Raw genomic sequence first — 255,686 nt, forward strand, 5'->3', positions numbered from 1 at the left:
CACACACAATCACACACGCACACGCACACACACACACACACACACACACACACACACACACACACACACACACACACACCGAAAAATCTGTGGACATAATAATTCATCTCGACTGTGGGGCGGGTGTCGGGTTTCTCGGCAACGTTCACTCGTGCCCGAAATTTCGGTACCGATTGTTTTTTTTTCTCTCTCTCCTTTTCTCGTTTGAAAATTAAAAGCCGCACATAATATATTATACGTGCGTTATTATATTGTGTTGTTGTATATAACGACCCGTGAAAGACCGAATGAATCGTATATCATTATATACACGAATATTATATTTATTGATCTATCGCGTTTTCGCGGTAACTTTACTCAGACGTTATAATAATATACACAATACGACGGACGGATTAAAAGATAAACGTAAATAACAATATAATATTATATCATAGCATAAATTATTACTGGGGGATGCGCATTTGAACCTACACACATTCCGCGGCGGAGAATGAGTCGTTTGCCATAGTTTTTAATCCATTTAGATTTCGAGGACTTACAACACACAATAATATTTCGAAGTATCGTATACAGAAGTCGAATCTGTGTTTATCGAATCTAGGACTTTCTCCCCCCCCCTCCTGCTTTTTCGCCTCGAATACAGCGGACGTTTTCCGTCCGAATGGGACAAAATCCCCCCGGAAAAAAAACAAAAAGTTGCCAAATGCCAATTCAAAATTCACTAATATAATTATTAAAAATATATTAATAATATGTACAAGTACCAATTATAAATACTTATATAAATATGATATTATTAAATATTTACAAGTAAAACAAAACGTAATTTATACTTTTTATTCTGGTAATATAGCACACGGAAATTAAAAAAATTAAAATATCATCATTTGAAAAACTTTCACATCATTTTTTTTACCTGTCTTCTGTATCTGAATTACTACGAAACCTCCTACTCTACGATTTAAAATGTCTATTGATGCACTTGATTTACTCACCTTCAATAAAAACGTGGATGATGATAGTCAACACCTTGATATATGATTATATGGGTACTTCGGGTAAAACCAAAGAACCTATTTTCCAACCTATTATATTAATTATCCGTTTCATGTGCAAAAAAATATATGTATTGATTCAGGTGGGAAATGTCTTTGTCCAGGGGGGGGGGACGTCCAGTGCCGCTGAAATTGATGGGGGAGGGGGCGTTCAAATACCGTGAATATCTACTGCTGCTACAGTATTATGTTAAAAATGTATTGCATTAAATAGACGTCGACACTGCAGCACGTCCTGCCATCGAACACGTGGTGTACAATTTTTTTTTGTCTCAATAATATTTGACGTATTGATATTCTCGTCCTCTCGCCTTTGTCGATACTCGGCCGTATAATGTCGGTGTACTATTTAAGTATTCATACGAGCCGATTTCAGTATACATATTCGGTATCGGCATATAATAATTCTCGAGCATAATATTGAATATTGAATATTAATGTACAACGGAGACGTGATAACGATTACAGCTCGCCTTTTATTCCGATGTCACGCGCTGTTATGATATTACATTGGACAATGGCTTGTAATATGCATTACTAATTTATTTTTTATTTTTATTTCGCATCTCGCCTTGTAAATTTTAATTGGGACGTTCGTCGCGACGGGACGGAAACACAAACCAAGTCGTAACTTAACGTTTGCATATTATAATAACATACCATAGCGTATAATAAATTGATATAGGAAATTGTCCGAGGTGCAAAAACGATTTATATCGCTGGCGAGTGGCGCGACACTTGATAAATCACGGTAAAAATAACTAATGATAGCGTATATTGTATATAGGTACCCACGTAATTTTTCAAGCGGAAAACTAGGTACCCATTGTATATTGTGATAAAATAATCACTGACATCATTTGAAAATTCGAGAAGAAAATAAATAAATACGAATATTCATTGTCGTCCATCGGTTAAAACTTTATACAGGTATGGAGGTACTTATGCAAGTCTTAGATAGATAAAGTCGAAAAAAATTGATTTTTGTATGTTTAACTTATCCACGAGAATAATAATTGTTCGTTTTAAAATATGCTATCGGCGTTCCTTGCTGTTTTCGTCATAATAGTCTAAGACCAAAATATGTATTACTCATACACACTTCCTAAATATGTGCGAACGGGTTATTCGTTATGAATAATTAATCGTTTTATTAAAATTGAATTGATTGTCTCATCAATATAATATTAAATACCTGTCCAAAATATTGCTGACAATATTCGTTAATGGCTATCGAGTTATAAATTTCAACTCGATAAAACTATGACTTCAAACGATCACATTGGAAATCTCAGTCAGTGTAACACGTTTGATTTATATTTTGGTTGGTCCATATGAAAATAAATTCGAATGACAGTATAATGTTACCAATGTTATTTCAAGGAACCACTCAGATCATTAAACTAAAGCGTGTTAAGTAAATATTACTATTTTCAAGTTGTGTACAGTTCCAGTTCACCTTTGGCTCGCAGCCCAATTAATTAATTCGTTCGGTGTTTTTGTAAGGATTTAGATTGATATTTATGTCAGAAAGCAATGGGTCAGAGGGATCTTAAACTTAAACACAATTTCAGTAAATTAATTATTTTAATGGGATTTTATCCAAGAACTTAAAATAAAACGGTACAGCTACGGATGACGTTACAGTCTTGCAACACTTAACGTGTTGTTAAGTCATTTTGATACAGTTTTGTCCGTTGATTAAAATTAATTAAATTTTAATGAATTGATCCATTAGTATCTTAGGATGTATTGTTTATTATACATTTATACTTATAATATATATGTAAGCGATTAGACTCTAGAAGCATAATAATACTTAGTAAAATTATAATTTTATAATATATTTAAATATTTTAACAGTATTGATTTATTCGGATTGTACCTATATAAATTGCAAAATATTTTGGTGATCGTCGGGGACCAGTGGTATAACTTAGCTAAATTTGGAACGCTGCGGCCGATTGAGGTTAAAATAAAATGTATAAATATAAAAACAACAACAACAATATAGAAACTGCAGCTGCTGTCCCCGGCATCCTAAGATACTGTAGCGAGGTTTTTAAAATTGTGTTTTGGCGACCGTCCACGGAGTGGCGTATGGTTTACTATGTAATAATAATAATAACGATATAGTTCGGACATGTTGATTACAATGAATTATTATTGCCGACAACGGGATCCTCGTCATGACAGGAAGGTTCTGACAGAAAAATACACTCACGTACAATACACATTATATACCGTATACTACACATATATAGTACTATATACATGTACAGTGTACACACAGAGGACGTTTTATTACCGATTTCGTTGGATTTATGTGCCGTTCGATGAATATGTCTTATTCTGGAAGTAATTTATCGTTTTCTTGTGTTTGCAGGAGACAATCTGAAAGTGTGTCAGTCGAGGAAGAGCTGTTGCAATGCCGCCACCGAGGCTCGGCTGATAGACATGGTGGACAGCGAATACAAGAGACACCTGGCCACGCAGGCGGGCTACGTTTATGACCTGCTCAATTCCACCGCCCATCACTTGCAAGGTAAACAGAAAACAAAATAAAATAAGAAAAATAAGAGAGAGAAAATACACACAAAATTCGTGCTCCGGGGACGACACGCGCCCCCGCTGGTGTGTTATTTATACATATATATATATATATAATATATATGTAATATGTATACATAATTTTATGTTATTGCTTATGTATGTATGCGGAGGCGACCGGTCGTAAAAAAAAAAAGAAAAGAAATCCTTAGGGATATATTTTACTATTATTATTATAATTTTACGACTACATTATGTTATCGGCGAAAAAAGTCACCGAAATCGCTATATAAGACTGGTCATGAATGAATTTATTAAACGGTTATTTCGATCCGTAGCGAGTCGAATTTTGAATTCTCTTCCTATGCGTTTATGGCGTTTATGCGGTTTCAAAGTGTACCTTATACATGTAAATAGACAACACTCTGGGGAAGAGACCGAGTACCGTATTTTTGATTTATCCGTCAATTTGATACACCTTGATTATTAAATACTAATAAATTATTCATGTTCATTGTTCATTATTTTTTCGTAATAAATCAATAGTTTCCACCCAGTGGAATCGAATAGTTAGGTACGCTATAAAGGTGTGACCGCGGTCACACCTTTTTTTTAAGGGTTGGGTTGGTGGTTGGTTACCGCGTGTAGTTGTGGTCAAGTTTCGTTAGGGTTTTGCTTATTATATTAGAGCTTCGCAATTTGTGGTTAATTTAAATTCAACACTTTATTGATATTCAGTTATACTTAAATTATTTGAAAATTGTAGGTGGGAGGAATTAATAAATGTTGTGTCACACCTTTTTTTATTGTTGCACTCTTGCACTTATAAAACGTATGTGCATGATAGTAAATATGATATCTTATAAACTAGACAGACGCTTCACATGGTTCTTTCTTCTTGAAGATAAGATCAAGAAGTTGAACTGCACACTCGACTTATTATGTCACTACCACTTTCAGACTTAACGTAATCCCTAGAATTTTATTTAATATAAAACTCTCCTATGCAGTATGTGCGCACGTGCGGATGACCTTAAACTGTCTAATTTTCCGGGATTAATCCTAAATTGCGTCATATGTGTAATAGTAGCCTAGGTATAATGTGTTATAAGACATTGTGATACACACCGATATAGTGGACTGTTTGAAAATGTATTTAAAATGTTTATTTCATTATACCGATCCAAACTTTTATGGACGTTGTCCTCTGGGTTTCAGTTAAGAACTCTAATAACATAAAATCATTCAAGCCTTCCAAAATATCCTCCTTCGCCTAATTACAGAAACTCCCGCTAGGTACTTCTCAAATAAATCTCTAAAATCTGTTCAATCAATGAATTTGTTATGTATTTTTCTTAACATTTTCATACAAAACTTTCGTCCAATTCCGACTAGCTCATCAGCAATTTTACCTCAAACACCCTTCTCGAGATTCCACCCATCAGCCTTTAACGGAACCGACGCCGTGACCAGAACATTTAAATAACTTAAAATCCTTAGATTTTCTCAACTGTATGTCTATTAGTTTCATGTATTTTACTTATAATTAATTTTAAATACTTTTAAAACTACTGAAATATTATACGTTCAGAAATGAAGTTTTTAAATTAAAAAAATATGTATATTATGGAACGCAAATATGAATAATAATGTTAAATTTAAAAGTTTACTAATTATTTGTATTTTATAATTTCTAAAATATTTTTTTCTTAATTTTGTTGTATTATATTAATTTGAAAAGTATTTCTTTGATACAGAATGTAAAACAAATAGGATGATATTATACTAAAAGTCTTTCATTTAATGTACTAAAATATATAATGAAGTAAAATAAAGTGTATATTTTACGCTACATTCTACAGTTTCAATTACAATTCATTCATTTAAAAAGACCAATTTCATTATTGATTTTTAATCAACCTTTATACATTTATATTAAATAACAATACCTAACTTAATAACAATAGGCGAGCAGTTCCTTTAGACTTTCTAATGTAGACTAAAAGCTGTAGTTTTTCCGCTCTGAAACATTTTTTCTACCCGTATTATATGCATTATGAGATACTACGTTTTACTCTGTACAAATTGGGTTTCCGTCACAAATCTTTAAATTATTAGACGTGACTATATTATAAGTGGTGTATAAAAGAGTATATTATTTTGACTACCACGTTATAAATAAATATTTTAAAATACTGAAAATGATTTGGCCTATCGATTTATACATATATATATATTATATATATATCATATAGGTATAAACATTTTACAATAAAAGTACAAATACCGGAAAAACTTAAGTTTAACCGGTAAATCCAAGGGCTTTCGAATTTATATTGGCCAATTTTTTAATTTTTTAATTAATTCAGTCAAACTGCAAATAATTATTGTAGTTCTGGTTTTTACAAACTAGAGTTAAAGGCAAACATTAGAATAAATATTTTTTTTTTAGTAAAAATCCAATGTATAAAAAATAATATTCAAACTCCAAATTAAGTGAGATGAAATTGAAATTAGTATATGAAACGTGTTCTACCTAAATATTTAATTATAACTAATTTTATTAATTTATTAATATAAATGTAGTAAAAAAAATATTTTACACAATATTTTAACAAATCATGTATTTTTAAATTCTGTTTTATACAACTCAATGCCACGGTAGTCAAGAACGCCCTAATAAAGAATATCGTATATTGCAATCACATAATTTATAATCATTTTCATAGTGCAAATAAATAAACCATAATTTGAAAAAAATACTTTACTAAAAAACGTAATAAATGTATTTTTATTTTCTTATATTGTAGTATATAGGTGCAAATGTACATTGATTCAACATTTAAACAAATATATAACTGTATGTCATCATTGTATATTCAATCGATTAATTAACGACACAATACATTTTTTAAATCATTTATATTTATAAATAAACTAAAATTAGAACTATTTTCAAATACTTACTTTACTTCAATGCATTTAATTTAGACATTTTATTTTTTAACATATTTATTTATTTCGTACTAGATTGATGTTTGTCGTAAGCTATACTAACTACTAAGATTTACCATTTCTCATTTGTAAAAGCCTGAATTACAATAATCATTCTTAGTTTGATCCAATTAATTTGCATATTTTAGAATTGAAAAAAGTCGATGTAATTCCGAAATGTACAGTCATTAGTTGGTAAATTTTAAGTTTTCCAAGTAAGGTCCAGGGGGTCCCGTTGTTCATAAATTTAAGCGTAACATTGTATATAGTACTATGTACCCATTGGCGATATAAATAGTGTAATACCAAAAACTATATAGATCATCTAAATCCGAATCTAATAATTCGTAATAACGATTGCGCCTTCTATATAATAATATTTAATATATATAATATTATAGAGTTATCGAAGAGTAATAAAACGGTATTTAATCGCACCTAAACGGCGAACATGCAGTAATATTGTTTTTGGCGTGTGAACCGCCCTCGGCCGAAACGTCTCGCACCGTGTATCGTACCTATACATACGTGTATTGAACACACAATATATCTTATATCCATACACACGTACCATGGCGTTATGAAATGACAGAGTATATAAAATAGTTTATCCAATATCGAAACGCATATAAAAAAATAATTTAATAATCACCTATACCACGCGGCGATAACCATCTCGACCTGCAGCAGGAGCAGCAAGGGGTTGTGCAGCGTATCCATTGCGTTATGGCGATTGTCGACCGTCCTTTTCTTTTCACGTCGTTTTGAAAAAAAAGTGTATATATAATAATAGTAACAGCGTGTATATATATTATTATTATTATTATGTTGTACATATTATATTGTAGACGGAACGAAGCCGAAATTATTAGCCGGCTACAAATAATTATGGCACACGATGGGGGTGTCCTTATATCTTTCACGTTACACATTATATATTATGTTTTCAATATATACACATAATTTATAAACCACGATAGACCTGTTAAGCGTGTGAGTTTTTCCAGTCAAATGGCAAGGGACTAAAATATAATATTAAATATATGAATAATACTATAACTATATACTGTAAGAATCTAAAGAATCCGGTCAAATATAAAACTACTAGCAGCATTTACAGGATTAGTCTGTATAATCCATTTTTGTGTTTTTGAATAAAAAATTGTTTTTATATGATTTGAACTTTGAAGTAGCTGGTATTCATTTAATATATATATATTATATGTTTACAAACTTTTGTATGAGTATTGTTGAAAACATGTATATGTAATTTTAGTAGATGCGCAGACTAGGTACTTTTCTTTAAATATGTAAATAGATTTTTAGTTATAACTTATAAGCGTTTGAAATTTTGCGGTTCAGACGAATGGAGTAAAACGACAAAAGGCACCTGCACTGACCAGCAAAAGTTGTGATATGCTGTACGAACCTACTCCTCTCGATTAATATTCAAAATTAAATCTTAAATTATAAAATCGGTTGAATATGTAATATTTTCGTAAAATGTTTTTACAGAATATTATTTCAAAAACTTTAAAAACGAGTTCAAACTATACATATACTTAAAAAATTTTATTTTTATTTTTAAATCACTAATAATATGTACTCAGAAGACTAGTATAGCCACCTGTTGCAGTCAAATGAATCAGACCGCGGTACACGTGAGTTTCACTCCGCTTTCGGGGTTGCCGCCGCGACTGCGCCATTTTTGCCGGTCGTCGGTGTGCGTTCTGGATCGCAATTCGCGGCCTCACAGCTGCAGCATCAGCAGCAGTCCGGTTTGTCCGCAAACTCGTCGTAAATAACATAATAGGTACCTTACAACGTACGGTCTATTATTATTATCAATAATGTGTTTAGCCGGTATATGCACGTGACACACACACACACACACACTGCACGAGTCGGTCGGTCGGCCTCACATTTGATGCTCCTTTTAGACAATAATAATAATAATAATAATAATAAATAATAATATAATAACATACAATAATAATATCCTATAAATCCCGACGGCGTATATAAAAATATGTTTTCACCCCGGTTGACGAATGACGGTGAATAAACGTTCATTTCGGTGTACTGCACACTCGCACGACACGCGGGCAGCCGCCGCCGCCGCCGCCGCATTCCAGCGATAGACCCCCCCGGCCGCCGCGGGCGACGTTCTCCGGGCACTATAGCAAACTGCATTCCAGTCCAGATCGGCGGGTCCCATTCAATTGTTTCTTGTATTTTCTCCCTCTCCTCCGACCGCTCTTTTAATTTCGTTTCATACAAACTGATTTTTTTTTATGATTATTATTTCATTTCGTTTTCATATATTTCTCCTCGCGTATCTATAAATAAACGTATTACCCAATATTATACCTCCTTATTAAACCCGTTGCGCGTTACCCGCGGCACTACTGTACTTAATATTTTAACAGCCTACGACGAGCATAATAATGATACATATATAAATACACTAAGTACACCACACGTACTGAATCAAACGATCCGATTCCAAAAATAATGCATCTTACAGGCTGATCCAATTAACGTGAGACCTTCGTTATTTCAAAAACTATTAACGTTTTTGAAAAAACCTCTTTTACATAACTTTAAGTCATTTTTCTAAAAGAAGATACTTTTAAGTGAATCGTTTTTTAATTTTTTCCTTTTTTGATGACACTCATTAGAAAAACACAAGCATTTATATTTTTTTTGAGTACTTATACTTTGATAACAAAAATCAAATTTTGGACATGTAGCTTATGAATATTTAAAGTTTTGATGAGCGAAGTGGAGTAATGCAGGGGTACTTGGAAAAATATTAGTTTTACTACTCCGCTCGTCTTAACTTAAAATACTTATAAGTTATTATAAATTCACTAATTGTCTGAAATTTTATTTTAGATCTAAGTACTCCGATTAATAGTTTACTGCTGCAGAATAGGAAATTTAAAATGTACAAAGTTATTAAAAATAGTAAAAACTATAATTTTTTTCTAAAAATGTCAAATTGTAATTATTTAAGATTATGTAAAATAAATACGTAAAAAAATGTCAGTGTTTTCTGAAATAATATGAGTAATGAGGGTCTTATTAAGTTAAATAGATCTCCCCCTATACCATGCTACTATAATATATAGTAATATACTTACAACGACAGTGCATATATTCGTTGTCGATTAGTCGGCAAATGCACATATTATCATAAGTACCTATTGATGTGCAACCGCTGCGGCTACTTCTTGACACACCGGGGTGCACGCAACATGTGTCGCCGAAACTTGACCTAAATAATTATTATAATACGACAATATAATATTATGATATCAGTCGTTTCGATTGTCGTCAGATTCGTCAACTCGGATTCATAGCGAAATGATTACACGATCCATTAAGTTCGACGCGTTAATGTATGCGTACTCGTCAATGTGATATACCTAATTAGTAATTATAGACACGAATTATATTCGCTAAAGATCGTTTATGTGTGTGCTATATCATAATATTGTTGCTTGTACATAATTGGAGCATACGATTACTAATTTAATATTATTTTTTAATGTAGGTAGGTACGTATGTTATAAAATATGAACAGTCGAAGGAGATAAATATATTTTTATATAAGTTATTCCATTACAATATTTTATTATTTTTTTTACAAGGTACGTCGGTGGTTATAAATAAATTGTGCATTTTCTTTGGGAAGCACATAAAAAATAATAAGCTAAAACGGGTACGAATTTAGCTAATGATCCTCTATGTATACGCGTACATATTATATCCGTATATTTTAATATAGGTAGGTACCCATAATAATAAATTATATTCACTATTACACAAACCCATGTCGAGTTGTTCGAAATCAAATCGCAGTAATAAAAATATATGAACGTAATTATTTCTGCGTTTTTTTCATACTCGATTCAAATTCTACTCGTCGTCTGTGCAAACTGCAATGTATGCAAATGTAGTATGCAAATTATATTTTTATTGTATTTTCGTTTATTATATAGTCGAGGGCAATGCTGTTAAGTATTTGAGTACTGTTAATTGCTATCATAACAGCCACTTTAAAGCCTTAAATACAAATAGGTGTACCTTTTTTCTTTTATTATTATAGGTTAGATTTATAGCGATATACGATTAAAATGTTCGACGAGATCGACTTGAACCAATCTATTCTTATATGCTCTGATATTGAGTACAACGTTTTTTTGCGGAAGTCTAGGCGGAAATATTAATAGATATTAGAATGTGTTTTCACAATCCTCGTCGTCGCCGCGCCGTGTAGATATCAATTGGTGCGATGGAAATAATGAATACAACTAAATCAGTGTAACAGCATAATATCATATTATACTAATATGTAGTCACGTGCGTGCGTGCGGATAATATACAGACCGCAAAGACGCATCAAATCGCGAGAAAACCAGAATCTGGTTCTGTCCCCCTCCCCCCTCCCCGGTAATAATAATAAAAGAAGGTATCACTTTACCGTCGCGACCTCATATCATTATAATATATTAGACGGGGTCGTTTGAATTTCGAAATCAGTGGCGATCGCATGCGTATTAAACGCGTAATCAATGTAAGCCCGCCACTGTTTTTTGACGTTTCTATACAAATGATAATATTGTGTATAAGACCAATTTTGAATAATTGAATCAAGTGAATTCGTTATTACCATTTCAAATTAGGAAAAACACACGAGATGCCCATCAAACTTACCAATCATTGAAAGCAAAATAATATATATTTCTGAACCAGCTTTGCTATCATTTTAGGAACAACGATATATTTTCGCTACAAACTGAGACGGTTCGAGCTAGAGAAAAGGAACATAACACTAAATTCAAATATTCCAATTATTGAATTTCTAATTTTCAATATGAAGTTTAAATTATAATAAAATAAAATATTTGTGACTCATTATCTACTGTAAAATAACATACAATATAATGTTGTTTTAATTATTGGTAATATTAAAACTATTATTTTATCTACAAGAAAACGCGATTTCTTAAAATGTAGGTACAGTTCGTGTCCACGATCTGTCGACCCTCAATTCTTTAAGTAACTATAACGTTTTATACTATTTCTTTAAGTGATTGTAGAAACATTTGTATATCATGTATTTTACTGTATTATTTCATGATATATGACAATATTTGTAATTCAACTTTTTTCTCGGAGATTTTAAGTTGTTTGTCTTTCTTGAACAACGTTAAAATCTAAATACATGATGTGTCCTTTCTGTCTTACGTAGTGTATAATACCTAGTACTTACCGCAGAACGTGCGTGACACTATAATATACAATAGTATAAGATCTTATTTATACTCATATTGTATACTTACACGCACATATATTATGTATTATATCTTGAAAACTATCTTTTCAGATCACATGACGCACATGATCCGGAAGTCCAAGAGCAAAACGGTTCGGGTGCTGGCGGATGTGTACGCGAGCATCGAAGAACCTGCCACGGGTCCGTTGGACGCTTTTTACGGGCGGCTGTCGCGGTACGTGCACGAGGACCCGGAAACGACCCCGGCGACGAGCCTGGAGGACGCGGCTTCCCGGCTGTTCTCTGACCTGTTTCCGGTCGTCTACCGGACGGTGGCCGCGGCTGCGGATAGACCGGACGGCGGCGCGACCGAGTTCGACGAGGATTACGTCCAGTGTCTAGCTGGCAAAGCGTTTGACGTTAAACCGTTCGGTGACGTGCCGTACACGCTGGCCAAGGACATTTCCAGGACGTTTGCCGCCACCAACGTACTCGTACACGCACTCAGGTAATAAAGTATTTAAATAGACGATAACGATAGGTTTGTCTTAGATTTGTCTCGAAACCTGATTTCTTCAGTCTTTATGTTTCCATTTTGATGACTAACCGAATTTTCATAATATTATTATATAATCCATACTAAGTGGAATTATAAATTATAATAATATTATACACCCATTGTCCCAAAATAATGCTCTATAATCGTGACAACCCTATTACTTAAGTTCAGAGATGAGTTAGTTACTAGACTAATTGTAACTGGTTATAGAATTATTTACAGTCACATTGAAAGTTAAAAGTCACTTAATTGTGTATATGTTTATTTCTTTGAGAAAACAAAATGTTAAAAGTATACAACTAACGATTGTCATTGACATTTATTAAAACGTCCGTAAAAAAATAATTTATTATTATAAAATGTACTAAAACAGTATACGTAAGTAATAACTAACGTGTACGGTTAGAGTGTAATAATATTTCATAAATGTTATCTATTATATAGTCAGCAGTGAGTATATGAAATAACACGTTTTATGGAATAGAATAGGAAATAGTCTTATTGTTGTTTTTTTTTTTTTAATTAAAAATATATCAAATTTCATATGGTAATTATCATTACATAAAATATTTTAATTTTTAAAATACAAAAATAGTTTTGATATCGTCCGATTATTAATTATTTAAATGTAACTATAAGATATACTACACGTATATTTTAATTAAAACTGCAAATTACGTAATTTATTATAAGCTACTATACAGTATACACTATACAGTCACGAATTCTAATACAATATATCTTGGTTGGGTAACTTGCGACGCTCAACTGATTACTGCCAAACACTGTGTAGATTTGTCCCCGTCCCCGCCCCCTACACCAACCCTAACCAATTGATAACGATGCGTTCAGCAAACCGTTCGTATAGGTAATGTTGAGATTGCGCGGATGTCAATAAAGTGTAAAATGTCATTACTCGAGCACAATGACGAATAATATCATTGTATGACTCAGATATGGCGGGCAACTGGTGGACGAAGAGCACTCCCGATCGTGGCTGGGCTACGGAAATACGGAACAGTGTTCGGCGGCGCTGACCCGGATGAGACAGTGCTCGTGGTGCGACGGCAAGGACGCGAAACCGTGTCACGGGCTGTGCGTGAACGTGATCCGCGGGTGTCTGGCCAGGGAGACGGCGCACCTGGACGCGCCGTGGACCGGATACTACGAGGCCGTCGACCGGCTGGTGTCGGCCATCAACAACGGTCAGTCGTCGGTGTGTCTGGAGGACCTGCTCAGATCCCTGCACTCGAGGATATCCGAAGCCATCATGTACGCGATGAACCACGCTTCCGACATACAAAACAACGTGAGTTGGATTTTACATTTACATAATAATATGCCCGAACACCACTTGAGATGGTTTTAAATGTTACGTACACATTTGTTGTATAATATACCTACCTACTTTTAACTCTATATAATAGTCAGTACTACCCTGAGTATTATTATTCTCTCACGGACATGTTGACTCAATGGTTTTGGGACAATATGTCATTTGGTAAATTTGTCGGTCTCCGCGTTTCCGCTTTTTTGTTTTTTTTATCTTCTTTTACGTTTGAATACCATGCGTATACTATATATAGTAATTACACCTATACGGGATACAAGCCACGAAGGAATCAAAATTATAATTTTGTATATATGATCACCCCAGTGCGTCATTTGAACGGCCCAAGGTGTCAATATTAAGGTACTTCTTATATTGACTGGTCTGAAAAAGGATAAGTTCTAGACAGGGTTTGTATGGCTTACATACAAATATGAGCATTAAAAGAAAATTTATATGACACCACTGATATCATCCGTTGTAGATTTATTTAAACATCACGCTTATGTTAATTTAATCGTATTGCATACAGGCAGGTACTGGATACCTACACGTATTTTCTTCTGGCCGAACAGAGATTAAATTTCTTTATTATATTCGTTTCCTGGTTGTACTTGTGTTTCATTTCGTTAGTTTATTCAGTTTGTACTAATAATCATCGTAATAGTATCAACGTACGAAAAAATCGTAACGCTTTCGTTTGATTATGTTTTGTTTATCATATTTTAATAGTGTTTTAATAATTATTATTACCTAGGTATATTATAATAAGTAATAACACATTACACCAATGCATTTAATAATAGTTAACAAGCTTCCTTAGCGTGTTATGTTAAATTGAGGTCACGCTTGCCATCATATTTATATCGTTTTTTTACTCCGATAACGAAATCGGCGAACGCTTACAATTGTTTTTATACCTATGTGCAGTGTGTATGTGTTGGATGCATATTTTTGTGCAATACCTTAATCGGGCGTAATGAGTAAATGATGCTGTCGGAATATATATATATAGGTAACCTCATGAGTCGTGGTATACGTCCCGTGCGTCGTGGTATACGCCGAAACCGAACGTCGTTTCTTTGTCTCTCTCCGGAGAGATGAAACGAATGACCAGGTGGTCCGAACTCGTGGAATTCAAATGATATGGCGATTCCCCCGCAGATATCAATGACTTTGGGCGATCGGATATCTCCGACACGGTTTTACTGAATGGTTCGGGCGGCATAATAACAATATAATACGCACCCATTATAATAATATAACGCGTATACTCGCGAGACCCGAAATACCGACCAGACGGATCGGTGCGCCTAGTAGCGCCACCTGAGATTACGAGACGACGGCGGCGTGCACATCGTCGTCGTCGTCGTCGTCGTCGTCGTCGGGGCGAGGACCGGTGCAACGCGTATGACTCATCCAAATGAAATGCTGGACTTCCATTGGTCCGGCGAGAGGAATTCCGATCTGCCGGCACCTTTCACGCACACACACGCAAACTCACTTGTATACTTTATATGTATTTTATGTGTATGTCTAATATAAATACATATATATACACACACAGACGTAGGCGTGTACACAAACGCACAACCCTTCCGATACTAAACTCGATTTACCATATTTGGACCGGTTCCAACTCGCACACACACACACACACACACACACACACACACACACACACACACACACACACACACACACACACTCGCGCGCGCGCGCTGCACCTCCTGACAATCCGCAGCATTTGCCTATATATTATATATACCTGCATTATACATTATATATTATTATATTTACAAGCAGAACCCTACACTACATACCTATATAATACCTGTATATATTATTATGTGCACAACAATGTGGAAACACATGATGCGTGAACAATAAGACGAATTTGGTCGATTTGTATAGCGCTAACGAGGTGCCGGCGGTGCAGTGCTGCAGTGCAGGAAAAACGCGCAGGACGTTCGATTGCGGTACACCTACACCCCATCCCCCCCCCCACCGACTCCCCAAACGGGGTTGGAAACCCGTCGACCGCGTTTCGTTCGAAACCCCGCATTAGGCATGGCACCAAAAAGCACTGGACAATAGCCGGTATTACCGTCGTTGTTGAAACGACAAGTTTCGTCGGAATTCGTTTTGCGGTATCGATATAATATAATAATAATTTTCGAGTGTTTTTCGGCGACGTTACGAAATAAATCGATTACCGCGTCTGGGAACCGTTTTAAAGACGTCTACTGATCACGTAACCGAACGATAAATCATCATCCGAGTGGCGTTGTTCTTTTCGTTCTAACGGCGCAACCGTCTTGCATGTGTATCGAAAAGAATGAAAAAAACCAAATGCAATTTGGAAAAATCTCTGACAATACTACCTACCATATAAAACAAGAATTTGAAAAACGGCGGAATTACAATAATGTACATTATTATCATGTGGCATACTTATGCATTTTTCTCATCAGTGCTTTGTTTCAACAAAACTGGGTCAAATTAGTGAAAACTAGGTTTTTTCTATTTTTTAATTTTGTAAAGGTACACACTTTACATACCTATATAATACAATATGTGTATACACGACGGCGCGTGTGGAACGGAACGATGAAAAGGGAAAATATTACGAATTTTGTATTGAAGCAGCAAATGTATATATAATAATTAATAACGAAAGTAATTTTGCTAATATACTGAGAACACAATATTTTGAACAAAAAAACTGAGTAAAATTAGGCTAATTTAAATTTATACACGTAAAGCAAATTGATAAAAAAAAAAGTGAAACGAAAATGTTTGAAACTGTAATTTATTTTGTACGAAGGAAATAGTTTGTACTCTATAGTCTATTGTAGAAGTCTTGAACTTTTATATAATCGAAGAAGATGGTGAGTCCGCAAGATCCGTATATTTATTTCGAGAATACAGGGTGCGGTTAATTCAAATAAATTACCGATACATCGTTATGAATAATTTATTACAGTGCAGTCGTCTTGTGCGCGTTATACATTTAAACGTCGCGCCGTTTTTACAAAACATATTATAATTATAGAAGTGTCGTTACAGATACGAACTTATTTAAGTACGTATAATTATTATTAATAATCTGCGATTAGCTGTGTACACAATAATATACACGTATGACCAGGGGAAGTACACATATACGAGTCGGTGGAATGGACGGACCGTCTGCGGTATGGAAATCACTCTGTATATTTTAAGACAGGAATGGTTAATACACCGAGTTAAGGCCAACGATTTATATATGTGTGACAAGATTATATGCAAGGCGACGACGTCGGCGGACGATGCATTTTTAGCGTGTACCTCGGAATGGAATGTCGCCGTGCAGTTGGTTTATTTTTACCGGGCGTAAAAAAAAAAAAGATAGAAACTCACGCACATTACGCACACACACGTGCACACACGCACACATTCACACACAGAGGGAGAGTGAAATAGAGCGAGGGAGAGACTGGCGGTGATGGTATACGGGGAGGGGGCGAGAGAGAGAAGCCGGTGTGTATCATTGGCAACAGGAAATTTCTTATTAGAACCCGAGTGAAGAACGGGTGTCTGGCTCCCCAATAAATCTGTCGCAAGTAAAAATTCCAACGATCGTGCCAAAAATAAGACCATTTCGTACTAGATTTGTCCCCCGAGTACTATAAACCCTTTAAAAAGTTCAACAGGACGGGGCCCGCGTTTAATATTTTTTTTTTTTTGTTTTTTCATTTACAAAATGCTTTTAAATTTAATAAGCCCGTGAAGTAATATAAGTTTTATACTCAAAACTTTAACGCCAACAGTCCGGTGTTATACCTTGACATTTTGTTGACTGTTTGAAGTTGTCAAACTTATGTAATTACAAACTATATGCTACCTATATTGTATTGACAGTTTATTTTTTGTGTTTGTTGAATTACTGACAGAGTGGTTGTTTAAATAAACGCATTAAAATTGTTTTGATGTATTTTACCATAGAAACTTGAAATGTTTCAAAATATTTTTTATTGTGTTCATTTCCGAATGTCAGAAGAAAAGTAATTTTGTACGTTTCATCAAACAACCATGTTTTGTACGAATTAAACAATTTTAGATTGAAGTAATTAATAATAATAATATTATGCTTATTTTGGATAAAATACAAAATCGAATGTCCGCGAGGGAAATCTTCGGTAGTTAAACTATTAAAGGTGTTAATGACTAATAATAACCTTATTGCGAATTATAATTTTGATTTATAAATACGCAGCTAGTTTGTGTGAAATGAATTCCGTTCACGTAAGTAGGTACACAATTTCTGAATCCCCTAGAGCAATGTTTTTTTTTTATTGGATAACTAAAGTTACTAAAATAGGTACATCGTACATGTTTGAAATAATAATAATAAAAAATTATGCAGATCGCTTCGAGATATAAAATGGTCAAGGGCTCGACCTTTTAGAGTAGGTAATATATTTTAAATTTAAGTATAGATACGTATACAACACCAAGACGAGATAAATACAAATATAGTTTGTTAGGTAGCGTTGTTATTAAACTTAACGATAAATTAAAAATTAATTATGCACCTCTTACATATAGAATATATTAAATAACATTCAAGCCGGTACCGGAACTCAAATGGTGGTTATTGGTATGAGGTATCAATATTTTTTCAATTTCAATTTTGTATCATAGAGCATTAGTTTCGTATTAATAAAAAAAAAAAACACTGTGATAGTCAAAATCGGTTGTACGAGCAAGGACAATAATAATAGTGCAATATATTTATTATACATAATATATATGGCTGCTGAATCGATATATTTATATATGGTTTCGACATGCAGCCAGATGATGTTCGGTATCTCACTATTATAAATCACGAAAAGTAAAACGAAACTGTTATGGCCTCTTGCGTGTGCGGGTAGAGGGAGAAAATATGAAAACCAAAAAAAAATCTAAAGTGGAAAAAAAAACCAGACAGTAATCGATGTGTTATGACGCGTTTCGAATCCGTCGATTGTGTTTAGTTAAATATATATAATTACGCGGGGCATTCACCGGGCGTGTGTACATCTATACATGCATATAATATAATATATATATTATACTGTTCGTTTGAATTGTGTCGCGATCAACGCGAATCGGCTTATATTATATTGTACAGACGAGGTGTGTATAATAGTCGTCGAGTGTGTTAGTTCGTTCCCGACATAATAACAGTGCGCTGCACGACCACAACTTGTAATTATTATTATTCGATGGTTAAGCGCACACCATGACGTGTTAAGTACCTTGTATCTTTATAGGTACACACATTTATATATTCTCCAGAAACCACACATTCTGAAATATATTTATAATATGTGGTCGTATTTTTAAGTATCAAACCAATTTAATTTCAAAATATATTTTAAAAAATAGTCCAGCTTCTCGTGAACAAAATACAATACAACTAGAAACTAAAAAAAAGTACAAAATTGTGTATTTTTAGTTTTTCAATATTTTAGTTACATAATTCGGTTTATTTTTGCCTTTTTATGCATATTTATATTTGTTAGGCTGTTTTCACATATTATTTTTTTAGAATTAACGTTCATCAAAAATGATTATCTGTTCTTATATCTATACCATATTATTATTTATTATGATTATTCGAAAGCCTCCACGCACTGTACAACAGTGGCTGCGGGTTGATTGAGTATTTCACTGTACACACCTTACCGACTTGGATGTTGTCCGTGTCTTGCTTAACATCGTCCTTATTTTAGATGTTATTTATTTAATTTATTTTTAATATATAAAATAAGCCGGCAGAAAAAATGTCCATCGTATATTTTAGGGCTTTGATGGGTTTAGCTTAGCGCTTGCTGTGCTTTTTCAGTGCTATAACCAGTTCTCTACCTCCCGAATCATCATTGTTCGAATTTCATCCACGTGAAACGATATAAACGTTTTTCGGGTGCATCATCGACGATAATTAGACGGGACGTATATAAAGATACGCAAGCGAGTGTTTTAAGGACAAAGAGTATATAAGTTCGTTAGTATATAAACGCGGAGAGATGGAACGAGAAGAAGGAGAAGAATAATAAGAAGAAGAAAACGGAGAAGGAGAAGGAGGAGGAGGAAGATGGAAAAAATTGTAGTTCGATATACCTACATATAGATATATACAAACGCGTAACACATATGAACAGTTACACGGCAAAACCACTGCGACATTCTATCGGAGAATTCCGTCACTTATTTTTATCGTTCGACATATTACCGGAATGCTATTATGCCGCAATATTTCTCGGTAGGCTCGGACACACACACACACACACACACACACACGCACACACACACACGCACACACACACACACACACACGCACACACACACTGGTGCGTGCATATTATAATTTAAGTCGGGCGTCAGGTGCGGTGCAGTTGTGCGTGGCGGCCAAGGATGCTGCGCAGCGCCGAGATTTCGAAGTGGGCCCCTTCTCGGAGCATCGTCGAGTCGTCTCGGCACTCGTCTTTTTACTGTTTTCGCTTTGATTAATTATTGCTAACACAGTTGCTACCGTCTATCGGTCGTCTCGTCACGATACGATAGTAATATGATGGTAAAATATTGTTTGGATGTCGTTGCATGTTATTTTGCAGCAATTTTCTTTTATACCCATCGAATTATTGTTGTGCCAATACCTATATCTAATAACAACAATAATAATGCATATTACTTGATGGTAAACGTACAAATTTCTAATCGGTTTCTAATGTGTTTGTTGAAATCAACAAATTCACAATCTTGATTCAATATTGCATTTTTAAAACACAATTTGACTTTTACGTCTTCAAAACTGCGTTCGAGATAAACATCAACGTGCCATTACGTCATGCCGTCGTCTAAATGTAGCTGATAGCATTAATCGGTAAACATATTAAAATACAACATTTCTTAAGGATGATATAGTGCTCTGTGTGGAATCTTTTTAATATTTACATTATTTACTCATAACCGTCAAAAACGATCGAAATCAAGATTATTAACATTAATACTATAATGTACCTAATGGCTAATGCCTAATAGTTTCTTTAATAATTTAAATATTGCAAGAAGCCAATAGTAAAGGTCACCTGATATACACACCTCGCTTTGGTAATTTTTATGTTCTTTAGTTTGGCTACGAAATGAAAATTATTGCGAGAGAAATGTGGTTTTGCTATAGGTATCTAAAGAATGTAAATTAGATGATATTATACCTAGTGACAAAACAAAAATGTTTCACAATTTTCATTTCCAATAATTCAATCACTGTGAGTGCATATATACTACAACGACTTAGGAGCAGCGTGTTTGCTGTGAACGACTCGTTCTATAGTTTCATGACATTCGACACTAAATAATATTAGAATTTAGGTCAACTGCTACCCGATCATTTGCCTCTAGTCGGTTTTTAGGACGATTTCCACCTGTTTGGGGACAATTCCCAACCATAATTTATTTATGTAGCTTTATGTTTTTAAATTCCAGTAAGATCAACTTCTAAAGAATTTTGTATAAATTATCAAGCATCAGGTATTAAAAAAAAAACATTCTATGAATTTCGATTTTGAAAACATATTTCAAAGTCCTAATATTCTGACTAATATATTCCTATATTCCTAACTTAAATCTATGAACTACTTTTTCCGTTAATTTAAATGAAAAAAGATTATTGTTGTAGGATGTATAACATTAATGTTTTCATTTTTAAAGTCAAATGTTAACAACTCAACTTTCAAATTTGTTAAAAGTTATCAATTTATTATAATAGGATCTAAATAATACACTTCAATAAGGAATCCATACTTTTTTCCAAAATTTATATTACGTAATTTAAGTGATGAGTATTCAGTAAAGGTGGTTTGAATGAAAATAGATATTTTTAGCACGAATAACAGTCATCTGTTTCGAATCCCTTCAAATGTAATTTAAAATGTCGGGAAAAAATCGATCGTACACTTTACAATTTTATAGTTTGTAATATTTATTTCTCTATCTGAAGAATAAAAAAAATCAGAATTTGAATTAATTAATTAATTAAGGCAAAAATGGGGGTAAGCATGTGAATCACACTGTATCATAAATTATTACGTACTTGAATACTAAATTATGAGTGTTATTCCGATGTATACATAATGTAATATACCTATAAGTGCCCGACGATCGGGAAAAAATAAAGTCGAGTTTAAACTAGTTTATTAGAATATATTATTTATATTATATTATATAATATTAATATAATAAATAATTTATATGTACTTAATGCATGTACCTATTTCTATTATAATATATTACCGCTAAATCATTAATTATTGTGATAAATAATATGTAATTTATGTTGCGCTCGTATGCGTATTAGATAACAATATTTAATCATTTAATGACGTTTGGTGCGTGCAACAATATAATTCGGACGATTTGATCGGTTTATTTTTATCATACATCGTTTCGTTGGACTACATAATACGTATGCCACACTGGGTGATCAAAGAGACACTTTCGATTTCAAAAATAATCAACGATATCTGAAATAGAAGTCAACACAATTTCAACATTTCTGAAAAAATTATAATTATTACAATTGTTTTTTTTAAGTTTTTACTTTTTTGAATAAAACATTTGCAACGACTTAATAGTTAAAGCTATGTAAAAAAAGTATTTTCAAAAACGCTAATAGTTTTTAATAAACGTTTTATACGTTAAATCATTGATAAAATATATATTTTACGCATTTAGTCGGAACGGTATTACGTTATACAATTATTATACCGCAATCAAAGAACTCGAAATTCAAGTGTTGGAAAAACGATATCGATGGCCGCGCGAGCACATAATTTAATGTATTACAATCTCCTTGTCAACTCGCATTCGTTCGGTGCGGTGCGCGTCCGTCCGCGCGACAAAGGCGTCTACCCGGTGTATATGCGACTAGTTTTTTACCGAACCACAATAAACCGATTTTTTTTTTTTTTATATACGCTCTCGTCGCAGTTTTACGTTTCGCTCAGTCTCTACCCCCCAGTCCGAGTACAATATATATATATTATATATGATCGTATATATATAGAGGTACGCGAAGTAGTAGAAGTTATAGTATTATTGTGCTCCTGTCCCGACGAACGTGCGAGTGTGTTTGTATACAATACGTGCGCATAGGTCGGAAACCGGGCTGCGCCGGGGAGACTAAACAAACACCGCGTGGGTTTCGGCCGGGGAGAAAAAAAAATGAGAGTCAGTGTTATTATTATTGCAGTGTGTGTTGTCGTAGGTTTTGGTCGGTCGACCAGACGATTCGAAGCGTGTATACCTGTATGTTATAATATTATGTGCGTATAATATTATGTTACCCGATACCGCGATAACCGCGATATTCTCCAATTCCATGCGATATATTTAAGGCGGGTTTCTATGCTATTATAGGCTGCAAATGTATAATATGCGATCACGTATTCGAATATTATTGACGTCCACTCGAAATTTTAACGCGCGTTTCATATTGGTTGACATTGGGCTTTAAACATCATGGTTGAAAAACCGATGATATTATAACACGTATACCATTTTGGTTTATACCACAGTGTACACGAAACCGTTGAACTATAGTTCCAACAACATAATATGGTAAAGTGGTTCGCGGTGTGGTATGAACGTATAATAAACACTAAACGGTAACATAATGGTATATGCAAAGGTCACCACGAAATACGTATATCAACTAATCACGGTAAAGGATTATTAATCAATACACACGTGAATGCGTATATACTATGCAGTTGAAACTCACCTTAAAGGTTGCTCGAAACGATGTAATAATATTATTACACACCATCGTGATGGATCAGGTCATTTGTACTCTTCCGCAACACACATTTTGACGAATCGAGATGAATAATATTTGCCATTATTTGGCACGCGAGTGGAAACTCGATCACTCGATGTTTGGCGGAGACAAATATTCCTATATACGTATACGATTTCTTTATATTATAGTTATTCAGAGGATGGTATTTCACACCGTACGATATTGTAATAATACGGTTGTACGAATGAATGAGATTTTTTTCACAAAATAATAATATTCGTGTCTGTAACACGAAACCTAGATAATGAAATAGGTAAACACAATTACACAAACGATCGCTATGCACCGATAACATCGTGAATGCTGCACGTCTGCATACATAATATTATTACCTATAATATGAGTCTATCGCTTTTTGGTAAGCGAATAAAAGTTGAATTATGCGCGATGTAAACACATAGATTTGGAAACTGTATGCGGTCGTTTTTATGCGTTTAAATTATAATTTGTAACATGATTATTTCAGATTAGAGACTGCTATAAAAAATAATAATAAATAAAACATTTTTAATACTTTATTATTTTATTAAAAATGTAAAAATATGTGCAATGTATCGAGTTGCAGTATGCACACTTATGAAACAGCCCAGTATAAATAGGTGAACTATACAGTCTCCTCGATAAAGTGCAGATTGGACTCTTAATTGGACATCCTACGTTTATGTCGGTAAAGTATCGACAGAGACGCACATATAATTTACAGTGCAAATTATGATTATCTTTCCCGGGAATATTTTTTTCAAATTGAGTATAATTGCTCGGAATTCTCATTATGGTTGTGCAATAACAGAAAAATGATTTATTCGTTAATGTCATGTCTAAGTACGGCGAGTACACGTAAACGAACGTACAAAATTGAGGAAGGGAATTTCAAATACATCCGATTGTGTTAGTGCGTCCTAACGGTTTCTAGCAAACGGTACCTGTTTATTATATTTATTTACTACATATATAATATCGAGTAGTATTAGCTGTTATTCCACCATACACATTGGCCGAGGTTTTTCCGGTTTATTTTTTTTTATTAATTTGAAAATTTCAAAGTATTTTGTTGTGTTCTCTAAAAAACGTGTATGTATATAGGTACAATATAATGACAGTTTTATGATGTTGTGACTTGTAGTGTGAACATCATTATTATTATAATATTATACGCTGACTATTTATTATTATAATCGGCAAACTCAAAAGAAAAAAAAAAGGTATACATATTATACATTAATACAACGATAAAAAAATATTACAAAATAAAAACCACAAAACTTCAGAAATAATGATTACGATAAAGATTTTGAGATTTTGCGTGGCTTACAACATTATTGTTATTGCTACAAATTTTTTATACGAAATTCACTACTGCAATGTCTTTGAACCGAAACGCTGGTTTCATTTCCTATACGATATCTATAACGCACGAGTTTGCGCCTTGTATGTATAATAATTATTATTTGCGTACATATTATATTATTATTATACTGTTTCCGACCAGCGAAGGGTCCGAGCGTGGTATTTTTTTTTTTTTTGCTAATTCGTTACTTGTTTTTTACACACGATGACACTAATCTGTTTAACACACACTCAGTATAATAACCCCGCGCTAAACAAACATCCGTTGCACGACGACTGAATTTAGGGACAGCGTAACATATATTATTATTATATTATATTATTAAACGTTCGCAGTTTTAAATTTTTTTTTCATTCGTATTAGCCACACAAAACGACAGTAATAATCATACATACTGATAGGCAGTGCATTGATTTCGATAACGTTTTAATTTAGTTGAGTGTTGATCGAATGTATAATTGACATTACACGACAAATGGTTGTACCTATAGGGCTATACCACTGCAGCTTTTAAAAATAAATTATTACCTTGGCACGAGGGACAATTAATACTGCGAAATAATAGACAAACTGTTAATTAAACTATATGACCATTATTTTAGCCAGTTATAAATCGTATGACCGGACGTGGGAGTAATTAATTACAGTAGAATAATAATTAACATTGAAGAGTTATTAATTAAAACCGATAAATTGTTAACAATATATACACATAATATATAAATTTCGTAAAATGTGCATATTATTATTGATTTATAGGAGTCTAGAAGGTATATTAGAAATCTAGTTGGTACATATATTTTATAGGTACTGCTAGTATTCTAGTATAATAGAAACCTGGGAACTGTATAATGTGAGGCAGTTGTTCTATTGAAAAATGAATTAAAATACTTTTAGAAATAGTTTCGCCTAGTATAATGTAGTAAGTACATATAGGTACTATGTAATTAGGAATAGTTATATTTCGTTTCAACGTATTATTATACCTACTTACTGTTTCTAACCTATATAAGTTTATTTAAATTATTGATAAGACGACTATTTAGAATCGAGTCAATGATTAATTGCAAATTTGTGATAATTACATCCTCAACAATGGTGATGATAATAATATTATATACTTGTGGATGGTAGATTTAATGCTGACTTTAGTTGAAAATATACATCTACTAACAAATTACGATAATTGATTGCAAATTCTATTTATTGTGTATGACCAAAAGATTTAGGATAAGTCTTATCTATAGTTGTAAACTATTGAATCGACTGCAATAATATATAAGTATGTCCATAAAATATATCGGAACGGTTCTTTTGACAATCATTTTAGGATTTATAAAAATGTATTTTATTCACTTTTATTTGAAATGGCGGTCGTAAAAAGGAACAATCGCAATCGTTGTGATGTGTCGATCATTTATTTATTTTCAAGACCCAATTCTTTTAGTTTGATTATCGTCGCCGAGCGAACTGTGAGTTATACAGCACCGCCGGCGGGGAGGTGCAGGGAGGCGTCCGTTTTCTTTTTATTCCATGTTGGCGTTTCCCGAACAATAAGTGACAATTAGAGTAACGCTTGTCGCCGGGCGTTTTCCTTTGATTAAGTTTTTGGCAACAGAGATACACGCTTGAACGGACGAGTGTAGGCGACAGCACGGTCGTCACGGAACAAATAATAACATAATACATATCGATCTGCGCCTTTATAGGTTACTGGGAGGTATTATACTCAGCTCGTGTACGGTGTTAAAGTTTAACGAAATACGATGATAATACGTAATATTATTTACCCAAACGTTAGCGCATAAAATAATATATATACATATATAGGTATAATGAATACGTGTCAAGTCGACCACGGCCAATATAATAATAGTGAGCATGCATAAAATACCTACACAGCATAATATTTATTTAAGTATACAATATGCGTGTATATGTGTGTATGATGTGTGTAGAGAGACTAAAGAGTGAGCGAGAGAGAGAGAGAGTGAGGGAGAGAGAGAGAGAAAGAGTGCGATACGCCGGCACAGCCTGAAGTGACGTACGCGACACACCCCAAAAGTTCGATACGACCCACTCGTTTCGTCAAAAACCGCGTTTTGATTTACGATCATCCCGCGGAGTGGTTTATTCGAGAAATGGAAAACAACGACCTCGTAAATCCTGCAACGCCTACGTGTTCGGTCGAGTGTGTATACCTATCATAATATTCGTACGATATTGTAGAAATCGTATCATATGAGTCAAAATATGTTATCGATAACCCTGAATGTCGCGCGAAAATCGAATGAAAATATCGACGCACACTCAATATAATATTACTATACAACATCACATTTTCTACTTGCGTGCGAAATGTGCGTATTGCAGTATATATTATAATATTGTGCCACGCGATATATTGTTGGTAATAGTGCCTTCACGTTTTTTTTTCGAGATGGATAATAAAAACACAATTCTTTCAATCGTACCACTGTTCAGAATTAGGTAGTAACTATAAAATATTATATTCGATGTTTATACATTTGTAATTCACTGATTCCGAGATTTGAAGCAAAATTATGGTGTATCATGTAAATCATTTGATAAAAAGTAAATTATATATATTATATGTAATATGCGCCCTGCAGTCATGCAGAACTGAAAGCGAATATTATATTTCATTGACTTTATAAACGAAAATCAAATCAAATCAGATTTGATTTGTTTGGTGTATTCTGTGATAACATTTTTACGGCTCACCATAATACACATCATACTATACAGGGTGATCCACATTACTTAAGACACTTATTATATTTTCAAAAACTATTAACGTTCTTAAAAATATTCTTTTACATAATTTTAAGTTCTTAGAAAACAACATTTTTCTAAAAAAATATTTCTATTTTTATTGTTATTATTCTTTAAATTATTAAGTGGTGCATTATTACCCTCAAAATGTCGGGGGTCAAAAAACTACTCAGGATGTCTAAGCTTTATATACTTACAAAGTTATACCTTTTAACTAATCAACTTATCAACTACTTGTCCAAAATTAGATTTTATAGTAGATCTAACTACTTCGTATAATATTCTGCGTAGGAATATGAAAGTAATAGTAATAGTAATAATACTAATAGTTTCAAAAATGTATATTGTCACTAAAAAGATTAAAAAACTTAATAAAAATGAAAAATATAATTTTTTTCAATGACGTTGTTTTGTAATAATACATTAAAATTATGTAAACGATATATTTTCAAACCCGTTACATATTTTCTGAAATAAAAAGTGTCTTATACGTTAAATGGATCACTCCGTATATATACGTGCACGTACGGATAACATCGTCATCGGTAATTTGTGTGCAACAAAATATCATTGTCGTTCAATAATAAATTGCTTATATATAGGTACCTGCGTCTTGCAATACGTAATAACTAATAATAATAATAATAACAATAATAACAATAATGGATAATGATAATAATATTATGCATGCGTGAGTTATTATAATATTATATACGCTGCAAGGATTTCGTATAATAACAAATAATAAGCGCACATACATAACATAATATGTATACACATAAATAGGTATATTGTGTGTGTCGATGATGGTCAGAACGTGTTTTGAAATTCAACATTTTCAGTGGTCCGAGCGGTGATAACTCGATTTGGAAATTAAACGCCTTTTTCCCGTTTAAATTCGGTACCTACATACGTATACGTATGTAGTTTTAATTTGCATCCGTCGTTATTCAGGTATTTTATTCGGCTTGAGGACGAGATCCCTCCACGTCGTATAGCTGCAAGGTAGCGTTAAAAAAATAACAAGACAAGATGTCGTTTATTTATGCAACGCGGTTATTATACGGTCAAATTGCGGTTAAGAAATACCAATTTTTTATGGTTTTTTTGTTTTTGTTGTCGTGTATAGCACTGAAATCTCTTACCAAGGTTAATTTAACAACAAAAAAAGCACGCTGAATGATTAATTCGAGAATTAAATGTAAATTGTGTTTGGGTAAAATGTCAATTGCATCGGTTCCACGAGTGGTTTGTATTGACCGAAGGGAGCCACAACTACAATGAGCGAGATGGTTACGTTCGAAGGAAAACAAAATAAAAAATCTCGTGTATATTATCATACGCTCGCAATAAGTCTTAAAGTGCATATACTTAATTCACATATATTTAAATTCCCATTTTAATGACACCCGTGCGTGAATGTTTTATGGACACATCGCGTGCATATTATTATTTTCATAATCGCATTCGTCGTGCAATTCGTTAGTAATAATTAATGTTTATTTATAAGACGAAAACATTATAATAATATAATATATAATACAAATATCTACAATTATACAACGCGTGTAATATGGATTAATTGAACCATCAACACTCATGAGTGTATTTTATATAATACATAGCTGTAGGCTTTGGAATATCTTTAACGTCGATATCGAGTTCAGTAGATGTGTAGAAACATTTTAACGGCGAACATGACACAATACAGGGTGATTCACCTATGCGTGACACCGCCATTTTTCCAATGAGCTTAGTCAAATTCTGATTTTTGAATTCGTTAAATATACTCAAGGAATGTATTATTTTCAAATAGGTAGGTACTAGGTATTGAGTTTTTTTATATGATTTAATGAGGATTTTATCCGGCGACAGTACAAATTTATTTATTTTTTAATGACAACTGACCATTGTAAATTGTTAAACGGATAATTTTTAAATACAAATTTGAAAGAGTATCTGAGCTGTTAAAATGTCTATACTAAGGATATACCATAGTGCTTAAAAATGGTTTTACTAAGCTATGAAATAGCTGTTTTACTTAATCTAGTGCTTATGTGTTAGGTATACTCAGACAATGGTTGAACATTTTGAAATGTTATCTACTAAAACTACTATAACTGACAACTATAATTTTCGAATCATTTCAGCTCCGTAATATTATTTATACCACAGGACAATCTTAATGAAAATCTATAAGTATTTATTTTCTATATAATTACGACTTACATACTTGAAAATTTGGAAAAAATCTTAGTTTATATACATCCATCGTTAAAGCGGAAAAATGGGACGAGCATGCTTCGCAATCATCCTGTATATAATATTATGTATACATGATCAACATTATCGACCGTGTGTCCTTATAATATTATACATTTATATGAAATGTACTAACCTAACCTTAATAATATGTTATATAATAGTGAATCAGACACAATTTATCTTTGTACGTACCCTACTCGACTCCGTGCTCTGGCATTGCCTTTAAATCACGGAAAGTGTCATCGTGTTCTGGAATCGAATTTTATCGAATCGATTGTCGGAAACGTACAGTAGTAACAGTACTTCTAAATACGCCCCTGGTAGTAAGTGCCCAATACTTGCGTGATGCAGAAGTCGCATAATGTAGTCCTGCTTAAATGTGTCCAATTATTATATTATACGGCGAAAACACTCGATAAATGTGTGGGATACGGACTTAATGTTGTGAACGAGAACCTAAATCAATGTCAAGTACGGTTTTTATCTTTCAATATAAATACTCCGAGAAAACTTTTTTCGTCTTATTCGAGTCTTATTTTTTTTTCTTAGGAAATTGGTTCTGCGTAAGTAAGAAAGTAATTTGTCCGCTCGCAACATAATAATATTGTTTTATTTTATTGTTGCAACGCATTCGAAGAATTCCGTTTACATTGTTCGCATCATTTTATACATGCACGTGTGTGTGTGTGTGTGTGTGTGTGTCTAACAATGATATAATAAGTCATACTTACATAAACATCCGCCGCGGTGTTATTTATCACTCATTTATTGTAGGTATTTGATCGCTCGGCACACTCGCATTACTGCACCTCTGGGGCGCGGCGCGGGTGGGGTGTTATTTGAATGTATTAATTTTTTCGTGGAAAATGTGGGGAAAAACTTTATTCAAACTTTGCGAAACACTCTCATCTCGACTGCTTTAATGCGCAAGAAATAAGCAAAACGTTTCGTTTGCACCGCAATAGGACGTGAGTGCAATCAGCTGATCAGCTAATCTTACCCAGATGTGCGCGTGACACGACTGTAGTGACAGCAACTAAAAATTTCATAATTCAAGAGACTATTTGTCTCTCAGCTTTTGTCGTTTTGGAAGGCGTCGATGCACATCGAAATATTATGCTAATTATCGTTGTCGACCGCCGGTAGATCGGTGACTACGCAACTATAGAGTATAGGTAAATCAAAAAATCGTTCACATTTTAATATAAAGGACGCCGAAGCCGAGTTACTAACAATGATTTGGAGGAAAAAACAAATCGAATAATTACAGGTATATACATAGGTGTTGGTTATTGCCGTGAGAAACGCGGGCCTGTCGCGGTCGTCTGCGCATCGCCGCGCGTACGCGGTTCATTGAGAATAATAATAATATAATATATATATTTTTTCATTATCAAACGGCGGCGGCGCCCTAAATTGTCCACCTCTCTCCCTCACTCGGCCTCTCACCGTCTCTCTCTACACCTCGCCGTCTCGACGTCGTCACAGTCGCAGCCCGAAGGCGACAACAACGTCTTCAGTCGGCCCGCGTGTGTATGCCGCTGCCGCCGCTGAAGACCAGTTCAGACATGTCGGAGACCCCGTCCGTTTCATTGTTATCCGTTTTTTATTTTTTTATACTTTTTTATTATTATTTTTTTTTTTTAATAATCTCCTCCCCCCTCGTCTCTCGCGTTTCATTGTTTCTTTTACAGTCACGAGGTATTTTTCCCCTCTTCCTTCTACTTCACCTCCCCTCGTTTACACATGCGCAACCACCGCCACCGCCGTTGCCGCCGCTTCGCATACTCACGCTTATTATTATTATTATACCTATATATACTTCAGCGCCGCCGCGGCACTGGTCTGTGGAAAAGTTAAAAAGGAGAAGTAGGAGTCGGAGGAGAAGGAAAAGGAGAATAATAATAATAAGAAGAAGAAGAAGAGGAACGGACGGAATAGTAGTGTATATAATATAATAAATATATATATATACATGCATCGAAGGAGACCGAGAAGAATGAGAAGAGTCATCGGTACGGAATCCGCGCGCCTGCTCGCGACCGTCAAAGAACTACGGCACACAATGATCGTCAACGTACCTACATATTACGTATTTTTATAATATATATTATATTGTAAATATAGAGGTACCTACACAGGTATATACGATAATATTCTCTCGGTATATGGTGTATACGCCGCCGCCGCCGTTCTTCTCCGGCCTCCCACGCTACGCAATCTTCCCTCCGTGATCTATAGGCCACGCATACATTATATACAATGTAGGTACCAATATATATATATATATATATATGTGTGTGTACGATATTATTATAATTTATATTATGTTTTATCGCATTCCTCGTCTTGTACACACACACACAAACACACGTGCTCGAGCTCATTTTATATTTTATTTATATATAATATATTATATTCTGTGTGTGTGTGTGTGTGTGTGTGTTATTTAGTGAAAAGTGTCTGCACCGCGGGTATTTACAGTTTAATTATAAGAAAATTAATATATCTCACGCATACCCATACACTATATACTTACTAAACCTATACGATGTATACGTCATTATGCGCTCGTCGGTAAAGTCATTGTAGGAATGTGTAGTTGTTCTTGGGCTTATGAATTGTCTTTACGAAATAAAGTACAATCCAGTTTCTCTCACGACACCCTGTCACCTTCTAAAATAATCCCTACAAAATGTAGAACTTTCTGCAGTAGTTATACGGCGTCTATCTAAATATTTACAACATTAATGTATGCATATTGCATAAACAAGTATTTTTTCCGCTGTTCGAGAAAAATTATAACTTTTTAGGGATACAATTACTACATTATATAACACCTGTTGTAATATAGGTACGATTTGAATAAAAAAAATAATTACAATAAAATATATGGTTCTGCATTATTGCATTTAAGTTTTAACTTCTATACCTATAGGTCTAACATGAATAAAATTAAAACTGCATTTTTAGTTTTTGTTTACCAATAGGTTATTACTTTTACGTCTTCTGCATGAATCCCAACATAATCATTTTTTTTTTATTACGATATGGAATACCTTTATGACTTACAAAATGATAATACTTACCGGAAAAAAAGGCTTTATGTGCGGAGAGGATTATCCCCATCGGGTGACTCACCCCGATGAGTAAGCCAAAAGTTTAATTTGCACTTCTTTTTGTTAAATTGCACTCGGAAAAAGAAAGGCAATAGTTGAAATGCACTCGTTCCGACCATTTACATAAAATTTATTTATCAACGAACATCAGTCGATGGTCAAAAATATCTAAAGCTTATTGTTTTTATAAAAATAATTAGTGGAATTACACATAAGTACATATAGCTTATTATTAAAATATGTTAATTTTTTATAATTGTATAGACATTAATATAAAAATTAGTTCTTTTTTAAAACTAATGAATAGATACTTTATAAAATTGTATAGGTAACTACAAATTAAAATTAATTATATAAAAATGTATTATTACGTTTATATTTTTGTTTAAGTTAGTTACGTGGTTGAAACTAGTAACACTATAAATCAATATAAATACATATTATGCGACTATATCGAATGAATGGTAAATCGAAAATATGAGCGAGTGCAATATGAAAATGTTGGGTCTAGGCAAGGAGTGCACCCATCACACCGTTAAATTATGACACTGCGAATAATATAATATTATACTTGTCGCCACAACCATAAAAATATATTCAAAATCGTACAGCGAAAGTATACAGCCGAATCAGCCGATAGTATAGTTTATATTATTAGTCTGTTGGTCAAAACATTTAATTGTTTCTTTTTTTACTGTTTTTTTAAATTTTTTTTGCATACTGTCGTCGTGTTTTTAATATTATTAATAATTTATGCACTCGAAACATTACAACCGTTGAGCTGCAAACACAATCCGAGAAAACGTGCGACTGCAACTGGTCGTGTCCGTAGCGTGCACTCTTCGCTCTCATTTATCGCTGCCCCTGCGTGTACAACAACGACCGAAATGATTTCGCGGCCGACGAGCGGCGATAAATTCTTAGATTTATCGCCTCGACCACGGTAGTTGTAGGTATATTACAGGTATCGTATTATGCTGCTGCAACAGTCACGTACGCGTAAATAAAACAATTTCGACGCCGTTTCATTTTGCTCGTGACGCTTGTTAAAAACCTAATCACAACCCATTATATTATTATTATTTACCGACCGGTGGCGAAGGTTATAACGCGTGGTTGAGAGAGTGTGGGGAGGAAACGTAAAAAACCAAATAATAATAATAGTGAAATAGTGTCATACTATTGAATAAATTACTCTGACAATCGATTAATATAATAATATTATGCGTTATTACGTACGATAAAATGTGTTATGCAATATTATAGTACACAACTATATAATACGACAAAACCGATTTTACACGTATACAACGTATAGTACGTCTCAACTATCGATATACATATATGCGACCTATAAACGTAAAAAAGCTGTAAAAATGCCAACACGTTTTGCGATAGTGACTGAAAGTCACCTCAACTTCCGTCGAAATACCTACAACTATTATATATAAGAGAGAGCTTATAAGCCGTGCAGGTGGCAATAGGTACAGACAGTTTCAGGACCTCGCCCAGAAGAACATGTTTTTGCCACCGATGTGTTTATAATTGCTGCGCTCCCGCGGGTCAAAAATATGATGGGTTTGACGAGAAAACGTTTGGGAGAGACAACGGATGTAGCCCTGTTCCGGTCGGGTGGTCACGGAGAATCGCATCGCAAACACCGACAACCGACGGGAAGAGAATACAATCGCATACATAATACGTTTAATATACATTACGACTGTGCGAGTGTGTTTGTACAGCGAAAGAATTTCGCGACGGCAACGATGATGATAATAATATAACAACAACACGACGACCGCGATTGTGCCATTATTGTACCTATATACACACACAACATCGTCATCATTCATCAGTGTATGCCGTCGTTTCCTCGCCGTACGGCACAAATGCGCCGAAACTGTGTGAACGGACGGAATAATATTTTAATTGCGAGAAATTTAATATCAGAATATTATACATAAATTGAGGGAGGGCTAGAGAAAGACAGAGATAACATTGTATAGCAATGGGAGCAGATGACGTTATGCGGATAAATATTGTTTTATCGCCACGTCTGTCTGTGTCAATATAATACGCGCGTACGATATTATAATTACATAATATAGCTCACAGGACAACGTGCATGACTCGATGAATAATGCAAAATTGCGGTAAACTGCGTACGAAAAGCGCGGCGGTGTTTTCCCGCACGGCCGTCCCGGAAAAACGGAAAAAGCCCGCCCTTTGTGTTAAAACAATATTGTTGAAATAAATCGTTTTCGTGTATAATTATTAATACGTCAGACGAAAAACACCGCTGCAGTACGCTTTCCCCGTTTTGTAACCGACCAAACGACAAAAACAATAATAGTGTTTTATTATTATATATATCGCACAATAAATATAATATAAATTACAGTATTCTACGCTGCAGCGCGTGGTCAGTGGCGAATTTTTAGGCGTTGTTCACGATGTCTGACAAACGAAATATGATATTTTTTAATATCGCCACGGTCCATCCCAATTCGTACATTTTTTTCCCCAAAAATTAAAAGTCAACTTTGAATACACAAACTGGAAATTTAGTTAAGATTTTCTCATCATCTAGATTTCGTTTATAAATAATTATTTTTCCGCGACATTTTCCAAAAGTTTTACAATTTAACTTCAGATTAACGATTTACAAGAAAAACGGGTGTTCCTCATTCGTAAAAAGGAGTTTGTATCGCAACAGGATATTATACTCTATAACTCATAAGAGTATAAGACCTTAATTGGTTTATAAAATTGATGTACTTGGACATTTGATCCTTAAGTATATTATGTCGCTAGTCGGTGTATTTTATTCAGCGCGGTATGACGTCATAGTCATGAAAAAATATATGTCTAAATACCCTAAATTGTTTTAACCTAAAACTTTATTATTTATTTGGCCAACTGTAGAAGATATTTTTAGAATTAAAAGTGAAAACGTTTTCATTATTTTACCAAAACCGACTGAAAATGTGAGGGGAAGATTAATTTTAAAAGAGGTTTCTCAAACAACTTTCGTTAATTTTAAGACTGAAATAGTGTTATTATTGTATTTATTTATTTTTGTTTCACTTTCATCTCGCCTAGTCAAGTGTGAAATACTGGCTAATTATTTTTAAAATTGTATTATAATGACTAAAATTGGAAAGGAGTAAGTTCCCAATTTATTATTACTTATCGATATTCATGGCTTATAATAAATGCAAATTTGTGATATTGACGTTAATGTTATTGGACTCAAATACGTCTTAATGTTTGTTGTTTGTTACATATATTTTGTCAATTATAAAAATAATAAAAATCTTAAATGTTAAAATGTACCTAATATATATTTAAATTAATGTTTACTTAATTATTACATCTATGATATGAAAATAAAATATGACTTTACATGTTACCATATTTCAATTTAATTTTGCATATTGTCCAATGGCCGTTTTCACTGAGCTAAATGTATAGTTATAAATCTGTAACGCAGTAAAGAAACTAAATTATGCAAATAAAACTGTGTTCAGTGGGTACACGTTGGCTATGATATCGGCTATTCAATTAGTCATACGAACTCGCGCAGTGATTTAATACGGTCGATGAAACGTAATAAAGGCGCCCAGTTTGCCCCATATATTGCCCTGTATAATATATACATAGCTGGCATCTACTTACAAATTCTGGACATTTATTAACAAAGTAAAAAACGGGGGGTGAGCGTGCTGCAGGTGAATCACCCTGTATGCACACATATAATACATCACGTATATCTTTAACGCCGCGAGCCCAATAATCGTCATGTGGGTACACACACGATTCAATTGTGCATGCTCTGATCGCGAGCGCATTGTTATACCGGCCGGCCGAAAAGCCAAGTATAATAATACATATATATGTGTGTGTGTGTGTGTGTGTGTGTGTGCGTGTGTGTGCGTGTGAGTATGAGGAATAAGCGCGCGTGTGTGTGTACACGCGATGACTAAACAATAGGTATATATGTTCTAAAACAAAAAGTTCTCGCGGTGTGTCCAAAACTTTGCCCCGGGCTCTCTGTCTCGCTCTCTCTCTCTCTCTCTCTCTCTCTCTCTCTCTCTCTCTCTCTCTTCTGTCTTTCTCCTCCTCCCCCGACCATGACAGATACATGTATTATAAGACCCAAGATTCCGGTATAATCATCGTGGAGACTTAATGTTTATATTATACTAATAACAATCTATAATCGAAACTTATATCGGACGCCGTTCGATAGGGTATAATATATAATACGATATACTACGTAGGTATATCGTACCATTAAACAAACCGATTTAATATAATATAGCGTTTAGTGCCGTATATTGTAAACGAAGAACTCCAACCGATTTCATCACGAAATCAATACAACATTTTTACGACAAGATTTTGTTTCAGGCGCATTTGAGGTAGATGCTTTTTTTTTTTAAATACCTGCTTTAAGTCACTTGAACATTATAATTTTATCACTAGCAATATTATACATTACAACGGTGCACATATACTTATGTGCAATATTATTAGGGCATTTGACAAGGCGTTTTTTAAGGACCTTTGAAATATGCTTCACGAGTGGCAGGTCCTCTGCCGCTTCATCCACCTTCCTGATTACGCCTGATAATAAGGTTGGATAGCGAACGTGTAATATGACTTTTAAAAGGTGTTCCCTTCAATTTTATTGTATACATAGATGTATTATAGACATTTACTCTTCGTGGTGTGTGCAAATCAAAATTAGTAGGTTTTGTAATCGATTGTTTGTTACTCCTTTCACACAAAAATCAATTTTCAATTAATATTATATTTTTTGTTAACTAACTTATTGCAATAGTTAATACCTATTTAAACGCGTTTACGACGTTTACGTGTTAAATATTTTTAATGCCAACCATAACAGTGAATTTTATTCAAACGTTAATATCGTAATTTGTTTAGTATTGTTTGCTGCTATATTCTAGTTGGTTAATATAATATATTACCTATATGTTAAAAAAAACCATCGTTTTGCATTATTTGAATAGATTTTCATTAATTTATATAATAATAATGAAATTAATTCGTATAGAAACAAAATAATCAAAAACTATGAACGACCTCATAAATATATTGCGTGTTTTGTATTTTATTATAAAAATAAATGTTTAGTCGGAGTATCATCATCAATGAAAATGTAATTGTTATTTCTGCAACGTAGAACGAACTTTGTTTTAACGAGTTAACTCATCTCATCGTAAAATATTATGTTATTCTTTAAAAGGTATATAATATAATATTATGTTCAATGGTCCACTAGTATCTAGGGAGGTCCAATAAAAAACAATTATTCAACAGTCATATTTGATTACAGGTGAAATACTTCTGCGGTCCTGCGAGGTGGAACACTCAAGCCCCGGCTACAGTTTCGTCGTCGGGCGTGGCCAAGACGCCGGAGAGCCAGGAAGTGTGGAACGTCGAGGAAGAGGACCTTAGCACCGCGCTGCTTACATCCAAGTTGACCAAGTTCTCCGACCCGGAAACCGCGGTTAGGGTCCGGGGACTGTTCTCGGACATGGCACGGTCCATGTGCACAAACTACACGACGACGGACTGCTGGAACGGACGAGCGGTTGGAGAGTGAGTGTATTTACAACAGTGGCGTAGTCAGCGCAGGAACTAAGGGTGCTGTAGCAAATCTAGAAATTGCAGAAAAATTCAAAACTTATCTTAGTGTTCCGTGAACTTAGTATGGTAATACGACTAATACGTTTACAGAACACTAAAAGCATTTTTAAATTTTCCTGATATTTTCAGGTGGACTGCAGCCCCCACGGCCCCCCTCTTTTGGACTAATATACATATTTTTTATACTCCATGGGTCAGTGTACTGCCCGACTCTGATTATTATCATTATATTTGTTGCCAATTTGCCATATATTATTGCCACGTGATATCTTTTTTTCTGTTGTACGACAGTCTTATGGACCTAACTATATTCAATAATATATTATAAACAATACAATAAGATCATGAATTGTCAAGATAACGTCTCCACCCACATGTGTCACCTCCGTCTTATAAGGCCGTAACGTTGAATATTTTTTTACCTTCCTTTAAGTGAAATAATAACCGACACAGACTAATATTAAAACTAACAGAGCTAAACGAAGCTAAATCGCAAAACATAAATTGTCTACATTATAGTGTTAGCCACTTGAAGATGGAGACAAACATTCGGGTGAGACGTGCCATCTTCGGCGATTATATTGACCACTGTAGTTGGTACATCATACGATGATATTACGAAATAATAATATATTATCACCGTATGCCCAAACAAGACGCGCGTGCGGCAATTGTCAGTAATAGTTATTATCGCCGAATTCGGTTCCACCGACTCGCCTGACCTTCGTGACACGGGCTCGTTATCGATCTGCCTATTGATTTATTATTTATTCATTAAAACAATAGTTATCATCACCGTACACGATGATATATACTTATTATATACAATTCATAACGATGTTTTATTTTTATGTTGCTCAGGTATACGGATAACGTCGTCGGTCCGTTGTTGAGCGCTCAAATGTACAACCCGGAATTCGATTGGACGGCTTCCATCAACACACAAGACAACAAAGAGGCGGAAGTCATCGACAAGCTCAGGCACATCAGACAAGTGAGTAGCGTGATATGCTGGTGTGCTCACTTTGGTGTGCAGAATATAATATAATAGTGATGTATAGGAGATGCAGTGTTCTCGCGTTATTCTTTAGACGATCGGATAAATCGTATACCTATATCGCAGAGGGGTGGGAAGAAAATGGTATTATATACGTATTAGTCGGACGAGAGATCGTTTAAAATCATTAACCGAGCAATAAACGTGATTTATGGACGGCTGATATTGTATAGGAAGCGTGTCGAGGGACAACATGATATAGCAGTAATATTATTAACATATAATATGGGTAGAATATAATAATATATTGAATTTACTTGCCAGAAATTAATGAAGATTAATATACACGGGCTTGAAACGTAGACAAACAATTAATTGTTTGTTTTAACTCTTTCGGTAGTTCGGTTCTAGAAACTAACAATATATAATCCTGTAGAAAGGTAAAAAAAAACAGAAAATTCGAAAAATTCGAAAAATTACCGATTGTTTACGCGTGACAGTCTAGTAATTACTAATGCATTTCGTCTGATCTTCAATATTTAATTAATAACATTTGGATATTATATATCATATTATGTTTCGATTCGTATTATATGCGTTGATCGGATATGAGATGGGACTTGGTAAACATTTTTACAGAAGTTAATAGATAGGTATAAAGGTTTCGACTCTGTTATAATTGTTAAGATATTTTCGATACAACAATATAAAACTCGAGTTGGGAAGTAAATCGACACCTCCCACCTTTTCGTAAATGTTCTCCACTATACATTCTCTTTACTACAATTCAAGCAATTCAAGAACCATATTTTTCATCTTTTACTTAACGATTTCCAGACTGTATTGAACCAATTGAGTTCGAGTCCACAATCAGACTCGTTCATGGCCGACGAGGCCGAAGGGTCCGGCGAAGGCAGCGGCACTGGCAGGGGAGGTAACTCCGGCTGGGACGACGACGACGATAACGCAGACTACTCATCGGGCGAAGGTTCCGGCGAAAATCCGATCACCACTCAGTTACCCAACGGCGACGATTCACAATGTAAGTATCGTTTTTTCACAATATAATACGCATGCGCATATAAATACATAATGTTTTATCACAGCTGTTATTGTTGAAAAACAAATAACTAAATCTAGTTGACATTTCGAAACAACCCAACTATGTAATAAGATAATACCATCTTACGTAATAAATCTTCCGATAATTGATTTAAAAACACATTTCGCAATGGCAATAATTACGATCTCCAGAAGTATTGACATTATAGTAATCACACATCAAGAATATTGTAACTGTAAACTATGTTTGATAATTTTTCATTATTATTGTCAATCTATTTCTATAATTCTATTTTTACAATGCAAAATGATTATAATATTTTATCATGTACCTATTAAATATTGATGTTGGAATTTGGAACTCTTGGGTTCTCACACGAGTTTTCTCAGTAGGGCTCAGTAGTAATCATATGTTACGAAATTGTATTAAACAAATAACTAAATAATAAAGTTCATGCACTTCAATTATTATTATGTAATCGTCAGCGATAGTTAAATATTTAAACGGCAACTCGCACGTGCGTTACAACAATAATAATAACACATAATTATATTGTATGGGTGCATCGTGACAATAATCGCTTAATTCAATGTTTTAATCTTTTGAATTTTTTTTTCAGTCAAACCGACTGATAATTCGGGACCGAATTCGAGACCGGACGTTGTGATGAACGGCAACGAACCGTCGGGCGCCGCCCCGTCTACACGACTGCACGCACCCCTATTGATAACGGTGTGCATGATGGTCATCCCCGCGTTGCAGCAGCTGCAGACGAGGATATATTTTTGAACATACTTTTTATTTTTTGTTTTCGTCGCGTTAAGTTATTATTATATATTGTTGTTAAGTAAAACTTTGTTCTTGGATTTACTCGGCTTTTCTTTAGGGTACCTTTTCGAAAATATATATATATATGTACAAGTTATAACACTTCTGGACACAAATTAATCGTTTAATTGTTTTAAACTTTTCTTTTTTCCAAAATGAGACTACTTTTTAATTTGTCGTCATTATATATTTGTTTTTTTTTTTACGTCCTTTAGACTGATAAAATTTGTATTCATATGATATTATTTATGTGTAAAATGTTCTCTGTAACCTATATATGTTTGTATATGTTTGTTGTCGAAAACCAAGCGCAATAATTTGTAATAACAATCGTTAATATAATATTATATATATATATATTATATACCATTAGGCTTATATTATTATACTAATACGAAATAACCCAATTTTTAACTTTGTCTTTTAACGGTTTATTTGTTGTTCTCGAGCAATACATAATAATAATTTATATTTTAAAATAATGTAAACTTACTATAAAACAAAAAAAAACAATGTACATATTCGTTTAGTTTAGTTTTGAACACTTATCCGTAATAATCTGTCTATATATATATATTATATTGTTAAGCTCGTTTATTCGAAGCAAGATTTTGTATTTTCACTAGTTCCACATTTTTTATTTGTAATTCTTATTTTTACTTTTCTCACTCATGGCGATATGGTTTTATTTTTTTTTATGAGTCAAGCCGGAGAATGACAAAAAAGGCTGACTCCAGAGCACGATTTTCACGCCATAATACATCGTACGTAGACTATTGTCTAAAATAATATTTCAATACACGAACAAACAGTAAACAATTTATTAATTTAATAATAATAATACTATAATATAAAGTAGCTTATGTGTAGTACATAGGTAATATTATATTATATATAGGTCATTATTAATTACCGTCGTAATTTTGTCGTCGTCGTTTCAAGATGGAATCGGATTTTAGATTTTAAAAAATGAGAGAGAGTGAGAGAGGGAAATAAAAAAAATAACGACCCTCGAAGAACGTATATGGAAGAACGAGCCGACATAATATTTATTATTATATATATGATATTGTTCATTTATTTTTTAAATTATTATTATTATCAGAGACACGTTTTTTTGTGTAACGCGTTTTTTTTTACCGTGAGACGTAATATATATGATATCGTGTGAATGCACTTATGCTATGTGCAACATAATATATATGCAGCAGACGCTACGACACCGATAACGGGATTGTGGGCACTGCACGCGAGTGTGGTCGTCATCGGATATTCATATTGGGCTTCCAGCGGGTGAGAGAATTGCTTGCTAAATAAAAAATAAAATTTCCTATATTTTTCGACGTTGAACGTAATAATAAATTTCAATAATAATATAATATAGAAGAATTGGATAAATTTGTTAGGAAATTGTATTGTTTTGTATGAGAGTTGTTGGAGAAAAAGATTATTATATAATGATTAGCGGAAACTTTTTATTATTATTATTTACAATGTTTTCACTTATGTATTGCCTTAGTTGTATTTTATTTTTATTATTATTTTATTTTTTCATTTTGACGACTGTGATTTGTATAGTTAAGTAGGCAAATTTAAAAATTATTATTATATAAATTGTCTTTAATGTTTATTCATGCTAATATAATAAAATATATACTGTATAGTTATAATATGTATAATATTATTATAATATAATATGATACAATAAAGAATACAATTTTTAGACCATACACACAACCTACATAATATTGATATGATATTATACGAGTCGAGTTTGTATTTTGGTTTTCCTGCGGCCAGTGGAAAATAATAATATAATATCATCGAGTACCTAGCACGACGGACGCGAAGTGAGTGAGCTGCAGTCAGGTGCGAATATCACGTAGCGGCAGCAATCAAGAGTGACAATATCGATAACCCAAAGACACTGCACAATTCATATATTATGTTATTATCATTGTTCACTCACTGAATACATTATTATTATAGCAAATATTATTACACATCGTTGCCAAACTCTCGGCCCGTGCAGTGACATACCTCGAATTGTGGTGTGCCCGACGACACTATTATTACAGCAATGGATTGATTTTGGATTGAATTTTTTTACTCCACGATTGTTCCGATTTGACCACCTTTAACCCCGTCGGCCGATGGTCAATATCTATTTCAGGTTTTTATTTTCATTTCTAGAGTCTCGGTGACGCATATATTAACAACTGCATAATATTGTCATTGGTACACTTATAAATATTGCAGCCACAAGTATATAATAGGTAATATGCATAATATTATGATCTCTAACAGAGTTGAAGTGTGTATAGTGAGTGTAAATGATTTCATATTTCGTTTAATTGCTAATCAGAGCACACTCGTTTTCCACAAACAGTGACCATATTGGGGTAGGTACACCCACACCCCGCCTATGAAATATACCGGATAAAAAATGTCTTAATCGCTTTTGTTACATTAATAAGACATAAAATATAGTTCAACACACAATATGAAATATAATCCACCAGCAACTTTAACAGTTGAAAAGCCAACCACCACCAATTTTGATGGATCAAAACCCCTGTACCCCCTGTGGAGGCCACTGATAAGCGCTGTTAACAAATAGTTATTTTATCTTACGCGTTTATAATAAAATGTTCACTCAAAATAAAATAAAAAAATATTATATTATAAAAGAACAATTTGATGAAAAAAACTTCGCTACAGTTGGGTGGGCATAATTGATACGGGTGTGTTATACTAATACACATGAGTTGTGATAATATTATCATAATACTGAAAATGACAATAATTCGTACTGCGTTCGAAAAACGATTCCGGGTTACTCGAGGCTTTCGGAACGCTGTCTCTGCCCGACATAATAATCGTTCACAGAAAAAGATAAAAAGGATTTCGGAAAAAAACCATCATCAACAACTAAATTTAATCGACTACATTTTATCCGAACAACGCGGTACATTAATACACTTCTTTCTTCTTTATTTTTTACACAATATTCTCTTACAGTTTAGGTTCATAATAGCCGGTAGAATTATTCGTTAGCGATAATACATTTCGAAAGACGAAATCATCTAATTTGTTTGAACGACAGATTGATAATATTATTTATTCGAAGGCATTTGATCGAATTTCTAGTATAGGTATGAACATGACACAATATTACATGGCCATAATAAAACACGCATCTGCATGTACAACGGGATTTCCGGGTTTCCTGCTGACCATTATTTTGACCGTGAGATGGATGAAGTGCAATTTTCATGGTCCAGGGAAGGGCCAGAGCGGTACCGAAATCATACCGTAAGTCTGCCGCTGTGGCCTTTCTCCGCGCACTGTGAAATTCCTTGCAAAGTCGGTTATAGTTCCACCGATTCCCTTAGCGAAACGACAGACCACTAAACCCATACACAGGCGAATTCCGTTTACAGGGGTGGGTACACAGTCGTGGGTTGGCTGCGACCCTGGACCCGTCCTCGCGACCCGTATTACCGATCTTAATATTGTAGCCGGTACAGGACATAATTCGCAGAACCAACTTTCGGACTTAGAGAGGCTGTTTCAGCTGCGACACCCGGCGTTCACAGCAATATCGAGGAGAAACGAAGGCTACACGAGCGTATGTTATTGAGCTAAAAATTAATTTTGGTAATTTGCGCCACTTTAAAATAATAATTAATAATTTATAAACTTATTTATAATATACATTTTAAATCATTTGTCAATGAAGTTCATTTCAATAGGTAAAGAAAACCAAATGTACATAAAAGAAAAAATTAAATATCTAAGCTAATTATAATTGTAGGTACCTACGAACTTTATGCATAGATGAGTAATATTTCAGTTAATAATAAAATATGTAAAAATTAGAAACATTATAATTCATTGTCCAATTGTTTGTGTTAAAATGAATATTCCACGCTATTTATTTACGTTTAATGAGCTATAACTGATGTGAGCTCGGGTAAATTTATAAGGTGAATTCCAACAATTTAAATTTGAAGTATGACGCAGATTACAATATAATATGTAATTCCGTCTTGTGTCGTAGTGTAAATTACCTTCATTAATATTTAAATGCGTACCTATAATTAGTGGAACAAATTACAAGTACTAAAATTGGTGCAAATTACCATCTTCCCTTAACGACGTCGACTACTGCAATCTCCTATATTGATCTATAATGGAATAATATGTGAAATATCAATTCTATAGTTTGACACAATATTGTTATGTTTGTACCACATGACTGAAACGTTTGAAAACATAAACAATTACTTACATATTTGTACTGGGTATGTAATATTTATATAATTTATTACACTGTTATTGTTTATGTTTTACTTCGCATTAAATAAATGCGAATAGCGATAAAACGTTTAAGTATCGAAAATGCACCTGTAGGTACCAGTTTTTCCTCGGACGACTAATAATATTGATAAATATATTGGCCAGGGAAAAGAACAATACAATACTAGTAGATTCAAGCAATTATTATTATAATTATTATTGGTATGTTTTTTGTGTTCACTGGTTTGACATTGCTGACCGCAATTGGCGAGACTGCAACTCTATGGTGTTTACATTTATTTTTCGCACGTATTAAATTATTATTGTTGCACTAAAAGAGTGGTATTCCACCATGTAACGACGTGAATCATTTATCGAATACCATTACTGCTTATAACGCGTCGACAAGTCTGTAAGTCACGAACAATGTTTGTTTGATTAGATTGGCATAGGAATAATAAAAAGTCAAAATGTTTTATACCGGCCAGTGGTGGATTATTATTGCATGGAATTGCGAACAATCGTGATATTATAATGTCGAAAACGCTTAGAAATAAATAATTTTGTTATTGTTTTGTAACACCCTACCTCCGATATCCTTGGGCCTTCAGGGCTATAAAATGGCTCGATAATATTGTCATTTGTCATAGAAACGTAATTTGTTCATAACATAAAATAGGGCAAACGACAAGGGGCACAGGTGTTTAAAAGGTTTAAACTAAATATGATTTTAATTTGCAGTTAGTTTTCTTAACTTGTAGCTTATTATTTATGGGTTTAATGTTTTACATTGAGTAATCTTGCATTTGATACATTGAAAACTAAAAGTTTAATTTTTATATTGTTTATTATTTGATATACCTGGTACAACTAGTCCCAATACAAGTGCGCCCGCAGAATCAAAATGGCCGAATGAGTGTATTGTTATATTTCGGTATACTTCTACTATAAGTATTTCTATTGTGGTATAGCATACAACATCATTGTTAGCTTTTTTTATTCCAGAAATATTTTATAAACTATATTGTGATGTGCTAAATTATCCATGCTATTAAATTACGCACAGTTAACAGAATCCCAGAAGGGCATACCCCTATTAGAACCCCCTGCGGGCGCTCTTGTCTCAGGATGATGTGACAACCAACTGTGTATTGGGTTATCAACAGTTCTATATTTTATTTAAAAAAAAAAATTATTCAACGTAAGCAATAATAGTAATTGCTTATTTTTCAAGATGGTATTACGAATAATATGACAAATAACAAAAAAACAATAGTGTTAAAAAAATGAAATGTAGTAAAAACTCTGACAACCATAATTAGAAGGTAGTTATAGTTAGGCCTTCCTTCCTCGTCAGCTTGTGACACCTCAATGTGGGTGAGATTTTTCTTCAAAATGTTTACATCGAAATCTTGAGGAAAAATTTAATTCATTAGGATGTCGAGCAATACGCCAATACATACTAATATTAGTGAATAATATTGGATTAATTCAACCGAAAAAATATGTTTTGAGTCTGTAAATAGTCATATTGCAGCGGTAGGTTAATATATAAGTATTACAATTTGTTGTCTACAATTTTTACTGTGGAGCGAGGCCGTCCGTAGATGATTTATTTAGAAGTTTATGACGTGACCGCGATTTCGAATAAATTTCGTGATTACGACCACACGCAAAACGTGATAATGTGCATTATGTTGAGATCTACGCTGTTTTCACGTTCATAGAAAACTTAAGTACTAAACGTAAGTACCTACTAAACTCATTTATTGATTTTTTACGTTTTTAATTTATGCTTCAATATTCTAAGTATTACTGAAAGAATAATATTTTTTCGGGACTCATTGTATAAAATTTTCGTTTAAAATCGGGACAGAAATAGTACCTATAACCTATAAAGTAATATTATATATTATATAAGATTTTTTAGCTCTGAAATGTCCATCGTTCATAAAACAATAATAACCAAAACCATTTTTGCAGAAACTCGGCTCAGCAATATAATTTAAGTTTTTACGATTTTAGTTTTATACGTCTGAATTATATTAAATAGGTAAGTATAGCTAAACATTGAACTTTATAAGTATAATAGTATTATAATATAATCTTATAAGTTTTCAATATTTTTTACAAGTGCACCATTATTCTAAACGAGTCAGTATAACTACTCAGTAGACTACGGTCTTAGAGTGAAAAAACTTTTCTGAACTATTAATATCTCAACGAACACGAGAAAAATGAATTATTAAATGATTGTATTTGCATATACGCTGCTTAAAAAGGACACCGGACAAATTCTTAGCGCGAGTCTAAAACAAACGAAACCAATTTGAATTGTTAAACAAAAGTACTCGGGACGTGCAGAGAAAATACTCAAACGAGAAAAGTTTAATTCGAGTTTGAAGTTTACATTAATTATTTGAACACCCGATCGACGGACAATTAATTATTTCCCCATTTAAACATTTTTTTCGTTGCACTATAAAGTTATGATAGCATAAAATGGATAATACAAAATTGTACTTCACTTAGTTTCCATTCTACAATAATAATATTATAAAGTTTTTTTTCAACCCGTCGCCACCGCCGAGCATAATATTTTCAAGGCGTATGCACATTTTCATACGTACACGCACGCACCTATGGTAGAAAATCGTTGTTTATCACGCAGACGAGGCGAAATTATACTTTATGGCATGCAATCTATACATGCTTACCCGTAATACACCTTCACATAAAACCATAATATCGATTGTTCGACGGTGTATTATACCAGCGGTGTAGAGGCGGGTAGGATCTTAATTTTTGTTTTTATTTTTTGAGATCGCGACGAAACATAAATAAATACCTACTCGTCCAATAATACCTACGCACCTGCATCATTAAAGTTTAATCACCGGAGAATGGTCGCTACAGTGGCGTCAACTTGGGATTAATTTCGGTTCTTGTTTTTTTTTTTTTTGTGTGTGGAGGGGTAAATATGTATATAAATAATGTTTACCTATTTTGCCGGTGGAGAAGGTGACGCCTTTCTATTATTCCCCTCAAACAATTCAGCATTAATTAATCTATACGCACGTGTAAACGCTAAAAAGCGGTCCTTGAAGCTTTGTAGGATTTTGATTGAAATTATAATTTTATACACCAAGTAAGAGCTATCCGTATTATAATCGCAATGGTGGCCGGTAATAACTAGTTAAAATTAATTTTTTCAACCTTATAAACTTAATTAGTTATAGTAAAATATGCTCTAATCAATTTAATTACTGAATTATATTAACATTATCCATGATTGTAATTACCTACTTAGCTTTTTTCAGTTAATTTAAAAAATTAAAGGTACACGTTAAATTAAAAATATGCCGTTTATACAAATCATTAACTGCGATAAAATTCTAAGTTAATTAAATATTTGTTTATTCATTTAGTCACGCTGTAACCAGAGATTTTAAACAAAAGTAAAGTAAGAAATAGTTTTTGATTCAATAATAGTTAGTAACTGCAAACTTATAATAAATTGTCTACACTATAATAGGTGCAAATAACATTTGAAATTTGGGAGGGGTGCTGAAACCTCTCTATATAATAATGTTGAATAAGATTAAAAAACATTTAGGACGCTTTTGGGGGCTAAAGCCCCCTCCTATTAGAGCCTATGTACATCATTATAAACTGTACACTAAGAAGGAATAGTAGGATGAATTAATATACAATTATGAGTTATTCTTAAAATATTGAAAGTGTCACTATCGCTAATGAGTGATTATAATATATTATAATGCATGACCGGAGCAATAATAAAAAAAACTTGTTTTGACCAAATTAAGTTAAATTTGTTTTCCTATTATAACTATTATATTTAAACTATTAGAGTTGAATATTATGTATGTTAAATATTTCAACGTAGCTATGAACGTTACTTCACTAAACTAACCCAAGTTAATTGCCCACCTTTGATAAGTAATTTAATGACCACCTAGCAATTACATAAAATGTACACAGAAAAATAATATTAAAGTATTATATGCATTAAAACAAAAATAAAAATATGTCTTATAATAATTATACTATAAATTCCTAATTAGAGGAACGATAAGATCACGGTTATGGGATGCGGTAAGTATGAATACAGCATTTAAGGTAAAACTTAGATAATAATATTTATGTTTTACGTTCTATTTTTTTTTTTTTTAGTTTATCTTTCTACGTTTTTAAATACTTAACGTTTGTCTGATTTAAAAGTTATTAATAATAATAATTCTTGTCTTCTAAATTGTTGATATTATATATAAACTTCTCCATAAAGTTATTACAGTTATTACAATAAATGTATACATCATATATTTGATACTCACATACGGGTCAGGAGAGTTAGGGATGATACAACTCTAAAATTTTAAGCACTGGTGTCAATATGATGATTGTTAGAAAATCGATAAGTTGTCATCGCTGCAAAAATACACAAGTCATTGAGTATTTAAGGCCTTAAGGGGTTGTATATAGGCAATTGTTTTAATCCTCAATTATGACGTTTCTGTATGATAATTATTCTAAATAGTAAATTATCAATATTATGACGTGTGTGTATCTATGTGCGGTGACCAAATCACAAGTACAAAAAAGCAAAATGTCTAAATACTAAATTGACACAGCTTGCACATAGAGTACCATAACTGGCACATTTGGTCAGCGAAACAAAACCAATTTATCAACAAAAAGTCGATAAACAATAAGATGTGCGCACAACAAAAGTTCTTAAACTTTCAGATTTAAATTTAAATTTGCAACGGTCAAAAAACATTTTACTTTTACACTGACCATTGTTGGTTATTGAAAATGTAAAGGTGCCTAAAGGTTACGATGCTAAATAGGAATCTTATACTAGTTTTTAGAGTGAACGTTGACAATAGCGAAAGAAAAAGTTCACCACCCGATCGATCAGCAATGCAAATCTTATTTTAACAATTTCAAACTGTTTCCAACCTAGAAACTCGAGTTCTGAAGGTAGTGAAATAATAATAAATGATATGATTTTAGATGTTTTCAACACTGGTTGACTTGTGAAAGTAGGAACTTTAATTTGTAAGGGTAGGTATAGATTTGTGATATTGAGTATATAAGTGGAGTTCAAAATATTGCATTGCATTGCAATTTCACTCAGAGTTAGGTACCACCACATATTTTTTATTAGCATAAACCTCTTACTAGAGTTGTACAATTACATAACATGACTCAAAATAGTATTAATTGTTTCCAAAATACCTAACACTTAAGTCTATTTACCTGTTGTTATTTGGAAGTTGGAACAATCATTTTTGATGACATAATATATTATTGTCTTAAAATGCTCTAACATAAAAGACAAAACTTGTCAACTTTTAGTTACAAGCCTATAAATACAGTTTATAAACTGTCCTAGTTTGTTTCACTAAAATACTAGACAAAGTTCAAGAACTCATACTATCAATAAAGTTATAAAGTCTTATATCCTCATCTTACAGACTACGTACCCCAGTACTATCGTTCCTCGCAGCATCATACACCTAAATAAGGTGATATATCGACATCAATTATACATAGAAAGTTGACCCACTGAGGTGTAAAACGTATTAACGTGTTCCTCACATGTTTAATATAATTCATTTTTTCGATTTGTTATATTAATGTGTATAATGTATCGGGAAATACTGATAGTACTGGGTAAATATTGCAAAAAAAAATGGCCAAAATGGTTTGTCGTTGAACAAAAACAACTAATCTAATAATTAATCAATAAAAAAAACTTAATTAAAAACATTGGAAGGATGAAAAAAAATAGCTACACATGACGTGTTATATAATTTTATCCGAAAAAATATTCGCGCATCGTTGTAGTGATATTAAAATATGTATCGATGTCCTGCTCTGCAGATAACTTTTTTTTTCATTATTTTATGTACAGTAGAATATTTGTTTTAATCACTTTAATATTCAGGCTGTTATAGCTGTACAACATGACTTAATGCCTGTTTATCAATAATCATAATATTAATATAAGCAGTCATTTACAATGGTCTGAGATAATATTTAAAAAAATCGTCTCCACTGGTGTGGCTAATGAACTTCAATAATTTGTGATTCAACTACAATACTGATTTACAATAAGAATAATTATTAATTGTGCATATATTTTAAGTCAAAAGTAGTTATTGTAAACATACACAGTACACACATATTATAATATTTGAATCGCAGACTCGTCGGTGAGTCAAACAAGACAGTGGTTTGGGTGCGCTCGTTTCCGGTTCCACGGATACCATTATGCATTGAATTTATTAGATTTAGTACCTACCCATACGAATACTTGACTAGAATTCTCTGCCATGTGAAACGTGCACGTTATTATAATTCAGATTTCTTGTGTTTGATCATTTAAATCCGGACGTTATATAATATAGAATCACCATAATACTCAAAATGACAGATATGAAGAGATTATAATTGAACAGATATCTTAATATCCTCAGTAGCTATAAGCCTGTAACTATATGTACGGTTGTATTTATATAATATTATACATTCAATAATCAAGTAAGTAAGACGGTTGGAAATTTTTAGTTCAATAACTCTCCACCGACAATATTTAGTTATTTGCATATTTGTTTGAACGAATTGCTTGGTTTTATTTTCGTATGTTTATTTAAAACAAACGGAAATTACCAAAATAATTAGATGGTAATATATTCAATAAAAAAACTGTATTTTTTGAAATTATAACAAAATTACCTAACTAACACTGATTGCAGAAATTTTATTTCCGTTAAAATGTGAAAAATTCAGTGGATAAATAGGAACTGTTATTATTCTAGATTAAAATGTCAACATTTTAGTATAATTTGAATTAAAATTACCATTTATTATTATCGTCAGATGTAAAGTTAGCAATATTATATTATTTACCGTTACCCGTTTCAATACAGTTTTTTCTAAGTTCATCGTTTTAAATCAATGGTTAAGCCCCGAATTAAAGGCGTGAGCCTGGTAAACTGATGTATCCCTATTTAATCCTGACAAAGGATATTACAAAGTACCCAAAGAGATTAGAGTTAGGAAACCACTCAAAAAGATGTTTTTTTATAACTAACTAAACAGATTTAGTGTCTTAACATTTCTAGTGTATAGTAACGTATATCCTACATAATTATATTAGATTTATACAATAGTCGATTGATGTATAAAAACGAATAATATTTAAAAAAAACTTTCTGTAACTTTACAATATATAAGTATGTAATATATTATACATACAGCAATATGTTATCAATATAAATTTTGTTGAACAATTAAATAATTAATATTACTGTGCATATTGTATACAAATTCAATATCGAATAATATTATTTAATATGCATTTTTTTTTTGTTCCTGACGCATTAATGAGTGCACTGTGTGTTACATAATTTATATGATTTGCTATAGAAATTAATAATACTCAGTAGTCAGTTTCTTTCCAACGGAAAAATGCATTATTATTCTCAACACTAGGTAGCCAAAATAATATAGTAGCCTTCAAATGTATAGACATATTATATAAATAAATACAAATATAGGTAGGTACACACTGGCGCCACGTCCATTACATAGTTATATCACGTAAAAAGCTATCGGTTGTTAAGACGTATTATTAATATTAATATTATGCGGTGTTCAGTAATAAAAATTGAATAGGTACTATAATATAATCGTATTAAATAATAATATATAATACTACTCTTTTATGGCTGTAACAAAAATGACGATCGAATGGTGAATTTTTCTAACGTAAACTTTGCATTTACACATTACAGGAGCTACCAGGAACAAACATTAAAAACTCCTGTTTTTCAAATGAAAACCCACTTGTTTTACTAAAATTATTTAGTGGATCATTTTTTGAAAATGTTGATGTACTTAATTCAAAAATCAAACTAGTAGTATTTCAGTTACGTATCAAAATATTTATACGAAGGACAATATAGTCCGTAAAAATGGTTTTATAAAAATATAAAGTAGCTATAAATATTGGATCTAGTATTTTTTATTCTAAGACCACTTTTACAAATTATTAATGTTGATAGAACAATTACCCACGTTTATTTCAAACCTATTAACATGGACATATTATTCTTAATACACAAAGTTAAATAACTTAAAAACCATTCTTTCAAATTTTATTTTAGTACATCGACAATTCTATTAAGAACATTTTCCACTAAATAATTTACTGTATAAAATAACGGTTATAATTTAAAAAGCAGAAGTTTGTATCGCCACAAGACACAATTTAAATAAAAAACCTCAAGAGTTTGAAAACATGATCTTAATTATAATATTTAAATATTCTAAAAATAAAATTTTTAATAACTGTATTATTGAAGAAAAAGGGCGTGAGTACGATCGATGAATCACCCCGAATAATATACAGTGTGGACAATATGGTATGTGTTGAAAAATTTGTTTTAGATCTATTGTGTTACGGCAGTAGGTACATATTGTATCTACACATAAAAAAAAATTTAATTGTTTAACATAAAATATAAAATATACACTATATTATATTTTTATATGGTATCTGGTGTTTGTGGAAAACAATCTAGGTGGATACGCATTATTGTTCATGAATCACCACCACCAATAAATCCAGCAAATTACTTATACATATACGCGTGCATTAAAAAATTCCTTTAACCTGCGTTTTACGAGACGATAAAAAATAAAACACAAGGCAATGTTATAAAATGATTATCAAACAATTTGGGGTGAACTGGGTAGTTGGTGGGTACGATAATAAAATATTACCCAAGAAAAACCGGCGGATGCGTATAACATATAAAAACATTTAAAAAAAAAGGCCAAAGAGATGAATAGGTTACATGGAAATAAATACGTATAATAATAATATGTACTGTATACGTATAATAATAATAATTATATCTGATTATAAAGTCAGTCACAAATATAAAATCTAGGACTCTTATACCGGGTTAAGTTAAAAATGCAATGATCACGCAACGGTGGTTGTAGATTTTATGTTTATCTATTTGCTTCACTGTAAAGTACTCAAGTACATCATTTTATTATTATATAGTTGATGTAGATGTGAAGAATTTACTTTAAAAAAAGTTGAAGTAAATTGGTAAAAATGATCAAAATATGGCTGTGACTTGGTATGAACGATACCCAATACGTTCTTGAAAACAGAAAAAGTAAAAATTGTTATGAAATATTACCATGAATAACAATTCATCATTTTCCATTGTAGTAATTGATAATAGTTAACCTTAACAATTATTTTTGATACTCCGTGTTTCATTTTTCGTAATCAATTACAATGAATTAAATGGGTCCCGCATAACATTTTGAGAGGTAAGATATAAATAATTAACAGATGGAAAAAAATTTATAGAATTTATTGTGAATTTTTTTTTAATTCTACCTTGTAAATTTACCGATCTTCGTTGCTTGTTACTTGTTAGGTATTACAAAAAACGAAATCACATGATTTTATTGTGACCCGTGATATTCTATTGATGTTTTACTCTATGACACGATAATACTATATAATAATATCGAAATAAATGTATATATTTGTATAAACGAAACCTTAATCTGATCTGATCTGATCTGATCTGATATAATAATATACTAATAAAAAAAAAAAACCGTTTTTGAAATATCAAAAATTGAAGCCGTGAGAATGTCTTTAACAGCCTATTATTTTTTTTTCGGTATTTTTACACCTTAACCCTCTTCACGATAATTAATGACCCCGTCCACACACTTATACAGCTTATAAATAAACGTGTATGATATTATATGATGGACGTGGCGACTAACTGACAACAAGGGGCGCTATTGTGTAAGACCAATTATATTAATAAAAATCTCACTTCAACTAATCTAATCTTGGAACATGATAAAACGTATATGATATAATATATCGTACAAACGACGGTATACAAGGTGCTGCAGAATGATCTGGCAAAATAACTTTCGTTCTATACAAAAATTCCAAAAAAATTGTATGTATAATTTAAGGATGTACACACTCATTCTTAATTAGCAGAGACCCATGGCCCATGTGTAATAAATGCCAATATGATTTGACAATCCAACATATCATCCACGACTGGCCAGAATTTCATGACATACGAAACACATAATCGATACCAGACAAACAAGAAGAAACTCTTAATGAAGGCAACAGCACAAAAATCTTAAATTTTCTTACAAATTTAATGTAACAAATAACTTATGATTAACAACACGTATAAGAATAAGACTTACACACTATTCGTTTGATTTACAAATGTTTATACGTTATAACTTAAAGTTTTAAATTCAAATCATTAATGTAACACTCACAATATAATAATATTATGTACACAAGGCTTATAACCTAATCAGCTGTTGAAGACTCTTTCCGATAAAAAAAAATTAATTCAGAGATGCTTGTGCTACAATTTCAGTTACAATTTTTATCTATTTCTTTTTTCATCCTAAAAATAAAAATATTTAATTCGATTTCAATTCTTTGAAAAAAATTCAAATTAGCCAATCTGTAAGTCTAATTTTTAAAAACATGATGGAGAAAACGTATATTTAAATAATTATGACGAGTAGTTTATTTTTACAATTTTTTAAAAAATCTATATTTTGGGATTAAATAATTAATATGAAACGGATCTAAAATACATGCATCAAAATATTTTTTTGGACATAAGTAAATTATAAATAATAATACATTTAACTGGTATACATTTTTCATTTTTCCGGTTCTTCTGCTACACCCTGTATGTATATATATATAAAATACTAATTGGCGTGATTTCAAAATTTTAGGCCAATATAAATGAGTTTTAATTTATACTATATGCAGAATACGCGTGTAATATAATGACAACAGTGTGTAACGACAACTACTATAATTCTTATTTGATGATTAAAATTTATTTTTAATTATTATTAATTTTATAAAACTATCTAATAGTATATCCATTATCCGGTACAAATATAAGTTTCTCCCGAACTTCGGGTTTTCAAACATCGCTATGTCAAATTATTTCTATAGTTGGTATACTCAGATGTGGATCTAAAAATCTAAAATGGGGGGGGCTACATTTTTTTTGAAAAATATACGATTATAATTCATAACTATTGTGTATACGTACGATTCCCGAAACTGCACATATATGCATTAATCGGGATTTAATCTATTTTGCCAACTTTAAGTTGTAAGTTGTACCAGGATAGCATAGGTAAAGTATTTACTTTCCGAACAAAATATAAATAGTTTTTCAATTTACATAGACACTATTGATAATTTATAGTACGCATACAGTTATATCGGTTTAAGTGTATTATTTGAAAGTAAAAAGTGATGTTTATTTAAAATGTTAAAGTAATTAATAAAAAATAATTATGTATTATTGTTTATACCTATGCTATAATATTATATTGCCGATTTTAATATTTAGACGAATGGTGCCTGATTTGTTATTTTGTAGATTATTAATATATCACTTGTTAAACTGTCGTAGGTACATGTTAATTTTAAATACACTACCTCTATTTTTTATAAACTCAAACGTGAACAATTTTTACAAATATTTAAAGCTACGTTTTGTATCCCATCTGATTGCTGCCCATGCAATGAGTATAGAAATGAACGATTAGATTATTCCATTAGCACGGCTAAAAAATATATTTTGTCAAATTTAAAAGGGTTTTCGATGAATAAATATATACTTAGGGATAGTGGCCCGCAGGATGACCGGGAATAAAATTTAGTAGATGTTTTAATCGACGGGTTGTTTTAAAACTAAATACCTAGCAACACTGCCACACTGGTGGAAATCGACGAGGGGGCATCGAATGCGTAAATGCGTAAATGCGTAATCGATTGCGCACATTGGCCGTGCGGGAAAAGTGTACTAGGATAGTGTCGTACACCGATTATGCATTTATAACAACACGTTCGACAATATAATAATACGAAAACGTTTGAATATATTATATACGAACCTACGTCCTGCATTAACATCCACGGGCGACGTGTAACCTTCCGAATTCGACGGACAGCGCACGTGATGTGTATGCCCGTTAAAGTCTAAACCGCACTATGCGCTTATATTATTAATATATTATTAACTCAGCTCTCTGGCCGTGTCATAATATAATGATATGATGATATACATGTATATAATATGTCCATGTTCGATACCGAAATCGGTTGATTGATATTGATCGTAAATGAGAATGTGCCGCGCCGCGACGGTGGTGCAGTGTGGAGATTGAAAACCGTCCCGAAGTATTTCATATTATACTTTGGTTGTTTAGAAAAATGTAATAAAAGTCTTATTAAATTTTTTTCCTTTGCTCGCAAGCCCCGAACGGGAAATCCGGGGAATGGAGTGGCATAGTTTTTTGGGTAGACGGAAAAGTCACGGTTTTGGCGGAAATTAAACCGTAGTACCGTTACCCGCTGATAAAACTAATTTCTCAGGAAAAAGCTCACTACCACTATGATTGTCTTTTACCGATATACCTAACACGAGCTTATACTTACTAAACTTTAAAAATGAGTAGCTCTGTAATGTTGAAGTTTACTTTTCCTCCCATTCTCCTCAATACCCCTACTGTATAACTAGATATTGGATTAACCCCTTAGTTTTCTAGTTACAAGGTTAGTTGACTGATTTTACTTTAAAATACATTCTGTACATATTATTATCAATGTATCATATTATTGTAATTTGTAAACGATTTAATATTGTTCGTAAGTATATTATAGCAGTGATGATACGCATACCGTTTTGGGCAAAACGGAAATTCTTTATGATCGTATTACATTTTTCTTTCAAATTCTATTAACATAATTAGAATCATGAACAGTTCGGTATGCGTGCGTCACGCCGAACACCGCCTGCCCACCCGTACTACCACCTCAGACCTGCACAATGATAAGTAGGTACGTGTGCATAAGATAAATGTTAATTTCATTTTGTTTTGCTGAAAATAAAGAGTAAAATATTTAAACATTGGTTGTAATATAAACATATGAAAATAATGTACTCTCGTAAAAAAATGTTTACAAGTACACTCATTCTTTATTATTTTTTATTTTTATCTGTACGCCTCAACTGCTAAGATTATTGGCGTTTCTAAATATACATTACAATTAAAGTTGTACGTAAAATATTTTAAATATGATGTATAAATGGTTTAAATTATTGTAATTACATAATTATAAGTATTATTATGGGTACAACTTGTAAAAAATATGTATCATATAGATTAACTTAACTACTGCAGTTCAAATATTACTATATTTTCCCGGTCACCTAGTCAAATGCAAAAATGAAAATATGTTCGAAGATTTAAATGTTGATCAAATTAATTTTGATCTCGACATTAAGAATATTATTTGTAAGCTGATATTAATAAAATACAAATTTTATTGATGTGATGTAAATAAAATAACTCTTAAAACAGTTAACCAATTAATGTTATAAACCTATTCTAAATCTGAAAACCATCTTGAGCGCTAATATTAGTTGTTGACTAGTAATAATTGTATAGTAATGTTTATTATAATATACGATAATAGAATACTTTTTAATACGAATTGTTCAAATGTAATCGTTCTTTGACGTTTACAGAAATGTTAGTATGTCTATAGGGAGATTGTTTTTTGATTTAACTTTGTAAAATTGGTGCTTTTAACTTCTAGTAGACTACGGTTTAGTGACAGAGAATAATATAATAACTTTTTATTAATTTAAAATATCTATCAAAAAAATATATATTATATTATCAACATAATTTTTTTATTATACATGTTTTAAATTAGAATTTCAGCAAAATCTACCGTTTTTGTAATTCTTGACTGTATTATTAATGTACATATTTTGGTCGTTGTTCTTCTTTTAATAAAATGTGTAGTTTCGGGTTTTAATACCCGACATTTTTTAATACAAGGTTTATTCCATCGTGTTCCTTCTAATAATTATATCTAGAAAATCTTGACTGAAAATGTTTTTACCAACGCTCAAAATGTAATGCTTTGAATTTTTAAATTATATAACAATGTTATTTTTAGATTACTTTTTGTAGAAATTTCTGTTTTAAGTATTATAATATTGCAACAATGTATTAATTATGAACATTTAACCTATTTGTGATACATCAAGACTGATTCAATTCGTGTGTCTATATTATGTTTAGTAAAACTGAAAAAATATGTGCACTGAATTCAGCTATAATGTCAAATATATTGTACGTTATTATATTATGATTAAACATAATAGCAGGTGATAGGCCCTTATAATTTATTAAGCCTTACAAATAAATACTTTATACTAATGTTAAAGATTATAATAATTAAAATGTAAGTTAAGAGTCTTAGATAAAGTATGTAGAAGCAGTGGACAGTTTCGTTTATAATTTATAATCAAGTTAATAATATTAAGTAGGTGACATTAAATGTTATTCACTGCTATTTCGTTTACAATGATCGTAATTTCTATTTTTAATGTATTTAAATTAACTTGAAAAATAGTCACAGCAAACAATAATGGTGAGAAATATAATTTTCATTAATTTAATACCAAACATATATTACTATTATAACAGGCCATTTAACAAGAAAAAATAAAGTTCAAAGAAGATATTTTTTATATTTTTAAATAATATAGATTCGTCGAAGAAAAATAAAATAAAGGAAAACGATTTTAAAACTCTTTTATGGAGATTCTTTTAGTTGGAACTATTTTAATGAACTAATATTGTGAATAGTTTTTAATTATTTGTATTATTTTCATAATATTAACTGAATTCTATCTAAAATAAAATCTTTAAACAATTTAAAAAAAAGAAAAACAAACAAATAAAGTACAAACCCTCAAAAGATGTTTGTGGTTTTTTATAAGGTTCTTGACAACAAAAGGCAGTATTTCATTGAATATATAATATATTTATATTAACGGTTTTTTTAACAGTCGGAGCTTTTAACTTTAATTTTTAACGTATTGTTAAAAGTTGACATAGAAAATTGAATTTACGGCACTTTAGTTTCTTTGCAATATTTCACAGTACTTAAGAATTATTTTCAAAGAAATATGTATTGAAGGTGATAAATTATCATTTTAAAAATAGGTATCGAAATACTCAATGCTCACTAAATTCTGTATATATTTGCGTAATAAATTTATCGATGCTATATATTACAATATGGACACCAATAGCCAACATTTATTTCACGTAATGAATTGCGATTTCACCGCATGATTTATGTACTTATGCATGGTAGACTTAAGAGGGTGCCAAGATCAACGAATAATTTTACTTTAAAAAACATGTACACGCACTTTCAACTATACGTTATCCTCTACATTTGTCGTATTATATATTTTACAATAGTTGTACCTAATTTATTACTAGAAATCCCACGCCAATATATTTAGTACACGTTTCCAAGGTTCCTCCGCAGAAATATTGTCGTCTTTTTGCATAGGTCAAAAGTGGTATATTGAAACAGGACCAATATTTTATATTTTTTTTCCATCCGCATTGCAATTATCTGGAAATTATTGTCGAATTGTGTTTGTTCATACACAATACGTCGAACCTGATCACATGGAATGTCCTTTAAGTAGCAACTCGGCTGCCAGTTTTTTTTTTAGTATAATAAACAGATTATTATCTTAATTTATTTTATTTTTAATAAAATTGTAAATATTGATATACCTAACGAAACGTACCTATAAATCTATGATCTATTATGCACTAAAATTTAAAATCTTATTTTATTTGAAAAAAATGTAGCCAGCCACCAATTCAGAATTCTAAATTCAAGCCTCAGCGTTGTAACATCTTGTGAATTGCGACAATACAGTAAACTGTATATTCATATAGGACACATCCGAAGGTGAATGCATGAAGCTATGATAAAAAATATGTATCTCACCTTGTAAGGGCGACGGCGAACAAAAAATGCAACCTGCAAAATTTGAAGTATAGCCCCGCTCCATAGTAATATAACCGAATGATGTCGATAAAAAATGAAATGTTCGTTTTTTATTGACGACCTCATAGTGCAAGAGTCGCGACTAGAATCGAATCCAAGCCGTAATTTATGATAATTTAATGAAAACGTTAACAATAGAATACACTTAACGAGCGCTGAAAAAATACATGTTACAACTATTTTAGCCACCGAAAAACGGTGCAAACAACATATACCACGGTCGCGGTGATTCAGTGATGCGATTTACAGACATTAAATACGAGAATGAAAATAATAATCTCTTAAAGGTGTACGATCAGCGTATGATAATATACTTTGGGTGCACTTATCGGAATCGTTTTTTCGTTTATGGGAGTCTGAAATGGCATAAAAATTGCAAATACGTACTACGCGGGTCGTTGGTGAATGGCGGTAGAAAAAAGTCCTCAGAAAAGAAATGCCGGTCAAAAAGTCCGAGACACAAAAAGTCCGCCGTAAAAAGTCCCGAACATAAAAAGTCGTAAATAAGTCCGGTACTCTAAGTGCTTTTCGAAAGTATTTGAATACAAACAAATCCATATGGAAAAACTCTTTAACTTCACATCAAAAATTCACAAAAATTAAATTCTCCAAAAACTATTTATTTCATAAAAAAGTATGACATACCTGCACAGTCTGTAAAAAATAACGATGATGTCAGTATTTTCCGGTTCATTCTATACGTGATTTCCATACGTATACGTTACGATTACAATAATATGCATAACCTACACACACTACTTTATGTTTGTTTTGAAGATTTTTGCTCTTTTTTAGGCCATTAAGCAATTTAAACAAATGATTACATAGTTGAAGGAACTAACAAAATGTCAAACTGTATACTGACAAAAACAACAACTGTTATGTATTAAATACAATAGTATTTCAATAAAATATCTACGACATAGGTACCTACCTATATATTACAACCTCTATGAGCTACATAAAAGTAAAAGGAATGGTACTTACTTTTCGATTTATGTGTGACAATATTGGTATCATTATGATGATGATCAAAAATAGACATTGACACTTGCTCGCGAAATTCGAGCAACGGTCCAAGTTCTGCAAAAAAAAGTAGTTATACATATAATATATTATATCAACTGACAAGTATAGTGATATTACCATCATAATGGTACCTACGAGATTAGTTGTTTATTTCGTCAGTTAAATCAAATAATTAAAATCTCTATCAATATACTAATAAATCGGAAAGTTAAAATATATATTGTTGAACACATCGGATTTTATTTATTCATTTTATTTGTGTAAATTTTTTTACTTTTCCCTGATGGATGGTCAAGTACCGGACCTTTTTTAACCGCTGACTTTTTAACAACGGACTCTTTTTGCGCCGGATTTTTGCTGACTTTTAGGCAGTCTACAGTTATAGGAGGGACGTCGGACACGACGCTCGCATTTTTTTTTTTTTTCAACGATTTTTCGTTTGCATAGTGTGCTATATCGATGTAATCTGTAGAACATTTTTACGAAAAAAATACTCGTCGTTGCATATTATATTTAGATGACAAAATAGGAAATAGATGACACGTCATCTGCAGAAACGTTCTCACGACGATGATCTATAACTGCACAAGACATATTATTATACACATGACGACGACAATGGCGCTCAATAATATAATAATAATAATAATACGTGATGTTCGTGCCGCGTGATATATATATATGTATATATATATATATATATATACCCAAACAGTAAGCAAAATATTCAGACGGAGTTCGAATTCCAGAAATCATTCAACTACAGCCAATGCTCATAATTTTAATTTATTAGAATCCGCGTTGTCCGTATTTCGAACCACCTACGCGAGATCCGTCGGCCGACCGACCGAGTAAATCTCCACAATCCAGCACCGGGATCTGACCGAAAATATTTGCCGAAATTTGCAAGTTAAAACGCATTATATGCAGGATGCGTCGCCAAGCATTTTGTCACCGTCAACGACTTTTTTAAAATCGATGCGTTTTCCAAATACGATTTTAGTAAATCGTGTAACTGGCATTCCTAAAGTCCCAAATGTATTAAAGTTTTAAGTAAAATGTATTTTGTTTTCGTGTTACTTTAAAAATTTGAGATACCCAATTTATACAGAAACTTGTAGTTTATGTAAATTTGACGCATCACTTATATAAGAGAGCATGTTAAAATAGTTATAGGTATAAACATCTAAGTTTATATTATGCAGGAAACGACTGTATAAAGCCAATAAAGTATAATATATTTTATTTGATTGGCTGATGAGTAGAATTGTATTATACCTTATACGTACGAGAAAAAGATCACGACAAGACACTTATTGTACGTACGTTATTCTAGCCCCACGCAATTAAATTTTTCAAATTTGTTATACATAACTATTTAGCACGTGATTCGCGCATGCATATTGGTATGACCATTTCCAAAATTTTGCACAGCATTTTTTTTGTTCAATTCATAGGTTAAGAGAAACGTTTACCATGCCTGCCCACACTTGAAAAACAACTTTTTTGCAAATTTGAGATGGCCGAAAAAACCATGTCTAGACATTATTAAAATTTATAATTTATTATCATTATTTGAGTACATTGTGACATAATAATTATTTATAATAACTAATGGTTGCGTGTGTGCGGGGGTGATTACGCCTCGACGACCGACTCGATCCAAGCGTCCATCCTGGACACGTCGCGTGCATACAATTTTTTTAATACTTCTAAGGCGAGGGTCCTGCGTCTCAAAGTCCACGTGGACTCCATCGAATTGACGTGTGATAGTTTACTAAGAAAAAACTGCTGGACTCTGCTCAAGTACTCCTCAACGCGATCTGCGATCTGTCGCCATCCGTCGTCAGTCTGTCCATCACCACTGCAACTCAACATCCGCACGCTGTCGACCCTCAAAGCGATGAACTCTTTGTCGAAGGATTTATACTCTTTGCCGATCTGCACTTCGTAGTCCACCTTTTCGCAGTTCTTGTCACGCAGCTTGGTCTTAAACACCTTCACCAAACGAATTGAAAATTTAAATTTAAAAATATGAAATGAGAAACATAGTATAATCCTTTCCCACATAATATTTCTTGTGGATGTTTTTGTGATGAGTTACAAAGTAACATAATATGTGTATTATATAAACTAAGTACTTATAATAGTATTGGCAGACTTTCAATTTTTTAATCAAAATAAAGTGTTTCTGGCAAAAACAACTGTATTAAAAAAATAGAATTGCTCGATAAGTATAGGTAGTGTATTTAATTAGTTAAAATAATATTGTATAAATTATCAGATTAATTATATTGTAAAATTAATATTTAAAAAAATTGTTGTTCAACAACCGTCTGAACGTACCCGAAATCCAAAGTCATGATTATAAAAACATAATATTATCATTCGGGTTGATCGGTATCATAAAATCATCTCAAAAAATAATATTAGTTTGGTCACAATATTATATAATATTTTGTGATAAATAATAAAAATTAAAAAAATTCAATCCCAGACGTGTGCGTAGTATTTCACCACTCAAATGTGTACACAATGAATGTATTAAACAATGTAATAATATAATATATTGTATAACATTATACAATGTTGTATTCAAGAGGGAACGTCTAGTAAGCTTCTTGTAGTAGGTAACGATTTTATTTTATAACTAACGCAAAACGTTAAAAAAATCTATGCAAAATGTAAACTACCCAAGAAAAATATGAACATTTCAAGTTTCAACAATATGACCAGTGACAGAATTTCATTGTGAACGAAAGAAGAATTGTATAATTTAATTTATAACAGGCCAAAACAGCACGTTCCGGCCGAGATGTTACTACGATGGAGGTTCCATATTATTGACTTTAGTTTTTATTTTCTAGATTATCGGTATCTAGCCATGTCGGAATAATTTCTTATGATAAATGATACCTATTTTAATATTAGTTGAATTGTCTCCACGTATGACTACATTATTATTCATCGTTAAATTAGAAATTATACGATTTATAACAATATTCGGCTACAATCCCAATGTAGGCTCATCAAGTCACCAGATATTAATAACGAAGGTATAATTTAATGTGTTACTAAACAGCGTGATTCACCAAGCACGATCACACCAATCTTTTTCATTTAATAACGATTAATATTAAATTCACTCAAATTCTGATTTTTGGAAAATTTAATTGATATAGTTAAAGAATTTTTTTTAAATTAATGATATTTTTTGTACTAATTAAAACTATGCTGAAAAAATCGTCTGTTTTTTAAATAAGAACCCCCCTCTTCCTTTGTTACTGTAAATTATTTAGTGGACAATTTTTAAGCACCCAATTCAAATTCGAACTAGTAGTTTTTCAGTTAAATAGTCCTTAAAAATAGCTTAACAAACATAACAAAAATATGTTATATTCTAATTTCGGATATAGTATTTATTATAATATACTTGGACCATTTTTATGTACTTTAAATATTTATGAATGAACCATAAATTACTAACAATTAAAATTTACATTAGTCTCGTATTTTCTAAACTCATTATCATGGTTTAATTATTGTCCTAAGGGTTCATACAGTTAAACAACCCAAAACAACTCATTTTAGACTTCTGCAACCTTCGTACAAAACTACAAACTACAATATTTTAGTACATAATATATGGTTACGTTTAAGTGGTTTTACGTGATGCCTTCGCAGAATAATTTTTAAATTTCCTAAAATTTCAGAGAGACCCCTTAGTCCTCCTGGCCACTCCACATCTATTGTAATAATATTATGATACAACCTAATTTTAACGGAACGCTGCGCCGCTCGGTACCAAAGTTACGAAGGAGTTTTCGTTATAAAGAGATTTCTATCTTATTGGGTGTCCGTTATAAGGAGGATTTACTGTGTATTCATGTGTGCAGAGGATGCGTAGTAGAATATACTCACCTTGATCGCACCCTTCAGACGGGCGTTCTCAGCTCGATACCCTTTCGTCGTCGATGCTTTTTCCTTCGCGCAATCGGTCGACTGATTGCCTTACAACCGACGGAAAGTTCGGTCCAATACGGTCCGATCCAAGCGCGTCGGCGGCAACTCTCGTTTTTTCGCTGCAGGGGACAAAAAATAGCGCTGCGCGTGTTTGTTCCTCTCGCATGCGACCGGCGACCACGCCGACAAGCTTTCGGTCGACTCAGATTGATGCAGAAAATGCATTTCGTGGAGCAAGTTATCTTTGTAGGTAACTATACTGATATAAAAATTGTGTAAGATAAAAACAATCCCAAATCCGTGAAAGTTCGAAAACTATAACAATTATAAATAATAGTATGCAATAGGATCAAACAGCTATTGGTCAAGAGGCAGCCGCGGTAGATCGTCGTCGTGGTAACCAAAAATATAGAAATTGTAGCTTATCACAAAAATACAAATGTTGGTCTTATTCACTCTATATTATATGTTTGAATAATGATAAATTAACTTTAGCAAGAATTTAATCGATACTTTTTTTGGAGCATGACTTTTCACCTGGAAAAAAAAGATTTAAAAACCCGATTTTGTACCAATGAACACTTACCTACTGTATTTAGTAGTTCGTTTGACTGTAAACAGTTATGAGAGAAATGGTAGTTCGTGGTACAATTGTGTGAGACTAATGTTTATACATATTTTATAAATTATTGAAGATTTAATACAATTTTCAAGAAAAAACTATTAAATTGTAAAACTATTTTCTCAACTAATAATATCAAAATACAATTTAAGACTGTTGAAAGCGAACCATTTGTAAGGAGTAGGATTTAAGCAATATTCTATAAGACTATATTCATCGCGAATGATGTGTGACTGTGTGTGTAGTAACTGATCATTAGTGTGCGTGAGTACCCCAAACGCTGTATGTAATTAACTGCCAAGATTCTTGGAAATCCGTAGTGTACGTACGCGCAGTCACACGTCACTATACTTTGCGATCAAAAGAGTTTCGACATGATAGTCCTAAAAATCGGAATAGAAATTCACCCGATTTTAATTATGAAAATATATTTGAGTTCCTTCTTCTTTTTTCAGTTCAATTCAGTTTTCAACAACCTTAGAATTGATTACTTATATATCATTACAAAACAAATTATATTTTATGTCTTAGAATCTTACATCTTAAGACTTTCGAATAGTACTAAGCCTAGACCAAAAAATATTGTGAGTTTAATATAACTTATGATAACATAAATATACTCCACATTCTGTTGTACTCCTCGCCAAAGGAAATATGGGAGGGGGTGGTGAATCATCCCATTCATTATTATAAATTTAACTAGGAGAAGAATTACGTGTTTTTCGGAACATTATTTAATGTGCACATACTGACCATGCATTATAACGACATACAATACAACACTATATCTATAAAACATGACATGGGAATCTCGTGGAAATCGCATAAGTCGGCGGCCCATTGCTGTGAGACGGACGTTAATAATAATAATAACAATAATAATAAACACAATGGCAGCGCTAATAGCGTGTGTCATCCTGGCCCAACGTGCCCGGACCGGTCGCGACATGCATCGTCGCAGCCGAAAGATCTCATATTGATAAGTAGTATTGCAGCAGCAGCAGCAGCAGCAGCAGAAGAGGAAGAAGCGAAAGGTAGAAAAAAAAAAAATATATGTACAATAATTGCGTTTTCTGAGATGGCCAGAAACAATAAACGACGACCGACAGAGCAACCCCAAATGACGGTCAATTTCATTGTCGCGCGGGTAAAGAATAATAATAATAATAATAATAATACGAGAAAAGAAAACGAAAACGTAATCGAATTTCGAAGGACACGGAGCATAATACGCGTGCACACATCTCGCCTATATACGTACATACATATATATATATATATATATATATATATTCAGATGCACGTCGTGTTCACGGTGTTTATTGCGTAGGTGCAATGTACGTATATAATATGATAATATTATACGTAGGTACACATCACCCGAGTAAATTAAATTATTGTTTTTCATTTCTATACAGTCTCTGCCGCAGTGGGTAACACAATACGGCGACGATTTGTTATTCGTATCTCGCGCGACGCGGAATATTGACTCGTCGTGAATTGCCCGCGGAGATGGCAATACTGCACAGGGAGACGGGAAATAATATTATATTATATTTTTGTATACATAAAATACGAGGCGGGTATTGCAATATACACCGCAGCAAGTCTCACCTGTGCAAATAATAATATTTTTTTAATAATATAGCCGGCGATTGCCGGGTATGGGTATCATTGGCGATTGGACTTCATCCAACGACATTTTGAAATCTGAGAGGTTTTGCGCCGTTGTGGCATAACTTCACTATACATATATTATTACATTATATTATATTTCTAACCGCTTTTCTATACTACGACGAATGCCTTTATATTGATATTTGCACATGCCTCCAGACTGTAGTAAAAACGACCGCCGAACAAAAAAGGTCTTGTATTTGTTTTTGTCATCGTATCCGAAGACGACGAGTGCCAAAAAGTAAACTTTATGTTCGCTGTTATCACCTTCACCGCAGTTATTTGCGATGATATCAATAATATTATATTATAAATGTTTAGTACACTTACAATAAATAGTTTATAAGTCTGGTAGAAATATAATACTGTAGTAGTCGATACTATTGCGCACATAGTGGTGTGTTTATCAGTTGTATCTTTTTCGTAATGCTGGATATAGTACTTCGAATTTATTTTATTTTTGTGCAACGTTGCCAAATTTTCAAATTTTACAGTTGTTTAATAAAGCTAAAGAAACAAAATAAATCTGAACATAAAATGCTACAGCTACAAAATGTATAACGACCGATTTCGTAGTGCTCACTACTCACTCACCGACACAAGTAGATATAGTAGTTATACCAATCTAATATTGATCCAAGTTGAAACAATACTACAACAATGTGTTGAATCTTTAATCGAATTAATCGAAATCGTAAGAAATTAGTATTAAATTCATAAAAATATTTGTATATATTTTGCTTCAGTCGGCTGTAAAATATTCCGAATAAATGCTTATTTTAAATTATTTGTGACGATCTATGATAACCATATAATATGATACATAATACTTAACCATTTAACTTAATTTAATTAATTTACAATTGCTTAAAGTTATTTAGATGTAGTAGGTAATGCACTAATGCGTGAGACCGATTATTAAGTAAAATAAATTCATCAGTAAGATTAGTTGTGTACCTAAATTGCCTATCTATTACGCCGTGTGATGTGATTTTTGTGGTTGAATATTATTCGCTGTATTATGCTAAAATGTTGTACAAATTATAAATCCATTTAACTATTAGCGTAAAAAAAATATCTATCTCATTTTAAAACGGATTGTAGTGCAAAGTTAATATTATATAAAATTTGAACGTTAAAAAATATTTGATGGATAGTTTTTAAAAAAAATTACATAATAAAAATATACGAGTATATAAATTTTATCATATTATTCTACTTTTCGTTTTTCCGTCTAAGGCGATTTCCTTCTTTTCCGTTAAATCCGCAGTACTAGCACGCTGCTGCAGTTTTGCTGCAATCATGACGCGAACGAGTGGCAGAAACACTATAATAGCTAGCACGCAAGTCGCATATTCAAGTATATATTATATGTAAAGTTCTTTTGACTCGAGCTCCTCAATTTCCAACAATCTTCTCGACGCACAAGACGTTATAAATAACGTTGCTGAACACGTTTACATCATGTGTACACCATTCTCATGACAATATGGCAGCTATTCGACCAGTGACGAATATTAATTGATGTCGAGTATATAATATACAGTAATCTCTCGTTATCCGCGGATTTGTTCGAAATACCCATAAATGAATAATCTATAAAATATCATGTATATAATCATTATTTTAATCTAACCGTGATGCAATTTGTTTTACATGATTTTCTTTATATCGTTACGTATAACTAATTACATTCCACATACCATGCCACAATCTTGTAAAATGATACTTTTCAGTTGTATTTAAATACAGATACAAATAAATTAACTTTAAAAGGAATTAAAATTTTAAATAGTATTTCAAGTACTTTTGTCAATAATTATTATTCAAGAACAAATACAAATACTAGAAATACTATTTTAATATTTTTTAAGTTGATTTATTTGTATCTGTATTTAAATACAAATGAAAAGTATTTTTTTACAAGATTGTGGCATGGTATGTGGAATACTTAGAAACTAATTAAATATAAATATTCATCTAGATGTATTTTTTTCACTTTACTTTGAACAGGTGTACTTAATATTTTTTCAATGAATCTGCTCTTAAGATAACAGTGTTGTCGATAGTGGACAAATTGTATAAATGTTCGGAAAAATATCGTCAACTATATATTTATCTAGTTGTATAAATTCGTAGAATTCTGTCTGTGACTGTGCCATAGTGTATTATGTTTTCATTAAATCATTTTTATATTTCTTCTTGAAATAATATATTTATAATTCTTATACATGTCATATTCATGATTTTGTGTATGTCATAGTGTCATACACTCGTGTAACTTACATAAAATCTGTATTCTTAGTCATTAATTTATATTTTTCAATTCACGTCACATTTATACTAATATAGGCTTCGCCGAAAATAATCAACAATGGTGTTCCCTTCTCAGATTTATTTCTGGTATTCACGAGGGCATGTCAAGCATAAAATTACCAAAATTTCAATGATTTTACTTGTGACTAGAAAAAAAATATTTATAATTTATTCAAACAAAGACAATAAAGGAATTAAATAAGAGTATTTGTTTTATTTTCTAATACAAGATAATTGAAAACAAGACGTCTCAGACAGTATTTAAGTACATGTACTCAAATATTTCATAATTATACTATGACTTTAGAGATAAATATAATATAAGGGGCGACATATTATGTACAATTAATAATCGCTAATTGTTCATATGTCAGTTGATATATGTGAGTGACACTTGTACTGGTTTTTTTTTATCAATTAAGTGTTAAATAAAAATAAAAATACAATGAATAAATAATAATAATAAAAAATATTTATATTAACATATTTTTAAAATTAGAGAAATAAATCCTAACCTACTTTATTATAGATTTTTGTGCTCTCGTCATCCGTGCAACTTTCCTGGAAGGTAACATCTGAGGATAACGAGGGATCACTGTTAACGAGTAGTGTACGAGTGAATACACTCTACACACCACAACACAGTCTAGATATTTTTAAAGACGATTTCTGCCACGTGATTTCACCACGTTATATAACGACTGCGACGAAAATAAATAAATCGCTTCTATAGATGTGAAAACGTGTTAAACGAGGTTTTACGAGTGATATTGGTACATTTAATACAGCTCTGCAGAATTTATGTGTACTAGTGCATCGCAGATCGTTGAACGTGAATTATCGTCGGGAGAGTTGTTTTTATTGCGCAAAAACTTTTATTCGAAAATCGATCGATACACACAGTATCGCAGTATAGCAGCACAATCGTAAATAAAACAATACTATATAATTATTTACCAATATTATTACAATAAATAACCTATCATCGTACACCGTGATGAAAACAGTAGAAATTATATAAATAATAATAATATTATAGTTCTGAGAACGACGCGACGGGGGTGCCATTTAAGTATTTTATAAGGGAGTGCAAATATTTTATGAGGTCAATTCCTCCACAGTTGAATATTGTTAACAAAAAAAGTTCCCCAATTTTTATCAAAATATTTTTTCTTGACATTAAACATAACTAAACTATACTTATTGCATTATGTAAAAATGAAACATGACTGCATGCAAAATATGTCTAACGTGTGTGTATAAATATTGTAATCAGAACGAAAAAAATTGGTCGGACTCAGGTAAGCCTAGGTAATAGTAAAATACAGCTAGAAAATATATACAAATATATAAAATATATAACATTATAGTAAAAAGTATTCGAATTTTAATCTTAAAGTTTAGTAATATTATAATTCTTAAATGACTTATACCCAAATTTAAATAATTTATTAATAAAATCGACTTAGGCCAATTATGGAAAAAATTGCATAGTGTGTGGGTACTCACACTGCTACTACCTCTCTCAAAAAAAAAAAAAAATGCTCTTGTAACACTATGAAATGCGTGTGGCATATAAGTTATTCATATATCGACTCACAGGTCGTTCGATGTCATGATTTGTGTTTGTGAAAAAGGTGACCAGCCCAAATGCGTCGAATTAAACAAAAAATGGACGGATTCGTCCCAACTTATGTTAGCTTTATGACCATAATAGATCGAATAGAATGTCAAGCGATCACACACCGTGTAAGAAACAGTAAATTAGTATATTTATTTTGAAATATAATTTAGAAAATAAAATTGGTAGTGCATATAATTCACATACTTCAGTGTAAGGTTATCGTACACATAACCTACATAATGTACATAGGGAAAGGTTAGACTGGTAGAATTGATTCAATTCATGATATTATATATTAGTGAACTATACTTAAATAAAATCCAAATTAACGACATGAGTGGTTATAATAATAACATATGTACGGCGTATAAAAGTATTATAGTGGCGTTCATGAGTGGGGTATGTGATGTCTGATTGGGGAATCACCCCATTCCTTGGATTTTGGCGGTGATGTTTTCTATGATAATATTGTAGATATAGTTAATTTATTATTTAGAACCGTATATTAATATTATTGTATATTTTTTATTGTGTAATAGGTTCAATATTATATTATTAGTTGGCAGTGGCTAAAAGGTACTATATAGCTTTTAATTTAAGTCTTTAACGTATTTTTTTTGTTATGTTGGATTAAAAATGTTATTAAGGCACTAGTTGTAGTTAGTATAGTTATAAATACTAGTTGTCAGGCAATATTTTATTCAAAGTTTAAGTAATTCTTAATTGTTGGTGAATTCGATCGATTGACTCACAAAACTTTACCGGGTGATTCACTTACCGTAAGACACTTATCATTTTAAAGACTATGACGTAACTATAAATGCTTTTGAATATTCTTTTTACAAAATTCTGAACCGTGAACATTTTGTATTTTTGACTACTTTTTATCATTATTATTTTATAATTTTTACCTTTTTAATGATAACGTGCAATTTGAATTCCGTATTCCAAATCAGAATATTTGTTGAAGTACTTTGATGTATACAAATCGAATTTTGGACCAGTAATTTATGAGTTAAAAGTATTTAAAGCTTAGTATAGCGTTTTAATGTAGGACAGTGGTACCCCACAAAATGTTGGTCCTCCACTACCTAACTCCCATTCATAAACTTTAAATAAGTATTTAAAAATTATAGACTTATAATTAATAAACTTTATACTTGTCCAAAATTTTATTTTTATAGATTAAAATACTCCAAATAATACTCTGCTTAGCCGCTTAGGAATATGGAATTAAAAATGCATGTTGTCATTCAAAAGAGTAAAAGACTTAAGACAATTATAATGATAGAAAATAGTAAAATATAATTTACTATCATAATCATAAATGTTGTTTTGTAACATAGTTTTTGTAAAACTGTAAAAGAAATATTTTCAAAAACGTTGGTAATCTCCGAAGTAATGAGTGCCTTACGTTAAATGGATCACCCGGTATAGTGGTTTTCTGTATGGATATATGTATGGAAAATAAAGGCAGTGCGAGTCTCGAAATCGATGGGCGCCATTCATATTATCATAAAAGATACGCATAATGGTGTATTTTGTTTTTTTATTTAGTTTTTCCCTCTTTTATCAAGATGAATGAATGATACGCTTGTGCATTTACCCAACACTAGTTTTTCAAAAAAACTCTTGGGTCTTATAAATTTCAAATATAGTAATTTAGATTAGGCTAGTGCAAATGTATTTATTTTTTTTTTTGTAAATGGAAAATCTTGATAACACATTCATTTAAATCAAGTCGTTAAGGGAATTGCAGCAAACGTAAATTTCATACGTTTTAGATCAATATGCGGCAGTAAATTACTAATTAGTACTTAAACATATTATGCAATGTCAGATTTCAATTTTTTGTTGTATTTATTAATTTGTTGACAAAATATGTTTATGCTATTTAGAAAGTAGATTTTAAATTTTAAATATTAAATAACCTTAAAATTAAAATATGATTGTGAAATTCCATTAAATATTACAAACTCCATTAGGATTTATTTTGGGCGCATGAGATTTTAAATCGAAACAGTGATTCTCTAATTATTCTAGAATCTAGAAACGTATTAATTCAAACATTTTTTCGAAATTTGGAATTTCAGGAAGAATTTTTAATCTTATTATCCGCATTTTAGCAGTTTTTCTAATTAGGTATGCTAACAAAAATGTATTTAATTTTCAGTGACTTATTGATATGCGTGTACGCATGCGATAATTAAAACTTAAAAGTGATAACAGATTACACATGCTAATCTGTTAAATTACTACTCCCACACCAACACAACTTAGTTGGACATGTCCTAAGAATCACTTAAATATTACTACTTAAAACATGTTACACTCTAACCCTTTTAAATTTGTTGTATAATAATATTAAATATTCGGTTATTTATGGTTCGAAATCTAAATAAGTGAAATTGGTTAACGGGATTTCGTATTATTATTCAAATGACAACAATATTTACATCCGACTTTATTTATAGATAACGAATACGATATTATATTGTAATAATTATTACGTTGTTTTAGTTTATTATACGAAATTCCGATCTGCCCACTTAAAAACCAAACACAATAATAATATAAAACCTTCATCAAATAGCAGCTCGACCGGAATGTGCTATTTTGGCCTGTGATAAATTGAATTATGCAAACCATGCGAATTGTTTGCCCATTATGATATTCTGCCACCGACCATATTATTATTATACTGTTGAAATGTTTTTATTTTTCATAGGTAGTTAATATTTTCGCCGTGTTTTTTTTTCGACGTTTCAAAGTACGAAATAAAATCGTTACTGTATGTAGATTGCTCGACTGAAACCCCTTGAATACAACATTCATACTGTAACAATTGCGTGGTAGAATACTATTTATGTGTTTGGACAGGGTTCTTTTTTTATTATTATTAAGTCGGACACAAAATATTATGAACTATAAAACGACCAAACTAATGTTATTCTTTTCACATCGTGGTTGGTGCCGATCTGCCAGAATGAAAATATTATAATATTAATAATCATGGATTTGGATTTTGAATATCCGTTATTATTAATGTAAAGTCCTCTATCTATGAGTTCAGCAGTAATTCGGGTTGTATTAATTTGAGTTATACAACAGTAAAAATATTCTTACATTTTTTTAAACACTAATTGGATATTTTATGCAATAGTATTTGAAATCATTATACATAATCATTATGTATATAATATTACAGTACAATAAATTGAATACATACTAGATTACCAGACACTGATTTGTTATTGTTAGATTTCGTTATATATATTAAGCTGAATTACCCGAAATTACCTAAGAGTAATTAGTAATTAGTAATTAGTAATTAGCTTATTTAAATTATAAAAATTTGAACTACCCATATCCTGCGTGCGTTGCTACTCGCCTCTATCCTACCCCCTCCCCCAAAAAAGTATCTTTATTTTTTGTATATAAAAAGTGCTAAGTCAAAAACTGTAAATGAGTGCGTCTGGCAAGTCAATCATCTCAAGTGAAAATCCATTTACGTGCAACTTAATCACATGGGTAGGCAATCCACCTGTGGTTAATTACGGACACAACATTTAGCGACAGTCAGTGCAACGTAGACACCTACTTAGGCAATTGCCAATCCTACTGTCGGATCAAAGCTAATATGCAAACAGTTTATCAGCCATCAGGTAAGCAAACCACCACAGCGTTTTTTTAAATCTTTCGGTATGATTGCGGATTACAGCACAATGCGTGTGTGTGACGCGCAAATACGGCCTATATTTTACTGTTGGTTTACTCGCTACAGTCTCTACTACAATAATTTGTACACCATTTCCTCTGATATAAGTTTATTAATCTTTATTCTTGGTAATTCGAATAATACTATTAAAAAGTTCGCAATTCATCAGAAAATAAAAAAATAAAAACCTCGCAAAATATAATAATTTATAAACTATTAAGTGCTTTAATCATGAACTAAGGTTGATTTTAATAGACGATTGTAATATTGAATAATGTCTTTTAGTTCGTAGTTCAAATATACAGGGTGATTTCCCTAGCAAATACCATATACCTACTCATCCCCAATTTTTTCCCCCCGACTATAATTTATTTATTCAAATTCTGATTTTTCTTATCTAACTTTCTTCTGCTAATAGTTAAGTCGATGACTTTTTTAATGTTGAACTATTTATGTACGTGATGTTGGCCCACCCACTTTGGGTGATCGACTTCAAATCTTCACCGATTTAGTGAATTGAGAGAACTATGTAAGATTTTTCTTACGGTCGGGCACCTACCGCCACAAATCTGAGATTGGTTAGGCTAGGGAAATGTGGATTTTATCTTTTTATACACATTTTATTTTAACTGTCATTTGTCATGTTATTAAGCAATATATTATTATGAATATTTTATTATGCAGTTGATTAATTAAATGATTTATATTCATAGTGTTTAATACATATATATAACAAAATATGTGTATTATTTATACAGTAATATAATATATAATAACCCGACACCTGTAATTGAACACTAGTGAATTTCATTTATATAATTGTACTTTCTACGCATTTCTATATTATATGATTTTTGGCTAAACAGTTGTTAGGTAAATTAATTAATTAGTAACTTAAACTAGTAAAATAGTTAGTAGGTACATGAAACCAATATAAATCTAAATAGTGATTATGATACACATATTATTATAATATGATCTGAAACATTTATAATTTATATGACTTACAATTTAGGTACCTACTTAAGAGTACAGGACAAAGGTTATAAATTATAATACTTATATGTTATAAAAACTTTATTATAATTAAATTGCCCATTATTTATAAACAAGCCAGATGAAGTGGAGAGTATATTTTGCTTTTATCGAGTTAATTAAATAACTTACGACGTGATAAACCATATTTAGTCGCGTAATCATCGACAGCGATCTTTAGAAAAAAAGCCAATTATGTGTAGATAATTCAAACTCAGTCAAAGTGGTTTAGCGCCGAGTGTGTGCAATCAACTTCTTAACTTTTGGTATTTGTCCAGCACGAATTACATTTTAATAATTATTACTTGAATATTTTATCATAAAATAGCTCCAGAGTTTAGATTAATGGTGTAAGACGAGTATGGTATACCACTGTACATTATAACATTATTAAACAACGCGTTGAAGTTTGATTTTGTCCTCGAGACATAAAAATAATAATAATAGTAATAATACTGTACATAAATTATTACAAGAGCTATCACGAGGGGAAATCCTTGACGCTAAGTCCTCGAGTTTTGACAGTCACGAAATGCAACATTATTTCTAATTCAACAATAATAATACTATAATGCAGAGTTCCAATTTCTTTTAATATAGCAAGTAACAACCTATTCATGTTCGTATACGTTATCAGTTTTCAAAATCGTGAATTTTATTTGCTCAGCATTTCCAGCATAACTATGCTCTAGTAGTGATATCAAACTATATAGGCGACCGACTCGACAAAACGTTCGTATTATTATTCACAATTGGGTCGTTGAACCACACAATAATTATTGTGTTGCATTTAAACACCGACCACTGCACAGTCAATAATAATATTAATCATATTAATGTGACAAAATATAACTTTTCTTTTTATGAATAAATGACATTAAATACTCATAAAATTCATAAAACACACCTGCGTGTATTACACGCGTAAAATATTATTGTAATCATATTAAAATGCTTTATTGCCTTTATTATCTATAAGCTCCCGCATTGTCGATCGAGTCAAATACGTGCACGAACGAAGGATCATTTTCAATACCGTGTGGCTACGTAATATAATATTATTATGTCTGTATAACAGTCTACATAATTTATTATGAGTCAATATACCTAAGTACACGCTATACACAATCGCTTGTAATTTCATATTTATGCGATACAAATAGATACAATTATATTATAATGACACAACAATATTTACAAACCACACGTGATCATATAAATACATTTAGGTAGACTCTATTAATTACGTTAACTTATTTTATTCGAGAAAAAAGTTTTAAAAATGAATATTCTTGTATTTAATGTAATTGAATATTCGAATAGTTTTCAATATTTTAAATTATTATAATATATAATGCAAAAAATGGCGTTTTAAAATTTCATAATGGTATAATAATTATTTTTATTCAAATGGTGTAATAAATTAAATTATTATATATGTCTAATATTTGAAACACCCGACACGAGACAAAAAAGGAGGTGGTTGGTTTTTTTCTTACACGATTTGATGTTTTGGAATAACTGCAGATGGTGAGATCGAGAAAAAATAAAATGAAAAACTTGTACCGTGCAGTGGATAAAGAGGAATACTAAATACGAATACATATCAGATTGTGCAGCTCTGTTCGTAAACGCATAAGGCGTTTAACCCAAAATGCTATTGATACTCGCACGTATTTCTTCAACCATAATAATATATGTATATAGGTACGCAAATACATACTGGGTGTTTCTTTTATCGAAAAACGCCCATTATTTTAAAAGCTGTAGACGTTTTTGAAATTATTTCTGATTTCTCTAGAGCGATTTACTAGTAGGAACAAAACAACATTTTTTACTATTTTTTAAAGTTTTTTACAATTAGCAAAGCTCAATACGTTTGTCTCCTCTGCAGCTCAATTCAGCTTTATAATATAACTAATAATCAACTTCTCTTCAGATACTGGATTTTGAAGTTTCAAAATACTTCACGAATTCTTAATATTCTGCTTAGGGATATGTAATTCAAAATGTATTCGAAAAACTATAGAACTTATAAAATAATGACGATAATACATTGTACCTAACATTTAAAAAATATTGTTTCGTAATAAATAATGTTGTTTCGTATAATTATGTAAAAAATCATTTTAAAAAATGTTCATGTGTATATAGTTTTTGGGATGACATGTGTGTTTTTCTATAAAATAACCACCCTGTATGGCTGTATGTATCATACGTGAGCTGCTGTAAACCTCGTCTTTGATGACACAAAATCATTTTTATCCCCAGATACTACGTCATTGTCTCCAAAGGAATAATATTGATGAGTTTTTCGATATTTGCCATCTCTCGTTGTCTCAATAACGGGTTTAGCCATCTACCGTATGCTGCAAATAAAATCGTTACCTACCTATATGTGTGTATAACACAGTAATACCTGCCATTGAAATTATGGACCCTATTCCACTACAATAAATAATAACTTAATATTATAACAAAAGTATCGAAAAAAACACGCGGTCAGTTTCGTCAGCACCCACAATGTCAAAAACCGGCCAAGACTGGTCAAGACAGGCTCTGCTATATTGTGGTAGCGGTTTCGAGAGTTCCACGATATCGAGTAGGTAGGTCGCATCTGTAACCTTAAGGTCACTGTAATGAATATAATGTTTAGTTTGGATTCAATATAATAAATCATCGCATATACGGCGAATAAAGATCCTGAGCTGAGATGGTTTTCACAAAATTCCCAAGAATATATTTTATAACATTTTATACTATTATTGGTATTTTTTTTTAAAACGGTTGGTTTAACTATTTTTTTACCAAGAACATTGCATAATTGTATATAATGGTTATTTATTTATAAATGTATAATATTATTGTTATTAACTTATGTCTTATAAGTATAAGACCACAATGCCTAGTGCCTACGGCGAAACTATAGAACAATGATAACAATAAGTTCGTATCAAAAATAAATTAAAACGTATGAAATTATTGAATATTTTCAACATATTTTCAACAGATATAATAAATATTATTAATTTAATGTTAAAAATGTTCAAGTGTCTACGACTAATATTGTTTAAATTAACTACAATAAAATAATTAAGATCGTTAGGAAAAGAATCATTAAATTTCGTTAAAATATTAAATTTCATCAAAAATTGAAAATCACATGCTCATTAAAAAAAATTGTTCTAGTTTTTTTCGATATTTTGAAATTGATTTATACAGGGTGATTCACCAAGCATGCTCACCCCATTTTTCCCCTTAATAATGTACTTCTTCAAACTCTGATTTTCGTAATTATAAAATAGACTCAAAGTCCATGTTTTGATGGTTGAATTTTTTTGTACTACTTCAGGAGTGTCCTGTGGTGATATAAACTTTTATTTTTCAAATGAGAACCCACTTTTTTACTGTAAATTATGTAGTGGATAGTTTTTTTGAAAATTTTGATGTACCTTATTCAAAATTGGAATGAGTAGTTTCTTAGTTGTTAAAATGATTGTACAAAGGATAATAGATCTTCAATTTTTTTTTACAAAAATATAGACTAGATGTAAAATTTGATCTAATATGTATTTTACATGAGCCATGTTTAGTGATTATTAATATTGATAGATTAATAGTTATGAATAAAATGTCCAAATTCACATAGCCTCCATATCTTATAAGCTTATTACCGACCTTTTATCCTAAAAAAAACATTTGTGCACTAAGTTAAATGACTCAGAAACTACTTGTACGAATTTTGATCCGAATAAGTCTAAATTTTCAAAAAAATTATCCGCCGTATAATTTGAAATTGAAAGGGGGTGTTCTCATTTGAAAACATCCGTAGGACATTATTTAAGTAATACAAACAATTTCAAGAATTTGTAAGTATGAAAAAAATATGTTGCAAAATTCCAAAAATAAGATTTTAAATAATCGCATTATTGAAGAAACAATGGATGAGCATGCTTGGTGAAAGACTGTATAATATTATGAATTATGATCAATACATGATAAACTTAGTAATACATTTTATAGTTTTTAAATAAAGAGATTTTAACAGCATTTATAGTAGAAAAACTTAAAACATACAAAAGCTTCAAATATAAATAGCTATTAAAATTAATTATTAAGTAACCACAATTATTTTGAAAATTTTGTTACTTAATATTTTTTTGAAAATGATAAATAATATTGAAATGCTTCAACTTTCTACGGTTTATATTTTTTAAATTATTATTTATCATAACAAAGTAATTAGTAATTTCTAAAATATTATATCTAGAAAATAAAAATTAAATAGCTAATGCCATCTAAAGTTAAAGACATTTTTAAATAGTAAGTGGTAATATTTGCATGTGGTTTATTAAAAGTGTAGGTATTATTTAAATAGGTCTATTCGACGGTTTTGTTGTCCGCAGTGTGTATGCATTTAGACAAGTTATTTTTGCTTAAAAGACAACTGTTAAGTGTCCATCTTTAATAAAATATTTCTTACAATATTTTATAAATTATGACGCCTATATGTTTTTTCAAACCACAGTAAACACAATTATTAATTTTTTATATCATAGTTGTATTGCTCAACAGTACAATAGAATAGATGATTATTATCTATGAATTTTTACATAAAAATATAAATGACATATTTTCATTTGTAGACTATGTAGAATACTCCTACGTATCATATTGTTGGCCGCTGGTAGCTGGTTGCAGGATAAATATAATTCGTGTATGATTAAGGCAGGAATCGACCGTGCTGTAAGCATATCTCTCCCCTGATCGCAGAGTAGGAAGTAAATTGAATACCTATCTATACAATCAGTTAAATATTAGACATAACACGAATACACGATTTTCCAAGTATGTAGTGAATAACATTGGGACTTGTGCAGGTTGCTAGCTATAAATTAACTATAGGATATATCAGAAAAGTAATAATGATTTAGCTAATGTCGTCTTAAGTTAAGGACATTTTTAAATAATAAAAAATATTATTTCCGTGTGCTTTATTTAAAGTGGTAATGTTGTATAGACACTAGCGAGATATATTTTACGGTTTTGTTGCCCGCCAAGTGTACCTATGAGTTTCGACATATTATGCTATATTTAATAAATATTATATAGAAAAATGTTTAATGGATAATCTTGTCTGGATTTCATGGCAAAACACCACATTATTAATTATATAATAGCTTACACTTATACCTACAAATATACTCTGTAGAAGAAGTGGTAGAACAGTCCCACGCATCACATTGTGTGATGTTATTGGGGTTACTGAAATACTGAATAAATAAAATGAATTAATACTATGATTGAGGTAGGAGTCAACAGTACCGTAAGCCTATCTCCACCATGATCGCAAAATAGGTTCTCAAGTAAATTGAATACGTCTTATAATATATACGCAGACTCGCAGTTAATTTAGATATAATATGATTTTTCAAAGTAGTGAATAAGAGGGGTCGAGTCCAGGTTGCTACAGCAATAATGTTCCAACTGATTTCAATCTGTACAAAAAAAAAAAATCATTGTTATACAATAGGCGCTTTGAAATCTCGAAAGAAAAAACAATGCACTATTATTACAAAATATGACTTTTTATCATTAGAATAATATTATAATACCTAATTGCAAGCTTATCAGTTATTGGTTTTTTTTTTGTTTTTTTTTCTTTTTTTTAATAGGTTTTATGCATATATATTTATGAACGTCAAGAGTACATTAATATTTTTTATACACATACATAGTTTATAATATTATATTTATGCTAAACACAATAATGCGCTCGATTTCACGTACCTACCTAAGGTGGACTGTTAGATATAATATAACTTATAAGTTCTCACTTCACACCGAAGTTTACTGCTATGGTTTTTTAAAATAGTAGTATTCTAATATAATTTATAGCAAAAAACTTTCAAGTACATTTTTTTAAATTTAAGACGTATGTTTATGCCAATAACTTCAATACTTATTCATTATATTTAATAGTATGTTGTGTAAGAACTGAATAATTTATTCATTAAACACTATTCAAAATTGTTTAAACCACCCTATAGAAAAATATTTGGTTGATTATACCTAATGCAATAAATTAGTTACTGTACTATCGCGTAGTCATTATATAAATAATTAGTAATGTTTCAAAAAAATGAAATTCTGTCTTTATTCTCGAAATTTTCCTTTAATGTAGATAACATGTTGTAAGTAATTCGAACGAGATATTGAATGAAGTTTTTTTAACATATAAATGCCTTGCGTGAATTATATTAAGTATAATATTATATGAATAAAAAATATAAAATAAACATAAGATATTTGTTACATCAATCGATGATGTTTGAAGTAATATAAAAGTACATAAAAAACAACAAATTTATATCCACTGTAAATACTGTACACATTTTTTATGCATACTTTGAATATTTGGTAATATTCACCGGTTAAATTTAATTTGCGTAAAATTAAAGTATTAATGTATCTATTAAGTCATGGATTGTAAATAATTTATGATAGCCCGCAGTGGTTTTAAATTTTACAGACTGGTTCTAAGAAATGATGTAAAATCTAAATAAAGATTTTTGCAGCCAACGTATTTTTACAGTGATCACAGTTTATAATAACTCTTTTACAAAGAAGTCGTATACCTACATTGAATAAATCGTTTTGGAAAGTTAACCATAAATAATCGTGATTTAAAATTATTTTTAAATATCACTTTAATTGCATATTATATACAATATTGGATTGTCAATCGATATATTTATCAAAATGACATGGGTACCTACTACTTAAATATATACCATTTGAACTCAAGTCCAAACAATTCGTATACCGGCTGCTGCTATAAGCGTATATTGAATTAACTACATGATTCTTTTTAATGTTTCAAAACCAATTTCCCGTTGTCAGTTTTGAATCCGCCTGATTAGGTATTTATATTTTGAGCAGTTAACCGTAGCAAGTGGGCGCACAGACCCGCAGCAGTTTGGTATAACCGAAACTGCAGTGTTGTCGATCGTCGATGGCCCGTATTGTTATGAATTGCCAAATAACTGTTCGAAAATAAATATCGTCCAATTTCATTAGCTCAATTTATTGTATTATAAATATTAAAATATCACAGTATCACACACGTGATTTTCGTTCAATACAACTGATTAAAGTAGCTAATAGCTATCATGTTGTACTGTAGCCTCCTGATTTAAAAATAAATCATTATCAATTCATCACAAACTTCACATATTAATTACCGTTAAGAAAATTATAACGATGCCACCCGTCGGTATTGTAGGTCTGCAAGCTACATTAAGATGTTAAAACCTTGATTCTGAAGAATATCATAGAGTTTAGATTTAAAATTATTTCAAATCGTTGGAACTTAATTGGGAAACCCAGGTAACCAATGTGCATATAATTTATATGAGTTATATAATTATATTACCTTTAATTAATGAGAAATATAATTGATTTTGTTGATTGACTCGTCTAACCCCATGCTACTTCAGCCGCTTAACAGGTACAGATATGAAAAATTGATTTTGTTTTCCTTAAAATTTAAATGGATTGCCTATGGGTTCTAAAATGTAGATTGAGCGGCCACGACATTTTAGTAATAGATGATCATATTATTTTAGTTTTAACAAGTCTGCATTCGACCAGTTACACTAAAATGATATAGCAACATTTGAATATTAATAATATGTCAATCAAGTAGTCTTGGGAAGTTGGGACTTTATTATGGCATATTAATTATATTAATTATAATACGACGTCTCGTTCGTTCATGGAAAATATTATTTCGGACATGTATAATGCTGAATGTTATACATTGGGAGTGGGAATATATTAAAAATCATTCGCATATAATATTATGTACTTATTTATATTTACATATGTCTGCGTTATAGCTGCAGGTACTAGACAAAAATATTATCAAAATGAAATATGAATTTATGATTTAATTTTAACTTTATACTACGTTTATTATGCAATTTAGTAGATGGCTGATAAATTTTAACTTCAAAGGTCGAATTCGGATACGAATTCCGATATATTGTGATTTGTGGAGGGCTTGGTCATTGTGGTGGTAATCATTTGGTTCACTTATCCTCATTAATTATTGATATTTTATTAAAATTTCAACAAAATGTTTAACCCACAGACCAAGTTCCCCGTACCTCACAATATCCCAACCTATAAATGAGAAAGAGAACAATATGCAGTCGAACTGTAGTACAACCGGCAAGCCACACAGATTTTGTATAGGCTCCGGCGAATGTGTAATATTATGTGGATCGTGTTTCGCGTCTGGGTCGGTTGCAGGGGGGTGGGGAGCGGGGTGCGGAGATTCGATCGTGTAATTTATTCGATTAGTGTCGGTATTATTATTATTATTATTGTAATAATATTTTCGGTGAGACTACCTGCCCATACCTGTCGTGCCTCCTACCTGCCCATACCTGTCGGCCGAGCGGACATGCCGCCGCCGCCGCCACTGCCATCGGGGAGGTTCGTGTACCGTCGCCGGACGCCGAACCGAAATCATCTGCTTGCCCGGCCGGTACCGCCGCCGCCGCAGCTGCACGCGCCACGCACCGCTAACGGCAGCAGTAGTGTAGACCGGTCGTTGTCGTTGCCGTCGTCGTTTTTGTTCTTGCAGCGGTATCAGTGTTGAACGTGCGTCCGTGCCGAGTGCGAGTGTTGTGTCTTCGTGTCTGTCCGTCGCCAAATAACGAAAAACGAAGCTCACAAATATCGTCATTATTCGTCCGAATTATTTTATTTGTTGCCGTAGCCGCGGTAATTTTGTCACGCCGAGACCGAGCCGGCCGGGTCCGGGGAGCATAATTCGATCGATAACGCCGTTTCCAGTCCTACAACAGTGCAGCGGCGGCCATGCGTTTGACGCCATTCCGCGATTTATAGTGTCGGTGGTGGACGCTCATCCCCTCGCACAATTAAAAAATAATAATAATTGAGAATCTTATATAGTTGACGACTATAACCGTTGCGTACCGGCTACGAACCATTTCGTAGTTCCGTTGCCATTTATCGCCGTTTTTTTTGTTTCGCGAGAATCGCAGTAGCAACCGGATATCCGGAAGCCGAGATGACCCGCAGCCTTTGGTCGCTCACTGTCGTCCTGTGCCTGGCACAGGCGGCCACAACTAGTGCGCCTCCTTCGTGTTACCGAACGTCCAACTACTTCCGGACGCATTTCAACGACACCAGCTACGTATTGGAACAACCAGCTATCTCAAGTAAGTGTTTCGATTTCTCTTCAAAGATTACGCTAACAATTTAAACATTATGTTTTTGCCTCGCTCGTGGCCACTCAAAGTCAGCCAGCGCACTCTGTGATGTGCACCGGCTTGAATAGTCCACAAAAGTCTAGTGCAATAACAAAGGGGTAGGTTGTGTCGATCGTGTAGAAGATTACATTAAAGAAAAAAATTAGTTCAGGGGCGGCCGTGTCCTTCCCCTGACCATTGATAACTACCCACACCACTGTACATATACGCACGTACATCATGCCGGGCACGTGCCCGTTTATATCGATTCGTCATCCGCCGCGGAATACAATTAACTCCTTTGATGCTGCCAAATCTGCCGTCGAATAGGATAAGGGTGGTTGTGTGTACGCGTACAATATTTTTAAAGGGTGACACTATATTGCGCATTTCCGGCCCCTCTACATATACACGCAAGCGGACGTGCGTGCGTGTGCTTGTTTTTCCTTTCTCTCCCTCTTTCTGCAGAGCTCTGTATATTATATTGGACGTTTGCACCACAAAGTTTGAAATCGATTCGATCGAAACACTAAAATGCGCGGACGTTCCGGGCGCGCTCTGATGTTCACTTTTTTCAAATGTATAACCAACAATATTATCTACGATTCGCTTATGTATGGATATTTAAAATGAAGACATCGCCATGTAAAAGTATAGGCAAGCTACTCTAGAATTTGTTTCCAAGGGGTGTGGAGTGGAACAGATACTTTTTGTCCTTGGGCAAAACCTACAGTGTTTAATTCGATAAATAATTTCATTTCATTTAACATATCATCACCAGAGTAGTACACATTGAACTTTTGTTTAAAATAATCTAAGTAAACTTCTGAATAATTAACAATGTTTTAAAAATATTACCTATATAATAATATACCTAACACTCACATAAATTGACGGCGCCTGAAACACCGTTTCTGTGTAGCACCGTATTGTATTGAGTAGATATAAAGAGTAACAATAAATGTATGTAGAAAATTTACAAAATAAGTACAACAATAATGTTATAATCACGCGTCCTTGCCATAATCTACACTTGATATTACATGTTACTGTGATTGATATCAGTTTTGCAGAGAATTTTAGAAAGGTCATTTCAATATTATCAAGAATTAATATCACGTTTTCGTAGGTATAATAATGTATGACGTCGGAACATACGTTTAAGCGTTCTGATGCATCCATTTGCAGAGCAATATACCGATAGTTAACTCGATTAAAGTCTGTAATGGGATATAGTTTCGCTCAGATTTTTTCATTCGCCGGTCATTCCACTATTTGCTCCCGTTCTCAATTAATTTTCAAAACATTCAAAGTAGGAAATTAATTATGAAAGCACGGATTTTTAGTTTACGAGTACCAGTCAAGCTCTGGTCAATTTATAGATCGATAAAAGCATTATAAAATGTTAAATCTTATCTTAATGTATCTAAAAATAATCTACTGGTCTAACTGTAAACATTAATTGTAATATAATCATTTAATTTAATGACATGTATTTATGCATTTACGAAGATGAGTCAAAAACAAATTAGTGAAGTCAGAGAGAGAAAACAAATAGTAGGTACCAAATCTGACATCCTCTTAATACTTTCCGATATAATTTACTTGGTAGGGGTATATTAGGTATTCAGTAAATATTTATAAATTTAAAAATCATTCGTCTTGTACATTTGTTTGTAATATACTCGTAATACGTAGATATGTGTAAAATTAAACGATAACCGACAATGGTTGCGATATTACGTTTGTGGTATACAACACAGCAACCGCAAATAGGATTATAATAATATACATCATAGGTATAAAGTCGATTTGTACGGGTTCGAAACAATCCAAGTAGGTACACGGCAACTACCCAAATAGACGCAGCTGGTATGATTCGCTTATTAGTATATTATTTTCGTTTATATATAAGTATCGTTTATGGAAAGTAATATGTAAATAGTATATTATGCCAACGTAGCTTACATCGTAATTATCTCGAATTTAGCACTGCAGAAAAAATGTAAGTATAAAAAAAGAACTAAAATACGAGGATAAAATTTTTTTTTTTTCAAAAACGAATGGTATTTATTGATATATTTTTTTTATTTCATTAACGACATTTTTTTCTGCCGTTCTTATCTGCTGCTGCTGCTTCTTCCAACCACCGCCAGTTTTTCCGTGTAAACAATGCGTCATCACTGAGGTATGTCGGGAATGAAACGATCCATGTGGAATGTCCCCGTCTCCCAAATATATTGGCTGGCAAACCTTGTACCCGATGGACTAATATAACAGAAAAGGGTTGTCTCTGGAATGGCAATATAACTATAACTGGAAATGGGAGATAACCAAACTGGAGTTTATCTGGCTTTACACGTACGTGCACGGCACGGCGGCGCACACACTGCATACTATAAAATATGTATATATAGGTTGTACATACGTTGTAAAATACACATTTTTGTTTTTATAAAATAAATAGATAAAAGTATCGTAAAAGGTATATAACGAGTACGATAGACGCAGTAATTCAACAATGACGAAAACGACAGAACACCATTTTAGGGGACAATAAATGATGAAAATAACATTGTTATTAGGTAGAGACGGTAGAGTCATAATAATATTATAGTTACAGAGCCATGATTTAACATTTTACTAAGCCCAGGAATAAAGCATATCCATTTTTTTTTCAAAATAGAAGAAAAACCCTTTAAATTAGATTGCGATGAAAAAACAGTATTGATGACATAATATTTTATACGTATCAAACATATCAATATATAATTTTATAGCTAAAAACTATTGAGGAATAACCAGGATCAGGATCAGTTTTTACCATCTTGTGTGGATGCAGCTTAAAATACTTAAATTATTACGTTAGTATATAATTCTCTATTGCATTACCAAACGTTCAATGTCAAATTTATTGAAATCATTTAAATTTAATTCTGGATATTTAAAAATTGTTAAAAAATCGTTCTTCATCTTTTCATATCAGTACTACTGTTCGAAGTACACCAATGTTATACGAATATCTTAAATTATCACGTTAGATATTAAATTGAGTTCATCGTTTGTTTATCTTTCCAGCTATTTTAACTAATCTTAGCATTTATTATTTGGAATCATCGTTGCTATCATAATCATATCGCCTTTTGATTACGTGTACATATGATTCATCCAAACTATAGTTTATATATTTGCGGGCTTGTTTAAATTCAAATGAATATAATTTAAATTTAAATTAATGTTTCTGGCAAAATACAAAGATAATACTTGAATGTATTCTAAATAATTACAATGTATAAATATTTAAACGCATTTATTCAAGTATTTAAAATTTTAAAACATTTTAAACTGCTCTTCTTTAAGCCCCACAGGGTAATTTCAAGTGGTTTTTTTTAAGGTCTGTGAGCAACAAGTGACTGAATAATAATAATACATTTGACTCTTCTACGAACACACGAATTAACGCTTCTGAATAAAAGCAATTCTTATCCACTTCATAAAAAAATGACTAAATAAACAAAAGAAGGACTCTTTTGTCTGCTTTTTTTTACTTGTAAGTAATTTGTGTAATTAAAATTATTGTACATAAAAGCATTTATAAAGCATTGTTTTTATAGAACTTAACACATGGATGACGTAGATTTCGAAAACCACACATTAACTTGATCCAATTTAAGATTTCAGACGAATCGATCATTATGATTGTTATTGTTGTGTGTAAAAAGTAAAACTGGTGTAAACACTGTTGTAAATTAATTGTAACGAAATAATAGTTTCATTCGATTATTAACGAGATAATTAATATTGGCGAACGCTAGCATACTCATATCTAATGTATAGCTATACCTATATAATTTATATTTATAAAACACAAAAGACATTTCAATATTCATTGCTAATATTTTCTTTCAAATCAAATCAAAATAAATTACAGTGAAACTTTCAAGCTCAGTTTTATAGTCTGAACTTATGAATAACGATCGATTGTGTCTTGGATTATAATATCATACAACGAATGTAATTTAACGAACAATTAAAAATTCTGGATTAAAAATACGGTTTCCTGTTAATTTACCTATTTTAAGTCTAAAGACATCAAATATGAAAACCAATTTTACATAATGTACAAATAAAATGAAAAAATCATTATCCTGCTTGCTATAGTTACCTGCAAAAGTTACATCTATAATTTAATAAAAACACATAATATTTTAATAATCATTGACGGTCTGCTGGCTTAATGGAAAAAATTATTTTCTTATTAATATTCCATAAATTCGTACCTTTATTATGTACAATGAATAATGATTGAATGATGCCCGTGCTTTAATTCTCGTCGTCGACAATCATAATATAATTACATACACCTTCAAATGTAAACCTAATGCAATTACGAATGTTAAATGAAGAGTATTACTGCCCCCCTCACTTCACCTTGTGATGTAATTAACGCCTAGGATCGTATACACATATTATATATATATAATAATGATATATATATCATCCGATGGGAACAATCGTTTTTATTATTATGTTCTCTGCCGTCAGATCCAACTGGAATTTTGAACAAACATTTTTTTTTTATTGTGATTATTTCATATACGCACTGAGTCACTTCGGGGCAAAGTGAAAATCGTCGCAATTACCACTAAAAGCCGTGTACACGATTTTTTTTAAAAGTTTTTTTTTATTCCTATTTTATTTGATTGGCCATTTTGACACGTCATCGTGAAATTACACACGGATAGCGAGCGCAATAATAACCGTAATGACGGAATGTTTTCTCGTGTGTACGTTATAATATTATATAGGTACGTATTTACGCGTTGAAGGGCCGCATTATAGACTGCTGCATCAGCTAAGAGCTGTTTAATGGAACGGACGCTTGTGGCCGTCCGGTCACGTTCTCTGTATGTATATATAATATATATAATATATAAACTTAAACATAAAAAAAACTTAATGCTTGTGCTCGTGTGTTATAAATCTCTGTCTTCAATATTTATATGCATCTTATACGACGTGTCTCTTACGCGCGAGATGTGGTTTTCCGGTGTCAAAAAATAAATAAAATAATAAAATCGTCCTCTTCGTAATGTCTATAACTATATAATTTTCATATTATATCTAATGTGCCCATTTTATTATGCGTTTTTCGGATGTCTTGCGTTCGTCCGTATCTTATACGTATTATATAATACTCAGCAGCCGGTCCATCATCGGTGCCCGGTTTCTAGTCGGCCGCTGTTATCGGTCGCAGAGATCGAATATAAGACCGTACAGAAGATGGTACGTGTACGCGACAGTCGTTTCGTACACGTCGGATCAGCCGACACGTATACTCTCTGTGGACATATTTTGTACATTTGTACCTACACCATCTTATTATAGTCGTGCAGACGATGGTGTGTGTCGAAGATAAGGCAGAAATATAGACTGCGCCTGAACCGCGACATCGCCGTCTCAGCCGTGCGACACGAGATGAAAAATTTAAAATAATAATAAAATATGTATAATACCCATCTACATAATATTATCCATTGTCATATATATACATAAATGTGTAACCTGGGTCGTCACGCCGCGTAACTGTCGGGCTGTTAAAAAAACAAAAAAATAATATAGTAAAAACGATACTATATGTATACCACCACCGCCGTCGCGTGTTTGTCTTTCTGGTCTGTTTCTCACAAAACGTCATCGTGGGACGACGGCGACGTTTACTCGATATGTGAAGTGTTGCGTGCAAATCTCGAGATCTCGACTCGTGTGAGTATAATATATTCTACTTATACATAAACGGTTTTGTATTTTGTTTCTTCTTCGTTCGTTCCTGTCGTCATTAAAACTGGCGCAGAGTCTTATATGTTCATCAGCAGGATACGTTGTACTATATGTACCTACAATAATATATTGTCCACTGTCGCTAGGATCCATCGACTGACTCTATACAAACGCGTATTCGCTATGCAGATGTCATAATATTACTTTATGAAAACGATATACGAGTAATCCGGTTATCTGCGAGAAAATTGTTTTAAATTGGAGCGCTTTGTCCCGCCTGAACGTATCATTAGTATTATTTATATTATGTGTCGTTTAGTGACAGTAAAAAATGAAATTGTGTTCCAACAAAAGATTTTTAGATATCATATTTGTAAACAGTGCGCATGGCGTTGAATAGTAATGCTGGATTACTGAACAATTTATTATCTACCGAGATGTATTTAACGTCCCTTTTGCTATAATTTATCTACAACTATAGGTATGCATAAACCTATTATACATACATAGGCATGTATATAGTTGAATGAGAATTAGAGTGCTTTCCTTTTAGAACCGTTAAACATTGTGTTATTGTATGAGATAAGATGTGAATTATGTTTTTGGACGTACAATAAAATTCATACCAGTCGTATCTATTTAGATTTGGTTAAACAAATTTTCTGGTACAGTAACGTTTTTTTATCGCTAATCGTTATCAATTCGTGTATCTCATACGTCATGTTTTGCCTCTTTTTTTCGTAATCATACGATCGTTGAATCCAAATGATCACGATGTATTGAATCTCGATTCCGGTACAATACATAACGTTGTATAAAAAATGTGCTCTAGGGGGTTCAAGACCCCCGTCCCCCTGAAACAAAGGATTTACGTCCGAAAATATATCTACCACCGGAAACCCATTCTTCCGGTCACACTCCCGCGGTTCGTCCTGCGGTCCAACGTTTATTCGTTCCCTGAATCCACAATAGGAATTTCGGCTCCACCCCGTTCTCACTGTTTTTGGGCGTGCCACAAAATACAATCAGCATATTAATAATAAATACTGCATTAATGGCCGAGGTTATTGAAGGTCCGGTAATATAATATACTCATCACGAGTGCAGGCTGAAAAGACGGACATCGTCGTAATGGATATACACGCGCGTAAATATAATAAATACACGTTTTTTCCTACTCTTCCTCCTTCTCCTTGTGTTTGAACACCGCACATACAGCCGCGTGGATACTGGACTGCAGGTATATAATATATATATATATATATCTAAGTCTATGGTGTACATACACACGGACCATGGGAGTCCGTTCTGAATACCAAATCTCTTTCTTTCTCCGTCTGTGTCTGTATGTTTCACTCTCTCTCTCTCCCCGTGGATACGCATTGACCGTAATGGTGAATTACGGGCCGACATATTGAATGAGATTTTTCAGTGGTACTCATTAGCCGCCGTTATTATATCATATATACATAATATTATACACATCGCCGGAACGTATATACAGAACGATCAAGTGTGACGCGAAATGATCGCATCCGTCGCCCTTGCGTTCACTAATACATGTCTATATTTATAATTCTATATATACCGTAGATACCTATATCAAACTTACATTAAACATGGTTGTGAGTACAAGTTTTTGAATTCAATATTATATATCATGTATAAAGCTCGTTCAATCGTTGTTTTCAATATATCTAATATATAATCTTGACGATTTTACACGTCAATGGGGATGAATATACCTTATGATAATCCATCGCGAGCTATATACGCTCATACTTAATACAATATGTGTCTATACAAGATCTGCCATCGTTATATGTAGGACATAATACTATATATATACATACACGATTTGAAATAAGTGCATTGCAATTATATATATAGAAAAATGCTGTCTTATTATCTATGAATAGATTATAAAGAATTTTGAGTATGAATGAAATTCGCTGCAGTATATTATACTTATACTTTATGGATCGTAAAAAATGTTTGAGCGAGTTTAAAGTGAATCATATATTATCAAACAGAGTTAGCAGTTATACCACATTATACTTTCTATATTAAAATATGCACGTAGGACGTAAGACGGGGTTCCTTTTAAGTTCGGACTTGGGTGTGTAACAATCGCAAACCGTTAGCGAAGTCTAAAAGACACAGGGAAAATAGTGAAGTGCTCTTTTGAACATTTCCCTAGACGGCGGTATATACTCTATCATATTTCTTCAAAAAAAAAAAAAAGAACACACACAAGCGCCGCGCCGCCGTGCACAGCGAGAGTGCAGCCCATTGAATTCGTCTGCTTGCAGTAAAAGGGATACATAATAATATATATTGTTATACACATCATATACATATATAATAAACATCGCGTTTTAAACAACATGATATATATATACCGGAGATCATTGTGCTCGCAATAGTACCTATATATATATTATATTATGATCTATTACGGCGTACCCGAGTTCTCTCTCGCGGGGTGGTCGGCGGCGGTGGAGGTCGTATCAAGACCTAAAGATAAATTCCTCGGGACTATAAAAAAAAAAAATAATTAGCTCGTAAACCTCAATTACTGCGTGTTCATTGATCGCACTGCGTTCGCTCTGTATATATATACATATTTATATATATATATTATATAATACATCTATGTGTGATTTTTATCCTCCCGCGTGTGTCCGCGGCGTGACCCCTCTCCGCCTCCGGCATCATTTACCGCACATATTGTCTAGTCATCCCGAGCCGGTCGCTGTGCACTGCAGTATATTATAGGTGTATAGGTATAATACGCCTCGCGTACACAAATAATCTTTTGTTCCCATAACTGCATTTAAACACAATGCTCGGCGGCTCGTCTTTCTCACTCGGCGTGCGTGGACGGACTGCAGCGCCGCCGCTCTGGTTCCCGTCGTAGTACTAGTAGTATATATAATATTATATACATATAACGCGTATAGTATATAGACCGCAGTGCATGTATACATGTAAGGTAGTGTGTGTGTGTGTGTGTGTGTGTGTGTGTGTGTGTGTGTGTGTGTGTGTGTGTGTGTGTGTTTGTGTACATGTATATGGGTACCTGCATCTTCGGGCTCCTCGGAGATTAAATCATTACACCATCATTACATATTTGAAAACATTAACCGTAACAAATGACAATGGCGCAGGCCTCTGATGGAATTTGACCGAGAAAACGGTGGGAAAGTCATCGGAACCTTTTTTTTTTCTGTATTTATTTTAATTCGGTTGTTATTAGCTAGGCGTGCTTTTCATTCTTACCGTTGGTTTTTTTGTTGCTGTTCTCCTTTCAGACGGCGTTTATAGGGTGGTCCCGACACGCGTCACATTATAAATACATAGACGTTCGTGTATGTCTATATACTACGTGTTGTATAATTACCACGCGTCTGGTGGCAATGCGCAAAATCGAGAGTTTTCGTTACGTACGTCGATCCGCACCTGCTTCGGTATTATTTCCAGACTTCCAGTCGATTTATGTTTATTGCCCTATCCGGTTCTGAGCGGAATAATATTAAAATACCACAGTTTTCGTGTATAACGGACACATCGCGACAAGGTCCCTCCCGTTATATTGTGCAGGTGGTTATAAATCACTAGAACATTTCTGTAAACCCAATCGTCGTGCCCGCTGGTGATTTTCTCAAATTGTGCCGATACACCTTGGCCGTAGTCGTCTTTTTCACTAACAGTGCGTGTAAACATTGCGCTAAAATGTAAAGCCTCGAACAAGCACCTCGGGTTTAAATGGTTTTATATTGCTGCAATTTCGGTTGGTATTCCACCGATACAACAATATTAAATCTATCAGCTGATGACAATATAATATTATTACGCATAATAGTATGTACTGTACGAGTGTATAATATTACTACCGATTATTATTCCCTATTCAAGTGTTTATAACACCGTTTAAAGAAAAACAAAATATTTCCACAAAAATGTCTCGTAGGTATTATAAGAACATGCACTTATCCATTATTATTGAACTTATTTTCGCTGTTCCTTAATCCTAACAATGCACATAATATATTATTATATACGTTGGTATTCGTTTGTTAACTGTGTTCATTATAACATAACGTATGCTCGTTTCCATTCAAGTGGACGCTAGTCAAAATTTTCACGGTCCACATGATTTAAGAAGGACCTCAGCTACATTGAATGGCCGCGTCGAATCAAAATCGCGGGGACACATTAGTGATACATGGCAGTTTTCTGCTTAAAGAACTCGAGAGAAAATTATTACAAACAGCGGCGTTTAAAACGTTATTATATCCGCGATGGCAAAGATCCCGATGATGCGGGTTCACCCCGGCAGAAAAACACCTTTATTATCCCCGCATATTATAATATAGCATTCCTCCGGGGCCACCTGGATACCACGTCATTGGACCCGAAGAGAGGGTGGTCTCTAAGAATTTCCCCGTAGTATAATGTTCATCAGCTGCAGCCGAACCTAAGCCGATTGGTCACGTGCGTACTACCGCGATTCCGTGGCTAATTGCACCGGTCTCCTCCGGGGTGTATGGCGCGATTGAAACATCACGCCGCTGTCGACGGAACACACACGCACACACGCATACACACTCACGCGGACACCCGGTATATAAAAATCGTCATGTGCGGTAAAAACCGGATTTAGTCTTGGTATCGAACGAACTTTAGAGAAGAAGAAGAATATTTGAGGAGAAAAAGAAATAAACATGCGTTTAACACCAGTCATCTATATCAGTATAATGTATATCCATCTGTACATATATATGTATATAAATTTGTTATCCGCCGGATTGGTAATGGATGATGGTCGTGTTAATGGACACATTATATTATTTGTCGTCCTGTTTTTATCTTGGTCGTGACAAATTATTACTCCCTGCGGCCGTGGGGGTTGACACGGGGCGTATATATACATATATGATGATGTTGTAAAATTAATGAGAAACGAATCCGTCGTTGAGGCACGCGATCCTCTCGAGGAACAAGTCCGACGGTCACCGCAGCAACTGCAGAGTACCTATATTATTTTATGTATATACGTAATAGGTAGGTACTTGGAATGATTTTTTGTTTTTTGCATCGTACACTGCACGATGTTATTATGTCATCAATAACACATTTATATGTAAATATTTTAAAATTTAAATCTTCATATTAGTAAATTAAAATATAATTTTCGCATTTCGACATTTGTGTGTTAACTATAGTCTATAATATTCTACAATCGTATTTTCAGATTTTATCATTTACTATGTTTGAATTATCTCTACTATAAAAGCGGGTCCCGATTTTTTGTTACGCATACAAATCCGTTCAATGTATCTTCACCGAATTGTTTACTGTTATACCCGACAGTCTACTGAAGGTCTTAGTACCACTCGAGAATAAAAAATAAGTATAGAATTCTTGAAAAATTAAAAAAACAAAGCTAATTTTTGGGGCCATTCTGCGAGATCTATTTATCTTTTTTTTCATTTTTTTTTCACGGAGTTGTTCCAAATACCCTCCTGAATTTTTTTAATTAAAGAGGACATCACAGAGAAGGTTTTAGACATAAATATAGTCCGATAAAGTTAATAAACAAGTAGTTATTATTAAATAATTAAAATAAACTTGTAAATTGTGTACCCATGTATACATATTGCGGCACGGCGGCCCTCTGGTTTTTAGCTATCTGCAAACTGAACTTTTTTCCATTGTGTGTGTTTTATCGGCGCGTGTAGACAATATGAATTCTTCCTAAAAGTAAAATTAACTTTTATCATACATCTATCATATGTCAAGTTCATATCCGGTTAGTTGTTAGGTTGATGTGACTGATTATTCCCCTGATTATTCTGTAAGCAATAGGTACTTTTAATTTGCATTACAAACATCACATTGCAAACAATAAGCTTGCATCACTCATGTTATCAATATTTTTTTGTTCTGACTTTTTTTATGTTGACGAGTGCAATACACCATCTTGAAACAAATTTTACGTTTACATTCATTTTTATAAATACATTCCTCAGGGTCATTGTGCAGTATCGTCGGGTAGATAATATTACAATATGAGATGTATATAGTAACAGATTTACACTACTCTGCATACAGTTATTCAATTGCTCTTCATATGAAAAAAAAACGTGGCAAGATAGATAGGCAGGGTTTGTGGAGCCACGAAAAAGCCCCACAATTTGCAAACAACTATCCACGGTGGTGTATCACGCGAGTGGCAGCTAGTATTATAATAACGGTTTTGTTGTAAATTCAAAAATGTATAACTTGTACAGTTTTTCGATTTTGATTTTTGGCATAAATAAAATATAAAAACTTATTTTTAAGACGTAGCCTCTTAGTAGGTACCATAATAGTTTGGAACATATCGGATTTCTGCAAAACGATAGTGGGATAAAAAGTTATTCGCGAGTACAATCGCACCCCTTATCGTATATATATAAAATATACTATAACCTCGTTAAACTTTGAAAGGCTTCAATGGGTCCCTACTCCTTATATTTCTCGTATATATAATGTGTTCATACATTATATATGTGTGTGTTAATAATTGGCATAGTTTGAGGGGAATGCGTTGAAAACAAGTCAGTATTAAGTCTTTACATTGTGCGTTCACGTGGATCCATTATTGAGCGTTAAGTACGACGAAATAATGTGCAGAGTGTACGTATATTGTATGTGTGTGTGTATTATGTAGAAGGGTTCTGTGCAAAGTTAACACGTCCAAAACTTTCGTCAACAACTAATTTGCCATAATATTTAGTGCCGTGTGTTTGATTCAATATCAGATGTATACATATATACTATACACCTCCCTACCATATATATTAACATTTGTAGTGCAAATCGTTTTTTCTGCCACCGCGACGTAAGATTTATTATTATTAGTATTATTTTACATTCGTATAAAACCGCTGCGTACACGTATAATATATCTATTTATATTATGTATTAATTAACAAAACCTGTTTTTAAAATTGAAATTATCAAAATGATTTTAAAATTCATCGTTGTACTAATAATAATAAATAAACGTACACGTATTAATTACAAATGTTGTGTTAGAATTTTTCACAATTTAATTATTGAGAGCAACAAGTTTAGTATTTTTTTCTTGTTTTAAATTATTTTAACCATTGCATATACTGGTATTATTTATATTCGTACTCGATATAACCATATTGGTCTCACTACCGATTTATACGATTACGCCGCGGCCGTATGTAAATTTAAAATGTAAACGACCTCACATTTTACAATCGAAAATTCATATACGCAACACCCGGTTTTTGCTGTCGCGTAAAAAAAACTAAAAACAATGCTCAGCATACTGTAATAATACGAGATAACTGCAATATATTATACCCATATTTTCCTACGTGTGGATTTCTAGTCTCGTTATTCGGAGCGCTAAAATACGACGTGTTCTGTGGGACAATAAATCAACTACTACCATAATATTATAACACGCGGAAACTGAACCGAAAAGTCAAGTTTGTGTATAATAAAATATTATGCGTATGACGTATACGGTCACTTGCCACCGCTCGTGGTAGACATATTACAGACATCATTCCAGTGCAGAGCTGCAATGATATAATAATAAAACAGAGTTTGGCCATAAAAGCCGTTTTTTATTTCCTTGTTTTTCTTCTTTTTTACTTAATTTTTTTCACTCACTAATTGCTCACATCAAACCGTCCGCGTCGTATACATTATATTACTATACTTTATTGATTAGCCTCGTTCGCCTACGCTCCAGGTATAATACCATATAATAATACTGTATGGGTACGAACAGTAATATCGTTTATTCGACTCTCTCCCACACCGCCGATACGATCTGTCGGCTACCATCGACGGAGACGTGGGCGTCGGGATTCCTATTTTTTCTTCTTCTTTTCTCCTGCAACAAAGAATGCGCCGATGTGTACAACGAATCTTGTATACAAATCGCTTGGTTTCGTAATTATTTTCATAAAGACACCACTGCTATTATTATAATACTATATTATGCGTACGATATAATGTTGTTCGTTTCCTTAATTCGACGTCGTGTTTAAATTTATGCAACGCGCATTTCGAACACAATTAAATAAGCGATTTGTATTTATCGATTAATTATACGTTATTAGTACCCACACACACACACACACACACACACACACACACACAAGACTATACGCGTACCAAACAAACGAATACACAAATAATAATAAACAGTAATATTTTTGACGTTTCGTGTCGGACTTTACTTATGTGTATAATGATCGACACTAATGCTAGGTAGTTGATGTACTATGCAGTCGAACGTTGAAGGGTCGTACAATAATAGCGGTCCCCTCGAACTGATGTCGTTTTAATACATATTATTATAAAATTAATTGTACATAAAAAATTGTATAGTATGGTATGATTCACTGTCTTAACGTTTTCGATGGGAGACTTTGTACAGTACTATCTGGTACCTAAGTATAGAATATAACATGCATGTAGACAATAATGTAATAAATGTGATATCGACCAAAATAATTAATATTTTCTCGCGTACGCCTAAATACCTATTATATTGTCCGGCGTGGGTTTTGCTTATAATTCGAGTGCACATTATAATACATTTATTTTTCGCAAAGATTCTCCGCTGGCTATAGTTTAATCCGTTCGGTGTTATACGTGGTGACGCAATGAAATATGTAGTGTTGAGAAACACGTAGGTAGCGTGTGTATACATTAACACCGACCGCTTCAGAGGTTAAGACTTGTATATAATATGTATATAGGCAAGTATATAAAAAACATATATCTTGTACCTATATATGTACGTACTGTACACACACGTCGAAAAAGTAAAGCCCGCGCGTACGACCATTAGACATCTGCGCCGACATCCGATATGGCCGTGTAGTCGTGTTAATCGCAAAAAATATAATACATTTTAATTCATCCGTACGCCTTTAACCGGATTATAAAAGCACATCGTGCTTATGGTTAGAAGTTGTATATATGTTTAATACTTACTCAGGTACTTAGGTATTCGAAAGGTATGGGAAAATAACCGCATTAAAAAAAATATTATTTTAATTACATTTCAATACGAGTGTATGAACAAATTTAAACGTCCAAATCATAAACTCGTCGACGTATCACTCATGCATTCATGATATAGGTACCTACATCCTACGTTTGTTATAGAGGCGATTCGCCACTGCAGAGTGTATTATATTATATAGCAAGTATCGTTGTCGATTTCCTTTTCACGCATTTGCACGCGTTAATTTTTGTATTTACGATATTGTGAAAAAATAATTAAAGATTGTCAGAAGTGGAATTAAAACGTACATCAGACGATGCGATGATGATATGCGTGTTCGATCCAAACATAATAGGTGTATTCTATACGAAATAAAATAATAAATAGAAGTATTAAACCATACGTTGAAGCCATCGTCGTGACGTCGTATTATATATAATATTATAATAATAATGTTTTAATATTATATGCTATTATGTAGTATTATATGTATATGTATATATTGTATACGCGATGTTTCAGTGTCTGCGCGTGAGAACGATGTAATATATTATAATACAGCTGCACTGGAATAGCGCCAACCGCGTGTACATTATTATTATGTAGTAAACGCGTGTTAATGATTGTCAAAAATTCGTAGTTTTTTTTTTTATAAGTCTCGTAAAATGTTAACACTTCGAGCGTAAAATTAAGATCGAAATAAACCGAACCCGCGTCGCGTTTAGACCTCGTTTTTTCGCGACATAATTTATTAGTTACACCGCACGTATATCTTATGTTATTATTATTATTCAGACGATTTGTGGTGGCCTGCAACGTATTACACAGTTGACGACGACAAAGACGTATGTCGTATGTGTAGGTATATCGCCGAGTGTTTGGCACGATTCGCTGCTGCTGGGACGAACACTATAAAATAAAACATTATAAATTTACTTTTTATTATATATATATATATTAATACCTATACCTTTTAAATATTTTTTTGAATGTATATAATGCATCGAAATGTATTTACTCTTCGAAACTATAATATGCTTGAGGTGGGGCAAACGAGTTTTCATCATTATATTTCTATAAGAATTTACATTAAAAGTCTTAATCTATAACATCTACCATTTAAACAAATTAAACTAACGAGTTCACTTAACAACCAATTTATTTACAATAAAAGATTGGTTTATTATATAATCAGACGTATTTTCACATTGTTGGGGAATATATTTTTGTTAAATTATCATTCCCATTGAATTGAAGTTCATCAGATTTAAATATTCCAAACACCTTTTCCGAAGCCTTAATCTTTGTGTACTTTACAGTCTACAGGAGTGTCATACCACCTTATTTTCACATTTGTTAGCTTGTTTAAAAGTTAAAACTAAGTTTTCTATAAATTCATTCAATATGGACAATTGCTGAGACAAAAACCTGTCTGCTGAACTTTTAGTTCTTTATACAGACATATAATTATGGATATTTTAGATATTTTTATACTTATTCTTGTCACTTGGTATTGCTGTATTTCCAGAGATCTCAGTGGCTCATTGTCTGCTCAACCTCCCCATGATGTCATTAAACCGTATTGAAAAATTGATCATATTATTATAATGTTTAGTGGTGCGGCAATAAAACTGATCGGGCAATGACACTACACACACGTACGCGTGTAGGTATATTCAATATGGTCTCACTCGATGAAAAAAAAAAATAAACATTGTTAAATGGATGAAAATCCGATCCAGTCATGTTCCGATCGCATCTGTGTCGACGATTCGTCGCGCGTCCGTTATGGCGCGATGCGACGTCTTTACAATATGTTCCAACACGCTGTACCTTCGTGTAATAATATACCTATTACCATGTAGATGTACGGAAAATACGCAGTATAACACGACATGGTTAGGTATGCGTGGCGAGTTCCAGCCCGAAAGCTGCTATTGTTTTCGAAACACTTTCTTGGCACTCTTGCGTAACGAAACGACGACCCAGGGTTTTCAACTGGAGTGATTTTATGTGCTGTGATGAACTTGGACGGTCGTCTTAAATGTTCGACATTAATACCTGCACAGGTCGTATACATCATGATACCTTGATAGCGGCAACCGTCACGAATAAAGTAGGTACTCATCGCATAGGTGGGCGCAATACAACAAGTATGTACTCGATATAATAATAATATGTATATTATATTATATTTGTTTTCGGTGAAATGTTTGCGTTTGTTTTTTTGTCGTCACAATACATGAAAGCACCGAGCGGCACGTTTTTTGAAGTGTTCTGTTTACTTCGAAAAACTCGAGAGTTGTGTCCTATCGCCGCCGCCATCAAGTACCTATACCCAAAAACATCAATGCGAGGTTATCCTAAGTATAATATATTATATTTTAACGTCGATGGGATGTATTTCTTTTTTCCTCGCATGTATGGGCTGCGTACAATAATAATAATATATTATACCCTTTAAGCATTATCCCATATATAGTTGTCCTCGTGTCATTTTTCTCTCTTGCGCCGTCCGTGTGCCGTTGTTTTTCGTCTATATACAATATACATAGCGAGGTATATATTTTATTGTGTGTTTACAATACACAACGTCCCCCCCGACTGTCTCCGATTATTGATCTTCTTCACGGATCCCGCAATGACGCGTTTTATTTACACCGTAGAAGGTACGTCGGGTGTATAATATTATTATGTTATTACAAATGGGTACACATGCACGTATTTAAGCCGTCTCCACCAATGTTCGTCTACCTCCTTCAGCTTATTCCTTCGTATACCACCCATTACATATACGATATATATTTGAACACAGTCCGAATTTTCAGTGACGCTCACACGCGTAGGTTTATAATGTGTTTTACTTATCGTATATTATCGTACTAATTTAAAATGAGTCATTTCAAAACTCTCGACGGATTTAATCCCCCGCTCGCCGCACTCCAAAACCGCAAGATGTTTACTGTATCCATTAGTTCCCGCGTGTATAATTAAATACGCCGTAAGTTATTTTCAATCCCGCCGTAAGCATATTGTATAACATTATCTTGGCCGTTCGAATCGGATTTTCGTTTCTGCCTACGTTCCTTATTTAAAAATAAATATGCGATCACACCGACGAATGATAATTTTTTTGTCTGAATTCCTTATTTTGAATTTATTGCCGAATATACGATTTCGAATATCGCGAGATGACTATAGCTATATACAATGTCTTTTTATGAATAATACAATGTCAATGTGATCTTAAATCCATTTATACGGACATATTAAGGTCGTTGGGCTCCAGATTTCAACGCGAATCTTATTTATGCAAATACCGAATATGAAGTATAATAAAAATAAATTGTGACAAAAATATTAAATCTTTATGGTTTTGAAAGTTATTACAGCTGATTTAACGTACAGTACATTAGAAATATTTTATCAGAAATGGAAAACGAAGATAAACGATTATAGATTATGTTTTTACACCGGGCAACAGTTGTATTTTGGTATTAAAGGGATGATGTTCTATGGATAATAGTTTTATACAAGTAATCACCCCCCTTTAAAATAATACATTGTTATTTTCAAAGAAAATAAAAACATTGTGGTACGAGTGAACAAATTTAGGCATTAGTGAAAAAAAATAATACTTTAGACTGATCGCGTCTGATCCTATTGTTATAATCTGGTTTTGTACTCTTCGACACTGGTATATTCTGATCTCAGCATGGATGGGTAACCCTGTTATTATTCGTCTGAATTCGTATACAAAGACTCAAATTCCATAATTTGTACCGAACATAATACGCTATTGATTTCTACTCGAAGTGTTTTGAGTTTTAACATGTCCACTCGCTGTTCGTCAGAAACAATTTCAATTAAACAATAATATTACACTTAATAATACATTATTTTGTAGGTATTCAATTAATCTTGCTATTACCAGCAGCTATTGTTCATTAGCCATCATACCCATCATTCTTTTTCTCGGATCTTTTGTACTTTTATTAATTCCATTAGGTACTGTGTTAACAACTTCAACCACTAATACATATTGGCTAATATCGCTAAGACCATGTACGAACAATTCAATAATTGTTGTCGTATATTGAGTTCGTTGTACATAATTAAATATTAATTTTTTATTACGCTTCGCATTTATCATCGCATTGAATATCAAACTCTTGTGTCGTCGTAAAAAATGTTTGACCACGAACGGTAACGCAATCCGTTGATCTGGACGAACTGTATGAAAAAAAAATGCAATACCTACCTATGAGTATTTGAACAATAATACTATTGTTGTAAAAGACGCGTGTACAAGTACAAGTATCTTAGATCATAATATACATTGTATATGATCTAAGATATAATAGTACCTATACTCACCGTATTCGTTTATCGCCTTACCACGACGACCGCAGATCGGTTGTCGATGACACCCTGAGTTCCTGTCTGCGTGGTACATACACGATGACAGCTGCTGCATCAGTTGTATAGGTGTATAGGACGTGAGTACCTATATTATTTACTTCCTCCATCACGATACGAAACAACTGCTGCAGGGTCGCCGGAGACATGTGATGGAGAACCGAGATTGCGGAATATGGGGAGGTATAAGATTTTTGCGTTTTGGGCGTTTTTATGCATATCGTGTGACATATTATATTGCATATACACACGCCGTCGCAATGTCACATTCTAAACGACGTCTGTCGGCGGTGAGTGTACATAGGCGTATAAACGCGCCAGCACGTGCTCGAAATACAAATCTCAAAACACTTTAGCGGTGGCGGTATTATATTATATCGATTATACATATTATAGATTTCGACCATTGCGGTAGAGGAAATGTGTGTATTATAATTCATAACGTAGAACACAAAATAATAATATGAATACTGTCCGATAAGATTATATTCCGGAGCGTGTGAAAGAAGTTTTCAGTCACTATAATATATTGTCGGTGTTTATATACGTATACGCACACACCGACACCGGCGGCGTTTCCGAGATGATATTCGTGTTGAGAATGACGAGAGAGAGAAACAACTATAGTGTGTGTTTTTACGATGTTCACGAGAGAGACAGAGCGAGAGAAAATCCATTATGATGTGTGTCCTATATATGCGTGTGTAGTACGAGCCGACAGCGGATGATCGGAGGAGGAGGGTGGCGAGGAGTCTGTACCGGTGGTCCGGATGATAAGTCCTATTGTGTCAACTCTTCTCCCCCCCCACTCCGCCGATCGATGTCGTTCATGGTCACGGGGGGTGGAGGTGGAGCATTGTTGCAGTCGTCATCGGTCTTGTCCGCGCGTATTGTATATTATTATATATAGAGAGCAACGCACACTGAGGTTTGCCGACGACCGCTAGTCGGGCACATTATTGTCCTCGAGCACCTTTTAGCGGCGTGTTTAGGACTTCACAAGATAGTGGAAGGGATGGAAATATTGAAATATGAACGATAACTGAGAGGTAGGGAGACAAATACCTCGGAACCCCCCTAAATGGTTAATATTCGCCACTGCTTGGCGCCTTTATATAATATGTACGATATATCATAATAATATAATATACCTGCATTGCCAGGTATTTCGGCTATTATTATATATAGGTTAGGTTCCTAATTCATATACAGAGGCGTGGCGGACGGATGATATGTATATTTTCATCCGCTTCGACCATTTGTCCCGGTCCCGGTCCACCGATTCGCTCCTTTAAAGTATCTATTGTGTCCCTAAACATGAATACACGATCTTTCGCAATAGTTATATTTTCAATCATTTTCTGTACAAATTACAAATCGTTTTTAACGGCATCATAATACGTTTGGAAAAATGTAAAACTCGCCCTATCCAGTCACGATTTGAATGTCTAGTTGCGACTGTCAACGCGCGTGCGACACAGGGGGATTTCCTACCTAAGTACTGCACATCGCGTATAATATACGTATTAAATAAACAAGCGAGTGTGTACAGAACGGTTTAGATGAGGGTTAAAATTCCTGTCAAATTATTTTTTACTACAATACATACTCTAAGAACCCTCTTCGAAATATTGTTTTGATTACTCACCCCGTAGGTACTTACTTATAAGTTTTAACCCTAAACTTGGTATAGGTAGTTTTTTATCTATTCAGAGCGACTTTTGTTTTATTTTGATTAGCGATTTTTCTTTTTGTCCGTTGTAAATGAAAACTGCTGAACGCCAGAAAGCGGTATTACATCATCCAGCTGTGACTAATAATTATTATTTTTCGTTAAACTGAACATACGCCCCTTAGCTGTCATAATATCATCACGATGTCCGTTATCGCACTGTACAATTAGAAATTAGTGCGTTTACAGTAGTATTATTGAAGTACCTACCTATATTTAATTATACATTGCTACGTAATACGAAATTTGCAGACTGTGGACAAAAACAATTAAATAAATATTTTAAAATGTAAAATATGCAGACTAGCGTTTAATGACATTTTGTAAAATTGTTTTTCATATATCAGTTTACGAGTTTGGTAAACTATTTTTATTTTTTACTCTACCAACGAAAAATATGTTTATGGATACAATAATATATATTGTGCAGCGGACAAACTCTATCATATGTAATCTCTTTGCGTATGTCCTGTACGCTGGCTGTGGGTATAACAACAATAATAACGATATTCATTTGTCGGCGTCACGTCATCGGCGGATCAAAGGGTACCCATCGGCTTGCGCAGAGTGCGTGTGTTTTGACACGGGTTCGAATCTCCTCTTACTACGTTTTCATTCATATATTACATGCCCAAAGCCGCCGCCGCACGTATCACTCAACCGTGAATTAAACCATCGTAAAAACATATATGTACAATAATAATAATAATAATAATAAATAATAATACACCGTACACGTCGAGTATATTATAATGTATAGTATATAATATACTGCAACGCTGCACCCATATCACATAATATGTATATAGGAAGTACACATGCATCATATATACATATAGATAGATATATTTTCCTCCGGTAATGTGAACTGCAGCAATAACGTTAGAACGATGGTAATAACAATAATACTCTCGTCGCTTGTCACGCGTATATATCGATATTATATATATTACACATAATATTGTACACGTCATATAATAGGACACACTGCACGACCGGTCAACAGCCTGTGCAGTATCATGTATAATAATATATTATATTTTTGATATATCTGATCGTTGTCTATACATCAATAGATCTTCTGCCGAACGCGGGTGATGCATCACGCGGCGACAAAGGGCGACCACCGTACATACCAAGGATATAATGGATATATATTATATTCATAGGTATTATGTTATACTTGCGACTGAGCACCGGGCCCTTGCCCCCGCCACCCCGAACAGATCCTTTCGAGGATGTAACGCGTGAGCATATATCCGTGGTTTTTTTCTCGGGAGGGTGGAAGAGAGGACTAATTCAACCCCGAGGAAATCCGATCGCCCGGACAATAATAGGCTCTGCGGCGGCGCGGCGATGGAATTCCGCCGAATTCTCTTAACGCGTACATCATACACATATACCCGGGTCACCTTACTCCCCACACACACACACACACACACACATGTACTTACAAATTATGCGGTACGAGTGTTGGCGGTGTTTTTTTGTAAATTGAAAATCCGATCGTGTACATATGTATAATATATACCACACGCTGCGATCCGAACTCCACCTCCGCAAAAACACACAAATCGGTAACAGCAACAATATAAATATATAATAAAATACAATAACGATCTCAAAAACGGCTGGGTACCTCCTCTCTCTATATCACACACACGCACACACAAACACACAAACACACACACACACACTCACACTCACACACATTATTACATGTATGTATGAGCAGCCTTTTGAAGGGACCGCGGGCCCCGACGATTGCCGTCTTGCCGCCGCCGCGACGGTGCAGATGTGCGAAAACCGCTGACGCCAATACACGCACACACATACATCATATCATGAGGTTTTCGTGTGTATGCGAGTCGCGAGTGTGTGTCTACCGGCGGTGTGTAGCGTGTCTTTTAGGCGCCGCCGCCGCCGCCGCCTAAGATCGCTGTGCCGGCGGTGGTTGTGTTTATAAATTTATAATGAAATTCGTTTATATCGATAACACCCGGAGATTGTGTACGTACTGTATAATAATATTATAACGCCTCTTAAAAACACATATTTCTGTGTTCTTTTCGACCGCCTTTTGCAGTTACTAGGAGGTATATGCGGATTGCGGAGTGATATCCATTTGACATAAGACGCACACATTATTTCAGAGAACACTAACGTTGTTGAAAATATTTATTTTACATAGTACAAAATATAATCGTAACTGAACAACACTTCTTAATATTTTTCATCGTTATCATAGGTATATTTAGTTTTTTACTTTTTGCAATGACAATAATTATTAATTTTGAATTTAATATTCCCATATACAATATTATTTTAAGTATTTCGTCTATCTATCAACATCAAATTCGTTATAAATATTTAAAGTTAAGACGAGGGGAGTAGTGGATCAAAGTTTTTCGGGGAACGCCGTTATACAACTCCACTCCGTTCATCAAAACTTTAAATACTTTTAACTCTTAAGCTGCGCGACCAAAATATATTTTTTATGTATCGGAGTACTCCAAAAAATATTCACGTTAAGATCAATGAATTAAAAATGCAAGTTATCATGAACAAGTTTCAAAAATTAAAATTATAACAATAAAAAATACATTTTCAGAAAAGATAATAGTTTTTGAAATATAATAACGATTGTCTTATGTTAAATGGCACAGACGGTATGATTATATTATGTAAGTGGTGCTTTCCTCTACCTGTCTTAGTAGTTCGTGGAAGATGCAGTATCAGCATTAGATATTGCAAGGTTAGGTTAGGTGATAATTTCACAAATAAATAATATTTTTTTAATAATCATCTCCAGATCTCCTATATATATACGTGAGATAAATATTGATAGTCTACAAGCCTGTAAATACCACGTGTCGTTAAACATATCGTACATTATGATATAATACAGGTATACATTATAATATATTATATTATGTTACAGCAAGTCTCCCCGCTCTCGGCGTGCACATAATATTAAATTTAATAATATAGCGCGAGGTATCGGATTTTATTAAGTCAATAATCCTCGCCGTCTGCAGCTGCGGAAATCGATAATCGACGTTTATTTTATAATATTAAGACATGCGGTTTTATATTACCATAGTATCACGAAACGCGACGGAACGTTATGATATATTGTAATAAATGTCGATACGAGGAAAAGTGTTATTATAACATTATTATGTGCACGATACGCGCGTCAAAATAATGTATATATATTATATATCTAGGTATTGGATAGGCGTTACTATTATAGGTTACCCCGAGGTAAGTGTGTGATGTGGTTCAGTGGTTGATACGGACGAGGTTGAGACAATAATATCGTTTATTTGGATCATTTTATGTATAGGATGGAATCGTTATAAATAATCATCGTTCGTCGTTAATTGTTCATATTTTTTTATTATAGAACATCTAAATTTACTCGCTACTTTGTGGGATCTAGAGAGGAGCCCACGTATAACGTGGTTGGTTAGATTTAGATACGCAAAACTACATGAAAAATAATTTACGGTTATCACAGTAGCGAAATACATAATATAGTTTTTTATGATTACGTGTCAGTGTTTTACCTCAAAGTTTGTTTACTTGGAGGGGAGGGTATGCGGTTTTTTTTTTGGGCGGACTTTCTGCCAAACCCAGTCTAGCCTGATATGCTATATTTAATAAAAGATTATAAAATGAGTGTTTTTTTACTTTTCTTAAGAAGAAAAAGCACATATCATCATTAACATGCTCGTTGGCTATCGTACGGAATACGAGAAAATAGTAAAACGTTGATGATCAGTGTGCGTATAATTGTGACTGTCCGTGGTAGTTTTCATTCATGTTTCACACGTGTTCTCGGAACTCGCCGACAAGCAATATAATATATTATTCAACATGTGTGTACAATAACCTTATGTAGTTATGTACATATATTGTAACTTGTTTTGAGTACGCGCGCGCCAACAAAAGAATACAAGTTACGACAACGACGAAAAAAAGAAACCGTGTAAAATCTAAAAGATGTAATATAAATATATAATTATTGCTATCGAACCTGTGGTAATTATTTCATATTTGTCGGATGTTAGGTAAGTAGAATTTAAATCAAGTTTTCTCCCTGTGGACTGTAAAGTATATAAAATCTATCAAAATTGACATTTCCATAATATTGACGGATTGATTAATATTACGCTCTGGTAATTGTTTTATGTTCTGGTACCGAACTGTGGGTACTCGATAATATTATTATATTGTTTCGAACTTGCCCGCAATCACTCTTGAAACTAGAACAATTATTAATAATAATTTTGCAGCATAACAAACGCGGTGATGTCAATGTATTTTCTGACATTTCTGGAGGATGTCCGTCCAGTGTAAAATAATAATTAGTTAATATAAGCTATTATTGTAATTTATAAGTGAAAAACGGAAAACGCTATAAATGTATAACTTTTGGTGAAATTCTGGGTTGGAATCGTCCGGACACAAGACAACAGTTGTAGAGTGTCTTAAAAACCGTTTGTCGTCCGTCGTTAACCTAACGTTCCCGAGTTAACTGGAATACGAATTGATTATCGACAGGTCATCACCCAAACGAACCTTTGAATATACCGAAATCGATCGGGTCGACGAGAACGAAAACGCTGTGAAAAATCAAATATTTATACGTATCTAGTGAACATAATATAAGACGCGTGTCGATGGCATTCGATCGTTTTTTATTTCATATATATACCTACCGTCATCTCCGCGGTGGTATTATTGTAAAAAAATATTAATCTGACACTTGTAGGCTGTAGCACGTGTTTGAATCCCCAAAATTGCACTAACGTGTCCGCAACGTGAAGGTAGAATATCATGTCGCAAACGATTTACGTCGGTTTACAGAGGCGATTGTACGATTGTAATTGTTATATTATAGGTATTGTTTATTCTGTATATTCGTAAATATAATTTATAATATCGAATGTGCACAGCGAATTGAATGAAACGTATTTCAGCCTTATTAATCGAATATCTAAATCAGTTTAACGAAATCTTGACGATTATATAAAGGCCTGAAGTATCAATATATAATATCGTACTGCACCCCGTTTGATTTTTGGTCGGATTTAAAGAGCTTCCGCACGATTTTATATTGATGTACCTATTGTTCTTTTTAAATAATCCATGGTAAAACTGTTAAAATATACGTAACACATTATGTCCGTTCGATTTATAATAATATTATAGCTCAGTACATAGACATGTTATTATATTATAAAATCGGCCACTGCGTTGAAACCGCAAGCGGGCTGGCTGTGTTGCAAATCCCGGTTTAACGATCGTCTCGAACGTTTCTCACAATCGTTCTAAACTACGTAGTCCCATTATGTATCGGATCCTGTAATATTAAATATTACTATGCTATATGCTATGCTATTATTATTATGGCGTACGCGTGTGGCGGATTGGCTGACAAATCAATCGGCGGTGCGCGTTGCATTGATTATTACGTTTAAGTCTCCGGTGCCCGGTGTGGCGGTGGCGGCGCGACGCCCGGTCAAAAGAGACGGAACACGTTAAATTGCAAACGATTCGATAGGTATATACATAATAGTATGCGCAGTATATAATTTGTTGTTTTACGTACGCCGATTGTGTTCGGGACGGCACGGTGGTCGTAAAAACGAGGAACAACACAAAAATGTATATTACTTTTGCAAACACCCGTCATCGTGTCGACGTCGGCTACGCGCGGCAGACGTCGTCGTGTATGGAGGAAACGAAAAAAAAGGAACCGCCGCCGACGACCGATACAATACTAATAGTAATAATAATAATAATAATAATAATAATAAAAACCGAAAGAAGACGACGTTCGGGACGATGCGTTTGCGTATGAAATGTGTTGTATAACGTCATTATAATACGCTGCAGTCTTATAAAAATATATTATTATTTTAGCGCTGCCCGGACTTCGGAGGTAGTGTGCCTCTGAGGCGTCGCGACGGGGAGGAAAAGGGGGCCAATTAAAGCGTATTATTATTTTATTATCGAGAAGAAAACGGCGATGGGAAGAAACTATACGCTCATAACCCCACCGCCCGCCCGCCAACCGTCACCCCATCCCCCGGTCGACCGTAATAACAACAATATATATGCCATACGGCGGGTGTGCACACACGCACACACACACACACACACACACACACACACACACACACACGCGCGCGCGCCGCGTATAATAGACGTTTTCCACCGGTGCGGTGCGTGTGTGCACTCTGTCTGAGCGTTGGAATGCGGCTCGGCGCAGCGGCTGACGGCCTTATATTAGCCGTACGGTGTATTACGTATTATGTAGACCGTCGGCGGGTGGGTGGTTGGTTGGCGGCGGCGGCGGCCGTTTGTGTGTGCGCGCGCGCGCGCGGACAGGAAATTACCTGCTCTCAGCCGCCGCCGCCGCCGCAGAAATACCGTCCGATTTCACAGCCAGCCGGCGAGCGAGACAGAGCGATAGGGAGAGAGTGAGAGCGAGCGAGAGACGGACGGACGCCGGAATGACGCGTTTTCGACTACGGCCGCCGCGTTGGTTTTCGAACCGACACGACGGACGGTGCGGCGGCGCTATACCATAATAATAATAATAATAATAATAATAATACCACCGCACCGGTAAGACCCGACGCGGGGAGCACCGCCGCCGCCGGTGCAGCAGCAGCAGTGTTCACGTAAACGGCTTCATTATTATTATAATAATATTATAATATGAGGCATCGACACCGCCGTCACTATGCGACGGGTCATCGGGACGCCGCCGCCGCCGCCGCCGCCGCCGTCGCTGGTATACGGTCGGTGGTTGTGGCGGCGTTCAATCCTTTCGGAAACCCGACGAAATAAAAGAATGAAAAAACCGGCGGCGTTTAATTACGCGTTACGTGCGCGTAGCGCCGGTCTTCTTTATTACTATTATTATTATTACGAAAAACATTAATCGGCCACCGCCGCACTGCTGTTTTGCATACGATGACGACGACCGCGTGCGCGAAATTATACTTTTATTAATATTTATTACTAGAATATAATATTATTGTGTTTACAACATTTGTACGGATGGGATGCATCTGTAGCATTGCTGTCTCCGGCTGAAATTTCCGTTAGAACACTCGTCTTCTTACGACGATGCAAATTATAAATCAAAGTAAAAACTAGAGTACTTATTTAAAAAGAAACGTTTTTATACGTTTTCTTAAAAATAATATAATATGACTCAACACTTTGGGTGTGGAAAACTCCGAAAACTACTCAATATATATTTTTAATTTATATATTTGTAGTTTTTATTTTTTCTCTTATTACAGATTATTGTAAAACCAATTTTTTGGCTTGTATTTAAAATAAGAATAATTAGTACTACTTAATATATAATCATTGGAGATCATATTATACCTATAGAGACTATATTTCACCAACCTGCAGTAAGTATGAATTTGAAGTTTTTTTTTAATAATGAATGGAATTTCGATGTATTTTTTTCTGGTGTTGAAAGGTTGAATTTTAAAATTAATTGAGTTTGTTTATATATAGATTTCATAAATCTAGTTTTTTGTATAATTTGTCAATGTCAAGTACTCGTAATAGTTTAAATAATTTATTCAAAGGAAATTATTTGGATTTGTCTATAGGGTCATTTTTATTAAATTACTTTTGGCATATGAAAAGTTGGATTTTATGGTAGTGACGTAGTGTTACAACCAACCCAGTAAGTATACTTGATATTATTATAATTATTCGGTCCGATATGGCCGCCGTGCATGTGCCGTATGACAGCCGATAATTAAAATATTATGTATATATTTCGTTACGTTTTACTCTCGCGTAGGTTACCCTGCAACGTATAATTATATTGATATAAAATACAAAATCTAGTTTTCACAAAAAAGTTTTTAAAAAAAAAAAAAACAAAGACCAAACAAAAAAAAAATTTTTTTTCAAGACTTAATAATATGTACGTTTTTGTTGTAAATATACAGAGAAAATATAATAAGTACAACACGATGTAATAATATACATGTATAATATCCACGATATCTCTCGACGCCTTTACCGCTGTCGTGTACTTTCGTCGTCACACTCAAAACAAGTCAAAATATTAACGATCGCACCTCAATTATAATTCAACGACGATTATTATTTGGACGGTAAAAAAAATGTTTTGCCGACGCTTATCGACCCGTTTAAAGCGTAACTTTATAGATAACTATATTACATACATAATACTGCAGAGCTAACGAATCGTTTATTCCGAAAACTCGTTTCACAATCTTACACATATGTGAGTGCGATGTTTGCACAGTATAGTCTCGCATGTTCACAAATGTGTGATGAAATATATTATTATTGCGACTCATTTATTAGCGTGTGACGTTTTGCATGCACTTATACAACTGCAGCAGTCGAACTGCACTATTTTTTTTGTGTGCATCTACATGCAGACGCAAGGGAAACCCCGTCTCCTGCGACCGACGTAAGTGACTGAACGATCCCTTCTGCAAATTCACCCCCCCCCGCCATTAACCATCACCCCGCATACGTGACACTTTAACTTCGCAAAATCGTCGTGCAAGTTCTGTTGCCGTTCTGTTTGCGACAAGTTTAATCGACAACGTTTATCATAATTAAGCAAAAAAAAAAGAAAGAAAAATGAGACTCATTCAATTTGCGCGCCGCATATATCGAGTGCAGCGTAGTATAGTACTACCCATATATATATATATATATATATATATATAAACACTGCAATTATATTAAAGATAGCGACAAAAACGGAATCGGACAAGTCCATAATTTATAATATAATGATATAAACTATACAGAGTGACGGTAATCGACCGTGACATTAAATGCGATGTGGTTACCGTTGCAGGTCGGTGGACATCCGATATCACTGACGCTCTTTAATTCCGATCGGGTTCGAGGGTTTTCATTATTTATTATAATATCGTGTACACATAATACGTATAATATATATATACCTGATGATCGTTCCAACGTGTCTTTATTATCATAATATTATATTTTTCGGGATTTTTTCGTTCCGTCCAAGTTTCGTATTATGTATATGTACATATTATATTATTATATATATTGTCTTTAGGTATATTATATATTATATACGCCATGTACAGGATAAATATCGTTCGACACATTAAATTTGATGCACGACTATGTGGAGATTCTCGGAACGGGTTTCGGCTGAATCGGTTTGGATATTATTTCTACTTAAAACCTCGTCGCTGCACCCGAAGAATTCCGATCGAAAGTAAGCTTATCGCTATACCAAGGCCGAAACGAATACGCATATTAATTATAACGAGTCATTTTTTGTTTCTATATCCTCTCGTCTTCGTCGTGGTTGACATCACTAAAGACGGCAGAAATATAGTTCATCATATTGTTAATATAAACGCCGAGAAAAAAATCGCATCACCACCACCCCAGTGCGCTTTATGTATGTACAGCCGAGATCTGCGATAGTAGATATAGTATAATTTGTACAAATATTTACACATTATACCTAATATTTTATGTACGAACAGCACAAGAATATAAAACACACACACACACACACACACACGTATCATATATACGACGCTTGATACAGTTGACTTTGTAGTTTGTGGTGAGGTGTCTCTAGCGGACCGTGGTCGACGAAGAAGCGTCAGAGCGGATCGAAGTACTTATATAATATTATATACACTATCCGGACGAATTAACTTTGAAAGAAAAAAAAAATAACAATACCAATTCAATTTGGGCTGTAAAAACCGTTTTTGAGTCTTTGTGCGTAACAAAAGCGAGTATATAATAATATACGCTCAAGATACAATTTTACAAGTGCGTTGACTCGTTCGCGGCGAATTTATCGATACAAACTTTAAAAAAATCTGCGCGTAAAAAATCACTTTGTATCTTATAACAAAAAGTAAAATCGTTATAAGAAATCAGACTAATTTACTATAATAATAATGTATATTTATCGTTTGGACAGCTGCTGCAGCTGTATCATAATACATATTATGTATAGTATTAAAATGTGATCCACTATTATGATATCCATTTGAAGTATAATCATCATTTTACAAATTACAATAAAGACGACAGGCGTCTAAATATTAACGGTTTTTTACTAAAAAAAAAAATGTAAACCGTTCGGATTAAGAGAACCCATCTCATGTGTTGCTCCGTCTTACGAACATTCACACATTTAAGTTTAGCAGTTTTAATTTTATGTAAAAAAGCTTCAATGTTCAAATGATTTCACCCATAATCAGACTTAAACGAAAATAACCCGTGCTTTATCGTAAGGATAGGATATTTTGTTCTAAAGTGAGAATTTTTAAATCATAATATTTCACATAAAAATCTGCGTACAAATTAGAATATTGTAAAAAAAAAAACCACGGAGAAAGCATAAACTTCTTACCTTTAATTTTAATGACAGGTCAATTATTTCTATTATAACAAATTATGAATCGAAATTGGAACTGCTGATCTCAGATTCGACTTTAAAAGACAAACACATGCAAGTGCGGTGTTCTCTTAACAATTTAATTTTGTAAACACAAAAACTATTATACATTAATATTATCTGTATTTTGTATAATTTACTCGAAAGCGTATATAGGTATATAAAAGCATAATATAATCTATGACATAGGTCCTTTAAATGTTATCTTTTCATAATATATGAAATATACACTATATGGTGGATTAGAAGTACTGTTATAGTATCCACCTTGTTTTTTAAACAACGTAAACTTAAAGTATTTCAGCAATAATATCGTAACTGACTTATTTTGAACACCCATGATAATAGAGTCGTGTGTTCGAGTGTGTTTGATATCAAATATTGTAAGACAAGAGTAAAGGTAATATAATATACAATAATATACATTATGCATAGATATAGTCCCCAATCAACCATCATAAATGATAAGATTAAATTTAAAACTAATTTACCGACACCGAGGATTTTCGGTTATGATGGGTTTAACATCGATAAATATTTTATATAAACACACATTATATAATAATACATATATTTATTATATATTTGATCTTGTTTTTATCATATAACATAATGTTTGACAATCATCGGGAGCGTTAAATTTGTTTGGGGACCTTAGCTCTTCCACCACACCCTCGTCCTAATGGCGTTAATAATGGTTATACTCGTGCGCGAAAAAATCTTTTTAACAATTAAAATACTATAGTAAATAATATATTTTCATTAATCATAACTTTTCATAACATTTTTTGTATTCGCCACGCCGCGAGACCTTTTCAACTTTACAGTGCCAAGTGCCGCAGCAGAGTGAACTAACAGAGAGCAGATTCGTGGAATATTAAATTTCTTCAAAATTAAAATCCAGACTTTTTAAGTGAATTACTAAAAAAAAAACCGTAATTAATTTTTTTCTTCACTCGGTGCCACTTCGAGCCGTCGTAATAAACTTAAGTCTAGTTGGGTCTAAATTTAAAAATGAAAAGGAAATTCAGAAATGCCATTTGAAATTTAGGCTGTATGAAATTCCCTTCGGAAATACGATATCGTGTAGTTCGCAGGACAAACAATCATAATAATAATAAAACACTCCTATATATACGTATATTATTATTACCATCAGGGAGGAAAAACGTCTAGACGACAAGACGAGCGCATTGACGAAATAAAGATTTAAAAAAACCATACTTGTAATATGAAAAAAAAAAAAATTCTGGAATCCAAACTCGTCTTACAATAACGTATATAATATAATATATAACCTATATGCTGCATGTCGCCGGACAGTGTTTCGGTGCGTCTCTTTAATACCACTTTAACGATTTTTTGTACATAATATATATGTACACACACACACACGCGCGCGCATGTATATTATATATTTATATGAATGAGGGAAAATCTTCTGTGTAGATAATACGTATAGTATAATATATTATATTTTTGTACCTACCGCGCTGCGTTATTTTTATTATTATTATTCAATAAACCTATTATAATAACGCAATCGCGTAATAACAAACTCGTTACACATTAACGTCACCCGTACTCTCTGCTCACAGTGTGTACACACACACGAATTACACGTGTACATAAACGTGTGTGTGTGTGTGTGTGTGTGTGTGCATTGTTTGGAATGCAATCGGCGGCTGCCGAGCTCACTCTCTGTCCGTGTCCCTCTATATATCTCTTCGTCTCTCGCCATCTCCGTCTCTCACCGTCTCGGCGACCGGTGCACCAGGTATATATAAACGTACACACACACACACACACGCGCACACACACATATTATGTGTATAATATACCCGACCAGAGCGCGCACACACACACATGTATATATATATATATATATTGTGTGCGCCGGACCCGAAATCCATTAACCCCGAAAAGAAAACAATGAGCACTCGGCAAAGGAATGTAGTTCGAAGGGGTCGTCGGTATTTTTTCCATTTCTTTTTTTTTTTTTGTAGCAGTCTTCTGGAGATTATATTTTTTTTCCTCTTCTCGTCCGCGACATATGCGCATATATACGTACGCGCTCATATGCGTGTTCCGCGTGCACATAATATATGATACTTATACACATACACATACACATATATATATATATTTATTATTATATACTTATAGGTACGCGTTTATATATTATTTATGTGTGTGTGTGTGTGTGTGTGTGTGTGTGTAAATGTGAAACTGGTGGACGGCGTTATTCGCACACGCGAAACAAAAGGATCCCGAGCTATAAATCAACAAGTTTGCTGTTTCGCGGCCGGCGGACAGCAGCAGTTCGGCGCGACGTCGGTATGTAGTCGTACCTACACGTATGTATATATACACAATATACATAGTATATATATATATATATATAGTATATATCTGTCGGGAGAGAGAAGCACGCAGAACGGGGGGCGGGATTGGGCCGGAGGAGCTGGGCATATTATAATAATAAATATAATATATATAAACGAAAAAAAGAAACAGTATATATATAATATATAATAATAACGATATAATATAGTATAATAATAAAAAAATAAATGCTCCGGTGAATGAATAATGTATAATATATATTATATACGTCGATATGTACCTTTATAGTTACGTATATATAAGCACATACGCTCACCTACCTACGCGCAAAATACGTATATTATGTATGTATATAATAGGTATATGAAATAACTCGTGTTACGATTTATTATTGTCTACGGCGCGGAATGAAAAAAAAACAAAATAAATGTACATAATATGCGTGGTGTGTGTGTGTGTGTGTGTGAGAATAACCGCGATTTGCATCTGTGCGGGAGATTCCGATGTCGCGAATAATTACGCGTTTTGCAAAACGGGATCGGGAACGGCGGCAGACGGGGGAGACGAAAAAAAAAAATTGTGTAAACGTCTTACAGAACGTTATTTAAGCGCAGTGACATTTTTTTCCCCCCCGTTTATTTTACGGGTTCTCGACTCGCGCCACATGGCGTATATATATAAGTACCTATACACGCACACACACACACACACGCACACACACACACACACACACAATATATCGGTGCGAAGTGAGAATGATAATTATTAGGTATTACATGGGAGGGTATAATATATAATCATACGTATCATTTGAAGAAGGAAAATACAATTTGAATATCGATTCCGACGTTATGCCAGTCGCTGCTGATCGCTTCAAAAGCATACCACCTCTGCTATTACTCATATCACATTATCCGCTACCATACATACCTCATATACCTGCACAGTGCACGTATTTACTAAATTGTGTGTGTACTTACAATATATATATATATTCATGTACAATACGCGTTTTTCCGCTGCTCCGGGTGCGCGTTCGTATGCATACGTATACCGCAATATATAATACATTATTATTGTTGTGCTCATTTGTTTGACATATTATTATTATTATTATTATTATTATTATTATTCATTGTGTGTGTAGGTATTTCTACACATTTTGCTGTTATATAATGGCTGTAGGTACACCGGTCGGTAATTAACTCGAACAATAACGCTGTAATTTCGTTTGTTTTCCACTGATTAATAATATTATTATGAATAATGATCGATCCCGGATGAGAGGTGCTTTGAAGACGTACATATACATTTAACGCACGTATAGCCATTTTGTATGCATAATAATATAAATGTTTGTGTACAACCGCACATGATATACGTGGTATACGGTATACCTACACAACACTGCAGTGTATTAATAATTATTGATTCCGTATGCAGACGATAATAATAAGTATAATAATAATTTTTTATTCGTTTATTGTTTCGACACGCGTTTTTGCATACCGTATTTTTATAGTTTACTATGGACATTTTTTTTCATACTATAATAACAATAATTCAATGTCGATGACTTATGAGAGATAGTTGGTATTATAATAATATTATATACGCTCAGTGATTTCATCATGATTGATTCGGCGGTACCTACTAAATAATACATGCGTGTAAGAAAATAATAAATAAAAAAACATTATTTTTTCAATAGCGGATTGCCATTAACAATACCCGATCACATAACAGCAGTAGGTACGTTGAATTTTCTGAAAATTCCATTGTTTTTCGCTATACATTGTAAAAATTCTCCCCTCTAGGGCGGCACTAGAGTTTTGCAGTAGTTGGGGACTGCTACAGCACGATTACATACATTATTATGCATTTTTAAGAGTATTATTGGTGAGGCCGCATTGTTCGACGAATTTCAAGTATATAATTTTTTTCCTTATAATTATACACGAAACCCTTTTACTAAACAATATTGGAATGTGTAATGTCTATTATATTGTGGTTAATTAAAAAAAAAATTCCACTTGTGGGATCCGATTATTATATGACGTGCGATGTATAAAACCTACCTATTTAAAAAGGGGGTAGGTACGGCTGCAATATATCAAAAATTCCAAACGATAAAATAATTATTTTGAATTAATTTACATTGGTTTGGTACACCGCGAATCACGTACCTACCTATAGATTTCTATAATATTTATAAAATACATCGTAAACGACCGGCTATTAAAATGCTACATTTATGTGTATACATTTTAAATTTAATTAACGGGGTCATGAATAGCCTCGTGATTTATATCTGTGATTTTTAATCGTTCCTTATAATAGCGTTACGCATTACAATATTATACAACGTATATACATAGCGTTTTTATAATTCGACATTCAAATAACATTCAAGTGTCGTGTTGGAGAGGAAAAAATCCCATTAGGTCCAACTTGTACTGTACGTGAGTACAATGCACTCGGTGCATAATTTACTGTCGTGTATGCCATTAATATTTATCATGCTTGCAATCAATTCGCACGGAAAATCTAAATAATCGAATCCACCAATAACGCGTATTGTTACCGTCTGTTTTCGTTTATATATTACATTGTTATGTCATTACGAAGTACACCTATACAGTATTATAATAATATAATATAATCCTGTCGAATCGTATATTTTCGTGTAGTTTTAATCAACCGCTTATTCAGCATCACGATTTACCTGTGCAAAGTGATAACCAAATATATAAAACGTTAATATTATTACTTTTATCAACACGAAACAGTTAATATAATATATATACCTATACGCATAGAACATCTGAATAAAAAAATAGTAGAGACTGTATGGTAATACAGTGGTAACGGTGTCGTCAGTGATCTGAACCTATATAGTTTACTGCTGCAGGTGTCGTAAGCTAGATCAATCGATTTTCATAATTTATGAATTCATATGTGGTGTTTTCAAATAAGTACCATAAACATTCAACGTGCTGGGTGTGGGTCCCAGCTTGTGGGTCTCTACAATTTTCGCGATTATGGGTGCATCATAAATCCAAAAGTTGATTTAAAGTTGTGTATGCTTTTCATTCATCACTGTGGATGATGCAGCTCGCTAGTTTTTCTCCTTCTATCATAATTATGGGCAAAACGGTTTTCCAAGTGATTGCCAGTAGATCGCCAAAAATAAGTCCTAAATCTCAATAAGTATGGTGTACATCGCTCACGGCACCTAGCCGACGACCTATTACCACACGCTTAGTGTATAATATTTTGCGTGTCATTAAAAAGTTAAAAACAAAATTTTAGGTCTACGCCTAATCCTCGTGATGAAAATAAATTGTCTTACCGAAAAATATAGAATAATATACACCTCAGCAGTATTATATTATACTGCGTAATGCGTATATTAAATGTGCACTGAAAAATAACGATTTATTTATTTAAGGTTTTATTTTTTTATGTCGAATTCGTATGACTTAGTTTACAAACATGTATACATTATTATGTTAGATTTTTTTTCGTCCTCATATTAAACCAAATAAAAAATTATATCGAAACGCTTACGTAGCTCGTGTTTCACGCGATGATGGTGGGAATAATATAATNCGTATATTAAATGTGCACTGAAAAATAACGATTTATTTATTTAAGGTTTTATTTTTTTATGTCGAATTCGTATGACTTAGTTTACAAACATGTATACATTATTATGTTAGATTTTTTTTCGTCCTCATATTAAACCAAATAAAAAATTATATCGAAACGCTTACGTAGCTCGTGTTTCACGCAATGATGGTGGGAATAATATAATTTTTAGTTCGGACGACTATTATAATAAAACGTTGTCGGGCCGATAAGCAGCGATTCGAAATCATTGAGACGGGCGGGCGGAAAAGATTCGTGCCTTAATATAAAAAATAAAAAATAAATACTATCTACCTATAACATGGTCTATGTTTAGTACATATATTATATACTTACATATCCTCGCAACTTCATTCACAACGCAACGGGTTTTATTCATTTTTTTTTTCAACTCGTTACTATCGCAAGGTTAGTATATTGTATTATTATATTATAATAATATATAGTGTTCACGCACGGTTTGTTCGAAAAACGTTTTCAAACACATTTGGCATTTTGCAAGACCACACGTCATTGCGGAGAATCACTCGGCCCACGTGCACTGTACCTACCTACCTATATGTATTATAACATGTACCCATAATATTGTAATGGAATATTATATATAGGTATGTAGTGTATCGGTTCGTTTTATATATATATAGGCGACGGAGCGGAGGACGGGCGGGTTCAAGTTCAGTACCCCTCGTTTGCCGTTATATTATATTATAATAATATATATTGTTATTATTCGCCGTCGGAATAATATGCTACCAAGAGGAAATTAGAAAAAAAAATCGTTATAAAACCAAATACTCGAAATGGCAGCGGCGGTCGTGTGCTGTCGCGGAGAAAGCCCGGCCAATAACAATCGTATATTATTATATTGTGTAAAAGTCTCGATACCTATCTCTCGGCGTTCACATAGACGTTCATATATATAGGCCTACACGAGAATACGACGAACTAAATGCAGTATAATATGTGAGACTTGTCGTCGTCCACGACTCTGCGCCAGGAATTATTCACCGGTGCAGTGTGCCGCATACAACAAGTGTCCGTGTGTGCGTGCGTGTCCATTCGGTACGGAATTCCAGTGCACTCCGGATAATAATAATAAATTTACATATATGTGTGCAGCGCCGCCTCGGTCTGGACCATGTGAACGAAATGGTATACGCCGACCACCACCGCGCCGGAGCTACTCTCTGAGCACATAATATTATAATAACCGATCGAAAAATCTGTTCCGTTCCATATATATATACTAAAATACAATTTATATATATATATATATATAGGTATATACATATGATAATATGCATAAATTACGATGTACACACACACACACACACACACACACACACACACACACACACACACATTATAGTTGTTTTAACACAATAATATAATATAGTATAAGTATAATAATTTATATCTTATAATATGTTTAAGTATTAATTATTATGGCTTTAAATGGTATATAATATATTATGGCTGCCAGCAGTTTGTACATTTTTGTTCTCACCGCGCACATCACTAATCATTTCATTAACGATTTAATTAATAACGAATAGTACAATTAGCATGACGACCGCGCGACACGCGTTAACAGTTTAAACGAATAAAAAAAGATTCTCTCTCTGTCTATCCATATACCAACCTAATAATATGAATATTTATATATATATATATATTCGTATTTTAAATAAATATAATCTTCCTTATGACGAACTAATCTACAATAATGATGATTATAGTTATGTCAATAAAAATTAATGATAGGTGTGAAAAAATAATAATATTATTCTATATTATTATGTAGGATATTGTACATATATTAAATACCTACTTAAAATATGGTTAAATAATATCTACCTATTTGCTGTATGGGTGTATACCGAGCGGTCTGGTTTGTTTATTGTTTGCACGTAATGCGTATTTCATTTGATCGATCATCGCCCTACATATTATATTATTATATAATATTCTGCACGTTGGTTTCTAGTTCTCTAGTATTTCTTGGATTTTGTCAAACAAGCGTTTTATTTGTGATTCCCACGCGGACATCGGGAATTCAACTGTTTTCGTACTTCAACGCGTTTGATTATGCTAAATAGTAAATACTAAATTTTATCTGACACTGAAAATTGCTCACTGAACGGAAAACCAGTGTTCAAATTATATGTATAATATAATATGTAATAATATAATAATATAGTGTACCTATAATGGGGTTGCCATGCGTCCTTGTTTTGACAGTTATTAATCAATAATATGTTCGTTGTTTTCCTTTTCTCTACGACAATCTTCGTTATCACTTATCGCTAAATTTTATCGGTTACTACTTACTTATTCCGATTTGTAAAGTTGAGTTAGTTTTTTCCTTACAAACGTATGTCGCAGAATGCTGAAAGTCGAGAGTGGTTTTCTAGTTACAAAAATATCGTGTCGAAGTGAAGGAGTGATATAATTTTCCCCATACAAATTATACAAAAAATATTAGGTCCGGTAGTCACATATAAGACATGACCACCTTACCATAACCTTCAGTAAGTAGATAATCGAGTTTGCCAATTTATCTCACAACAAAAACAAACGTGTGTAATCAAACTGAATCAAATGGTTGTAGTTTTTCATAGTTTTCTGGAAAACTCCTTTAATAGTAAAAAAATATCCACAATTCATTTATTCGTTTGCGTGTTCCGTTTATAACATATTCACAACGGACTCCTCTGCAGGAATCAATAACCGATATTATAACATACAACTGTACAATTAACTACAACTGTGAACTGCAGTTGTAGAACTCAATACGCATGTATGATATTAAATAAATGAATGATCTTTGTGAAGGGTATATTATATTTATTACAACGGAAGTAATGTTTGGCTGGACGTAGGAGTATTTAAAAAAAAGTCATACGTAGGACCTATTTTATTGAATGAGTATAAGAAATAACGTGATTCACAAGTAAACGTCACTGGTTCTAAATAATATAAACTATAAAATATCAAATTAACACTGCTTCATATCATTTAAACGATTCTTTGAATACTCTTGACAATATAATATTGTACTGAATCGAGTTGACAATGAATACAGTTTATCATACTATTAACGCGGCCACAAAACGATTATAAGGAGAAGAAATTATACAGAATTATTTTATTTTTTTTTTTAATTGTAATGACGTTATAAGAAATCGGCAGCTGAAACCATTAGTTTAATGTTAAAATAATACTAGTATAGTTGGTTAATGGTTTTTATAAATTATTTACAATTGAGTTTTTACAGTTTAAGATTAAATTCAATCGCGTTGTTTAGTTTTGCCGCTTTTTGGGAGTTAATCTTGTTTGGTATTTGATTGTAGATCCGGTGGCTGGAGTGCGATATATTATTATTGTTATTGGTGAATGACGCATATTATGCATATTTATATATACAAATAAAGATTAACAAGAAGTTCTTCGTCGTTTGCATTTTTAGATAAATATAATATAGTATACCATTCCTATGCGTTGAAGCTTAAGTGACACGCTTTATAAAAAAATTCCTTATCCAACATAATTGTAACAAACATAATAAACCTATCTATTATAAATGTTTATCTTCTAGATTTTTTTTTTTGCTAACGTTTCTGCGAACCGCGTTTTTTATAATTTATTATAAATTTTGATATATTATTTTCAATTTTGACTTAGAATTTATAAGATCTGAATATATTGACATGTCAATAAATAAGGTTCAGGGGGGATCTGCTGAGTGAGTCGTTGAGATGATTGTCACTTTGAATTGTAGAATAATAATATTATACCGTTAATGATTGTGTTTTTAGAAAAATCTGCAGTTCTATATTATATCCAAATAATAATAATTATTCAAATTGTTAATCGTTTTTAAATGAAATTCCAATCTAGAATTGTATTATTTATATTAGAAAAAAAGATTATCTGTGAACTGTGATCGTAATTATTAATTGACCATCACATTATCCCACGTCTGAAATTAACATAATAATATTATTTGCACGAAATTAAACTAATGATCGATAGTCGATAGTAAATAATAAATTGACGTTTCTTATTTATTGTTTTGATAATAAAATAGGTATAAGCGACAGCGTAAACTCGTGTTCTTATAATATATCATTGGCAATGATTCATTGCCATCTGTAACTTCTCTGCAACTGATGATGGTCGGGGTAAACATATCACCATATTATCAGTGACACGAAACGATGTGTTGTACAGCGCATCAGTAGTTATATATATATAATGTTGTTGAATTCAATTATTTAACTCGTTGTTTTAAAACCGAAAGACGGAATATTACTACGACTAATTCATATCGTATATCATATATTAATAAATAAAAAATATACATTAAATATAACCTTTTGTATTTAACAAAATCGTGGTATTTTATCAAAACAGCTAGGCGGTGGTGTAAAAATACGGTATTTTTTATTTTTTTAGTATTATACTTATGTTTAACTTTTTATAATACCAATGTATTATAATATATTTATATTACAGCAGGTATAATAATTTTTATTTCACCGAATTGTACAAACATAACAATTTACTAAACATTTCTACGCAGATTTTATAAGGATTTAGTAGGTATACCTTATAACATTTTTTCAATGTTCTTTTATTTTAAAAACGACGAAAATTACACAAACATATTGTTCGTTCAAAATATGATGCAAGTGCAGTTAACATTTTAACAATGATTTACAAGCATAAAACACACAAACATGATAATTGTGTTTTTTTTTTTGTATAAAAAAAATTCTATACGCAGCAGTGGTTTGCCGTGTATAATACCCCATTCGATACGTCATGTGTATATATTTTACAAATTCACATCACTAGATAGCTATTTACAAAATTCCGGTTGCTTAAAAAACTACAATACTGAATACAAATAGGTCCTTTCTTGATTTATTTCTTTAAGAATAATATTATAATAATATGTAAGATAAATAAATACATTATAAACAAAATGGCTGAGTCGTACTTGAAATAATAACGATTATTTATGGACGATTGGCGGCATCCATATTCTATAATATAGTATTATACACATAAGTTATAATATGATATATTTAGCTTGTATACTTATTAGGATAACTGTTATATAATATGTATAATGTACAACAATAATAATCGTGTAGTGACAGCAATATACAGGATGAGTCATCTCAAGCACGATCACCCCTTTTTTCTTCTTCATTAATAATACAGTTATTTAATATCTGATTTTCGGAATATTTAAATATAACTAATAAAAGTATACTTAGATTATATTCTTGGGAGTGTTTGTACTACACTATTACTTAAAGGAGCTTCCCGTGGAAACAAACTTCTGTTTTTGAGATGACAACCCCCTTTTATACAGTAAATGATTTAACAGATAATTTTTCTGAAAATATTGACATATCAAATTCGAACGAGTAGTTTTTTAGTTACTTTAATTAGTGTACTAAGGATAGGTCCGTCGTAATGGATTTTGAAGAAATAGTAACTATGGTAACTTGAAAATGTTAGTAAATTAATCTGTCAATATTTATAATTTATGAAAATAGTTCAAGTATAACAAATACTAGATCAGATATCTATTTTATATTTTTATAATACCATTTTTTGAAGGGCATGTATTCTTAATGTTAGCATTTTAAAAACTGAAAAACTACTAGTTTGAATTTTAAATTAAGCTCATAACATTTTTTAAAAAAAAATATCTATACTAAATAATTAGCAATTATAAAGGGGAGAGGTTTTCATTTAAAAAACATAAGTTTGTATCGTCACAGCCCACAGAATACTCCTTTAGTTGGAATATTTAAAAATTTTAAAAAAATCATAATTTTACTGTAAAATGAAAAAATTGGGAACATGTTTGGGTCAATCACTCTGTATCATAACATATTTACATTATAAGAACTCGGCGATATATAAGGTACTCCTACGCAGTTGATCCGTTTTCGCTCGCACTGGTCACGGGTTTGTTGAGATTGTGAGATGTATATACTGTATATACATTTTAGAATTTACAGTATACATCATCTATATGTGTACATAAATCGAATGCTGACCATCATATTATGCTATATCCGGATCGACTGCTATAGGATTGAAGAAAAAATGTCTTTAATCCATTTTAATCCGAATTACTGTTACCGATCAGGAATCCGGTATTATTTTTTTACATATTAAACCTATAGTCCCACGTACATAATATATTATACTTAAAATGTTTAAACCTTAAATTTTAGTTCTATTTTGACGATTACCTATTTTTTTTTTTTATCCGAGCGATCGCTGCGTCGTTATTAATATGTACGCATTTTAAATACTATTTTATTTTATAGGTAGGTACTTATTATAATAAAAGTATACAAAAAATCCAACGACAGAATACAGATTAAGTCTTTGTGAGTTTAATTTTTATTGCCGTTCAGAACAATATTTTAAACCAGAAAACTTCAGAACGTATACCCGAATTTACCAATATACATAAAGACAGTGACCACAAACGCGAATGCATTTACCTATATAATATATATATCACGTCCTCAGGTCCTCCATTATCAGTTACTTATAGTAAGATAAGTCGGCGAGACTTACCGAATACAATTATTATTATTAAATGAAGTGATATGTAATTCGATCGCCGAAACGGCATGATCATTCGAACGGAACGCGGTCGATCGCCTACCTGTATCAAATTTCAACGACGTTTCTCTGGATGTACTACTCGATTAATTCTATTTATATGTTTTCATCGGTGAGCGGTGGGTCCGGTGATAATATAAGTCCGTTTAAATAGTTTCGGTCGGATTAATCGCCATTGCCACGCTGTGATTAATCGACTGCATAGCAGTTCTAAACGACGCGCAGTCATTTAATGTACGATTATGTTGCGGTTAAATGGTTAATATGTTCAGTAATAGGTATTAATTATTCATTATTATAATAATAAGCTCTTACCTATAACATTTTATTGCACGGGTATAATTATGAGCACTCGGCACATTTACTATGTAGGTACGATTTGCAATTGCGTGCGATACAAAAAAATTGTTCGTTTCGATCCAACCACTAGCAAATTTAAAATCACGAGATTTTAATAATAATATTAAATTGCACACGCGTGAAATATCCGAACAACTCAGTGAAGATAATCGGAAACGTATTCCAAATCGAACACCGGAAAACCGCTACACAGAATAAGAACTCGCTATTACTGCAATTATGTACGATCTAAAATGTATTTTGACAATTTTAGGTTTTTTCTTTTCATTTCACGTGTAGGTATAATGGGCAAACCAAAAAATATTCAAAACTGTATAATGATATAATATGACTAATGTGTAATGAGCGTTCTCAATAATAGTAATACTCTCTTAAGTAGTACATTAAAAAAATGTCGATTTAAATTATCAGATAAAAAATATGCCCGATTGACAAAATACAAATCCGACGATACACCACCGGCATACATTATACATCATTATTAATTTTAATATTTTGTATTTTGTTAATGCATTTCCCGAAACGGATGTGCGTACAGCCCGAATAACGACGATCGAATCAGGACTGTACAACCGATTGTGCATGGCGTATACAATTTAATCGTAATATTATACATCTACATCAATGACGTATGTTTTCCACAGTGGTAAACACACCACTGTTTGTTTGTTCGTCAGCATAAACAATTACACTACCGTCCGAGAAGGCTGTTTTGGGCATATATACCGTACGTTTATGTATATGGTTTAAACGCGATAACAACAAAAAGGGAGAACCGTTTGTGGCTTTTCCGCTCTGAGCCGTCCGAGCTTTGTGTTTACTCATTACATAATTTATTGTCAGTATGTGTGTGTGTGTGTGTGTGTGTGTGTGTGTGTGCGAGAGAAGTTTTTGAGTAATTTCACTGTGCGCGCACTAAGGATATTGGTCCATGGAAATGGGTTTGGAAGTTATGCCCCCCTCCCCCCGGCTTTGGTGATTTGAACATTTTTTTTAACACTGTTTCATAAACATTGTATAATTTTTTTAAATTGTCCAAGTCTAATAACTATAAATTCCAAAATCAAAATCTTAATTAATTCATTGTTACAAACAAATGGGGATGATGAGCGTGCTTGGCGAACCACTCTGTACATGTCGGTTTTTGTACTTACGTTTTATTCCTCGCCCATGACCCCGCTAATATATATTTATATTATATAGTGTAATATACAAAGTGACTTCCGGTAAAGAAGCCCGCATTTTTTAATGAGATTGTGTCTGGAGGATGCTATTGCGCAGAAGCACGTTTTTGAACGCACTTAAGTCTCAGCACGGCCCTGGAATTTTCGTATTCTACACCGAAGTCGAGTCCTGCTCCTTCGCTGAAAAATGAAAACAGCCGCGACGAGGGTAAACGTATTAACGATTCCACAACGCGCCCCAGGGAAATAAACATATACATATAAAAACGTGTCCTGCGGGCAAGAGTAGGAGGACTGGGAAATGGTAATTTATGTACTATGACTCACCTACGTATAATATACGTCTGCAGAGTGTCCGTATCACTCCGTCGTATATAGATGTGTATTATATATATATATTATTACGTTATGTGTACGGCCGTGTTTTTTTTTCTTTTCGTATTCTCATCGATACCGTTGTTCGGCCGGCCGATATTAGCCAAAACGATCATTGTGTGTGTGAGTGTGGGGGGGGGCAGTACATTAAAATAATAAAGGTGGCAATCACGCGCACACGGCTTGGAGAATGCTTTTTTATATTTTTATTTTTCTTTATTTGGCCCACCCACGGCCGACGCACACCGTTCGCGATAATGTCGGTCGGTCGTCGTTTACGGACGCGATACACACGATTTACCGTCATTACGGCCCCGTACCTCGCATACTATTTTATATAATATACATTTTACATGGAGACTAGAGCTGAATATCCACCCATTGTATCTGCAGCGTAGCATACACAACATGCGTAATTATTATTTCATTACCTACCCGAAAATAATGCGCTCGTGTTTATTATAATGCACCTAATAATACTCGTTGTTTTCACTGGTTCTACGTTATTATTATCTAATAATAATAATAATAATAATATAATATACACATTTATAGTCTGCACTCCGCAGCAGTCGTCGTACCGATGTTATAAACTACGCGCGTTTCGATATATCTCCCGCCACCGCCTCCTCAGGTCGGGCGACTTGTGTGGTCGAAAGACATTGTCACGAATCAACGGTACCTTTATATTATATATATGCACTTATTATTTATTATTAGTTATTACGTATACGATTCACCGTCGGCGGGTGGGTCATTAGCGTGTGCTGCGCGTGTTATTATACATAATACGCATTATGGTGTGCCCCGCTGTTGCTTTGGGTACGCGATTATTATCGAAAAAAATAGTTGAACTCGGCGAGAGAAATAGATCATCGCGTTCGTGTTCAGGAGAGATAAAACGGGACTACAGGCTTGATAAAGGATGTATTATTACGTGTATAATGATGAAATGCGTACGTAGAAGTTATAAACAAATCTTACTCTGATACGGTTTATCTTATTTGTAAATATGTGCGAATCTTGTCTTCAGACCTTTTATGAATCGAAATCATAAGTATGTGGTTTTTGAATGCGACCATTCAAATGCTATCAAATCTGTACCAAACATTTAAAGACCACCAGAATGTTCAATATTTACGTGTATATATTTAGCTTAGGCTTGAAACTTGTTGAATAAGATTACATTTTTACTTCAACGGCCGTTGGAGCATATAGTACGTAGGGTGTATTGTAATATTAAGATCAATAAATAAAAAACGCGTTTAATATATTATGATGAATTCTGACGAAAAACGCTTTCGTCGTGCGTGCAACGTTCTACATAACGTGGATAGTGGTAGTATAAACAAATTGACCGGCTTCCTGTTCCCGTGGTTCGACGGAGATTGGTGTTGATGTGTTTTTATCGAATCATATATCATATACTATTATTATGTGCGAGCGGGTTAGTATGTGAGTGTGTGTGTGTGCAATTGAAACCCATTAGCTCCTCGGTTCTCATATTATTATTATTATTAAACATGCGGCTATAACTCGTAAACACAGCGTGATGTGCGGGGGCCCCAGCAGTAGATGATAATATATTATAACTTCTTATTTTTTTTCCTCCGGTCGCACACACGTTAGAGTGTATTTCGTCGAGCAGCTATATTATAATGCACCGACGTCCTATTATAGGCGTGTACGATATATATGTACAATGGTAATAATATTAATATTATTATCGTAACGTGTGCAGTAGGTATAATATTATGTCTCTCCGCTGCCGGACCGGGCGAGAAACACGACGACACGAACGTCTTCGCGGTCTTGTATCAATTGTATATTACACGTCGTACATTTATGAAATACGTAATAACAAATAAATAATATTAAATTATGTACGGTTATGGTCCTCCGCTGGTTGTTGCCGTCGTAGTCTTAGTGGTCGGTCCCCGAAATTCGGTACACCTATAACGCACGACGACACTCGGGTCGCGTCTATATACTCGTATATATTATAAGTGTTTATTACTCATCTGACTATATACTTATATATGCTCGATAGACGCTATATTTATACTGTACTATATTTTACTTAATCATACTTGTCGGGCGACTCCGTGCGTTTTCTGTTCGGCTCAGGTACCTCGAATTCTGGAAGCCGATCCACTCCATGGACAAACATTATAATATAATTAATTATTGTGGCCATTTTCCTCCAAAAATGAGATACTGTATTTTCCGTATTCATTCACTGTTCGTTTTCCTAAAAAAAAAAACAACAACAAATCTAGACTATTTTCTTCCAATATAAACATAAGAAATTGTCACCCACTTATTAATATAATTTTCTGACCAAGAATATTGTTTCATACATTCTTATGTTTGGGTCAACAACATATTATATGGAATAAATTAAAATTAAAACCATTGTGATCAATCGTAGAATATTAATTTTTTCAATACTATATTATACAAATTATTATTTTATTTTAATATTTGGCTGGTTACATGAAAGAAGATTTTAACCCCCCTAAAATACAATCAAATTTTCGCCAAAGTATGAATCGACCCACACTCTTGCCTTGTGTACCAAAATGGACTAATGACTAGTAAATTATGTATAGGTATGCGCTCATGTAGATAGGCGCTAATAAATTAAGAATAAATTCTATATTTTTTAGTATGAAGAGGATTAAATGATTTTTAAATGAAAAACATAAACATAAGAATTGTACTAACATTCGGGATTTCAAACGTACCTAACTTGAAGCTATACAAATATTATGCTTTGAACCTATAGACGAGTATAATATTATAAATACAATATATTCAGTATACAAAGGCTTTTTTTAATCATAAAATTGTTGTATGAATAAAAAACATCGAGTGGGTTGAACCTTAGATAAATAGAATTCGTTATGTACTTTGTTGAACGGTTACCGAAAATGGCCAATTGTTAATACGTTAGTAGAAAAAAAAATAGAATAGTCGTTATTGCATAATAATATACGGTATATAGTTTCACTGTATTTAGGGCTTTCTTTTCTGTGCGGGCTTCTCGTCCGTCGAAAGCCTATATAAAAAAATAGTTTTTTATAAAAAACGAATACCTTATAACCAGCTGATATTCGCATTTCGCAATTCCGTATCGTATTTAATATCATAATATTATGGACAAAACAAATTGAAACTCGTCCATCGACCTATTATTGTAGCATCGCTTCGTTATCACTCCTCTCCGTCTTAACCTAACCGATGCAAAGATAATTTTGCATTGTTGGAAGTTACGGGAGTCGCGATGATGGTCTCTTCTCGCATTCTGTGTAACGGGACCATGGAAAATGTTCATAAATAGTGAGCATTAAAAAATAAATCTAAAAAACGGATCTGCATTGTTCTTTTAAAGAGGAAACATTCAAAAAACGATTACGATCGATGTATAAAAGAACATTTTTTTCCCTTCAGATCAAGACGTTCCGCGCTTTATTGTATATATATAGGTAGGTACCTATGGCAATACGCCTATTTATAGGTACCTAAACATATTGTTGACGAATGCGTTTTTAAAAATTTACCGTGACAAAGGAGAATCTTGAATGAGTCCGACTAATTCCCAACGCCCTTAATTGACTTGTTTTTTCGTTCCAAAACGATTAGCCTCGTCGTATAATAGTGTAATACACATCATTCAAGCTAATACACACGATTTAATACACAATGAGCGACCTCGGACGCGTTTAGGGGAATCCGCGTAATACTCTCTTCATTCATTATTCGGGTCTACTAGATTATTATATTATTTAGGTATGGGTACGTAGAGCGTTATATATTATACTTAGTAGTACTTACACAACTAACGCATTCGGAGCAGGGGATTCGATTTATTAATGAAGGAGATATCTCGATACAATTGTGTTAAAGTCACGTAGTTTCAATATTGTCTGATACACATCTGGTCCGGCTCTGCGGCGTTATTACTTTATTAGTCAAGTCGCAGATATCTATATGTATTCTACATAATTTTAATGTTATATGTTTGAATAATATTAGTGTTCGAATTTATTGATACGTCGGAGAAACGTTGATGGAGGGGCATATTATAATATAAACGTGGCCCCAAAACATATTACCTATATTTTAAGTACAAATATTTATTACCTTGTATCTATATGAGGTAAAATATTACGCAGTGAAAGCTCTAAATACTGCAGAATACTCTAATAGTCGCCGAAATTCTGTCCGCTAACGGAGGTGTCACTGCGTTAACATGCTGTGTGACACGCGTGTTAATGCCCATGGTCCGAAGCTATCTAGGCCGTTTTAAATTCGATACCTATAAAAATAAAAAATGTTTATTAAATTGTAGTATAGTCTAATATATAAAATAATGGCGCATATTATACTAACGATTGATAAAATTACTGTACAAAAAATCGTAGGTAAATCACTAACGACGGATTTTTTTCTCTTACAGGTGCTTACTTACAAGTGTGTGGGAAATCCCAAGAGACGTGTTGTCACGAAAACTCCGAACCGCAACTGGTGACCGTGGGCAGAAGTATGTACGACGACAAACTACAGACTTCGTTAAAAACCCTGAGCGGCATGTACAAAGAGAAAGCTGCAAAATTCGATGGTCAGTGCATTTACCTATATTATTATACCCATACGATTTATATATTAATCAAAAACATCCCAGTTGATTTACGAATACAAATTTAATATATAAGACGTAGCATTTTATTCTGTCTACAATCGATCGATTGTGTATTTATTTGTTACATTTTTCTCTTCCAGAGTACTTCAAGGATATGCTGAACAAGGCCAGAATGGGTTTCCACGACATGTTCAAAAAGACGTACGGAATGATGTACGAACAGAACTCGTACCTGTTCCAGGACCTGTTCCGAGACCTGGAAAAGTATTACGATGCTGGCAACACGAACATTGTCGAGGTGTTGGAAAACTTCTTCTCTGTACTTTGTCAGAAAATGTTCACAGTCATGAACAGCCAGTTTACGTTCGACGCCAAGTGAGTGATTTTTTTTTTTTTGTACATTTTATCATTTCGACGCGCATCTTATATCCATACAGTATTATACGACGCGTACTCAAACTAGCTTTTCCCATTTGCGTCTCATACATTACATATTATATATATGTCAACCTATATGCGTTTTATAATATTTTATGCGCTCTCTATATATAATATAATGTATATATTGTATACATGGCACGACAATATCTCTCGGAAAACTTTTTCTGTTTCTGCCTGAATGAACGAACCGCTCTTGCGGTCGACTTGGCAGCAATTTCGTAGATTTCCGTCACGTTTTCAAAAGTCCGCTCTGCTGCACGAGTTACTTCGTTCGCCAGTATACAACTTTACGATAATATATTATATCATCAGTTTACCATCGTATAGAGGTACGACTGCCACAGCTGTGGTCACGAAATCGTATTCCTCGGGTGGGTAACAACACACACACTAATATATACTTACACAAACACAATAACTAGGTACCTATATAGTATTTCGGGACGACACAGCAGGGTGACTTACAAAGGATGCTCATCCTCGTGCTACGATAACAATATAGTATCGTTCGACGGTACACATTCCTTCTTTTCAAATGAGACAACCTCCCTTTTTTATGATGACAGCATTTGTAATGTTCTGTATTTTAGTCGACCTATTCATTTTTTAGGCGTATATAGTTCTTATATAGTCCTTATTGCAGTTGTTTTTTTTTTTATACTCGGACAGTTTTTTAATAATAAAACGCTAACTGCATATTATAATATCGATTAGAGTGATTGCTATAATTTTCAAACCATCACAGCTTACAAATCATAGCATGTAACTAATTAGGTATCTGATGGTTAATGGATACAACGGGGATGAGCAATTAGCATGCTTGCAAGTGAATGGTGAATTACCCTGTGATGTTTTTGCTCGCGATGAGTTTTCCGATTACTCCGACTACACTTTGCATAGTATTGCCGGGTGCATTTTCTTTATTGGTATAATATTGAACTCGTTGTAGGTACTTCGTGGTGCACTTTGTTTGTTTCTAGCGAGTGCGTTTATTAATTGTATCACAGATTCAGCGGGTGAAACACAATTCCATTACTTACCTACAATTATTCAAAGACAAATGTTTTTGATTTAATTTTTTCAAATTATGTTAACTTAAAATAACTAATTAGTATTATACTGGGTATCATACGTTTTTGTGCATAGGCGTGAGTCCCAATTATAATATATATCTACATATAATACATATTCTATCCTCTATGGTTTTGGGAAATTATAATAGATATTATCCCTTTACATATTTTGTTCTATAAAAACTAGGCTATATTTAAAAAAAATGTCTAGTTCAGAAGTTCTTTTCTAATAAAACGTGATAATTTATGTATGGTCTTAAGGTACATTATGCGAAAAAAGGTACCCATGGATCAGATATGTATACATTTTTTTGAGGCCAATTTATTACAATTGTCTGAATAGTATATAATTGTTTAAAAATATCTAAGAATAAGTAAATAACAATAATAAACAAATTATCCGTAAAGGTTGATTAGCTACGTTTTTATAACGCCGTTCAATTGTGTTGTTTGCAGGTACTTGGTGTGCGTCAGCGAGAGCATGTCGGAGGTAGCGCCCTTTGGCGACGTGCCCGACAAACTTTCGGCGCCGCTGAAAAGGTCATTTGTCGCTTCCAGAACGTACGTCCAGGCACTGAAAATAGCCGGTGACATTTTGGCCAACATCAACAAGGTTCGTGTTACACCGTTAACTAATTATATATTTTGTATAATGTATTATATCTTGAGATTTATAATAATATAACAGCATTGACAGTAGTATAGTAATTACCTATATGCAAATCAGGAGCATTCATGATATCGGGGACTTGGGTGATTTTTGTTTTAAAATAAAAACTGTAAACAATATTAATGGCTCAGCGTAAATGCGTAATTGGCATATTTAAGGGGTATACCCACCATATACCTAAATATTGCAGTTTGTCTTAGGAACATAATATATTATATATCTACCTAAGCCTAACTAAGGTAGTAACCTATATATACCAGTTACTTTTATACTTATATATGATTTTGTCTCGTTGACATATACTATTCAATTATTTGTTATATATTATGTATACAATTGATTATTTTATTGGATCCTACAATTCGGATGAAGTTTTGTAACAAAAAGTGATTGTTGCATTAGAGAGGAAGTGTGCTGTGTTATTAAATCAACAACTCTATACTTGCGTGGTTAATTTATGGTACTAATATGCAATCGATTAATTTTACAGATGGCGCCTACCCAAGAGTGTTTGGTTGGTTTCTCCAGAATGACCCAATGCCCGGCTTGCAGAGGACTGCAAGACAGTAAAGCCTGTAACGGGTATTGTCTAAACGTTATGAAGGGATGTCTAGCGTACCACTCGCAGCTCGATCAAGACTGGAACGCATTTTTGGGTAAGCCATCGAATAATAGTTTTTTACATCGATTTCGATTTACATACAACATAACGGTTTTCCATTTACAGACATCATGGAAAAGGTGAAAAAACGTCTGCTAGGGCCGTTCAACATCGAACTGGTCGTTATACCGATCAATGTGAAGATATCCGAAGGAATAATGAACTTCCAAGAGAATTCTCAGAAGGTTTCGCAAAAGGTATAATAATAGCAAAATTGTAACAACCCATTGGACCAAAAATAAAAAATATTCGCACTACAGTCTAGTCCCTGCAAAATTACACAATACCGAAATTCCCCTATTCACTACCAACCTAGTCAAATTACATTTTGTGCGAGATACATCTTTAGCGATTTTCTGTGCACGAAATAAAAAATCACTTTTTCGGTAAAGGCTAAAAAGAAGGGGGAACCAAAATGCGATTTTCAATAATAATGTATATACTCAACGGTAGCTTGGACGTAGTAGTCTTCAGATCTATATATTCCATTATTATTATTATTGCTTGCGCGGTACTGAACTGCGCTTTTCCTATATAATTCGACCACCTCCGCTCCCCCTACTAATCACGAGAAAATAATACGTAATAAAATGTACGTATTATCCATAAACCGTATTAATTGTGATTTGTGTTCGTGTTTACAGGTGTTCGCCAACTGCGGTAAACCGACATTGGGACCGTCACGCCGGCGCCGTCGCCGCGACGTGTTGTACAATGGAGACGACTACTACGACTACCAACAGGGACGTGTGATGAACGATGGCAAGAACAAGGACGCCGATAAAGCCGACGATGACGTCGAAGACGATGTCGATGACGACGAGGACGACGAAGACGACGAATACGACGACGTGAAACCAGCGGTGCCGACCCAGGCCAGAAACGAGAAAAAAGAAAACGTCCCGGAAGAGGGTGGCGAACGAAAGAAGCAGCCACAGCAGCCGCAGAGGAAAAACAAAAACAACAACGGGCCGAAGAACGGTGCCGGTGGTGGAGGAAACAAGAACAGGAAAAAGAACAACAAGAACAACGGGCTCGAAGACGAAGAAGAAGACCAAGGAGGTCCTGCGTTCGCGTTCCACAGGCTACTCAAGGACATCGGCACCCACGTGTCGTCCACGAAAAACTTTTGGAAGAGGTTGCCGTACGAGGTGTGCAACAACGATGTGGCTGTGATCGAGACCGTCCAGAACGCCAGTTGCTGGAACGGATCTGCGTTAGCCAGGTAATTATAAATAATTATAATCAAAACTAGAACCTATTAGTTTGAGTTGGGTAAAAAATAATATATTACTTTAAAAGCTATAGGTATTTTAAAAATAAAAGACGAATTAATAGCCAATTTTCGATTTAATCCGTTTGTTGATAAAAAAATCACTGATACATTTTTTTAGATATGCTCGTAAAACCATATAATGTAATAAAAATTGTATAAATACTCGTACCTGTAATAGGTACATCCGCTTCGCAGGCTTTGGACTTGCTTCACATAAGAACTTTAGTCCTATGGATGTCTTCTTAATTTTTACCTATAACCGCGCTAATGCCATCGGCAACGAATCGTTCAGACCTTCGATTTTTTTTTTGAAGATTCACCTTACGTACACCTCCCAATGAGTTTGAATTATTATAATTTATTAACGTCGGCATTGTGATTTGACTTTTTACAGCTACGGCAAGGAAGTGATGAGAGACGGCATCAAAAATCAGAAGAGGAATCCCGAGGTGCCGGTGGACGTGACTCGACCGAGCAGCCTGCTCAACGAACAGGTGTATGCGCTCAGGGCCCTGATCAACCTGTTGAAGAACGCGTACCAGGGACTGGACGTAGAGTGGGACATGGAGGAAGTGTTCCACGGCGGCGAGTCGAGTGGCGCCGGAGCGATAGCGTCGTCGGGCGACGGTTCCGGCGACGAGGACTCAGACTCCAGCGGCGGTTACATGTCCTCCTCGCCTCCACCGACGCCACCACCGGTTGGCGGAAACGGCGCAGCCACGACAGCCACCAATGTGGCCGGTACGACGACGCCCTCGCCGACGCGAACGGCCACCGACCCGTCCGACGGAGGAGAAGATTCGGGATCGAGCGCCGGCCACAAGGCCAAACCGACGCTCCAAAAGGCGCTGGTCACGTACCTGTTGCCGGTTGTCGCCGTCTGGTTCGGCGGCTCGTTCCTCGAGTGGATTCTGTGAGCGGTCAAACGATTTTGTCCGCCGCGGTTTTTCTATATTTTATTATTTCACAATTTTATTATTATTTAACTCTTGTCGTTCTCGGACGGTGCCATAAATGAAGAAGAAAAAAACAACAACAAAAAAACGTTCAGCGCGTGTTGTTTGACTGTGATAAATTTTTTCTTTTCGTGTACAAATTTATTCGTTAAGTAGCGTAGTCGCGTAATATGGTGGCCCGGCGCGACTACCTCATTCTTGTCGTCATCCTCGGACGGCACACGGGCCGGGCCCAGACTTCCCTCGAGTAACCTGTAACCAGAGTCTTCATCGAAAGTATAATATATAATATAATATTAATAGTGACATTACTTTAAACATGGTAGTTTGTTGTACAACTACCTACACATAATATCTAACATCGTACGTAGGACACTAACATAATATTATTATTATTGTAATGTATTCATTTTAGTTTTAATTAATATTATAAGTATATGTTATATTCAAATATGTCTTCATGCAGCTCATAATTGGTTGTTAATGTTGTTATGGTTAAGAATTTATAAACGTATATCTCCCGATAGACAGTACGTTACACACTCGATACGCCGACATTAAAACTTATATACCTAAAATTATTATCATTCTAAATTTCCAGGTTTTTAAGTAAAATGTCTCTTGATTCCCAAAACTCTTTCGGTCGAATAAAGGTATTTGACTCGCACCACAATAAGGAGTAAGAACTCCTGTTGGTGTATTTTGTTTATGATGATTTTTTTATTTGTTTTAATTTTTAAGTGAATTAGTCTAGTCAACATTCTCATAAATTGTAAAAATGTAGCAAACAAAGAAAAAATGTACAATTTCGATTTTCATTTATACAATTTTTTTTTCTTTAATATATACATTTTTTTTTTTATTGGGTAAATATATTTTTGTAATACATTATTGTTTTATACATAAACATATGTGATTTAAAAATAATCTTATGTGCATAATATCATAAATATTTGTACAAACATATTATTGTCTGTCTTTCTACAAAAGAAGGGTCCATGTTTCGTTGTTAAGGCCTTATTTAATGCTAATCTATAAGTAAATAAAATTATAATAAAACTTTTTTGTCATAAGTTTCTTGTAATGTAATTATGTACTTATATCATGTATATAAATAATTAATAATTAAATAAAAAATATTAATTAAAAAGAAACTAACTTTACATTGAATTTGTGTTGTGAAAAATTATAACAATTCAAATGTGTCATCAGGAAACTGGAGAATAGTATTTTAGCGACATAAACATACCAAACAGTCGCCCTAGGTCAATAGGATAATACATTTCAGAGAGCAGATACACATATAAAACTTGAAGATTCTCAGCAGCATATAAAGTATACAGGATTCAGCTACAGAAGGCCAACCATTTGTGTGGTCTGCCTTAAAGCTTTTTGTTAGAATGGACAGTTCTGAGTTTTAGCTCCATTCATTTGCTTGGCTTCCACTAGTTTGAGTTCGAGAACCTGAAAAAAAATTGTGTTTAACACCGTTAATATAGAGTTTGAGTAGAAATGACTTACATGTACTTTTCTCATCAGATCTCCGACAATATCGCCAACTCTAGCTAATTTGGTTGGTGGGGAATGAAATACAACATTACCACTTAAACCTAAACAAATTGAATAATAGCACAACTCAATATAAATTCATCAAAAATATTTTTGATTGATTTACTTTTTGTATGACTTTTTGGCGTGTTATCTGCTGAAGATGACAGTCTATTGTCTACTGCTGCCCTAAAACTGCTACACCGCCTGACAGCAGCTGCAGCTTGAGATTCATTCATTTCAGGATTCATTTTGCGTTCTTTACTCTGAATTTCTTGTTTCAGTTCTGAAAACAAATGTATTGAAGTTAAGAAACTATAAGTTGATGATGAGAAAATTATTTATACATAATACATATTTTATTCACTGTTTGAAATTCCATAGTTAAAATTATTTAAAATATGTAACTGTTTTTGCAAAAATCAAAATTTAGTACAGCAAAGTAATTTTCAGTATAGTCCAGTAGTTTTGGTCATTCAATAACACAATCAATATTATTTGGTTAACGAGAACGTCGAGAACACTACATTACTACCGCAGACTAATGAAATATTTACATTGTGTCCAATATATTTATTTGTTCATTTTTATTAGTGCAGGTAGCTTCCAAAAAAAAAATTAAAAACAAATTTAAATGGAAAATGGAAATCTAAATCTAAATGAGTACATAATAAATTATGTTGATAAAAAATATAAGTAAAATTTGATAAATTGAGAATTGTAGGTGGGACTGCAAAAATTAAATTATAATTAAAATACAAACATATTTTTAAAAAACTAAATAAATATTATATAGTCAACAACATTTGACTAGAAAATACTGTATGATTGAAGAACTAAATTGTATATAAATTATAATCACATATTTATAAGAAAATATTTTTAATTTCCCGCTTTATATATTTGTATATCTTTACAGCAGCAGCTCTCATACTTTTTTACTCGCGGAGCCCTTATGTTTCTAAAAAAAATAACGGAGCCCCAAAATTCAGAAATATTTGAGGCAACAATAATTCATAAAAAATGATGTTAGTTATAAATGATTTGCTTCTTATTTTTTCTTTTATTCAATTAATTTAATAGGAAAAAAATATTAACTAATATTTTAGTAATTTATAAATTTTAATAATTATGACATTGATGTGATCTATGATGTTGGCTTTTTTTATTAACCAGTACTTTAAAACTTGGCTTGATAGACGAGAGTTGAATGCACATGTTTGAGCCACAGAGCTCCTAAACTACTCTCGCGGAGGTCTACGGCTCCGCGGATCAGTTTGTGAACTGCTGCTTTACAGTTATTGATTTCTATACTAAATATATTTCTCCTAATCTAATTAGTGTTTTACACTTAGTATTAAAAAAAAAAAAAATAATAAATAATAATAATTTCAACTCTAATAAATATTTAATAGTAAGAAAATATGATATTATTGTTCGACTTACCACTAATTTCATCTTTTAACCTTTGGACCATTGCTTGCAAACTTTCTTTTTCATCAAGCTCTACTTCAAGGAGTGCATTTCGTTCAATTGCATCATTCATTTTAGTTTCAAAATCTCCTAAAGATGCACAAGTTTCTCTAAAAATATAAAACAATTGATCAATTATTTATCTAGGTAGAGCAATAAAAATGAATTAACAATTTTATTCAATTTAAAACATCAAGACAATATATAAATTATATCTATAATTCATTTTTACAAATAATTAAATTCTTATTAAAAGGATATTTGAGCATTGTTCATTTTATCTCCCTGGCCCACACACAATATAGACATAATGCATTTATGCAAATTAATTTCTTTTCATGTTTTTGAGTACCTAATCTTATAATAAAATTACTCATTAGAAAAATTATTGAAAATGTTATTTTTGAGGACCGATAACTATGTCAACCCTCAAAAATATTATCCTGTACATTTTTTGTAATAGTTCATTTTACTCAAAAAACATAAAAAAAAATAAAAACAATTTTACCTTATCAATTGTATCTGTTGGTTATGAAACCGAGAGAACAAAAATACTGCGATGACATCCTCTTAAGATTAATCTAATAATGGTACTACACAGAACTAAAAATTAAATTTTTATTGGTAAGTTCGAGGGTAAGTCATCAATTTGATGAAGCTAATCCAATAATTTTTGATATGATAAAAATCATTAGTTTTTTTAAATGTTGATAAATATTATTTATTACTTTTGATAATGTACTTTTCATAAATATTTTATTTGTTATACTATATCAGTTGGTCATACATAACAGGGTCACTTATGGAAGTACTCGCTAGTAGCAACAAATACATGTTGCCCTAACATTAATTGGCAAACGTATAAAATTGTTTAACTGTAATGAGTTATAAATAATTAAAATATAGAGCAGAGTGTAAATAGAGGAGGGCAATTATTCAATTTCATCATTAATAATAATCAATTATTAATTAAACATTGATTATTGTTGTTTAACCTAACAATTTATAATAATTGAGAAAATAGAATAATGGTATAAAATGTACCCAATATAAAACAATTTTGGGGGGTTCTTGGAGATCAGAAAAAAATTATGTTTGAATAGCACTTATACTTTTACCAACAGATTTATTTATTATAATTTTTAAGGGCCATACAAGATGTAACTGGTAATGTGCTCAGAAGAAAAAAACAAAGACAGATTACTAGAAAAGTTGTTACTTTTTCTAATCTTGAATACCACCTAACTTAACTTATGACCACCTACTTAACACAATTCCATTCACCTCAATCATCATTTTTCTTATCAAACTGTCTAATTAGTTTAGGGAAGATTCCCTCAATATGTCCAAAGTTGAGGCAATAATGATTCAGTATTATTTTTTCTCTCTGAAAACATACTCCAATAAATTTCAACAATTTATACTGTGCCTCCGATTTCGTATTCTCATTTTTTAACCGAACTAGCATACATACTTCTTGCCATTCGAACTATATAGTTCATATGAGTGTCATTTCTGCAGTCCATTAAGAGGATGTTGCATCCACATGTGTTGTCTCTGCCTTACATACGTACGACATACAAAATTTTCGTTAACTAGTTTCAATAGTGTGCTGTTTTGATACTAGAGGTTATTGATCTATTACCAAACTTTTAGGTAAGAACATTATCTGTTCTACTACGATATTTTAATTTTATAAGTAAATTAAGAGCATTTTTAAATATTAATACTTTACATACTATAATAATACTATAATAAAATTAAAATATGGTAAAAAACCAACGAGAGAACATAATTAATATTCTTACTTAAAAGTTTGATAATAGATAATTTATCAATTCACTCTACTATCAAAATTAACAGCACACTATTTAAACTAGTAAACAACAATTTGAAATTTATATGTGTAAGACGGAGATAACAAATGCCATATGCATTCTGTTCCTTACATCCTCAAGTCATTAAATATAATATAATTATAACAAGACTATCAGGTATTTGGCTATAGTCAAGATACTGTTAAAGTACTGAAAGTCTATTCTTAAATAATGATGTAGCACAATTACTTTGATCTAATAATATAAAATTATTAAGCTATTTATACTGAAATACAAATATATTTATGAATTATGATTATTGATTAAAAACCAACAAACCTTTGTGACTTTTCTAGGTCTTCAGTTTTCTGTTCCAACTCTCTAATGTATTTTACATAGTTTGTTTCTCTTTCATGAAAATGGATAGCTTCCTCTTGTAAACTATGTATTTGGTTCATTAGATTTTGCTGCTCTTCACGGTTTTTAGTCTATAAGGCATAAACCAAACATCTATTACTCGTGTGTCATAGACATTTTGAACACTGGACGATCCATTGTTTTTAAACTAAGCCTAATGTTTATTTTATAAATAATGAAATCTAATTTAACCATGTACATACCCTTAATGTATCGAGATCAAATTGTAATTGATTGTTTTTTGATTTTAGCTCTTTGTTGTTTTTTTCCAGAATCTCGACATCCATTTCCAATTCACGTTCCAGTGACTGAGACTGTTCTCGAAAATCATCGTATTCTTTTTCAAGTGCTTTGTGCTTTTCCTTCCAGTCTTCATTGTCTGTTTCATTTTGATCAGTCATTGTGTCTTGAATATAACAACAGTGGAAAGCGCTGACCGTGATATGACCTGACGACCTAACTTTTCAGATATTTATTGTATCTAAATAGCGAACGGCCAATTGCCTAGATATACGTACCTTGTTTACAAAACGACAGAAACAGACCACAATATAATTACTGGCAATGAAACGGTTGCTTGATCGTCAATCGTCCGACCAGCAGCTGATGTGATACTTGTCCCCAAAGCCCTGTACAGTTTCCGATATCCTTCTGCGAACCACCGCCTCGTCCAGCAATTGATTCCCAGTGAAAAGTGTGTGATCGACTTTGAAGCACGGATTAAATCGCACTCCAGAGTTCTCACAGTCACTTCTGACTTATCGTCTAGAATCTCGACCCTAATCAAGGAACGTAATCAAATTTTGAACGAAGTCGGTGGACAATCACAATAATATTGCGCTACAATAACACCGTTGATCCGAATAATAGAAAGTGATCTGTGTGACTGTCAGTCTGTGTAACGTTATCAGTTGCAGCTGTGGAATGTGTTTCTGGTTTCATAACTCTGACACGAAATATTCGATGTGACGAAACGATTGAAGGCAAGATCGCACGATAGTTTGGGAATTGAGCAACCAGTAACTACTGGTGATTGGTGGTGACTTGCGGGTCGTGCGAAACGTTCCGTTCCGCTGTTCCGGTCGAACGGTCACAGCGGCTGTGGTGGGAGTCACTGTTACCAAAATAATCGTGAGCAGTGTGGCCACGGTTTTAATTTCCGTGTGCGCGGTGGCACGATGATGTTCGGGAAAAGGATAACCACTCTGCATTGAACTCTATAATTACGCTACGGCGTACAAACTACAAGCAATTACTAAAAAATTATGCTACGTTTCTCTATTTACCAGTTAACGACGCCACTTCACCAGTTGCACTGGTAGTGCCGCTGTCCATTTACATTTCCCACATTGACACCAATATTAATAAATGCCTATAGATACCAAAACGTATAGGTAATTATATGTGCTAACTACTAATAACATTTGTATTTTAAATATAAATTCACTATGATTTGATAAATGTATTTCGTCAAATTAAAGGACCTCGTGTCTAATACCTGTATCAAATTTGTTAATTTTTGTTTATTACTTTTTAGTGTTTTTGATAAATTGTTATCTTATTAACTACACAATAAGTAATTTTATTTGAAAAATCTATCGGCCGTGAACTGTTTGTTTTAATAATGTTTTGGTTTTTGTAAAAAAAAAAAATAGTTGATTATATAAATACGATCTAACAAAATTAAAAAACATCAACTAATGTCAAGTTTTAATAATAATATAGAAAAAGTATTCAATTATACCAGATGCTACTAAATCGTTATTAATTTATGCAATATTGTAAATGTTAATTTTTAAATTACTAATTTTCCGTAGAAATACAAACTATTGTTGATCACTTAATTTCAGTTACCTACTTAAAATTGCATTTACTCGTTACAGGTATTTCATAAATGCTATTTAAATAACACATAGGTAGGTACATACTAATTTTTTCACTCTACCTATAATAGTTATTAGTTATACTAACTTGTAAAATTGTAAGTCATTATGTACTATGATGCAATAAAATGGATATTATACTTTTATAGCAATTAGTATAATATTATTATTGAATGCGAACCGTGAAAAAAATGCACTCATTACAGCTATGCCCCTAAAAAGCCTATCCATAACGCCGCATGATCATAATATTATAACATTAACTAATTATAATTAATGATCTAAAATCAAACAACTTACTCATAATTCGTTGGTTAAAACAATGTCATGTACCAGACGTTTGAAAAATTTAACTAAGCATGTGCTGGTTGAATTTTATTATGTATATAATATTTAGAAGTGTAAACAGCCATCAGGAACAAACAGTACTTGTTTAGGCACACTGCGCTCTAGAGTATTTGCATATTTGTACATTTCAAATGTACCACATTTAATAATATCAAAATATAATCTTGAACATTACTTAAATAGACAACGGTATAAGCAGTCAATGGATGTAGTATAATTTGATCGCGTTAAGAACATAATGGTAACTCTAGAGAAAAAATCCAATTTATTATAATATTTATAGATATTGATTCTAGAAATATTATTAACAAGTTGATGTTATATAGGTAAACTTGATTTACAACGCAAAAAATTAAATATCTATATGACCAATTTTGAATTATTATTTTTAAACAATTATAATAAAGCACTTAAATTTAGAAATAAATGATTTTTATCGATATACAAGCATTCTATATCGCTATTATTATATTTTTAACTTCTATGTATAATATATTCATATAACTATATAAATTATTATTTAGTGGTGTACTACTGTACTGGTGTGTACATTTTTGATATTTTACTTTAATTTTGACTACAAATCATATTGACACGCAGTTTTAGGTTTTAGCTGGGTAGACGTAGAATTTAGGCATAACTGAAAATTATAATATTCACACAAATAAATTCATCATTTATAGGTAGATTTAAACTTTAATATTATATTGAAGGTTTGACAATGTTCCTTTGGGGTTTGGGCCTATTGGCTATCAATAATATTCGGAATAACATCAGCAGCTCTTATGTATAGCAGTAACTCGAGGAACACGGAAGTCTATCTCGGTTGCCACTGCTTCAATTATAACATCTTTTGTAAGATTGTTTTCATCCTCTTTTAAAGTCTTCTCTATGCGAATTTCTTTGTAGAAACTGCTCTCTTTAATAAATTAGTTAACATGCCGTTTATAGTACATATTGTTTGTTTCATCATTACAGGTATAAATTATTGAGTTCCCGACTAGTTCGTCTATTATACACGCCTTCTCGAAAATATGAGCATCGTCTTTAATATGTAATAATATCGGAACGAACAACTAACAGTTGTGAATTGCGACTAGTTTCTTTCAAAACCTAAAGCACTGTTCACTAAATCGCATCCCAATATATTTTGGTTTTCACATGTATTGAATTTAAATCACAAAATAATTCATATAGAATTTAACATAGCGTAGTAATATAAAATAAAATTAACAAAAACAAAAGTTATGAAATTAAATAATATTTTTGACTATTATTATTACTGATAGATTCACACATCTACATTAAGTTGGCGTCAAATCGTTGTACCAAAAATTGACAGTCATTTTAATTTTGTAAAATCTAATACCACCCCTCAGTATTTTAGTTATTGCATGAAATTATTGCACCTATTTATTATTTAATAATGTATTGTTTATTTCCACCATACAATGTTTATGGAATCGATAGCCAGAGGAACAAACATATACAAATGTCCAGCAGAATCAATATAGCCAGCAGAATTGGAACTGGTGATTTTCGGTCTTTGTCCAACACATTTGGAACATATAAATTAATACGTGTTTTAATTCCAACGTACCGATTGATCGAGCGATAAGAGTTCTAAAAATAGATTTGAATTTTCGTCAAATCAACTTCAGATTTACTTTCTCAGATTTTTGATTTTTTGTTTTAAGCTTCTCCAACAATTTAAGTATAACAATTTTTAACTACCTAATCCTTTTCTTAGGATTTAAGGAAATTAAATCAAAAACGTGGAAAAGTCAATCTCAGGTTGACTTGTCGAAAAATTCAAATCTGTTTTTAGAATTGTTATCGCTCCACTAGATCAATCGGTACGTTGGAATGAAACACATCTAAATTCCTATGTTCCTTGTGTGTTAGATAAGGACTGAAAATTACTGCCTCCAACTCCTTTAAAATAGTGAAATCGATAAAGCCACTGCAATAGTGCAGTGTGTGGGGACCTTAAGGTTAAATTTAATCTAAAAAAAAAAATTAATTTAAATTCAAACTTATCCTATATTTAAAACTAACCATTTATATATTAATTACATATAAATATTTTAACTAAAATTATTTACTGTCGTTATCGAAGACCACTAAAATAATTATTCATTTCCCTACAACAGACGTCAATTTATGCTAATTACTTAATTATGTGTTATTTTTAGAACTTCAGTTTTAGTGATAGCCAAAACAATACGATATACGTAAACGCGTACGTATGACAATTGTAAGCCTTCTGAAATTCGATAATATTCCAGTAAATGTATGATTAAGTAAGTTTTAAGAACAAGAATAGGTGCCGCCTTTATACGATAGTTCACACCTAGTAAAGATAAGAGTCGACAATTCGGTAGCATATGAGTTGCATTTGTAATATTAATGTAAGCTTTATTATTTTCTAGACATTTAATTCCATTGAATAAATTAGATAAAGTGTGTCAGTTATTAGCATAACACTAGTTTGCTCGATTATAATATAAATATTCCTTACAACTATATAATTACATTTATAACTGTAACAGAAAATTAAGGACAAAGTGCCCGAGTTAAATACCAGTTTATAGACAGTTATACTTAAATACAATTGTTTGAGGTATATTATGTAAATTTCAATGAGATTTCCACGTCCTATACCGATAAAGAATAAAATAAAATTACGTTTTATATTAACAAAAATAATAGAAATTCAACAGCCATACAAACGATTCATTACAAGACGGGATACTAAAAAAAAAACAATTTGGCAAAACGCCCACTTACACTTAATTTACGAAAACTGTCTAGCAACAAAATTAGAAAAACTATCTTATAGGATTGTTAAATTTTTACACACTGTAAAAATAAGTAAAGAACATAATCAAAGTATGAACTTCGTTTCATTTAATTTTAACATTAAATGTTTAAAGAATATAAAATTCAGATAAAAAATAAAAAAGTGGGAAAGCAATACAGTTTTGTTGTATAGTAGTTGTCAAGCGGGTCACTGTTATAGGATAGATGTGTGCTCAAATTGAATTGAATGACAAAATCGTTGAATACGAAAAACGATTCTGATCGAAGACGGTCTATCACTCTATCGCCTATGTTACTATTTTTATCTTATGATATAATTGCTATTAAAGTAATTTATTATACTATTAGTATACAGTAGGTTAAAATGTTGAATTAAGTTTTGCCGAAAACATTGCATTTGAAAATGTCATTGTGTGTACATAATTATATAAAATATAATAAATAATAATAAACTTGAAAAATTTCAAAATCTACGAATTTTAAATTACAACAAAATAACTGCTATTGTAAGAAATATGAGAAAACGCATCGTAGTTATTACATTTTCAATTTGTTTGGTCAGGCTACAAAGTATTTATCAACAATAACAAAAATTTTAAAAAAATTATGTTGTATGCATCTTTTGCTGTACTAATCCCACTATACTAATAATATATACATATTATCAACACATAAGTGCAAATAGACCGATTTATTTGGGAGGACCAAAGTCCTCTCTCTCCGAGCACGCCCTTGCCTAAACATCATATATTGTTATATTTTGAGTATTACCTATGGTTTTCATAATATATTTTAACTTGTATACATCGGCTGACCGAGTGTTTGTAAATTTAATGGCAGGCTAATAACTAAAAAGACCCAATAGAGGCATACAAAAAATTGGAGTGCCAAAATACACCCCTAAAGGCGCCTGGGGGATTTTAATAAGTTCAAATTTGAACAAAATTAAATATTTAAACAAATTATATTTATTTTATTAATTTTGTTGTAATTTAAAAATTCTATTCGTTGATACATAAAACTTTTAACCTAAGCGTATTTTATACATACAATGACATATTCAAATGTTTTCGGAAAAGCTTAATATTCAAATTACTGTATTAAACTGATAGTAAAACAAAATAATTATTATTTCAATAGCAATATAAAATATATTTAGTAATAGGTAGGTACTAGATACATGCTGACAGACTATCTTCGGTCTGGATCGTTTTTCGTACACCCAATGATTAATACAAATTTAATACACAAATTACTGTTACTTTTTCAATGATGAGGTACATAATTACACTCATCAACTACAGCTATATACAGCTGAAGCAGGTACATTTTACCTACATTCCCCCTTTTAAAATTGTATATAGGTACCTATAATATTCTTATAGTGATAATAATGTTTGTATTCATGAGTAAGAATGCTGAAAATTTAATATGAAGTCTATATAGATTATAGGTACCTATAATATAAGCATGCATTTACTATTTAGTTGTTTTTACAACAATCAATTCCTTTTGTAATGAAAAAATATAGAAAATACAGTGTTATTTGTGATTCAAAATAAGAAAAAATTGAAAATCGTTTGGAAAATGTTTACAATAATTATTAATTGTAGAATGTTGACCGAAAAAAAAAAGATAGAAGAGGCATTCGGAAACTTCCATTCGTAGTATGAGACGTACTCAAGCTTCCCAGCTAGGTAACACATACTCTAAGGGGTGACTCTCCTCATGCGTAGAACGACGTGTAAACGCCAGCCCGACAATACGGTGATGAACCGCAGAATGATTGTTCACTAGCCCTCTATGGTCGGAATAAATCAACTGGTTGCATATATATACAACACACTACTGGAACTGACACGTGGTAGAGCGGATGGCCGTTGATTCTATGTTTAATCTTTAACGATCACGCCATCACGGATGTGTGAACCAGACCGCTAGATGTCACTATATACATAATACAAATTATTTAATTTTATAATATGTTCCACATAAGTAGGTAATACAATTATCGGATAAAAATATGAAATAAAAGATATTACTAGATAAGCCAAAAGTAATTCATCAGTGTTAATTATTGACGTATTGACTCTTAAAAGTAAATGGTAACGCAAAAATCTAAGATTAAAAATACAAAACATGATTAAAATAATGGGCTTATATTATAGCACAAATTAAAAAATGTGGCCTGTAACTTAGTCTATTAAAATGTAGATATTAAAGGAAAAAAAAGTCTTACCTGCTTTGTAAAAGTGTAATTAGATGGGCGTTACCATTTTAATTTTAATGCAAAACTTTTTATACTGACAGCTGCGAGCATTCAAATTAAATACATCGATTGTTAATTTTGTGTGTAAACGTGTAGTAGGATTGTAGGTACCTAATCTTTACCATGTTTTGTTTCTAAAAATGTACCCTCCATTAATATGTACTTTAATACAGTGTTTGGGAGGAACGGATTCCTGGAACGAGTTTCTTTTTTAAGAAATGACACATTGAACGAAATTTTTTTTATAAAAAAAAGAACTAGAAGAGGAATGAGTTATTATTTTTTTTAGGGAAAAATAACGACATTTTTCGTTCCTTTCGAGTTCCAATTTACATTGATATATATGTAAATAATTTAAATTAAATTTTTTTCTTAGTGTGTATACTGTATTTTGCCAATAGTGATCATTATCGATTATCAAAGGAATTCGTATAATATAATATTAATCCATACTGCATGTTTAAAAAATAATAAATATAGACGAATAAAAGAAAAAAATATATTCAATATTATATTTTTAAATTAAATAGTAAATTATAAATGTACTTGTAGGTAGGTATAATTAAATAGTTAGGTACCCAAGTATAAATATGAAAAAAAAACATTGATGGTTAAATAAAAATGTATTTTATTTGAAACTGAAAAAGGAACTCGTTCATTTCCTAAAAGAACGGCAAAGGAAAGAATTTTTTTTTTATAAGGAACTTGCCAAACACTGCAGTTTAATGAATTATATTATTATATTTATTTACATCGATAACTATTAGACGTTCTTATCATTTCAAAACCTATTCACGAAAACAAAAAACCCACCTAGGTATACAATTATTTCTCATCAAAATATTCAAGGTTTAATCGTTTAATGTTAATACTTAAAATATTATATTGAGTATTGACGTACTAATTTTATCATTTAATGTTTTTGATAATAATTAATAATTATATTGTACCGAAGGCTTTGCTGTGTTAGGTGATACATTTATGAATGGTCTTCCGATGTCTATAAGTGCAATTTATGTTTTCAAGTATACAGTTACCTATAAGGAAGTTAATTTAAAATGTCAATTGGTGTTTAAATTAATGATTGCAATAAAGAGAGTTCAATAATTGATAATTTCAAGTGTCGAAAGTTGTAACTCAAATGCGTCTGATGTATTTATAGTATGATGTGTCATTTAAATTTCTTCGAATGCCATTTTATAATTAGGTATATAATAAATTATGAGAAGAATAAATCAACAATAATATTATGGATATAAACAGTACACATCACAAGTACACAGATAAAAAAAAATGTCACTGTTAAATATTAAATTATTAACGTATTTTCGTAATCATATAAATTTCTTCCAAATATTTAAGGAAATCCAATATTAAAATATTTAATTTCTTAATGATTTTAAAAAAACTAATAAATAGGCTTGTTGAATGTGCGTTAGGTTTTTTGATTGTACGTATTTGGGAATAAGTTAAATATTATGTTCCTACTAACAAAAAAACTTATTTTAAATTTTTACATTTCTATGTATAAATAATACGTTGGAAAATACACTGCTGGTACAAAATTATATAATTTGATACTAGACGAGGTGAGGTGAAGCTCGTACGTAATCGTTACGATTTGATAGATTTAGGTTATGGGTTACTTATATATGATATATACATATAAATATGTATTACGTATATAGGATGCGATTTTAGTGATCAATGTAAGCTAGTCCAGCTTACTAGACGTTTTATAAAGAATTATATTTTTTGTGAACTGGAACATGGAAGTTATTTTTAAATATTTTATTTTTTAATAAGTTATTAATGGTTAAAAACGAGAGAAATCGAGTTGAATAAGACACACTTGTTTTGTTTAAATATTAAAATATTGAAAATTATTTTGACTATGCATCCTTTTTTATAAGACTATTAATAGATCCTTTTTTCGAATTAATAAATACTAAATATTATTAATATCGATTTAACTAACAAAAATCTGTTTAAGTTAAAGACAAATCAATATATTAAGTATTAACCATAAAAATTAAAAACTTCATTTTTTTTTGTTAACACGTACATACCTATGCAAGTGTTATAATTGTATAATAATTACTTAAATCATTCATTTAATAAAACAGTTGGGCTCGTGGAAGTAGTTAAAACTGAATAGCACGAAGAAGATCATTGTCAAAAGATACACATAAATTTGGAAATGAGGAAGCTCGTAATAGTATAATAACAATTATGGTTGCCAGAGGGGCACTCAAATATAAAACACGATTAATATCACCAACCGCTATAGAAGTGTATTACTTAATCCAGTATACATTATATTTTTTAATATCATACCCGTGCGTAGGTCGTCACGAATTCATGCGATTCGATTCCGCCGTACTGAAATAATAAAAAATATATACCTACTCTAAAGCACAAATAATAATATCTGCGACTATCCACGACAAACCGTGGCAATAAACATGAAGAAAAATTTTAAAAATGCCTGTTTATTGCGTATTAACTATAATAATACCCACCAAAACAGCCATAACAATAATATTGTTATAACGTTGTTGCCATGCGAGCAATTTCAAAAGCAACTATTGTTGAATAACGACGACTGTAACGAGCCCCCCATAAAATTTATCGATGTTATACCGACACCACCGGGTCGTAATAATACGATGTTTAATGCGCAGTGTAGATTATGGTATAGAATTATTATTTTTTTAATATAATATGTTGTGAATAATAAATACACTTATAAGCCGGCGCTCGGTATTATATGTACATGATGTCATGTGGAATAATACTAATACATAACCACTAAATTGATGGGTACCTGTAATGCCAATACGAGAGTAGTATGATTACCTATTTCGGTATATTCGGGACACGTTACTGTTAACACTCCGTCGTGTGTTTAATATTTTAAAAATTTTGCAAAATATTATGTGATTTCAATAAGTGTATCGACGGGACAATATAATATAATAATAATAATGTTTTAACAAACCCAAATGCCAAATGATTTCACCTGAATTACCGCTTATAACGATCCAAAGAGATACAGATATCGAAGAACGACTGTCACTGTGAGTTGAAAACACTTTAGAACTTGCAAATATATGTACATAGGTACCTACTACCTATAAGAAATATTCGCTTCTTACTGTTATCTCATATCAGTACATAAGAACACATATACTATTATTATTAACACCTTTATTATAGACACCACTTAAAGTTAAAATCAATACTTAATACAATAGACTTAATATTAAATAGGTCAGTGGTGGATTTCTAGAGTGGAGGAGCAAAGACACGCATTGCTCTGTGTACCCGACCGTAACCGCGCCAAATACCCAAACATCATTGCCCTTCACTTAAACGTCTTTTGTCATAAGTATTGATTTAATAATAATTAATAAGTTAAGTTTGGTATCCTGTATCGGCACTTATTTAGCATCTACAAAGTTAAACGTAATTTTAATATTTCTATCTATAGGAATAATTCCATGTTATAAGGAGAATATATAAGTCATTTTCAACTTGCCTTATTTAAAGTTTAAACACAATAATTCATAAAAAAAACACCAGTAATACATTTTTTTAAATTAAACCAATATTTAAAAATAATTTTTTTAATAAATAAAGACATTTTAACGAAATATTTTATATCCTTCAATTAAAATTGGGGAACTCGCTATGTGGCATTGTAGGTGTCGAGTGTACCCCATCATTGAAATGGACGTGTTCAGTTTTAATTCAATTAGAAATCGTTTTATACGAAAAACGCTTTTGCGTAGAGACGGTCAGTGTCAGACTAAATATCTAAGAATATTTGATTAAATATTGATATTAATAATTTATTTTTCTATTAGTGGTACGAGAGATTGAATTTATTATTTTATTTAATTAATTAATAATATTTAACACGCCCAAGAGTTAAACGTACAGTGAGTTCCTTAACACTTTTTTTCGTGGAATTCGTATCTTAATTCTTAATACATAAATATACATTTCGACGAAACAAGTATGATTAATTGTATTAATACAGTTTAAATTTGGTAATTGAATCAAAATTAATAACCTCGTTATATGACTAGCAATCGACATAACGAACTTTATTTACGTAACTCCTAGAACTAAAGAGAACATGAAAGCTAGATTTATTCCTGGAATCAAACGCAGGGAAGACTCTCTAAAACCAATTTGGATAGTAATTCGGGGAAATTCTATTATACCGTTTAATAACTTCTACACAAATACATCAAATGGGGCTAGTTGGAATTCTAAAATTAGGGATTGTCGGCTTACATATATTTTACAATTATATGTTTCGTTTTTCAACTTCGGTATCTTTTCCGGTGAGAAAGTGAATCTATTTGGCACATTTGGGAGGTCAAAATTGAAAATTACTAAAGGAAAAAACGTAGGATATACGTTATTAATCGGATTTATATATGAAACACAACGCGAAGGCCGAAGCCACAAAATATGTATTATATAGTACCAATAGTTTTATGTTTTTTGACCACCAAATTTTAAAATTTCAAATGTAATTTGTTAATTTTGGGGACAGGGTTTGAACCCAGGTTACGGTCTTGTGTACAGCTTAAATAAATATTAACTGAATGTTGGCATAATTGTTGTGTAAAAGTTAAAAGATTCAAAGTTCCAAAATCATTCTTCAAGTTTAATACGAATATTATAAACAATATTATTAAATATCATAAACATATTTTTTAAATTTAATAATTATTCAGCCTCAGTGAAATAATAATAACAATAATAATTATTATTATTATATGGGACATATTACCTATTTAACGAGTTCTAAAAACATATCTTAAATAATATATTAATTTTTTTAGGGGGAAAATTGGAGTATAACCTTTGGAGGAAAACGGAAACCACCATTGTATGTGTTGGTGACCTTAAATAATCAGCTGGCGACCCTCGTGTTTAGAAACGCTGTTTGAGCTAGTATCTTATACATTATACATTGATTTAAATTCATCTGTTAGTAAGACAAGGAATTGCCTCTTATTTTTTTTTTACAAATAATATCTGTATTATGCATATAGGTACTGCAGTATTGAAATAAAATGAATTATGATCGTATACTTTTTAAATGTGAAAGACAGCGAATAATAATTAATAATTTTTTTTTTTTTTTTTTATTTGTAAACTAGAAAATTATACAATCTATACAAATAAGTACAATAGGCATAATGTATGGTTTCTTATAAATTAAGTGTGATGGCTTGATGTCTTGGGAGAAGAAACCATCCAGTGAAGGATAAATTTAATATCGTACAACACTTAAACATAATATTATAGCAACATTATATAACATAATATATCCCTAATGTTCCTATATGATATGACAAGGTTGATAAAAAAATTGGTACAGAGAAGTACCTGCAAAACACTATAAATTGTACAGAAATTAAAGGGATTCGATTTAAGGTTAGATCTATGTTCTGTCTATGTCGAACACATGCACGACTGCGATTTTAGACTTGTTCTTTGCAAAATTGACCGATGTACCTATATAGTGAAGCGATAAACATTCTGAAAACAGATTTAAATTTGCCTTCGAGTCTAATTGAGATCAACTTCCCCAGATTTTTGATTTTTAATTTTAACTTCTCCAAAAATTTAAATATGACAATTTTTCAATTACTCTTTTTTAGTAAACGTTTTTAGGAATTTGGGGGACAGTATCGAAAATTTGTCAAAGTCGATCTCGAGGAATTTTGATGACAAATTCAAATATGTTTATAGAATTGTTGTCGCTTCATTCAATCAATTGGTACGTTTGCAAAAAACCTGTTTAAAATCCTATGTGGCCCATGTGTTAGACAAAAACAGAAAATCACAGTATCAAATGGAAAATAATTATTGCAAAGCGTTCAGACGTAAGTACAAAGTTTCATACTAAGTATTCAAATTAGAATACGAATTTTTTATACACCAAACATATTATAATTAATTACAATAAATTATCTTTATAGGGTTTCTATTTTTTTAAGTCTAATATCTCTATGGTAGTTATATGATATTTTGGAAACCAATGCTTATAGGATATACCCAACGTATAGGTATTTTTCGAGTCCTCCATTCAGAATATATATTAAAAATAGTACGAGTGTTTTATACCTCAAGTTCTTAACAAATATTGAAATATATCAAGTGATTTTGATATAAGCCATCATACGTGTGCCCACATAAATCATAGAATCTAAATGTTTAACATATAGGTTTTATTATTAATTAAGTCTTAAAGCTTATACACTTGCATTAATTATTAGAATATATATATATATATATATTACCTAATTATATATTATATTAAAACACATACAACAAATTTGTTTTGTACAGACCGATTTACCTCCCTAATCCACAAATCCACTGGTTAAGCCTAGCCGTTTTAAATGCGTTTAAGAGGACGGCATACCCACATGTGTTGTTTCCGTCTTAGTATTAAGTTAGTCTTAAGTTCAGAATAATCCATATATCAATAAAGTGAATCTATTATGAAATGTATAGGTAAAAGCTTGTTAGGGCGTACTTTGGGCAACACGAAGGTATTTCATGTATATTTTAATTTAGCATTTTTAAATTGTAAATTTTGTTTAAACATTAAAATGCTTATAACTTGCTTCTATTAAAATATCAGAAAAACCTACATGTGGCAGGTATAGCAGGGTAATAACGTAACATTCAATTTTGTAATATGTCTGACAGCTGTGATATTAAAAATAATTGAGTTTAATAGATTATTCTGAACTTAAGATTTACTTTGATGTGCGTTTGCTAGACATAGACAACAGTGACAACACAATATGTGGGTATGACGTCCTCTTAAGTATGTTTGTTCAACTAACATAATGTTGTATATTTTGTAGAGGATATTTAACAAATCATAAAATGACAGTAATTATAATTCAACTTTATAATAACATTGCAAATACAATAATTGTAACTGTTTATTACGCATGTGTATGACGTGTGTTTGTTGCATATTAAGTCTTAATTATAATATTATAATGATTCATGCAAATAGTTTGATGGGCAATGTAATTTGAATTTCTAAACATCACTAAACGCCTACATAATAGAACTTCCTCCTTTCGTATTAGGTGAATATTTCACTTAATGTTCAATTTAAAAATTAAATATAATACTCCGTAAGCTTAATCTGTTTATTGTGCATAAATTAGACATAAATCTTGAAAATCTGGCAGTGGTATAGATTGTTTGCGAATTTTCGATTGTCCTTGTTGTATTATCGTTTTGATGTTTGCAAATAAAAATACACTTAACCAGCAGTATGCAAATATATCAGTGCCAATTTAGATAACCTACATAGACTAATTAACCTTAGATTAATTGAAGCATGAATTCTTTTGTTTAATTGTTTTCCGGCGATTCTTTTTTAAGAATAATAAACATTTTTCATAAGAAATCATTCGAATCGTACGTTATTACAGATAGGCACAAGCCGTATAAACGAATTAAAAAAATATTAATGTGTGTAAATAGTTATATGCGGCAGGTAAAGGAACGCATGTTATTGTCATGATAAGTAGGCAAAGAAACAGTGTAAATGCAAAATACTACCTGCTATTAATTATTATTACACAAGAGTATAATTTACATATTATAGTACTATGTTGGCCGGAGCGTTAAAAATCCACGCAATAGTGGTTTAATATTTTAAGATATCGTTTTTTTTCTACTGCACCCTCCAAAATATTATAGATTGTATCAGCTGAACGGTTTTTACTTAATGTACCTAATATGAATATGAATTTATACACACTGCACAATAATTGCAATTGAAGATACCTGTCCTGTTTAAACTTCACAAATTCTTCCCAGTTATTTATAATAAAATAGTTTTACTTGCGTGATTATATATTTGAATAAAACCAACTACCAACTGCATACATTAATTAAACAGGAACCTCACAAATTAATGTATTTAGAGAATCGTTTTCATGTGCTACATATTTACAAGAATATCACATTACATATTCATATTATATAAATAGTATACCATTTCTTTTAAATTTCAAACTGTTCTGAAAAGTACTGGATAGAAGATATTGTTCCAAAAGTTTCCTTGAAAATGTAATTAGTTCATGTACACTCGATCAATGCTTAAAAAACTTAAATCGTCAAGTTCGTATTTGGTTTATGAAAGAACAAATTTGAATTTAAAAATTATACATACCTTAGGTATGGAATCGGGGGTATTAGGCCTTAGGTATTGGAGTTTACTAGAAAAACCAAATTTCAAAAACAACCTAGCAAAATCTAGCAATTTTCCGATACTGCTTGCCAACCGATCGGGCAATGTGCCGGTGCTGTGTCAAGTTGGCACCGACATATTTGTATTTTGACATACACTTAAATGAGATACTAGCAAATTCTGAAAATTACCTATCAAAATCTACCTAACCCCTAGCAATTTTTTGATATTAGAATTCTAGTCCTCGCATTTTGTGCCGGTGCCAATCTGGTGGACTTGTACCTAAGCCTTAAAAATGCATAAGATAAATACCAAATAAGTAGCTATTAATTATAATTTATGAGTATTATCTTACTTTAATTAATTGAGTATATTATCACACAGTAAATGCAGATGAGTAGCTATATATAGGTACCTGTCATTTTTTACTTATTTTTACAAAATAGTTATTATAGTCCTTATTAATTATTTCGTAATATTTCATCCACATTCAACTGTCCATACAATGTATATTTAAAAATCTTAAATCTGCTTTTTTCTAAAATAATATGAATTTTTCGTTATTACTCCATGTGTATGCAGTTTTGATACAATAACAAGATAAATACTAAAATGTATTTTTTTTTTTTTTTATTTAATTGCATTTCATCTGTTTTCAATATAAAAATAATAAGTAATAAGAGATAAATGAATCTACAAAAACATGAAACACACGAAGAGGAGACCATTCAAACAGAACCTCAGAAAACTTATTTTTATTTTTTCTATTTTAGGAAGTCTCTTGACCAGTTTCTTTTTAGTCGATGGAGGATTTGTAGTAATATAAGAGAGGACATGTTTTTAATAAAGGGGTTTATATGGTCGGTTAATTTTTAGTTATTTTATTTTTGTATAATAGCTTTCAGAAAGCTCGTTTACGGTTTGTATTTTTAAGTCGTTATGGAGGTCAGAATTCGTTATGTTCCATGGAGAACCGGAGATACGTCTTAGGATAAACATATAATTGTCTGAAAGGCTTAAATAGGGCAAATTTTCGAGAGATTAGCTGGGCCTTTAATTGAAGCGACCAAATAAAATTTGTCAAAATTTCTTAAAATTATGAATATTGTTCACGTTTTATTTGTTATAATTTATCAGTGGGTGTCGTTTGCAAACTATGAACATAAACATAATGGTGATGAGGTCAAGAATACGTTTTTACTTTTTACCGTACATTAATAGTAGAAATTATTATATTGAAAAGTGTATTCTTAGGGATAAAAGTGGCTTACGACGGCTCAACATCTTGGTACCAATAGTAGCATAATGAGTTATAAGTCATAACTTGGACTATACTAAGATAGGTTAAACACTGTATTTTACCAAGGCACCTTAATTGAGATATGTCATCGTTAATGAGTAATGACTATAATTGTTTGCTTGAAAATAACATTTTTGAAAATGAGGTATCTTAGTATTTATTTATTTGAGCAGAGTCGTGACTATTATATTTTCAAGTATATTTTGGTTGATTTAAGTTTTAAAATAAGTTTGTTCTTGTGTTAAGTTCAAAAATAGTTTACGGATGGGGCTAAAGTATATGCAAATATTTATAAAGTTAAATTATTAATTTATATTTAACTACTTATGTATTCATATTTTATTCAGTTAGTCACACTATGAGTGAACATTTGAGAGATTACACGCCTATATTATACTTACATAATATAAGAGGATAACTGGATAATCTGAGTCATGACGGGTAATGATAACATTTTTTTTAAATGATTATCTTAAAATTTTCAAATCAGTCTATAGTTCGAATATAATACTTCGGAGTTCTTAACTCAATATTATTATAGAATGTCGACATAGACAAGATATTGTCCAAAAAATAAAACCCATGAAAAGTAAACCGGAGACTAAACATAACTTAAGTAAATCGAGATCGACTTAAAAGTGTTTTTCAAATGTGAACATCTGTCTTTCAAAATTCAAATATCTAATTGTAATAAAGTCAATTTACTATACGTACATACTCGAATTGATATTACTCACGTTGTTTAATAAATGATCGAAGTAAATAAAATGTTTCTTTCATCCTGCAGTACTCAATAAAAAATGTAGTTATACTTACAAACAATAAATAGCTAGGCACTTAATAATTTAATATCTTACGTAAGCATGTAAGACATGACGTATTATTTTATTGAACAAATATAAATTCAATGTTAAGTACTGATATGATGATCTTTTTAATATACTCAAGTCACGTGGTTTTTTTTATCTTAAATAAATAGCTAATGTATAATATAGATGTATTTTTGTTAGCAATAATTGTAATAATATACATTTTGAGACGGACCATATTTTTGTTTTTTCATTTAAAATAAATACAAAAAATGAGCTTAATAAGTTCCAAATTGTTTGAAGTCATATATTGTCAACAAAATTAAATTGAGAAATGTTGTTAAAAATTATTCTCGTTTATATTCTATAAATATAATTTTATTCTTATGCATATAAAAATAAGGTGTTGATATAAATCAAACACGTGAATATTATTTTCTAAAATATAACATATTTGTCTCATTGTGTGGTGAGTATTGGTACATTTTAAAAATGAAAATAATATGCAAATATTGAATTGAAATTGTATTATTTGTTGAATCCATATTCTGCAACTATGGCATATAGAACATCGCGTATATTATGATGATGAATAAAAAATATAACACAAATAAACAGCTCGAGTTGTAAAATTTGTTTCATCAATTTTTGTGCACAAATGTGAAATAAATAATTTCATTTGTCGTTATACAAATACCAATCGACGTAGATTCATATGAAATGAATAAATATTGGACGCATTTTTTACTTACAAAAATACCAGTAGTCTACAGTGACAACTGTGCATACAACGGTTAGCCACCACATTTAAAAACTGAAACCGAAAACAAGTGCATGATAATAACTTATACCTAAATAGAATTTGCCAGTTACACCAAATATAAATTCGTTTAAACACAATAATGGAACGGTTGAACATGGCCATGAAAATTGGGCAAGGAAATGCGAAAAAAAATCTACTTGAATAGAGCTAATTTGTCCACACATAGCTGCGTATACCTACCTACTTCATTCTAAGTAATATGTTTGTTGTAAAACCAGTAAAAGGATAAAGGGGGAAAATAGATTACAATACGAAGACGTGTCAACAATTTCTTTTTACAATTTGTGCGTATACCGTACCGCGTGTATTTTATCTGCTCGTATTTGCACAAATTATCACACATGAGGGGTTACCGTACACTATCTGTCTAATGAATTATTAGGCAACATTAGCATTGGGTCTTGTGTTCCGATAAAGGCACAATGTACGCTGGTCATTAGTGCAGTCGATTCGTGCAAGGCCTGTGGGAAACCTGTGAAGAAGGCTCAGGGTCCAACTTAAAAATCTCACGGTTTTTTTTTTGTCTTTTAATATTAAACTGTTAATTGAAAAAACAATAATTATTTTATTTTAACACAAATTATTGTAACAAAAAGATTATGCTAGTTTATTGGAAGAAATAAAACAAAAATATTATTTTTCTCTCTGTGCTTTCATCATCCTCGTTTTATTGTAATTCGTTTAATATTTTTGAAACTATGCGATTCCACTTACTGGTCGTGTGTTTGGCACATTTTGTGTATTATACACATGCAGATAACCAGGAATTTGTTCATTTGGCAAGAGGATTTTATCACGCATCCAATGGACTTCAGCCATCGTGTCAAAGGTATAAAAAAATATTGATTTTACTTATATTGTGTTGAACTGGTTCATTAATTAATTCCTTGTATTTGATATTTAATTGAATCATAAAAAATCTTGAGGTTACCTGTATTAAAAGTTTCTTACGAATTATAACGATGAAAATGTCGGGTAAAAATAATTGCACTTTAAACTTTTAGGCAAAGTTTATATTTTAAAAATAATTTAAGTTGAGTAGTTATATTTTTCTAAAGTAACATTATTAAAATTTTGTAAATCATAATATTTAATAAATTGAAATGCAACTAATAATATTATTTATATGGCAACATATTAGTGACTGGTGTATAGTACGTACAAATAATGTAATGGATAAATTCTAAATATGTAGGTAAGCAACTAAATATAAAATATAATATACCTATTAGTTGAAGGTTTAAACTAATGAAATTCAGTCATATAGAGGTTATCAGAAAATGTTCACCACTTTGTTAATTTTTAATGATCATAAAATGTCTAGAACTAGTAAACTATTTTATTAGAACTTTTAATTCAATATTCCAAAATATTAGCTTAAAATTTTGGTCCTAAATATAAAATAAACATTGGCAGTCGTAAATAAAAATTTTACATTTATTTGACATTATAATATTGGGCTATTGAGAGTAAACAATATGATAATAAAATAATTTATACCTAAATCGTCGTAAGTAGTAAATAGTTATGTATATATGGTAATCGGTTTGTACTTTAAAAAGTTTTTAAGGATTATTCCTTAATAAGCATCGCTTTTCAATTTTGTACTGAAATCTACTCCAAAAACAATGAGAATATTTTGATACTAATAACTTGCCCAAAATATGTGTGAATATACCTATAATGTGTGATTACAAGATAAAAAAACATAAGTCTACAAAATAATATGTTACGTTATGATGAACTAACTAAAACGATTTAAAAATTACAACTTAAAAGTATACCAAATAAATTACTTTGCCAAAGCTCTACATAATATTGACAATGTTTTATCATTAGAATAATTACCAAGTATTGTCTTGCAGTCTTAGAAGAAGCACATAACAGATGTTAACGAGATAACAAATAAACACACAACAACATTATAAACATATTTTTAACACAAATGTGCGGAGAAAAAAAATGAATTGACCACAAGGAAAACATGCAATTGTTGAAAGAATATTATGGACACTGTATTAACTCGTTATTGTATATGCACACAAATAACTATACTAAAAAAACTATTCTGTGCAAATTGCTGTTCAAATTTTAAAACAAAATATGGTTGAGCTCTTTATAAAAAAGTGATTACCTACATAAATTATTTTTTATTAAGCAATTTTCATTTTTCCGTACCTACATCACCTCTCAAAAACGCACCTAGTGAAGAAATGGAAATCTAAGAAACTAAAATAATTAATATTTAGTCCTACTGTTCATAATTAATAGAAAATAGGTACATAATTATAGTAATTATACAAATATTAACGATTTAAAATAATATAGACATGTTGCTTAGAAACTTAATTCTAATCTACCTAAGTATAAGATGGGTTAATTTTTTATTATACTACATTGCTGCTTACGTATTTCACAATACTGGTGGGTACCTATTTACTCATGTGTTTTTAAATATTTATGGCTTAAATTAATTTATAACTTATTCAAAATAATAACGAATAATAATGAGTTTATGGCATTGACAACTTGCTATGCGTTAACAAGTTTAAATGTAGTTCTTCGTCACATTTTTTAGCGATTAATAAGTAGTTATCGATTAATATAGTATGTATTACGACAAAAACCACAAAATTATGAATACAATAACATATGTAACCCGATTTCATTAAAACTTGAGATTAATTATTTTATAGTAGGTCCTCCTATTCGACTACATGAGTCTTAACTAATTTACACACTTATTATTATAATTTTTGAATGATTCAGATTAAGTTTCAAATTCCAATTTTATAATAGGTACGATGTTAGGTAGGTATTTATGATATATTATATGAAATACTCATAGTTATATGGTCATATGGAATGTTAATATAACAAAATTGTCGATAGGGTGTACTATCCGTATCTAGATAACGATTTTACTTTTTAAGTGGGTACACACTACACATAATATATGGAATTAATAAAAAATATGTTCAACACTTCACACGTAATACGTCATAATGAAAATATGACTTTAATTAGAGAAAACATGTTTAGCTATATATTACAAAGAACTAATAGTGAATAAAGTAATTAAGTTGGTTTATCGTTACAGGATTAAAGTCCGTGAAACTGATACCAGTAGAATTAGCATTCTCGATTGACTAAAAGTATTGATAATGATTAAGGTTTTGATATGAGTTTATTCGTGCAACAGCAAATGCAAATAAGATAATGTAAAAAACCATATTTTATTAACATTTGCATTTGACCAATTTTAAATTAAAAAAACTACTATAATAATATATTTTACTATTTACGAAAATATGGTGTGAACTACAAATAGGCAACAGCGTAAAATTAATCTAAATATTTTGAAAATGTCATTAAATGTATATAAAAATATATTTTTATATTTTCGTTTTTTTTTCATTTAATTCATACAATCTATAAAATTTTAGTATGGTAAGCATAAGTGATCATACACATTAAGATTTACAAAGCAAGAGAACTTGGGTGGAGAAGCCACCCAATGGCAACACTCCTACGATTGAGTTGTGTTAAGAGGTTACTTAAGAAGCAGGTCGTGACACCATTTCCCTTGACTCTTTTAATATTATTGAGAGGATTTCCGGGCATTGGGCTTGAAAGATATTGCAATAGTAAGTTTGGATAATCGGGAAGTGAGTTGTGGTAACTTTTGTAGAATTTAGAGGCAGTTTCAAGAACTGATCGTAGTTTTAGACCAGTGTGCAGTGTTCGGTTCGAAACGTAAAAGAGCGTTTGTTATTAGGTGTAAAGTTTTGTTTTGGAATATTTGATTTTTTTGCTGACCCCCAGATCTGGACACTGTACGTCCAAATAGGTTTTAGGAGACATTTGTATAAAGTTAAAGTTTGGTGATGATTGTGAGTTTTGATTTTGAGTTTAAAAAGTAGTTACGGCTACGAATACGAGAGTTCATTTGAGCTTGAAGTGTATGTGGTGGCCTAAAAGTTAGTTTTTTTTTTTTATCAAAGTGAACTCCAAGGTGATTAACTCCTAGTGGTTAGTGAGGTAGGAATTTCGATGTCATTGAAAGTGACTCGAGTGAAAGTGATGTGGGAGGATTTAGATTAATTTATTTTAACTTTCCAGTTTTTACACCAGGTCTCAATATGACTATATAAGTGAGGTGGGATTGAAGCCTGTTTGAAGCAATGATTGGATTTTCACGAGTTGAAATGATCGCTTTGTCGTCGGCATATTCTGTGACAAAGGTGTTAGTAGAAGTAGATATTGGTCCGCTGTAAATATGTTGAAGAGAATATAGGAGCTATGATTGCGTCTTGCCGCCTTGGGGGAATAAAATAATTAAAATTATTATTCTTATCGTTTAAATATCACTCTGCTCAGAATTACAAGTGTACAATTATAATTTGTAATATTCAAAATTAAAAATAGTAAATTTCCCGTAATATTAGAAATAAAATAATAACAACTTAACTGACATTAATGTTGTTTTTAGCAAAGTGTACTGTGAAAGTGATCTGTTGCACGACGTACAACTAGCTGCACTTTATCCAGATTCGAAAACTTTCGTAGATAAGAAACTAAAGTACACAGAATCTGAGATTTTATACAACTACAAAGTACTGAGAGACGAGTACAAAGGTGAAGTGCCTAAAGAAGCGTTAATACAATTTGTTGACAAGCACTTAGAAGATGGTGATGAGTTGGAGGAGTGGACCCCACCCGATTTTGTTGATTCTCCTTCCATCGCCGACCGGGTTAAAGACAAGAATTACAAACAGTGGGCATTGGGACTAAACCAAGTATGGAAAACATTAGCGAGGAAAGTTAAAGACGACGTGAGAGTACATCCTGACAGATACTCGCTGATATGGGTTCCAAATGGATTTGCTATACCCGGAGGCCGATTTAAAGAACTTTACTATTGGGACACGTATTGGATTGTTAACGGAATGTTATTATGTGACATGACGAAAACAGCTAGAGGTGTTATTGACAATATAGCATCGTTAGTGGAGAAGTTTGGTTTCATGGCAAATGGTGGACGAGTGTACTACCTAAATAGATCACAGCCACCAATTCTAACGTTGATGGTAGATAGCTACCATAAAAAAACCAACGACTTTGAATATGTAAAAAAAATCATCCCTGTAAGTTTGAACTAATTATTGCATAAATAATAATTACGAAATTAAATTGTAATCACAGGACGATCAATTACTGTTTTAGGTCTTGGATAGTGAATACGAGTTTTGGTTGGAAAACCGAATGACGACTTTCGAGAAAAACGGCAAATCGCACAAAATGGCAAGATACTATGCACCATCGAGGGGTCCAAGACCTGAGTCTTATAGGTTCGTGTACTTTGGTAGCCTTATGATTGCACCGTCTAAAGTATTTGTGTTAATGTAGAGAGGACTTCGAATCGGCGGAATTTTTTAAAGATGAATATGAAAAACAAGAATTTTACACCCAACTGAAGTCTGCAGCAGAGACTGGATGGGACTTTTCAAGTAGATGGTTTATAACTAAAAATGGCTCAGATCGTGGTAAGTATTTTCATTATTCCAATTAGAAACACAGCATAATACGGTATATTCGACGTTTCTAGGGGTATTGACTGATATAAAAACGACGCATATAATACCAGTCGATTTAAACTCCCTACTACAAAAGAATGCACTGTTGTTGAGTTCATGGTATAGCAAGTTGGGAGATACAGCTAAAGCCGAGAAATATCGTGTGATCGCCGAGAATCTTCTTTACAGTATACAAGAAGTATATTAGATTATATTTTATTTTAATAAGTGTATTAAATTATTAATTATTGAAAAAAAAACATAACATATAATATATTAATACTATAGGTTATGTGGAGACCAGACCTAGGGGCATGGTTTGACTGGGATACGATGAATAATAAAAGTCGAGAATATTTTTTCGTTTCCAATATTGTACCTCTGTGGACGGAAAGCTACAATATGCCGAAAAAGGCGGTAGCTAGTTCAGTGTTGGGATATCTAAGAGATAATCATATTATTGAAGCCGATTATACTGTGAATTTCAACGGTACGATTAAATAATAGTTTTCATAAAGCAACTTTTTAAGAATTCATAAGATTTTCAAATTCAATTTGTTTATGAATAAAATACCTGACAATACGCAATTTATTATAATAGTATATTATAATGAATGCAATACTGATACTCAATAAGTACATTATGAAAAACAATGTTATTGTTTCTATATAGGAACACCTTCGTCTTTGTACAATTCATCACAACAGTGGGACTTCCCAAATGCATGGCCTCCTCTGCAAGCTTTCATCATCCAAGGTCTAGACAAGACAAACCAGAAACTTGCACAACAGGTGGCATTTAGATTGGCTGAAGTTTGGTTACGCTCAAATTATAAGTCATTCTCAGAGAAATCAATGATGTTCGAAAAAGTAATTAACGGATACAACATTATATTATACCATCTAAACCATAGGTATCTACTCTTAAATGTCATTCTAATTTGAAAATTGTTTTGTAGTATGACGTTCTAGCTTCAGGAGAAACTGGTGGCGGTGGAGAATATACTCCGCAGACAGGTTTTGGTTGGACAAATGGACTGGTGTTTGAGTTATTACATCGATGGGGTGATACAGTAACGAACGGGACAAACGGTAAGATGACATTTTGAAATTATTAAATGTCTTAAATGAAAAACTTTTACCCTCATTGGAAAAAATTTTTTAAAAATCTTAAATGAATTCTGTACCTAATTGGTGCATAAAAGTCTATATTATAAAATGTACTATACGGAATAGCTGACACCAAAAACCTGCGAGTTTGTAGTTTGTGGTTTGTTTCAAAATTGCCAAGGAAAAATGTTTGTAAAACTTTTGAGAAGAAAAAGAGATAAACAAAATTTTAAAAGGATTTTTATTTATTGTGTAAATATGTTGATACGAATTAAGATTAGTTTTTATTGATTCGATTGTACAAAAAACAGCATAGTATTTAAGGTATCCTCAAGGAGAACATATTTTGCCATTAACTTGTACCAAATGTTCTTGATCTGTGCGAAATATTGATGGAATAATGGAATAAACGTAAATCCGGTTTTGAAAAATTATGATTTTGTGTTTTTAGGATGTACTTCTGGTTATAGATACTTGTGTGATTTCAATAGGATCAGACAACAGTTAATGTTTTGGGTAAATAAAAAATGATGGGTATGAAAGAAAAATGGGAATATTTTTGCCCGTTACAATTCACCTATATAAGGCACTTGTTAAAAATAATTGTATTTTATAATTTGCAAATTCTATTTCAGTGACACAGTACTTTAGCACTATAGCACACAACAACAATGTTATCTCTCACTTAAGCTTTTTTCAGTTTAAAATGACACCAGTTATAACTTATATTATGATATTATGTTTGACTTCAAAAAAATCACATAAATACAGAACACTCACAAACAATGTTGTAATGAAATCAAATATTAACGATTTTATTTTTATTTTCAGTCTTGAGGAGACGCGGATAATCTTCCTATTCGCCTATGCACCGGAAACTGATTATACTTAGGTACCTAATTAAATTGACCATGCTTCGAACGGCTGCAACGCTGATAAATTCAATGAAGAAACTCAGTATTAACTAATTATTACATAATAATTTTTATCATCTAAAAAAATATATATTATTTTTAGATAATTTTTATTAAATAAAAGACAACACGAATCTAGAGTTATTAATTTTTTATACACACAAATATAACGCAATGCGAAATAACATAATATGTCTATTGATAAATAATTTGTTAAAATATTGTTTCATTTATATACAATTGTATAAGATAATTTTACACTTATTTTAATTACTATAAGGAATTGTTGTTGATGTTGGTATTATTAAAAAAAGAACAGGCAATTTTTAATAGTTAAAATACTTGTAATTTATAATATATTATACACTTTTTTGCGTGTACAACAGGTATGTGGTATGCCTTATTAATTTATTGGAAATATATGACAAAAAATTGAAAAACAAGAAACTGCATTTTTTGATACACGTTTTTCACTATTCTTAAGACTGCAGGATAACTATTTCGTGTTGATGTGCGGATAACAATTTAATTATACGATAGGTTTATAATTTTTACACCTATTATACGTAATTTTGCTATAGCGATTTTCAGTCTGGTATTTCGAATGACAAACTTAATACCTACAACCTGCTGACAAATTATAGAAGTTTATTTCATATAAAAAGTGTACAAACTAATATTGCAAACCTTATTTTATTATGTAAGCCACAATTGTATTGATTTTACTGCAGTTACCATTTTTAACTCGTCCTATATACGGCTTGTGATAAAATCTGAACGTTGTTTATAGAAGCACATTCATCAAATTATAAATTGAGAATACGATCATAATCGTACTTTCAGATTCAATAATAGTATAATATAATATAACTGCACACTTTATTTTGTTCAGTCGTTCAAATGACTGCAACCTCTCAATCTATAACGTTTAAGCACTTAAAGGTACGCAATCCATTAAATTAAAATACCTATATTAAAGGCTGTTGAGTGAAAATACTTTTCTAAATCCAGTTTAACCAAATGTTTGAGAAAATTAGAAATTTTTATGAATATTGACGATATTTTTCGAAGACCTGTCCTTGTACTCTCGATATACGGCGGCTCAGTGTGAGATTTCAAATAAACATGTACAAGTATGGCCTGGCCAGTTCGTTGCAAACACCGTGAAAATGGTTTCTAGTGCAATTAAGAAGCTTAATGGTTTTTAATATCATATGGATGGCGTTAAGATAACGATATTTTAATTACAATTAACAATAAGTGAGGAAAAGCACACTGATCTAAACGAACAAGCTAATTATTGCTGACCTCCTGATTTTTATATTATACAAACAACTATGGTAATTGATATTGTTTCGAATTAAAAATATGTACATAACCGATTATATATAGTAATGTAGCAGTATTTAATCGAATACTCAGTATAAAAGTTCACATTTTCTAGACGATTGGAAACGTAAATGCAAACGCAAACAAATAGGTACATATACTATGTACCTACGAAGGTATTATATTTGTAAGTAGGAAATCCAATTATTATTATTTTTGAAGTTGATAAAACGATTTATTCGAGACGAATAGAGGTATGCTGGTCGAACATATTAATATTACCATGTTATTATTTATTTATAAAATCAACAATATGAATATACAATACGCAAACTATAGTTAAATTACGCAACCGCTGTGATAGTGCCTAACACCGAAACAGTTGATGTGAACGGACGGACAAACTGACGAATAATTTACGACGGACATAATTCTATTATAACCACACGGTATTAGTATATTAATTATTAATTTATTTTTAATAAGTCTTGTTGTGTAGTTGCAATAGGACATAGGGGTGGCAAGATTGTCGATCGTAGACTGATAAATAATGAAAGGTCGTAACCACGAGGTTTTAAATTTTTGATATTTTGAGTTTTTTGATTATCACTATATAATACGTTTATCATATGCCTATAAAATATATACGGCTACTACAAAATGTAAGACCTAAGTCTTAAGTAGAAACGTCTACTTACGTAGGTATATGGTCAATTTTGCAATATATATTTATCAATTAGGTATTCGACTTCTGATACATTTATTTTTCTCAGTTTATGGTGGTCGGGGGAGGCTGTGATGTCTGTATTCATCATAATTATGCAAGTACTTATAGGTTTATCCGCCAAGCATGCCTCACCTTTATATTCTTCAATGATGCCGTAGGAATTGGAAAGGCATTTTTAAATTACGTTAAGACCATATTTTCAAGCTCTTGAGATTTTTTCTACTACTATAGGAGTGTCTTTGCAGAAGAGATACAAACTTCTGTTGTTCACATAACACCCATTTTCTACGGTAGATTATTTAACAGATAGTTTTTCTGAAAATATTCAAAATCAAAATTTTACTTTTTAATTCCATGAGTACCTATCTAATTCAACTGAAATTTATATTTTATATGCATTCTACTAGATATTACAAGCGTAGCCCCTAGAGATTATATTTTTCGGTAATTAATAAGTTTTTAATTTCTTTTGATTTTTTGATAAAATCTTCAATCTAGTTGTTAATATGGGCACACGACGCTTTTTCGTTTTTGTTTTCGTAGTGTTTTAATTTTATTTTGATAAATCGAAATTTTGATAGGTTGATATTGGAAATTCATACTATTCATATTTGTATGATATTAATTTATAATGATCAAATTGCCATTATTTTTTAATCCATGTTTATTTAATCTATTCATTATATGTTTAAACATTAAGTATTTAACTACATAAAATAGTTCAAAATTTGTTTTATTTTGACGTTTTAAAGTCTCCTATCAATTAAAATGTGTGCGCCTTGCGAAGACTGGAGGACTGGAACAGTGTATGCATCCAATGCATTACAGCCAACATGCCTCAGGTATAGAATAATAATCTATTAAATTGGTTTAAGTATTCATAATTCGTTTAAGCATGTATCAAATACCTACTTAAAGTCACCATTTATTCACGTTTCTTAGAAATATTAGTTTTGACATTGCTACCTTCTATAAATATTAATATACAACAAGTATTTCTAAAATACGCATATTGTACATCGCCCATAGTGTCTATGAATACAAGTTACACAATTTTCGCTGACGAGATGTATAAAAAAACAATCGATGTATCGAATTCAAGTACTTATTTAGGATAACGACTTACATTCATATTGTATAAGTGAACATATTATCTAATAGCATTAGGTATTGGGTACCTATAATTTTTATGTAAATTAATCACAGAGTCCGAACATAATAGTAAATAAATCTCAACTACTTTTTTTTCCAACTAAATAGTTGCCGAAATGGCATTGTTTTTAATCATGTGATTGCTGGGTACCTATACCGGCTACTTTCATATTTAAAAAAATGCAAGCTTTGAGTTTAATTAAATAATGATTATACAATAATAAATAGGTTTACGAGTGATGAAATTGTTTTATATTACTGTGTTACTTATGTTTAATTGTATATTATTAAGTACTCCATGAATCCATTGTTTGAAAAGAACACGTGCGTTCATAGTGTTCATACCTATTTAGTGAATGACACGTGAGCGTCACTTATTTCTTATAAATGGTGTGAACGTGAACGAAATTCAAATTTTTAGAGAACTTGTAACATTTTACACCCAGTCCAAATTAAACTCTTTTTTTTATTTTAATGTTTTTTACATTAATATTTTGTAACTAAAATATAAATTTAAAAAATACGAATGATAATTTTTAACAAGTTGATTTTCATAATTTGTTTTAGTCTATTATAGTATACTGTGAGTCTATGCGGTATCTTATTTCTGTAGATTATAGTATTAATGAACAACGTAGTACACTCGTTCATTTGTTCAATTTTTCCTTTATAAGAATACTGAATAGTATGAAGGCGAACGAGTTCAGTTTTTGTGTGAACTTTCCAAATACTGCATGAACCTTAAACCCTTATAATAATACAATAATAATAATTAATTAAACGTTTTTTTAAATGGTTATTTTGTATCGTAATTTTAATCTTACACAGTTATATTTCTTTTGCTTACATTTTAAAATAGTAAAGAAATAAGATTAAACCCACAAAGCTAAAAAAAAATGTTATAGGCAAACAGGATTTAAAACAGAACTATTTAAATTTGGTACTAAAAAATTCAATTACTTATGCGTATTTGTTATGCTAAAATATTTTGATAAAATTGAATTTATTTTACTTATTAAAGAAATGTAGAATTTTTAGAGGAGAATGTAAACAGAGCTAAAAGCACCATAAGCTGTAAACACCAGATTTTGAGTTGTGATACTGAAAATTAAGTAAACCAGTGTTTCAAATGTTTTAATTAAAGTTAAAGAACCATAGGTAACGGACAGGATGTACCAGTATTGATCTAGTGATGCACCTGCTATCACCTGTGTCTGCACACTCATATTTATAGATGTATATTAGTATATTACTTACCTACATAAAATTCAATATAGGTATTAGGTAGTAGGTAGTAAGTACATAATTATAACAATATATATGTAATAAATACAATGTTTACTATTAATACACACACTATACAGGTTAGGTTTATGTCCTATAAACCCAAATAACAACCTATTATTAGCGATATTTTTTTACCTATTATTTTAAGGTTTGCAGGTAGCATAATTAGTGCATAATACATATTATTATGTTTATTGTACTTAATAAATAATATAATATATTTTCGATTGTTTAAATCAAAGCAAACTCTACTGTGAAAGTGAATTTATGCATGACGTACAATTAGCACGAATTTATCCGGATTCGAAAACGTTTGTGGACAAGAAACTGATATGTACAGAGTCCGAAATTTTATCCGAATATAAGAAACTGAAAGACTCTCACAATGGTAACGTGCCTCCAATAACCGAGTTGGTCAAGTTCATAGACGAGCACTTAGAAGACGGAGACGAGTTGGAGGTATGGAATCCACCCGACTTTAGCGAAAACCCATCGATCGCCAATAGGATCAGAGATCAGAACTACAAACAGTGGGCGTTGGGATTGAACCAGGTGTGGAAAACCCTAGCGAGGAAAGTCAAGGACGACGTGAGAGTACATCCTGACCAGTACTCCCTGATATGGGTTCCAAACGGGTTTTTCATACCAGGAGGCAGATTTAGAGAGCTATATTATTGGGACACGTACTGGATAGTCAACGGACTTATGCTGTGCGACATGAAGGACACGGCTCGTGGTGTCATCGACAATATCATATCGCTGGTGAATCAATTCGGTTTCATGCCGAATGGAGGACGATCATACTACCTTAACAGATCACAACCACCATTGCTCATACTGATGGCATTGAGTTACTATAAAGAAACCAACGACTTTGACTATATTAAAAAAATCATTCCAGTAAATTCTGCAAACACTTATAATACATATATAAATATATGATTTGCAAAATGTAATATCTGAACAACTATAAATCATACACACCGATCAATCATTTTTTTAGGACTTGGAGAGTGAATTCCATTTTTGGACGGAAAATCGGATGGTGACTTTCGAGAAAGACGGTAAATCGTATAAAATGGCCAGATACAACGCACCGTCGAGGGGACCAAGACCAGAGTCATATAGGTTCGTATAAAATGATAGATTTGTGGGGACAAAGATCACTACAAATACGTATCTATTTATGTCGATATAGAGAAGACTACGAAGTTGCTGAAAAGTTTGAGACTGAAAATGAGAAAGATGATATGTATACTAGGCTTAAGTCTGGTGCTGAGTCTGGATGGGACTATTCGAGTAGATGGTTTATAACTACTGACAAAGATCCCGATTCCGATCCTGGTTGGTACTCTCGTCCCATATAACATGAATACCAAAGGTTTGAAATTACTAAAATACAAAATATGTTTTAAAAAAAAATACAGATCAACTATCGAATGTACATGTGCCAAGTATTGTACCAGTCGAATTAAATAGTATACTAAACCAAAATGCACGCATTTTGAGTACATGGTTTGGCCAGTTAGGAAATAAATACAAAGCCACCAAATATTGTATTGTCGCTCAAGAATTTCTTAATGGTATACAAGAAGTTAGTAACAGCTGTAATATTGAATGAATTTTTCTATTTTTATAAATCAATGACCATAATTTATCATTATTTTCACGAAAAACCAAACATCTGCTGCAGGTCATGTGGAGATCAGACAGAGGTGCTTGGTTCGACTGGGATTTAATGAACCATAAACATCGAGAATGTTTTGTTGTGTCCAATATCTCACCTTTGTGGACAGAAAGTTATGACATGCCAAAAAAGTCGGTGGCCAATGATGTATTAAGATATTTAAGAGATGAAGGGATTATCGAACCAGATTTCAGCATAAGCTTTCATGGTACAAAATTATAACACAATTTAAATAATATATACTAATATGATTAGGTATAGTTAGGTATATTTGTACAGTGTCAGTATTATATAGGTATATATAATATACGTACAAGACGTATGTATTGTGTATTTTTGCATACTGAATAGTGTATAGTGTATAGATAAGTGAGTATAGTATACTTAAGTACCATATGTAGGTACTGAAAAAGGCTAACTTATTCAATTTAATAAAAAAAATAAAGTAGCTACCTATTATTTATTTATATAGGTATAATTAATATTGTAATATTGTAACCAATAGTCAATAACCTTTATATTATTATTTAACGAGTGTTTAGGTTTTGGAATTTAAATGGAATATGAGTTTTTATACACTTTCGATTACATTGTAAAGGTGTTGGGTAGGCAAATAATAATTTCATAATAATTACTCCCTAAAGGTACGCCTACGTCCATGTACGTATCGTCACAACAGTGGGATTATCCAAATGCTTGGCCTCCTCTGCAGGCGTATATTATTCAAGGTCTGGACAGGACAGGACATAGTTGCGCACAACAGGTGGCCGCGAGAATGGCTGAGGTCTGGTTGAGTACGAATTATAAAGGATTTGCAGAAAAATCGTTTATGTATGAAAAAGTAAGAATTACTCGTGAAACATTATTGTTATCTATACGTTGAATAGTTATAAATTATAATTGTATACCTATATAATCACTTTTATGTTTTTGAAAATATGTTGTGATGTCAAAATGTATTGTTTTAATAGTACCACGTCGAACTTCCGGGTGAAACTGGTGGTGGCGGTGAATATATTCCACAAACTGGTTTCGGTTGGTCAAACGGTGTCGTGTTAGAGTTTTTAAACCAATGGTGTTCTGTCAAAACTGACACAGTCGGTAAAATGTATTATTTAAAACTAGGGAGGCTCTACCCAGGTCAACCCCCTTAATCTCTATTTTGTGAGCTGAGAGTTTATAACCCTAAAATAAATAAAATCTGATTGATATACAATGCAAAAATTATAAATGATTAACATTTTAAATATTTTTATTTACGTTTTAAATAAAATAATATATATATACCCTCATTAAGTACTGTAGGTAATGCAACATCAAATACTTTATTTATAACGGATAATAGACCATGTGTAAACATAGTCTTATAACTCTTTACATGTACCTAACGAATAATCAACATTTTTCAAATCATCGTCTCTGTCACTATTATTAACTATCATTGCAATAGTCTCACTAGTATTACTCAATTACTGCAAGGATATGACATATTGACATATGAACAATTATATCCTTCTTGTCTACTGTCAACATCTCACGTTGTAATATAAGTCTCAGGTACCAATATAATTATTATAATATTGACATTTATTTTTTCTGTCATATTATCATTTATCACTGATAAATAAATATTTGAGCTAATCTGTTTTTCTTCATTCTCTAATTTTTGTTTCTTTCATGACAAAATGATGCCTATCTACTCTACCCGATTTTGTTTATTCTTTTCTTTGATTTTGTTGAAGCCTCTTTTTATAAATATAAAATTTACAAAACAACTTAATATGCGGTGCTCTGGTAATTTTTTATTTGACGAAATAATTTTTCAATTTTTTTTTTTAATAAATACCTACGATATGAATACCTACAGCAATGTCAAGGAGATACGAGTGGCATAGTCATTATAAACCTTAAAAAACCTTTTTGATTTTTGATATATTATATAAACATGTATACATAATATGATTTTTTAATATAACCTCTCCCGTAGAAAATATCTAGGTACGTATGCCACTGCCATGGTATTTTTTAAAACTCTTAATGATAATATAAAATTATTATCACCTATTATTACCTACCTAAACTGTCCTAAAGTACCTTCTATAAACAAACAGAATTATATTTCAAGTTATTTATTTTTTTTTTTTAGAGTCCCGGAAAGATGATCAAGAAAGCAAATCCCTTTTGAAGACCAGTTTTAAACGTTTCTGCAAATTTTTGGATAATAAAAATTGATATTACCAAATAATAATAATAATGATAATAAAAAACAATCAAAAACAAAAGATCCAAATTTTTAAACAATATGAGGAAAAATGTATAATCTTACAATTTTTAATTTTTGCCATTTATTTTATAATTTATTATTATTAAGATAGGTATTTTTGAGGATTGCAAGCTGTAGGTAGTTAGTTAGGCTATGTTATTTCAACTAAAATGTCCCAATATTTTGTCAATTCTAGAGTTAGTCGTTGGGCTAAGTAACGCTATTTGGTATACTTTAAAAAAATTATATACCTACATTTTTTTATTATTTCTACTTGTCCAATTCACGATCAAGCTACTTTTTAAAATGTCATTCCTCAACTTCAATAAATTTAGATTGAAAAATATATATATATATATTATATATTATAAATTTATGAAATTTTAAATTATGATAATTCGAAATTGAAATCAAAAATTTGGCCTGATTGATCTTAAGTAGACATAACATCTACGATTTCAGATCAGTTTCCAGAAGTCCTATTATATCATTAAGACATTTTTTATAACAATAAGATTGACAAAATTAGTATATAATATATTCTTTACCGTTCACGAACGCGAAGCCGTGATGATGACTTAGTCTCGTTTCTTTACACACTTTATACAAGAAAAGCTTTGAAAATGCCTATATTGAACTCCTTAAAAAAATCCAGTTTGCAATCCCTCGCGACGTTTTTCAATCTTCAAACCGCGTTCGCGTTAGATCACGGATAGGCCACTAAAAGTACACTACCAGAGTAAAAATAATTAATTAGTACTATTAAACAAAAATGAGTTAGGCTTTAGAAGTTGTTTCCTTGTTTATTTGTTCAAAATATCCTACTATATTATATTATTTGTAAAAAAAATTCAGATGATGTAACATAATTGTTAATTTCATTAATATTTTATCATGTTTTTCAATTGCATATAAAATATATTATTTTAACTATAATCCTATAGTTATAGTCCATAGGTTATGATGAAAAAATTATCAACTTACTTAAATCAGCTTTTTTTACATTTTTGTCTGATCAGCATGATATTAAAGAGTTATTAATTAAAATAGTAAATAATATGTATTGGTAGTAATAAAATGAGAAAGTAAAAATTAGCAATAATAAGTAATATTCGCATTTCCTGTTCCAATATCATCTTAATATTTAATATAATACTAATCCCCAGCTTAACAAGGCATTAGGTTTCACAACATTATACACATATGACAGAGTAACACAAAAATACCAAATATTGGTTTTTAGGGTTTTTCTTTAAAAATTAAAAACAAACTTTATTTTCTAAAATATTTTATTATATCAACATTTTTTGAGGGACATATTGTTGAGCATATATTGAAACATTTTCAATATCATATTATTCATATTCAAGATTTTCAATTTATTCAGAATAAAGTATAAAAATCAGAAAACTGTAGTAAGTACAAATGTTGTTTCTCCATATTAATGTATGGAAACTGTAAAAATGTATAAGGAATGTTCCTTTGTATGAGCAAATTCATTACTTTTTGCCAAAATGTTATTGTAATTGTTTATGTGTACGTAACTTAAATATTATAAAAACAATTAATAATTCTTCAATGGTAAGCAATTTGAAATCCTTCAAAATAACAACCTTAAAACAATAATAATATAACTAAAATTTTTAAATACATGATTCTTTAGCATTATGTAAAAGTTTCTTGAAATTCTTTTCAGTATCATCAAGACAAAGATCAGACGGCCTTCTACCATTTACCATAGGCGAACTCTAAATAGAAAAAAACAATCAATTATTTTTATTAATTGTACATTTACAACTATTACAATATTTACCGATCTTGAAAACACCGTATCATTTTCAACTGTCGATGATCTGGAAATAGTATGACTTGAAGGTGAATCACTTAACTCTGCAATATCATCGTTATTGTGCTCTTAAAAAAAAATAATTTAATACAAAGTTAAAACACAATTTATAATTAATAAGTATTTAAGTAGCTTGAGCTTACTAGACTCACTTTGGGACTAGAACAATTGAGTGTATTAACAAAAAGAATCAATAAGGGGAAATTCCCAAAAATAATAAATATATACTACTCTATGCATGTATCATTATATATAGATACCAAAAAGATTTATAAGTAAATATTTATTATTTATTTTTCATTATGATCACTAAATTTTCGGTACAAATTATTATGTATTTATGAAAAAAAAAATAAAAATCTTCTAATATTTAAATAAGTTTTTTATTTATCCAATTATGTATTTTAATTTATCCCATTAACAGGTGTTGTGAGTGGCAAAAAACCGGTTTTTGTTTGGGCGGTGAGTCCTCCTCTACGGCAATGGATATATCCCATGGGACATTCTGTATATTAAGAGAATGTTCAAATAAAATTACTATGTGTACTTATGTGTACAATTTTCTTTAAATTCTTTATACTACATATTACAATAGCATCTTTGTTTCAATTTGTATTTTGTGGAATAACCGCGGAATTCGCTTAACAGTGGTTGCCATACCATCCTATTTTGAAGACAGTTTACTTTACTGTGTTTGAATTCTGATTTTTGATATTTCTAAATATATTAGAAGACCCAAATTTCAAGATATAATTTAAGGAGTGTAGTATACCGATACAGACTTCTTATGTTCAAATAAGAACCACTATTTTTGCTTTTAACACGTTGACTGCCATGCGGCCGCCAGCGTCCATATAAAAATAATTAGGTATTAATAATTTTCAGACCGCCGGTTGCCGCACCATATCATTCGTAGGAGGCCATATGGCAGCGGGCTGCCCCAAATTAATTTGGATTTATATTATTAACTTTTCCTTGGCGCTACAATAATGATCTAGAAAATGCGCTGTGGCATAGCGGGAATAATTGCAATTTTTTGATGTATAAAACATAATTTTAACATTTTATTTTGTATTTTTAAATTTTTTTCAAATTCAATAGTATACATCAGCGGTTCCCAAACTTTTACGACCACGGCACCCTTAAAAAATTGTTCGTGTTTCGCGGAACCCTAATGTCTAATCCAACTCAACTACAATTTTTGTAAATTAAAAAAGGAAAATCAATTCCTTAAACTCTCAAGTCCAAATAATATTTTAATGATACTGTTAATGACTTTTCATTATTAAACTTAGTTTAAAAAAAAATTTTCAATCAAACATTTTTTAAACAACAAACATTAAATAAACATAATTTTCTCAATAATCTCATACATCTAACGGAACCCTTGACATTGTCCCACGGAACCCTAAGGTTCCGCGGAACACACTTTGGGAAACGCTAGTATACATACAAATTTATAATGACACTGAAAAATGAACTTGGCGTACAAATAATAAATATTCTTGAGGCCGCTGGCGGCCGCATGGCAGGCAATGTGTTAATTTATTAGCAGACATTTTTTTTGAAAGGTAACCTTTAAATTTAATTGAGTAGTTTCTAAGTTATTAAACTGTATTGTATCATTAGTATAATTTTTCCGTATATTGGTTTAACATGAAATAAAAAATTAGTTATTTATTAGGTTTATTAGAAAAGGATGTTAATATCACTCAATAGTTCTTAAATAACCTTAAATATCATGAGACTAAATCATAATCTCCAAAATCCAAAATAGAATAAATGCATGAATCAAGAAAAAATGGGAGTGAGTATACTTAGTGAATCATCCTGTATATCATCCTATGATTACAAAGAACATAAAATGTTTATTTTAATTTCCATTAATGTTTAATAGAAACCATGTTGTAATTAGTTCATAAGTTACCTATATTATCAACTATTTGTCCAACCGAATGGCTATTTGATATGTGTGCATGTAACCGTGTGGCCCAATGGTCAGAATTATTGAGAATCATATCTCGTCGTTGATAAAACAACATGTATGCAGATGTCGTGACCAGAGAAGTATCAGATATTGGTGTAACTTTAGTATCATCAAAACTATACCATTGTTTATCATATGGATTTTTGCAAAATGCTAGAACAATAAATTTAAGTTATTTTATTGTTATAATTAAACCGTAATCAATGTATATTAACCAGTATAATGTCCACTATGAGGATCTGATCCATGATGGTTGCATACAGCATAAAGATCATATAGGTTACGATCCTGTATAGAAGACAACCGACGAGAAGCTAGAGGCTTCAGTGGTACCCTAACATCCCGACCTATAGCTAAATGTGGGGTCATATCAAAACTAAACAAAGGGAAATCTACAAGTACTGAAAGTTTTGTTGGTTGTCTGAAAAAAAATTATACTTGGTAAATATACCTACAAATAATGAAATTTAATAATTTTCTAATATTTTATATCATCATCAAGTACCTGTTATTGTGCTGTCGCGACGACGGTAGTGAAAGAGATTGTCTAAACCGTTTTAGATGAACCACTAAAATATCAGGTAAGGTCCATAATCCAAGTTTCTTCACAACTTCTTGTTTAAGATTACATTGTGGACAATGCCAAGCATTTTCTGGACCTAATACCTCTTCTTTTGTATATAGCTAAAGTATTGAAAACCAAAATTATTTTGGATAAAACTCAAAACAAATTATTTATTAATTCATAAACCATATGATGCTAGAATGTAATTTGAATTTTTTTTTACATGTCTGTAGTTAATTTTTATATAAATATTATTTAGTAAAGAGTAAATTATGGTAATTTGTCACTATAACTATTTTATTTAAAAAAAAAAAAAAATGTACAACTTACATCAAAACATTGTTCAAGCGTGATGGATGTTCCTTTTTCAGAATTTAATTTTAGCTGTCTTACACTGGCATGCTCTTCAACTTGATCACAATGATCAGCAATTGTTCTAAAAATAATAAAAATAATGTTTATTAGTAACCTTATCTTTCCCAAATAGTTATACTTATTTTTAAACTTACGCTTCCTTAGAATGTAGACTCCATTCAAGAATTAATTTTATATGAGGTTGATCCCCAGACATAGCTAATGCTTGGTCAATTGGATCAGTAAAAAGAGGTAATTCAACTGTTGGGTCTAAATATTGAGGTAAATCACTTGCATCAGCCAATCGTATACCAAATAATGGTATTTCTTGATCAGTTGTTAATATATCATCATGTAACATCACTGCCATTTCTTTCAGTAAAAGTTTTTGAAGGTCCTTATAGGATGTTTCACGACATATTTGCATGGTATAAGCACTTCCAAATCTGATGTACAGAAACAAAAATACTTATACAATGAATAAACATGAAATGACTAAGACAAACAACCTTGAACATTGATCTTCAACAACAAGAATATTAACCCAACATAGTAACAAGTAAGGTCCACTCTCATTACTGCAATCATTCAATTTAGGAAGTTCTAAACAGTATAAAGGATCTGATTCTTTTATCATAGATGCTGGCATAGAATCTAAAAAATATAATTTAAATTAGTGTTTACTATGCTTTAAGCATTGAACAAATAAATAATAATTACCACAAAATGTTCGATTAAAACCGATATCAGTTATTTCAGTAATTAACATATGCTCTTGATATATACCAGTGTAAGACCATAATAACTCTCGAAATTCAGCTATACTACTATCAACTGGAAGAGACAATCCAAGTTTAACCTATATAACAAATAATTTTAATCATATTACAATAACATGACATTTTGGTATTAGAAAATAAATGGTATTATTTATAACTATAAAGTTTATAATATACTGTATAAACAGGGCGATGACTGATGATTAAGAGAATATTATCCATTTTGAGCTTGAAAATATTTCTTAATGTTGAAACTTCCTCAATCTTTTTTAAAAAGTGATACGTATCTAACGCTTAAAGCGAACAATTATTTAATCTAATATTGAATATTTACAAATAAACAAAAATGTACAGGAAAAATAATCAGAATTTTATTTTGATATGAATAATACTTGGCGATCAATTTTTAAAAATCAAAATTTTATTTTAGTTATCAGAAGGTAAGAGATTAATTATAAAATAAATTTAATTAAAAAATACTATAATTTTAAATAGCTTTATAAACTTTAAAAAGTCAAAATTATAAAAGTAGTTAACATATAGGAATAATTAAAAACCACTATTAAACAAATAGATTTTAACTTACATCTCTTGGTTGTTGGGAAGTATAAATAACAGTAATAAAAACAGGCATTGAATAACATTGTGGTACTGGTATTGATATACACAAAAATGGATCAAATGTATTGGATTGACGCATGCAGCGCGGACATGTAAGTGAAGATTTAAATTGTGCTTGAAATACATCATGTATAAAGGACTCATTGCAACGTATATGATTAGCAAGTGTCTCAGCTGCTACTTGTTCATCGGGCCTCCCAAATGTGTTCTGAGAAAAATAATAATGATAAGTAACATAATAGATAAAAAATAATTATTAATTAAGCTATCTTACTCTAATTGTTTTATATTTTTTTTTTGTAGCTATGTTTAAATCTTCATGAACCTTATCCAAAAGCCATAATAAGAATTCTTGTGCGTCATGCTGATTATTTCCTCGATATTGAGTACCATATTTGTCTACAATTGTTTTAAATTGATTTGACATGTCTGGGTCATACTTGCATAGCCATATAGATTTCAATAATAATGCCAGCTGTTCAGTCATTTCTCCTCGTGTACCATATTTTTTTGAATTCAACTTATTTCTTCGAGTAAGGTCCATTTTGTATTGATCCATAACAAAATATCTAGAGCAAAATTAAAATTACAATATTAATTTTTTTTCTTAAATATTTAAAAATCAATTCATCAAAATTATTTCATTAGGAACATAATAAAATTAAAATAAATTCTATTATTAAATTTAATGTTCAAAGATAATACAAGATTTTCATCTATATTATGATGATTATTTAAGAACTTAGGCATGTATTTAAGAAAAAAAACATAAGAAACTAAATTTCTAGTCATTACTCTGGTAAAAAACAATCATAAGAATAGTTTTACACTAAACTAATGCCAGATGATAACATGCATGTCCACTCTGCTATATTCAGTGGTGACTCCGCGTTTTTTTCTAAGACAAATCTAAATCTAGTAGGTCCAAATGAAATTTGAATATCGTAGCTGTGGGTAGTTTTAGATAGAATTGTAACGTATATGAAATATTGTCAGGAGGGCCAAGTGGAGGACCAGACAATTTCAGTAGTGCAACAAGGAATTGTCGAAGACCAGAATAGTTATTGTTAGAATTAATAAATAGTAAACGTTGTGAATTGTATATAAATATATGCTCAATGAAAAACATCATAAAAAACAAATCATTACCTAATAGGTACCCATATCTAACTATCCCACTTAAAAATTGTAAATATGCCCAATAAAATCGCAAAATTATTTTTAAATATTTATGAAGTATCAGAGTACTAATTGTATAAGACAGTTTATATTTTACAATGAATAAACATGTCTTAAGTAGTTATTAGTAGTTACTTTCTGTAAATAGCATTTATATGATGTCTATGATAATTATTATTAGTTGTCATATAAAAAATTATGTAATAACTAGACTTGTCTATAGCTATATTCAATCGGAAGTAGACAGCAGGTACTTATAGGTACTATTTTTATAATATTAAATACAAAATTAATTTTAGAAATGTTTCTAAACTTGTTACATTGATACTAATTAATTATTCTAGTCTATAAAACAATATTATAAATTTAGAACTTTAGCAATCTCTATCTAATAAATTTGAATTGTTTATTGAAATAGGTAAACATTGAATCAAACCATTGTTTTATTTTATTTTGTAATAAGACATTTAGCAATTGTGTATCATGTACACACGTGTGTAATAAAGTACCTATGTACACATTTTTCCTAATAGGCAATAGCATTAACTTTATGGCAAAGGGAAGGGGTCAAAGCTGAGATTATCTGGTGAGAAGAGCACAAATCTAATTGAACTTTGATATGGGGCTAATAATTGGATTAAAAAAATTATTGAGATTTCAATTTTTAACACAATACCATTACATTAAGAATATATTATATAATATCCAAAAATAAGTAGGTACCTATCGAGATACCTAAATACAGAATGATGAATGTTCCAATATGAATTGTTATGGTTTTGAAAACAAATACTTATATTTTTTCTGCAAAAATAAAGTGTATAAAACGTCAAAATCTATTAGATACAAAAACAATGACAGAGAATATTGAGTATGACTACATGGGTACCTATAATTTTTATAAATTTGATTTTTTTTGAAAAATAGATAGCTAGGTATTTAAAATATTGGTAAAATAACAAATTCCTAGTAAACAAATGTTTAAGTTCGTAAATAATAAGCAAATTACTTTTCAAATGTAAATAGGCAACATATTAAGTTTAGGAACTATTTTTTGAAATCAATGCAATTATTAAATAAGATTAACTTCATATTACCTAATCATTGAAATATGTTTACCTAACCAGGGTTCAACCATTTATTTGTTTTATACATAACTTTAGTATATGCTACATAAATATCTTACATTAATTTACTTATAAGTTATAACTTAGTACCTAAATTTAGATAACTTGGTTATTTTTAAAATTAAAATAATTAATAAATTTGAAAGATAGGTAATTACCTGGCTAGAACATCTGTATGACTTAAGCACTGTAATACAGCATTTATAAAACATGTATTTCCTTGGTTACGTAGACCAACCACACCCGGAACTTTGTCACTGCTTAAAATTTTTGGAGTTTGATAGGTGTTATCGTTGTAGATGTCTGTTGATGAGCGTGAAACATAAGCATCATACTTGGAACATAGATTGCTCTTGTCTTGTTGTAAGCCAAGGTATGACATTTTCTGCAACATTTTCCCCAGTACCTTGTTCCATGATGACGGTTTCCTCAGCATCGACAGCTTTAGTCTAGCATCGTCTACATCGCCAGGCTTTACATGTTTGTTGCGTATCAGGTCACGCTTAAGTGAGAAAGATCGTTTTAGTTTGGACGTTGGTGGGTTGGGGTCCTCGTTGCGAGTCATGTTGTGCAGCGCTTCAGCCGAAGTGCGTTTCTTCAGCAACGATATTTCGTCCATTTCGAAACGTCACCGATAGATTTTGGTAACATTAGAACAGTATGTATTACTGTGTAAATGATTAAAAAAACAATAAAACAATAAAAAAATAAAACAAATGGGAAGAGTTGTAGTTGACCACACAAAATAGGAATTTTGCAAGTTATTTTAATATTATGTACACGATTTGCAAGCTACGTAGCTGCAAGCAGTCTTGAAACGTCTGATGGACGGCGACACATCCGAACCGATCGAACGGCGCGTCGATTAAATGAAAATTCACAATACTTCAAAACTTTTAAGTCTATAATATCAAAATACAAAATAATAATTTATAATATGTAGGTGCCTAAAAACTATGTTATATTATGTATTATTATTGTATATCGTTTCACGGGAAAAATTTATCAACTCGTTATCGAAAACCTTCGGACATTACAGTGTTACCGCCTAATCGACGGAGAATGATGAATATTATGGGGACGGGTACAGATTTCCCGATTTTGATAAGCGAAAAATTTGTTATGATATCTCGATATACCACAACTCGTACCAGAATATACCAGAGATCCAGCAGTGACACCACCAATAAGAAATAATTTACAGTGATGCCTTGTTAGCGGCACTCGTCGCTACGCTCCTCGGCGCCGTCGCTCCGCTCCGCAAATCAAAAATATCCCTCGACTTGCTATGCAACACCACCTCAAGTTGGTCACTGTGTAACCGATGTTATACCAAAGAACAACCACTCTTATCATTTCGGCCAAAAGCTTATCACTACCGCTATCAAAATCGGGAAATCTGTCCCGGCCCCGAATATTATGTATTTATATTGTACTCAAATCACGATTTTTAATCTTTAATCGCAATGTAAATCACAAACATAGGCGCAGAACTTTTTTTCAGGGTATGCAAAAAGTCTGTGTACCAAAGCATAGATAAAATTTATTGAGATAATATTAGTATACTTAATCTATGACCAAAGTAACATAGTTTTTAGGTTTAAACCTCCCCCCAGTAAGCCATGAGAGGCTTCGTCTAATATACAATAATATTACAGACTCACTAGTTCAAAATTCACCAAATTTAACCATTTTAACTCACTAGACCTACCCAGACCTTATATTATATTTTTTAATATAATCATACAAGTCAAATTATTAAAATTTCTGCTCAGTGTTGAGATTCAAAATCATAAGGAAACACTACCTATCAATAAAAAACAATTAAAATTTGTAAAATAAAACACGTTACTATATAATATTATGTAGCCACACAATAAATTATATTAAAATCATCGATTTAATATTTTACAGCGTCATTCGCCTTGTAAAATGTACCTCATTTTTGAAATAATCAATAACACTATTAGCTTCAACATTTATTGCAAATTCTTGTTGTATCCTTATCACTTATCAGCATAAGACTTGTTGAATCGTTCTTGAGCCAAAATGGTCCTTAATTTTGATTTTAATTGAGTTAACTTGGAAAAAGTTCCCTCACATGTACAACTGGTTACTGGGATAACTGAAAACAATTTAAGAACAATACTTAAGTTGTTAAAGATATATGCTCTATCAAACATGTTTAACCCCTATAACCAAACACTAAGAATTTTAGTGCTTGATTCAATTTTTTTTTTAGGCGCTAAAAAACATATTTGGAGAAAATGTTTGAATTATAATTTTACAAACTAGAGGTTTACCTGGTATGGTAAATCTGAAGTATCTATTAATTGAATAGATGTTATAATTAATAATTATTGTAACTCTAAATAGCAATTTTCCCATTTATTTATAACAACATTTTTATATTCTAGTTCATAATAAGAATATTATTAATCAAAAATAAATATATATAAACCGTGCATACTAAGTAATACTAATGAACAGTCAAAATAATTAAAATAATATTTGATATGGTTATAATTTAAACCATAAACTATCTTAGTTATTGTCATAACTTATAATATCACGAATCCCAGACGAAAAGTCAGGGAACAAAAAGTCCATTTTGAAAAAGGTTGAACGAAAAGTCCGGATTCATTTTTTATTGTTGGACAAAAAGTCCGAGAATGTAAATTATAGTTCCATACACAAATTAAAAAAAATAAAAACATCAATGTCAGAATGTCTACAGTAAGTTGATAGGAAAATTCTGACATTTTATCAGGATTCGATAAAAAAAGTCAGCTACGTCATCAATGATGTTAGTTATATTGTAATTGTAATTAATTGATTAATTAAATTATATCTGTGAATTCATAATTTTCAAGTAAAAATTTTATAGTACCAAACAATGTTGTGTAAATTTTTTTTTTATAAATAATTATATTTTTAGTTCATAGCTGTGTTTCCGGTATACGGAAAAAAGCCCCAATATCAAAATACGGTAAAAAGAGCCCCATCATAGGAAAAAAAAGCCCTGTACCAACTACATCCATAACACTTTTTTTTTATTAAAGTATTCATTTCATCATTTTTAATTTTTAAACAATATATTATTATTTATAAATAGCCATATTTTATCTATAACCATATATTTAATTTGTATATACTTTTATATGATAATAATATTTAATAAAATAACAAGCCCAATATTTTAAACTATTTAGCCATTTAGGTATAAACATTAAACATACATTTGAAATAGAAGTGATTAGTATATATAGTAATAAAAGTAATTGACATTTGACTTTATCTTAGAAATGATGAAGGTATTATATTTTATTGTAGACTATCTTAGTTTCTACAACATTTTATTATTAAAAATGTGGTTTTTTCGTTCATGTAGTTATAATAATAATGATATAAGTGTATTAGATTTTCTAATGGCTGTTAGCCAAAACATTAGAAATCAATGCTACTAAATCATTTTTAAATTTTTTTAACTTAAAACATTTTTTAATTACGTACAAATGACAAAAGACAATTATTGCAGATTGCAACTACACATGTATATTTTATAATAAGAGTAATGCATGTTAAGGAATGTTATTTATGGAATAATTTTTAACTGTGATATAATTAGTTATTGTTTAATGTCATATACTAAATATAATTTTTTTAAATAACTATCTTTTTAAAAAGAAAATGGTGCAGAGACCTCTTGTACTGAAAAAAAAATCCCATATTAACCGCCAGTAAATAAATTATCACGTACTGGGTGTTACCACTGGGTAATTCCCCAAAATCATATTATTCATTGTTATTTTTCTTTTTGTATTCTTTTATCTCATCTAATTAATGTGCATATTTGTTGTATAGATTGTAGATTGTCTTTTTACTTAATAAAAAAAAAAAATAACTACCTTTATGTAACTACCTTTTAATCAAATAAATGTACCAATAATAATAATTAGTACCATAATAATTTAGATGCATAATAATATAATAAAATAATTTAATAATTAATAAAATAAATGTAATCATTATATTATGATTATTATGAATAAATCATTTATATGTCATGCAAATCAAAAAAAAAAGAATCATGTATTTTGTGCGGGGCTTTTTTTCCTATAGACCTGGCTTTTTTTACCTCCCGTATTATGATATTGGGGCTTTTTTCCTAGATTCGTGTTTCCACGTCGGTAGTGGTAAAATGTAATACGGGGTGGTTTTCGATGAAAAGAATCGATGTTTGGTAAGTTCATTTCATATACTTTTGTAGGTTTGATTTACTATCTAAATGTACTTTTAGACTATAAATAAATATCTATTGCCGTGGACAGTGAACTACTTAAGGATGTAGACGTATATTTTATTTCTGAACGCTGAATGTATAAAATACGTGAGCTCGAACGAAAAAATTTGGTCGATGTCTCGCCGCCTCTCGTTTGTTGAATAATAATGAATACCAGTATTATAAAAAGTGTTACACATGGCGTTTTTATGTCCTAAACAAATCAACAATTATTATTTTTCATTTGATAAGAATGAACACTGATATTTTATATATTTTAATTTTTTTTTTATATTCATATTTAAATTTATCATACCATATAAGCTTTATAAATACAATTGTATAATGGTATAAAAAGTAAAATATCTACACTGAAGACGGATTTGTGGCAATAAAAGTATGCAATTTGTTTAAATATTTTTATGGTTGCATGATGTGTAGAAACTTATTGTTAAAATAAACATATTATACATTATGAAGAAGCTTAAAATGAAATTTTCGAGTTTTTTGATAGAAAACATATTTTACTATATTACAATATCAATCGGAAATAAACAATACAAATTAATACATTAAAAACACATGTATTTTTATCTTTATATACATTATATAATGTATATATATATAATGATATTTTGTATAATGTCTGACATTATCGATATTCGAGAGTTCAGGTTTAGTCATTTAGATTTAATATGCTGGGCCAGGGGTTAATCTGCGATTTAGAGTTAGCTCAAAATATTTTACTGTTTGTGAGTTTAGAATAGAGATACCAATGATACCATGGATGGAGATTGGAGACAGCTGGGCAAGGAACGTAAAAAAAATTCAAGCCAGGTAATATTTGAGGGTCAAATGAAAGCAATTCGAATGTGGCTTTATGCCAGTATTATACGTCATATTCTAACATAATTACTGAACAATAAATACAATAAATGATGTTCCTACCTATATGCGACTAGTGAAATATTTTTTTACTTATAAGTTATGACAATAATAGATTTGCGTTAAACTTTATGAATATAGCTGATTTGTAGTTATTTTACTCGGTCTTTACGTAAGGACTAATAGGTAATAATTCATGCTAGAAAAAACTTAAATACAACAACAATTTGTTTTTGTTTAGAATTTGTTTAACATATTCTATTATTCTGTAAGTACTAAGTAGTGATATTCACTTTCAGTCCATTAACGACTTACTGAATACATGTACAGGCAGTTCTTGAAGCTCTGGATACATATTTTTATCATTTATAACTTTTATACAGCTGAATTCGTTTATTACGATACCCAATTTTCTTTTAGTTGAATTAGTGGAATGTTGGATTTTATCCTATCAGGTAAATAAATCATAATGATATTTTCGTAACTTCTGTTTTATTAGTTTTACATGGCACACTAGTTTTTAAATATACCTAAGTCTTTTATTTTTAAGCCCGGCATTCACGAAGTCTATGGACTTAACGATCTGATTCTCTGGGTCCCTTGAAGATCGTTATAAGTGAATTCGTCTACATATTTCAACTGCGAATAATTAATTTTCATATGAATGTAATTTTCTTATTACCGATATCGATATGAAGTGCTTTTGCTTACTTATTATGCTCTTGCTATTACAAGTTGTGTATTATAAACGGATAATTGCCCGAGACGCTATAATAAATCTGAAACCATCATTTTTTCAACCATTGGATGAACTTCCGCCATCATGTTACAGGTACAGTATACAAAGTAATTCAATGAAGTGCCAATGACACAATATTTTTGAAAATATAATTTTTACACAATTCAATGCCTGAAAAACAAAATGTTGATATTTTTTATTGTTATTATTTTTAATTTTCTTTTATTATTTAAGATAATTATTGAGATAACTTGAGTTGAAAGATAAATTAGAGGGTTAATTTTAGTGACTTAAATTACTTTGAAAAGTTACACACTTGTCTATTATATAATCTATCATGTGCACTGTGCAGGGAGGGTTTGGTGGGATGATTAGTTTTATTGGAGGTGACTTGTTGAATGATTAAGTTAAAAAGTATAGTTGATAGAATGATATGCATAACATTATAGGTACCAACATTCAAGATTGTACAATGCAAATGCAATGTAGTGTTTTTCAATTCTAATACATTATTATATGTATTATTGAAATAATAAATTGTATTTACTATTTACGAGCTGAAGCCGGTAGTTTATTACAGTGATATACAATTAGTTTAAAATGTATTTATAATTATTTTTTCTTGTTTATTAACTATGTAATTATGTAGGTATATTAAATAATTTAAATAATGAGATATTATAATAAGATAATGGTTTACAAACTTTTGTCCACGAAAGTACTAGATCCAATACAAAAATATTAAAAATAAGTAGAAGAGCTATTGTATTATTGTTTAATTATGTTTTCATTATTATAGACTTATTATATACGTCTTAAAAAAATATAGACTTCTTAAGTTATAGAACAAGTTCAAATAGTATAAAAATCGTAGGTATAAGTGCGTATAACAATAACAAAAATAATATTATGTCTCCAAGGTCTTTGAAGTTTGGACATATACCACCTCAAATAAGCACGACTCTCTATTGAATATGACTATGAGATATGAATATATAATTCTGCATTCATGAATGTAGACAGTTCTTTTAAATACAAATTTCCACTGATGGATTGGCCTATATAGCCATATAGGTACATGAACATGACCATTCCAATAATGAAAAATGTAGGTATGATGAATGATGAATGATGATAAAGTACATTACGTACTAATATTACAAATATTGAAATATATTATTGTCATCCATTAATTTATAACTTATAAATTATTTTATATTACAGTATGTTATTACTTATTTAGTTATAGTTTATTAAATATGAATGTCATTAGATGTTGGTAGATATGAATATAATACAGACATGAGACAATACACTAGGTATGGATGAGATTAAATAGATTCTTTTAATTGTCATATTATAATGTAATATCTATTGTTACATTAAATTAAATAAAATACATTTTTGGTAATGCATTTATGATGTGGGTACCTCGATAGTCGATACTTCAATAAGTTAATAGGGTACCTACTGCACGGTAATTTGAGTTATAACTTATAAGTACCTACCTATAGGTTATATTGGTTATAAATGTTATAATATATTATAATTGTATAAAATCTTTACATTTTCCAGTAAAATTTACTGCAATAGTGAATTATTGAACGATGTACAAATGTATTGCAATCATCCAAACTGTACAAATTTTTTATCTAAAAAACTTAAATATACTGAATCTGAGATTCTGGTAAAGTATGATAAAATGAAACAAAATAATAATATTGTACCGTCTGACGAAGATTTAGTCAAGTTTATTGCTGAGAATTTCGAAGAAAGTAACGAGTTAGAGACATGGACACCTACGGATTTCACCGATAAACCATTGATTCTTGATAGAATTAAAGATAAAACTTACAAATATTGGGCTAGAAGGTTGAATGATTTATGGATGACCCTAGCGAGGAAGATAAAGGATGACGTAAAAATACATCCAGATAAGTACTCACAGGTGTGGGTACCAAATGGGTTCATTATACCAGGAGGTATATTTAAGGAACTTTACTATTGGGACACTTATTGGATTGTTAATGGATTACTACGATGTGATATGAGAACAACAGCTCGTGGTATCATCAAAAATATAATATCATTGGTGGATCAGTTCGGTTTTATGCCCAACGGTAACCGAGTTTTCTATCTAAATAGATCACAACCACCGATGCTTATATTGATGGCGTTAAGTTACTATAAAGCAACTAATGACTTTGACTTCATAAAAACTGTTATAGGTGTAAGTTCAGTAAAAATAGTAACGTGAATAAACTTATAGTATCAACTATTATTATTTATTTTAGAGTTTGGAAAATGAATATCTATTTTGGTTAAACAATCGAATGGTTATCTTCGAGAAAGATGGTAAACAATATAAAATGGCTAGGTACAGCTCACGGTCAAGTGGACCAAGACCAGAATCATACAGGTTTGTAGGATATATTATGAAACTTTATAAACAATAAATTGTATTAAGTTAGTTAGTTGCAACTTTGAAAGTAATAACAATAATGTGTATGCAAACGTCTAGGAACGATTATAAATTGGCAGAAAAACATTACAGAGAAGAAGATAAAAATGAATTATACATGCATATAAAGTCTGCAGCAGAATCTGGTTGGGATTTTTCAAGTAGATGGTTCATAACAGCCAATGGCACTAATAACGGTTAACTTTAATTGTGAAATTATAAAATTAATCATAATTATTTATGGGCTTAGTTTTTAAATACAGGTAATTTATCTGATATACAAACTGCAAACATTGTCCCAGTTGACTTAAACAGCTTGCTTCATGTAAATGCACTTACATTGAGTACTTGGTTTGATCAAATAGGCGATAAAATAAATGCTGAAAAATACAAAACAATTGCTAATGAGTTCCTCGAAAATATACAAGAAGTAAGGATATCTTATAGCTATCAAATCTATGTTACAAATAGTATACGAATAGAACACAGGTAGAACTGGGACCTTTTGATTTTATCGGTACTTGTTCCAGTTCCAGTTCTTGAGAAAAACATTTAATAGTTCTATTCTGTTCTGTCCCTGTACTTGAAAAAAATTGATGATTCCGGCTTTAGAAAATAACAGTTCAGGTTCGATGAAAAATGTTAAATTACATACAGATACGATAGGTACTAGGTAGGTACGTATAATATAATTACAAAGTAGGTATGCATTTTACATACCTAGTAAATAATGTCTAATTTTTCCAATTTCTCTTTGATTGAGAATGAAGCATTTATAAAATATGTTATCAGAAGAATATAAGCACCTATTATGAAAAGTTCAAATTTTGACGAAATTACATATATATTAATTACACAATATAATATACATTATATTTACTTACCTAGTAATATTATAGGCTGACAAACCGTCTTCGCTCAGAATCATTTTTCCCATATAATGATTTTGTGTAACTTAATTAAAATTTAACACATCCATTGCAGTGACTCTCCAGATACCTAATGTACAACAAAGCGTTATCCACTTACGCTCTTTTTTATTTTTTACTATCTTCCTATGTTTCTATAATTATATATAAACATAAATACCTAATACCTATATAATGGCTATACAATTTTGATATTATAATAAATGTAAGAATGTGATATTCTTTGTTGCTAAATGTGGTTCTAGGTTATGTGGAAACCAAACAAAGGAGCTTGGTTTGATTGGGATTTGATCAACAATAAGAGTCGAGAATATTTTTATGCATCCAATATTATACCTCTATGGACGGAAAGCTATAATATGCCAAAAGAAAAAGTGGCCAATTCAGTTCTGAAATATTTAAGTGATCAACATATAATCGAGCTCGACTACAGTATTAAGTACAGTGGTAAGTATAGGCACCTACCATTTTAATTGAACAATATAATTATTTCAAAAATGAACAATAATACAAATAATACTGATGTAGGTATACGCGTTATGTAGATACCTAAATAACATATAAAAATAAAATGTTAAGTGTAGGTACAGCAACATTTAAGTTATAACTTATAGGTACATTATTTTATTTTATTTAATATGAAAACTGGTTATGAAACCCAAAACAAGTGAGTACAAGTAATTTTGGACAATATCTTATGTAACAGATTCAAGTGTAGAATTTAATTAGACAGCTCTCAGTGGTTTAAGTTGGGTTCTTCTTTGGCCAGGCGCATTAAACTGTAAAGGGGAGAATTAGATAAACAATTAGTATTGAAGAGAGGCAGGGGCCAGCACCCATTGTGATTTTTTTTATGAACCAAAAAAGAGGCATGTAAAAGGGAGCATAATTTTTTATTCGCCAAGATGCCACTCTAAAGTTGATATTGGCTTTTAGAGTAGGATAGTCTACATGATCACTGGTCATTGACCAGAGATGAATTTTATTAGGAATGATAGATTGGCTGCATGCCGGCCATCTGAAAGGCTGCCTTAGATTAAGCAACTGATTGATGTGTATAGTCGGTAGAGGGTGGGTCAATTTATGTTTAAGTGAAAAGCTAAAAAACGCAAGAACTTCCTTTGCACCCGTTCGATCGGGTGATACATAATACATATTATACATTGAATATTTTATTTTACATATGATTTTACAACATATTTCTCAATATAATTCATGGAAGCTTATTTTATTATTTTTCACGATATAGGGATACCTACGTCGATGTACTCATCATCACAACAATGGGATTTTCCGAATGCGTGGCCTCCGCTCCAAGCTTTTATCATACAAGGTCTAGATAAGACTCAACAACAAAATGCAAAACAAGTTGCAGTGAGATTGGCCGAGGTGTGGTTGCGCACAAATTATCATGGATTTACAAATAACGAATCGATGTTCGAAAAAGTATGAAACCATTCAACCATTACCATTTAACTATTCAAAACATATTTTAAAATGTTGTTATAGCTTAAAAATTATTTTACAGTATGACGCTTTAGCTTTAGGAATAAGTGGTGGTGGCGGCGAGTATGCACCACAGTTAGGATTCGGTTGGACAAATGGTGTCGTGTTGGAATTTTTAAACCAATGGGACTATTTATACTACAACACCTCAAATGATAATACAACGGACTAACACAAATATTATATAATATTATATTGTACACAATAACACAATTTATGTTAATATATACTTTTGTTTTATTAGTTTTATTTATTTTAAGATTTAGCCTCATAAAAATAGTACTTACCTACCTGTAAGAAATAAAAATAAATATATTTTTATATGACAATTAGAGAGGTGTTCACTTTAATTAAATTATCTAAATAAAACTTAACATCACATTTTAATTTGTAAATAAACGATACTGGTGATGTATTAATTATACTTCTTGCATGACAACTAATTGTCCCATAATATAACTTACATTGTCAGTTTTAATAACAATTAACGACCATGTAATTATCATTTTTCATTCTGGTGGATGCTTCAATGTTTGATTGAATGATTGAATTAAATTGTTTCTTTCACCCAAATATGTTTCCAATGATTCAACAATATTGCACTTTCCTGTATACTTTCAATATGATTAAAATGGCTACCCGTATTTACTTGTTTTTCTTCATCGCCCATGAAACATTTGTAAAGACTTTTGGCACTCAGCGGTTCCAGGGCATGGGCAAGAATGCAAGATGGGCAGCCACCTGGCACCTGTACCAAATTGTTTGATGTTTACTTGTTAAAAAGTTCAGTATCGTGTCGTTTTGATAGTTAAAGTAAAGAATTATTAGTCGATTTAGTCAGAAGAATGAAAATAGTAGGTACATTAAGTTTTACATCTTGTTAAAAAATTTTTTTAAACTGATTATTCATAATGTTGTTACTAATTACGCAAATTAAATAACACTTAAATTATAAAAGAATAATTTGATAATATGTATAATATGTAATTTATAAGTAGGGCCAACAATTATATGCCCTAAAAATCTATAAAATATGTATGCAGTTATGCCCTAAAAATTACCAAAATATGCCCTTAAAATATGCTCTAAAAAAAATGTTATTGTAAAAAAATGATTAAATGATTAATTTTTTTTATGTATTATACAATTTATACTATAATAATACAATATTATTATTTATTGCCAATGAATAATGATTCACAAAAATGTGTGATATTAAAAAATATTTAAAATTAAAAAATTAAAATTAACGAAAATAGGTATTTTGTAATTTATTTAATGGTATATTGGCTGCTAACAACGTTTTGCACAAATCTTTATTGAAAGAATTAATTTTTGATGTAGTAGATAAAAGTTGTTGAGTCTTTTGTTGTTGGTCGCCGAGTCGTTGAATACCACGTGAGTGCTTAGACGTTTTAAGATGTTGTAAAACTGTAAATCGTTTTTCACATGTAACCTTTGCCTCACATATTTTACAAAACAATATATTCCCATCCGAAGAAAATATATTTTCTCCAAATTCAGAGATGTAACTATTGATACGACTAGTGTTGGAAGTTCTCACTTTCGGCATTTTAAAACGGTCGATTTAATAACGCACCACACGAGTATAAAGACCGACTGACGACTGTAATAGGTGCGATAAAATATAATATGATATTTATCTCTATGCGATACTGTTACCGATATACGGACATATAATTGTTGACCCTAATAATTAGCGATTAAGATTAGATTACCACTTTTCATAAATGAGCTGAAATACCAATAATAAGGTATATGAGTGAAACAAATTAATATTTTGTAATTCCCGAGTTTTTAAGATCTTAAATATGCTCCAAAAATATACTAAATGCTAAAATATGCCCTAAAAATGCAAAAATACCATAATATGCAAAAATATGCGAAATAAAATTTTGTATACAGCATCGTTAGGTTATAAAACACATTTTGGTATAAACTAGCTATTTTTTTGACCAACCAATAAAAATATGCAAATGCATACAAGTGTTGGCCCTATTTATAAGATATTGTAAAATTATGTAATATATTCAACATAAAGCCCATTTTATTTTGTTTATAAAATAATAAAGAAAATCTATATTTTTTGGTGTTCATATTTGAATTGCAACGCAAAATAAATGTTGGGGTTACGGAGTTAAGGTTGGCCATAGATTACTTATAAATATGATATGTATATTTATATTTTATGCTCGCTCGAAATTTGAGTTCTAGAATCTCACCTGTTGGCACTTCATTTGGTATTAAATAGGTAATGAATATTGATAATACAGAGCAGATTTGATGAATGACCTTGTATTTTAGATGTCACTTGAAAATTACTTCAATCGTTATAGCGCCAAAAGATGTAATTTAGAAGCATAAATTGAATTTCTAAGTTTTCCTTGAAAAATTGCCTGATACTAATGATTGATTCTAGACTCTATATAAATTAATAATTTAGAGATAGAGAAATAAATAATACAATTTGATGACTGGTATTTTATGGTTGTCGGCCGTCGCTACTTAATGTAATCATTTTGATACTGTACAAAACGGAAACATAAACCTACTATTAAGTGATAGCATTAAACGAAAGTTAAAACGTATACCATTGTTTTTATAATATACCAATTATTTTAAAATCAATGCACATATATGTAAGTAATATACTAATATGGGCTATACCCACAGACTGCAGTTTTCTGTAACAATACAATTGAAAACATTTTGTGTTTTATAAATTAAGTTATGAATATTATGATGTTAAACATTATAATAAACTGTGACCACTGGTATTTAAAACCTATTATGCATAATAAATGTATAAATGATAATAATATAAGCCATGTGTTTTATGATTATTGAATTGTTTTATCTCTTAAGGCATATTTTATTTTATAACACATTACAAATTAAAATGTATTTATTTAAAATCAAAAAATTACAATATAGGTATTTTGAATTTATAAAGATACAATTTACATGTTAACTAAAACGTTTACATTTTTATCCTCCTTTGTTTGGCGAATGACCACTTTATAAGAATAGTATTTACGTCGACGCAATCAACAATATCTTTTTTACAACTTAATAGCATCAATGAATATTAAGAGGATGTCGGAGAATTTTTTACTCCCAGCATACCAAATTTTACGTTCACAATAATGGTTATGATTTATAATCATAATAATTTCTAAAATTAGAGTGAATGACCTCTTATACAATTCAAAGGTGAGATTATTATCCAAGCCTCTAGGGCATCTCAAAGGAATTTTATTATACTTTAATATTAAAGTGAGTTATGAGTATTTTAAGATGTATAAATGAATTTACAATGTTACGATAATTTTTTTAAATTATTATGATTATAAATCATAATTGCGAACTTACAATTTTCTATGTTGCACGTGGGTCAGAGAAAGAAAAAAATGCGTCGACAACTCATTAAGTCCGTTCGACTTCGAAGTCATTGTATATCGTAAATTATGTTTGATAAGTTTCAATGTTGGTAATATAAGTTCGTTCACTGGTTGGCGGCAGCTGTTGTAATAGGTATGAAAGACGACAAAACCACTTTTTATGATAAAATTCGTGGAGAGCCGGTGAATAAATTGAGCCGAATGACAAATACCATAATAATATGTTACATAATTATACAGACATGTACCTATTGTACCTAGTAGTAATAGACATGATAACTCACACGTAGGTTTTACTACAGGCTTCTATATAATAATATTATACCGGGTATATAATATACGGTGTATCTAATGTAATTAATTACTTCACATTTTTTTCATCACAGTAGATACCTAACTTTTTCTAACAATAGCCAAAATATGCATTATTTAATATATGGTTAAGTCGGTGGATGTAATAATGGTATATTCGTATTAGGTTATTATTAAGTTTAATAATATTGGCATTTTAGTAAAATAAGGGATGATGCAGATATGATAAAACAAAAACATATTAGATTTAAGGACAAATTGTCATTTTCCATTTCTGCAAAAGTGAAATCTCATCGATACCGTCATAATTGGTCTCACTCTAATTTCCGTGTCTTGAGCAGTTGAGCCAAGGACTTACTAATTAATATTATTTTTTAAATCACGTTAAGTTATCACGAAGTAGGTACACCATATATTTGCATAAATATTCAATATCAATATAGGTTGGTTCCTATAAATACTGAATTCCCATATAAGTAAAAAAAGTCTCTCTTTTTGGAAAAACATAAGGTTAATATGTCCTGATTTCGAGGTTTATTATTTGTGTTAACAATTATTGAAATTTCACAACGGGAAAAGCACCAAAAAAAATTGAATTTTTTTCGTTAAACATAGTTTTTTAATCTCCATACGACTATACATAAGACATATTAATGTCAGTAATCCAACACTAATTTACCCCTTATTACAGTAGCCACATGTTAAAGAATACTCATTTTGCCTATAATACACTTTACCAGCCCCCTCACGATTTTTTTTAAACTATTTGTTTTCTATGTGATGGTGTAAAATTTTTTTACCGGAAACTACTATTTTAGAAGTTATAGCCGTTTCAAGTTTGTGGTTATAAGTACGTCTTCTTCGAGCGCCGCTCGTCACATACAACAGTCAGTAGCGTGCGTATGAATCACGTCATTTTAAATACTGTAAAATATAATAACAATACTACAAGGATACAATATATTTATATCTCTTGATCATCATCTGCACAGAGTGACTCATTTTCACTTTCTAACTCTTCGACTTCCTCTATCTCAACATGATCAACATTTTAGTCACTGGGATGGTTGGTGGATGAGCTCAAGTTTTGCGGCCGGCCTGTATAGGCAAAGTCAGGTTTTTTTTTAAAAAAACAAGTCATTAAAAAAATAAAAATTGAAAATCGTGAGGGAGTTGGTAAAGTGCATTTGTTCCCAAATTTTTGCTATTATAAGAAAAGTAAATGGGGTGAAAAATATGTGAAGTAATTTATTAAAGTTATAATAATAAATTACAATAATAATTCTTATTTTGGTGGATGTATGTTAAAATTAAAATGATGAACTATATGTTTGCAAACAATTTTGTTGGCACTTATCCCAAACATTTTTTTGGGAATGTCTCATTAGATTACCGATTTAAGTGTATAAAAACTAAAAATATGGTTGAAAGAAAGCCTAAAATAGCTGAGGTAAATAAGTCCATATTAATTTATGTAGAAATAAGAAATACCTAATAATAAAATAATTAATAGATTTCTAAATGTGTACCTATGGGCTTATGGCACTTAATGCGTCGCGAAAGTAAGAAACCATAAAATAATATTCAATGAAAAAAATCTTTGGAAATGTTGTGCAGTGTTGCCGTTTTCCGGACAAAATAAAATAACCAGAGTGTTCTATTATCAATAATGATTTGATTTTAGGTTTTTAATAATAATATTAGCTAAAAAGTCTTTATACCAAAACCATTTAATAACAATTGGTCAGCAATCAAATTTCCGATAAATGTCCATTGTCGTCGTTATTATAGTATTATACCAAATGGCAAATTTATCACACTACAAAAACGTCTGACTGGGCGGTGACAATTAGTGACACAGGCCCACTGTTCTTGATAACGAATTGATAAATGACAAGGTTCAGCGAATTAAAAAACGATTCCTGACTCTACTGTTGTCACTGAAATTTCGTGATTTCGTCATAGATTTATTGTCTTTTAATCTCTTTACTCTTTTCTATGTTTATTGTTTTCTTATTTTATATTATTGCAAATTTTTATTGTTTAGTTTTTTGATATTTTATAGTTTATGTACAAAAAAAAAATAATTTAATAATACAATATCAATTCAATATAAGTACGTCGTTCACGCTCACAATTCCACAGGCTTTAAAAACTATTTTTTTTTGTTTAACACATACCTACTGAAAATCACGGTCAACAAAATGTTTAAATCGAATTTTGAAAAACTACTCGGTAATTTGAAATGTCACGATCTCAATACTATAATATTATTTTATGTATATAATAGAGTGCCTACATTTGATCTAAATTTCCAGATAAAGTGACCAGCAATTTGTTGTTGGAAGCAGATTGGCCTACGACTTTAGAGATATGTGATACAATACGACAGAAAGATGTGCAGTAAGAAAATTACTTTTTATACTAGTTTTAATATATTATTGAGTAATATCAACATTAAAAACAATAGAAATTGGGTATAAAGTGATAACTAGGTATTAACATTCCAAACAATTTAAAAAAAATGTCTTATTTTATACATTGTATAAGTAATTTCCTGAAAATATATCATTGTAGTCATACACTCATACTCTATATATTATAATATTGTATATAAAATAATAGTTTTTTAGCTTATATTAAATTTAATATATGGCATGACCTTTAGAATAAAATAAAAAATTAACGTATTATCTAATAATATTATTTTGAATTATACTTATGTGTACCAGCATGAAGTTAAATATGAATAATTTAAGATTTTCAAATTTAAAACTTAATTGTCATGTAGCATATTTCTGTACATCAAAACAATTCTGATGATGTCACATACCTATCTGCATGATTCATTAGTCATAAATCTTCAACTAATACTTTTAAATGTATCTATTTCATCCCATTCACTCATTTCTTTCTCTATCATTTTATTAATTAAAAGTTTTCGTGATCCAATGATAATTTATTGAAAAACTTTCACAGTTAAACCTCTAAGTCTGTCAGGTCATGTCCAAAAGTATGCAAGCATACATTTTAGCATTAAAATCTTTTAACTCTGAAACGTGTAGTTATTTATCAGAATTGTTCTGAGTATACACATATATAGAAAGTTGAATTTGAATTTGGTTTTGTATACATATCTGGAACCTACTAATAAGTTATAAAGAAAATACATCAGTGATTGAGAATATACTGGGCCAATAAAATGAAGGCTGATAGTGTATGCTACAGTTTCCAAGCACTCTTAAGTTCTGTATCAAATCTTATTCTAGTAACAGAATATAATAATCATATTTGTTTTTAAAATAAATTTTTAATTGTTAACAATTTAAATTCTGTAACTTAAATAATTGCATATAATAGCCAATAGTAATGATTCATTGATACCAAATAACCACAATTATTACTATGTATTACCTATTTTTATCAGATTGTTATTACTATCATTGTTAGGTATTAAACATATTTATTTTTTATAATGTTTTTCAGACCAAAATTTGCACTCAATGCCATTAAGAAAAAACTTATTAGTCCAAATCCTCACACAGCTATGTACAGCTTATTGGTGAGTATTTTTTAAAATAAAATAATCATATTTTTTGAAAGTAATAATATATTAATTTTAGGTTTTGGAATGCTGTGTTAAAAATTGTGGTCAATTAGTACATGATGAAGTTGGAACTAAACCTTTTATGGAACAAATAAGAGAAACTATAAAAACTACTCCACATGAAAATGTTAAAAACAAATTACTTGAACTATTACAGACTTGGGCGTTTGCTTTCCGAGCTATTCCTAAATATTGTGCTGTTCAGGTAACTATATTTTCTTGACTATTAAAATATAATATTTCATGCTATATGAAAAATTATAATGTTATCTACCTTATGTATTTTAATCAAAAAAGAAGTATACTTATTTTGAACATAATAATGTTTAATATTTTTTTTGTTTTTTATTTTAAAAATAATAAACGAAAAAAAAATTTTTTTCTCTTTGTTTTTTTCTTTGGTAGGACACAGTAAACATAATGAAAGCTGAAGGATATACATTTCCTGCTCTTAAAGAAAGTGATGCTATGTTCAGTTCAGATGTAGCTCCGGGTTGGGAAGATTCTGATTGCTGTCATAGATGTCGTGTTAAATTTGGAATGGTTCAACGCAAAGTAAATTGTTTTATTTCAAGCTATTATTGAAAATAGTATAAGTTAATATTACTGTGAAAATCATTTTTCTTTTTATTAGCACCATTGCCGTGCTTGTGGACAAGTTTTCTGTGCGCAATGTTCTTCACGCTCTTGTACATTACCAAAATTTGGTATTGAGAAACCAGTGCGTGTTTGTGAAGCTTGCTTTGAAAAATCACAAAAGTACAAAATTCAATTTATTTTAATTTATAAAGTTTATTTTTATAGAGATATTCTGGGTACCTTTCAATAACTCGATTGCTAAATACCAGATATGATTTTAATACCCAACCAAAGCCTATTTGTAATACTTGGTATCCATATTTATAGACATATTATTTCAGCCAATACTCATCACTTGGTATTTTGGTACTGATTTAATTTATGACAGCCAAGAAAATATTCTCCCTGCAGGTTTAATAGATGCCTACGACTTATATCCTTTGTATTTTCAATGTTTTAATTATTTGTTATACAGTCTATACGCTTGAGATTCACTTATTGGATATTTTTAGAATAATTGTTGGTAAAATGTATTTACATACATACATTATTGCCCATAGTTTATGAACTTATAGAAGTTGGATCGACCATCATAGCTAATTTCTGGCAAGCTTATGTTAATATTTAACAAATTGACCTTTGTAATCACTCAACAGTAAACCACAAATTCAACTTAGTCCTATATACGGAATACAGATACTTAATGTTAAAAGTATGTGAGGAAGTGCTAATGAGCTAACAAAAACCGACAGAAGACTAAAGAAAACTTTCTCAATTCATATTTGACAGAGTTAATGTTGCAAAGTAAACTAAAAGGATGTGTTTAGCAAAATACTAAATGATATATCAACATTTTGGCCCTCCGTATATTTTCATCTATTTTTATTAGTTTATGTTTAGTATTTTGACTTTTTACAGTTTATTTTATATTTCTACTCATGTATATTTTTCATACTTTTGTATTAATTATTATTTTAATTTTAAATGTATAGATTTTAAAGTATAAAATATACAGTATGATTGAACATCAAAAATATAAGAGATATAAGTGGAAGGTGTTAACTAAACTGTCTAAATCAGTATTGGTTTTTGAATTTATATATTTTACTCGGCTGATATTAATTGCTACATCATTAGACATGTTAGTCAATGTATACTCAATTGTTTCGTAAATACATTTCTTAGCTAATTCTATACATCTGGTTTATTATAAATTATTTACCTGGAACATCTCTAAATTATTTTATATATAACTAACCTTAAATACTGCATTCAAAGATTTTATATTTTTATGCATTGACTTTATTTTTATTTTAGACCACAAATTAACAAAGGATCAGAAGATTTACCTATAGAGTATCTTACCAGTTCGTTGGCTCAACAAAATCAAGTAAGGGCTATTTATTATTTGAGAGTTCTCCTTGGGGATGGGGGACTAAAAAGTTTAGGCGTAAGATCAAACAAAACAAAACATTGAGTATGATCTATACTTCTTTTTTTTTTGTCCTTGGAAAGTTGGAAATATATAAATTATATCATAAACAAATACTGTGATAAAATTATACATTTTAAGAGATCCCTCGTGGGTTAATTTATTTTTTAAAAGTGTAAAACTGAAACAATTAGTGTTCAGTAGACCAGTTATGTTGTCAGCTTTAGTTTTATAGTAAACTGATTGATCTAGGTCAAATTATCAAACAAATGTTTGAAAATTCAAACATATTATTATGTGTTTGTATGGCAGATCTTTCACATTATTTGAAACATTTTTAAGTGAGTTATGAGCAAAAGTAATATACTGCAATTTAAAAATGCTTATATGAAACTCATATGAAAAATTAATAGTTAAAATATTGTAAAAAAAAAATTTTATCCTAAGGAATTCCCAACTTAATGATACCGAACAATAGTGACCAATAATTTTTCCCGACACATCTATAGAACCAATGTCCAACGCCATTTGTCAATAAATTATTGAACAAAGCATGATTGAAAATGTAGATAATGTTTATCTGAAAAGTGACAGTGTCTGTCAACATCCAATGATCCATCTGTATCCAAACGTGTGCTATAGTTGGCATTCACTAAAATGTACTACTTCTCCATGTGTATAATGGTTTTAGAATCATTAAATTTATGAATTTGTTGTTGTTTTTTTTAAGTAAATAATATTTTATGAAAAAGCTTGAATATTGTCTTCTGTATTTCAGTATGAAATATTTGCATTATGCTTTACGTTACAAACTTCAGATTCTTACTCTTACCTAACTATCCTAACTTAAATCAAATTTAAAACTAAAGTTTAAGGTTTAAGCAATCTGTTAAAAGTCATCTTTTATAGTGAAATCAAAAAAAAAAAAAAATGTCGAAATATTAACTTGACAGAGTTATTTCTAATCTTATTTATTTTCAGTATTTTCTACCTATACTTTTTTAATCAAAAATAAATTCTTATATGACAGGTCATTTATTACCTGTTTTGTTAAAAATAATAATTTGTGTGGAATTATAATAATCTTTTGATCTTTGTCCAGAGACTACTTACAGTTTACCTAACCACAAGTTACCATTTATTTTCCTTTATTTTTTACCCTAAATTATAAGCTATTAAATGTAGAGAACATTCTAGGAGACTTTGTATTTTAATTTTGAATATAAATCTGGAACCTAATTATAAACATTCACATTAATCAACTTATCTATAGTAAGAATTATAACTGAGTTTGATATTATAATTATAAAAAATGTATTTTTTCACAAAACATTTTATTTTTTATATGAAATGTTTTGATTTGAGTATATTTATATGTTAGATACCGGCAGCCAATAGAAAAACAGAAGAAGAGCTAAGAGAAGACGAAGAATTACAATTGGCTTTGGCTTTATCCCAATCTGAAGCAGAACAACAAAAAGTAATAAAACTTAAAAATAATAAATTTTTTTTTCTTATAATACAGTCTTATAATAATTTATACTTTTCAATAGGGAATACCTTTTATGAATTCTACTTCAATACCTGCTACAAGATTATATTCTTCACCGCCAGTAGTAAGACAACAAGTTTTTCATTCAATTATTTATATCATTTCGTAGATATTAATTGTTTAACTTTCCTTTTACAGAATGAAAAAAAGGTTGAGGTTGAGGCTGAAGATGATCCAGAACTAGCACGTTATTTAAATCGTTCATACTGGGAAAGCATAAAAATTGGAAATTTAGCTAAAGCAAAATTGGCTGCAACAAATGTATGTTTTCAATGATATTTTATAATTATAATTTATAGATGATATTAATCTTTAGTTGTCTATTAAATAATTTAGGCGAATACTGTTGAATCACCAAACAATGAAATTAGTCCCGCCATGAATAATGATCAACCTGATGACTCGGAGGAAATGGAATTGTTTATTACTTCTGTTAAATCACAGTTGGAAATTTTTGTAAATCGTATCAAATCAAATTTAAGCAGAGGTAGAACCGTTATTAATGGTGGTTCATTAGAGACATTTTACTCGAAGATAACGCCTATGCATCAAAAGTTATTGCAATATATTCAGCAACAAGATGAGAAAAGGTGTAAGTATGGATAACTGTTACTTACCAAAGTTGGCAATTATTATAAAAATATTATTTGGTCAATGTAGAATTGTAATGAACTAATAACACTAATTATGCGTTAAATATAAATTAGATATCTAATTTTTAAGTTCAATGTTTTTAAGAAATATAAAATAGTTATGAGTCATAAGCAAGGACTTCATGCACTTCACGCACTAAAAAATCATCAAATATGCATTTAAAAATATGCACTTATGCATAAAAAAATTAAAAATATGCGGTTAAATATGCCATTGAAAAAATTAATTTTATTATTATTCTATATAAGTTTTAACTATATTTATATTATTAAATTCATTTGGAATCTGTTTTGAATGTTGGATCCCATTTCTTCATATATTCTGCACATAATAAAACAAAAAAGGTATTTACCAACCATTATTATTATTTCAAGATAACATTTATCTTTATCGTCTTTATGAGTTTATAACAATTGTTGACCTTAGTTCATGAAAAATGTTCACCAAAGAGCTTGATTTTCAATAAACCATCAAAATATGCACTAAAAGCTTAAAATATGCTCTTATAATCAAAAATATGCCCCTTAAACCAAAAAATGTCCAAATATGCAAAAATATGCACTAAAAACTTTTAGCTTTTGGTCACAAACGTTGTGAAAGGTATTGTGTACTTACTCTGCATACGTTCAACTAAACCATAAAAAACATGCAAATGCATGAAAGTCCTTGCTCTAGTTATGACCAACTAATTCTTTAACACTCTATGAACTTTTGTAAATATTATAATTCACATACCCTTATTGATAGTATTATAAAATATTAGTAGATACATAAAATAAAAACCAAAAAAAAAAATAAGATAATATAACCAAATAGACTGAATTAGTACAGAGATAGCATAATAGTTTTCATCAATTCCAATAGATGTGATTTTGAACAAAACAAAAATTTGAGTCATAAAAATAAAAAATTGATAATAAAACGAAAAATATTTCTTTTTTAGTATATTTTGAAAGGTTACAAGACAAATTGGTTCAAGTTAAAGATACACGGGCTGCACTAGATGCAATGAGAGATGATCATAAAGCTGCAATTCAACAAGAAGCTGCTTTTGCTGAACAACAGAGACAGATTCAGTTAGCTATGAAATTAGATGTACTGAGACAGAGAAAACAACAGTATCAACAAGTAATTTCCTATTAGCTTTTATTTGAATTAAAATGATTTTTTGACTGCTTGTTTTGTAGTATCAACATCAAATGACTCTTCAACAAGTGCAACAACAAGAACAAGAAATGGCTATGAGGATGGAACATCAGAGGCAAAACTACCTTAATAGTAATATGTACGGCCCTAATTCTTTGCCAAGTGTGCCCACTGCACCTAATCCTTACATGTCGCCTGGTCCTAGTAAGTAGCAGAAATAATTTGTTTGCTTATTTGAGGCTATTTAGATCCACCATGCCTCACCATGCATCTTTATCTAACCTGGCCCTTTCTCCATCCCTGATAGGAACTTCAGATCTTCTCTAACTTGGTTGCTCCACATCTGTCTGATCTGGTTTCCATTTTGTGTCTTGTAAACTATCAATTAACATCTCTGCTCTCCACACCTTTCCTGCTCAGGGCTTATTGCTGTGTACTGGCTACTCGCTTAAATAATAATAACTAGATTCTTTGTTAATACAAATACTAATAGTTTGTCATCATCTTATAGATTCATTGATGTCTTCTCAAATGCAAGATAATGCTATACGGTATCCGCAGTCATCAGAACCGGCTCACTTTCAACATATTTCTCAACCTCAAGGTATAAAGTATGAGTTTGAGTAAATAATAATAGTAATACAAAATATGTATACATTTTGCAGGTTTTGTTACGAGACACATGTTACCTCCAAATTCAAGTTCAATCACAAACAACCAACCAGTGAATTTACCTTCCAATGAACCAAATAACATGTCACAAGTCAATTCAAACATTCCTCAGCCTATTTATCAGCCACGCATGGCTCCTATGACAAACACAATTAATTCAGGGGTTTCTGTTAGTCCATCAATGAATTCCATGCATCAACAGCAGCTTCCTGGTGTTGGCTCTCACACACAGCCTATGATGCCTGGCCATCAACAACCTCAAATGCAAAATATGGGTCCACCACAACACTCGCTTCCAGTAGGACAGCCAATGATACCCAATCAACATCAACAGCCAATGATGGGTCAGATGTCTGCTATGCCTTATGGTGGACCTGTTCACATGGGACAGTACGGTGCACACCAAATACCTAGTCAACAAGTAAATCCACAGCCGTCCGCTCCAAACCAAGTAGAACAACCAAAAGTTGAGCAACCCCAGGTTGCAGAGTTAATAAGTTTTGATTAATTAATTTAATGTTTCGCATTCCAAATATACACATTTTTAACATTTATTTAAAATTAATATTATATTATTTTAACTTTGTGGGTATATTATTCAATTGTTTATTATATACATTATACATATTATAAATAAAAAAAAATATATATATAAATTATAAATAGTGCATTACAAATTAACATGGAAAACAACCTTGTTAAACTACTTAATAATATAACTTGCACACACACACACATTTAATGTTGTTATATACAATGTTGAGGGTTAATCATTTCATCATGTCTAGAAAAATCTCATTGGCATTAACATTGCATGATTATCGAACAAACATTTGTCATTATGAAAACAATTTAGTTTTATATTTTAGCCGTAGTAAGGTGTTCTGGTGTATGGAGTCCGGTTATCTTCTTCTTTGATTTTTTGATAATAACTATAGGTTACCCACCACATGTACACGTAAACACCTGTAAAATATGAACATAAGTCGTGGCACAGTGATGTGTATTACATTTAGGATTTTATAACTTAATTTATATAATACTTACCCACGCATAGCATGCCAATCACTAGAACCATAATGCTAGTGAAATAGAATTTATGAATCAAGAAATCAATAGTAGTGTATATTACAGATATGACAAGTCCAATGCATAACATGATCGTTAGTACTATCCAAGGAAGCATCAATATCTTCTTTCGCTAAAATAAAATCATAATGATGAGAGAACATTCTGCAAATAATGTTTTTTGCATTAGCTCATGCTTACCATAAAAATTCCGACCAAAAGCACAGTCGATATTAATACTGTCATAAGCAGGTTGATTACGACAATGATTTTTACTGAAAATAAAATCAATATAACAATAATTATTATTGATTATAACATTATACTATATAAAGATTCAATAAAAATTATTTGAATATGGAAGAGACCTAGTAAAAAAATGTTTATACTTCATTCAGGAAGAGTAAACAAACCAAATTATAAGTTGCCCACTAGAAAAAATGTGTCCAACCATGGTTTGGTAGTGTAGTTACTATAAGTGTGTTAGTTATTTGAAACTAAAGACTTACCCACAGTTTTGGGTAAGAAATCTATGATGATCGTCTGTATTTTGATGTCGTTTGTCAGAATCATGATAAGAGCGAATATGGCAATCACCTGAAAAAAGAAAACAGAGGGAAACCGTTAGCTATGTGACGTGCGTCTGTCAGTCTGGTAGGTGTTGTACAATTAATACTAATGTGTATATCAATATTCGTTAGCATACGAATATAACGCTTGGAACCTCCACAGAATTTTAGGTTCTGGTCTATATTTTCCAAATTAAATTTTTTGGCTCTCACACTCGCTATTGAAGGGGTTTAGTATAGGCAATTTAAATGACATTTTGAGAAGAATTAAAATCATTAATCCTAAATATGTTCAAATACTGATTCAAAGAATTTTAAAAGTAGTCCCGTGTTAGTAATAACAATGGTTGGTGCGTAATAATGAGATGCATTAAAATGGTTTCGTGTGGAACAAACGTATGAGTAGGTAGGTACATTATTTGCAGTAAACTTACCAAATTTTCACGCTATACATAGGCCTGTGGTCTTAAACACGTGGCCTGGCTTATTATTATTTATTACTATTGAACGATAAAGGTCTCATCAAAAAGCAGTAAATAGATGTAAGATATGGTGCTTATATGGTATATCACATTTACTGGTAAGTCTTTTTTGATAGTTTATCCCAAATATTTAAAAACATATACAAGTGTTAGACATTTTCTAAGCTGTCAACTCTATTTAAGAAGCCACCGAAAGCCAACCTCAACTAGTTGAAGATGAATATATTTTTCTGCTACAAAATTAGTACAAAACTAGATAGTATCTTAGAACAATAAAAATGTTGTATATGTCAATGAAAAAGGTAACCTTGGCCATGAGTCATGACTTAATTAAAGATTGAGGAAATTTAAACAAAAGACAAATTTTAAATTCACAATATTGTCAAGAATCTACATGATTTCAGAAATTATTATAAGATTATAAAAAAGTAAAAACATTTTTTTTAATATCTAATTTATTTCGACTGAAACAGATCCCAAATGTATGTAGATACTTGGTGCACAAGTCCATCCGAATATGCCACTAAGACGTAAAATAGAATCACAGAACACCGAAAGTATTTTGAAATAATAATTATCCTAAAATATCTGGGGTTAAAACCCCTCACCTCTTCCTTGTTTGAAAATTATATTAGTTTTTTATTATTAATCATATCAGTAGAAAAACATTTTTACAATTTCCAGAATTGTACTTTTAAATTGCAATACTTCATGAGGTAGGCACCTACCTATATTTAGCTGTGTGTCTGCCCCGAAATATAACACTTTCCCCACTTTCTACTCAATTTATAGTGATTATTTCGACTATACCTACCACAAAAACTAAAATATTCCGTTAGTTTTGTTGTCGATATTTTTGAAAAATGTATTGTTTAAGTACATAATATTATTATTATGTGATAATGTTTATTTAATCTAATTTATTATTTTGCAGTGCAATTTGAATTTATCACGCAAATAACTTGACAAATATCGGGTGTGGACGTTACGATATTGCTCGAAACATCTATGCCATAACGAATATCGTCAAGAATATTATTTTATTTTGCGAGTTTGTGACCAGCTCGAACATAATAAGAAAGAAAAATTTGACGAAAATAAGATCAATAAATCGGAATTAATTGACAGCGAAACAACGTTCAGATAGCTCGTGAAAATATTGGCCAAGGTTTTCGGGCGTTGAACACGAATTGATCGCCCGAAAGGAAAATATTCACATTTTTGCACGTCATCGTATAATATTAAATATGTAATATTAGGTAATATCATCATCTAGTGTTGCGTCACCGACGTTTAATAAACGTTTTTAATTGAAATTTAACATAATTCGAAATTAATTAGTACCCATTTAAAATGTTAGTTGGACATTTGAAAATGTATAGGTACGCAAGACTTTATGCGTTACATCGAATCTGTGGAATTACTTGTGTTTTTATATGCTGCAGGTAACCAGATACCTTTTTTTGGATCTATGGGCTATGATGATATAATAAATGAAAAATCAATAATATTGTAGCTAGAAAACGAACAACCACCAAAAATATATTATTTAGATAATTTTCATCTGTTGAATTTTTACGGTAAATTTAATCAAATTTTGTACGTTCACCTATTTTATAGTTCAGCTATATTTTTTTTTCTAGAATATCAAATTGTTCAAGCATAATATTTAAATACGCAATGCTTAAGAAGTTAAAAATGTTCTACTTTAATGAAACTTTTGATCATATTAGCGATTTAAGTTTTTTTTAAAACTTTTTCTTACTAATATTTTATCCGTAATCACTGTAACATTATCTCATATCTCTTGGATGCAGAAATTGGAAAGATTCTTAACGTTATTAATTATTATTGAAGCTCGAATAATATGTTTGTGACTTTGCATATTTTTTTAGATAATATCTTATTATATAATACTTATTTGCCTAGAAACGTTTAATAAAAACTCATGAAATATTATAAAGTAATATTATTTTTGTAAATTTTTACTATATAAAAAGGAATATACTAGTTATACTGTAAATTATTTTATTATTATGACCTCGAATTTTACATAAATATACCATTTAGTTAATAATACAATATTTTAATATTTAGATTAAGGCGATCTGTCGATTTAAATGTAAATAAATTGTCGTATTTGAATTTACTATTTTAAGATTAGTTTATTTGGAATTTATAGTTTTAGAATATTGCTCACTGATGCAAACGATAGGAAGGGCATAATTGATTAAATATTCTATTTCAATACGTCGGGAATGGGTGTATAAAAAAATATAGTTGAAATAAATACAATAACACGAAATTTGCATAAATGTTTTTCAATGTCAAACTTGTTTTGTTTTTATTTTTAATGACGTAAAAATAATACATTTTACCATTCAAAGATGTAATAAAGCATGTTTAACGATCCTCAAAAAGCGCCTACCTCACTAACTTGCACAAGTAATAAATGACGTTTAGCATCTATCATTAAACACGCTAATATAAGACCATAAAATCAGATAGTAATGGCGAAGATAAGATACAACTATCTATGCAGCTGTCGACGAAATTAATTTCATCTATATATTATTACAACAATAATATTATACAATGCCGATTTTGTAACTAACTTCCATAGAGTTGGATTTAATTTACAATTATTTACAATTAATTCATAATTGTTCACAATCTGCCCTGAAGCGATCGATTGGACCAAGCGCGGGACCTACGTGATTTTGGCTCCTGAAACTTATTTTTGGAGTAACGGTCTTGGGGGGAGGGGGGGACACTTAAAAATTGAAATTCAGGGATTGAATTTTCAATAATAGCATTTTGAATTTTTTTGCATTAAGTCGGGGGCAACTTCATGTACTTGATTTTATATTACATTACAAATATTATTATTATAGGTAAGTGATAATGTACATTATGTGATATGAATTTATAATTCTTAACAATTAACATTATAAGCTTTAAAATTGTCGGTAGTTGTTTCTTTGTACATCGTGCCGATATAATATTATATATCATGCTACCTATTTCAAAATAAATTACCTACTTAACCACTAGTTATTTTCAAATCCGCCGTATAACGTTGAACTAATCACAACGTGCATACATCATACATACATCAATAAATGGGACTTAATGTATTATAAATCAATATTATTGTAATCAAAAATTCAGTAAAACATAATTATTAATGCATTATAAGACTTGTAAAGTCAACACCTGGCAAAGAAGATAGGTAGATATATAATTATTTCAAAAAGGTAGAATCGATATTTATCATGGTTATTTTAATTTAGTACCTATGGCCATATGTATTATGATTCATGCGTGTACCAACAAAGTGATTAAGGAATGTTTAGTTTTATTAGTTAATAGTTTTATCTTGTTGTATTTTTATCCCAGCCAGAAACATATTTTTTTTAAGTTCATTGATTATGTGTAATATTTGTGTAGTTTAATAGTTGGCGATCACCAATCTTCCTAAAATATTGTTGAAGTCCTACGAAAAACGGAAATTTATTTGTCTATTGAAATGTAAGCGCAGGCCGTAAAATGTGGTCTAATTACCACCACCCATGTCAATACGAAATGCGCTTTTATTGTTATTGTCATTATAGTTTCTAAATAATGAAATTGACAATCGATAGGGTAAATTATAAAACATTTTCGGTTGTCTATTAATATTTCTGTTGTATTGCTGATGTTTGCTGGCAATACGTTTTTCTTTTTGGAGATAAACTAAAGAAGGTAACTAAATAAAATTATATTATGTTCTATCGAACTGCTCGGTCGTATAGTTAAAATAGACGTTTTCGCCGTCCTGAATATTATGTAACTTTCTAGTGAATATATGCCAAGGAAAATTATTATTAATACATCTGGAATGGTTGACCTCTATTATTAATATTTATAATTCATAATATCTGATTCCAGACGTCAGATTCCCTCGTAAAAATTCGTTTAAGAAAATAACTTTTTATGGGTCGGCACGTGCCTATGTAAGTATCGAGTGTTCTGTCTTGTACACATCCACATTGTAAACGAGAAACCATCATCTGCTAATCACTATACATATTGGTTTCGCCGTTATTATAATGGTACCTAAATGATAAATAAATAAACACAATATATTATATATATATTGAACAAACAATTTCTCGTATAAACACACTCACACCATCGACGTGCTTACTATGCTAAATATAATACTTGTTATCGTCTCGCAGAGCAACTGGCAGAATATCGAAATGCGCAGTAAAGTAGGTATGTGGATATAAAAAAAACGTGCGCTGTAACGCGTCATTATATACAAATGTACACATACATGACATAACATGACATACCTAAACCCTAAGTCTAATAAATAGTTGTCTCGAATAAAAACTTTTTTTATGCACATGTACCAGGGCAATGTCTGAGAACGATTTTGGAGTGAAATAAGTGTTGGAAGGCCGGCGATATAAATGTATAATATTGTGTTATATTGCGTCAAATACAGTAATACCTACTATAGTATTGTAATTTTATAACAGTCGAGTCTCCATAACTCAAATTCCATTAACTCAAACACCTCGATAATTGTTCGAATTTTTTTATTGCCTCTTGAAGTGTTTTAAAGTCGTGTATGAGGTATTATGTATAAGTCGAAAAATGCAAAAGTTGAATTTATTTTTATTCCCCTGCTTGAGATTTGATTTATCGAACTCGACTGTATTACTAAATTACGTACGACTTCTTTTGGGCTAAAGTGTTTAATATTTTTATTTTATGTTACCTATGCATAAAGATGCATACAAAATATAATTTGATTTTTTTTTTCAATAACTATAAGATCAGTAGGTACCTGGCTATCTATACACATTATAATATTATTATACATGTATGATCCATACGGTTACTAAGCGTGTTCATATTTTGTCTACATTTAGGTACTTTATGTTATACATCATACAGAGAAGTATTAAAAATATAAGTAGGTACTAATTGTATATAAATAATTTTTTTTATTAGACATACACATACCTAAAGTAATTTTATTAGTTGCAGTCACTGCAATCAAACCGGTACAATAATTTATATCAACAATATTGTATAAGTGTGTATTTTTATTTATATGCTACATAAATTGAATACACCTAACCTTTTCTATATGTATAACATAAAGTAAATATTCAACATTTCGGTTTTACCGAAAAGCGAATCAAACGAAAAATTGAGGGTACGATTTTGGTCGAAAAAGGTCTCACCCGTTCTATTAATATATTAGTAGGAAATAAGAAGTACGACAGACGTGCATTACTATCTAAGATCTACTTATATTTTTGATAACCAATCGATTCCGCTACACATATCAATTTTCAATACTAATTTTCGTAGTCGTCCTTGTTACTCCTTGGCTTTTATTTAAAATTTTAATTGAAAAATAAACTTTAATTCTTTATATTATTATTTGTTTCAAAATTAAAAATTGCTAATTTCGATGTGCCAAGTTCAGCAACGACATAAGGACAAATTGGCACCAATACTGATTAAAGTTTAGTTTGTTTAGATCACGACTATTCTGCATCCAGTGATAATTAATTCAAAAGTATTTATCGCATATTACACACGTTTTAATTTCGATTTTTATACATTTTAATTTTTAAAACTTTCCTAATTCGAAATGGTTATAAATTGGCGGAATCGATAGATAATTAATCGAAGCACCGAATGGTCGGTTAAGTAAGCAGTATATAAGAATACAATATTACAACAGGTAGGTACAGACCTATTTGGGTGGAACAAATCAAAACCATTCAGTAAAATATTAAAATGTAGGGTGATAAATAGGTACTAAATAAAATAAAAAATGTATAACATTATTAGTTTATACACATTTAATTTTAATAATTTGTGGCCTTGTGGGCAGACGAGAGGATTAACTATTAAACATTATTAGATGATAAGACTTTAATTATATTGGTTTTTTAAACTTATAACCAAGAAGTTATCTAGTTAATGTTGACTAGTAAAGTTATGTACATAGTTACACCTCCTACTAGATACACGAGGAAATAAGCTCATTTTTACAAATAAATCTCAATAATATACCTATAATCTTTATGTTTACATTTATTTCTTTAACTAATATTGTCTAAAAAATATTTATAAAATTTACTATCTTGGTTATTATAATGACTAGATTTTAGTTGTTTTTCGATAGACATCGAATTAGATCATTCACACACGGCACAGGTACAGGTAGTAGGATCTGTTATTTATTGTTAATTTACCAAACTATACATTTTGATCATAGATTAGCTTGTAACATGTAAGTATAGTCAATTTTATTTTATTAGTCTAATTTCATTTATTTATAACGTTTTTTCTGTAAATGCATTATACTTATTTTGACAATATTATGTTTAAAATTAAAATATTAAAACCAAATATTCGGCATACACAATAAAAGTTAACTGTTTTTATTCTTTGGTTCTTAAAAACTGTGTTACTACAATACTATCTACGTGTGCTTATATTCTTAACTTTATTGTGATCAGTCTTGTTATTTTTGCTCTCGTAATATATGACATGTTGAATTGTTGAAATACTTTTTGGACATTTTAATTAATATGGTACAACGTATATTCTGTAAAGTGGGTTATTAAATGAATTAAAATATGCGCACTTTTCCACATGGTAGTGAATTAAATTTTATGTACATAATATGTAAGTATAGTACTTTTATTACATGGGTTATAATTTTTGAGAGGATTCATTAAAATTTTTCAAGTGGAAAGCTAAAAGCTGTTTCTGAATAATAACAAGAGGCATAATGTTATAAGTTATGTGACTCATAATCCGTAGCCATCAGCGACTTAAAGCTTTTAATAAAATTCGTTAGCGCAATTCAAAATAATTATAGGTTTTAAGCACGATGTTTAAAAAGTTTTTTTAAATGTCATTCAGAGATATATCCTTATAACGAACGTAGGAGTCACGGCACATGCATTGTTAAAAATATCAGATGGCCCGGTAAGAGCTGAAACTTCAAAAGTTCAAAACTAAAAAAAGTTTCGTCGGCTTAATTGCCTAATCACATTACGTTTAAACAAATATTTTTAATGATCAACCTACGTATATACACCAATACACCTGACTAGTGCTTAATGGCTGTCTCAAACAAAATAATTATTCTGCGAAACTACGATCTAATTAATATGAAATACCTACCTATAGGTCTTCGTCCCTTTCAAGCAATCAAGCATTATTATTATTTCGACATTATTTGTAAAATATTTAATTTATGTACAATTGTTCAAAAAATAATACCTATATGTGTCTTATGCTCTTATTTTTTTTAAAAATATTATTCATCAAACGTTTTTACTTCATTTTTTATTACATTGTATTCGTACAATCAATAATGTAATGTATAATATTACGTGTTATTAATTTGAATAAAACATTAACAAAAAAAAAAAATTATCGGCATGAATTAGTATAAAATCTGTTTAAAAGTGCAACTGTGTTTAATTTACCGATATAATGTTATGATTAGTAATTTATGGATATAGATTATATTTTTGTTTCGTGTAATTTTTAAATTTTATCACATTATTATTGTTCGGTTTTCATTAAAATGGCCCGCGGGCGTTATAATAATATATTCAATTCAAATATTTGGCTCTATATAATTTTATCGTTATAGTAGTTGTACCTATAACATCTATACGTAACATGTTATTATTATCGATTATATCACCAATTACATAGAATTAGCTTGATTTTACTATTTTAGTAGTTTAGTTCATTAATAATTATTTATAGATTTAACTGATATAAGCGTAACCAACCTATAATTGAATACATTATACATAGTGAATAACCTACTTGGAATTTTGAAAATAAATCTAATTAATAATACATTAATTTGGTATCGATGTGTTTTACCATGGAAACATTTAATTACCTATTGAATAAACAAAGAAATATTAGCTTATCATTAAATGTAAACAATGTGATTGGTTTTCTATGAACATTATTTTCGTTAACTGCGACTTTTATCAATTTTACCTTTCTCAATACTACGGTTCTCGGTCTAAATAAGACATTATGTAATAAAATATAAGACCCTACTTACAGAAGAGCTAGAAATATTGCGTTAGTTTGGTGTTAGTTACACTTTTATTTTCCCTGTCTATTAAGAGTTGAAGATAAAATATGTTTAAATATATTTACAATATATTTTTAAACCTATTAAAAGTCAAAACTGTAAGTAAATTAGTAAATAGGTAGGTAGGTAATAATCGGTGAGTTGGGGAATAACGAAAATTTCATAAACAATATAATTTAATTATTATACATCAATATCAAATTTTATTTTAACTTTAGATACCTTGTACGTACTTACCTACTGTGAACAATATAAAACAACGAAATGTCAAGCAAAATACTTTTGCATAGGTATACAAATAGTTAAAATTGTGGTAAAACGAGTATATTAAGATTGTTTTGATCAAAATAATTTAGAGTGAACTTTTAGTATAGGAAAAAATACAATATTAAGGGGTGGTTTATCATTAGGCAAATTTGAATTATATTTTAGAAAAATGATATTTTATTATTGATTTCAAATTAATAAATAATCGAATGTGTTGAGATAGTATTATCAAATTTAACATAATAATAAATTCTAATCGAATAGGAATGGACTTTAAGCTGATGTGCAAAGATAATGATCAATACGTCATGCCTATAATATGTTATGTTATATAGGTAGTAACTGTAATTGAAAGAAAACTTTTTTGCTGAAACTAATTAAGTTAATTATAACGATATCAAACTATTACATGTGGTGTAGGTGTGATTGGATTATTTATATTAAATGTGGAACATTTTTAACAAATAAATGTACAACTATACTCTTGTTTCAAAAAGAAAAATTGATTTAAAACATTAAACAGAGACTTATCGATGTGTCAGGACACGGAGATTTTTATAATATACCAACCTATCTACTCTAATGAGTGATGTGTAATACCAGATTTTACCTAGGTATACATGGTTGACAATAAATTAAGTATCTAGGTAAATTTACATTGAACGATTGCTTCTTTGTTTTTTTTTTTACCAACTAATTTAAATCTTAATGTATCTATAGTTATATAAATAGTGGTCATCGTTTTCGTAACGAATATTGTTAATACTTTACTGGACACTTACGCCGAAAAGATTTAAGAGCATTAAGAACATACGTATTATGTATAACCATGTTCGATGAATACTATCCTATGGATATTGGATAGATCTGTAAGTATTTTTCACTTATTCAGTAATAATGATGTGTTTATGAGTGTACGAATTAAAAGCATTAGAGCATAATCATAAACAGAAAATGTGTAAAAGCGTTTTTATTAAAGATAGTGTTTACGATAAATTGAGTAGGTATCCTTATTTTTTTTTTCTATCTAGGTCATAAAAACTATTTTTCTGTTTAACTGGAACGAGCTCAAACCATGGTCATGCTATATAGACGCTGCTGTCACTGACTGTAGTGCCCTTTAATAGTGACTAATATATATATATCGCCAATGTCGCCCTTGAACTTTAGGCGTAACCTAAACGGTATTAACGACTTTTGGTGCTGTGACAAGTTTAATAATAAGACGATGATTAATAATAAACACACTGCCGGAAAGCGGTGTACCGTGTGATATATGTATCTATATGCCATAGGTGTATTAAATATTAATCCTTTTAATATAAGACGTGTTGAAATGTATTTCAGGCGCACTATAATATAATATATACTATAATAATATGAACCTAACCACTTCGAATATCCTCGAATATCGTCATACAGTGTATGAACTAGGGAAACTTATTATTATTATTATTAGTAGTAGTATTATTATTGATGTTATTTACTATTCCGTAGAAGCCACTGATGAGGGCTCCGGTCTTGAGCGGGCAGCCCAGACACGACGTGACCAACGGGAACTTTCGACCCATCTCGGACACTGCGTTTACCGCGAACAACTCGGCTAGAATACAACGGCACTAGTTGCACGTCTATCGGAAGTTTTATGTTCGACTTGCACTTGACGGGCGCGAGACTGAAGCACACGGAGATGAAAATAAAAATAAAAATATTCGATTATTAGATTTTTATACTCAAATTTTTACCGACGTAGTGGTGTTTATGCTGTTTGTTTATTATTATTGTTATTATTGTATTTTTTAGCACGACTTGTGAACACCGTGTGCACACGCGACAAGCTCGCCGGCCGCTCGAAACACAACTGCACACTATATTATTATACGAGTGAGTAGGTATATGACACTCCACCGCCGCCGCCACCGCGCGCGGCTGGTTATGCCGCCACGGACCTTGTAGCGAGTGGCCCATAAATAGACTTGACCGTTGGCGAAAAAATAAAAAAACGCGCCCGTCGCCCGGACCTACCTCTCCGGACATCGTGTACACGCTACACAGTAGGTACAATATGATATAATAATTACAATAATAATAACAACATTACCGCGAGGCGATGATAATACGCTTATTAGTACCTATAATATAATCGGAACCGGCACGAGTGTTACTCGCTAATGATAAAAAAACTTTTTCCCAATCGATTATTCACGCGTTTTAATCAAAATTATAATCCTGGACTCCTCCGCCTGGACTACTCTGTTCTCTCCAGTCGAAAAAGAGTCACGAGAATGACGGCAGTGACTAATTTGTTGGTACAGGTACACCCAAGAACAAAAACAGCTGCCCATCTGCCAGCGTTTCGGTTATGTATATGAAAATTAACTCACGAAATGTGCTAATCGATTTTGATGAAAGCATAATATCATTTTGAATATTAGTATTTATAATTTGTAGCTATAATATGTGTAGTACACAATAATTAATAATACAATTACGAACCCGCTCTGCACAGATTTCTAGAGACTGGTACTTTTTTACGTACCTACCGGGATTTAAAATATAGGTATACCGGGATCGTGTTCACGGTAAAACCGGTAGATTCCTGGCTAAATCTGGACCAATGGCAAGTATGAGTGTGAAGTCGGTCATTCCAATGCAGTATAATTAGATTACGTATGTACATGGGAATCTACCGATTGAGCTCAAAATGACCTTTTCATATACGAATAATTGCACTTAAAACATTTGAGGTGGATTGACCAGTTGCGCTCGGTCTTTCTCAGGGTTGATATGGAACGATTGCACTAAATAACAGCAGTTGGTCATTTAAATTAAAAATATATGAAAATTGCTTTTATTGTATTCAGTACAGACAGAGCCCTTCAAATCGTCAGTAGGTGATAAATCGGTCCCAAGACAGTAGTAACAATAAAGACGACGGACGCCGGAGAAGCGATAGCTGTTCAATTCACGAGTCAAATATGCTATTGTAGTATACTATAGTATGTACATTGTATATATTATATACTAATAAATAAAATATAATCTTAAATCTTTATGTATAAAATGATAATAAGTCGTAGTAAATAATGTGGTTCGAAAGACAGACACCGGGGGGCTGGCAGGGGTCTGCGTGGTACCAGATGTTCAGCCTAATCGGTTGTATAAGTTTTTAATATTAAATTATTTTTAAATAGGTAGGTATAGTAGCTGGTACACAGTTTATGTATAGGTAATATATGATAATACAACGTTTATGGAATTATATTGGATGAGGAAATATTATTTATACCTGAAAGTAAGACTTAAGGGTATGTACAATTGTATATATTTCTGTGCGATTGGCGGTATGATATATACCAACTATAAAATACGAGTAGCCCAATAATTGGTGCACGAATCGATCCTAAAATACAAATTTTGTTTTTTTGCGCCACTGGTCCATGCCCTTTTATTGTGTAGGTATGATATGTTTACCGGCATCACACTGCAGTTATATACGCCGACGTATGGTCATTGTACCTATAACGATACCTATACGTGGGCTGTGAAAACCTTGAGGGAAAAACATCCACACACACACACACACACACACACACACACACACACACACAACGGTATTGGTACTCTTCTCCACCGACGTCGCCGCCACACCCACCCCCGCTATCAAAGCAGTCTTCGTAAACATCACGCGCTCGTACCTCCATACCTATAATAATAATAATATGTAATATGCGTCTAATATCATATTATTATTATTATTATATTTTCTTCTCCTCTCTCTCCGCGTCGCGTCGTCCGCGACCATAGTTAAAAACTCGTTCTCCGACTGATATTTTTTTTTTTACCTCGCTACGACGCATATTATAATATTATAACGTATGTCGTATCATAATATCGTATAGCCTCCGTCGTGGCGATCCGGGCAGCTCCCCCCCTCCCCACTTCACCGATAGATCGTCCCCGCGGGCTTTCGAGATCGGCCCGCGGTGGCGGCACACGAGATCAATGTCAAACGGCGCCGCCGCAGGCAGGATTAATGTTTTGTCGCACTACATATAGGCACGAGCGTGCACGGCTGCTGTTATAATAAGCTGCAATAATATAATAATCACTATACATACATTATATTATATCGGAGGCGCTGTAGTCGCTTATATATACAAGGTTTAACAGATAGACCTGACCAAAAAAAAAAAAAAAAACAAAAAATGATGCTACCTTAACGCATAGGACAAAATTATTTAACATTTTATGAGTAGTAAATAATTTAAGAAATATTCTCATGTCAACAAATTTCCTAAAATTATATTTTGAAAAAAGTTTTTACGTTTCAAATGAATTTAATCAAAAAAATATTGGTATTCTAAAAAATATACTACTCGACTTAGATAAATGTTTTACCATCAAAATTGTTCTTATAATCAGATTCACAAATTGGCTATTTTGAACTTATCCAAAAAAAAAATTTAGTTAAATTTTGAATTTTTTTATATTATACACATAATGCAATTGACTGTAAATTATATATATAAAAAAAAAATTCAAAATATTGATTATAACAAATGTTATTGCATTAGTCAATTCTTTCTGTTCCACTCTGCATGTATATATTAATATATGCGCTTTTTCAATTTTCTTTGTTCTTATAATTCGTACAGTGGAAAAATACGACTAGGACCATCCGTCTAACCACGGGAGACGTTCATTATTTAAAGTCGTTAAAATCGACACTAGTCCAAAAAAAAAAATACATTTATACAATTTTTTTGAATTAAAATTTTTTTTTATGAAAACAAGGAGCATTTTAAGTTCTTTACTCCTGAAGTGAATATATTTTTGGAGTGCTTCGTACACATATAAAAATCGAATGTTGGACGAGTAATTTATGAGTTATACGTGTTTAAATAGTAGATGAGCGGATGCGTGGGTGGTACTGCAGCAGGAGTATACACCCCAAAATGGTTGGTTCACCATTCAGCTCGTCAAAACTTTAAAGACTTAATATAAAGAATAATAATTATTTGTTCGAAATTTGATTTTTATAGATCAAAATCTACAAATAATATTCTACTTTGGGGCATGAAATTAAAAAGTCACGTTCTCATTTAAAAGAGTAAAAACACAAAAATTATAACGATACTAAAATGTAATTAAAATATAAATATTTTCCAAAAATATTGTTTTGTAAACACTTAAAAATACTTAAAAGACGTATTTTCAAAATATTTAGTTTTTCTGAAATAATGAATATCTTACATTAATGGACGACTGTGTATAGCATATATATGGCTGAGGAGCAACACTATATAATTGTTGTGCCGAACGCCTCATATTGCTCGAGGTATCATATATTATCATAATAATATAATATTTGTAACGGTAATGTCGTGGTGTTGTCATGTTGTATCGGGTTGTCGACGGTGCAGTTGTGTTGCAATTTCAGTTTTGAACACCATAATATTAAATATTTTTGTCACGTGTATTATTATCGTCGTATATCGCGTGCTCGTCACTGCGGAAAACGATACTCCTCAGAAAGGGCGTAGGAAAGAACCGTGATAGTCATAGGTTCTGCACGAATGTTGTGGTTGGGTTTTAGAGACGCTTCGGACGAATTCGATATCGGTGGGAATAATTGGATGTTCGAGTATAATGTGTTGTATGTATTTGCATGTTACCAGCTGGTATATGAAGCGTTCGTACGTGTAACTACAGTCAAGTCGCAATAAACCATAGTCGATGGGCGATAAAAATCGCTTCAAGGCATATTATATTATTAGAGTTAATTAACTAGAATTTATCAAAATTAAGTAAAAACTTTGATCAATATAATGAAATAAAATTTTAAAACCATTTTATGTTGAACATGTGTGCGTTAATCACGCTAAAAATATTCAATACAATTGCATTATAAAAGAATTATGATAAAACACGTTATGGTAGCATTTTTTTTTTAAAAGACACAGATAGTGTTACTATATACAGTAATAGCAATAGAAAAATAATTAGTTATTCATATGTCTGACTTTCGGCTGTTTCTTAAATAAATCTTATAATTGTTCTGCTCCTGGGAATATAAAATATGTATCCACGCATTTCACAGGTTCATAATATTCAATAAGTTGCTGAAATTTTTTTGTAATGATGCATTGCTTGGCTCGTCGACCGATGTAATAATATTTGAAGTTTTTCTTTGGCACTCATTATTTTCATCATTTTTGGAATCACTATTTTTTTCATTTGATATATTTATACATCGTTTGTGCTATTTATCATAATTTTATCTACAAATTGACGTGACTATTAGACTAATAAATAATAATAAGTTGAATGTTTGAATGTTACAAGAATTTCAATGGAATACCTAAAAAAATATTCAAGTAGTCGAGGTTCGAGATTTGATTAGTTAATATTAAGCAGTATATTTCGCCCCAGAAATAATATATTCACATATTATATTATGGTATTTTTTTATTATTGAATATTTAGAATAATCTAAAAGGCATTTCTTTCTGCTTGAAATATACGATTCGTTTACTATACCTACATGGGTACTCAAGAATCGTGACACTTTTAAGATGTGATATTGGCACCTTGACTACATTATTATTTATTTTGATCATAAAAAATAAGTAAAATTACAAACTATTTATAATATGCCCATTAATATTATAACACCAATATAGATAATTATTTCAAAAAAATATAAAAACTGTTTTTTCGACATTTTTGATTTTTGATTTGCATTCCTTTTAGAGGTAGAACGAATTATACTTAAGTCCCGAGAATGCTGTAGAGTTCCATATTATTATATTTTGATGACTTTATAAACTGCAAACACATATTATTATTGTAGTTGTTGTTATTTCAACAACGAACTGCAATGTTGTAATTAAACACCGTCGTGGGGCAAAAACCGAATGAGCTCGTTCTTGCAATCCGACGTGACCGCTATGATGGGATTCGCTTATGATACCCATATACACCGGAAAGATGGCTAAAACGACAACAACGCCGGACACTATACGTACGAGATCCGGTTAGAATTTATCCGTATTTGACTCTCTCGTTCGGCCAACGGACTTGAGCAACGCCAGACGTCCGTCCGCGAGTAGAACCACTATTTTTGCAAGCTAGCTATGTGATGATAAAAACAATACCGTTAATATTCTATTATAACATACTATTCAGACTTGATACAGTCGACGAAGCTACCTCATCTCAGTCTTTTCCCAAACATAAGCTTAACTTCAACGCCAGAGATACTTAACGCCATAATATGATGTATAGTAAAAGGAAAACCACTGGAACCACGGCAGACCAATTATTAGAATGATTTACTTCTCTCTCTCGAGTAAACAGCAAACTGAGAAATATAAGAATCTACGTTAAAGAAATGAAAATATCCCATTGACATTAAAAAAAAGAAGTTATTACCACTCGAGTAAGAATAGGACACACTCGTGACTCGTCTGACTCATTCCTAACCTTATCAGCAAAGAATACCGACATCGACTTGTGAGTTATGACGCATGCAAAGAAAATATTTGAAGCAAACACATATAGTGGTCAACTGCCCTTAATACACGTAAAATCTTCAACATACTATCTTCACTTATTAACTACAACATTAGCATCGATCATGTAATACTGAAGCAATCTCTACACTTTGTTCTCTAAATAAGCTTAATCTGACATTTTTTTAAATTTTAATGGGATTTAAAATGTTATAACTTGTATTTATCTTAGGCAAAAGTAAGCTGACAGTACCTACCATTAATAAATATGAATACATATATATATAATAAAGTAGCTAATATATTGAAGAAAAATGTTGATAATTTGAGATTATCTTTGTTTAGTGCAATTTAAAATTAATATACATTTATACAGAATTTATCAAAAGATGGTCATGATATTGCATATTTGCATTGGATACATTCGTTGAAAATTTCTTAAACTCAAGTATAGAATATAAATGAAAAGATAATTTTATTCTAAAATATAAAGTATAATTATTATTAAATATAAGGACTTTTCTTATGGTATTATTCATTTTTTTACTTAATATTTATTGATCATGTGAACAATGCAGCACATATTTATTAGGAAGTATATTTAATGAAATTCTCATATGAATAATAGTACAGCATTTGAAGCTAGTCCATAAGGATAATTTTATTTTTATCAAAAATTAGTATAGATAGTAGATACTTTTAAATTAGGTAGGCGATCGAGAACCTTATTTAATAATATATTGAAAAATCTTTGTCGATAACAGCTATCCATAATGCCCGTCCAACTGCAGCTGTTTCTGTTTTTATTTTGAACAGTAGTCTCTAAACACTAGTATAAACGTAATTTATTATTTATCATAATTTAAGTTTATACTCATTGGTCTATGATATAATATTTTAATTTGATTTTATACTTGTTAGTAATCCATCACCGCTTCTTCAGACATATGTCATACGGTATTTTATGGTAGTACATCAGCATTTAATCAAACTATATAAACAAAAATAAAATATGAATATAGTGTAATTTAAGCAAGTTTATTGTCAGACATATCGTATTAAAAAATTATGAATTTATGTCGAGTAAGTATGATGATGAACAATCTCTGTTTTTAACAATTATTTTCTTTAATGTTTACATATTACGTAATTTTGATAAACGTGTTGTATTCAGATGAAATAAAACAAAAATACCTTATTTTTTGCATATGTAGGTACTTACGAATTACAATTACATTTAATTTATTATTAACATCTGAGTTAGCGGTTCATATTTCCCATTAAATACACCTTAGTAGACAGTAGCATTTAATTCGATACCGCAGAAATCTGATCATAAACATTGATCAGGCAGATATTACTAAAGGTTCGATATCGTTACTCATTTTTTTTATATGTTAGGTACCTACTCTTTAAACTTTCTAAACACATTTTAAAATTGAATATGTTTGGCTGTAATAATTGATTTCAAATTACTCTTAGATGACTGATACGAATAAAAATTATTGAGTAATTTATTATATTGTATGCATGTATATTATTGATGATAAAAAAATATGAAATATCAAACAACTGTACTCTGTAGGTGTGCGTAAGTACAGTTTTCCATTGATTTGGTATAGCCGTATAGGACCGTTTACCGTAAACATTGAAAACCGATTTTGACCTTAATGGGTTAAATTCATGAAATGTAATTCTGTGTAAGTTACATGGTAGAGCCTACGCATCAGTGGTTTGTTCTACAACTTATAGGTGCGTCCAATGTCGTTGTGTTTGGAAGGTTGTGTTAGGAGTATTTTGAATTAGTCATGATAAAATTAAGCACGGAAATTGATAAAAAAAAAACAACTGAATAAATAACTATGTGTTAGACATATTTCAATTTTTTTATTTGATTCAGTAATCACTAATCAGTAAGAATAAATAAGAACATTTGTGTGAATCCCTAATAAATAATTTCGGATAACACTACCTATTGTAATTTTAGAATAGTTAATCAATTACCATATTATTGCACATTTGTATCGTATTAAAATACACGTTTTATGTTTTATATTTTCCCCATTTGGGGGGGGGGAGTGTTAATTTTTTTTTATTAATTATAATTTAAAATTTCATATATATATAGTTCAGGGATATATAATTGGATTATTCTGTGTTATGGTTATCATACTTATTACACATAAAGGTTACTGCCTTATTGAAAAAAAAAACATTAATTTTAATATCTAGATTGATTGAGAAGAATGAAGAGAAAATAAGAGTTTGATTATTCGTATATTATGATTTTTTTTAAGAAATTCCAAGACAGCAGAATTCATGACGTCACATATTTTTGGCGTCAAACAAGCGTAAATGAATGAGATTCAGAACTTACGTTATATTTAAAAAAAAAATTAGAAATAACTGGTGGAGAGGGAGAAGTTGCAAATCGTATATTTAGAAGGTCTTAGCCCAACAAGCTCCCTCCCAAATATCTATCAAAGCAAACGAGTAGAGACCACATTGAAGTACCGAATTTGTCTCGGCGAGTTTTTGTTTCATTGTTATTATTACACCCAACCATAAACTCTTAATTATTATTTTGGTTATAAGAACAAGTGGGTCGAGATTAATCCACAGTTTTTGTTTATCACATTTGTATAAATATATCGATATGATAAAGATACGCTATATACGTCTAAATACATACATTGAGTTTAAGGTCATATTATACAAAATAATATCAATAATTTACATCATATTTGATAGGTATAGGTATATTGTGATCGAAGCATTGAGTATTATTTTTTTAAATCGTTAGTTGAGGTACATACTTCAAAACTTTAATTTTACTATTGACCATAACTATTTAAAATTATCCATGAAAAAAAATTCATTAACACAATATTAGGTAATATAAAATAAACAAAAACCGTGGGATTTTATAATTTACTCTATACATGTAGTATTAAAGGGTTAGGATTTATGGTGATGGTTTATACCAACCTAATCTGTGGACGATATATGCAAATTATAATCATTAAATGCGATTAGATTGTGTTTGTAGACTGATAATATAAACAAGCACAAATAGTTAAATACAATCCATGTTGGTCATTACTCATAAAAAATATTTTACCCATGGGTGTGTGTGCCAGTATCCGCTTAACAATTCATCACAGTTTGTGTCATTTGTAAATAGCAAACAAATAATTATAAAATATTTTACTAATCCCACACATCTACTTATTATACAATTTTAAAATCGAATAAATAATTATTTTTCATGTTTTTGGAACGCTCTAAATTCTCAAATTTCTATGTGTATTGTGTATGACACTTAAAATCGTTTTTTTTAAATTTTACTTTTAAAAATATACATTAAAAAGTGTTATGTGATAAGTGATAACTATAATAATATTAAACAAATAAAAATACTGTTACTGATATTATAATAATATAAATTACTATAAAAATGTGCTGAATTATGTATAGATGTTGAACAGCAGACATCTATTTTGAAGGGAATGGTATATGTGGTTACATCGAATTAGCTGGACAACCATTATGTAAAGTGGTTGAACGTTTACCTAATATCTTTTAGAAACATGCTATCTCATTATTTTTTATTTGATCTTAAATTAAGTGTATATTTAACTAACACAGTAGAGAATGGTATAATATTGTTATCCTCACGATTACAGATATGACCTGAAAAATATCCTGATTTTTTTAGTAACTGCAATACTAAGATGACTAGAATATTGCAGTAGGATGACTTCAAGAATTATACTTTTTTTTAGTTGAATAATTTAACACTAGACATTTAAATTAAATGTTTTTATGTCATATGAAAAAAAACTTATGTTTCAATAAATATAATGAGTTATGAAAAATTATAATAATATAAATGCCGAATTGCATAAAAAATGTATAAATTATCAAGTCCGTATAAAAATTACCTACTTTAAAACCAATTTTTAAGGCATGTTATTGTAAAAACAAATAAAGTAACCGAATTCAATATTGAAATTTTTGAATTCAAAAGAAAATTCAAAGTTATATGCTGGCTTTATAGTTTTATAATTTAGTAAATTCCAAGGTTGAATGTCCTGAAATATTATCTTTAATCTCCTTAAATGTACTTTCTCGTTAAGGTTCACACCTACATTCTATGTTTATACGAGTAAACGCAATTACTGTATTTTTGCGCCGGTGAACTGTAAATATTAGGAAATAAACACGAAGAATTTGATTTCTTCTTCCACTCTATCAATAATATGAAATAAAGTATAAAAAATATCAAATTCATAATACTTATAGATCCCTATAAGTTTTGATCTGTTTTATTTATGTTTTTTATAAATACGCCTTAAAATTATACTTGTTTTAATTTATATTATTATTATTATCTGTCAAGTATCTAATATTAATTAGTATTGTATATTTTATTATTATGTATGTATTCTTAATTTACTAACTGTACTCTTTGTGCCAATTGGGCATTTACTATTTTAAAATTAAAAAAAAACAAATCATGATTAAGATCGAGACCTATTAGCTCACTATTGATTCATTAAATGTTTTAGCAATAGTTTATAGATATCTGTAACCAATGATATCAGATATAAAATGTCAAATATTTTAAATCTATCAATTTCATACCTTAGTTTAATTGATTAATGTCAGGAGAACTTAAATAAATAAAAAAATAAATAACTTATGCAACCCAGCATAATATTGGTATATTTAAAGTATATATTATGGTTAATCACATAGGTCTCGATAACTAGAATCTCAAGGAGAATAAAAATAACTTGGACATTCGTATTTTTCGAGTTAATACTTCAAACACAACTTAAAAACATATCAAAGGGCAAGAATAAAATTCGAGTTATCGAGTTTCGACTGTATAATATTATAATTTTTAATAATATTTGAAATAGTCGTTACCTAGTTTCAATTTTTCAAATTGCATTATTCAAACAGCCATAATCATACAAATATACAATATGCACTATTAATAGTTCTATAAAAATTTGCGCCTTTGCAAATATCGAGTAGTTAATACTTATTTTAGGAAGGTTGTTGTACTCTCTAAACAAGAACCCTCAGGCGTCCGATGCTTGGTCTGATTTTGTTCTAGTACCGCGACAGTCGACATAATACAATATTGTAATAAATCACTAATGTATTATTATTAATTTGTTTTATAATGAGTTATGATAATAGTTATTGCGATATGTGCAATAATTCTATAATAACAGTGAACTGAGCGTATAATAATATATTAATATATGCATTTTTTTGAAACAATTATATTTTAAAACTTATTTTAAGGTGTTGATTATTAAATAAAACGTATCATTGTGTAATATCAAGATTTTATAATAGTAGTACTGACAGTAGGTTTATACATAATAATTTCAATACAACCATAGGTTGACGTTGAGTAACCTCTAGTATAATGGTGTACTTAAAATTTAACAGCTATTATGTTATTTTCCTATAATACATTTAATGCAGATTTCAATTTTTTAGTCATAAGTCATAACTCAAAAGTTGGTCTTACCAAAAAAATACCAACAATTTTAAATAATTAAATATTATAGCAAATTTTTCTTTTTACACCAATCCTGGGGTAAAAGGGTGCATGCTAAATTAATTCAATACATATATTTTATTAAAAGAACATTGTATAATAATATAGGTAACTTACAACTGTGTTAGAGTCAGTTCTATATTACTAAATAAATCAACTGTAAAACTAATACAATTTAAAACAATATCAACTATGAAAGTCACACCAGACGTGTTGTTACTTAATATTTTTTATACATCACTACTTATCTTATATTGCAAACCAAGACTTCATCAGATGTCGAGATTATGTTATATCACGTTTGGCTATGATAACAAAATCATAATAACAAAAACGTTTGTTCACTTGGCCAGATGGCAAATATTATATTATTTACACACAATAGTTCATTTTGCCCCATGTGCCATTTTACCCTAGGTTACTCTATGAAAATCTGATTTTAAATTTTGAACGAAAAAGTATCCCTTGAACTTTACCGAACTGATAAATAAAGTTTTATTTTCGAATAAGAGAAGGTGTTTTAGATTTTATTGATTGGTGACCTTGGTTGATTAGGGCGTGCACTTTTATGCACGAACAACAGTGTGTCAGTTAGTTTTTTTGAACGTAAATTTACAGATTATTGCTACTTGGTACTAATGACTCTTAATTATCTTAATAATCTAAGGCATACAATTTAAATTTGTCTACCGAAATATTAAATTATACACATACATAGTGTTTATATTGTTATGAATATAATATGAGTATTTGACGTGTTATATTTGACATGCTCAATTAATTCTTAAATTTTAATTTTCGTTGAATTATTTTTAAATGATTGTAATTTATTTGCATGTGATATGTATTACTAAATTTTTGCAGACTAACATGTAAATACAATTTTTACATCAACGATATTTCCGGTTGTATGCTAAATTTAAATCGCAACATTGATTTTTGATCTGTGCATCAAAGTGGAATCATTTTATTTATCGATTATCTTATAAACAATCTATTAATTATAATTTGTAAATGTTTAAAATGTTAAGCACCGAAGCAGTAAGCGGTAATAACTTAAGAGGTGTATAATTATTTTCTTGTTATCTACTCACTTAGTCTACATGCTACAATATGTTAATACAAATTACAAGGTGATCTTTTAAAAAGTAAACCAGGCTAACTTATAAAAAAATGAATACACGATACCTAAACATTATATTATAACTTTTAAAAGATTACTGTCTACATCTTATTTTATATTGTTTTTGTGATTACAATTATTTTATTCCTTTCATTCTGTTTAAAATAGTCGTTAGATGAATAAGATTATTTATCATGACATTCGTTCAATCTAGTCATCATAATAGTTAATCATATTTTTAAGCAATTTCTATTTTCATTAGGTACTTCATACATGGGGAAAAAATGAATAACTATTTAGTCAAAAATGATCGGGGGTAAGTCACTTTGAGTCGAACACTAACAACTAGAAATTTATGAACATTTGAATAATTTTATTATTGCCATTCAACACAAACCAATATAACTCATATATTATTATACATACTATTTTGAAATGTATTAATTTATATTATTATATTATTTTTGTATTTTATATATTATATTTAATAGCTATACGTTTTCTTTGTAATTATTAATTATATATTATAATACATATTAACTGTTTATTTTATTTTTTTTATTTGCCATAAATTGACCATCACTGTTGACTGTTGTATTATAATAATAAAAAAAAATTAATTATATTAATAATATATATTATATTATATTTATAAATAAATAGATTCGAATGGATAAAACCTTCGTTAACTTTTTTTAAATTAAAATGATAATAACTATAATATGTACCAATCGACTAAAATATGATTTTTTAATACAAACGTCCAACTCCTGGTTAGTAGGCAACTTAACTTTCGCTCATATCGAGTTTTGATCTTAATTTTGTTTGGCGCCTATTATTATAAACATACAAAATATATTTCTTTAAAGCTTAAACGAAATATTATGTTTCAGAAGGGGCATTACATTAAATAACAAATAAATACTTGATTTAAAATAATTTTGTTTACAGAAATGTGTATAATATGAGTATGTAATTTGTTGACAAAATATTAAATGGGTATTTAAATTAGACATATTTTGTATTCATATTCAGTACTCGGTATGTATGATTGTATGAGTAATGATTACTGAGTATAGATTTATTATTAAAAAGAAAACACGTTTCCTCATAATAGTCATTATTTTTGTCATTTGTTTTCTCAAATACAATATTAAGACGGAATAAGCTTTAAGAGATAAATTATTCTGTACAAGAGTATAGTGTAATCGAAATAGGTCTATTGTATTATGTTACAGTATTTACAAACACAATTGACAGTCTAATAGAATAAATTTGAATACAGAACATGAATAACATGAAACAATTCGTATTTATTATTACAATACAATAATAAGTATTTAATCTTAATGATAGTTGAGTGTAGTCTGTCTGAAAAAAAAACATTTTAAAGCACTTTAAATTTGTATTAATATTAATTATTTCTTACATAACTAAAGCACGAGAACCTATGTACAATTGTGGAATACATACTGTATTATATGTTTTACGAGGTGTTTATATTCTTATATTTCTCACAGTGTGTCCATATCATTATGAAAGTTATGAGAATAATATTAGGCATTAGTTGTTTTAATTCTTATAATTATATTATTTAGACGTATTTGAATACATTTTTTTTTTAAATATTTCTTCCACTTAAACATACAAATAATTTTCAGTAAAATATTATGATAACGAATTAACAATATTTTTAGAAATTACTATTTTTCAAGAGTTACAGCTATAATATTATGTATAAAAGAATGAATTATATTTTTGAAAAATGTATTTAAAAACTTCGACGTATTGTTGTCGACTCCCATTCTATTACAAGTTTATTTTAATGGATAAAAAAAATTAAACCTAATTGCAATAATTTTTTCTATTTTATTCGAGGACACACACAGCGGGATTCTCTGTATATTATGTTCATTGTACAAGTGTTTACAATTTCAAATAACTATTATATTACAATAATATAGTGTGTTTTAATTTTAAATTCCTCGGCTAAATGTTTTGATAACATTTTTAAGCTCTATTTTATACTTTAATTATTAATATTTATGTATTCTAAATAAAAATAAACACAATTTTCCAGACAGAAAAACATTTAAACTGTTTTTCAATATAATAGTTTAGTAATCAATATTTATTTTTCAATTTTTAAGATCTATATTAAGTATTATAAGACTAAACCTTTCACAGTACATCAATACATATTATTATTCTAATGACATTAACAGAGTATAATTTAGTTACTTCGCTAAAATAGGTTAGTTTTTTATGAGTAATTTCCCATCTAGTTCTCAATAAAAACATTAATAACAAATATTTAGTTTTAATTTAAAAAAAGTTATTATACATTTTCACATTTTCACGTTTTCACTAAAACATAAATCGTATACGAAAATAATAAACGGTTTAATAACTTATAATATCATTCATTATAATCAGTATTTTCATGATATATGTCCATCGATGAAATTGCATGTACCTATGAGATATAATATGAGCCGTGGTAATTGGTAAGAGAAACCTAATAGGTATATACCTAATTATACGGCTAAAATGATATTTTGTTTTATTTATTCTCTTCGTTGATAATTGATTGTAATTGTAGGTTGACATCTTATTATTTATACATTTTTTAAATCAACAGCATGGTTACCGGCATTACGAAATGTTTTTTACATTATGTACATTTTATGATACATATTTAAATATAAAATATGTTTAAGAATATAATAATATAACTCACATGCGGCAGTAATTGAATTATTGGTGCCGTTGTTTCTGGATTGGTTTACTCTGAATTTATTTTATTTGTTATAAATGTACAAACATATAAGCAAAATAATAAAAAGTGCTGCTATCTTAAATTATAATATTTTCACTGCATATAATAAAATGTGTAAGAAGTGAAGCATAGAATTATTCTCATTAATATTTCTGGGGACAAAAAATATTATTTTGTTGGCACATTGTAATCAAACTAATAAAATATGAGTACTTAATTACAGTACTAAATACATATTAATATGTTGTGTTTTAATGGTGTGAATATGTTTTTTTACATAAAAATCGTTACTTAAAAACACAAGATAATTTGATTTGTTATTTTATTTGCCCAGTTAATAATAATACACTTGCAATGCCAGTTTTTTGAATGAATAAAATATTTAATGATTGTTTTTACTTGCACAAGAAATAATAAAATGCACCACCAATACTTAATACTAAAAAATAAGATGGTTAGTTTTTTTATACTATTTGAATTGGTGGTCGCTATGAATATTGTACCCAAACATTCAATTGTAAATATTTAAAACAAAATTGCTATTGATAGAAATAGTTATTGGTACTTTCTTCTTAGTTGTTTCACAATCTAGTACCTAGAATCTACATATTATCATCTATTATTGTTTACAACGGGAGCAGCACCCAACTCTATAGGATCCATCTTATTCAAAAATTCGATCACTCGATTAAGTGTAATTATCTTGTGTTTTTTTCTACCGAAACGAGACCACCCAGAAAAACATAAATACATTACCGCCTCATTGTTCGATACAATATGATATTACGGAGTATGGACTAGTGGTATAATTCAAATATCTGTGGAGCTACAGAGAAGGGGAAAAACGATGATAGACGTTGGATCCACTTCGTGTATGTGCTGGTATATAATATTATGGTACACAAATATTGTACAAGTTGAAACCACGAGTATATAGTAATACATTAGACACGTCTTTACCCAAAACCCAAATCTACCTCGTCTGTGTCAGACATATTATTTTTCTTCCTTATCGTTTGTGTTATTATTATTGTTGTTGATGTCGTCGTCGTTGCACCGAACGACGCGTTTATCCCTATTGGAACGCCACTGCAGCAGCAGCAGCAGCAGCAGCAGCAGGTGTAAAAACTGACAAAACCTGCTGCACGACCGTCTGCGAGGAACCGGAGAGAGTCTGGGAGAGACCGAGAGCTAGAAAGAGAGAGAGTGAGTGAGCGAGATGGAGTGTGTGAATGAGAGATGGAATGAAGGACCCGACTGCGAGAGAGACGGCGTCAGAGACCGAGGGCGAGAAGGCAAGAGAGAGACGTTTTAGGTGGGGAGGACCATCGAGCAATTGTACACGTTAAGACTGGGTCTCCACTATTGTTCGAGACGGCCGGTTTGTCTGCCGTGTGTGCGCTGTGTGTATTCCCGTAACGAGCGAGCGAGTGTTTTTTTTTTTTTTTGTGTGTGTATGATAATATATTCTGTGTGTGCGCGAGCGCGTGTTTGAACCCCGAGTTTAAATAAATATCACCATCGCCCACCGCGGACGGGCTCGTTTTGGTTTGTTTTCGAAAATGTGGTAAAATCTCGACGGTCAATCACGAATTCGAAACCGGAATCGTCACCCAACATATCATACCTTTCGTCTAAATACACAATTGTTGTGTAGTGTGTTATTGTCGTCAGGCTAACACCTACGAGTCAAACGCCGACTAAACTCAACTGAACGAACATGCCTTGTTCCGCAGTAACTCTTTCGCTGGCCACCATCACGGCCATAGTGGCCACGGCTTTACTGGCCATCGCTTTTTCCACCGACAATTGGGTGTACTACGAAGTTAGAAGGAATCAAATTCAAGTGAGTACCTATCTCCATGAAACGATGGTTTATTCAAAATGTCAATATAAGTTGTGGGGTTTATGCGGAAGCCTTACTCGTTGCCATCTAATAATAATATAATAATGGTAATACACGACCAAACATAGTCGGTATAATACGGTGTTCAATCAATGTTTGCAGTTTATTATTCTTAGTGTTTTGGTACCCACCTCCATTTACATATTGTATGCATATATATAAATGTATATTATATACTTGACGATGTGTTGTTGGTATACCTATACCGTGTACCTGTGTTGTAGTGGTCAGTGTGTTCGAGAGCCTATTTCATTTTGTGTACGGTTTTTAATACCTGTAGAATCCGAACAATAGGCAATGAAAAATTAATCTATTCGGTTCACCATTGTTGAAAGAGAAATATTATTTATAGATTTTTATTATTCACCGATGAATACATGTGGATGAACACAAGCTGCGTGTCGTTGACTAAACCACCAGAGGTTAAGTTCCCACGAGATCATAGGTGTTGGAAAAGTTAATTTCTGTTTATGCGGTGGTTTGGACTAAAGATTAATTCAAACATTAAACATATACCTATTTATTAGACACAAATTGGTTACGGGAATGCGTTTTTTTTAATATCTCAATCGGGCAATGCCCTTCGTACACAACCACAAACCCTAAAAAAACTACTTGCGTGCAAAAAACACATTATGAGCTAGGTGTTAAATGTTAATGTATTCTATATTATTATGTATATTCAACGTATTTACTATATTTATTATACATTAATGTTGTATATATAGTTACTTAGACAAAAATATTTCCAATTTTGGATAGAAGAGTAGGTACTTATAATTGTAATATTTATAATTTTCTTGAGTTTAATTTAATTCTGTCAATCGATTGCAATATTTTTAATATCTTAAAATGTATTACACACAAAATACGTACGTAGGTACAGTAGTATACACATTACACATATATTAGGACAATGATTTAAGGTCAATAACAGAAATGTTGAAAAATTAATAGAACGTTTTTCATCGGTAAATGGTTATCATTATGCTATGTAAAATAAAAGGATGTAAACTATATATTACAGGTTATCATAATGATAGAGGAACAAAAAATCTATCATTATATTAAGACTTTCCCATTAAATTATAAAATCAAATAACTTCGATATTTCTATCCACGTCAGGCTAGATTCAGTTACATTTACAGTTACCTAATTTGATCATACCACCTATCATATCTCGTTTGGCATATAATACTCATATCATAAAATATTATGCAGTAATGCAGTATATACTTATAAAAGTATACACGAATAGTTTTTTTTTTAATCCTGAAACAAACCCTAAAACCAGTTTCAATATTTTGCGCTTATTGATTTGATAATATTGACATTTAATAAATAATAATAAATGTACGGATGTCTGGTATAGAATATTAATAGGCAAATTAAAATTTTTTTAAAACTGAGGAGGAGTATAATACATTTATAAAAATTTTAAAATATAGATACCGCAAACATTGCAAAAATGTAATGTTTTTTTTTACATTTATAATTTAATACTGATATAAATAAAATAAAATAATGTATTTGCAAATTCAAACAAATTACAGTTTGCTAACTTACAATTTACACGAATCTAATTAAATTTTTTATGTAATATTCAATTTAATATTCATTATTTCTCCAAATATAGCTGATATTTTAAAATATAAATATTAAAATACGATAATCATTGAAATAATTTATAACGAATATTCACAGACCGTCAGCACTCGGCATGACTATTGACTACTAATAATTACCGAGTAAAACTAATTAATTTAAATGATAGCATATTTTTTTCTTTTAAATTCTGATCCTAGTAACCCTAATAATCCTAATTATACGTCATAATGTTCATATTTTGTACCGAAAAAGAGATAATATGATGTAATTATTATGATTATAATATCCCATTATACGAGATTAGTTATTAGTTCAACGCTAATAGGAGAATTTAATGGTTTTCTATGGATGCTTAACTTATGTCATTAAAAAATTCAAATGTCACTGTGTGTCCACATAAAATCACTAATGATTTTCAAGTAATAATTAAAATAATTGACATATTATTATGTTTAGTTAAAAAAAAATAGCTGGGAGCATTTATTTGTTTGATGTGGACTATATTTTTAACATTTTTCATACCCACAAATCATAATATTTTATTGTTGTATTTTGGTCTATAAATTTTAAATATTATAATTTATTACCATATGTATTATAAGAACTCAATGTCTGAAACTTGAAGGTTACTTAATACGACGACTATTATTTGTGTTAAGCAATTAATAAACGAATCCAAAACTTTTTACGAAAATATAATGTATTTGATATAAAATGCATTTTTATCGAGGTTACTACACTAAGACGTATGATTTCAGTCATTTAATTGGTTTCACGCTAGACGCATGTCTTACTTTATCAATTCGTGTTACTCGCAATAACCGTATTTCGAGTTGCAAATAACCGAATAAAAAAACATTGAATTTAGAATATATGACCATAAATTGGAACAAGAAATCAAACATTTAGAATAATGCCTATTTACTCGACTACTATAGATAATATTTCTGAATATTGGTAATGGTTGCAATCTGAATCAATAAAGAATAATCATTGGAATATATTTTTTAACTTTACCTACATCAGGTGTTTGGCTTACAATCTCTTTGTATCTTCAATAGAACCGGAATCCAAGTTTCAAAAAGGCGCGTGTGTATACTAGAAAACAAAAATAAAAATAATAATTGTGTAATAAATATTTCATCTTATTTAAAAGGAGAATGAGAAATGTCTTATTCATTTATAATTCTGTTTTTTTTTTTAAAACATTACAGAAATATTTATAAATTAATTACTGTTTAGTTAATTTTTAGTTCATAAACCTGTTTAAAGAATTATAATAGTATATTAATATATTATATAACTAGCTTCAGTGGTAGAAAATTAGTCATCGAGTTTATTATTATATTCAATATAAATACTTGATACTATATTAAAGTTATTTTAAACGGGCTACGCAACTGATATATTCTGAATTCTGATATTATATATTGTAACAAAATAAATGATGTTGTATTTTATTATTTGTTATTAGTATTTGAAGTTAATAGTTTTCAACGACCGTTTTTTTCCTCGTAAAATAGTAATTTTTTCACTTTACTTTCATTTTCACCGAATGGCTGATGGCAGGTATGAGCGGGCATACAAGTCTAAAAATTCCAACTACTTGAAATGAAAGTTTTTCCAATTACCAATAGCGTTGCGAACCGGGGTTAATAACCTGACTGACTGGCACGTAGTTAAGCGTTGACCAGTCCGAAGAGAGTCGGGACTTTTTTCTTATAGAAAATGGTCATCGTCATGTATTCCAGTAAATTTCTATCACGAATCTGGTAGACTTATCTGATGATCGATTATCGTTTTCGACATGGATATTATAAATGTAGAAAAATAGCGTAGGTAATGAAAATTACTAGACAAGCTTGTTTTTTACTCATGTACACTTGTAGTACCTACTGTGAGATCTGTAAAATGATTTCGCCAGGACAGTCCGATAACAATTATATTACCTATCGTAAATTAATTATGTAGTAGGTAAGCAATAAATTATAGTGATGATTTTATCTCGTATTTAGACACACTTCAATGAATTCTGTTTAACGTAACAATAAATATTATGTTTAATAAGGACGAAATCTCTCTAATATTATATTAGGTACACCCTAACCTTGGTCTGCTCTATTAGGTACGTTTTATTTTAATACTAGAAAAACTCTGTCATACAACTCACAAGCTATAATATTGTTGAACCGTGACAACGGAAGTAGCACTCTTTAATTACTATGAATATTAAGTATAATAATATTTGTATAAGAGCGAAATTATAAAAGTGAAAACGTGCTGTATTATATTTAAAAAAAACGTTTTTAATATTAAATTATTAATTGTTTTGCTGTAAGGTCAAATATAACTATTTTTTTTTTAAATTTAAATTTTAATATTCGTAAAAATAATATTATTATCTCACTCAATTGACGTGGTTCATTTATCTTCTCAGCAATATAATTGTAGCGTGTATGTATTTACTCTGAGATGATAAAACTGCGGTGGATCACTGATTATGCGTCACACATAGCCGTGGGCTTATACATCTTATTAGTTCTTATTTTTATTTTATAAATGTCGATACGTATAAATGGTACCATTTCTGTGACCATGGTCTGAGTCATAGACAAATAAATAATATTAGCCTTTACATTAAATTTTTATGGTACACAGTATACGCAAAAACTACCATATGTGATTGAATCGAAATATAATGTCCACCTACTATAAGTACATGTGCTTTATATACGTTGTAAAAATGTAATATAGTTTTATACACTTGTTAAATCCAAAATATAATATCGTTTTGAAGAAAGGAAAAGAAATCAAAGTATTTTATATTTTAAACGAGCGGTAAGTTGTAAGTAAAAATACGAAAAGTACCTATAATTACATATCTGACGGTATAAACATTATATTAGCATTTTACAAAAGCATAATAATAATAACAAGATGTTACTGCAGAAGCTTCATGAGAATTATATTAGAGTTCTCACTTTCGCGTTGTTTATTTTCTATTCTTTAAAAGGTATTAAACGATTATGTTTAGTTTTTTCACTAGCAAGTGAAACTGTTTTTACATTGCTATTGGTAATGTAAAAACTAGATATTATTATACTAACTACATGTTATATTGTACGGGTGAGAATGTGGCTTAGCAGTTAGCACAAAAGAAAACAGAGAGAATGCAATTGGAGCTTAGTTACGTGAACGTTGTAAATGGATGCAGTGGCTACAGAAAAGACTTGCAGAGTAGAAGTAAACATATTAATATTTATTATTTTCTAAAAAGGATCAAACTTTGGACATTAAATTATTACAGTACCTATGCGATTATTTTTCGTGTCAAAACACTGCAATTCGGCTGTGAATAAAACGCATCGTTTTTTCTTTTTATTCGTATAGGTTTTAGAAAAAAGTATGCACGTACAATATTTATTGACACCGATAATTCAAAAACTAAAAACATATATTCACCTTGTTCTGGTTTTAATACATAATTCGTTGTTCACGATTTAGTTTTAAAAATTTAATTATTTCATATATTCGTGTAAATGTAGGTACCTACATTAGTAGTCAAACTTCCGTTTATATTCGGATTTTCAGTGAACTGTTTTTTACCGTTTTAATCAGGCTTCGTTTAAACGCTTAGAGTTAATATAATCATGTTACACTAATTGAAGGCAAATATAAAATGGATGCTGAGCAGAGTTATAAATTGGTGCTTATCTGTATGCTTACAAAATAAATAATAAAATATGACGTATATGACTACAGAAGTGTTAGTACCGAGGTTAATACAGTGTATTGTTTTGTCAATATTTGATATTCAATATCTATTTGATATTATAAAGCTTTGTAATCATTGTGATTTGTGAATAATTTTAATTCGAACTCAGTAAATCAATAGTGCAATAAGACATTTTCATTTTTTGCACCACCAATATTGTGAGAATATTTTAATATACAACTGATTTTGCAATATCGAATGGTATAATATATTGTTATTAATATACATAGGCGTGACAGTTTTCACAGTGTGTGTAGGTGATACATATTTGCACCCACCTCTAGTAAAAACGTGACCACAATTTTCCTCGTTTACGAAATTGCACGCGAATAAATTTGAATGAGAATAACAAAATACATGAAAAATGTGAATACTTTCTGAACAAATTTGTCATTATATAATATAAAAGAAAACCAATAATTTTAAAAATTGTTATAAAGTAAAATCGCTTTTATTTTTAATATTTTGAAGAATATAACTTAGGTAGGTATATAGGTACACAGGTCAACCTATAGTAGGTATTGCAATCATTATCATAATTATCTCAGAATTATGTATACCTAATTTAATATTAAAGGTCCTTATCGTGGTAATTACACAGAATAGGTTTCAATAGGTTTCACCTATTCTATGTTATTTACTTGCAACGATTTAAAAAACTAGGATCTTAGATGGTTTTATTTTTAAGAAGGCAATTCATCCTTGGCTAGAATAACTTGTATCCGGGTTAGCTTCGAGGGGTGTACTTCTGCATCACACCTGTTGTTGTAGTAGTGCACTCTGAATATAGGGAACTGCACCCCTTGATAATAATTGCAGCTGCTGCGCGCCAGTGCACGTTTAAACTATAAATATATTATGTGCGACTGCGTGCATTTGATACAATTGTTGATATAATAGCTTAAGCCACTGAATGTGAGTGATACATTTCTTATTTTCAACAAGGCAAAACAAAAGAAATAACAGAAAAATTGCGTAAGTCGGTAGTCGTGCGGTGTATTGTTATTTTGAGTTAGTACCTAGTCTATAATATATCTATAATATCATATATTTTATACCTCGTGGCACATATTATGTACGTTGACGCGATATGTCCACACGTTGATGACCGTATAATTATCGCTGAACTCCCAGACTACATTACCTATTCACTTCTAATACGATATTGAACCGACCGAATTCCTCGCTTTTGTGATGTGTGTGTACATGCGAACCGTGTAATATGTATGCGGCAGAGGCGTCACGAAATAACGGGTCCGGTGCGTGTATGTACACAATACGTAAATAGGTACCTACCTATATTATATATTGGTATATTATTATATTTTGCGTCATCTTCGCGTTATAAATACTAGCCGTACTCGCTTGTCGTGTCGCATCGAGCCTCATTTTCATTACATAAGCGTACGGGGCGATAGTACCTACCTATATAATAGTATAATATTATGTACTCATAAAAGTATAATATATTAGATGTGTATAATAATATAATACAAAAAGGTCAACAATACAGTGAATTAATAATGATAAATTGTATTGTAAGTGCATACCGCGGTGTGCCTGCCTGCCTTAGGTAGGTGGAGAAGGATACCTAGCTAAACCCACCTACCCATAATATTATTGTCCTGGGTTGAAAAAAATTGTTTTGAGAAAAAAAAATCATCGATGACGGCGTGTCCCCTGATACGAGTTATTGATGCGGAATTCCACGTTCCTATATAATATTGTTATTTATTGTTCTTCTTCACCGGTTCAATCTATGCCGAAGACACGCCGACACTATAATACTGTTGCGACGACCGGACGACGGCCGGCGCAGTGTTTATCCGTCGGCATATTTTTAAGGCGGAATGACGTGGGAACACGATACATATATTATATATATAACAACATTATACTATCCGTAAACAATTTTATGCTCGAATGATTTCCATCAAAGACGGTGTGTAGACATTGTGACGATAAAGTAGGCATATAGTATAACTAGTAGTATAATATAATAATAATAATAATAATAATAATGATAGGTTATAAATTAAAAAGAGTACCTATCAGTAGCTAAAGATATTTGGGTATACATTTTGAATCATTTATATTCCATCTTAAAATCATTTTGAATACATTTTACGAAATGCTACGTTTAATTTTTAGAAAAACTCATAATTTTTAAAAAAAAACCTCAAGCCTAAAAACATTATATTGGCCCCATAAAAGAAGATCGTATTGATTTTGGCATCAAAACGTGTCTGAATATTAACTTAATATAAAAGATTATGAGTTAAACCAATATAAATTTTAAAAAAATTACAACGTTACAAATACGCCAGCTTGTATCCAAAACCTAGAATTTCATACAAAAACATTCAGGATATTATTATAATTTCTGATGTTTTATTGATATTTTATGATATAATAAATGGTTATATTGATTGTCCACATAAGGCGGCTTTAACTGGGATCAGAATCCAACAGAAGTCAGAAGTCCCAACATTTTTCCAGAACCAATAGCCATTCTGATATTCCTTTATACTATCATATTATTGTAAGAGTTATGGTGCAGATTCTATTTTTCTCGAACGCGACCCTTAGCTAATATAATATCCACCTCAACGGACTTTTTCGACTCTAAAATAAACGTGATTGATAATGTAAAAAAAAAATGTATTTCTATTTTACGTTTCAATTATTCCAAATTTAAGTTAACCATTTATTATTTAGTACCTTTCTTAATATTGTTCCGTGATATTTTGTCTGTCATCATTGTTATTATTTTCAATGAATTCACATCATATTTTCAAAGAGCATTGCCCTGTAAAATTAATCAATACATACATTATAATATCATAAGCATAACATATATATTATATTATATTGGTAAATGATTCGTAAGTACGGGATGAGTATTAGGATCTATCACCCATCGATGGTAATTGGTAATAATAATATGTATACAGAAATGTAGTTTTTTGACTATATGAATTCCAATGTTTGTTTAAGACTATTATTATAGTTGTTAATACTTATAATAAAATGCAAATTATAAAACACGAATTCCGTTGAAATCCGCGACGGATGATTGACAGACTATGACGCCGACTATGGTTTAATCGATATTCCCCTAACGGTGAATAATATTTATGTATAAAAAATGAGCCTAAGCCATAACTGGCGCATGCATTGTCGTGGAAATATTGGAATATCCGCAGACGATTCCGGCAAAAATGCGTGTCTAGGTGCCAATAGTGTCTACACGGTCGAACGAGTGCAGGTAGTGCAGCTGCAGATTTGTATATCCGCAGTGAGGTTAATAATATTGTTATCGCTATAACAGATATTATTCTTTTATAATAATAAATTAATAGTAACGGTAAAGTTATAATTAACGCACTTGAACAATAGCGTAGGTAAGGACTTTTATGATTGGCCTAAAGCCGAGTCGAAAAAAAAGGCATCTACACATACGTGGAAAGGATAAGGGGAAATGACAGGGGGAGTGGGCTATATACCTCTAAATATATCATTAGCTCCCTCCCCCCATAGAGACACACAGATTTATAGTTGCATTAGATCGAAGCCACAATGTTAAAATTGTTAGCTCCTCTCCCTTGAAATTTTAATGGATTCCCGTCTATGGCGGAGAGGTTAAAATTGTTATCGCTTCGACATTCTCTTATAACAACGACATTAAAGTAAGTGACGATACAGTTATTAAAGCACGTGAACAATATTATTATAATATAAAGACTTTTATGATTGGACTAAGGTCGAGTTGAAACAAAAATGCATCTATCTATCATTATTATTAGTGCGTTAATCTTCCGAGGCGGCGGAGGAGGAGATTTGAAGTTCGGTGGTTTGTGTTTGATAATATTATGATTTTGATTGTCATCCTTGAACTTGGCTAACCCGCGGGGAAGTGTGGTGTAGTACTGGTGTGCTGGCAGAGAACCACAATGCCTCTATCCGATAGGTATCTTATTACGATATTATCAAACACAATACGATATACGGTGTCGGTGTATGTTACCAAACACGTCGAGTGCAGACTACTATAACTACCTATAGATAATAGGTAGCTACCGCCAGATGACATATTTTGATTGTAATAATAATTCGTTGAACTCACTATTATGATTTATGATGGGTATATAATGTACACCTGACGACGTGTCTTGAGGTCTTGAGTGATGAGGGGGAGAGAGGAGCGACGGCGGAAATTTGCATCATAATCGTTGGCCTAAAACGGTGTAATTTCATCAACACAAGATAAGAAAATGTCTGTTACGTTTTTTACTAGTTTTCTAGCAGGATAATATATAGACAATCCTTATATTATTATGTCATTGTATTATATCATGTATAACATATTTAAATATTATATTCGTGTCAGCTCGTAAGAAAAATAAATTGCATATTATTTTTTATTAGCACATACCTGTAATGCAACAGGGTTATATTATATAAATTTGTGATGTTTTTCATAATTGAAATATCGGATTACATTTTAAACTGTAATATTGCAGAAGATTATCTTAAATACTTTTGACGAGATTCTTTACCACTTGCCATTCATAGTGTACTTCGTTTATCTTCGTTGTCGAGTAACGTAGAACCAGCAATTTGAAACCACCGTTTAATCTTAATAATATATTTATACTCGACATAAGATTTCCAATACACAACTGGGCCATTGAAAATCAAGCATATTATTATTATATTTTTATACATCGATCGTTTAGAAAATATGTAAATCGGATTCAATCGGCGTACCTATTTTAATTCATAGTATATTATGAATATCTTATGAACCTCATTACATTTTACATTTTAGCGATTTGACTTGGGGCTATTAATCATTCCTAAAATTGTTGAGGGACGTATATAGTTCATGAGCCTGAGGGTGGTAAACGAATTATTTTTTAAATCTTTGTAATAAATATAAATAGTCAATCGTCGGCCGATTTGTTAAAACTTTCGGCGTATTATTTTTTGAGTATTAATTGTATAGACTATAGACCCTGTGAAGGCGTTATGACGATGACATAATTTTATGGTACTAATCATGGGTATTATAATATTATAATATTATAAGCAGGGTAATCCAACAAGCATGTTCATCCTCATTTATTTTTTTAAATAATAATTCATTATAAAATGTCTGATTTTTGGTATTGTTATCTATATTTCAAATTTTCGAGATTTTTTGTATTGCTGAAGTGATATGGTGTTACAAACTTTGGTTTTTTTTTGAAATTA

General features: G+C 31.3%; 10 protein-coding genes and 1 pseudogene across 17 annotated transcripts in view; 7 read left to right on the forward strand and 4 right to left on the reverse strand.

Moving 5' to 3' along the window:
• LOC111026265 (division abnormally delayed protein-like) overlaps positions 1–43,106 on the forward strand; it is an 85,615-nt gene extending 42,509 nt beyond the window's left edge. Inside the window, exons 2-8 of the mRNA XM_022304318.1 lie at positions 3,445–3,603; positions 11,998–12,394; positions 13,400–13,754; positions 38,555–38,820; positions 39,730–39,862; positions 40,703–40,907; positions 41,548–43,106. Coding sequence (XP_022160010.1) covers positions 3,445–3,603; positions 11,998–12,394; positions 13,400–13,754; positions 38,555–38,820; positions 39,730–39,862; positions 40,703–40,907; positions 41,548–41,717 — 1,685 coding nt within the window. The 3' untranslated portion in view covers positions 41,718–43,106. The remainder of the gene's footprint in view (positions 1–3,444; positions 3,604–11,997; positions 12,395–13,399; positions 13,755–38,554; positions 38,821–39,729; positions 39,863–40,702; positions 40,908–41,547) is intronic.
• A 21,649-nt stretch (positions 43,107–64,755) lies between these two features.
• Positions 64,756–67,345, reverse strand: LOC111026260 (annotated as a pseudogene).
• A 19,321-nt stretch (positions 67,346–86,666) lies between these two features.
• Positions 86,667–143,866, forward strand: LOC111026239 (glypican-6-like). Its single transcript, XM_022304277.1, has 8 exons — positions 86,667–87,341; positions 137,895–138,056; positions 138,218–138,452; positions 140,048–140,204; positions 140,752–140,917; positions 140,989–141,119; positions 141,567–142,147; positions 142,593–143,866. The coding sequence occupies exons 1-8, from the start codon at positions 87,191–87,193 to the stop codon at positions 143,113–143,115; spliced, it is 2,106 nt and encodes a 701-aa protein (XP_022159969.1). The 5' UTR covers positions 86,667–87,190; the 3' UTR covers positions 143,116–143,866.
• A 159-nt stretch (positions 143,867–144,025) lies between these two features.
• LOC111026259 (nuclear distribution protein nudE homolog 1) lies at positions 144,026–149,428 on the reverse strand. Of its 3 annotated transcripts, none has more exons than XM_022304311.1 (7): positions 148,928–149,428; positions 148,613–148,857; positions 148,332–148,480; positions 146,149–146,285; positions 144,830–144,988; positions 144,676–144,764; positions 144,026–144,618 (listed from the first exon to the last, which is right to left on the reverse strand). In XM_022304311.1, the coding sequence occupies exons 2-7, from the start codon at positions 148,808–148,810 to the stop codon at positions 144,550–144,552; spliced, it is 801 nt and encodes a 266-aa protein (XP_022160003.1). In that variant the 5' UTR covers positions 148,811–148,857; positions 148,928–149,428; the 3' UTR covers positions 144,026–144,549. The 3 variants fall into 3 exon arrangements, with proteins under 3 accessions (XP_022160003.1, XP_022160002.1, XP_022160001.1); XM_022304310.1 differs by having other exon boundaries at positions 148,613–148,869; XM_022304309.1 differs by having other exon boundaries at positions 148,613–148,865; positions 148,928–149,426.
• Positions 149,429–167,285: 17,857 nt separating this feature from the next.
• On the forward strand, positions 167,286–174,658 carry LOC111026250 (trehalase-like). 4 transcript variants are annotated; one of them, XM_022304292.1, is made up of 10 exons: positions 167,617–167,747; positions 171,411–172,065; positions 172,145–172,269; positions 172,328–172,464; positions 172,527–172,693; positions 172,783–172,984; positions 173,168–173,364; positions 173,454–173,586; positions 174,056–174,138; positions 174,436–174,658. In XM_022304292.1, exons 1-9 carry the CDS (start codon positions 167,617–167,619, stop codon positions 174,133–174,135), a joined length of 1,827 nt encoding a protein of 608 aa, XP_022159984.1. In that variant the 3' UTR covers positions 174,136–174,138; positions 174,436–174,658. The 4 variants fall into 4 exon arrangements, with proteins under 4 accessions (XP_022159985.1, XP_022159984.1, XP_022159986.1 ...); XM_022304294.1 differs by having other exon boundaries at positions 174,056–174,120; XM_022304293.1 differs by lacking the exon at positions 174,436–174,658 and having other exon boundaries at positions 167,286–167,747; positions 174,056–174,135.
• A 1,277-nt stretch (positions 174,659–175,935) lies between these two features.
• Positions 175,936–183,004, forward strand: LOC111026237 (trehalase-like). 2 transcript variants are annotated; one of them, XM_022304274.1, is made up of 10 exons: positions 175,936–176,296; positions 177,327–177,416; positions 179,256–179,913; positions 180,017–180,141; positions 180,212–180,357; positions 180,441–180,607; positions 180,707–180,908; positions 181,345–181,541; positions 181,672–181,801; positions 182,847–183,004. In XM_022304274.1, exons 2-10 carry the CDS (start codon positions 177,343–177,345, stop codon positions 182,930–182,932), a joined length of 1,785 nt encoding a protein of 594 aa, XP_022159966.1. In that variant the 5' UTR covers positions 175,936–176,296; positions 177,327–177,342; the 3' UTR covers positions 182,933–183,004. The 2 variants fall into 2 exon arrangements, with proteins under 2 accessions (XP_022159966.1, XP_022159967.1); XM_022304275.1 differs by having other exon boundaries at positions 175,936–176,302; positions 182,847–182,932.
• Positions 183,005–184,234: 1,230 nt separating this feature from the next.
• LOC111026236 (ubiquitin carboxyl-terminal hydrolase 31) lies at positions 184,235–192,402 on the reverse strand. Of its 2 annotated transcripts, none has more exons than XM_022304272.1 (12): positions 191,580–192,402; positions 189,390–189,684; positions 189,081–189,323; positions 188,436–188,574; positions 188,225–188,369; positions 187,871–188,161; positions 187,692–187,797; positions 187,302–187,480; positions 187,012–187,217; positions 186,737–186,949; positions 184,768–184,877; positions 184,235–184,711 (listed from the first exon to the last, which is right to left on the reverse strand). In XM_022304272.1, exons 1-12 carry the CDS (start codon positions 192,038–192,040, stop codon positions 184,607–184,609), a joined length of 2,493 nt encoding a protein of 830 aa, XP_022159964.1. In that variant the 5' UTR covers positions 192,041–192,402; the 3' UTR covers positions 184,235–184,606. The 2 variants fall into 2 exon arrangements, with proteins under 2 accessions (XP_022159964.1, XP_022159965.1); XM_022304273.1 differs by having other exon boundaries at positions 184,246–184,711; positions 184,777–184,877.
• A 4,878-nt stretch (positions 192,403–197,280) lies between these two features.
• Positions 197,281–202,470, forward strand: LOC111026238 (trehalase-like). The gene is made up of 8 exons (XM_022304276.1): positions 197,281–197,420; positions 198,903–199,557; positions 199,622–199,746; positions 199,849–199,985; positions 200,052–200,218; positions 200,963–201,164; positions 201,967–202,163; positions 202,246–202,470. The coding sequence occupies exons 1-8, from the start codon at positions 197,281–197,283 to the stop codon at positions 202,393–202,395; spliced, it is 1,773 nt and encodes a 590-aa protein (XP_022159968.1). The 3' UTR covers positions 202,396–202,470.
• A 5,419-nt stretch (positions 202,471–207,889) lies between these two features.
• Positions 207,890–216,412, forward strand: LOC111026243 (hepatocyte growth factor-regulated tyrosine kinase substrate). Its single transcript, XM_022304285.1, has 15 exons — positions 207,890–208,192; positions 208,276–208,360; positions 209,444–209,519; positions 209,581–209,769; positions 209,970–210,119; positions 210,199–210,323; positions 211,461–211,533; positions 212,957–213,055; positions 213,129–213,191; positions 213,266–213,388; positions 213,464–213,719; positions 214,725–214,909; positions 214,969–215,131; positions 215,439–215,531; positions 215,593–216,412. The coding sequence occupies exons 1-15, from the start codon at positions 208,162–208,164 to the stop codon at positions 216,105–216,107; spliced, it is 2,226 nt and encodes a 741-aa protein (XP_022159977.1). The 5' UTR covers positions 207,890–208,161; the 3' UTR covers positions 216,108–216,412.
• LOC111026244 lies at positions 216,227–228,032 on the reverse strand. The gene is made up of 6 exons (XM_022304286.1): positions 227,883–228,032; positions 227,625–227,812; positions 217,177–217,264; positions 216,869–216,942; positions 216,647–216,800; positions 216,227–216,565 (listed from the first exon to the last, which is right to left on the reverse strand). Exons 2-6 carry the CDS (start codon positions 227,706–227,708, stop codon positions 216,465–216,467), a joined length of 501 nt encoding a protein of 166 aa, XP_022159978.1. The 5' UTR covers positions 227,709–227,812; positions 227,883–228,032; the 3' UTR covers positions 216,227–216,464.
• Positions 228,033–244,496: 16,464 nt separating this feature from the next.
• Positions 244,497–255,686, forward strand: part of LOC111026246 — a 32,600-nt gene continuing 21,410 nt past the window's right edge. Inside the window, exon 1 of the mRNA XM_022304287.1 lies at positions 244,497–244,986. Within this exon, the coding sequence (XP_022159979.1) occupies positions 244,861–244,986 (126 nt within the window). The 5' untranslated portion in view covers positions 244,497–244,860. The remainder of the gene's footprint in view (positions 244,987–255,686) is intronic.

This window comes from Myzus persicae, unplaced genomic scaffold (genome assembly GCF_001856785.1).
Source record: "Myzus persicae strain clone G006 unplaced genomic scaffold, MPER_G0061.0, whole genome shotgun sequence".
NCBI lineage: Eukaryota > Metazoa > Arthropoda > Insecta > Hemiptera > Aphididae > Myzus > Myzus persicae.

Coding starts and splice junctions, on each gene's coding strand:
- LOC111026239 (XM_022304277.1), top strand. CDS start 87,191: ATGACCCGCAGCCTTTGGTCGCTCACTGTCGTCCTGTGCCTGGCACAG. Junction 140,205..140,751: donor TTTTGGCCAACATCAACAAG/GTTCGTGTTACA, acceptor TTAATTTTACAG/ATGGCGCCTACCCAAGAGTG. Junction 141,120..141,566: donor CTCAGAAGGTTTCGCAAAAG/GTATAATAATAG, acceptor TCGTGTTTACAG/GTGTTCGCCAACTGCGGTAA.
- LOC111026259 (XM_022304311.1), bottom strand. CDS start 148,810: ATGACTGATCAAAATGAAACAGACAATGAAGACTGGAAGGAAAAGCAC. Junction 144,989..146,148: donor GTTAAAAGATGAAATTAGTG/GTAAGTCGAACA, acceptor ATTTGTTTTCAG/AACTGAAACAAGAAATTCAG. Junction 144,765..144,829: donor GCCAAAAAGTCATACAAAAA/GTAAATCAATCA, acceptor CAATTTGTTTAG/GTTTAAGTGGTAATGTTGTA.
- LOC111026250 (XM_022304293.1), top strand. CDS start 167,617: ATGCGATTCCACTTACTGGTCGTGTGTTTGGCACATTTTGTGTATTAT. Junction 172,066..172,144: donor ATGTAAAAAAAATCATCCCT/GTAAGTTTGAAC, acceptor TTACTGTTTTAG/GTCTTGGATAGTGAATACGA. Junction 172,465..172,526: donor TAAAAATGGCTCAGATCGTG/GTAAGTATTTTC, acceptor CGACGTTTCTAG/GGGTATTGACTGATATAAAA.
- LOC111026237 (XM_022304274.1), top strand. CDS start 177,343: ATGTGTGCGCCTTGCGAAGACTGGAGGACTGGAACAGTGTATGCATCC. Junction 180,142..180,211: donor CCAAGACCAGAGTCATATAG/GTTCGTATAAAA, acceptor ATGTCGATATAG/AGAAGACTACGAAGTTGCTG. Junction 181,542..181,671: donor AATCGTTTATGTATGAAAAA/GTAAGAATTACT, acceptor TTGTTTTAATAG/TACCACGTCGAACTTCCGGG.
- LOC111026236 (XM_022304272.1), bottom strand. CDS start 192,040: ATGGACGAAATATCGTTGCTGAAGAAACGCACTTCGGCTGAAGCGCTG. Junction 188,370..188,435: donor TTTTAATCGAACATTTTGTG/GTAATTATTATT, acceptor TATATTTTTTAG/ATTCTATGCCAGCATCTATG. Junction 186,950..187,011: donor TCATAGTGGACATTATACTG/GTTAATATACAT, acceptor TTATTGTTCTAG/CATTTTGCAAAAATCCATAT.
- LOC111026238 (XM_022304276.1), top strand. CDS start 197,281: ATGAAGTGCTTTTGCTTACTTATTATGCTCTTGCTATTACAAGTTGTG. Junction 197,421..198,902: donor CTTCCGCCATCATGTTACAG/GTACAGTATACA, acceptor TACATTTTCCAG/TAAAATTTACTGCAATAGTG. Junction 199,747..199,848: donor CCAAGACCAGAATCATACAG/GTTTGTAGGATA, acceptor GCAAACGTCTAG/GAACGATTATAAATTGGCAG.
- LOC111026243 (XM_022304285.1), top strand. CDS start 208,162: ATGTTTAAATCGAATTTTGAAAAACTACTCG. Junction 213,056..213,128: donor CTGAAGCAGAACAACAAAAA/GTAATAAAACTT, acceptor ACTTTTCAATAG/GGAATACCTTTTATGAATTC. Junction 214,910..214,968: donor GAAAACAACAGTATCAACAA/GTAATTTCCTAT, acceptor CTTGTTTTGTAG/TATCAACATCAAATGACTCT.
- LOC111026244 (XM_022304286.1), bottom strand. CDS start 227,708: ATGGGTCGAAAGTTCCCGTTGGTCACGTCGTGTCTGGGCTGCCCGCTC. Junction 217,265..227,624: donor TCAGTGGCTTCTACGGAATA/GTAAATAACATC, acceptor TTCTTTTTTCAG/GTGATTGCCATATTCGCTCT. Junction 216,566..216,646: donor GATTGGCATGCTATGCGTGG/GTAAGTATTATA, acceptor CATATTTTACAG/GTGTTTACGTGTACATGTGG.